This window comes from Mustelus asterias, chromosome 12 (genome assembly GCF_964213995.1).
Source record: "Mustelus asterias chromosome 12, sMusAst1.hap1.1, whole genome shotgun sequence".
In the NCBI taxonomy this organism is placed as follows: Eukaryota; Metazoa; Chordata; class Chondrichthyes; order Carcharhiniformes; family Triakidae; genus Mustelus; species Mustelus asterias.
In genome coordinates, this window is record NC_135812.1 from 36,587,478 (window position 1) to 36,875,835 (window position 288,358).

Sequence of the window (288,358 nt, forward strand, 5' to 3'; positions counted from 1 at the left end):
ACCACAATCCCACGGCAAAACCTATTGCCTGGTTATTATAGACCAGTTTACCAGGTGGGTAGAAGCGTTCCCTACTAAAAATTGTACTGCTACCACGGTGGCTAGAATATTGGCGGAGGAGGTAATCCCGAGATGGGGAATACCCATACAAATTGATTCAGATCAAGGGACACACTTCACCGGAAAGGTGGTAAAAACAGTGTGCCAACTGATGGGAATAAAACAAAAATTCCACATCCCTTATCACCTGCAGAGTTCTGGAATGGTGGAACGCATGAACAGAACCCTTAAGAATGCCCTGGCCAAGGCCATGCAAACGTCAGGAAAAACGTGGACAGCAGTAGTACCTACTATATTAATGAGGTTAAGAGCCACCACAAACCGGACAACCGGATTAACCCCTTATGAACTAATGACAGGAAGGGCGATGCAATTACCAGAAAGCATCATAACAGGTGGGGCCGATGTAGGTCCACTAAAAGACAAAATTAAACGGTATGTTTTGGAACTAAGCGCCCAACTAAAAGGGATGCGTAAATTAGTAAAGGATAATCAGGAAGAAAGAGCTTGAAATGCTCCCTGACGTCCCAACAGCAGGAAGTCGCGTCATGGTAAAAACATTACCTGAAAAACCAGGGTTTGTGATGCGCGATTAAATCACTCGGGAGGCTAGATTGTACCCGGGAAATAAAGGCCTTTATTACTGACAAGAATGGAGCACACTATATACAATACAATCCCAGACTAAAGGGTCTCCAGGCAGTGCAGTGATCTTTATACTTCCCCTGGTAGGCGGAGCCAACTGGAGTGTACCACAGAACAATATCAACAGGTAGAACAGCCCAACCCTAACACCAACAGTAATTACAGTAACATCTCTACAAACCCCATAGTGCTGACCATCCATGGCTCAGCACTCATAGTGGTAACCAACTATGGTTCACCACATTCACCCCTCCTTTAAAAACAAAGGCCGGTGGGGCAAAAAAAAACAGAACAACTGTTCATATAATCACAAGTTCAGTCGTATTGGAGGACCGCACCGTCTCTGCAACCTCCTCAACACTGGCGGTAACGCCAGTTCTGGTGACCGTGGTGACCTTCTCTCCAAGGCGGTGTCCAGTGACTCCTCCAGTTCCTCACGGACAGGTGGACCACGAGGTGGCGACAATCTGCTGGACTTGAGCACGCCTCGAGGTGGTGACAATCTCCTGGACTCAGGCAAGCTGTACACGGGAGTAAGAGGATTAAGTGGTGGTCCCGATACTGCCCGCGCCATGTCAGGAGGGGAGATAAGGGTCGGGGGGTCCCTAACTAGGGGTGTGGGAGCGACTGGGGTGTCCAAGTCCCCTGCTGGCGCCAGATCTCTAATAGAGACCGTGTCCTCTCGCCCGTCAGGATATGCCACATAGGCATATTGAGGGTTGGCGTGGAGGAGATGGACCTGTTCAACCAAAGGGTCGGACTTGCGGGTCCTAACATGCCGCCGCAGGAGGACAGGTCCTGAGTGCGTCAACCAAGACGGTAATGAGGCCCCAGAGGAAGACTTCCTAGGGAAGGAAAACATCCTCTCATGTGGAGTAGTGTTTGTTGCCGTACACAGGAGTGAGCGGATAGAATGGAGCGCATCAGAGAGTACCTCTTGCCAACGGGAGACTGGAAGACCTTTAGACCTCAACGCCAGTAAGACAGCCTTCCAGACTGTAGCATTTTCTCATTCAACCTGTCCGTTACCCCTAGGGTTGTAACTCGTAGTTCTACTTGAGGCAATCCCTTTTGAGAGCAGGTATTGCCTCAAGTCGTCACTCATGAATGACGAGCCCCTATCACTGTGGATATAGCTGGGGTAACCGAACAGGGTGAAAATATCCCGTAATGCTTTAATGACCGTGGCAGTGGTCGTATCAGAACAGGGAATGACAAAAGGGAATCGTGAGTACTCGTCAATCACATTGAGGAAGTACACGTTCCGATCTGTCGAAGGAAGGGGGCCCTTAAAGTCCACACTCAGTCTTTCAAAAGGGTGAGTGGCTTTAATGAGGTGTGCACTGTCAGGTCAGTAGAAGTGCGGTTTGCATTCAGCACATACCTGGCAGCTTTGGGTTATGGACCTGACATCCTCCACTGAGTAGGGTAGATTCCGGGCCTTTACGAAATGGAAGAGCCGAGTGACCCCCGGATGGCAGAGATCATTGTGGAGAGCCTGTAATCGATTCTCCTGCACACTTGCACATGTTCCACGCGACAGGGCGTCTGAGGGCTCATTGAGCTTCCCTGGACGGTACATGATATCATAGTTGTAGGTGGAGAGTTCGATTCTCCACCTCAAGATTTTATCATTTTTGATCTTACCCCGTAACGTGTTGTTGAACATGAACGCCACGGACCGCTGGTCCGTGAGCAGGGTGAATCATTTTCCCGCCAAGTAATGGCGCCAATGCCGAACAGCCTCCACAATGGCCTGGGCCTCCTTTTCCACCGCAGAGTGTCGAATTTCGGGGCCTTGGAGGGTGTGAGAGAAAAAGGCGACGGGCCTGCCCGCCTGGTTAAGTGTGGTGGCCAGGGCGAAATCCGATGCATCACTCTCCACCTGAAAGGGGATGGACTCATCAACAGCGTGCATCGTGGCTTTCGCGATGTCGGCTTTTATCCCTTCAAAGGCTAAGCGAGCCTCTGTTGCTAGGGGAAAGGAGTTAGACTTGATGAGCGGATGGGCTTTGTCCGCATAATTGGGAACCCACTGTGCATAGTATGAGAAGAAGCCTAAGCATCTTCTCAGTGCTTTGATGCTAGTGGGCAGGGGAAGTTCCAGGAGGGGACGCATACGGTCTGGATCAGGGCCAAGGACCCTGTTTTCCACCACGTATCCGAGAATTGCTAAACGGCGCTTGCGAAATACGCACTTCTCCCTGTTGTAGGTCAGATTCAGGCGAGGCGCAGTGCGTAAAAATCTAAGGAGGTTGGCATCGTGGTCCTGCTAGTCATGGCCGCAGATAGTGACGTTATCCAGGTACGGGAAGGTAGCCCGCAGCCCGTTTTGGTCCACCATTCGGTCCATTGCACGCTGGAAGACCGAGACCTCATTCGTGACGCCAAAGGGAACCCTTAAAAAGTGATAAAGACGACCATCCGCCTCAAAGGCCGTGTATTTTCAGTCCTCTGGGCGAATGGGGAGCTGGTGGTAAGCTGACTTCAAGTCAATGGTGGAGAACACCCGGTACTGCACAATCTGGTTGACCATGTCAGATATGCGCGGGAGAGGATACGCATCCAGCTGTGTGTATCTATTAATGGTCTGCCTATAGTCTATGACCATCCGGGGTTTGTGTCCAGTTTTAACCACCACTACTTGCGCTCTCCATGGACTAGAGCTAGGTTGGATGATCCCTTCCCTGAGGAGCTGCTGAACTTCAGATCGAGTAAAGATCCGATCCTCAGCGCTGTAACGCCTGCTCTTGGTTGCAATGGGCTTGCAGCCTGGCACTAGATTCTCGAATAAGGGTGGTGGGGTGATTCTGAGTGTCAAGAGGCTACACGTGGAGTGCGCTGGGCAATTTGGAGGCGGCTGTGCTCCCACTGAAAGTGGAGGGAGTGGCCCATCGTACTGCAGGGTTACACTCCTCAGGTGGACCATAAAGTCTAGTCCCAGGAGCATCGGAGCGCAAAGGTGCGGTAACACAAGGAGCCTGAAGTTCTCGTAAACTGTGCCCCGCACCGTCAGGTTGACCACGCAGCTCCCTAGCACGGTAACAGACCGGGACCTCGACGCCATCGAAATTGTCTGTCTGACAGTCCGTACTCGGAGACCGCACCATTTCACGGTGTCAGGGTGAATGAAGCTCTCCGTGCTCCCGCTGTCAAACAAACAATGAATTTGGCGTCCATTTACCTCTATGTCCATCATGGACTTGTCGAGTCTGTGAGGCTTGGCCTGGTCCAGGATGATTGACGCCACCGTTGGGTCTTGGGTGCCGCTGCAGGCAGCTGAGATGGTTGATGATGATGACACCTGCTGGTCGTCCGCGGTCGGTGCCGACCAAAATGGCTGCGCCCATGGATCACACGTGGTCGGTGGTGCTAAAAGTGGCGGCCCCTGCAGGTCGCACATGTCTTGCGTCTCCATCGTCAGGAATGGCGGCGCTCTGGAATCGCACGTGCTGGAAGACCTCGAAGACGCTGGAGACAAGGAGACAGGCTCAGGAGAATCGCACGCCGCACTGCTATGTTTGGAGGGTGGTTTGGTCCTGCAGACTTTGGCATAATGCCCTTTCTTTCCGCACGCGGAGCACAATACAGTTCTGGATGGACATTGTTGCCGAGGGTGTTTCGCCAATCCACAGAAGTAATACCGCGGGCCTCCTGGAGCCTCCGCCGTCGTCAGGTCTGAGGTTGGGAACACAATCGCGCAGTTTTTCGGAGCCACTGAATAAAGTAGTCGGTGGCTGTACTTGCCACGATGTTCCCACATGGTCGGTGGGGTACATTTCTAGGCTTCTGGAGGCCGTCTCCATAGCGTCAGCCAATTCTACAGTCTTAGCGAGGTCTAGATGATCTTGCTCTAGCAGCCGGAGGCGAATGTACGACGAGCCGATTCCCGCCACGAACGCATCGCGGATCAAGTCGCTCGTATACTGGGCCACCGACACTGACTTGCAGTTGCAGGCTCTGGCTAGCTGCTGGAGTTCACACAGGTACTGTTCTGTCGTTTCGCCGGACTGCCGCCGTCGAGTGGCTAGAAGGTGTTGAGCATGGATCTCGTTTGGCGGTTTGTTGTACCGCTTCTTAAGTAGTTCGATGGCCCCTTTGTAGTCTTGGACATCGCGGATTGCTAAGTATACGGTGTCGCTTACCCTCGCGTGGAGGACCCGCAGTCTATCGGCGTCGTTTTGAATGGCTGTTGAGGCATCGATGTAGTCTTGAAAACACTTTAACCAATGGTCGAAAGTGTTCGACGCTCCTGCCGCACGTGGATCTAGTGTAAGCCGATCGGGTTTCAACATTTGCTCCATGGTTTTCAAAATTTTGTCAGTAATAAAATTGATGCGTGATTAAATCACTCGGGAGGCTAGATTGTACCCGGGAAATAAAGGCTTTTATTACTGACAAGAATGGAGCACACTATATACAATACAATCCCAGACTAAAGGGTCTCCAGGCAGGCAGTGACCTTTATACTTCCCCTGGTAGGCGGAGCCAACTGGAGGGTACCACAGAACAATATCAACAGGTAGAACAGCCCAACCCTAACACCAACAGTAATTACAGTAACATCTCTACAAACCCCATAGTGCTGACCATCCATGGCTCAGCACTCATAGTGGTAACCAACTATGGTTCACCACAGTTTGCACCAAAATGGAATGGGCCATATGAGGTCATAATTAGTGGAGATACCCGTGCCTGTCTGGACATAAGGGGGAAAGGTGTATGGAAACATTGGACCCAGCTGAAATTATACAAAGAAACGAATGAGTGATATTAAAGTGACCAGAGTGCTTTCCCCAAAACAGGTGACGACTACAAGCAAGATTAACTGACGCGTTCGTGTTGGCAATATAGCCTTTGGAAAGTCGTTAACATAAAGTAATAAGATTGATACTTGCCTGTTGCAAACATGTCTAAGATCGCGTATATGATTGTATTACTCTAAGTTGTCGCGATTGTAAAATTGACAGGCCTAGAAGATAACTTATTCTACAAGGCTCATGTACATTTACACGGTAATCAAACCGTGTGTTACCCGCTAGCCCAATCTGTAGAAACCCTATTTGTGGCCACCCCTGGGTGGACCCCCCATGACTTATATACGGCAGATACCTCAGACGCACCGTGTAAAGGACAAATAGGCGAATATAAAAGGGGTATACAGGGAAGATGTGTGGAACTTATAAATCCCACAGATCCTGTGTGCAGGGGGCTCCAGGGAGTGGGAGGAAGAGTATGCTCAGACGATACAAGCTACCCACTTTGCTTCTTGGGGCAGGGATGGGGATGTGCATATGCCTTGGTCCCCAAGAATGTTTCCTGTGTACAGACACAGTGTGTCTGTCAGCACTGTCGGGTAAATAGAGGCCAGTTTACTTGTACCTGTAACGTGCAGAGATGCCTGAACGTAACCGCGGGGAGGCAGCTCATTTGTGGTCAGTGTAATGGGACTCATGTCAGCTCAGCTGACTGGACATACCCGTTTGATACCTACCAAGTGGTAGGATCAGGCAGGGAGTCAAGTGAACCAAGCAGTTGGCGGTATACACAAACCAATAACCAGGATATTAAATGCTACCGGGCCGAGAAGGGATTTGTGTTCCTCCTCAACAGCACCTTCACGACGGCAACATCAACCCTCCCGATTCTTTTTGCAGTGGGGACAATAGGACCACTCACTGTTCCATGCCCTCAAAAGGGGCATATCCGGAGAAAGATAGTGACACGGGCCATCAGCAAGGAATTCTGTGCCAATTGGGAAGCCCCGACCACACTGGGATCGTCACTCGGCTACGGGTTCCTTGGGACCCTGTCTCTGGGTTGGGGGGGGGGGGGGGCAGCAGGAGTAATTAGTGCCAAAAATACAAACCATATTATCTGTGGATTAACCATCCTGGGAAACAGCACATCAAAGGCACTGGAGGCCATCAACCAAGAATTGGCTGAATTAAGATGATACGCGCAGCAGACCCGCTATGCCGTAGACTATCAGTTAGCCCAACAGGGGGGAGTATGCACAATAATAGGAGACAAATGTATAATGCATGTTACAGATGAATCCTACAACATCACTCAAGCCATTAATAACATAAGAAAGCAGCTCGATGACTTTAGACAAGGCCCCAAGAAGGGGAATAGCTGGCTCGAATGGTTATTGGGGGGGATTCTGGGGATCCTATTTAATGCATGGACTGATCATTCTCGTTGCAATAATAATTGTCTGTTGCCTAATTGTCTGCTGCAAAGTAATGATGACTCGGATTGTGCCAGTGTGGTCATCGAAGAAGAACACCTGATGGGAACTCCCGAAGACACCAAGGACAACGACGATGAAGGAAAGAGCAAGAAGATGGACGTCTACCTGTGAACGCGCGGCCTGTTGGTTGCGAGTCCGGCATATCAATTGCCGGACCCACGATGCAGCTATTGTTGGTCCATCGGATTATTAAATCATAATCCTGACCAAAAGGGGGAGTTGTTGGAGTAAAATCAAAATTAAAGGATACAAGATGGTTACCTGGCACAAAATGGACTCTGGGAAAAGACATTAAGATGTGCTGACTTGGGCACAGACATTGCACAGCAAGTTAAAACCTGTTAGTGTTTAAATTGCTGCAGGAAACAGATCAGACCTTGAGGCACCTTAGCTTGAGATAAAGCAGAACCAAAACAATGAGTTTTTGTAATGAGATCAGTCTTTGATGGGGAAATAAATGCATAAATGTATCTACTCTATGTATAACGATGTGCTAACGGCTAATGTCCGTACTTATCCATGATTTGAAAATGTATAAAAGATGCTCAACTGCCATTTTAAAGTTGAGAAGGTGACTGCGCGCACTGTGGAGAGCCCAACGCTTCTCCCAAAGCTTTGTCCGATAAAACTGCGTGTTGAATCTTTAAATCTGACTCCGAGTGGTGATTTTCCCACAACACTCCTGACCTAATCAAGGCCCATGGTTCATCATCGTGACCATTGGCTTTAACTGCTGAGATGTAGTATCCTTTACCCTTGCAGAAACACCAAGTCAAATTTGGCTTTGGCAAGTACCCCAAAGTCAAACACAGCAGTATTAATAAAGGAGTCAGTGAAAATGAAAAAAGAGCTTCTGATAACCAAATGGTAGCCCCCAAGAAACGAAACGTAGCCCTAAAAAAAAACTATGATTTTGACCCGTGCCCTGCTTGAATGGCCACCCCTGATAGTACCCAGTAGAACAATACAAGTGGTATGGGGCCATGATGGCTTTCTCAATCCAATAGCAGTGAGACTGCTCGTGAACACTTTGGGTATGCAGGAGCACAAAGGACCAGAAGTTTTAAAGACAATGAGGCCTAAAGGCTTTATAATGGGTCCAAAGATTTCTTCCATTAATGTGTGTAGTCTTAGGTCTACTAACCTCCTGTGTTTTGACTTTGGGGTACCTTGCCAAAGCCAAACCTGGCTTGGTGTTTCTGCAGGGGTAAGGGATAATACTTACCCCTTAATCTCAGCAGTTAAAGGCAATGGTCATGATGGTGACCCATGGGCCTTGATTTGGTCAGGAGAAAACTCTTCCCTTACTGCCACTGCTGTGGGAAAGCAATTTCACCATAGCAGATGTACAAAAATGTTCCACACCAGTTAATCAATGTGTACATCCTCTCAAAACATCTGACTGTCCTTCTGCCGTTCACGTTGCTGCTGGCAATTTCCAGACTGGACATTCTGGCCAGTGACTTCAACTGCATTATCAATGTGGCTGAACCATTTGGCAGAACTGACACCAAACTGGATGCCATGTCTAGACTTCTGATAGAAATGATAAAAGACATCAATCTGCAAAATCTCTTTAGAAACCCTGCAGATGGAGAACCATGCAGATACACCTGGTTGAGGCCAGATGGGTTTGCCTGTTACAAGATAGACTTCCTGCTTGTATCCTGAGCATTCACAGATTGACCCATTGATCTCAGGTCGCTGTTTTTCTCTGACCAGTGCCTCCGACTGACTGACTGTCACTTGCAGGAAGACCAGAGGGTTGGCAGGAAAACATGAAAGTTAAATGTGTAATTTTTGATCTCAGAAAATGTTGAGGAACTCAAAAACAGATTACAAAGGTTGGAGAACAGTGAAACCCATCTTTGAGTCCCTGATGCTCTGGTGGGAAGCAATCAAGGCAAACAATTAATAGGTTTTTCATCCTCAAAGGTGCTCAGAAAGTGAGAGAGAGACAGAAAGACATGTCCAAACTCCAGAAAAGTATGCAGAATCTGCTTCAACTACAGTCAAAGGGGTCAATGTCAAAGAAAATCTCCAATAGTTGAAGCGACAGCATGTTTCACTCTTTACTGCAGAGACCTCCCAGATCATCTTCTGGTTCAGAGTCTGCTCATCTGTGGAGCAGGATGTGTCGTGCTCGCATTTTTTCTCCCAAAGGGTACTTAGCGTGAGCTCTGTGATCGGCAGTCTGAAGGAGGAAGAGGGCTCAGTAACATCATTGATGTGCTAAAGTTTAGCAATGCTTTTATGCTGGACTGAAGTGAAGCCCACAAACTGTACGCCTCCCAGACCTTACTCCCCTCTATGATAGAGGTCTCAGATTAATGTATTCGGGAGGGTCTCGACAAACTGTTAACTCTGAATGAGCTGACAAAGGCCGTCAGATCCTTCAACACCAGTAGAACTCCTGGAAGCAATGCTTTATTGGCTGAATCGTATTTGACTCCATGGGACTGGATCAGCCCAGACATGCTGCAAATGTAGTGGAGAATGTTTCTGGCTGGGACCATGTCAGAATCCATGAGGAAAGTCATTATCATCCTCACCTACATGCAGAAGAGGAGAGGGAGGAAATCAGAAATTGGCAACCCATTTCATTATAAAATGTGGGCTACAGAATAAGGCTATGTCATTGCCAATTGGGTCAAATCTGCTCTGGCATTGGTGATCCACCCGGATCAGCCAATCAGGTGGGAGGCATCTTGGTGTTGCTATACGTGGCACAGGTCTGGCCCAACTCTTGTGCCTTGGGGATTACCCGTGCCATCTCCCACTTTGTCTGGAGATCAAAAAATAGACCATGTCCACAGGAGTATGATGTACAAATCTCTAGACAAAGAGGAAAAATATGTATCCAATGTCACCCCCATCCTGATGGTCACCTTTGTGTGCAGCTGCATCATGTGTGTGTGGACCCTTAGTATATAAACACCCAGTTTCATGATGTGCAGAGGTTCTACCTGCGCTCAGTGTTGCAAAGAATGGGTCTGGCCACATTGCTGTGGAACACTCAATTCAGTTGGACCATACCATACCACCCATTCCTCATGGAGCAGTTTATGCAGAAAAACACCTTTGACCACAAGCCAACCAATCAGGCAATGGTTTGCATGCAACATTCTCAAGGCCCTGTCGGAAAAGATGGTGGATCCTGTCAGATAGTTCCATGAGTAAGACATTTGGCAAAATGCCTCATCACCAGAACTTTCAAACAAGCACCCAAGACATTCCTGCACACCCAAAGTCTCACCTACTTCCACATGTTGCTGTTCAGATGGCTGGGGTGGTGAAGGACTGTTGTCCACCTCCTTCTGGAATGTGCTAATGCAAAGCAAATTGGGAGGAAATGCAGTAGTTTTTGTCACAGTTTATTCAAAGTAACTCCATGCCACAGGACAATATGTTCTGTGTTCCCAGAAATGCACACCAATATAAACATCAGCTTAGTGAAAGAGGCTCTTTGGTCTACTCTAAACTTGTTGGTCTTTCAGTGCAAAATGTTGTCCATATCCGAATGTTGCAGACTGGTCCAATCCAAATCCTAGGATTGCATTCTCAGGAACACATTAAAGCTTGGGGCAGCTGTCACAAAGATTCAATGGGGAATGGCCATAGTCTAAGACCCTTCATAGTAGACCAAAAGGCTGGAAACTGTCTTTCCATAGATGGAGGGCTTTGACTGCATGGTGCAGGCACAGGTGGGATTCACGAATGTCAACATCAGTGGATGGTGCCCCTCCTTCTTATTGAGGAGCACATGGCCCCCCTGGAACCTGAGGGGAAGAGGAACAGCAGGTGAGCAGCCCAGGATGCACCAACCAGAGAACTCTGAGCACCCACCCCCCATACCTCTCTGTGAGCAACACACCTCCAGCCCCTGACACCAAGGAGGGATGATGTGGAGATGCCGGCGTTGGACTGGGATAAGCACAGTAAGAAGTCTCACAACACCAGGTTAAAGTCCAACAGGTTTATTTGGCAGCATTAGCTGCCTCACTCAGTTGTCACTCACCTGATGAAGGAGCTTGAGGCTCCGAAAGCTAGTGCTGCCAAATAAACCTGTTGGACTTTAACCTGGTGTTGTGAGACTTCTTACCAAGGAGGGAAGCAGCCCAACATCTTCCCTCTTGTACATGAATGAAATGGGAATGGAGGGATATGGTCCCCGGAAGGGTAGGGGTTTTTAGTTAAGTCGGGCAGCATGGTCGGTGCAGGCTTGGAGGACTGAAGGGCCTGTTCCTGTGCTGTAATTTTCTTTGTTCTTTGTTCTTTGTTGGAGGGAAAACTTCATTGTGGTGTTAATGTAAGCCTACTTGGGACTCTAATAAATAAATAAACTTTAAAAACTTTTAAATCAACCTTCAAGATGTGGAAACTGTGATTTTTGGACTGTTTGGTCAGTAAGAAGAGACACATTATTTTGTCTGCTTTTGTCTAAGTTCTTTTACAGTAGCAATTCGATGGTATTCATTATAATGGATCTGTTTTCATCAATAGAGTACCATACTGCTGTGACCTTTTGATAATGTACCCCAACAATTAACTGTCCATTCATTATATCTTAAATAGTAAATAGTTCAGGCAGAAGATCTTCTATCCATCTAGCCCACCTAGCCGCTAGTCTACCTAACCACAGTATGTCCTAGCCACAGTATGTCCTTGGTACATATGTAATAACTCATTCGCTGTTCGAAGTAGCTCAAATTGTTATTGCAGACTTGATATCATCACCCGAAGATAGAATGATCCCCCAAAAATGCAAGCAATTCTCCAGGTGCCAAATACAGTCTTAAAATGACCTCTCTGAATTTATAGATTATACTCTTTGCCTTGCATTCCAAAATATTCTGATTACTTTTAAACTGTTAGCAACCATTGCTCTCATGGCTTTAGTGATCTAACCATTAAAACTTGTCTCAGAGAAAAAAAAAGTAAAGTCTCACACACAAAGCTGTTGTTTCAATAAATGATTGCTATAATCAGGGAGATCAACTTTCTGAAGTATCTTACTCAAATTACGCCCGGATACTGTTATATTTGTATAATATGTTATTCGTGCCACTCAAGCAATTCAAGATACAATATCTTAATGAATCTCAACTTTTTATGTCAAAAAACATATTAAAGACTCTCGATAAAAGTAAAAAATCACAGTTGCTAATCAGTGATATCTCAGGTCAGATATCCTCAGCAAGACGCACAGAAATGGTTTTTCTTATCAATTCCTTGTCATCTGTTTTTGTTTAATTTTGTGATTATAGTATAAAGGGTCATTAGTTATTCAGTTACAGTCAGAACAATAATGAATAAGTTTCTCACACAGTAATTAACGATTGTTGACAGTTTTCCTGAGATTCCCAGACCAAAATGCCTAGAGTAAATGGTCATTCCTTTATATTTCTGTTCTAAAAGCTATTGGAAAAAAATATTACAGCCAAAAGCAACACTGCATTATTATTGTAATACTATTAGGAAATTCACCAACCAAAATAAACATGTAAATGCCAAGGTTTCATTATAGCTGTTGATTGACACTTTTTCAAGATTTCACACATGAACTTCACTCAAGTTCTTCAACTTATACAGTAAATATGTCGCTATAAGTCAGATTTTACTGTAAAAATAATGACAAGGTTGATGTCGCTCATTGTTACTCCTGTGCAGGTCAAATACCAACTTTAGTCAACTGCACATGTCTAATTAGATGCAAAAATCAAGAAGTTGCTGTTCAAGACCTCCTGCTGCCCAGAAGCTGCACTATTGTGGTATCTCACCATTTGACTCACTATTCAAAGCCAATGAACAGTGTATATATAGTTCCTGTATTTACCAAATATATAGACTAAACTCACCAAAAGGTTTAGGCCTTGTTCATTCCAGTCCAGATACCCCTTTAAAGATGTGGGAAGTGAGTGATCAAAGAGATGCAAATTTGCTTACCCTGCCTACATAGATCCCATCTGCCGCGCAGAAAGCTCTGCACCTTTTAGATGATATGTGATTTGCTATTCAAAAGCCCATAGAAAATCTATGGACAAGTGTAAATCTAAGCAAAATCTGACTCACCTCACTGGAAACAATGCATTGTAACAGGGAAAGAGCAGAGGGTTTATTTTTTAACAATTCACTCTTACTGGATCTGGGATTTTTTTTTGACTGGTAACCACATTTTGGATTTCATTAGTCTTCATTAGCTATTATCACATGATATGAGCATTGCTGGCCATACCAGCAGTTATTGTTCATTCATAATTACCTTCGAAAAGGTGGTGGTGAGCTGCCTTCTTGCACTGCTGCAGCCCATGTGATGTAGGTACACCCCCAGTGCCGTTAGGAAGGGAATTCCGGGATTTGGACCCAGCGGCAGCAAAGGAATGATATATTTCCAAATAAGGATGGTATTTGACTTGGAGGATAACTTGCATTATGGTGGTATTCCCATGCATCTGCTGCCCTTGTCCTTCTAGTGGTAGATGTCATGATTTTGCAAGGTGTTGTCTTGGAGCCTTGGTGAGTTGCTGCACTGATTCTTCTAGATGATACACACTGCTGCTACTGTGCATCATTGGTGCAGGAAGTGAATGTTTAAGGTGGATGGGGTGTTAGTCAAGTGGACTGTTTTGACCTGGATGGTCACGCTCCCTGAGTGATAAATGGAACTGCATTGATCCAAGTAAGTGGAGAATATTCCTTCGCAATACTGACTTGTGCCTTGTTGATGCCTTGCAGATAGGCTTTGAGGAGTCAGGAGGTGAGTTATTACTACGTAACTCCCAGCCTCTGACTTATATGGATAGTCCACTTCAGTCTCTGGTCAATGAAACCCGCAGGTTGTTAATTTGGTGGCTTCTTTGATAGTAATGCTATTGAATGTCAAGGGGTAATGGTTAGATTCTTTCTTGTTGAAGATGATCATTGCCTGGCACTTGTGTGGTGCCAATGTTATTTGTCAATTATCAGACCAAGCCTGAATATTGTCCAGGTCTGGTTGCATATGAATGTGGACTGCTTCGTTATCTGAGGAGTTGTGAATGGTGCTGAATATTGTGTAATCATCAACAAACATCCCAATCCCTGAACTTATAATGAAGGGAAGGTCATTGATAAAGCAGCTGACGATGATTGGGCCCAGAACATTGCCGTGAGCAACTCCTGCAGTAACGTCTTGGGACTGAAATGATTGACCTTCAACAGCCACAAATGTTAGTTGTGACTCCAACCAGTGACGAGCTTTCGCCCCGATTTCCACTGACTGCAGGTTTGCTTGGGATTCTTGATGTCACACTTAGTTAAATGCTGCCTTGATATCAAGGGCAGTCACTCTCACCTCACCTCACCTCTGGAGTTCAGCTCTTTTGTCCATATTTGAACCAAGGCTGTAATGAGGTCACAAACTGAGTGGCTCTGATGGAACCCAAACAGAACGTCAGTGAGCAGTTTATTGCTAAGCAAGTACTGCTTGATTACGCTATTGATGACTGTGTAGGGATCACTTAGCTAACTGCATGCTGCTTCCACTATTTGTATGCAGTCTTGTGTTGTAGCTTCACCAGGTTGAAACCTCATTTTTAGGTATGATTGATGCTGCTTCTCACATGCCCTCCTGCTCTCTTCATTGAACCAGGGTAGAGCTCCCATCTTGATTCTGTTGTGATTTGATGTTAATATACCTTAAAAAGAGTGTATCTTAAACTGCTGTCAATCGCTACCACTGAGACAGAATGTGATGTACCAGACCCATAACTTTGTATTCAGAATGCAACTGCAGATGTAGAAGTGAGACATATGTGTACAGTCTTTTAGTTCATACTGTTTCTTTATAGTCTTATTTTCTCCAAAAGATCCCACATTATTTTTATTTTAGCCAAGCCTTGTCACATGATTGTATGTTTATGTAGAACAGAACAATGGTAATGGTAGAATGAGGAAAACAGTGGCAATAATATAGAGGAGCAAATTTGCAGGAAAGTTTTAAGAAATTTAGAGTAGTGATAATGGGAGACTTTAATTATTCTAATATAGACTGTGATGATAATTATGTAATGGCCAAAAAGAGGGTGGAATTTCTGAAGTGTGTTCAAAAGAGCTTTTGGCCCACTGGGGGAGGTGGAATTGCTGGATCTGGTTCTAGGGAATGAGATGGGTCAGGTATAGCAAGTTTTAGTTGGGAAGCATTTAGGAAATCATCACATCATAAGGTTACAATAGTTATTGGTAAAGACAAAGAGCAATCTAGAGTAAAAATACTTAAATGGAAGAAAACTAATTTCAGCAGGTTGAGAATGGATCTGTCCCAAATAAATTGGAATCAAAAATTGGCAGAAAAAATAATTGAGCAACGGCTGGCTTTTCCAGTAGGGGAAAAGATAGGGCAACCAACACAAAAGCTCAGATGAACCTGAAACAATGGATGTATGACAGATGTCAGATAAACCAAACAAGTGAGAAGGGTGCATTTGTTTAAGACAAATTGGGACGAATTTTCCCATTCCGTCCACCATGGGAATCGTAGCGGGTGAGGAGCAGACCATGGAAAGGTCCGTTTACCTTGGATGGGATTTTCTGGTTTCAGGGCGAACGTGGCTGGAAAATCCTGCCTATTATGTTTAATGAAGTTGTTTTGTGAGAAGTTAACAGAGACAAAGGAAATGCAATTGGTGTAGTGAATATGGTCTGTCAAATGGGGTTTGAAAGTGCCATACAAAAGGCTTGTCAACAAGATCTTTTTTACAGAGATAGGTTTATTTCAGAATTCACATTTAACCATCTACTGTGGTGAGATTTGAACCTTGGTGCATCACGCTAGGTGTGTGCTTTACCAGTTTAGTGACCTATACCACTAGGCCATAGGAGGAACTGAAAACATTTTTTCGATACCATCTAACTTGTAACCATCAGTTAAATTTTGACTCGAGGCTCCAACAAGAATTGAACTGCCAAGCCATGGTTAATGCTCTAATCACAGAACTATGGAGCAAACTGGATACAAAGGCATTTTCACTGAACATAACATCAGCCAAGACTGCACAGGCATAGATAATTGCATTTGGCCAGTAAGGGGAAACAAAGCCAAAACCTTGGTATTATTAGCACCACACTCTAAGCATCTGAGGTAACCAGCCAACTTCAGCTGCAGTATCAGAAGTGGAAGCACGTTTACAAAGTTGATAATGACTAGAAATTGGGTATTGGTGAACGGTTTGTTTTTCAGATTGGAAGTACGTATACAGTGGTGCTTCCCAGGAGTTGGGACTAGGGCTACTGATTTTCATGATAAATATTAGTGACTTGAACTTGACTGTGCAAGGCATTATTTCAAAATTTGCAGATAACAAAATTTGCAAGTGCAGTGAACTGTCAAGAGGTCGGTGATAGATCTAAAAGGGCATAGAAAGGCTGGTGGAGTGGGCAGACAGGTGAGAGACGAAATTTAATACAGATAAAGTCCAAATTGATACTTTCTGGTGGAACGAACAAGGAGAGACAATACAAACCCAAGGCTAAAATTCTAAAGGGGCGAACGGGAGGGGAAAGGTGTGGTGCAGGGACAGAGATCAGTGCTGTGTGCACAAATCTTTGAAAGTGGCAGGACAAGTTGAAAAAGCAATTTAAAAAGAAGATGATTCTGGACTTTATAAATAGAGACAGGCTAGATTTTCCACCCCTTCTATGGTGTGCTTTGCGATGGCAGAGGCGACCCACCATTGCCTGGTGGCAGGATCTTCCACTCCTGCCATTGTCAATGGCACTTCCTGTTGTTTGCACCCTCTGCCGCGGTAAACCCACAGCAGGGGGTTGCAGTCAGCAGGACTGGAATATCCTGCTGGCAGGAATGGCCAGAAAATCCCACCCTAGAGTACAACAAGAAAGCACCAGATCATCTACAGCTGGAGTATTTGCCCCACAGTTTAGGAAGAATATGCAGACATTGGAGAGGATGCAGAGCTAGGGACTCCAGTTATGTGTATAGATTGGAGAAGCTGGTGTTGTCCATCCTAGAGCAGAGAAGGTTGAGAGGAAATTTGATAGAAATGTTTAAAATCATGAGGAATTTGGACAGATGGATCCCATTGATGAAAAGTTCAAGAACCAGAGGACAGATTTAAAGTGAATGGCAAAATAACCAAAGGCGACATGAGGAAAAACTTTTCTATGCATCGAAAATTTATGGTTGACTGAAAGGGTGGTGGAGCAGATTTAATCAAGATTTTCAAAAAGGATTCAAATAAGCTCATGAAGAGAAAACAAATTGCAAGGCTACAGGGAAATGATGGTAAGTAGGGCTTTCTGGATTGCTCTTGCAGAGAGCGAGTGTAGGTTCAATGGACCATAAGGCCTCCTCCATGCTATATCTTTCATTGATACTAGATGAAACATTAACTCTGTTTCTTTCTCCACATCTGCTGCTTGAACTTCTGAGTATTTCGAGCATTTTCTGTTTTTAATCTCAAGAAATGTGTTTGGCTTCCAGTTGCTGTCATCTTAATGTAAATACAAAATTATTCAAACATTTCCATCTAAAAATTAAATCTCATTGCAGTGCTTTGTTCAATAGAAGTCAGCATGCCTATAAGAGTCCCTGCAGTAAGACCCTGAAATGAAATGTCTCAACCCAGTTTTCAGTGGGTATGGGTTCAGAGCACAAACTGTCCAGAATCTAGTGCAGGCTGGTAGAAAACTAGCCTTGGCAAAAGCTGCAGTGCTGACTGTTGTGAACAATGGGAATGTCAGGCAGGTTGTGCTTTACTGAGACTGGGGTAAATACAGCAAAATGTTGAATGGACAATATGAAGCAAAGGAGAACAGAGCCCATTGTCTCCAACACAGGCAACACAGCACACAGCTGTATTTAATAATTAGATTTGCATTAAATCTGGTTGGACACAACCGAGAGGGCACAGATGATGAATTGTCGGCTTAATGTAATTCATCAAATCAGTCTAGATTAATGAATAGTCAGGGTTGAATTGCAGTTATGCTTGTAATCTCTGCTGGTCTGATTACTGGAATGTACATGAGTAGAAAAGTGCGCACCCACCATTTAATATAAAACAGCAGCACCATATCACAGTTGGACCCCAATTTATTAAAGAACATTGTACAATATCACAAAACATAACAATGCCCAATCTAATCTGTTTGGCTCTCTGTAGCAACAGACCATCACCTGAGTCAGATTGTTATCCATCTTGCAAATATATCAAATCATGCTAGTATCTGTCCCTCTGTCTGGATGTAACAATGTCCTCCTTGTGTATAACACAGTACACCACCAGGTCAGCATCCATCTCTCTGCGCAACATTATCCAAGGCAGATCAATACCTATCTGTCCTTGTAACACCAAGTCAGTTGTATTGATGTAAGAATACTAAGATGACAGGCAATTGACTTGAAAGGCTGCAACAAAACTTAGGAACACACCAAATAAAAACAATGAGAACAAATTGAGATAGACCTCACCACAGACAACAAAGCTTAAAGAGGGGAGTATTCCTCTGAAGAATTATTTTCAATGTGAATTGTATCTGCCCCCCTTAGTAAAAGAACAAAGAACAAAGAACAAAGAAAATTACAGCACAGGAACAGGCCTTTCGGCCCTCCAAGCCTGCACCGACCACGCTGCCTGAATTAACTAAAACCCCCTACCCTTCCAGGGACCATATCCCTCTATTCCCATCCTATTCATGTACTTGTCAAGATGCCCCTTAAAAGTCACTACCGTATCCGCTTCCACTACCTCCCCCGGCAACGAGTTCCAGGCACCCACTACTCTGTGTAAAAAATCTGCCTCATACATCTCCTTTAAACCTTGCCCCTCGTACCTTAAACCTATGCCCCCTAGTAATTGACTCCTCCACCCTGGGAAAAAGCTTCTGACTATCCACTCTGTCCATGCCTCTTATAATCTTGTAGACTTCTATCATAATAAGAATATTATCTTCTGCTGTCATTACTTGTGAAGGATGATTTTAATCCTGTTTGGCGGAGACTTAAAATCACCCCTGGTGCTCCGGTTTCCTCCCACAGTCCGAAAGATGTGTGGGTTAGGTGCATTGGCCATGCTAAATTCTCCCTCAGTGTACCTGAACAGGCGCTGGAGTGTGGCGACTAGGGGATTTTCACAGTAACTTCATTGCAGTGTTGATGTAAGCCTACTTGTGACACTAATACTTAAACTTAAAAACAATTAGTCCTCAGTTGGCCTGTGATCTCCCTGGTAGTGGATGCCCTACTAAACCCCCTCCCCTTAATTGAACTGAAGTGCTAGGCACTTGCAGTGGCATGTTCTTTTAAGGGACAGTTATCAGGGGTCACAGGACTCTTTGGGCCAATTGTGATGAGGGGCATGAATCGAGCCCGGGAGTGCGGGATTTTTGGCAGTTGGAGTCTGGGAGTCGTGGAGTTTGGAAGCATTTTTACCTGTCTTCTATATAATTATTTTTCCCAAATAAACCCCTGTTCATTTATCTGCCTTATTGGTTGTCAATTCCTCATAGCTAATATTTTGGGCAATGAGGTAAATCAGAGCTTTTTCTGTTGTCTGCTGCAAGTTGGTAAAGCAGTTCTTGAATCACAAGCCTCTTGAAGAACATTACTGCAACAACTTGAGTGCTAAAATGCCCTTAACTGGGAAGTTGGAACCAATTGATCTTGAAACAGCACAGTGGGTCCATTATGTGGAGTGTCTCCAATTTTGTTTAGGGCCAATGAAATTGAGGGGGGAAGAAGAGTAGAAGGTAATCCTTCTAACAACTGTCGTGGTTCCCCAGGACGACAATTCGTTCACATCAGTTTAAAACAGAGAGTCTGAGCAGCGATCTTTCAAGCAAAAGACTTTATTTCTCAGCATAAGAGATAAAGCCGGGGGCGTCCGGAACACTCCAAAGAGCTCTTGGGCTTACAATCTTTTATGTACATTTCAGCCTCCTATCTCAAGATCCTTATCTCCCTTTTACTGCCTGTCCTTGGTTGTAATCTTACCCTACAGCCCGCTCTTTCTTTGGCCATCATTATTTTTATTTGACACTTTATCTGTTTTCTTTGCAATCGGTCGTTCACTGTTATATCTCTTCGTTTCTTAAACCATGGTGGTTATAACTCTTGCTGTTATCTGAACTTTTCTGTTTGTACAATAATCGTGGTTTTGTAAGCTAAGGCGAATGTGTTTAGAAGAAAAGACATCCCCCCTGCTGATTTATAGTCTACTAATGTGTTTTTAGAAGAAAACATTCTCTCTGCTATTAAGTTGAACCACCGAGCAGTCTTTCTTGTTTTCTTAAGTGACTATTGTCTGCTTTTGCTAATCAGTGACTGCTATATTACTTCTTTAGTTCTTCTTGTTCCTCCACTTTAATCATATCGACTACACTTGATTATATTAGGTCACACGAAGTTACTTTAGGTTACATATTCATTTCACTATTCACCTAAATCTACTTTATCATTTCACTAAGACCTAAATCTACTTTATCATTTTACTAAAACCTGTGAATCTGAATTCCATACTAAACTCATACAATATCCAGTACAATTTCCCTTACAAGTGAATCTGAATTTCATACTAAACTCATACAATATCCAGTACAATTTCCCTTACAAGTCCCCCCTTTGAGGCTATTCCCTAGCCTCATCCCAATTACCAAGCTCAAATAATCCCCTCGCTCGATCCCATTTGTATTTTATTTTAATCACTCTTTGCAGGCGATGTGGAGGAGCCGAATATTTTGGTCAGGGATCAGTGTCCCTATTCTAACTTTATCATAATTTGTCTATCCCGGTTCTGATTTTTGGGTTGCTCCTCCAGATTGCCTGCCCCTGACAGTCATCAGCCAAAAACCTTCCCACTCTTGTCTAGGGAAGGGAAAAAGACTGATTCCTGTGTACAGACTAAGTTCTCCTGGTTTCGTGTGGACTTCAGCAAAGTGCTGTTGTTTCCACAAGGTGATCTTCCACTATTGTAGTTATTTTACAGAGTGACGAGTTTCAACTTCGACCAAGGTCATTGTGAATCCACTCAGCGGGGGCGGCTCAAGATTTTCCCATTCCTCTGTTTTTTCTCTCGAGCGTGAGCTGCTTAGCACCCGCGTCACCATCTGCCGCGCTGCCACTCTGGTAAGGAAGGATCTCAGGGCGGGTAAAAAACAACAAAATATCAATCCCAGAATGATTATTGTTGCGATTGCTACAGCTCCAGCTTTGGCAAACCACGCCCCTCATCTTCCTAATATTCTGTCCAGCCAACTCCATACCTCATGCCCAAACCCAGCATTTTCTTTCACTTCTTTCTTAAGATTTCTTAACTTATTCATGGCTTGTGTAAATGACCCCTCTGGATTAGTGTTATTAGGGATAAATGTGCAGCACTGATCCCCAAACATAACACACACCCCTCCTTTCTCTGCCAGGAGCCAATCTAACGCCTGTCGATTTTGCCACGCCATTTTGCTGGTCGCATCCAACTGCTCTCCTAAGGCCTCCAGGGCATCATTCGTATAATTAATAAACCTCTGCTGATTATAATAGATGTAATTGATCCACTCAGTATTCTTGCTGGGTGTGATCCAAACAAAGAGGGATTCAAACCCTGCAGCTATTTCGTTCCTAGCTTTGAACTCATTCGGGATGCCGCGGGGCTGTCCGATTGCGTCCAATTTTATCGTAGGGTCAGGGGTATATGCCCTCTTAATTCTTTGTGATTTAATTTCTCTTTCCCCCGGTAGTATCACAATGCTCTGGGCAAGCATAACTCGAGCACATAGTCCTTTCCAATTCTGTGGTAATTTTGCCAATAGCCCTTTCTCCGGGCCACAAAGCCACCAGAGATCGGCCAGTTGATTTTCTTGATAGTCTAACACAAAAGGAGGGGGTGCCCATCCCCCTCCTGAGAGGATCAGATAAAGAGCATCGGTTATATTCCAAATCCTTTCACACTCTCCTGTGTAATTTCCCACACTACTTCCTGTGCTACTTTCCCTCCAATGGCAATCTTGGATTTGTAAGTTGGGCTCTACACTCCTCCCCACGATTCTCCCCGTGTATTTCTATTTCTTCCTCGCTATCACCTCTATCCACTCTGTGTACTTCTTCAATTTCCCTTCTCTCCCTCACCCCTGGTACCGTTCTGGTACAATGGTTTAAGTGATACCACAGTGTACTGCCTTCTACTTGCAAAGCCGTGGGAGACACTTTGGTGACTTCAAACGGTCCTTCTCGTCTCGGTTCGTTCCAACGTCTCCGGAACTTTCTGATGTATACTCGATCTCCAGGCTTGATCTGATGTTCTGTTACCGGATTCTCCTCCTCCTTGGCTTTTTCCTGTTCAAATATAGTTCTATGTATAACAGTTAATTGTTGTATATATTCTTTTGTGCTTTGATCTAAACATTCTAGCGTAGGACCTCCTGATCCCCTGATCTTGGGTACCGGCATTACTCTTCCTGTCATCATTTCATGAGGGCTCAAATGTGTGATTCTGTTTTCCTGACTCCTGTATTGCATTAGAGCCAATGGCAGAGCATCTATCCAGTTTTTCCCTGTTTCACTGCAAATTTTGCTTATTTTAGCCTTAAGGGTCCCGTTTGCTCTCTCCACCATTCCTTGGGATTGAGGGTGATATACGCATCCAAACTTCTGCTTTACTCGGAGTGCCGAGAGTGTCTCTCTCAGTGCCCTTCCTATAAAAGCAGATCCATTGTCTGAACTTAATTGCGTGGGTATGCCAAATCTTGGGATAATTTCTTTTGACAGGAAGTTAATCACCGTTCCAGATCCTTGATCTTTGGATGGCGTTGCTTCTATCCATCTGCTGAATCTATCAATAATCACTAACATGTATCTTTTCCCTCTTACCACCTTTCCCATATCCACATAGTCCATGCATAGATGTTTAAATGGTCCTTCAGGAATGGGTATATGCCCTATTGGGGCAGTAATGCCCTTCCTGATGTTATTCTGAGCACACACCTCACACTGACTTAGTATGTAGTCAATCGAGTTTTGCAGGTATGGTGACCAGAATCCTTCCTTCTTGATCTTTCTAGCCACTTCTCCTCTCGCACAGTGGTCCACTCCATGCGCTTCGCTAATTAGTACGGTTAGTAATGATGTGGGTGCTATGACTAATCCCTCCCCATTTCTCCATATCCTGTCCTGTTGTCCCTGTAGTGCTCCTCTATCTTTCCACATTGCCTTTTCAGCTACGGAGGTTTCCTCCTGTAATTGTGCTACATCCTCTAATGTGATGTGAGGTTCGATATCCCCCGTACCTGGCCCTGGGTGCGGCCTTGCTATTTCTACTGGGGCTATCGTAGCCTCAATGCATCCTGACGCTTCTTTAGCTGCCTTGTCGGCTTTGGTGTTTCCCTGTGTGATGCTGTCTGCTCCCTATTTATGCGCCTGACACTTAATTATGGCTAATTCCCTTGGACCCATCATGGCCCTTATTAAAGCCCTGATTTGACCTTCGTGTTGTATTGGTCCTCCTCCGCTTTTCCTAAATCCCCTTTGCTTCCATATTGCCCCGAACAGATGGCAGACCCCGTGGGCATAGGCCGAATCAGTATAAATTTCCAATGCTTCCCCGTTTGCTAGCTCACATGCTCTGGTCAATGCTTTAAGTTCTGCCAGTTGGGCTGAACAGGGCTGTTCACATTTCTCTGCTTCTATGACTTCAAGTGTTTCCCCTTTCTGTTCAACTATGGCATAGCCTGCGTGGTTTCCTAAGTGATCCCTGTAACATGAGCCATCTACATACAGTATCCTTTTCCCTTCTGTCACTAGTCCCTCTGCTCTTAAATCTTTTCTCAGTTTCATAAATGTTTTTGCTTCTCTTAAGCATTCATGTTCTTCTCCTTCATGAGGTAATGGCATGTAATCAGCTGGATTTACTCTGTTACACTTTATTATCGTGATATCTGGAAATGTGGTTAGCATTCGATAATGATGGATCCTAGCAGGTGTCAGCACAAATTTTCCTTGCTCAATCAATTCAGCGACCTTATGGTATACATGTATGTTTATCGGATATCCCATTGTGACCGTAGCTGCCTTTTCGTACGCCCACCAAGCTGCTGCCAGACCTTGATAGCACGGAGGGTATCCCATTGCCACGTCGTCTAGCTTGGTACTGTAATATGCTACAGCCTGCCTTCGTCTACCCTTGCAATTTTCCTGCATTAACATTGCTGTAGCAAATCCGGCTTCTCTGTTACTCACAAATAAGTCAAAGGGCTTGTCATAGGTCGGTAAGGCCAATGCTGGTGCCTGTGCCATTTCTCTTTTCACGTTTTCAAATGCGTCTGAAGCATCTTTATCCCATTTTAGTTTGGCTTTTAATTCGTCACACCCTGCCTCCTTCATTATCTTTCGTAGTGCCTGCGTTTTTTCGGCATATCTTTCCACCCATTCTGAACTGAATCCTGTCATTCCCAAAAATGTCATCATTTGTCCCACCGTCCGTGGTTTCGGAACTTTTAGTACTGCTTCTATTTGCTGTGAAGCTATCTCCTTCTGTCCTGCTGATATTTCTCTTCCCAAGTATTCTACCTTTTTCTGGCACAGCTGCAGCTTTTTCCTGGAAACTTTATGGCCCCCTTCTGCTAGTCTTTCCAATAGTTTTAAACTATCCTTCCTGCACTGTTCTTGTGTTCCTGTGCATAATAATAAATCATCCACATATTGTATCAGTGTTCCTTCCAACTGTATTCCTTCTAAATCTGCTCTCAACACCTGATTGAATACATGTGGGGAATGTTTAAATCCTTGGGGCATCCTATTGTATGTGTATTGTTTCCCCTCGTACGTAAATGCAAAGAGATACTGACTTTCTTGAGCTAGTGGCACACTAAAAAATGCCGAACATAGGTCTATTACAGTAAACCATCTACTTTCAGGTGGTATATTTGTCATCAAGGTATAAGGGTTTGGAACCTCTGCTGGCATATCTTCCACTACCTCATTAATTGCCCTTAGATCATGCACCAATCTCCATTTTTCTCTGTCCGCCTTTTTCACTGGTAGTAGCGGTGTATTACACCTGCTCCGGGTTTCTTTTAATACCCCTGCTTCTATCAATCCCTTAATTGTCCCTCTAATTCCTTCAATTGCTTCTGTCTTGATTGGGTATTGCGGCCTATACGGTCCCTGACGTCCTATCTTTAATCTGACTTCAACTGGATTAGCGTTTTTGACCCTCCCTACATCCGTGTCCTGTCTGGACCACAACTCCTGCGGGAGGGAGTTCAAATCCTGCTCTAACCTCTCTCTCCACTCCAGTTCCTGTTTCTCGATTTGCACTCCTATTGTTAAGTGCTTCGGTTTCCCAAGCATTTTAACATCCAAAATTATTTTCGTCATTTGTCCATTGCTGGACGTCCAAATATCTACATTGTCTGTCTGGACAAATTCTAAATCTTGTGCTCTCAACACCATTGGTCCTAGGTCTTTTGATCTGTATCCCGGATTCACTTTCAATGTGACATGTGGCTCCGCCCCAGATACAGAGAACCATTTGTTAACCCATTCATTCCTAACAATTGTGAGGGCTACTCCCTCTAGTCCGATTAAAATACTTCCTGACTTTATTTCCTGTTCTCGTCCTGCCTCCCTTTCCCATTTCTCCTGTATCTCAGGTTCCTGCCCTTCATCAAATATCATTGTACTGTGTAATTCTGTTCTTGGCCATTTGGCTTGTGGAACCCAAGTGTTTATAAGCTTTCCCCAAACTTCCCATATCTGTTTTTTAACTTGTTCCTCTATATCTCCCAACCAATATACATTAACCCCTTCCTTTCCTGGTATTTCAAGTGGATACATTCCCATCAAATCAATTCCTTGTTCAGTGCATTCTAATTTCAGTCCTAAACCTAGGATTGCATCCCTTCCCAATAGATTTAAAGGAGTTTTATCACATACTAAAATAGGTACATGGGTTGTCTTATTTCCAATGGTAACAGGCACCGGCGTCGTCATTCGAGCTAATGTTACTTTCCCCGAGAACCCCACAGTTTTTACAAACTGGTTTGACAATGGTAAGTGATCCGCATATTTCGTTTGCATGCACGTACATGTGGCGCCGGTGTCTATCATCATGGGGACCTCGATCCCTCCTACTCTAACGTTAACTATAGGTTCCTGCTCTGCAGTTTCTGTTATCTGTACGTACTGTCCTACCATTTCGGGGTTCTCTGGGCCTCCCTATGGGGAATTCTGATGGTTTACCGGCCCTTGAAACATCGGGATGCTGTTTGGCGATCCTTGGATCAATTGTTGGCCTGTCTGCTGCTGGTTTTCTCCCTGTCTGGGGAAATTCCACGGGCAATTCCTTTTTATGTGCCCTGCCTCCCCGCACCCCCAACACACACCTGAAGGGCCAGGCAGTGGTCCCTGTCTCGGAGTCTGATGATTAACCTGTCCCTGTCCTCTCTGATTCTGATAGGGTGGCCTACCACCTCCCTGTCCTTTCCCATTTCTATTCCAGTCAGTCTGACTTTGCAGGGCGTATGGGTTTTGATAATTTAGGCCATAGGCTCCTGGGTTCATGGACAGTGGGAAGGCAGAAATGTTATAGGTTATGACGGGCTGGCCTCCATCTCCGCTCCCCCCTTTGATTAGTGCAGGTATTTCCTCTGGCTTTTGCTCCACCATCATTGGTGCTATTTTTCTGGGTGCGAGATCCTCTTTTGCCTTCAGTTTATCCTTGCTTTTGATCTCCTCCAACTGTGCCTGAAGGAGTTTACGTTGTACCTCCTTCAGCTGTTTGTCTGCATCCTTTTCATCTTTGCGATGTCTCTCTACTGCATGGGCAACATAATCCACAAACTCTCGGTAATTTTTTGAGTCCAAGCCCACCACTTCCTCCAGCCTTGTCTTAGCTGGGGCTGGCAAGCCCTCTAGGATTGCAGCCCGGAACATGGAGTTGGTCAGTGGGTCTATTAGAATGTCCCTCTCCGTGTCCCTTCTCCACCTTTTTAATTGATTCTCCACATACACAGCTGCATTCTCCTCCTCACCCAGTGGCTCTCCCTTTAGGGTTTTTACATCCATTCGATTGGGGTACATATCCCGCAGTGCCTGCCAGATGTCTTGGCAGTACTGGTCCATTAGTATCCCATCCACCGCTGGGTCATAAGCTGCGGTCGGGATGCCAGCACATCTCATTACTTCCGCCATTTGGTCCATTCCTAGCACCTTTGTCAGGAGAGCTTTGATGTCGCCCAGTGCCATCCTTTTTCCCACCATCCCTGCCTCCAACTGTCCAATCCACCTTCCAGCCCCATCCAAAATATTGGGTAATTCATTAATTAAAGTAGGCAAATCCTGACCTGACCAAGGGATATACTGCGGTCTGCCACCCTTCAGAATCACCGGGAATACCCTTTTCCCTCTCCTATCCACATCTGGAAACTTTACAGGTGGGTGCCTTTCCCGCCTTCGTCATCTGTTCTATGTCATATTCTCCCTCAAAATTCATTGTGCCTGATATAACTGGGTACAGTCCCGTGGAGCTCTGTTTCTCTAAGTATGGGGGTGGGGCTACGTTTGGATCTTCCAATTTTGCTTTTTCCTCAAGTTGTACTGGCATCTGCATTCTACCTCCCCTCCATACCCCTCTTCTCTCTTTCCCTTCTTGTTGGAATAGGGCTAATATCTCTAACTCCTTTTCTCGCTTTTCCCTTCTTTTGCTCGATTTATCCTTAATCTTATAGTTCTTTATCATTCCCTTCTGGTCCTCACACCTCTCTATGGACCATGTGCCTTCCTCCGGCCACTGTGTATTGCTCTTATTTGTTCTTTTGGCCCATTTTTTAGAGACGTGTTCTATATCTCCCCTAAGGGCTGGGAACTTATCCCCTAATATCTCCACTGGTGTCTTAACTTGGTGCGCCATTACTCGTCTTTTTGGATCACTGTCACAATTTTTGTCACTTCATCTGTCAGAGTTAGGTATCACAGTGATTATTACTTGCTGTATTGTTTTTCCGTGCTCAGTCCCCTGTTTACCTTTCCTTTGGATTTCTTTTGCCACTATCTGTAATTCTAACCGGGGTCCTGATATCCACTTCCCCGTAGTCCCCTGTCCCGGCACTATCTTCCTCTCCCGGGCCAGAGGGTAGTAGGTTTTCACTTGCTCGTCTATGTGTATAAGAATCCTGTATCGGTCAGATCCCTTTATTAATTTCTCTAGGGTTTGCAATTTTATTTCGTCTATCCAATTCCTATCGACTACTCTTTCCCATTTTACATACGGCCACTCATTCTTTATCTCCTCTAAGTTAATTATGTGTGTAATCTTTTTCCAATCCAGTGTTGCTTCCGTTTTTGTTATTATTCAAAGATTAGTTATTTTCAATCTTGTCAACAGGCAGTTTTGTCAGGGTAATTTTTCAAGTTGTTAGTTATTACCCTACCTATATTCCGACTCTCTCTCTTATTTCTGTCCTTCACGCTGTTGTCTCAGACCAGTTTGTTCAAACTGGTCTTTTACTTCCTCTATTCTAGCTGCTACTCCCCTTTCCTGTGGTTAAAATCCACTCCTGTGCTTTTGGCTACTGTATTAGGTCAGAGAGTGATCTCTCACTGATCTCTCTCCCTCTCGGTTGACGTCCCTTACCCGAGGTCCTGGGTAGGTTTGGACTGGCAGGTTTTCCCACACTTACTCTCTTCTGGGCAAGTCGTGACCTGAAAAACCCGCTCCAAACCGCTTGACTTAACCTAATTGCATTACTTTAGCTTTCGGCCTTTTTCCCGTCTCACTTTTTACCCATTCACAGACAATACAGTATTCGCAGCGCGCTTTTGCATGCAAAAATTCTGCTCTTCGGATCAGACTCAGTCTCTCAAAATTTTTACACAATTTGGTTTTACCTGTGCAGGATATCTTTTTGGGTTGGGGAGATCCAGGACCAGCAGAGAGCCGGGTGCACCGGGCCTCGAGAAAACCCCTTTCTGACAACAAGGATTTACATGCATGCAAGTCTGCTTACCTTGTTGACAGAAGGCCGGCTGGGGACTTCTCGGTTCCGGTTGGACCACCGTCTCCGCTACTCCTTCCAGATGCTTTTCTGGGCGATCTCTCACCAACCCTGCTCGCAGCGCCAATTTTGTCGTGGTTCCCCAGGACGACAATTCGTTCACATCAGTTTAAAACAGAGAGTCTGAGCAGCGATCTTTCAAGCAAAAGACTTTATTTCTCAGCATAAGAGATAAAGCCGGGGGCATCCGGAACACTCCAAAGAGCTCTTGGGCTTACAATCTTTTATGTACATTTCAGCCTCCTATCTCAAGATCCTTATCTCCCTTTTACTGCCTGTCCTTGGTTGTAATCTTACCCTACAGCCCGCTCTTTCTTTGGCCATCATTATTTTTATTTGACACTTTATCTGTTTTCTTTGCAATCGGTCGTTCACTGTTATATCTCTTCGTTTCTTAAACCATGGTGGTTATAACTCTTGCTGTTATCTGAACTTTTCTGTTTGTACAATAATCGTGGTTTTGTAAGCTAAGGCGAATGTGTTTAGAAGAAAAGACATCCCCCCTGCTGATTTATAGTCTACTAATGTGTTTTTAGAAGAAAACATTCTCTCTGCTATTAAGTTGAACCACCGAGCAGTCTTTCTTGTTTTCTTAAGTGACTATTGTCTGCTTTTGCTAATCAGTGACTGCTATATTACTTCTTTAGTTCTTCTTGTTCCTCCACTTTAATCATATCGACTACACTTGATTATATTAGGTCACACGAAGTTACTTTAGGTTACATATTCATTTCACTATTCACCTAAATCTACTTTATCATTTCACTAAGACCTAAATCTACTTTATCATTTTACTAAAACCTGTGAATCTGAATTCCATACTAAACTCATACAATATCCAGTACAATTTCCCTTACAAGTGAATCTGAATTTCATACTAAACTCATACAATATCCAGTACAATTTCCCTTACAAGTAACCTGCAGGTCTCAGGCTTATAATCTGATTCAAATTAGATTTCTCCAGAATCATTCAAACAGCTAGTCACACAGGTCAAAGTTAAAGTTTATTTATTCGTCATAAGTAAGGCTTACATTAACATTGCTGTGAAGTTACTGTGAAATTCCCCTAGTCGCCACACTCCGGCGCCTGTTCGGGTCAATGCACCTAACCAGCATGTCTTTCAGACTATGGGAGGAAATGGGAGCACCCGGAGGAAACCCATGCAGACACGGGGAGGACGTGCAAACTCTGCACAGACAGCGACGCAGGCTGGGAATCGAACCAGGTCTCTGGTGCTGTGAGGCAGCAGTGCTAACCACTGTGTCACCATGCCGACCGTATCACCCAAAACCATCAGCGATAATGCAGTGATATAAATTTAATTTAACAAGAGAAATCTAGGGGAGACAATAGCAACATTCATGGCATGGTTATGGCAGTTAGCTGAGCAATGTGAATTTGGATCGACACTCAACTATATGCTAAGAGATAGATTAGTTTGTGGTGTGAATAACTTCACCATACAAAAAAACTATCAGCAGAGACAGAAATTACCTAGACAAGAGCATTAGAAATTGCCCAGGCTATTGAAAGCATTGAAAAAGGTGCATTAGAATTGCAAAGTGTGCTGCTAGGTAAGGTTAATCAATGTTGGTTAGAAATCTCGGGGACTTGTGGCATGAGGGCTGAGGGTGCTAAAAGTCGTGAGCTAAAGAGCTGTGAGCAGGATAGGGCACAGGGATACAGAAAGTCAGGTCTGCAGACCAAAAACTTAGAAAAATGTTCCCGCTGTGGGGCTGAGCACCCCAGGAGAGATGTAAATTTAAATATGTAGTGCGTATTCTCACCACCTCACCAATGTGGCCAGCCAGGAAAACAATGTGCAATGCTAATCATTCGATTCGCACCTGGAACCAAATGGTTTGATACCTTCTCAGCCCCTTTTTAACGGTGTGAACCGCTTGGCACCCAAAATGGCCGCAAAGCCTATTAGCATGAATTTGACTGAATTTCAATATCATTAGCAAGTTCGGCACGCATGCTTCTCCTCCTTCTGGATGCTCCCAAATCTCAGGCAAGACATCATGCTAGCGCGAATCACTGTTGCTCTATAAAAGTGTGGTTCAGACGCAACAGTAGCGAAGGTGAATGAGGAGGTGAATATCACTGAGCACCAACCTCCGGGCACATGGAGGGGCTCTCAGGCGTTGCCTTGCTGCGCAATGAGATAGGAGGTTTGCATGGGTGCAGGGTTTTGGGGGAACTCATGTTGGTCCGGGGTCATCAGGCCTGGGGCTTGTGTTGTGTTCATTCCCCCTGGCATCTTGATGACCCTGAGGGGTTACATATGCGGTCAGGTTACCCTGCCACCTGTCTCCTGGACAGGCTCAGTGGTTTATTGCTGACATTCCACCCTGGGCCACTAACAGTTACATGAACCAGGCCTGGCAGCTGTTTCCCCAATCAAGGGAGCTTGTTAACATGGCTCCTTACACTGCTTGGACTCTGCAGTGCTCTCTACGATGGCCACCCATTGCATGAAAGCCATGCAGATACTTCTCCACCATCTGTTTGAACTTCAACCATTCCTGGGAGTCATTGCACTAGTTGTTCAGGTAGGTGCACGCATGTCCAAGCTTCAAGGGTGCCCAATGAGGACTTCCTCACAGCCTTTCATATGCCCCCTGTGCCCACCGTGGCAAGGATGTGGCAATGGTCAGCAACCCATTGAGGTGATGCATGCCACCAAGAATGGTGTTAGGTTGCCAGCTTCCAGACTCAGGGGGACATGGGCTGCTGGGAGGGAGTGAGGGGTCTGGGATGGATAACCTTATGGACTGTCTCTCTTTCTCTCTCTCTCCACTTACCCCCCCAACCACTACCTCCTCCCTCTGCCCCACTCCCCTCAGAGCAGCAACGAATTTCGCATTGGAACCAATAGACCTGAAAGTGAGTCTTATGGCTGCTGTGGTGTAGGAGGGAGATGTCTGCCATCTGCAAGGCCAGTCCAGGCTAGAGCACGCAGCAGGAGGACGGGGGCTGTTGGTGCAGGGGTGGTGCTGGGGGGGGGGGCGGGGCGGCGGGGACCTGAAGACGGCAAAGATGGAGATCTGGGGTGTACAGATGAGTATGCCCGGTGCTGTCAGGTGCTGTGCTGCCACAGACTGTGTCTCAGTAAGGACAGTAAGAGTTTTAACAACACCAGGTTAAAGTCCAACAGGTTTATTTGGTAGCAAATACCATAAGCTTTCGGAGCGCTGCTCCTTCGTCAGATGGAGTGGAAATGTGCCAGCATCTCCACATCATGACTCTCAGTAAGGAGACAGGTCCTCGTGGACCTGCCACCTTGTGGGGCAGGAAGACACCCACTCCCATTGGCAGTGAAGATCACAACGGCCCTCAACTTTTATGCCACTGGATCCTTCCCCTACCACACCTTGTCCACACCCCCTGCCATCGGTCCCATTGACATCACACCAGGGTGATGGGCCTGGGTTGGCCATGTTATTGAGTTCCTGATCCAGGCAGGAAGGTGGTCATAGAATCATAGAATCCGTACAGTGCAGAAGGAAGCATTTGGCCCATCGAGTCTGCACCAACCACAATCCCTAACCCCATAACCCCATGCATTTACCCTAGCTAGTCCCCCTGACATCAAGGAGAATTTAGCATGGCCAATCCACCTAACCCGCACATCCTTGGACTGATGATGATTCGCTATGTGCTATGTTGTGATACTTCCCAAGTGCAACACAATTCTGACTCCTAACTCTTCCCTCACTGTGTGCTGGTGCCCGGGACCATGTCTAAGTGAGGGCCGTGGGTACCACCATGCGGCCCAATGCCTTGGGGGTGGGGTGGACGTCGCTGGGTGGGCCGATCCTACGGTCTGGTGGGTGTGGAGGATGCCATCACAGGCTGTCAAGATGGGCCTACAGGGCCCCCACTGCCTTGGGGGCTGGTGGAGGCTGGAGTAGAGGAGCTCATGCCAGTGAGAACCCCGTCATTGGTGGGGGCGGGTGACCTTGCGGCCCTAACGGCATTTCAGATGAGTGCTTGAAGTATCACGGCTTTTCAGCACTCTGGTACAGATGCTGGGAACTGGGGGTCACAGAGTCGGTGGGCTGAACGACACTCTGCTGCCCCATGTATATGGTCTGGGAACAGTCATCCCTGTGGGAGACAGATCACAGACAGAGGAGTCACAGCTGTGGACGACAGTAATGTTTAATAGTGATTATTTACAGTGCTAACTACCCTAACCCTGACTACAGTGACTATCTTCATCCATGCCCACTTAGTGATGATACTTAATAATCTTAAGTGGCCTACCATTGCGTTGAAGTGAGCCCCACATGTTGCACATCAGAGGTGGAAGCAGTCAGCTATGTTTCGTCCCCCATTGCCTTTGATTCCCTTGGTGGGCGTCTTATGGGGGGCTGGGACCTGGAGGGCCCTGGCCGACTTTCAGGTGTCATGGATTTACTTGTGGCACCCTGTTCTGCCCGCTGCCTGAGAGATGCACCAGTGTCAGGAAGGGCTGGCGATGGCCGGGGTCTCCTACATGGAATGTCCTGGCATGGAATCTAGCAGCTCCTCCTCACTCCAATTGCCTTTGGGTCCCTGGAATACTCCATGGGACAGAAGGGCAGCTGGAGTGAGCTTTAGAAGCCTCTGCATCACCTGGCTCTGCAGTAGTGGAGGCTCAACTGCATCTGCCCCATGATGTGTGAGCCCTCGGTAATTGCCTTCTGTGTCTGGGCCAAGCTCTGGATCCCCTAAGCAAATGCTCTCTGAGACTAGGCTAAGCTCCAAAGCCCGCAGCCATGACCCTTTGTGTTTCAAGCATGCTCCCAGGACCCTCAGTCATGGTTCTCAGTGAGTCGGCCATGCCTTGGACCCTGCCACCCATGGCGACCATTCCCTGCCCCAAGCTTTCCATTGCAGTGCTGACTGGGATGCCACCTCCTGCACCTGAAGGCTGTGGGACTCCTCCAAACAGTCTTGCAGAGCTGTGACCGACAGCCAGGTTGGCCTGTTCCACGTATATGAGGAGCCACAAAACCTCAATTCATGACCTTTCTCAAGTAAGTTGCAATCTGCCCATATACTGCTGGAATGTTATTGACAGCCCCTCCTGCAATCCCTGGCTCTGCTTCTGCATCTCCAGAAGCTTCGGGAGAACTGATCCCAGCGGCCCGACAGCTGACTGGCAGCTAACTATTTCCTCGATTCTGGCAGACCTCAAGCTACTCGAGCCCTTGGACGTTTCAGCCTCCAACTGATGTACATCTACGACTGTGAAAGTGACCCAGAAGCTTTACTGCTAACATGCCCCACCGCGGTGACTGTTTCTGTGCTGGTGGATGCTGTGTATGATGCCTGTGTTGTTTGGAAGGTGCTTTCCTTGGAGTTGCTGAATGTTTCTTCGGAACTGCCTTCCAAGTTGTGGACAATGGTCTCAGCGAGGGTTGCATAGGACAATGACTCCTAATGGCCCAACCTCATCGGGGTCATTTCCTGCAACAGAAAATGCATGGTTCATTGCAAGAATATGGGCAGATCGCAACTTACTTGAGAAAGGTCATGAATGGAGGTTTTATGGCTCCTCATGTATGTGGCGCAGGCCAACCTGGCTGTCACAGCTCTGTCCTTGGCCTCTCCCGACTGGACCAACAAAAAAAGAACCATGACTCTGGTGCATAATTTAGAAAATGATTCCTAAGAAGAATCTGAAGTTTACAGATTAAACAATTTGAAAGTGAGCAAGTCAACTGCAGTTGTAATTGTGTTAATGGTGAACGATGGTCTACGAAGAGTGGAAATGGATACAGGAGCCTCTGCCACCATCATAGGAGAACAGACATATTGGTATTTGCGAGGTGAAATTGAAAAGCACAATGACCGGGCTGGCCACACACACACTGGAGAAGCCTTGAAGATGCTCAGTACCAGTAGCCTACCAACATTAATCAGCCTAGTTTCCTATCATCATATTCAAGGGCCATGGGCCAAGTCCCACGGGCTGAGATTGGCTCCATCGGATCCGATTAAATTGGTTAGAGATCTTCCCATTAACTAAGGCAATTTTCATGAAACATTAAGGAAATACCAAGGTGTATTTCAGAACAAAAAGGGTATAAAGACAAATCTTGAGTCAACACCTAAGTTCTACAGAGTCCAGGGCCCTATGCAAAAAGGCCAAGCTCAAATGGCTGGAGGACTTAGGAATAATTAAGCCTGTACAGTTTTCTGAATGGGCTGCCCATCATCTCTGTTGTTAAGCCAGGCTGGACTGTCAGGATATGTGGAGACAATAAGCTAACTATCAACCAAGTAGCAAAACTGGATTGGTACCCTATACTGAAAATCAAAGAGCTATATGCCCAGTTATCTGGAGGGTTAGCTTATACAAAACTCGACATGAGTCATTCTTATCAGCAGAAAGAGTTAGATGTGGCATCGTGGGAATTCATAACAGTCGACACCCACAAAATATACCCAGTGGCCGTTCAGAGTATCTTCGGCGTGCACCACATTCCAATGTACTATGGAAATCTTGATCTTAAGAACAGTAAATTTGAAGGAAGTGTTGGAAAGATTTTTTAAAAAGCAGGGGTAAGGCTCGAGAGAAAAATGTACGTTCCAAGCCCACAAAGCAACATTTCGGATTTGAGTCAACACTCAAGAACACTCAAGGATCCTTTGGAGTAGAATATTAAGGCGATCCAGGGAGCACCGGTCCCCAGAACCATATTAGAACTAAAATAATTTTTGGGGATGTTGAATTGTTATTGATGATTTATCCCCAACCTGTCCACTTTGCTGGCACCTTTTAACCTTTTACATGCACTTCTCAGGAAGTATCAAAAATGGTATTGAAGTGAATGTCCAAAGGAAGCATTTGAGTGGGTTAAAATGGTGTTGCAATGTTCATTTTGACCCTGCAAAAGATATAGTGCTGACCTGTGACACTTCGCTCTACAGAATAGGAGCAGTATTGTCCCACAGACTTGAGGAAGGCGTATAGAGACCTATCGTTTTTGCCTCAAAAACATGAACAGACACTGAGAGGGCCTAATCTCAGATTGAAAAAAAGGTTTGGCTGTTATTTATGGGGTGAAAAAATGTCATCGGTACATTTATGGATGTCACTTTATGATAATTATCAACCATAAGCTGCTTTTAGATTTGTTCGAAGAGAACAAAACCATTCACCCTGTTTTTTCAGTGAGGGCATCACTGTTGGTGGCATACAACTATACTTTACAACATCAGTTAAGCACCCACATTGCCAATGCAGATATTTTAAGCTGCCTTCCTTTGCCACAAAGTATTCCACGGCCATCAATGCCCAAGGAAATTGTAGTCACTCTTAATTTTCTGGACACGTTACCTGTTTCAGCTCGACAAATCAAGTTATGGACCCAAAGGGACCCCAGTCAAACTGGTTCACATCAGTTATGAGGATGGAGTACTGTTATGGGGAGCTGGTGTAGTCATTCCTGTTCCTGTTTGGACAATACTATTACAAGAATTGCATTGTGCACATCCTGGTATGACAAAAATAAAAATGTTAGCTGGGCGTTATATATGGTGACTCAGGATTGATAAAGACATCGAAGACCTTGTTAGGCACTGTGACCAGTGTCAAATACAGCAAATCTTACTGCCCTCAGCTCTTTGGCATCCAAGGGAATGACCAGGTTGGCCGTGGGTGCAATTCCATTTTGATTTTGCCGGCCCTTTCGTGGGCTGGATGTTTCGCCTCATTATTCACTCTAAATGAATGGACATTCATGAGATGAAGACCATGACCTCCTTAGCCACAATTGATAAACCATGACAGACATTCACCACACATGGTTGCCTGAAATGCTGGTCTCTGACAATGAGACTCACGAGCAAGGAATTTCAACCAATGGGATTCAGCATGTTAGGACAGCCGCCTACCATCCGGCCTCAAGTGGGTTAGCTGAAAAAGCCATCTTGACACTTGAATCTGCTATAGAAGACAATCCTCTGTGCCTTTACAACTTCGACTGGCCTGTTTTCTACTAATGTGCAGAACAACTCTTCATGCCTCCACTAGAGTTACCCCTGCTGAATTGCTCATGGGAAGATGTCTTCAGACAAGACTTGATTTAATATTTCCAAATTTGGCAGGGAAGGTGGAGGCAAAAACAGAATGCACAGAAGAGAGTGGATGGCACGGTGGCACAGTGATTAGCACTGCTGCCCACAATGCCAGGAACTGGGGTTCGATTCCCGACTTGGGTCACTGTCTGTGTGGTGTCTGCACGTTCTCCCTTGACTGCATGGGTTTCCTCTGGGTGCTCCTGTTTCCTCCCACAGTCCAAAACACGTGCTGGTTAGGTGTATTGGCCGTGCTAAATTATCCCTCAGTGTACCCAAACAGGCACCGAGTGTGGCAACTAGGGGATTTTCACAGTAACTTCATTGCGGCGTTAATATAAACCTACTTGTGACACTAAAAAATAAACTTTAAAGCTTTAGACATCATGACTCCACTAAGGTTGAGGGGGTATTTTAGGCTGGATGATTTTGTGCACTGGGTTTCGAATGATGTATGCATATTTAAATGCTACTTTAAAGACGCTAATTGGCTTTGTGCCTTTCTGCGCATGAAGTAGGTTGCACCATTGGAGAAGGGCCGGAAACATAGCAAACTATTTGGTGTCTAGTGCCAATCAGATTTTTAGCATCGCATGCTAGTTTCCCAGCTCGCCATGCTGTTTGCTGGGTACGGCGAGATGGTAAAATCACACACATGATCTTGGTTGTTGGAAAGTATCTTCTTGCTGCTGGTTCCTTTTCCACACTGTCTCCCCCTTTTTGAGAGTGGGAAAGTCATGAGCCCTGTGTAGTTGGCCTACTCTATCACTTTCTCCCCTATGTCTGGCATGATTGTGGTCTTCTACTATGGCATTTGGTGTCAAGGTGTGGGGAAAGAAAGGAAGTTGGGTTCTTCGTCTGCAGCCCAGCAAAAGGTCATTTGGGGCAATATCTTTCTGCAACAGAGTAAAGTGATAACTGAGTAGGGCTAGCAAACTTAGAAATCTTCATTTTTCTGAATAGAACTTTAATGATACATGCCCCTTTCTTAGCCTCTTCATTGGACAGCAAGCACTCTGGCAAACTTGTGATGTGGACAAATCCATATGATGTTACAAAAGATTGGAAACACTCATTGATGAATGGTGGATCATTGTCAGAGATGACAACGTCCAGAATTTCATGTGTGGAAAACACTTTCTTCAGAGAGGTTATAACGGCTGCAGAAGTGAGGCCATGGAGTTTTTCCACCACCATCTAATGGGAATCATAATTAACAAAGATGAGAAATACTTTCCCTTTGAATGTGAATGAATTCATACCAAGACATTCCCAAGGCCTAGATGGGAAAGAGGAGGGCAGAAGTGGCCCTTTCTGTACCTGTCAGTGAATGGCACAGTTACACAGTAGGAGACATGGCTGTGATCTCCTGGCCACGTTGCGTTCGGCACAGAATGTGTTATAGTGGAGTGGGGCTGGAGAATCGCCAGTGCGAAACTTGTCAGTATTTTCACACACACCGCTCTTGGGTGTGACCTGGCTGCTGTTCAGTAAGAGTGAATCATTGGTTTTCTCGCCCAGAAATGACAGTTAGTCGTTTTTTGGGAAGATTCCATCCCATGACTTTGATTGAACTTGGAATACCAACCTGGTCACCATGCGGACTATTGTGTCCTGGCCCAACACTTGGTAATAACAACAAAAACAGAAAATGCTGGAAAATCTCAGCAGGTCTGACAACATTTGTGGAGAGAGAATAGAGCCACCATTTCAAGTCTGGATGACCCTTCGTCAGAGCTGAAGACAAGGAAAATCAGACAAGATTTATACTGTGAGGGTAAGGGGAGGGAAGGGGATGTGGGGGGGTTCTGTAATGGATAGGAATGGCAAAGACAAAAAGACAAAGAGAATGTAAATGGTGATGATAAAGGTAGGAATGGTGCTAAGAGCGTCCATTAAGAGATTGGAATGTGTAAATGGCAGAACAAAGGTGCAGAGTGTAGGAATGTTGCAGTTGGTCCGAGTGAGGTGTGGGTTGGAGGGAAACAAGATGGAAAGTGAGATCTTAGAAGTGGAAAAATAGAAATAAGAATATCAAGTAATAAAAATAGATTAATAAGATAAAAAGAAGAAATGAAATAAAATAAATGGAGCTGGAGTAGAGAGTTCATTATCTGAAGTTGTTGAACTCGTTGTTTAGTCTGGAAGGCTGTAAAGTGCCTAATCGGAAGACGAGGTGCTGTTCTTCCAGTTTATGTTGGGCTTCACTGGAACATTGTAAAAGGCCAATGGCGAACATGCGGATAGGAGAGCAGGGTGGTCTGTTGAAATGGCAAGCAACAAGAAGGTCTGCGCCCTGCTTGTGGATGGATCGAAGATGTTCTGTAAAGCGGTCACCCAGATTGCATTTTGTCTCTCCGATGTAGGGTAGACTGCATTGAGAGCTGCAAATGCAATAGACCAGATTAAAGGAGATGCACGTGAAACACTGCTTTACCTAAAAAGAGTGTTTGGGCCCTGGGACGGTGAGCAAGGAGGAGGAGAAAGGGCAGCTGTTGCACCTTCTATGAATGCATGGGAAGGTAATAAAAGATGTGGCTATGGGTATCTGCATGGGTCCAGTTACACCTGTCTCAGGGAGTTGCCCATTGTAAATTACAACCCCAGATAGAGTATAATCAACCATTCATTTCAGAAACAAATCCAATAGGCTTGTTTTTGTTTGCTCAGTGGGATGGTGAATGGGATGTAGATATTGCCGGCCTAGTCAGAAGGCTGACAGCTCTGAAGCTTCATCTGCCCCACCGATACATGTAAGTGCTGTTAAGGCAGATCATGAATCGAGAGGGCACTTCCATTTTAAGGTGACAGCTGAGTCTAAATTCAAAATCCAGAGAGGCCGGGCAGGTCGATCCCTCTGAGTGGCACATTTGGATTGTGGAGGAAGCCTGCAGCCCCTTCTCTGCATCAGCAAGCCTCCAGTTCCACTGCCCCCTGGTAGTCATATAACCGGCCCCCCCATGCAGCAGAGGGACCACTCTGCCACCAAAAAATATCAACAGGAAAATTGCCTTCAATTGGGTCATTATTATTTAAATTGGCTGCATATCAGAGCTGATATATGATCTGCATGAGTCTGTGACAATGCATTTTCAGAAGATTGAGTTCCTCAGAGGAGTAGTGGCCGGCACCAACTTCTGCTGCTGCAATACCCTGCTGGAGATAAAAAAAATGAGTGAGTACTGTCAAAGAAAGAATGTTATAATTATCATTATGTAGATAACAGTATTTCACGCACTGTTGATATCAAGTGACTGAGTGTCACTGGTATTTTATTATTTCACCAGGCAGTTGGGAGCTCCCATCTTGTACTTGTGAGCTGGCAAATCTGTGGATGATGTGGAGATGCCGGCGTTGGACTGGGGTAAACACAGTAAGAGTTTTAACAACACCAGGTTAAAGTCCAACAGGTTTATTTGGTAGCAAATACCATTAGCTTTCGGAGCGCTGCTCCTTCGTCAGATGGAGCTATTACTAGTATTCTGTAACTTGATTTTGTGTCTCTGTGCCCTGTTTGAGAGCAGATTTCGACTCCATCTGACGAAGGAGCAGCGCTCCGAAAGCTAATGGTATTTGCTACCAAATAAACCTGTTGGACTTTAACCTGGTGTTGTCAAAACTCTTACTAAATCTGTGGATGTCAACCTCCGGTCCTCTCCCTGTCCTTTGTATTAATTTCTGTCTTACACTAAGGGAAAAAATAAGCGTATATAATAGTATGTGCTCACCCAATGAATGGAGTGCATTTGCTAAGGGTGACTATGAAGGAGAAAAAAATTGAATAGGAATACTCACTGCTCTGTATTAGATGTCAAACCTGGAAGTAAAATGCTAATGAACTTAGTTAAAAACCCACCGACAGACACTGAACTAATTTACAGGTTTCCCATGCAACGTTGGATCTTCACCCCCCCACTCCACACCCCCCCCCCCCCCCCCCCCCCCGCTGACCCATTCTGTTCCAAATAAATATCAGGGCCAGTGACCCCCCCCCCTGCTGACCCATTCTGTTCCAAATAAATATCAGGGTCAGTGAGATTGATTTCTGGTCTGTATCCTTTATGCAGTGGAACTGAATATTGGGTATGGAGTCTTAATACATTGGAGCTGAATGGAAACCAGGAAAAATTCAGAAAATCTATATTGCTGCTGATTTGAAAGTGTGTATTGAAGCACATGAGGTGAGGGATATGTACAGTAATTTCAATCCATTGGGGGCAGTTGGTTAGCAGCAGTTATTATAGACACCATTCTTTCTAATGAATTATTAAAACTTGCTTTATCTTAATTGAAATAAAAAGTTATGATAAGATCATGATTTCAAAGGTTTACATTATGGACAGCTTCTGAGGTGACGCCTTAACCTTGGAGATGGAAACAATGATTGGTGAAATTGAAGAATAATAATATATTTGAATTTTATTGAAATAAACAGAGTTTCTCCTAGTTATATAAAACACAATCTTGGAATTCAACAGTGTTCAATAGTCCTTTGCATTCTTTGTTGCTCAGGCAGCCCATGTGACTGCAATCATCTAGTATCAGTGTGCAAGATGTTCTTTTACATATTGGACATTTGGTTTCAATTGAACTCAATCCTTTCCAGCCACAGAATGGGTCTCCTTGGAAAGATTTGACTGTGCATGTACAGCATTAAAATGTAAATCATTCCAAAGATATACCAGATAACTTGAACTATGCAACAGTCTTTACAACTTCACTTTCACAAAACATTCCAGCAAAATTTCATGAAGATCCAACTAGGAGCAGTTTTGGATATTGAATTGTGAAGACTCGATTAAACAAGATCATGGAGCTTTAGTGTACGTGATGAAATCGTTCTAATATATTACTTAGGCCTAATCGAATATACCTGATGTAATGTGTCTATTCTAATATGTCTGATGTAATATACCTGAAGTAATGGATAGAATTTTAACAGTAAAGAGCATGAGGGTTTTAGATTTGGGAGCATTGTTAAAATCGATAAAAATGTAAGCACATCCAGAAGCCCATTTCTGGGCTTAGCTTGGCATATTTCAAGGCATATGCAGAGGCAGGAGCAGCAGAGAGATCAAGTCACAGAAGGCACTATCCTTGTACCTATGTTTATAGACAAAGATTCAGTTTCCAAAGGCTCACATTGTCACGTTATGTTGATCTATCAATTTTCAGCAAGTGTGCAACCTCAAGAAAAGTACAAGCAAATGTCAACCTTCTGGAAGAAGACCTGCTCCCTGCTGGACCAAGTGGTTACCTGTGACTGTGAAAGTAACCACAGCCCTCAATATTTTTTGCCTCTGATTCTTTCCAGGGCACTACCAAATACATAGTGGTACTCCAAATCCATTACAAGTATACGTATTAGGGTTAGAAATTATATCAGTTTCACTGTGCTGACACTAGTCAGAATGTGCAGGTATTCAGGTATGTCTCTGGCTGGCTTCACCCAGGTGCAACGTGTCATTGAATGCACACAGGTGGCTGATAAACCCAGCTTAACAAAATGTGTTTATAAACAGCGAGGGATCTTACCCTATCAATCTTCAGCAGATGCACAACCGCAAGAAAAGGTATGTATCAGATTCCCAGGGAACTGCCATGCAACTTGTATCCTGTGGTAGTCTATGCAGGCTGACTTAAGGGGTGGCTGCTAGGAAACAAAGGGTATCCTCTTCAAATTTGGCTATTGACACCTGTGAGGAACTCCATCATTGTATTTCAAGAGCGATACAATGATGGTCATGTAATATTGAATAAACCATCAGTATAGCCAAACTTCATTTTAGGTGCTTGGACAGATCAGGAGGCAGCTAAAATATTTGGAATTACTTAATGTGCTGTGCTCTGGACAACATTTCAGCAGCAGCGAGGCTTAGAACTGCAGGAGGAGCAAGGTGGTGACTGCACATCATCTACAGATGTATCCAATAAAGAGGACAATGAGGAGGCAGAGGATGGAGATGGAAGCCCCAACACAGCACTAGCTGCTCTATTGTTGTTCAGGATGTCAGGGATTCTCCTAAAACTGTAAGATTCAGTTAGCCACTACCATTGGACCAATATAATCATCACATTCAATGGTCACTCTGACTACTCCCAACCTCTGCACTCCCATCTCCACAGTTCCACAACCAATCATCTGTTGTATATCCCTGAATTGTTGCCTGTAAATTCATGTCTTTCCATTCATCAACAAGCAATTGAATAGGCAATGTGCCACCCAGAAACCAAGGATGGGCCACCGAGGGAAGTCATGACAAATTTTATGTGATTCTACTGACAATGGAAACCTGAGAATCTAGAATTTTCATTAACATCCATGTGCTTACCCTCGTTGAACTACAAGGCTTTACTCTTGCTTTCCTGCCATTCCTATTTGTTACAACTCCTATGGCTTCTAATAGATAAGGGCAGACTGCTCAGATCCTTGCTCTGACTGTTGAGATGTTTTTGGCTGATGTCCTCTGGAGAATGGAGTTTATGAGAGCCCTATTTTACCAATCTGTACAAGGGTTAATTTGGCCACTGAGATGGGAGGCAGCATGTTGTTTACTTGCTGAGAGAGTTGGGTGATGGGAGTGCAACAGGCAAGATCTTTGAATGGAATTGTCATTTTCATCTCCCCTCCACTATTATCACTCTTCTAGGCCAGCTGCATTTCAATCCTAAAAGGTCATAGACCCAGATGACCATATGCTGTGACAAGTAGTGATTTAACCTGAGGATCACCATACCTCACTTGAGGGGCAAGGTTGAGAAGGCAGTCCTTCATGAGTAACCTCAGCCAGTGTGGGAATTGAACCTATGCTGTTAGCATTGCTCTGTATCACTAACCAGCTGTCCAGTCAACTGAGCTAAATTGACTCCCAAGCTTATAGCAAGCCAGCAATTGAACCTGGAATCTTCTGATCCGTAGTCAGATGTGATACCCAATGGCCCTCAAAGGGGAGAGCAACCTTACCTTTATTTCAGTCCTATCTCAGTGCTGGACAGCAGCTATGGAGATCAATTGGATGCTTGGTTAAATCTAAGGTATGCATCATCCTATTTAAATTGCCAGACATGTTGCACGGTCTGTGCAGCCATCGCCAATAACTGTATGAATTCATTTGATTGCCATGATTCAAGTTCCATGGAGTTAGCCAATATCCATGGAAGAAGACATCTTCTTCTTGTAAATTCTCCAGCCCATTCATACTTAAATTGGACTCTTCCATTGTGTCCTCAATTGTGGCTAGTGCGTGTGGATGACATGCCAGTACTTTGCCCAGTTTCTCTTGCCCCTCAATAGGTTACAATAGCTGTATAAAACTTGGAGAGGCTGCACCTTCAATGTGGGCTCTCCCAAGCTGTACTTGCTACCAATTGTCTGCTTGCGCTCAACTTGTGAAGTGTGAGTCACCAGGTGAAATCCCAACTAACTGTCCAACAGTACCGATTGAACTATGGTTCAATTCTATGGTTCTATGTGGGACTGGGCAAAAAATAGTTCGGCACAGACAAGAAGGGCCAAAAGGCATGTTTCTGAGCTGTAATTTTCTATGGTTCTAACTGCAAGTATCTGCACCGGTGCATGGTAAGTATTTGTCATTGACTGTGATTGCTGCTATACTCATGAAGGCCCTTGGGGCAAAAGAATATGTGAATTAGTACTGGAAAAATGAGTGGATTGCAAAGTAATTTTATAAAGACAAGCCATGATTCACTTGCTACTGAAATCAAGTCAACAAGGGCGGCACGGTTGCACAGTGTTTAGCACTGCTGTCGCACAGTGCCAGGGATTTGGGTTCAATTCTGGCTCCGGGTCACTGTCTGTGTGCAGTTTGCACATTCTCCCCGTGTCTGTGTGGGTTTCCTCTGGGTACTCTGGTTCTTCCCATAGTCCAAACTTGTGCAGGTTAGGGGACTTGACAATGACAAATTGCCCCTTAGTGTCAGTGGGATTAGTAGGGTGAATATAAATGCAATCTGGTCAACTCGAAACTGACACAAACACAGCAAGCACACAAGCAGCCCACCACATGCATAGGGCAAAAGATGCGCTCTGTTCACCTGCTTCAAGCAAAGATGGAAAAGTTTCAATGAATGAGATTTTATGTTTTATTATTTAAGAGTTTATGTTAACTGTTAATTTCTGTGGTTGTATCTTTAGAGAAGCTGTGTTCTACAAACAAGTGTTTAAAGATCAATGTTTAATATTTTGGAGGGTCTGTCAAGTCTTTCACTGCCCTATCAGTTCACTCTGAAGACCATACAGCTGCAAATTAGGGTCTTGAAGTTCTCAATTGGAATCCTTCTACTTCTATTTTTGGAGGCTTTTAAAGTGAGACATGGAGAAGACAAATGTTTCCTATAGGCAGATATCAACTCAACAGAGTTTATAGCCCAAAAGATCTTAATTAGGAGTATTTTTAACAATTTGCCCTTTGAGAAACTCACCAGCTACAGGTTTTACACTCTGATTTAACTTTCCATTAGCTTTAGTGTAAAGTGAAGGTAGGAGTACAGGTTAATGGTGAGCCTAATTCTTAGAAGATCATGAAAGGAAGAGACAGAGTGTATGAATGCCATATTACACCAGGAAATTGTACAAGAATAGGGAAAATTAATAATAGGTCAAATTTAAAGACTTTAGCTGCAATCTTACCTTCATGCCCTGCTGTCCAAAGGGTGGGGTGAGCCGGTAAAATCACAAGAGAGCCAAGAAATTGGGTTTGCGCCCAATTTCTTGCTCTCACAATCTTACTGGCACTGGATAGCTGGCGCATTCAGCTTTGCACCTGAAAAGTGCATGAAGCTGACTATATTATTTAAGTGAATTCAAATTCTTATTGGAATGTAATTAGCGAGCCCAGGACGGAATCGTCAGGGCTCACTTCCCTCTGTGGCCTTGCCGGGGAAGGTTCTCTCTGGTGAGGATCACGTATGGTCTTCCATCAACGGGGACCAGACATGATTGCCTTGCCAGTAGAACCATTGAGGCCACCCAGGGAGATCAGGGCCAGGGAGGTGCCCCTTGGGCAGTGCCAGCCTGGCACACTGGCACTGCGAGCCTGGCACACTGGTAGTGCTTACTGGGCACTGGGCAGTGCCATGCTGGTGGGGACTGAGGGGGCGAGGTCAAATGAGGGGGCAGGGCCAGACTGCATTCTGCACAGTGATCAGTGGGAGGGAGGGGCCTGGTGGTTTCGGCTGCGATCAATCAAGGTGGAAGGGGTGATCGTTTCAGGCTGGGGGCTTGCGATTGGCTGTGGGATCCCATGGTAGCGGTCTTAAAGGAAATGGCTGCAGAGATAGTGGAGCCATTGGTTATAATATTCCAAAATTCCCTGGATTCTGGAAAGGTTCCTGTGGAAAAGGCTAATATAAAAGAAAGTAAGAAACTACAGACCAGTTAGTTTAATGTCTGTCATTTGGAAATTGTTGGAATCCATTATTAAGGAAGTAGTAATGGGACATTTGGAAAGTTAAAACACAATCCATCAGAGTCAGCATGGTTTTATGAAGCAATAATCATGTTTTACTAATTTGCTAGAGTTCTTCGAGGGTGTTTTGCCCCAGGGCCTTCACAAGTACAGCAAAGTGGATAGTGGGGCTCCTGTAGATGCAGTGTATCTGGACTGCCAGAAGATATTTGATAAAATGCTTAATTCACAAAGTAAGAATCCACTGGGTTGGGGGTAATATATTAGCTTGGATACAGGATTGGCTAACCAAAAGAAAGCAAAGATCAGGGATAAATGGGTCTTTTTCTGGTTGGCAGACTGTAACTAGTGGTGTGCCACAATATTCAGTTCTTAGGTCCTAACTATTTACAATTTATATTAATGACTTGAATGAAGGGATACAATGTAGTAAATGTTCTATAGCCAAATTTTCAGTTGGCATTAAAATAGGTGGGAAAGTGTTGCATATTTAAAAAGATTGCAGGTTGCTTTGAGAGCTGATCACATGATTTGATGGTGATGTCGTTAGAATGTTGCCACAGGTTGCTGTTTCACTTTCAGTTCATACTCTGTGCAGTGCAGAGAGTATCTCTTTTAATAAAACTTGTGTGTTAGTTTGAATCTACATGTGTAAATGACATTTTTCCTATTTGTTAAAACCTACAATCTCTAACATAATTATGACATTACAAAAGGAAAATTGATGGCAAGTCAATTTAAACAAAAAAAATTGTTTCATTGAGAACATCGAGAAAAGATCCTAAGTAGAAGGAAAATATTGTGGGTCCACACACTTCGAATATTAGAAGGTTAGGGAGAATCAATAACAGGATTAAAGATTGAAGAACCAATGTAGGAAGACAAGAAAGAAAAAAGCTTTGCGTGTGTTTTAAAAATGTTTTTTTTCCATTCAGAGAAGGGTGAGATTCGAGACAGTATCTAACATATTTGAAAAGAGGGATACCTTGCTGTACAGCTGGGGTCATTTGAAAAAAAATACACCAAGTCAACGATCTTTGGGGTAAAAAGGGGAGTATTTGGAAGAGCATAAAAACAAATATACTGAGCTGTCTGAAGTCTCTAGTGCCTGCAAGAGGATGGCGAGTCAATTAGGATCCATGGGGCCATTCAATGAAGAAAATGAATATTGGAGTTCCTATGAAGAGAGATTTCAGTATTTTGTACAAATGATAAAATTGAAAATGAGTTGCTCTTACCAGTTTTTCTCCATACAATAGGAGGTAAAACCTTCCCCAGAACATGGTTCATCCAGCAAAGCCAAGAATCAAAACTTATGATGATTTGACAAAGATCTTGAAGACCATCACTCTCCAAAGTCACTGATCATCGAGGAATGGTTCATGTTTCACTGAAGGGATCAAGCAGAAGGCAAAAGCATTGCTCAGTTTGTGGCAATTTTAAAAAGGCTGGCACAACATTGAGTTTGGCAAGTTGTTAGAAGGTACTCTTTGAGATTATCTAGTTTGTAGTCTCTTAAAATAGGCTATCCAAACAAGATTGCTTATTGAACATGCTTTGACGATGAAGACAGCAGTAGAAATTGCAGTGTCGATGGAACTGGCTGCTAAATGTCTTCACAATTTGGTGCAGGAATGAAGATCCACAAATTGGAAATTGTCCTTAAGAAGTCAAAACAACAATAAGCATGCCACAGATGTGCCAAATTGGGTCATTCAGCGACTGACTGCTTCCGCAAATATAGTCAATTCAAGAATTGTGGCAAAATGGGTCACATTGCAAAAGCTTATTGGACAGGACCAGCTTCCCCTGGGAAGAATATTCAGAAGAAGAACTTGGGTACCTTCAAGAAGAAGAACAAGTTGCATTCTACAAAAATAATTTACAACATGGAAGAAAAGAATTATGACAGTGAAGAAGAGAATGTCCAGAAAAATGATGAAGAGTTCCAGCTGAACCTCTTGTGCATACAGGGTGAATCACATGGATTTTGAGTGATTCTGAAGTTAAGTGACAAACTATTATGATGGACACTGGTGCTGCTGTATCCTTAATTCCTGAGACTGCATACTAACAAAAGCTGAAGTATTTTCATTTAAAACTAGCTAATGTAATTTTAAGGATGTATTTAGAGATTGTGGCATTAAAAGGTTACATCATGATCAATGTAGAGTTGAGTGGGCAAACAATGGAGTTACCTCTCCATGTGGGCCACGGTAATTTTCCAACTCTATCTGGGAGATCTTGGTTGGAGAAGATAACGCTTAACTGGAATGCTGTCAACAGATTGGTTGATGCCAATCAGACCTACAGCACCTCCTGGATAAATGCATGAGTGCATTAAGAGATACTTGGCTCAATGAAGGGAGTGCAAGTGAAACTCAAAATAAAGCATTATAGTCAATCAAAAAACTCAAAGCAAGAATGGGGTCATATGCAATTCATCCCAAATTCAAAGAAGAATTAGTACAACTTTTTAACACTGGTGTGTAGGAGCCATTTAAAATAGCACCTGTCATGAAACCAGATGGTTCTGTTCATATCTGTGGTGATTTTAAAACAACCATAAATCCAGTTTTGTGCGCTGATCGATATCCGCTTCCTTTAGTTGAAAATTATGTTTTCTGGGTTATCAAGTGAGCATAAATTCTGTAAGATTGATCTTTCACAAACATATTCACAAATGCCTATACCTGCTGAATTGCAACCATTGCTTATTATTGTTACCCGTAAATCATTTTCATCATAAAATATTCCCTTTCATAAAAACATCCACACATGCCCAAAAAACATCTGCACCAACCCCAATCCAAAGATCGTTGGATCAGATTTTAAGTGATCTCTCTTGTGTACAGTGTTACCTTGGTGATATTTTAATTACAGGGTCCAGTGAACAAGAGCATTTGAATAACTTAGAAGCAACATTGGAATGTCTTCAAGCACACAGTCTGCATATCAAGAAAGAAAAGTACAACATTTTCCAGCTGTCAGTTCAGTATTTGGGTCATGTTATTGAGAGTAAAGACCTACATAAAGCACCTAAAAGGATGGGTGCTATTTTAGAAGTACAAATGTGATGCAGTTGTTAAGACCCAGGCCAGAGAAACCAAGGTATTTTGTGAAGTTAGTCTAGTCTCTGAGTTTTACATTTGATTTTGGCATTGGTGAGCATAAGGTGTTTACTCTAGGTATGATTCAAGTGACTCGCAAGGAAGTTTTCATTAAACAAAGTTTATTTAAGAACAGTTAAAATATAACAAAAAGAAATAGCGTAACTTTTACCAATTATAAGACTTAATCATTACACAGACTGTGAGAAAGCATGCTTTGCAGAAATCTGAAGTACTGGTTCATTTTAATCAGAAGCTACCATTACTGCTTGCTTACCACACCTCACCTTATGAAATAGGGGCAACAGTTTCACACATTATCCCTTCAGGAGAAGAACGACCAATAGCTTTTGCTTCATGTACTCTGTCTAGTGCTGAATCTAACTATGTTCAGCTAGATAAAGAAGCAGTGAATATAGTTTTTAGCATAAGAAGGGTTGAGGTAAAAATGATACCACCAACTAGTTTTGCTAATATTCTTTACTTTTTGCTGTCACAGCTTCTCAAATTCAAAGATACACCAGAAATTCTCCCATGATAGGGAAAGTGACGTATATAGTATTGAAAGGAATGATAGCTGGAATGTATCATCCACATCCTGATTTGAAACCATTTATGTCAAGGAAGCTTGGGTTGACCGTCCAAGGTGGGTGTCCATTGTGTGGAATCCGAATGATTATTCCTCCTAGTCTCTGTGAAAGAGTTCTTGCAAAACTACACGAAGGACATCCTTGTCTGGTCCAGATGAAGGAATTAGTTATTTTTGGTGGCTGGGTTTGGATGCTCAGATTGAAGAAAAAGTGGGACAGTACCAATCCTGTGCACGAATAAGAAATACACCACCATTGTTTATTCCTGTTTGGCGCGAGAGTGGTAAGGGAATTGTGGCCAAACTCTGGCTTACAAGGGAAATTAGAGATAGTATCAGATTCAAGGAAGAAGTATACAAATTGGCAAGAAAAAGCAATAGGTGTGAGGATTGGGAGCAGTTTAAAATTCAGCAAAAGAGGACCAAGGGATTGATTAAGAAAGGAAAAATGGAGTATGAAAGTAAGCTAGCAGGGAATATAAAAACTGACTGTAAAAGTTTCTATAGATATGTAAAAAGAAAAAGATTGACAAAAACAAATGTAGGCCCCTTACAGTAAGAAACAGGAGAATTCATAACGGGGAATAAAGACATGGCTGAGGAATTAAATTTGTACTTTGCTTCAGCCTTCATAAAGGAAGACGTGAATAATGTGCCAGAAGTTCTGAGAGAAACATGTTTTAGTGAGGGGCTGAAGGAAATCAGCATTAGTAGAGAATTGGTTTTGGGGAAATTGATGGGAATGAAGATGAATAAATCTCCAGGTCCTGATAATCTTCATCCCAGTGTACTGAAGGAAGTGGCCCTGGAAATAGTCCAGGTGGTTATTTTCCAAAATTCTTTGTAGTCTGGAATAGTTCCTACAGATTGGAGGGTAGCTAATGTAAGTCTGCTATTCAAACAGGGAGATAAAAAGAAAACAGGGAACTAAAGACCAGTGAGCCTAACGTTGGTACTGGGAAGTTGCTAGAGTCTATTATCAAGGATTTCATAACTTGGCATTTGGAAGGCAGTGGTATAATCAGACAAAGTCAGCATGGATTTACAAAAGGGAAGTCATGCTTGACAAATCTATTGGCATTCTTTGAGGATATAACTAGTAGAGTTGACCGAGGAGAACCAGTGGATGTGGTTTATTTAGGCTTTCAAGACTTTCGACAAGATCTCACATGACAGATTACTACGTAAAGTTAAAGCACATGGGATTTCAGGTAATGTCTTGAGATGGATAGAAAGCTGGTTAGCAGATAGGAAGCAAAGAGTTGGCATAAATAGGTCTTTTTCTGATTGGCATTCAGTGATTTGCGAGCTTCCACAGGGATCTGTTGGACAACCAACTGTTCACATTATATATTAATGATTTGGAAGAGGGAACTGAATATATTATCTCCAAATTTGCAGATACAAAGTTGAGTGGGAGGGTGAGCTGTGACGAGGATGCAGAGATGCTTCAGGGTGATTTGGACAGGCTGAGTATGTGGGCATCTGCATGCCAGATGCAGTATAATATGGATAAATGTCAGGTTATCCACTTCAGTAGCAATAATAGGAAGACAGATTATTACTTGAATGGGTGTAAATTGAGAGAGGTGGATACTCAACGAGGACTCGTGCATCAGTTGCTGAAAGTAAGCACGCAGGTACAGCAGGCAGTAAAGAAGGCAAATGGAATGTTGGCCTTAATAGTGAGAGTTTTTGAGTTTAGGGATAGGGATGTTTTGCTGCAATTGTATAAGGCATTGGTGAGGCCACACCTGGAGTACTGTGTGCAGTTTTGGTGTCCTTATCTGAGGAAGGATTTCCTTGCTTTAGAGGGAGTACAGTGAAGGTTTACCAGGCTGATACCTGGAATGGCAGGTCTGTCATAAGAAGAGAGACTAAGTCAGTTAGGATTATATTCTCTGGAGTTTAGAAGAGTGAGAGGGGATCTGATAGAAACTTATAAAATTCTAACAGGGTTAGACAGGGTGGATTCAGAAAGAATGGCCGCGATTCTCCCATTGCGACCCACAGCTTTTCTGTCGGGTTGTGGTGGGAGACGCATGTCTGCAGCTTTGAACAGAGATTTGCCCATGCGCCAGGAATGCATGTGCATCTCCCAGAGCCGGCGAACAGTCGCTGGTCAGACCACGCTGGAAACAGGCAGGAAGTCAGGTAAGTCATTTAAATCTTTTCTGCATGTATTTTAAATATGTATATTTGTTCATTAACGGGATCTTTCAGGTCCTGATTGAATCTCCCATTCCGCCAGGAGTACTTCATTCCAGCGGGGTTCACACTAGCTCCCCACATTCAGGGAACTAGCGGGAGACCCCGGCGGAATGAAGGGGGGGACAATCGGGAACCCGCAGGGGGTCAGGCAGCGGGAGGTGGTGCCACCTGGTCATGGGCACCCTGGCAGTGCTAGCCCGTGCTCCCTGGCACTGCCCAAGGTGCAAAGTGCCCATGCCCAGGGGGCACCTTGACACTGTCCAGCAGGCATCGGGCAGTGTCAAGGGGGTAGGGTCTACTGTGGGCAGGGTCTAGATGCGATCGGTGGGGGTGGGGGTCCCGCTGCCACTCTGCGTTGGTATCGTCTGGGATGGAGGGAGGGTAATGATTGGGGCGGGCTTGCGGGGGGGGTGGTCAGCAATGAGGCCAGTGATGTGTGTGGGGGGTGTGGGGTTTGGGGGCCAGCGATGAGGCTAGCGATGTGTGGGGGGGTGGGGGGGTTGTGGGAGCCAGCAATGGGTGTAAGGGTTGGAGGACAGTGATCTGGATGCTGGGAGGTATTTTCAGCGATCTCCCAGCGCTTTGTGCATGCGCGGTTTTCGCTCATCCTGCCAATTTCAGGCTCTTTGGCGTGAATAGCCCCCCCTTCCCACCCGCAAGCATTTAATGATATGCACGACTGAGGCCTCTGCAGTGCACAGAGCACGGAGATTTGGGTGAAAAGCTGAACTGAGAAAACAGTCGGGATTGAGAACAGTTTTCCCATCAATTCAGCACTTTTGGGAGAATCGCCCCCATGTTTCTTGATGATTGTGTGAGGATGATGTAGAATTAGTTCCAAGAGAAGAAGTGTCTACTGAAGTTCCAAATCAAGCTTCTAGGGTCAAGGACAACCAAATTCCAGAATGTCATATACAACCAAAAAGGAAAACAAAATCCTCCTGATTGTGTTTATTATTGACTGTGTATAATGATTAATGATGGATAGTACTGTGTCTACAGTATTATTGCGTCTCTGTATTTTAGTAATTTGTCATCATGACCACAGAAGTAAAGGGGTCAGGATGTTATATATTTAAAAGGATTGACCAATGGAGCCTACAGTGTGAAAAGCAATGAAAAGAAGTAATTCTTTGAGAACGTTGTTCTCTGCTTGGAAAAAAGTCTGAATTACAAGCTAATCCAGAACCTTTGAAGTTTCAGAAATGACAAACCACTAAAATGAGCTGGCACTGCCCCTCACCACTCAGCCTTTTGGGAACTTTCTCCTAAGGTGGGTAGGGGAGTTGGGAAAATTGAAAGATGAAAATCCAATGTGCTAAGTGTGGAATGTTAGTGAAGAAAAGGGTGATTTTAACCACTTAACAAACATTGTGAAATTAACCACAGAGTTCAGAAAGCCTGAGCTGTCAATCAAACAATGTTTCTTCTGGGAAACAATGTTTTATTATTATATTAACTTTGCAGATTTGAGCCAAGCTTTATTATATATTCTTGGCTGAGAGCCCACACAGCTATTAGAATGCCAGGAAGATCCTGCAGGATCTTCCTCTTGGAAGATCCGCAATGGAACCAGCCTGGTTGGGAGTGCCAGACAGGGACCTCTGACAGGGACCAGCCAGCACTCTTAAAAGGAATTCCTAAAAATAGTACAGCCAGGGAGGGAGTCAGGAATCCCAGAATCATGACTCGACCGCCAGTGAAAATCCAAGTATTGGTTAATTTTAATCCAGGCCATTGTATCCATAAATGCTTAATTCTGAAATAAATCTGTCTAATGTGAATTATTCAGATTCAGCTACAACTGAATTTTATGTTGAACAGGTAGTTCATTGTTCACAGTCGTATTTTCTGGTCCTCTGACGTTAGATGTCCCATCACTAAGATCTACCGAACAATTAAAGAGTAAGCAGATCTTCAATCTCAGTAGCACCACAGGAAGTGGTGGCCAGTACTGTGGTTGCAGCAGGCCCCGGAGCAGAAGCTGTCAAGGAGACCTGAAAGGCAAGAAAGTAGGGTTGGGGCTTGACAGGCCAATTAACAGGCCCTGGTAAGGAGTGGTGGGGGGGGAGATGTATGACTCACTAAGCACCATTATGATGATGCCCTGGTGCAAAGTAGTTTGACTCCTACCTGAGCTCTGCATGCACGCTGGCACCTGGGCCCCCATCTGGGTGGTGGGTAAGGGAGCACTAAACACCCATGCAGGGCCTCAAGGTGAGTGGGGTGGAGGGGGGGGGGGCAGGGAATGCTCCTGGGTTCTGGGGATGCCATGGCAGATGTTGTAGGTTGCTGCCAATGACTGCCACCCGCTGCAGCCAGTGAATGATTTGAGTGCCTTAATTTTCACAGTAGCAGTGCATTGAAGGGCTTCAACCACCAACATCTATGTGTAGGGTCCCTCTGGCGACAGTTGGGGAAAGTTCATTCCTGTTGGAGGCTAATCAGAGACAAATTAGTCACAAGTGTGGGGTGAAATAACATTCATTGGTGCCAATAAAAGTGCCTTCAAATAAGTGCTAATATAAAAAAAGTGAAAGTAAGACTTTAAAGTGCCTAAATATTCTATCTACCCAGTGTTGCCCTTCACCCGTGCCATCTTAGTGCTGCTACAACTTCTTAATCTTATGTGGCCTACCACTATTTCTCAGTGTCTCCCCGGGATATACATCGGAGGTGGGCGTGGCCACCTGCCTACCACACCCCGTGGTCTGTGATGCTCTTGGCGCTTGTCCTCTGGAGGGCCTGGACCTTAAGGGCCCTGGCCAGCTTCCAGGTATCATGGACATATCCATGCCTTCCTGTTCATCTCCCTGCCCCTGAGATGCCCCGGTGTCAGGAAGGGGGGAGTCAGAAGTTGTAGTCACTGCTGCAGTCTCCTGGGTGGAAGGCCCCAGCACAGGCTCGAGCCCTTCCTCTACCCTTGGGGTTCCTGTGGGTCCCTGGGTCACTCAATGGGATGTCGGTGCTTCTGCTGTGAGCTTCAGAAGCTCCAGGGTCATTTGGCCCTGCCAGTCCTGTGTTCTTGCCATGGTATGCAAGCCCTCAACGATGGCCCTTTGAGTCTGCGGCCACCTTTCAATGGCAGCAGCAAGTGCCCTTTGAGACTGGGCCACATTCTGCAGCCCCTCCGCCATGGCACTCTGTGAGTGGGCCACGTTCTCAAGGGCTGCTGCCATAGCTCACTGTGTCTCGGCGCTGTCCTGTTGGATCTCATGCAAGCTTTCGAGCCTCTCAGCCATGGACCACAGAATCTCAAGAAGCCTGTTGAGGCACTCACCTGTGACCTGCTGTATCTCAGCCATGGCCCTCTGGGACTCTGATGTGGCTTGTTGTGACTCATGGTGAGGATTCCCTGCCCCAGGCATTCCACTGCGGATACCCTTGCACTGTTGGCCTGGGAACCACACAAGACAGGCAATAGCTGGTCCGCCTGAAAGCTTTTGGACTCCTCCCAACAGCCTGGCAGTCGGTCCAGTGTTGCTGTCAGCCTCTCCTGCATTCCCTGGCTCTGTTGCTGCATCTCCAGCAGCTGAGGGAGAAGTGATCGCATGTAGCCTGGAGCTAGCTGAGTCCTCGCCTTTGGCAGGCCCCCATGTGCCAGAGGCCTTGGATGTTCCCTGCTCCACAAATATACATCAGCAAATGTGCCCTGCATGCCAGAGAGTAACACAGATGTCTCGCCACTAACTTGACCCACCGATGTGATCATCTCTGCGATGGTGAATTGTGAGGTGGAAGCTGAAGCAAAACTGGTGCTGGCCTTGGAGATCCCATCTTTGGCTTCCTCTGAGGAGTCTTCCGAGCTGTCAGGGGGAGGATGGGTGGGAGTGGCAGTGGGGGCCGTGATGGCTGATGGCCCCAGTGCATCTGGGTCCCTTCCTGCAACACAGGACACAAGGTTAAGTGCAAAGGAGGAAGAGGAACTGGGATGTATGCAACTTACTTGAGATATGTCCAACTTCTGTGGTCCAGCCCAACCATGCTGTTGTTAAAGGTACGGATCCCCTCCTTTTCTGCACGCTACAGTGCCTGGTACCAAATGTGGGTGAGGACCCTGATCTCAGGCACACCACCCCCTGTCTTTGCCCTCTCCCAGTGGTTATGGGCACTCTTCTTCTGTGGGGACAGAAGGAGCCATGTAAAATATGATGGCAGAAGTCCTGCTGGGTATTGGGGGTGGCCCTCAGAGGGCAAGGGTTGTGATACTCTTGGGGGTCAGGGGTTGGAAGCATGCAGGGTGCTGGGGGGGTGAGGGAATCTGGGGGACCTTTAGGGAGAAGATGCTAGATGAGGTTAAACACTCTCCCTTGCTGAACGGATTAGGTCATTCAGTTTTTTGCGGCACTGCCTTCTGGTCCTCTCGGCCTTGGCACTCACACATGCTGACACTGCCTCTCAGGCTGCTTTTCCATCCCTTCCCCTGGGACAGCCTCTTGCTGGTGGAAAGAGTGTGTCTTGATTTGCCTCCACTGCCTCCAGCAACCTGGCAAGATCTCCATCGGACAATCTGAGGGCTGTCTTCCTCAAAGCCATTTCCTCCTGCACTACCTGCCTGTCTGTCCATCCTTGGGGTTTTTATGGAGCTCTCCCTTGTTAGGGCAGATCAGTTTGGGTGAGTCATGCACCCATTAGAGCATTGCAGCAAGTTTAATGCAGTTTGCCTTGTTACCATTGAAGGGGAAGCCAAGTCAGCACTTGCAGCTGTGCTGATGGGGGTGGGTGGGAGAAATGTGCCTCTGCGATAATTGGGGGTTGGGGGGAGAGAGAGGGTCATGTCACTCGGCAATCGGGGCCGTGGGGGGTGATGAGGGGGCCATGTACGATGGGGGGTGGTTAAGGGGGTTGGTAATGTTGGAGGGATCCCCGATGTCCATGGGGGTGGGAGGGGGGAGGCTGTATCTGGCTCGATTGTTGGGGGTGGGGGTTCTTTCAGGAGAGCTGCTGTTTTTGAGCTTTTTCTGAGCTTGTGCAGTTTGTGGCTCCGATCTGAACTACAGGCTGCCTGGCAAATTAAGCCCCACCCACTGCCACTAGTGGCTAGAAACAGTTTAGCCCATATTTTCAATGTTGAAGTGCATAATATTGGGAGTGAAAACTCGCCCAAAAAAACAGATCAGGAACTCTCCCGTTTTCACGCTAGCTAGACACTTCAAAAAAATCTCGTATATTTCACCCAGTGGGTGCAATTCTCCCATTTACACTCTTAAGTGCTCCCGCCATCAGGAAAACTGGAGTATTTCCTGCTGGTGTTAGCAGCACCTGTTAGGTGGTTTTCACCTGCCTTGAGTGTGTACAAATATGCATAGAACAAAACACACTTACCAGCCCAGCTTCACATGGTTCGGGGTTCTCAACGTTCAGAGACAGGACCCCCCTTCCCACCACAGACATGGCAATTCCCCACTGACAAGGGGAGCACCTCAACCCATCAGCACATAGGGGCATTCTCCCCCATCACTAAAAGATCAGGTCATTCCCCCCCCAACAACACTATGCAGGCATGCAAGTGACCTGATACCCCCTCCACCCCACAACAGAGATATTCCGAGATGTGGTGCCCTCTGGCCCCCTTCAGGCCACACCCTTTGGCAATGCCAACCTTGCATTGCCCCTTGGCATCCTGGCACTGACACCCTGACCTGGTGCTTTAGACTCCAAGGGTATGGAGGTAAGTGCTTTGCTCATATGCCCCTTTGCTGCTGTCAAGCAGTCAGAAAAAAGGAAGTGAAACGTCCTGGCTGGCTGGTGTGTAATTGATCCAGTTTAAATTTGAGTATTATTGTCACAAGTAGGCTTACATTAACACTGCAATGAAGTTACTGTGAAAATCCCCTAGTCGCCACATTCCGGCGCCCATCTGGGTACACTGAGGGAGAATTTAACGTGGCCAAAGCACCTAACCAGCACATCACTTGGACTGTGGAAGGAAACCGGAGCACCCAGAGGAAACCCACGTAGACACGGGGAGAACGTGCAGAGTCCACACAGACAGTGACCCAAACCGGGAATCGAAACCCGGTCCCTGGCGCTGTGAGGCAGCAGTGCTAACCACTGTGCCACCGTGCTACTCATTCTATCAATCAGAACAAGAATGTTTATAAACATAACATGATTACCCACTAAATCCACACTAAAAATGGCTGTAAATAGTGAATAAGCTTTTAACAGTGTAATAAGTGATAATTATCTTTGAAAAACCTCTGGCCCTGAAAAATTAATTTACAAGTATAGAGTCACATTCCTCGCAGAAGAATACTAATACGAGAGATTTTAAAAAGTTAAAGTAAGTTTTAAAAGTTTTTCTGTCTCTTTCATCTCTTTAATCCTATCTGTATTTCCCAATCTTTATTTTGCTTCCTAATAAATGTTATTTATATTTCCTACTTTTAACGTCCTGTGTTAAACTTTACATGGTTCTGTGAGGATTCTTCAATCGGAGCAGATCAATCAGCCAATTCTTCAATGTGATTGTTCTGCTCAGACATCCGGTGGCAGGCACTCCATTGAAACAAGAATTGGGATGAGTAGAAATCTCCAAAGAGCAGCCCTTAAAAGGTCTACGGGCAACTGAACACAAATTGAACGGTGACAGCTGTTCTCTCTCAACCAAGTGGGAAATTTGGAAATATACTACTTTGGATAACATTGTTATGATTTTGTCCCTATCTTATATGGTGGCACACTAACTGTGTATTATATACCCCACTCTATATTCCTGTCCATTAATGTTGATGGAATATCAGGCAGGTGCATAATGGGTCTCGTTTTGCACACCCAGCTGGCAGAATGTTAAATTCTCCCTTTCCCTCTCTTTGGTGTTCTGTGTTTTATATTGTGCTATTATTGCTTCATCTCTGCAACGTTACATCATTTTGTGGGAATGTCTCTCTCTCTCTGTTGAACTGATCTCTTTCTGTTACTCTGGGTAGCATTGTGATGTTGCCTCACACTATTACACTGGTTGCATTGTTCTGTACTGTTTGTCTCTTAATTATATTGGGTTACGTTATAATTATGTTTCTGTGTATTAGATAATCTTACAAAACAGATCTGTAAGAAATTTCCAAATCCTTGTAAGGGCAGGCTGCATTTGAATGATACTTGTTAGACTATGGCTCAGAAATCATGATTGCCAAGTATTACATTCTTCTTAATATAAGGATTATCTTACATTAATATCATTACTGGGGTTGATAAAGGTGTACAATGTCTCATGATACACCTTAATGTTAGTAAGAGTATACAAATACTTTCAGAAAGCTCCAGTTCGATAGACTCAACTCTGAAAGTTACATATTTGTGGGATTGTCTAATGTCTTAGTGTTTTTAATTCCATGACTTCAGGCAGTGTTGAAGTTTATTGTCTCTAACAGTATAAACTTTATTACTTTAGTTTGCTTCATGCTTCACAAATTCTAAACTCAGCCAAGCAAACCTTGTACCTGTTCTGCAAATCCTCCTTTTTAGAATTATTAAGACATTTTACATTTGATTGTTTTTCTCCTAAACATTTTTGAGAGTGTTACTCTTGCTTTAGATTTGTTTGCAACATTATACAGAAATACTCCAGAAGAATGGCATTTCTGATTTGCTCTGATTTCATCTGTGACGTCTTTCAGAATTTCCAATATCTGTAGTCCAATTTATAATGCTTTCTAACATGTATTTTCTGACATGTAGTTTGAAAATGTTTTTATTCAGGAGGTAATTTAAGAATATTCTGATGACTTAAACACTAACTTGTTTCAAGGAAGATATTTGTTGTAAGCTGGCCCTCTTCTCCCCTATTATCCGAGCCTAACAAAATAACAGTTGAATTGTCCGGAGGTCTTTGTTACAGTATGTTAACTGGGAGGTGACAGCATCATTTTTAAAAAAGAAATATCCGCAATTAGGTTATGTGTTTGGGTTGTGTTCTTGTACTTCTTTTATTCATTTGTGGGACATGGGTGTCGCTGACTGGCCAGCATTTATTGCCCATCCCCAGTTGCCCTTGAGAAGGTGGTGGTGAGCTGTCTTCTTGAATCGCTGCAGTCCACGTGCTATGGGTTGACCCACAATGCCATTAGGGAGAGGATTCCAGGATTTTGACCCAGCAACTGCGAAAGAATGGCAATATATTTCCAAGTCAGGATGGTGAGTGGCTTGGAGGGGAACTTGCAGGTGGTGGTGTTCCCATTTATCTGCTGCCCTTGTCCTTCTAGAAGGTAGTGGTCATGGGTTTGAAGGTGCTGTCAAAGGATTTCTGGTGAATTGCTGCAGTGCATCTTGTAGATAGTACATACTGTTGCTACTGAGCGTCGGTGGGGGAGGGATTGAATGTTTGTAGATGTGGTGCCAATAAATGCGGACTGCTTTGCCCTGGATGGTGTCAAGCTCCTTGATTGTTGTTAGAGCTGCATTCATCCATGCAAGTGGGGAGTATTCCATTACACTCCTGACTTGTGCCTTGTAGATGGTGGATAGGCTTTGGGGAGTCAGGAGGTGAGTTACTTACCGCAGTATTCCTAGCCTCTGGCCTGCTCTTGTAGCCGCTGTGTTTATGTGGTGAGTCCAGTTTCTGGTCAATGGTAACCCCAAGGGTGTTGACAGTGGGGGATTCAGTGATGGTAACACCATTGAATGTCATGGGGCAGTTTTAGAGTGTCTCTTATAGGTGATGGTCATTGTCTGGCATTTGTGTGGCATGATTGTTACTTGCCACTGGTCAGCCCAAGCCTAGATATTGTCCAGTTCTTATTGCATTTGAACATGGACTGCTTCAGAGTCTGAGGAGTCGCGAATGGTTCTGAACGTTGTGCAATCATCGGCAAACATCCCACTTCTGACCTTATGACGGAGGGAAGGTCATTGATGAAGCAGCTGAAGATTGTTGGGCCTAGGACACTACCCTGAGGGACTCCTGCAGAGATGTTCTGGAGCTGAGATGACTCACCCTCCGCAACCACAACCATCTTCCTATGTACCAGGTCTGACTCCAACCTGTGGAGTGTCTGCCCCCTGATATCCATTGATTTAAGTTTTGCTAAGGCTCTTTGATGCCACACTCAATCAAATGCGGCCTTGATGTCAAAGGCTGTCACTCTCACCTCACCTCTGGAACTCAGCTCTTTCTTTGATGTTTGAACCAAGGCTGCAATGAGGTCAGGAGCTGAGTGACCCTGGCGAAACCCAAACTGGGCGTCACTGAGCAGGTTATTGCTGAGCAGGTGTTACTGATAGCACTGTCACTGAACCCTTCCACCACTTTACTGATAATCGAGAGTAGATTGATTGGGCTGTAACTGGCTGGGTTGGATTTGTCCTGCTTTTTGTGTACAGGACATACCTGGGCAATTTTCCACATTGTTGGGTAGATACCAATGTTGTAACTACTGGAGGAGCTTGGTGAGGGGAGCAGCAAGTACTGGAGCACAAGCTTTCAGTACTACTGCCGGAATGTTATCAGAGCCCATTGCCTTTGCAGTATCTAGTGCTTCCAACATTTCTTGATATCACATGGAGTGAATCGAATTGGTTGGAGATTGGCACCTGACATGCTGGGGACCACTGGAGGAGGCCGAGATGGATCATCCACTTGGTACTTTTGGGTGAAGATTGCTGCTAATACTTCAGTGTTACCTTTTACATTAGGCTGGTCTCCTCCTTCATTGAGGATGGGGATATTTGTGGAGCCACCTCCTCCGGTGAGTTGTTTAATTGTCCACCACTATTTACGGCTGGATGTGGAAGGACTGCGACTTAGATCTGATATGTTGGTTGTGGGATCACTTAGCTCTGTCTATCACTTGCTGTTTTTGCCATTTGGCATACAAGTAGTCCTGTTAGATAGCTTCACCAGGTTGACACCTTATTTTTAGGTATGCCTGGTGCTGCTCCTGGAATGCCCTCCTGAACTCCCCATTGAACCAGGGTAAATTCCCTGGCTTGATGGTAATGGTTCAGTGGGGGATATGCCGGGACATGAGGTTACAGATTGTGCTGGAGTACAGTTCCGCGACTGTTGATGGCCCACAGCGCCTCATAGATGCCCAGTCTTGAGTTGCTAGATCGGTTCGAAGTCTATCCCATTTAGCACGGTGATAGTGCCACACCACACAATGGAGGTTATTCTCAATGTGAAGGCGGGACTTTGTTTCCACAAGCACTGTGCCGTGGTCACTCTTACCGATACTGTCATGGACAGATGCATCTGCAGCCGGCAGATTGGTAAGGATGAGGTCAGGTATGTTTTTTCCTCTTGTTGGTTCCTTCACCACCTGCTGCAGACCCAGTCTAGCAGTTATATTGATCTTACAGCACAATGCCTTTTAACTTATGCCATTGAGAAGTAATTGTCTGTGGAACATAGAGAAATGAACAGCTATTTCTGCAAGCATCCTCAAGCTATAGATTATTTGAGAAAGAGTGATTCATTCTTATTGTCTAAATATTGAAACAAGCATCAAAACTCAGAGATTAACAACAGCAACAGCAATACACACAGTAGACCCTGGGGCAGGAGTGGGGTGGGGGGAAAGGGTCATGAGTTGTATTTAAGCCTGCTGCAAGGAGCAGCAACTGTCAGTCTGTGTGGGTAGTTAAAGAAGAAAAAAATGCTGATGCTGAAGAACACTCTAATTTCCACATTTAACTGGTGTGCATTACAATGTGCATTGAGAAGCCCGGTGAGACAGATGGGTCTGAGATTTAAAAATGCAGAAAGCCAGTTGACTGCAACTTTAGCCTGGATTCTGGATTTCACTGCTAATACATAGGTTACCTGGCCTGTCTGAAACTTGCCAGGTTCAACAATGTGAGAGCATTGTTGAAGATTGCAAGGGCTGAGTATTTGACAGGCTGGAAAGCCTTTAATCACAAATCTTTGCATAAGTGAAATGTTTTTGTTCACAAGACTTGTTTTGAGAGTACATTTTCACTGCTTTGGAGATGATTTTGAAGTCTTTGAGAGGTATTTTTGCTACCTTGGCAATTTTCTGTTGGCATATGGAATTCCCAAGTGTCAGCTTTTTCTGAAGCTTGTACAGCTCTACCTTGAACCTCCGATGAAAAACAGGAGTAGCACCAACATCACTACCAGCAACAGGAACGACACCAGCTGGAGCTGCAGCTGCCCTCTCCTTAGCCATCCGCCACTCAACAGGACAGAATGCTAATTCACAGGAGGGCAATAACCCCAACTAAGGTTATACGGGCAGAGAATCAACTTTCTGGACATAACTGAATAGCATTGCTCAGACTTCCATATCTACTATGCTTTTCAATATCTACTACTTTTCAATATCTACGATACACATAAATTTATCATAATATTTCAAAACTTCAGAAAAAACCTCATTAAAGCACTAAGTTGGACTGGAGTAATAGGTAAGTAGACAAAAGGACAAGATTGAAATCAATGGAGAATCATGTGCAGTGTAAAACAAGTTACTGATTTACTATGGGCCCATTATGCACTCCTGTACTGGCAATTTCACCCCACAAAGCCTGCTCACAGTAAAGTCCCATTCGTAACAAAATCAACAGAATTCCAGCCATTATCTCTCTGTATGTCTGCAAAATAATTATGGATGACAGAGATCATCTAGCCCAGTTTATCTTATCCATCTCGAATGACATACAAACATGCATATCAGAAGCAGGAATAAGCCATTTGGCCCATTGAGCCTGTTCTGCCATTTCATAACATTGCCTACATTATACTAGTGACTAGAAATCAAAAGTATTTAATTAACTGTAAAGCGATTTGAGAAATAGTGAAAGGCGTAGTACAAATGTGGGCTTTGTCTTTCTTTCATTACACCTGCATGCAATAGGCAGAGTGACTGTAGCAATGGTGAAATTGGAGGGGCTGTGTTAATTCTGTAAGGATAATTAATCATAGAGCAATCAACTGATGTGAGGAAAGTAGCTAGAAAGAATCACTACATTTAAAAAACAATTCAACTCTGTAGTTAACACAACCTTACCAGTCTGACTTCTCTGGCACCAACCCACAATGTACCATAAATGGCGTCAGCCCCACTTACACTCATGACAGCATCCCTGGGATTTGTCAGTCAGACGCCTATCAGTAGCTCAAGAAAAATATAGATTGAATTGTTGATCTGAATTTTTCAAAGAATGATACATGGTATCGTGATAACCTTTGAGTGACAAAGAGATTTAATACCCAGATTTTGCAAGAATTACAAAACGGGCGTTAACGAGTCAACATCCTGTTTTGCATCGTTCCCAGTTTTTAGTTTCTTACACTTATTTTGATGAGGCTTAAGATTCTCAAGCCTCTGGTACATCAACGCAGCATGTCATCAGAATTGCAACTACGTATTTTAGAATATATGGAAAATTTACTCTGCTATTTGACAAATGTAAAATATTTAATTTTGTGGCACTAAAGCTTATAAGTGAGCACCCCAAACCCCATCACCTCCCATCCCCCACACCTCTCATCATCTCACCCAACCCACCACCATCCTACTAATCTTGCCCCATCAACCCTATCCACCTCCAAGAGTCCCTATCACTAACCCTCCACCCCTTTACCCTTCCACAATCCCCATCAATCCACCACTCCTAATCCTCCAAGCTCCCAGCCATCAACCTCCCTCACCTCTCCACCACCCACATTCCCCTCCACCCCATTCAGTTGGCTCTAAAATGATTCCCAGTATTTGAATTACCATTTTACAATCAGGTATTCAACCAAAAGCACTCTCATGACAGCAGCTGTGAGTAGAAAGTGATACTGCTGATCTTCAGGCAGCTTTGGATTTCTGGTGGGTTTTTCAAATAAAATCGGAGCCGCAAAGTTACTTGAAGGTCAGGAGAAGAAGCACAGCACCTCTCGGTGACAATAACCTGAAAGATCAGCATAAAAAAAATTGAAATCTCAGGTTGGCGGTTTCAATAAAAAAAAGATATTTCAGGTCTGCAACTCAGCCTAGATGACATCGAGCCCAGGCACTCTATAGCTCCTGGGCCACAATGTTTGGCATCACTGCACACCCGTCTTCCAATCCCTGGAAGTCACTACAACCCTAAATTTCTTTGCATCTCTAAAGCCGCTCATTCACCAGTTTAGAGAAAACACAACTCACTTATTTACAGGTTGAACTATGCAGAGGTTTGCAACCTTGTGACTGCAATCAGCTAGTTCCCGAGATGACTGAGTACAGATGCCTGCGCTTACCATGGTGATTCCTCCTCCCTGCTTCCCGATAGGTTCCCTGGGTCAAGTGATCTTATGTTGCAGATTGATCCTTAAATGGACAATCACCATACAATCCAGCTCCTTCCAGGGATGTGCTGGTGACATATGTCTGATGACCTGGGATCAATGAAGAGATTGAAAGAATGGTTATCCAGAGCTCAAGTTGTCAAACCCAGCAGTTATTTTTGCCACCAGCAAATATGCATCCATGGGAGTGGCCGGGCTGTCCATGGTCACATTTGCACTGAGACTTCGCTGGACTATATGTTCCTCATCCTGACAGGATGCAGCAGATTTTTGCCATTCACGGCATCCCTGAGGTCTTAGTGTCCCATAATGGCACAGCATTTATAGCTCAGGAGTTCTGCCAATTGGTTAAGTCAAATGGGATACGTTACATTTGGTCAGCCCCTTATCACCCAGCCTCGAATGGCTTGGCAGAGGGAGCTGTACAAATATATAAAGCTCTGGTGAAAAAGCAAGCTCAAAGTTCACAGCCTTTTCACTTGGCAAATTTCTTGTTATATAATACAACACCAAATGCTACCACCGGGGCTACACCAGCTGAATTATTAATGGGGTGATGCCTACAAACCTGCTTGGATTTGGTGTTTCCAGATTTGTTGGGAACGTGGAGGCTAGGAAAGCCTCCCAGAAAGAACGTCACAACTAGAAGAAAAGGGACAGAGCATTTGAGGTAGACGACCTAGACATGGTGAGAAAGTTTGGCGGTTGACCAGCTGGGGTGTTGGGAAGGTTGTGGAGAGAACAGGGTCAGTTTCAAATGCATTGGAAGTACAAGGTCACCGTGTGAAAAAACATGTGAATCATTTGAGGAAGAGAGCTGGGCCTGATTCAGGGGACCAACAGGTGTGTCCTGCTGCAGATTCCTGTGTGCCAGCTACGGAACCAGGAATACCTAAGGCCTTTGTGGAGACTATGCAGCATCCAGCTCCTGCAGCTGAGGAGTAGGAAGTCACTTGGGAAGACATAGACCCTGAACTGATGAGTTTGCCTTTTGCTCTTGCTGGACTGGATTCATTGTTTGCTTAACAATCCTGTATTGAGTTGTGGCATTCCGGAAATTTCTGGACCGATTGACTTTGTAAATAGACTTTCCTTTGATGCCCCTAATGTGATATGTGCCTATTTATAATGATGTTTCTTTTTTGTTTTCATTCATTGGTGGACTCAAGGATTAGGGGGAAGGAGGCAATGTGGCCCCTTTAAGGGACGATTCTTTGCGGGCCATGGGATCAGGCCTGATCCTATGGAGCAGCCGTGCAAGAAGTTGGACTAATTGGTAGCGAAGGCACGTGTTCTGGAATGGGGAGGACTTTCAGTTGGAGCCAGGGAGGAGGAGAGAGTAACCCTGTTCATATGTTTTGTCAGACCCTTATATTGTATATAGTTACATTCGTTTAATAAACCCTTTATTGCTGGAGCCATATCAAGTCGTCTCCAGTTACTGCAATTATCTCGCACGTCTGTGCAAGTTGTCTAGGAAGTTGCCATGATGCTTTCGTTCTGAGGCAGTCAAGTCTTCCATAGGCCTTTACACCTCAAGCAGAGTTAGCAGATGGCTCCTTGGAAACAATGTGTTAACAGGTGTTAATGAGACCTGCGGGTATACCTACCACTAGTACAACAGCGTCTACTTATTTCACATAGCGTCTTTAATATAATAAAACATCCCACTTCATAAGACCACAATAACACAAAATATGACATTGAGCCACATAAGTAGATATTAGGTCAGATGACCAAAATCTTGGTCAAAGAGGTAGGTTTTAACAAAGTCTTAAAGGAGGAAAGTGAGATGGAGAAGCAAAGATCATATGGCAGGAATTCCAGAATTTAGGGTCTCCCAATGCTAGAGTGATTAAAATTGGGGAGCTTAAGAGGCCAGAATTAGATAGCTCTAACCTCCAACGTTGGGGTGAACCGCTGCAGATTCCTGCTGCAGTGTCTGGAAGATCTAGATGCTAGGCTTCTGGAGCTGAACTCCTGCTTGTTTGTTATAGGGGCTGGATGAAAGAAACAGGAAGGGATGAGACCATCGAGGGATTTGAAAGTAAAGGTGAGGGGGACAATTTTCCCAAACAGAAACTAAGTGCCCAACAGGCGGGAGGCAGATGGCCCTTCCCATTTTTTGGGTGTATTTAGTTGGATTTCCGGTATTCTGTGCTTTACAGAGTCCGCTGGGGAATTCATACTAGTAAGGGTGGCGGGGGTGGGGGGGGGGGGGGGGGGGGGAGAGGGGGCTAATCCTGCCTGAGAGGCAAGCATCAGCATGCTGAGGAGGCCATTGTGCGTGCACTGATCTGTCAGTATAGGGATCAGCGCATGTGCACTGGTCCCCCCCTCGCCAGTCTCCTGATGTCGTCCTGACCACCCCCTGCCTCCCACCTCCACGGCCAGCTCCAATCCCCCATTCCTCCTTCCCCCACCAATCCCAAATGCAGAGTGCGTAGTGATCCCCCTATCACCACCGATCCCACCCATTGGCACCATCCGGTGCCCAGTGGACAGTGCCAGGGTGCCACGCTGGCAGTACCAGGGTGCTTGGTGGGCATGCCAAGCTGGCACTGCCTAAGGGGCACCCCCCTCTGCTCCCAACCTCCCGGGGGGACTCAATGTCCCCACCAGCGAGGTCATCATGTCTGGTCCTTGTTGATGGGGACCAGCTTTAATCACCGCTGGTGGGAACCTCTCCCAGTAGGAGGGGAGGGGGAAACATTAGTGAGCCCGGACAATACCATACCAGGTTCACTAATGACATTGAAATTAAGATTTAAATATGGTAATCAGCCTGACACTAATTTCTGATGCAAGGCTGATTATGTTTAAAAAAATGGCCTGGACAATCCCAATTGGCTGGACACTAATCACGAATCCCGCTACAGACCCCTGCTGACATTTCTCAGCCCACTGCACTACTTGATCGGTGCAACTGTCCAGGACGATTGAGCCTGAAAAGATTAAAATCAAGATGATACTTGACAGGGAGCCAATGTCGTTTAGAGAGCATGTGGGTGAAAGGTGAATGAGGCTTGGTGCGAGTAAGACACATGCAGCAGAGGTTTGGATGTCCTCAAGTTTATGGAGGTAGATTGTGGGAGACAAACCAGGAATGCATTGGAATAGTCAGGTTTACAAGTAATAAAAGCATGAATTAATGTTTAACAACAGGTGAGGTGAGATAGACGCGAAGTTGGATGATGTTACAGAGATAGAAATAGGTGGTCTTACTGATGGTGCAAATGTGTGCTTGGAAACTCATCTCAGGGTCAAATAAGACACCAAAATTGAAAACAGATTGTTTTAAACTCAGACTGTTGACAGGGAGAGGGATGGAGTTGTTAGCTGGAGAACAGAGTTTGGCATATGGACTAAAAACAAAGGCTTCAGTTTTTCCAGTATTTAATTGAAGGAAATTTCTGCTCATCTATTTTAAAAACTACATCAAAGCATTCAGCCGCATTGTGGTGAGAAAAACATTTACTTTATCCTCAGCTCATATTTTATTTGCTTTCAGCCAATGTGAAACATATATTTGTAATTAAACCGATCCATTTTGTTTGGGTGAAATTCTTCCATTGCCCCAAATGTGTCTTCAGTGCATATTTTTCAATTTCATACTGTGCTGACTCATTGCATACTTGACCATGATATGCACACAGAAAATTCTTTCAAGTTGCTCAAGCTACCTCAAAATCAACTTCCGGCGTTCTAAAAAATGTGTCACAATGTTCTTCAGTCCTTAATTTCTCAAATGAAATATAGAAGAAAATGTTATCTCAGGCTTGTGTATTGTGTATTGCACTGAGAAAAACCTGCCATGTGGATTCACAGCAGGCAGCAATTATTGAACTAACTTTATTTCCACCATAATAACATGGAGGGCAGCAGAGAGAACAATATAACAAAATGCTCATATCTTGCAATACCTTTATCTGTGACATGATGCATGCTACATCACATATCTCTGGCAAACATCCAAACACAGTAAGAAGTCTAACAACACCAGGTTAAAGTCCAACAGGTTTATTTGGTAACAAAATAAACCTATTGGACTTTAACCTGGTGTTGTTAGACTACTTAATGTGTTTACCCCAGTCCAACACCAGCATCTCCACATCAAAACATCCAAAGAGACATCCAATAAATCTGTGACAGACACTTTTTACAAAACCTGAAACTTAGATACATTTAATATATCCTGTGCCTGAAACAATATATCCTCCACGTACAATAAATACTTGGCATATCCCACAATTATGATAGCAAAATGATTTACCATATTTACTTCAGATGTATATCATCTGCAATAACGACATGGATATGTCCCACAGTGTAAATGTTATAAGTTACCTCCTTTGCCATAGATTTGTTACATCCTGCTTCCCAATAGCTCTTGACTTTAGATGGCTCACACAGTAACAATTAAACAATTCATGTTTATCCCTGGCAGTCACTTCAACAAAAGGGAAATTTGTATTTGTGTTGGAGTACAGCTGAATCCTCTAGATCTCTGGGAAGTGATTGTTTCTCAGGACAAACTGAAAGAGGAGATGGGTTCCTGTAGTGATCATGGAGCAATCTCCTTGAGGCAATAAAATAAGTTCTGAGTGTTACTGAAGATGGCTGGAGTTCAATTTAAATATGAGCTAGTTTTCTACACATAACTTTAGAATTTAGCCAAGATTATTCATCAATTGATCTTTATTTTAGTGAGACAAATTTGTTTTACCCACAGCTTGCTTTGAACTTCCCTTTCCAAATGGATTTTGCTTTTATCATAGAGGTGGCCACTGGATTGAAGAAACTCTTGGGGATTTTCTATTTTTTCAATCCTTCAAATGGCCTCAGTACCAGAATCACTTTTTCTTTGACTTATACATAAATATACATAAATATGAGGTCAGATCAAAACAAGACACAATTGTTGCATTGATCAATCAAAAAGTCCCAAAGAACATATTGCACCCTCCCCTCACCCCTCCATTCTCCATCCCACAGAAAAATACATATTTTTCAGCAGTTAAAAGAGCAACTTACAGAAACAACATTGCTTGGCTCATCTCATCTGGTGAACCAAAAGGAATGTCAAATTGTCCATAGCAACCCCAGATTTGAGAAGTAAAAATCAATAAGAGCTCTGATTTCTGATCATTGTCCTGTAATTCCTGTTGGAAAGTACAAGATTGTGAACATTAGGTGACAATAACACTGTGGTAATTTCCATGTTGAAAAGTTGAACATCCTGCTCACACTGAATGAGGAGTAAAGGTGTTTTACTGCGATTTCATACAGCCTTGGTGAGACCACACTTGGAATGTTGTGTGCAGTTTTAGTTTCCTACATAAGGAAAGATATACTTGCCATGGGAGTACAACAAAGGTTCACCAGATTAATTCCTGGGATGGAAGCATTGTCCTATGAGGAAAGATTAAATAAACTTGGCTTTTATGCATGGGAGTTTAGAAGAATGAGTGGTGATCTCATTCAAACATACAAAATTCTTACATGGCTTGACAGAGTGGAGAAAAGAAGGATGTTTCTATAGCTGTGAGGTCTAGAACCAGGGGACGCAATCTCAGAGTAAGGTGCAGGCCATTGAGGGCTTCACTCGAAGGGAGGGGAATCTTTGGAATTCTCTGGCCCAGAAGGCTGTGGAGACTCAGTTGCTCAGTAGGTTCAAGGCCGAGATTGATAGATCTCTAGATATTAAAAACATCAAGGCATATGAGGATTGCGGGAAAATGGTGTTGAAGTAGAAAATCAGCCATGATCTCACTGAATGGCAGAGCAGGCTCAAAATGCTGAAAGGCTAACTCCTGCTCCTAATTCTTATTTTTATATGTTTATGTTCCCAACCTTATTTTGCTTTTCAACTGTTCTTAATATCCTAATTTATTTTTGTGTAAATATTTATTGTTGGCTGCAATTCAAGATGAATGCTGATTTCTGTTAGCCTGGTTCTGTTTCTAAAAGGTAAAGGAAATGATTTGGATTCAACAGGCTGACATCAAATGATATCCATTTGAGTTTGGGTTTATTTCAAACAAAAAATAGTTTGTTATACTAATGATTACAGGATACAGCCTCACTGGTTTCTGTCATAGGGTCATAGACTTGAAATGTTAATCTAACCTTTTTTTTTCCCCCACATATGCTGCCAGATTTACCAAGCGTTTCCTGTACTTTCTGTTTGTATTTCAATTTCTACTGTCTGCAATATTTTATTTTTGTTTTATTGTTTGATTTACTGCTACTTCCCTTTCAGGAATATCTGTGTTGAGGAATTATATTATTTTCTTTGATATGATTTTTGTTTTGTCTTTTTTATTCAATGACATTGTTATCCATTTCCCTTTTTATGTTGGATAATGCATTTGCTAAAATTTGCTTCCGCACCACAACTCTTTTCTCTGGAACTGTCTTCAATTCCAGTTCATTCTGCAGTGGTTTTAGCCTTAATTCCATCTCTCTTGTTTCGACCTTCTTCTCAGCCAGCCTGCAACAAAAACTATTTTCTTCCCTGTAAGTGATATGGATCACAAGATTCAACATGTCTAGGATACTTTCCTGATCATTCTTTCCCTTTCCTTTTTTCTGACACAACCTTCCTGTCCAATCTCACCTTTGTCCTATTTTCACTATCTTCTCCAACCTTCCTTTTTTGACTCCAATCAATCTGTGTTCAGCAAAAGCTGCAACTTCACCCTCATATTTCTTAGAACAATACATTTTGGAAGAAAAATGTATCTTAGTCATGATAATGTGTAAGGATTAATTATGTGTATTGTGTAACATTAATTAATGATATCCTGGTAAAGGAACCTCTAGGCAAGAGTGATCAAAATATGATGGAATTTCACATCCAGATTGAGGGTGAGAAGTATATTTTTGAAATATAATTTTGAAACTACTGCCCGAAACTTAAATAAAGGCAATTTCAAAGATATGAAGACAAAGTTGTCTGCAGTGGACTTGGAAAATAGGTTAAAAGGTAAGGTGGTAGATAAGCAGTGATAGATATTTAATGAAGTATTTCAAAACTCTCAACAAATATGCATTCCATTGAGAAAGACTTGAAAAATCCACAGCTAACTAAAGTTAAAAGTTTATTTATTACTGTCACAAGTAGGCTTGCATTAACACTGCAATGAAGTTACTGTAAAAATTCCCTAGTTGTCACACTCTGGCGCCTCTTCGGGTACAGAGGGCGAATTTAGCGTGGCCAATGCACCTAACAAGCACGTCATTTGGACTGTGGGAGGAAACTGGAGCACCCAAGGGAATCCACGTAGATATGGGGAGAACGTGCAGACTCCACACATACAGTGACCCAAGCCTGAATCGAACCCATGTCCCTGGCGTTGCGAGGCAGCAGGGCTAATCACTGTGCCACCTTGCCACCGACACTAATGAAGTTAAGGATGGTGTCAAATTGCAGGAAAATACATAGAATACTGCAAAGTTTAGTGGCAGGTTAGAAGATTGAGCACATAATAGAAACCAGGAAAGGTTGATTTTTAAAAAGTAGCAAAGAGGGATAGATTAGAATATGAGACCAAGCTGGCAAGAAATATAAAAAACAAACAGTAGCAGCTCCTACAAGTGTATGAAAAGGAATAGTAAACATAAGAACTAAGAGCAGAAGTTGACCATTCAACCTGTTGAGCCAGCTTTGCAATTTAATACAATCATTACTGACCTGTGACATCAATTCCAGAGTACCTAGGAGACTAAAAATCTGATTTTCTCAATCTTAAATATATTCAATGAGTGAACATCTACAACCCCTTGGGGAAGAGAATTCCAAAGATTCACAACTCTTTTTGTCAAGAAATTTCTCCTCATCTCAGTCCTAAATGATTGTCTTCCTGACCTAAGATGGTGCCTGTCAATGAGGCTTCTGAACACAAAGGCTTTTGTTGCTAAAGCAACAAATAATGAGATATACAAATAGCGTCTGACAGAATAACTATGCTACTTCACACTACTCCTCCCTGGCTTCAACTGGTGATTCTCCCTGACCTGGGATACACACCTCACACTTGCAATAAAGTCCAACATGCATTTATCTTCATAATTGATTGCCGTCCCAGCATGCTAACATCTGTGTTCCTTGTACAAGTATACCCAAGTCTCTTTGAACATCAACATTTATAAATTTCAATTTTTTGACAAATGTTTTCTTTTCTATTCTAATGACCAAAGTGAATAACCTCACACTTTCTCATATTGTATTCCATTTGATTTACACCAACACTCTGGTGGGGTGGGGCCTGACAGAGCTGGCAAGGCCGACTGCATAGAGATTGGGACACCATCTTTAAAGAGCACCCCAATCTGCATTTAAAATCAGTTCGCCCAACCCAGAAGGATAGGTAGGACCACCCCCACAAGCTTCGCCCCCATCCACCCACCCCCGACCATGGGGACACCCTCTCCCCTCTCTCCCCACCTGTGTTGTCGCTCCCCCCCCCCTGACACAACCGACCATACATAAAGGGGACCCCCCCAAATGGAGGAGCATTACCCTTCCTGGCAGCGCCCTCTGGCGCTGCCCCAACACCGCCAGGAGGCACTTCCAGGGTGCCAGGGGCAAGCCCAGCCCTGGTCCTCAACTTGCAAAGCCTTGAGAACCTCCACACCCCCTGGTGTGATCATTGTGACTGGTTTTCACTTTTGTAAACATGTTGTGATTCCTGCCAGTGTGATGTCATGGCACCGGGGGCGGGGAGGATCCAACATGGGCAGGAGTTACTGTGTACAGCCATTTAATTACATGTAAAAGTATGTAAATTCATGGAAATCAGATTCACGCTCTTTATAAGCATGATCCTGATCATTTAACTGGTGGAGGATGGGGTAAATCTTAAGCTGTGATCTTGCTGGTGCAAATCCTGTTATTGCTCGCTCACGAGATTTATACTCTAGTATTTGTGTTCACAATTACAATTAGAAGTAGAATTAAAATTCTAATGATAACCATGAAGCCATTGTTGATCATTGTAACAACCCATCTGGTTCATTAATGTCCTTCAGGGAAGGAAATCTGCCAGCCTTACCTGATCTGGCCTACATGTGACTCCAGATCCAATGCAATGTGGTTAACTCTTAAATGAACTCTGAAAAGGCTCAGCAAGCCACTCAGTTGTATCAGCCCTCTGGAAAGTCAATAAAAAGGAATTAAACAGAACAACTGGCATTAACCTAAGCACTGGAAATAATAACAGAAAACTTAGCCCTGTTAAACCTACAAATCCTCCTTACTAATATCTGGGGGCTTGTGCCAGAATTGGGAAGATGGTTCCCAGACTAGTAAAGCAACAGCCTGACATAGTTATACTCATGATATCATACCATATAGATAAAACCCCATCATTATCCCTGGGTATGAGGTGGCAGCGGCACAATGATATACGGTCCGGAGGGAATTACCCTGGGGGTCCTCAACATTGACTCTGGACCATGTGAAATCTCATGGAATCAGGCCAAAAATGGTTGAACCACTTATCCCCTTCCCCCTGCCCTCTGCTAATGAATCAATACTTCTCCATGTTGAAATTGGAAGAAACACTGAGGATGGCAAGGATGCAGAATGTACTCTGGAGAGTCCGCACAGTTCTTGTGGAAACAAACTTTCATCTTCACATTGAGGATATACTCTCTTTTGTTGTATGGCTACACCGTGCAAACTGGGATAGATTTTGAATAGATCTAGCAACTCAAGACTAGGCAACCAGGAGATGCTGTGAGTCATCAGCAGTAGCAAAATTGTACTTAACCACAATCTGTAACTCATGGACCGGCATGTCCATGCTCAACCTTTACCAGAGGAACAACTATGATTCAATTAAGGGTGCAATCGAGCATGCCAGGAGTAGCACCAGGCATGCCTAAAAATAAGGTGTCTACCTGGTAAAGCTACTACAGGACTACTTGCATGCCAAACAACATAATCACCAAACGATGGAGCTAAGCAATTTGACAAGCAACAGCTCAGATCGAAGCTCTGCAGTTCTACCACCTTCAGTCATGAATTAAATAACTCACTAAAAAATGAGGCTTCACAAATATCCCCATCCTCAATGATGGGGGAGCTCAGTAGTTCATGCAGAAGATAAGACTGAAGAATTTGCAACAATATACAGCCAGAGGCACCAAGGGCCTAATCCATTTCATTCTTCTTCGGAGGTCCTCAGCACCACAGATGCCACTTTTCTGCCAATTCGGTTCACTCTACCTGATATAAACAAAGGGGTGATATGATTTGATTTATTATTGTCACATGTATTAGTATACAGTGAAAAGTATTGTTTCTTGGGCGCTATACAGGCAAAGCATACCGTACATAGGGAAGAAAAGGGGAGAGTGCAGAATGTAGTGTTACAGTCATAGCTAGGGTGTGGAGAAAGGTCAACTTAATGCGAGGTAGGTCCATTCAAAGGTCTGATGGCAGCAGGGAAGAAGCTGTTTTTGAGTTGGTTGGTATGTGATCTCAGACTTTTGTGTCCTTTTCTCTGATGGAAGAAGGTGGAAGAGAGTATGTCAGGGGTGCGTGGATCCTTAATTATGCTGGCTGCTTTTCTGAGGCAGCGGGAAGTGTAGACAGTGTCAATGGATGGGAGGCTGCTTTGAGTGATGGACTGGGCTTCATCATGACCCTTTTTAGTCTATTGTGGTCTTGGACAAAGCAGGAGCCATACCAAACTGTGATACAACCAGCGTCACCAACAGTGCTATCAAGTGGCATTTGCTTATGACCTGCTCACAGATATTAAGCTTAGGTTCCAATAGGGTCACTCTGCTCCTGCGGGGGGTGGACGGGGTGGGGAGGGTTGGGGGGAGGAGGGGGCATGTCCAGGGCCAGGGGTTCATTTAATTTCTGTTAGGGGGAGGCCATTTCCGTGGAGGGGGGTGTTGGGGAAACAGGAGATCTTTCGGTATATGGGGAAATCGGGCGCATATGCACTGGTGCCTTGAGCAGTCTTCTGCTGGCCTCCTTGGCAAAATTAGGCCCTGCCCATCCCCCTACTGGCATCAATCTCTTGATGGCCTCTGTATTGCACAGAATGCCGTAAATTATCAAAACTCGTTGAAAAAACGGGCGCGAAGACCAACAGTTTTCTCACCCGTTATACACTTAGAATTTTTTTTCGGACAATTCCACCTTATATCTTTTCTTTCTGTTAAAACCCACAAACCCTAAAATACTTAGGACATTACAGAAAGAAAATTGACAGTGAGTTGGGATTGTGTTTCATCGAGAACACCAAGAAAAGAACCTAAGGTAGAAAAAACAATTGTGGGTCCTCACACTTCGAATATTAGAAAGCTGGGGGAAAATCAACAACAGGATTGAAGATTAAAGTGCCAGTGAAGAACGTCTCAAGTAAGAAAAGGCTCTCTGTGTGGTTTCAAAAGAGGGTTTTTTTCCAACCTGAGAAGGCTGAGACTCCAGCCAGTATCTGGCATATATGAGAACTGTAGATGCTCTGCTGTATTCTGCTCTGCTGGGATCGTTTTTTTTTAATACATCAAGTCAACAGTCTCCAGGGTAAAAAGTGGAGTACTGGAAGATAGTAAATAAGAAAAATGGACTGAGCAGGTTTGAGTTGCTAGTGCCTGCAAGAGAAATGGCAGACCAATTAGGTTCCATGGGCCCTTTCAATGAAGAAAATGAATCATGGAGTTCCTATGTAGACTGTTTTCAGGACTTTGTACGAATGAATATAATTGCAAATGAGTTGCTCATACCAGTTTTTTCCCAGTACAGTAGGATTAAGACCTTCAATTTGCTCCGGAACTCGGTTCATCCAGAAAAGCCAGGAATCAAACTTTAAATAAGTTGACAAAGATCCTTGAAGGACATTAGTCTCCAGAGCCATTGATCATCACAGAATGGTTCAGGTTCCACTGAACTAATCAACTGGAAGGCGAAAGCATTGTTCAGTTTGTGGCAACCATAAAAACACTGGCACAACATTGTGAGGTTGGCGAGTCATTTGAAGATTCCCTTTGAGATTGACTAGTTTGTGGTCTCCAAAATGAAGCTATCCAAAGAAGATTGCTTACTGAACATACTTTGACTTTAAAGACAGCAGTAGAAACACAGTGTCAATAGAACTAGCTGCTAAAGTGGCTTCAGAATTTGGTGCAGGAATGAACATCTAATAGTTAGGAACTGCCCTTAAGAAGTCAAAAAAACAACAAGCATGTCACAGGTGTGCCAAAATGGGCCACTGAACGATTGAATGCTGGAGCAAGAATAGTTAATGCAAGAAATGTGGCAAAATGGGTCACATTCCAAAAGCTTGTTGGGCAAGACCAGCTTCCCTTGAGAAGAATATTCAGAAGAAGAAAAATCTGGGTGCCTTCAAGAAAAAGTTGCATTCTACAAAAACAATTTACGACATGGAAGAATTGCGACTGTGAAGAAGAGAATGTTCAGAGATATGATGAAGAGTTCCGATTGAACTTTTTATAATCACATTGATTGTGGGTGATTCCAAAGTTAAGTGAACAACGTATTTGGATGAAGATTGATACTGCTACTGCTGTATCTTTAGTTCCTGAGACAACATACCAACAAAAACTGAAACATCTTCCTTTAAAACCAGCTGATGTGGCTTTAAGGACACACATGAAAGAGATCATGCTATTAAAAGTTTATATCATGGTCAACGTGGAGTTGAGTGGACAAACAGTGGAGATGTTCTCCTTGTGGACCATGGTAATTTTTCAGACTTTGGAATAACATAGTTGGAGAAGATCAAGCTTAATTGGAGTGCTGTCAACAGATCAGTCAATGCCATAACAGACGTACAACACTGTCTGGGTAAATATAAAAGTGTTTATGAAGAAACACTTGACCCAATAAAGGGAATTTAATTGAAACTTAAGATAAAGCCTAATAGTCAACCAAAAAGTCTCAAAGCATAGGCAATTCATCCCAAGGTCAAAGAAGAAATAGTACAACTTGTTGACACTGGTGTGTTAGAGCCGGTTGAAATGAGTGATTGGACTACTGCCATTGTACCTGTCATGAAACCAAATGGTTCAATTCATATTTGTGATGATTTTAAAACAATCACAAATCCAGTTTTGTGTGCTGATCGATATCCGCTTCCCTTAATTGAAGATTTGTTTGCTGAGTTATCAGGTGAGTGGAAATTCAGTAAGATTTATCTTTCACAAGCATATTTACAGATGAATGTAGCCACTGAATCTCAGCCATTGCTTACCATCCTTACTCATTTTGTTATTAAAGATTGCCTTTTGGAGTAACATCCATGCCAATCCCATTTCAAAGATTAATGGATCAGATTTTAAGTGGTTTCTCTGGTACACAATGTTACCTGGATGATATTCTGATTACAGGGTCCAGTCAACAAGAACATTTGAATCATTTAGAAGGACATTGGAATATCTTCAAGCATATGGTCTGCATATCAAGAAAGAAAAGTGTGGCTTTTTCCAGTCCAATACTTGGGTCATATTACTGTTAGTAAAGGTCTAAATAAAGCACTTAAAAAGACGGATGCTATTTTAAAAGCACCAAATTTGTTCTGAACTTAGCTACAAAATTGAAGCCATTGCATTATTTACTATATGTGAAACAGTCATGCGACTGGACAATAGGCTGTAAGAAAACATATGAGGATGTCAAAGATGCTTTGCAGTAGTCTGAATTATTGGTTCATTGTAATCCAAAGCTACCATTACAGCTTGCATGCGATGCATCACTTTATGGAGTAGGGGAAGTAGTTTCACACATTATGCCTTCGGAAGAAGAACAACCAATAGCTTTTGCTGTGCATACTCTGACTAATGCTGAATCTAATTATGTTCAGCTAGAAAAAGAAGCACTAAATGTAATTTTTGGTGTACAAAAGTTTCATCTTTATTTATATGGTCATCATTTCACATTATTGACTGATCATTGACCCTTAGCTACTATTATTGGGCCAAAAAAAGGCATACCACTGTTAGCTGCTAGTCAATTGCAAAGATGGTCACTGATCTTATCTGCACATTCATATGACAGAAAATATCATAGAAACAGAGAAGATAGGATGAGACCATTTGGCCCTTCGAGCCTGCTCCGCCATTCATCACGATCATGGCTGATCGTCCAACTCAATAGCCTAATTTTGCTTTCTCCTCATAACCTTTGATCCCATCTGCCCCAAGTGCAATATCTAGCCACCTCTTGAATATGTTCAATGTTTTGGCATCAACTACTTCCTGTGGTAATGAATTCCACAGGCTCACCACTCTTTGGGTGAAGAAATGTCTCCTCATCTCGTCAGAGTGCCATGCTGATGCTGATGCATTATCATGCGTACCGACTGAGTAGATCCTACCAATTAGTTTTGCTAATATTCTTTATTTTATTTTGGTAGATCATTTGGCTGTGACAGCTTCTCAAATTCAGAGACACACCAGAAATAATCCCATGTTGGGGAAAGTGATGGATATGGTATTGAAAGGAACGATAGCTGGAATGCATCTCTGGTTTGAAACCAGGGCTGAGATTCTCCCCAAAAATTCTAATCTCCAATTCGCGTGAAAACAGGAGTAACTCCTGCTTTTTTTTTAGTGTGATTTTCAGACACTCTGAGCATTGTAGAGTGTCCCAGCGGGATTCCCTCTGAAAATCAGGGGTGGGTTCTATTCCCGCTGAGAGGCCGGCAGCATAGCACTGAGTGAGCCACTGCTTATGCGCCAATCTGTCAGCGCCAAGATTGGCACATGCACATTGCCAGCCTGCTGATCGCTGGCCTCCGGGACCACTGTAAGCAAGCCCCGATATTCCCCCCACCCCCCGGCCACCCCCGACTTCCCCCACCCCCGGCAGTCCTGAACTCCTCCCCCCCAGTAGCCCTGACACCTCCCCCCCAGCCCGGATGGCCAGCCCTGCTCACTATCCTCCCTCCCTCTGCCACCGATTCCGAATGCAGAGTGGCAGCAGGTCGCACCACTCCCACCGATCACCACCCAACAGACCCCGCCCCTTCTGGCCGCACCTCCTTGGCACAGTCCGGTGCCCAGTGCGTAGTGCCAAGGTGCCCCTGACATTGCTAGTTTGCCCCTTGGGCACCACCAAACTGCTCAGGGAGCACCGCTCCCTTCCCCAAGACTTCCTGGGGATGCCTCAATTGCCTCTGGTGTCTCCAGTGGAGTCAGATGTTCCACCTTTGTGGGGAGCATAGTTAACCACTCCAGGGCGGTGGGGGGTGGGGGGGTGGAGGGCGAATGCTGGTGGGCCCAGAGACCTCAGGTTTGGGCCTGCTAATGAAATGGAAATTTCAGTTTACATATTGAAATCAGCTCCGCACCGATTTCCAGGGCAGACGTCCAAATTCGTCTGCTGGGAGACTTGTGGAGGCCCATTAATATGTAACAGTTGGTTGTACAGGAACCAAGCTCCTACTTGGTCACACATTTGAAGTTCCTAAGATTCAACAAAAGCAAAATATGCCACCTACCCCTATAAAAAGATATTTTATAGTCATTTATTAAAAAAATCATAAAAGACAAGTTCTTCCTCACAACCCTGCTGTAGATAGTATCCTGGGCTTTATTCGTGGGACATGGAGTACATGAATCACTGGTTGGCCTCAGTTGAAGGTTCTGTTGCTGCATTTTTGGAAGGATGATGGGGGCATTGGAAAAGATGCAAAGGAGATTTGTAAGAATGGTCCCAGGGATGAAGAATTTCAATTGTAATGATGGATTGGAGAGGTTGGGAATATTTTCCTTAGAGAAAGGAAGGCTGAGAGGAGATTTGATAGCACTATTCAAAATCATGAGGGATCTAAACAGAATACATAGGAAAAACTATTCCCACTCATGAAAGAATGACAAATAAGTAATTAGTAAAAAGAGCAAAAATGATAGGAGGAAAACATTTTCTTGCAGCGTGTGGTTAGGATTTGGAATGCACTCCCTGAGATTGTGATGGAGACAGGTTCAACTGAAGCATTCAGAAGTGTGATGATACTGTGCCTTTAAGAAATGCATTTGAGTCATGTATTTTGTGCAGGATTATTTTTTAATGGTTCTAACTGATGCTGCTGGATCTATAACCGGCATCCTCTATTGTTACTGCAGCAGCATAATTGCTCCAAATTGCTAGAATGTTTGTTTTAAGCTGAACAAATGCTGTTTTGCTGATTTTAGTGATTTCCCCTGAGGTTTTGCAGAGTAGGACTTGATTGAGTTGATTGACAGTAACATCAGGTGATTGAGTGGAGCTAGGCTTGCACAGAGAACTCAAGCTTAAATGCTGCTTGGAGTTGTTAGAGAGCAGTGCCTTTCTTTTCCCCTCTCTGAAGTCTAGAGACTGTGATCTGCCAGAGACTAGATTTATTTCTCTGACTGATGCGCGACAATCAAGCACGAGGTACAAGGCTTCAGCGATTGAAGGCTTTTATTGACAAACAATGGAACTATTTAAACACGAGTACACCATTCCAGACTGGAGGGGTCCCGCCTGAGCAGAGGGTCTTATACCTCTCCCAGGAGGCGGGGCCCGACCGGGATGTGCCATAACAGCATCCACCACAGGTATATTAATCCCACAGTGTAAACACCCTAGCCCAACAACAACATTATAACAACCCCACAGTGTCAACACCCTAACCCAACAGCAACATTGGAATAACCCCATAGTGGTAACCAACGATGGTTGACCACATTCACCCCTCCTTTGAAAACAAAGGCCGGCGGGGTGCGAAAACAGACTACATATATACAAAAAATCTACAAGTCCAGACGGTCTGGAGGACCGCACCGTCGCTGTGACCTCCTCAACACCGGTTGTGACACCGGAGCAGGTGCTTGCGGTGGCGTTCTCTCCAAAACAACGTCCGGCTGTCCCCTCGAGGACTCACGGGCCGGTTGACCCTGGTGAAGCGGTGGTGCAGGGGATCCCGGTACCTTCTGTGGTGGCGCCGATCTCCGAGTCTCAGGCAAGCTGTACATGGGAGTATAACTGTTATGCACTGGTCCCGGTGCTGACCGCGCCACGTCCGGGGAAGAAATAAGCGATAGGGGATTCGTGACAGAGGGTATGGGAGCGACAGGAGTTGCTACGTCCCCTGCGGGCGCCAGGTCTCGGATCGAGACTGTGTCCTCTCGCCCGTCAGGATATGCCACATAGGCATACTGAGGGTTGGCGTGGAGGAGGTGGACCGGTTCGACCAAGGGGTCGGACTTGCGGGCCCTTACATGTCGCCGCAGAAGGACGGGTCCTGGGTACGTCAACCAGGCTGGTAAAGATATCCCCGAGGACGACTTCCGAGGGAATGAGAACATCCTCTCGTGGGGAGTAGCATTGGTTGCCGTACACAGGAGGGAGCGAATGGAGTGAAGCGCATTTGGAAGGACCTCCTGCCAATGGGAGACTGGAAGGCCTTTGGGCTTCAGCGCCAGTAGGACAGCCTTCCAGACTGTAGCATTCTCTCTCTCCACCTGTCCATTGCCCCTGGGTTGTAACTCGTGGTTCTACTAGAGGCAATCCCGTATGAGAGCAGGAATTGCCTCAAGTCGTTACTCATGAACGACGAGCCCCTGTCGCTATGTATATAGCAGGGGTACCCGAACAGGGTAAAAAGATCACGGAATGCCTTGATCACCGTGGCAGTCGACGTGTCCGCACAGGGGACAACAAATGGGAACCGGGAGTACTCATCTATGATGTTAAGAAAGTACACGTTCCGGTCTGTTGAGGGAAGGGGGCCCTTAAAATCCACACTCAGCCTCTCGAAGGGGCGAGTGGCCTTGACCAATTGTGCCCGGTCAGGTCGGTAAAAGTGCGGTTTGCATTCCGCGCAAATCCGACAGCTTCTTGTTACTGACCTGACATCCTCCACCGAGTAGGGCAGGTTGCGGGCTTTGATGAAGTGGTAGAGCCGAGTGACCCCTGGATGGCACAGATCATTATGGAGGGCGTTCAAGCGGTCCTCCTGCATGGTAGCGCATGTTCCGCGCGAGAGGGCATCCGAGGGCTCATTGAGTTTCCCTGGACGATACATAATATCGTAATTATAGGTGGAGAGCTCAATTCTCCACCGCAAGATCTTGTCATTCTTGATCTTGCCCCTCTGCGTATTATTGAACATAAACGCCACGGATCGCTGATCCGTGATCAGGGTGAACCGCTTCCCCACCAGGTAATGGCGCCAGTGTCTGACGGCCTCCACAATGGCCTGGGCCTCCTTCTCCACCGCTGAATGCCGAATTTCGGGACCTTGAAGGGTGCGGGAAAAAAACGCGATGGGCCTGCCTGCCTGGTTCAGTGTGGCGGCCAGGGCGAAATCAGATGCATCACTTTCCACCTGAAAAGGGATGGATTCATCCACCGCGTGCATCGTGGCTTTCGCAATGTCGCTTTTCAAAGCCTTGAAGGCCAATTGGGCCTCTGGCGTGAGCGGAAAAGTTGTGGACTTGATGAGCGGACGGGCTTTGTCCGCGTAGTTGGGGACCCACTGCGCATAATAAGAGAAGAAGCCGAGGCATCTCCTCAGTGCTTTTGCGCTAGCGGGCAAGGGAAGTTCAGTAAGGGGGCGCATACGGTCTGGATCAGGGCCAATGACCCCGTTTTCCACCACGTATCCCAGGATAGCTAACCTGCGCGTACGGAATACACACTTCTCCCTGTTATAGGTCAGATTCAGGCGAGACGCAGTGCGCAAAAAGTTCTGGAGGTTTGTGTCATGGTCCTGCTGGTCATGGCCGCAGATGGTGACATTATCCAGGTACGGGAAGGTAGCCCGCAACCCGTTCTGGTCCACCATTCGGTCCATAGCACGCTGGAAGACCGAGACCCCATTGGTGACACCAAATGGAACCCTAAGAAACTGATACAGACGACCATCCGCCTCAAAAGCCGTGTATTGTCGGTCCTCTGGGCGGATGGGGAGTTGGTGGTAGGCGGACTTAAGGTCTATGGTGGAGAACACCCGGTACTGCGCAATCTGATTGACCATATCAGATATGCGCGGGAGAGGATACGCATCCAGCTGCATATAACGATTAATGGTCTGACTGTAGTCGATGACCATCCGGGGTTTGTTCCCGCTTTTAACCACCACGACCTGTGCTCTCCACGGACTAACGCTGGACTGTATGATCCCTTCTTTGAGGAGCCGCTGAACCTCAGATCTGATGAAGATCCGGTCTTCAGCACTGTAACGCCTACTTTTAGTAGCGATGGGCTTGCAGCCTGGTACCAGATTCTTAAATAAAGAGGGTGTGGTGATCTTTAGTGTGGAAAGATTGCATGCGGGGCGCTTTGGACGATTTGGAGGCTGCGGCTGATTCCCTACTGCCAGCGAAGGGAGTGGCCCACCGTACTGTAGGATCACACTCTTCATGTGGACCATAAAGTTTAGTCCGAGGAGAATTGGCGCGCAAAGATGCGGCAACACAAGGAGCCTGTATCGCTCGTAAATTGTGCCCTGCACCTCCAGAGTTACCACACAACGTCCTTGGATCAGTACAGACCGGGACCGTGATGCCATAGAAATAGTCTGTTTGGCAGGTAGAACCCGGAGTCCACACCTCTTTGCAGTGTCAGGGTGAATAAAACTCTCGGTGCTCCCACTGTCAAACAGACAATACACAGTACGACCATTTACCTTGATGTTCATCATTGAACAGTCAAGCCTGTGATGCTTAGCCTGGTCCAGGGTGATCGACGCCACCGTTGGCCCTTGGACGTCACTGCAGGCAACCGAGGTTGATGCTGAGGACCCCTGCTGGTCGCTCCTGGTCGTCGTCGACCAAGATGGCCGCCCCCATGAATCGCACATGGGTGAGGGCGCCAAGCGTAGCGACTCCTGGTGGTCATCCTCCTCCTCCGCCAGCCACAATGGCGTCGTCCTGGGCTCGCACGTGGTCGGACCTCGTGGGTACTGCGACGCCGATGGAGATTGTCTCCGTTCTGGAGGGTCACAGGCTGCACTGCCGTTCTTGAGCTTCGATCTGCAGACTTTCGCGTAGTGCCCCTTTTTACCGCACTGACTGCAGATCACCGTTTTAGCTGGACACTGTTGCCGTGGATGCTTGGCTCCTCCGCAAAAATAGCACCGCGGGCCGCCTGGGGCTGCCGCCGTCGTCGGGTCGATATGGGAGCGCGAGCCCGTGGGGCGAGGAGGGATTTGTGACTGCTCCTGCCACGTTGTCTCCACGTGGTCTTCTGGATACAGGTCCAAGCTTTTCGACGCCGCCTCCAGCATCTCAGCCATCTCCATCGCTTGGGTCAGGTTGAGATTCCCTTTCTCCAACAGCTTGAGCCGGATGTACGAAGGCCCTACCCCTGCCACAAACGCATCTCGGGCGAGGTCGTACATGTACTGCTCAGCCGACACAGCTTTGCAGTCGCAGCCCCTGGCAAGCTGCAAGAGCTCATTGGCGTAGTCCTCCATGGTTTCGCCCGACTGCCGACGTCGTGTAGCGAGGAGGCAACGAGCGTGGATCTCGTTGGGTGGTCTCGTGTATCGCTTTTTCAAGAGCTCGAGGGCCCTCGGGTAAGTGGTGGCCGCACGAATCGCGAGGTAGACAGTGTCGCTTACCCTCGCATGGAGGACCTGGAGTCTGTCGTTATCCGTAGTAACTGCTGCAGAGGCTGCCAGGTAGTCCTCGAAACACTTCAGCCAGTGGTCGAAGGTGTTAGAGGCGCCGACCGCACGTGGGTCCAGCGTCAGACGCTCTGGTTTCAGCATTTGCTCCATACTCTCTTTACTGTCGAGAGTTTCGTGTTTGTCAATAAAATTGATGCGCGACAATCAAGCACGAGGTACAAGGCTTCAGCGATTGAAGGCTTTTATTGACAAACAATGGAACTATTTAAACACGAGTACACCATTCCAGACTGGAGGGGTCCCGCCTGAGCAGAGGGTCTTATACCTCTCCCAGGAGGCGGGGCCCGACCGGGATGTGCCATAACAGCATCCACCACAGGTATATTAATCCCACAGTGTATACACCCTAGCCCAACAACAACATTATAACAATCCCACAGTGTCAACACCCTAACCCAACAGTGGTAACCAACGATGGTTCACCACACTGACGTTCTGCTGTTTGAGGATATATCCATCTCTGGAAATTGCTATATGAGAGACAGAAGACAGTCTTTCTGTATCTGTCCAGAGGGGTTAAAAGGCTGGAAATCTAGCCCCTATATAAGCATTTCTGTTTTTGGTGCTAATTGGTTCTGAAGAAGGGATTTATATCAATGGGATGCTGCTTACAATTGGAACTATGGAGATGGCGAGCTATTAAGAATTATAACTTGTCATGTTTAAGTATTTAAATTGGTAAAACCGATGCTAATTCTTTTTGTTATATTTTAGCTGTGTTCTTAAATAAAGATTGTTTTGGTAAAAGCTTCCTCGTGGATCAATTGAATCATACCTGGAGGTAAACACCTTATGGTCCCCCAATGCAAAATCAAAAGCAAAAGGCTAGGCTAATTTTATAATATAATTTAGAATTTCTGATCTAGTCCCTAACAAAAGGGAATTAGACTGTTATCTGAAAAGGAAGAATGTGCATGGTTATGGAGAGGAGCACTAAGTTGCTCACTCGGAGAGCTGGTCCAGATGCAATAGGCCAATTGGTGTCCTTCTGTGCCAGAACAATTCTATGATAAAGGTGCGTCCAATTAAAACATTTTTTATTCAAACAATATATAATCCTGCTGTTGGCCCAAAGATGCTTCTTGAGTCTTGATATGTATGGTATTTGCAAATTGTTAGCCGAATACTAGACAGCCCTCTCTTGAGAGTAAGCACATTGGAACAATTACATTTTTCTTATATTGTTTAGTTTTTTTTGAAAGAACATTCCAGAGGAGCTGGAAATAAATGCAGTAGGTTACCATCACAACAATTGGACTGTTTATTCGAACATAACAATACTGTACTTGCTGAATCAAATATCATCTTACAGTGAAAAACTATAAAGGAATGAATTATCTACTTGTCACCTGGTCAAAAACTGATACTCTACATTGGACATCTGTTACAGATGCCACTCGATTTTCATTTGAATTGACTTTTAATGGAGGTGAAAGTCAGGCAGTTTGTATAACGAGTCACTTGTCATTTGCTGAGAGCTAGTTTATCATTCACATTTGCAAATTATACCCTTATACTCCACCAGGCAATGATCTCTAAGAAGGTCAGCAGTGCCCCTATATGTGTTTACTCTGGGAAGTTAAAGTTGATTCAACAGCTATGAAAACTTACTTGAAGCATTGGTCACCACATCAATGAGAAACAACAGCACCAGTCGGATGAGGACATGGTTGGGTATATCTGCCTTCTGCCCATATCTTGCCTTTTGGCACTAACACTGAGAAGACAAAATTGCCGCTAATCCTTCTAGGCCGTTGAGCTGTCCTCACAAAGTGGTGTTTCGTGAAGAAGGGTTACAAGTGCTTTAGCAACACATTTCCAATTAAGATTTTAACACATCTCCCTGACCGCACAATGATGTGGAGATGCCGGCGTTGGACTGGGGTAAACACAGTAAGAAGTTTAACAACACCAGGTTAAAGTCCAACAGGTTTATTTGGTAGCAAAAGCCACACAAGCTTTCGGAGCTCCAAGCCCCTTCTTCAGGTGAGTGGGAATTCTGTTCACAAACAGAGCATATAAAGACACAAACTCAATTTACATGAATGATGGTTGGAATGCGAATACTTACAACTAATCAAGTCTTTAAGAAACAAAACAACGTGAGTGGAGAGAGCATCAAGACAGGCTAAAAAGATGTGTATTGTCTCCAGACAAGACAGCCAGTGAAACTCTGCAGGTCCAGGCAACTGTGGGGGTTACAAATAGTGTGACATGAACCCAATATCCCGGTTGAGGCCGTCCTCGTGTGTGCGGAACTTGGCTACAAGTTTCTGCTCAGCGACTCTGCGCCGTCATGTGTCGCGAAGGCCGCCTTGGAGAACGCTTACCCGAATATCAGAGGCCGAATGCCCGTGACCGCTGAAGTGCTCCCCAACAGGAAGAGAACAGTCCTGCCTGGTGATTGTCGAGCGGTGTTCATTCATCCGTTGTCGCAGCGTCTGCATAGTTTCCCCAATGTACCATGCCTCGGGACATCCTTTCTTGCAGCGTATCAGGTAGACAATGTTGGCCGAGTTGCAAGAGTATGTACCGTGTACCTGGTGGATGGTGTTCTCACGTGAGATGATGGCATCTGTGTCGATGATCCGGCACGTCTTGCAGAGGTTGCTGTGGCAGGGTTGTGTGGTGTCATGGTCACTGTTCTCCTGAAGGCTGGGTAGTTTGCTGTGGACAATGGTCACCAGCCAAGACTGTTCTCTTCCTGTTGGGGAGCACTTCAGCGGTCACGGGCATTCGGCCTCTGATATTCGGGTAAGCGTTCTCCAAGGCGGCCTTCGCGACACATGATGGCGCAGAGTCGCTGAGCAGAAACTGATAGCCAAGTTCCGCACACACGAGGACGGCCTCAACCGGGATATTGGGTTCATGTCACACTATTTGTAACCCCCACAGTTGCCTGGACCTGCAGAGTTTCACTGGCTGTCTTGTCTGGAGACAATACACATCTTTTTAGCCTGTCTTGATGCTCTCTCCACTCACGTTGTTTTGTTTCTTAAAGACTTGATTAGTTGTAAGTATTCGCATTCCAACCATTATTCATGTAAATTGAGTTTGTGTCTTTATATGCTCTGTTTGTGAACAGAATTCACACAATGGTGCAGGACCTATCTTCAGTGATTTGACATCACATGAATGTGAATCTCACAGAGAGGCAGCACGGTGGACAGTGGTTAGCACTGCTGCCTCACAGAGCCAGGGACACGAGTTCAATTCCAACCTTGGGTGACTGTCTGTGTGGAACTTGCACATTCTCCCCCTGTCTGCGTGGGTTTCCTCTGGGTGCTCTGATTTCTTCACACAATTCAAAGATGTGCGGGTTAGGTGGATTGGCCATGCTAAATTGCCCTTCAGTGTAAGGGGTCTAACTACGGTAAATGCATGGGGTTATGGGGATAGGGCCTGGGTGGGATTATGGCCAGTGCAGACTCGATGGGCCAAATGGCCTCCTTCTGTGCTGTAGGATTCTATGACACTATCACTGATTATGATGGCTAAACTAAAAAAAAAGATACATGACACCTTCAGTTGAGCATGCCATTTATATGAACAACAAATGTATTTTTAAAAATGCAATATTTTTAAGGTGGTTTCACACCTGTGATCCAAAAGTGATTTCAAAATTTCGTAACATTGCTAACCCTACAACTATGCCAGGTGCAGCCGCCCGACATCTGTTGCTTATGTGGATGCAGCCTGCTGACTGCTACATCCTGATGTCAGTGATGAGCTTGGTGGATTTCTGGTGGCCTGAGGCCTGGAGGACCCATCCTGATAAGCGTCTCATGCGCATGGGTGGCAGCAGATGCACCCTCCCTGGCCTGTACAGCTGGGGTGGATGGGAACATGGGCCGAGGGAATTCTGAGTGGTTGAATACCTTTGGATTATCCTGAGTGGAGTCCCCCCGGATGTCCAGCTGATGCTCAAGGGTCCCAACGGCCCTCCTTGATCCCTTAAGAAGATCGGACACCTGGAGGGAGGTCAAGCTGCATCATCCCCCTCTCACCTGGACATTGATGGTGCCCACATGGGTGTGTGGCCATGGAGTCCAGGGCCAAGCTCAATTCCAGCAAAACCTGCTGGACCAATGTCTCCACAGTCGTCACCAACGTTTCCATGGTGACCTTGAGATGCTCGCATTTTGGGGCCACAACATCAGACATAATGTGAACAGACTCTTCCATAATTTACTCTTGATTGCTGAGTGACTGCCAAATCTCTGCCTGATGCTTGTTGTTGCAGCTCCAACATAGAGTTGGCAGCTGCTCAAAAAAGCTCATCATCTGACTCGGACTAGTGGGTGCTGATCTCTAGCACCCCTCCAAGTGTCGGAGACCTGGGCTGTCCCTGCCTCTGACTGCTGCAGTGATATGTCAGTGAGGTGTTCTCCAGTAGATGAGCCTGAACCTAATCTGGAACTATGCCCCTCTGAGGTGTGCGTCACTGTGTGAGATGGTGTGAGTGAGCACAGTGACAATTCTTCCTCAGTTTCCTCATCTGACATGGTGTGGGGGCTGGGACTTATGTTGGCAAGTCTTGTGGGCCTCGATCTGCTGGTGCCTGTAAGAAAGAGAAGAATGTGTTACTTCATGAGCATGTGAATTACAAGATTGCATGTCACTCACTGTGCTTGTCAGGATGTGTTGAACTGATGGATGTGTGATCTGTAGTACACTCCTGAGACAATCCAATCTCCCCTTCCCCACAGGAGTGATCCCTACCCTCCCCAGCAGCATCCTCCTCAAATTCCAGGAGGAAGATTATATTGGCTGTCCCTCCACTGGTTTGCGATCTTGCCCATCTGTTGTGGGCAAGCTTGCCCTTGACAAAAGAACAAAAGACAAAAGAAAGAAATATGATTAGAAGGGATGGAGCGCAAATTGTGAAACATGCTTGTGTGTGTGGTGAGCCTTTCCCAGAAAAGTCTGAGGATGGAGTGTGAGCAGTATTATATATGAGATAGCAGTGATGTGAAAGTTTCAGTGAGGTAATCAGTGGTGAAATGTATTTCCACTAATAGTTTTGTGAGATCCCTGAAGAGAGTAGCTCTTTGAGTGCATGATGCCATGAGGAGAGCTTGATATTGGAGGAGTTGAAAGGTGACTTACTGTCATGGAGTGGATGAGATCATTCACTCTCTTCCTACACTGGTTGGTGTTTTGTGCAGTGAATAGGTGCACTGACATCCTTTGCATATCCTTTAACCTGTGCTTAACCCTCTCTCCACTCACAGTGTCTGTACCTTTAAGTCTTGATTAGCTGTTAAGACTCGCATTCCAACCATTATCTTGTAAATTGAGTTTGTGTCTATTATTGCCCTGTTTGTGAACATGACTCCTCACTCACCTGAAGAAGGAGTGACACTCCGAAAGCTTGTGCTACCAAATAAATCTGTTGGACTTTAACCTGGTGTTGTGAGACTTCTTACTGTGCTTACCCCAGTCCAACGCCGGCATCTCCACATCTTTTGCACTGGCATCCCAGGCCAGAGAAGTGGGGTTGGTCTATTTTCTGGAACCATTCATGGGACAAAGCACATGCTTATGTGCAAGCACTCCTCGTAACAAGGCCTGGAAGGTGTTGTTGCTGAAGCAGGATGCAGCCTTCTTCTGGCTTGCAGCCTTGTTTTTCTGGTTTGCAGATGTTTTTAATGATGTTTTGGAGACAGGTGGACTGGAGAGAAAGATGTGTGGGCTCGAATAGTATTTAAATATGACACCCAGACCTTTGACTGCAACAGGTAATGGCATGGCGGATTAATCAGCTTCTGTGTGATTTGGAGAGATACTTGGCTGTGCATTATTAATGAGCTTCCAAGTGCAGAATTGGACACAATTCCCCACCATTTTGAGCAGCGGATATGTACTGTGGATCCCACCCACCTCTATATTTAGTTTTAAAAGCTGAAAATTCTGCCTTATGTTTCATGCTATGATTTATTTTGTCGAGGTAGGGTTGGTGGATTAGGCTACGTATAATAGAAGGATTTGATTGATTTGATTTGATTGATTTGATTTATTATTGTCACATGTATTAACATATAGTGAAAAGTATTGTTTCTTGTGCGCTATACAGACAAAACATACCGTTCATAGAGAAGGAAACGAGAGAGTGCAGAATGTAGTGTTACAGTCATAGCTAGGGTGTAGAGAAAGATCAACTTAATGCGAAGTAAGTCCATTCAAAAATCTGACAGAAGCTGTTCTTGAGTCGGTTGGTACGTGACTTCAGACTTTCAGGGAGACAGGCAGACTTTCAGATTTCAGGAAGCTGCAATTCAATGGAATCAACGATTGATCACTTCTTCTCGAACTGCTTGCTCTACAAGGTGTTACTGGTCTTGGTTTCCCTTTATCCATTTCCTTCTTCATAACTATATCCGAACTTTTGTCCAGCTCTTTTTTCCAGATATAGACACTATTGACAATGAAAATTCTGATGAAAATGCACCATACTCAATTATCCTGCTAATGCCAACACAGAAATCAGCATGGCTTAGTGTTGCCACTCAGTATGGCCGACTCATCCCTATGATAACTATCATCGCATTCCCTCTCTTTATCAGTTCCAAAGACATTCACACTGAATTTTGTATATGCTTTGGTTGGTGGTGCAGCTGCACATTCCACCCCTAATTTAGTACAGTACTAACCTGCATTGCATGATCTAGATATTTCTAAGAGTAGTAATATTCACGCAACGTTACCTAAATTGGATAAAAATGAATGTAACCATTTGAATTTGAATGTACTGTTTCACTTTCAATGCTTATGCCAGTCTTTGACAAGTGAGTCATGTGATGCATGAAGGTACGTTTTAAGTTATGTAGTGCAATTACCAATACTTTCCAGTGACACAGTAAAAAGGAATTCATGTATGATTCCACTTACAGTCAACCATTCAAATGTAGAAATTTGTCCCTACTGTTACAGGGTATAATCACAACATTCTGAACAGAACTCCCACTTACCTGACGAAGGAGCAGCGCTCCGAAAGCTGGTGGCTTTTGCTACCAAATAAACCTGTTGGACTTTAACCTGGTGTTGTGAGGCTTCTTACTGTGTTTACCACAGTCCAACGCCAGCATCTCCACATCAGGATCAGGGCCAGGGGTGGGGCTGGAGGTTGACACAAATGGTTGGAATCGGAAATCAAGTGTGGGGATCAGTGGGGCCAGGTAATGGGGGAAAGTTGGGAGTTGGGGGGGAAAGTTGGGAGTTGGGAGAGAAAGTTGGAGATCAGGCAGGGAGGAGGCAGAATGTTGGGATAGTAGGCTATTAGGTGGAAGAGTGTGGATCAATGATCAGAGGAGGTGGGTCGGATTTAAATCCAGGGAGAAAGGCTTGGAGATTAAGAGGATGGATTGGAGACCAATCGTTCGGATTAGAGGATTTGGGGACAGTTGGGTTATAGGGGATTGTTGCAGTGAGCTTTCTCTTGCACATCCGGGTTCTACATTCAGCTAAGTGAACATCAATAACTTATCTTGTAGTTTTCCAAGCAGTTCCAAGGTATGGTTTCACTGATTGCAGCTGGTGCCAGTATGAGCTGTCCAGCACAAACTAATATGAAGTGGGGAGACTCAAAGAGAAGTTAGGCTCTTAATTTGAAAATGCAGCAGGTCTAATGCTTGTGTCAGACATAGGTCTTGGATGTTTTTTCCTTTTTTAGCACACAATAACAGAACACTATAGTACTTATTTAAAAACAGTTCACCGCACCATTATAGCATAATATTAAATATTGTGCTATCATATTAATAACAGATCTAATACTGAGAAATAAACAATCATAATGCTGTCATTGGGTTAAATATTATTACTTTGAGCAATACATTTCCTCATTCACTGTAATTGCACTGTAATAATATTATATAGGACAATACCAATCATAATTTTACCACTAATTTAGGAGTCAAAAAAAGTGAAAGGTTCCAGCACTGACAAATGAATCAGTTTTCTATCTTGCAGGCATGTGATGCAACAATCTATCCTTAAGTAGCACTCTTGGAAAACATGCCTCATGCACAATAAAGATTTTAAAAATTCAGTTCCAATAGTATTTCTTCCCTGAATCACAAAACAGGTCTGTAGGTGTACCTGTATGGTATTTCTATTTCTACAGAAACAATAATGAATCCGTCAGTGAGTAGCTGGTTCTGGACGTTTCTGGTACATTGGGTTTATTGCTGCAGAATCTTGTCTAGGTGTAATACATACCAGGTTAGGAGAAATAAATCATTGCCTGATTAACTTGAAAAAGCAGGCACATGTCCAACATTTCATGCTTTGAGTCAGCGTAGGGCAATCGTGCCAGAGAAAAGCTGTCCCAATGCCAAGCGACTGGAGAATTGAGGAATGCATGTTTTAGAAAAATTGTCTTGCAGCTGCAGTGTGTGTCTCCCTGATCTGACTGTGTAAACAATGCACAGAGGTTAATTCTTCAAATTAGGAGGAATTAGCTGTGTTCTGTTTCTTGCACAGATGGTTACATTATCAGACATTGTTCTGTTTCCTCATTTACAATCCAGACTATCTCAGATTTAATTTTAAAAAATCCATTGGATGCTGTCCTCTCCTTCTTTATTCTTTCATGGCAAGTGAGCAGCCCTGGCAAAAAACAGCATTTGTTGTCCATCCCTAATTGCCCTTGAGAAGGTGGTAGTGAGCCACTCTCTTGAACCATTGCAGTCTGTTTAGTATAGGTGCATCCACTGTGTTAGGAAGAGGCTTTCAGGTTATTGACTCAGTGACAGTGAAGGAATGGTGAAATAGTTCCAATGATGAATGGCATGGAGGGGAACTTGCAGGCAGTGGTGTTCCTATGTATCTCCTGCCCTTGTCTTTTAACGTGGTAAAGGATTGGAAGGTGTTTTTGAAAGCGGCTTGGTGGGTTACAGCAGTGCACCTTCTACTGCTGCTTCTGTGCGCTGTGGATGGGATGCTGATCAAGCAGACTGTTTTGTTTTGGATGGTGTTGAGTCACTGTTGAGGGCTAGGCACGCTCCTTCCCATGCTGTCACCTGTACTGCCACCTTTGTTGGGTCTGTTCTGCTGTTGGCACATGACAAGGATAGTGATGGATGAATCCGGAACATTGAGGTATGAATAGTGACTATGACTATATTAGGCTATTGCTTGCCTCTCAATTTTGGCATGTCCCCAGATGTTAGTAAGGAGGTCTTGTAGGGTCAACCGGGAGGTAGGATATGCTATTGTCATTTCCAGTGCTGAGGTTGATACTGATTTGTCTAGTTTTTTTTCAGCTTGATACCATTAGCGACTTGTCAGACCATTTTAGAGGGCAACCAATCACATTGCTGTGGGTCTGGAGTTACATGCAGGCTAGACTTGACTGGGTAAGAATGGTAGCTTTCTTTTTCTAGACTCTGGTAGTTTCATATTGAGACTAGTTTATTTCAGATTTATTAATTAGTATTAAATTCCACAAGCTTCCCATGGTGGGATTTGAACTCATGTTCTCAGAGCATTACTTTGTGCCCCCAGATTGCTGATCCAGTAACATTACCACTATGCTGTCCCCCACTATAACTGATGGATCCATTCTGAATATACCCATACCTACTACAATTAAACATGCCCAATACCATCAAATCCTAACCTAACACATCAACATTTTATATCTGCAACAGATATTCTTAAAATACATATTCCTCATATAGCCTTGATAAGGCTGTTACCAGAAACGCCCAGAAATCAGCTGCTCTGTGATGGATCCTGTATTATTTTCATGAAAATTGAAATGTCATACAGGTGCACTTGGTGTCCTGTTTTGTGACTAAGGAAAAGAAACATTATTGGAATTGTGTTGGTCAAGTTATACTGTGTATGGGGCATGTTTTTTAAGAGTGCTGTTTAAGGATAAGTTGTTGTGTCTCATGCCTACAAGGCAGAAAACTGATATGGTCATGCCCATTACAATGATTGCATGATTATATCCAGTGATAGACAGTGCAACCATACCAATGCAGTATATCCTACACAGTCTTCTTAACACACTTATTTAATCATTGAAACACCATCATCTTCTATAGCTTGTTACTATCATTGTGGTTTGATCTTTGTAAGCCTGTTCACATATTAGGCATTAATTTCAACCACAGTGGTAGTGTTGTGGTTCTTATTGTCAAACTGTGCCTTGGTTACTCCCCCTCCTTCTTTGAGCACCTCACCATGTTCCAATCATTTCACTTCTCCTAAAAAGTTCTCATTGTTTTCTGGTAGTGCTCCACTTTGAGTTTCTCTCAATGGTATCCTCCCGCCTTTCTTCCTCAAGATTCTGCACCTCATGGTTTCTCATCCTTTCTGATTTCAATCTCTAACTCAGCTTCACTTGTCTCCTTCCTCTGAATTCACTACTTTCTAGGCCTCTCAGAACTGCTACCACCCACATTTAGATGCTAATTCCAATAGGGGGTCCTATTTTCTTGGCACACTTTAAAGTAATATTCTAGGTTTATTTTGTCAGTGACATTTAATATTTAACATACTCTCTCCACCTACTTAATCACCTTCTCCCTGGATAAGAGAAAAAACTTATCCAAATTCTCATCACATCTCACTCCTTAACACCTCCAATTAGTTCTGATCTTCTCTCCACTTTCTCCCAGTAGTTACTTCCATTTGCTTTTGCAAAGAGTTGTGGACAAATTTCAGTCATACTAAATTAAACTAAATGATCCGAGCAACATTTGATGTTATTAAAGAAGTGCTCTACAAAAACTTGAAGGATTCAACACCATAAAAATACCTGGGACACATGTGTATCTTTGAATTTCATCAGAGTGAACAGAGATAATTAGTGATTAACTAAAGATTGATGCTTTTAAGAGCACTTTAAATTATGGAGAGATAAGGAGTTTGGAGGATGGCAAAAAGAGCTCCAATATTCAAAAAGGTGTATGGCACATATCTGGTATTGACAGGTCAATTAGCCTAATATTCATAGTTGGAATAATGGGTGAGAGCATTTAATGGAACACCTTAAACTTCACAGGTATTAGATGGAACAGTATGTAATGTATAAGAAGTATTCAATCACGCCTTACAAATTTATTGGAATTCTTTAAGGGGCTAAATAGATTACTGAATAATGTGAATCCAGTAATTAATTTCCTTAGATTTTCAAAAAGACAATTAAGAAAGTTACTCATGTAATGCTTGTAAGGAAGATAAAGGTTTAAAAATTGGTTGATAATTGATCAACTGAGAACCGGTTTAGCAAAAATGGAATGGAAAATGCTCAGCTTGGGAAAAATTAATGATCAGAATTTTACAGGATTCTGCTCTGGGCCCTCACTATTTACAGACAGAATTTATCTCTCACTTCCCCAGCATATTTGTAGTTGAGCGGGGCATATGATCAGGAGAACTCACCGCCATACTGCTTCCCTCCAATTAGATCTAGGGTAGGAAGACATGCAGCCAGCCTTCCTTTCTGGAGTTTATTAGAAATCCTTAAATTGCCACTTAAAGGCCCCATCCTGCAACTATTGGTATTCAATCAGCAATAGATAGAGACGATGGGGGAACACAACTCACCATCCAGGGAGGCCACCTAGAAACACCTGTTAAGTTTGCCAGTGCTCGACTGGGAAGGGGTGGGGGTCGGGTTGGGTTAGTCCCTTGTTCATAGGCACTCTGTGCCAGATCAAGGGACCCACTATGAGGAAGCGGTGTGGGGTGGGTGTGCACAGGAAGCCACCCATCTGCCCTTGATTCTGACCCCCCTCACTGGCAGTCACTCTCCATGACCCCTATCCCTCCCACACTCACCTCTATCTAGTAATCCATCACTAATCCCTCCCGCAGGCCCCACTGCATGTTATTAAACTACCTCCCCCAGTGATGTCGCCTGGACTGCTGAGCTGCCAGCCTCATTTTTGCTGGGTCCGGCCGGGACTTCAGACCTCCTGGGGCTTAATCAGATGGGAGGTGTGATACTGCTAGCTACGTGTTTGATTGGAATAAAATAGCATTGACCCTCCAGCAGAAAAGCAACAAGGGATTAACACAACTTCACCAATCAGTGGGCAAGACTCTTGTCATCCCCATTAAATCCAAGCCAATATTTTCAAAAGACATGCAACTGGGCATCTGTAGTTTAATTAGTGAATAGAAACAAGATCTTTAGAAATCTTGGATCAATTATTTAGAGTGTGCAAGATATAACAGAAGGATTTAATGTTGATAAATGTAGGGTAATGTATGTTAGAATGGATAAGAGTAAATATGTCTGTTGGCAATGGCTTGTGGCCAAACGGGCCATAAGTAAGTAATTTTGTGGAAAAGTAGATAAGCAGGAACAAAACAATGGGGTAAATATATTGTCTATGAGTCAGTTTAAAGTATATCAAGTTAGTGAAAAGAATCAAAGGTCTGGTTACTCCGTGTTCCAGCAGGAGATTAATCAATTAAAATCTCAGTTACCAATGCAGATAGGGATGTTGTCTATATTTGGGACAGTTGAGTCTGAGGGAGATGGTGTTTATGGATTGGGTTGTGGATTGTATCTGGAAAAGAATGCCCATTTTGCCTGTGGCATTGACTGGAGACCCCCACCTCCTTTTCTGGAGGTCCCTAATTCATCAGTAAGTTTAGAATTTGCCCCTGGTCTGGTGAATCCTGTGACTTTTAGTTGCAAGGAGGGCACAGAATTACCAGGAGATATTGATTGAGAAGGATGCCCATGAACCCCATTAAAAGAGACCATGTGATGTAAGGAGCTTACACCCTCACTAACATCACAAAGAACCCCAAGTGGTCCTTTGTTTTTTTTAAAAGGAGGGAGTATGCAGTGTGTGTTACAGAATTTTGAGAGAAAGGAACTATGTTTTCTCAACTTACTAGGGAAATATTATAAATTAATTGGCAAGATGAAAAATTGATTAGAGAAAATCTAAGGTTGAGCTAATAATTTGAGTAGTTTTTGTATTTCAGTGTGTTTGTGTGGTCTGGGTGCTTGTCGAATGTCGGTGGTTGTTATTGCATTAGATTGAGAGCAGGAATTGTTAAAACCTGTTTGTTCTCGTGGAGTAATAAATGCAATGCTTTACACTTTGGTTTAACTTCAAAGGGGCTGAGGAAGTGTTAAAACTGTTAAAATTTAAGTATAAGATTTCCTGAATTTACTTCTGTTTTTGAGTTTAATTGCAGTTTGGAAGAAAGAAGAATGAAGGCGACTGTCTTAATCAATTTTCTGTATTTTCTTTAAATGTTTTATTTTCATCCCCGTTTAAAAGTTTAAGTTTGAATGAAAGAGGAAGTACTGTGGAAAGAATGTTGGAAGCTTCCATGTGTGTCTGTGTGTGCTTAATAAAGTGATTGTGTGGGTGTTTTGTTGTTGTTTGCTTTAATGTTTTGATGTTCTTCCCCTAATTGTGATTTTACAACAGTGGGTTTGATACAGAGTTTAAATAACAATTGGAAATTGGATTGGATTAAATTGAAATAAATTTTGGGAATTCTTTGACCTTTTAAGTATAATCAATGGCGATGATTGTGCTTAAGAGGTATAGAATATAAATACATAAATAATATATATATATATATATATGTGGGACGTTACTTTGAACACAATTTTTGGCAAGTAAATTGAAATTTCAAAATCAAAGTACATAAATTGAAGTTTGAAATAACCAATTTGAATTTTGAATAATCCTGGGTTCAAATTTTGTTAAGAAAGGATTTAAATTGAATTGCGTGGAGGAAGCGGAAGGTCTGCAGAGAGATTTGAATAGACTGAGTGAGTGGGCGAGGATCTGGCAGATGGAGTATAACGTTGGCAAATGCGAGGTTATTCACTTTGGAAGAAATAATAGCAAATTGGATTATTATTTAAATGGAAAAAAATTACAACATGCTACTGTGCAAAGGGACCTGGGGGTCCTTGTGCATGAGTCGCAAAAACTCAGTCTGCAAGTACAACAGGTGATCAAGAAGGCAAATGGGATGTTGGCCTATATCGCAAGGGGGATAGAATATAAAAGCAGAGATGTCTTGCTGCATCTGTACAAGGCATTGGTGAGGCCGCAGCTGGAATACTGTGTGCAGTTTTGGTCCCCTTACTTGCGAAAGGATATATTGGCCTTGGAGGGAGTGCAGAGAAGGTTCACCAGGTTGATACCAGAGATGAGGGGCGTAGATTATGAGGAGAGATTGGGCAGATTACGTTTGTACTCGTTGGAGTTTAGAAGGCTGAGGGGTGATCTTATAGAGGCATATAAGATAATGAAGGGACTGGATAGGGTAGAAGTGGAGAGATTCTTTCCACTTAGAAAGAAAACCAGAACTAGAGGGCACAGCCTCAAAATAAAGGGGGGTCAGTTTAGGACAGAGTTGAGGAGGAACTTCTTCTCTCAGAGGGTGGTGAATCTCTGGAATTCTCTGCCCACTGAAGTGGTGGAGGCTACCTCGTTGAATATGTTTAAGTCACGGATAGATGGATTTCTGATCGGTAGGGGAATTATGGGTTATGGGGAGCAGGCGGGTAAGTGGAACTGATTCACTTCAGATCGGCCATGATCTTATTGAATGGCAGGACAGGCTCGAGGGGCTAGATGGCCTACTCCTGCTCCTATTTCTTATGTTCTTATGTAAACCTTGGAGGGAACCATGTGCTCTTTCCTTTGTCTTGAAGAAATCGTGACATTGGAATGTGTTTTATTTCTTGTGGTTTTTTTTAACTGGCAGAGATTTCACCATCTTCTGTTCCTAATTTGGCAATTAAAATATTACATACATTGGAGGTTGTAAATTTTAATTTTTGTTTTGTTTTTTTAATTTGACAGAGATTTTGAGACCAAATTAATTCATTTGACTCCAAGCCAAATGTATTTTTTATGTTTTGTTTTAAATAGATGGCTCGTGAATAACAAGTCTAGCAGCTTCAAGACTCCAAGATTGTTTATCACAACCTAGTGATAATTGAGACTTGAAGAGTTTGGCTCATTCAGATTTTCTCACTGTTACCTTTCAAATTAAAGTAATTGGTTACGCTTAAACATTACAATTTCTGACATTTAATTGATAGAATAAATTGAGTGCACAAAATAACCAACTTATAAATGGGAAGTTGCCTAAATTCTAAAGAGGTAAATAAGTTTAATTTTGACAAATAAAGAGTAATGGAAAGAGAGTCTGTATGGGTTTTGTGTTTCAAAGAGGGATGCATTGAAACATATTCTCAGTTTATGATGTAACCATTTGAATGTGAGATAATTTTACAAAGTAATATCTGTTTGTTTTGTGACTTTCCTATACTGAGTAAATGTTATCTGTGGTAATCCTCATGTTCACATGTAAAGTTTGTTCGGTTCAATGTATGTAAATGCTAATAAGTTGGGAGTTAATTTTTCAGAAAAGTTAAGGGCTCTGGAGAGTGTCAATGACTTTACAACAGATGACAGGATTTTTCCTCGTACTTAGTTATTTGGGGTTACAGGAGTTAAAGTGCTTAAAAGAGGAACAAATAAACCATTTGTGCAAATCATGTTATTCATAAATAAAATTGGTAAAGTAGACAGAATGATGGAGGAGTTTCCTCTATAATTTGTTAAACTGGTAGAAAATCATTTGAATTACTTCTAACTTGTACTTTGGTTACATTGTGTTAATTGGGTCATAAAAGAACATAGCATGTGTATGCTAGAAGGAGATAGATTTTGAGCTGTGACTGTGGAAGTTTAAATCTAAAATGGTAACTGTGACAAAAAGTGTTTATTATGCAAATTTGGATCATTTTTAAATAACAAATACTTTGGAGAGTTAAACCTACCTCTTCAGCACTTTTGGTGCATGACCCTCCAAAATCCAAATTTAAATGTTATTTCCCTTTTGCATCTGTATCAATGATTTATTATTGTTCTGTGCATAACTCAGAACCTAAAATGGGGTTTGAATAGCTGATTGTTTATATTTGTGGGTAACTAGCTTATTGTTATAATGGGGCTTAGAATATGTAGTTGTTTGTATTTGTAGAATGTTGTTGTCTGTAGCTTCTGGAATGTCAATATGTTGTAGGAATATATTATCACTGTGCATGCCAATGCCTGGACCTTGCTTGACTGTTGAGTGACTGGGGAATTCCTGACAGATACTGGTCCTGAGTTTGTGATCCATCACGCTTCACGTTCAGGATCAAAGGGGGGACTGTGGCCAAACGGGCCATCTAAAATGGCGATTTGTAAAGCACTCTGGGACAATTGGGCAAGAACTAAAATGACAGGCTGCAGTTTAAAGACAGAGACAAACAGGCTGCAACCCTGACGAGCGAATAAACAGGATATGGGTCATCTCCAGGATGAAAGGGACTTTATGGTCACACTGGGTTGTTTACCAGACATAAGGGCACCGTGACCCCTTATTTGGGAGGGAGGGTATGTGACCTATGTGCCTCCAGCACCTACAGACATGGCCGTTGGGTACACACCCAGAGATCGGTGTGGCAGCACCTGATTGGACTCTTATCGATCAGGGTGATCAAGTCCTGATCGATTGATTGGCAATGGCCAAAAGGGGCGTGAAACCCAACGGGGTACAAAGGGTGCTCCACAACCAGGAATCTCTCTCTCTCTTTCTTTCGCTCTCTCTCTTTCTTTCGCTCTCTCTCTCTGACCCCACGAACGAGCTACAACAACGGTGAACATCGCCAGTGACGACCAGCACGAGGAGAGCCACCACACCCGAGAAGGAAGGAAGGAAGACCAGAGCCAGAGTGCCAGACCAGACCAAAGGACCAGACTACGCAGAGGACGACCGAGACCAACGCACAGATAAAGGCCAATATCTGCTTGGGTACTTGCCAGTCACGCAAAGTTAAGTCAAGGTCTTGTATTGGACTTGAATTCTAGTATTTTCCTGTAAGATAACTTACTGTTGGTTGGGTGGGTGCTTATTGAGTGTGTGGGTTTAAATAAATATTGGTTGTACTAATAAGACGTTTACTTGTGGTTATTTGTCCACCGTAGAAGGGTTAAAACAGACTGTGCGGCAGATAAGAGTTGACAGGCTGAATAGAAGGATTTGGAAATCATTACTGATCACATTTTGAAAGCATCTGGGTAGAAGTCATCATTAATGTGGTAAAATTTGTACAGAACTATTTCCTGAGAGCACTGGACTATATGTCAGACCAAGTTAAGCTAAAATCATACAATTATGAGGCCAATACTAGAATATGGTGTGTAGTTGTGGTCAGCCTATTTCAAAATGAATAGAAATACATTAAGGGACGGCACAGTGGTTAGCGCTGCTGCCTCACAGCGTCAAGGACCTAGGTTCAATTCCAACCTCGGATGACTGTCTGTGTGGAGTTTGCACATTCTCCCTGTGTGGGTTTCCTCTGGGTGCTCCAGTTTCCTCCCATAGTCCAAAGACGTGTGGGTTAGGTGGATTGGCCATGTTAAATTGCCCCTTAGTATCAGCGGGATTAGAACGGTAAATATGTGGGGTTACGGGGATAGAGCCTAGGTGGGATTGTTGTCAGTGCAGGCTTGATGGGCCGAATGGCCTCCTTCTACAGTGTAGGGATTCTATAAGAAGGATTTAAACAAGATTTAACCACCCCATCTTCTCACCCCACATCCCACCCACTGAATTGTCTATCTCAAGCCTATTCCTGCATATCATTTCTCAGACCAGCATACCATGCACAATTTTCTCTGTCTCCCATGTTGCAAATATTTCATTTATAATTCATATATTTTCAAATATAATTTTTAATTTTAGGAATCACAATGTTAAATGTGAGATAATGGAAGCATCTGGGCTAAGAAACTGGTGTGCAAGTGAATGTAATTCAAATGTGGAGTTAATTACAGCTAAAATCTAACCTATGTTTGTCTTCAAGGTCAGAGTTAGAAGTGTAAACACTGAACAATGGTTGACCCATGTTTTGAGCCAGGAAATTCGGAGAAAGAAGGTCAGAAAATCCATTAGAGATAGGAAATACTCATATGGGTTGCAGAATCAAAGAATTGTGCTGAAGGTAAAAATATTTAGTTTGGTATTTTTGTTTGAACATCCCAAAGTGTGCCACGTTGCCATAGAAATGGGCTGTGGGCGTTTGCAACGTTTTTTGTTGAATTTAACCATGTGCATTTGCTGATAAAATTAAGTAGTTCAGTTTGGGAACAGATAGACACAGTTGCCGACTTGATTTAGTGCAGACTTCAGGTTATTGAATTGAGGGAGCCAACAGGAGATGATTGTTAGTAAGGCCAATACTTTAAGCATAACAAATACTAACTTTATTGTTCACTGCATGGTATGTGGGTGGGGCTCAAGCTCAATTCAGATTTAGTGAGGGGAATATCAGTTTGAAGGTTTGATTAGTTTGTAGCTAGAGGAAGAAATCCACAATGATTTTTTTAGAGCCTTGTGGCATTAAGCAGTTAGTCAACTTGGAACCGACAGAGAGAAAGCATTTGCCAGGGGCTGGGAATTAGCTGGGGACCTGGAGCTATACACAAACTGTGGGAGCATAGATGAATATTAAAACCAAGGGTGCTCATGACATTTAAATTGTTAAGCAAGAAGGCAGTGAAGATCACAATTGAACTGCATGGTCTACAGTTGTAAGGTCTTTGAAGGAAAATTGGAGGATCACTTAGCTAAAAGCTGATGGAAGGATCCCCATGAATTACATACCATGGTGAATAGCTAGAACACTGAGGAGAAATCTAAGTGACTATTGGAGAGCTGTGACATGCCTTTGGGTTGGTCCGAGGAAAAATGAATGAACCTTCAAGATTCTTATTTAAAAAAGAAATGGGGTTAAGTAAAAGTTGAACTGCCATTTGTTTGGTCATGCAGGACTTGAATATTGCTGAAAAGAGAGACATGCTGCTGAAGCTTCTCATCTTACACTCCTCAGGGTAAATGCAAGAATACTAAATTTCAAGTGATCACAGTACTTTATACTGCAGGAGAAAAGGGTACTGATTGGTTGGCAAGTCAACTCTGATAGGCTGAGGCATTGCCATGGAGAAAGCAACGGGGAATTTTTGGTTCGCCAAGCTCCCAAATAATTCAAAGAAGACGCAAGGTTTGCGCATATTCCATGTCAAAGCCTCGGCAACCTGAATTGACTTTGCAACCAACCGGCATCCTTTCATCCTATAGTATAAATTGTTGCGACCGTTTGAAATATAGCATACTTGAAAAATTTGCCTTGATGAGTGCAAGGTGAAAAGCTTTGGCAACATGTCTTTCTTTTGAACCATATTCAGGTAGAACTGAGCTTATATTTTTTAAACTATAGTGTTAAACTAGTAGTTTTTGTTTTGTTAATTTTAAAAAAATCTATACATTGAAGTTTGTTTTGTTTTAGAAATGTGAAACCTTGTGGAATAGTTCTGTCAGTTCATTACTGGGTGTTCAGATTTTTCTTTAAACATTAACAGTCTCTAACAAGATCACAAGTAAAATTCCAATGAGTCAAATCCCAGGGGATCCTCCCACAAATTTGTGTTAAGGGGAGCTTTATGTAGCTATGGTGGCTCTTTACCCACATCTCTATGTGATCCGATATGTCTACAAATGTGGTCTATGTCAAAAACAAAAGATTAAGTAAAGCAGTAAATGTGTGAATTTTTTTTTTGATTTGTTTACATCTTACAATAGTCTGACCTTGTAAAAGGCCAGGGCTTTGCATTGAATGATATTGGGAGTCAGCTCCAGAAAACTCTAATTATTTTCTGCTTGGTGAACTGTCTTCAGACATGCATGATACAATCCATCATGTCATCAATACAATCAAACATATTTTCAGTGTTTTTGTGCAGCAGAATGAAATCCCAGAGTATATATATGGCCATTGTGGCATTGACTGGGGAAAGAAGGGAGTGAGGGCATTCATCGGACATTTCAGGATCATTGGTGTCTTTGGGCTCCTCAGCTGAAGAATGTCCTGCATCTTCAATGGCATAATTTGTCAGGTATGTTGTCGTCTGTACTGGAATTTCCATGCTGGCCTCCTGCAGGTATGTAAAAGGTACTTCGTCATTGGGCTGGATAACCTCACTCTATACCTCTTTGTTTTCAATGTCTTGTGCAGCTGTAACCTGCTTGGTCCCAGTATTGTTGAAGCAGTTCACAATTGTGGTTGGCGCAGTCATATGACAAGCTTAGACAAGTTTTGTTAATCTGGAGTTACTAGTGTAGAATTTTGGCTTAGCACGGGCATCATTCTATGAGATTTGCTCTTCTGCTAGTGGGATTGGTTGATAACTTTAACATAACCAGAATTTTGTATCATCCAAGTTTGACCCATTGCAATTTCACTGTACATTCTTACATTGCCATCCATCCAACCAACACCAACAGTCACCCACTTCCTTATGCAATATCATGTCTCTACCAAATAGTCAACCTCAACAAATGACCTTCATCGATCAGTGAAAAGATGCCATTGTATGTCTTGTCTTTCCCTTCTTGCAGGAGAAGAGAGCACAGAACACCGGACAGAGGCAGATAACTGCTCTCCAGCCTTGCAACTCACATTCAGAGAGTACGAAATGCCGGAAAACGACAGTCTCAGCATTCTTGACAGGAGTTGGAGAGATGGAGACTGAAACAAGCTCCTTTATTTTTCTTGCCATCTGCCTGTAAGCAGTGGTGTTTTAATTTTTTGAAATAGACTGCAACATGTATCCCCAAATCCTGTGTTTGTGAAGACAATTTCAAAATAATACACAGCAAACTCTCTTTAGGGTTAAATCAAAAGTATTGTTTATTCATACGTTCAAAGTGTGTTCATTGCAACTACATACACACATGGAAGCACACAAGGAAATGGAAAGAAGAGTTTTACAACTAGGAATAGCTTAAAACAAAAAAAACCCCAAAGGTATGGATATTAATTCACCTGAATGTCAGTGTCCAGAATACCAGAGTCTAGTAGGGTTCCTTTGTGTTCATAAGATCATAAGACCAGAAGATGTAGGAGCAGAAGTGGCTATTTGGCTCATCGAGCCTACTCCACCATTCGATAAGACCATGACTGATCTGATATGATAATCCTCAACTCCACTTTCCCACCTTATCACCATAATCCTTGATTTCCTTACTAATTAAAAATCTGAATCTCTCAGCCTTGCACATACTCAATGACCCAACCTCTACAGCCCACTGCAGTAAAGAATTCCACAGATTCACCACTGTCTGATAGAAGAAATTCCTCCTAATCTCTGGATTAAATGAGTGAGCTCTTACTCTGAGATTATGCCCTCTGGTCCCAGACTCTCCCACAAGCGGAAACAAACTTTTAGCAACTGCCCTGTCAAGCCCCCTGAGAATCCTAGAATTTCACACTCCACCCAAAGCAGGTCCTGAGGTGGGGAGGGATGGGAGGGCGGGTGGGCGGGGGGGGTCCATAAAATTGAACGGATGGATGGGATTACCCTCAGAAACCAGCCCATCCAAACCCAGACACAATTTCATGCTTGGGTGGGCAGGGCCTCCGGCTGGAAACCCACTGAATCACCTGTTAAGGCCCTTAAGTGGCTCTTGTCTATCTTTAAACCCATTAGCTTGCCCAATGCTACCTCTTTCATGATAATGATAGTTCCTAGGTCCTCACATGCCATAGCCTTCCTGTCATCAATTTTTTGGCATGTTATTTGTGTCTTCCACAGTGAAGACCGACACAAAATACCTGCTCAATGCCCTCATCTCCAATTATTACATCCACTTTATCATCCTCTAAACGACCAATGATTACTTTAGCCACTCTTTTTGTAGAAACGTTTGCTATCTGTTTTTATATTCTGAGCTAGTTTACTCTCAAAATCCATCTTACTTTCCTTTATAACTTTTTTCATGGCTTTCTGTTGACATTTAAAGATTTCCCAATCCTCTGGTTTTCCACTAATCTTTGCCACTTTGCATGTTTTCTTTCAATTTGATACCCTCCTTTATTTCCTTAGATATCCATTGCTAATTATTTATTTTTCTACAGTCCTTCCTTATCACTGGTACTCCACTAGCCACTGCCTGCTATTTAGAAAAAGACCCATTTATTCCTACTCTTTGTTTTCTGTCTGCCAATCAGTTTTCTATCCATTTCAACACACTACACTAAATCCCATGTGCTATAATTTACATGCTAACCGTTTATGTGGGACCTTGTCAAAAACCTTCCAAAAGTCCAATTAAACCATATACATTGGCAACCCTTCATCAATTCTGCTGGTTACATCCTCGAAGAATTTCAGTAGATTTGTCAAGCATGCTTTCCCTTTTGTTAATCCATGCTGACTCTATCTGGTTCTACCAATGTTTGCCAAATGCTCTGCTATAAAATCCTAGGTAATGGACTCTAGAATTTTCCCACTACCAATGTCAGGCTGATTGGTCTATAATTGCCTTTTTTCTTTCTGCCATACAATCTGTAGGAACTATTCCAGAGTCTATAGAATCTTGGAAGATAAACACCAATACAGCCATTATTTCTAGGGAAACTTCCTGAAGAACTCTGGAATGTAGATTGTCAGGCACTGGGTATTTATCGGTCTTCAATCCCATCAACTTCCCCAACACCATGAGTGGAATTTTATGAGAATGATTCTAAGTGAGAGTTCTTAATCAGTTTTTGGGGCTAGTTTTCGCTCCCAATCTTAAGGACTTAGACATTGAAAATATGGGCTACACTGTTTCTAGCTGCTGCAGGCAATGAACGGGGCTTAATTTGCCAGACAGCCTGCAGAGGAAGCTAATGCATGTGCACAGACCTCTGATTCTGCACATGCGCAATTCCAGCAGCAATGTCTGACAGAGAGAGAGAGAGAGCTGTCAGGCCCCTGCTGCTGCATACAGCCTGAACAAACTCCTCCACCCCGCAATCGCCAATTGTGAGCCCCACACCGCCCAGAAATGCAGCCCCCTCTGGCTTACCCGCCTCCCAGACCGATCATGCCCCATTCCCCCAGATCCGATCAGCTGCAGTGCGGAAGCAGGCCTCGTCCTCAGCCCCCCAATCCGATCACAGGCAGAGGGCGCAGCGGCCACCCCCTCCCTCTCCGATCAGACCACCCTTTTAGGCCCCGCCTCTATAAACCCCACCCACTGGGCAGTGCCAAGATGCCCGGTGAGCATTGCCAAGGCGCTAGGCTGGCATACTAAGGTGCCAGGGTGACACTGCCAGGCTGGCACTGTCCAAGGGTCACTCCCCCCTTGCCCTCGGCCTCCCGGGGGCCTCAATGGCCTTTGGTTCTACCGGCAAGGCCAACACAACTGTTCCCCATTCGTGGGCAATTTTCCTCTCCCGGCAAGGCCATAAAGGCAAGCCTGGATGATTGAGCGCTGGGCTCGCTAATAACATGGGAATGAAGATTAGAATACATTACCATAATTTATTCAGTCTCTCACCCATTTTTGGCGAGAGGCTGACTGAACCAGAAATACAGCTCTCGTAAAATCGGGTGTGATCCTGATTTTTCGGCTCTCACGCGATTTTATCGGCTCGCTGTGCCCATCGATGGACATGGCGAACTGGTAAAATTCTGCCCTATTTCTCTACTAATACTGATTTTCTTCAGTTCCTATCCCCTCACTAAATGCTTTGTTCCCCAACATTTCTGGTATGTTATTTCTGTCCTCCTTTGTGAAGACAGACCAAAGTATGGATTTAGTTGGTCAGCTATTTCTTTGTTCCCCATCATAAGCTCCCCCTTTACTGACTGTAAGGGTCACAACATTTGTCTTCACCAATCTTTTTCTCTTCACATACCCATTGAAACTTGTACAGTCAGTTTTATGTTCCCCACAAGCCTACTCTCATACTTTATTTTCCCCTCCTTCATCAATCCATTGGTCCTCCTTTGCTGAATTCTAAACTTCTCCCAATCCTCAGATCTGTTGTTTTTTCTGAACAATTTTTAAGCCTCTTCCTTGGATCTGATACTATCTCGAATTTCCCTTGCAAGCCACGGTTTGGCCACCTTTCCCATTTTACTTTTGTACCAGACAGGAATGAACAATTGTTGCAGTTCACTCATGCAGTCTTTGAACATTTCCCATTACCTATCCACCATCATCCCTTTACCTAACACTTCCCAATCCATCACAGCCATCTCGCGCCTCATACCATTGTAGTTTCCTTTATTAAGATTCAGGACTCTAGTCTCAGGAACAACTATGTCATTCTCCACCTTGATGAAGAATTCTTTCATATTATGGTCACTCATCCCCAAGGGGTCTCGCATAATTAGATAACCAATTATTCATTTATCTTTACACAATACCCAGTCTAGGATGGTCATCCTGTATATACTCCAGGAATTTCTCCTCTATGGTATTGGGACTAAATTGATTTGCTCAATCTGTATGCAGATTAAAATCACCCATGATTATAAATGTTTCTTTATCGCATGTATCTCTTATCTCCTGTTAATGCCATTCTCAACATCACTATCACAGTTTGGGGGTATATAGACAACTTTCACGAACGGATTATACCCCTTAGTGTTTCTCAGTTCACCCCATACAGATTCCATATTGTCTGAGCTAATATCTTTCCTCATTATTGCATTAATTTCTTCTTTAACCAGAAATGCATTTTCCTTTTGTGCCTGTCCTTCCTAAATACTGAATATCCCTGGATGTTCAGTTCCCATACCTGGTCATCTTGCAGCCATGTTTCCATAATCCCGACTATAATCATACCCGTTTACATCTATTTGAGTGATTAATTCATCCATTCATCCACTTCTTTGCAAATGCTCCGCATGTTAAGACACAAATCCTTATGGCTTGTCTCTTTAACATTACTTGTCCCGTTCCCACTATTTTTCACTGTGGCCCCGTTTGATTTTGGCCCTTGATTTTTCTACTTGTCACTTTTCTGATTCCCCTTTCTGTATTTTGTTCTAGTCTTTGATTCCCCCTCCTCTGACTCCTTGCATAGGTTCTCATCCTCCTGCCATTTAGTTAAAACCCTCTCCAACAATTCTAGCAAATACTACCACTAGGACATCAGTCCCAGTTCTGCCCATGTGTCACCTGTCCAGGTTGGACTGGTCCCATTTTCCCCACAGCAGGTTCCAAATTTTGCAGGAATCAGAAGCCCATCCCATCACAATATCTTTTCAGCCACATATTTATCCAATATATCTTGCTATTTCTACTCACTAGTACATGGCTAATCTCATCCTGAGATTACTACTTTTCAACTTACTTCCCAACTCCCTACATTCTGCTTTTAGGACCTTATCCTTTTAAAATTTATGTCGTTTGTACCAATGTATATTATGAGCATTGGCTGTTCACCCTCCCACTCTGAGACATTCCTGGTCCAAGCAGCAGGGAGACCACATACCATCCTAGAATCTTGTTTGCGGCCACAGAAACACGTATCTATTCCCCTTACAATCGAATCCCCTATAACTGTTGCATTCCCACACCCCTCCCCTGTGTAACAGAGCCAACCATGGTGCAATGAATTTGGCTGTTGCTTCTTTCCCTTTAAAGGCCATTCCCCTCAAGAGTATCCAAAGTGGTCTATCTATTTTGCAGGAGAATAGCCACAGGATATTCCTGCACTGCCTGTCTAGTACGCTTGCTCTGCCTGGCGGTCACCCATTCCCTCCTTGCGTGTGGAGTCTGAGTCTGCGGTGTGACCATCTCTCTATACATGTTACCCATGATACTCTCCTGCTCGTGAATGCTCCATTGTGTTCCCAGTCATTGTAATAGCTCTGACACCTGGGATTGGATACACTTAGAATCTTAGAAACCCTACAGCACAGAAAGAGGCCATTCGGCCCATCGAGTCTGCAACGACCACAATCCCACCCAGGCCCTACTCCCATATCCCTAGATATTTACCCACTAAGCCCTCTAACCTACACATCCCAGGACACTAAGGGCAATTTTTTAGCATGGCCAATCAACCTAACCCGCACATCTTTGGACTGTGGGAGGAAACCGGAGCACCCGGAGGAAACCCACGCAGACACGAGGAGAATGTGCAAACTCCACACAGACAGTGACCCAAGCCGGGAATCGAACCCAGGTCCCTGGAGCTGTGAAGCAGCAGTGCTAACCACTGTGCTACCGTGCTGCTTATCACCCGTGCCTGCACTCAAGCTGGCTTGAGGCACAGGAAAGGTTCCCACCTTCCTACATGGACCAAGAGGAGCACACCATGACTTTTAGATCTTCTGCCATGCCTTACCCATTTAAATTAGACCTTTGGAAAATGCTTAATGTCAAATAATATTAATTACTCTAGAGCCCTTCTTTCCTGGTCTTTGTTACTACCGAATATAGCCCTTAAAGACGATAAACCACAAAACACTTTATAAGCGATAAAAGCAGCAAATATTTACCTGACCTTATCCATTCTTTATCAATCAGTTTCCCCCTTGCCGCCTCTCCTGCTTCAGCAGGGCAAGAAAGCACCTCTTTCCCCTCTGCACCGAATTCCCACTGTGCTCCAAATTCCCAATACCCACATTCACTGTGGTTGATTCACACTCAGGATGTGCTCTCTCCCACTGCTCATGTGCAAAGCTCACTCAATCATCTACTGGGTGCTAGGAGTTTTACTATATATCCCCTTTTACAGAAAGCTAGTTCTGAAAGGTACCATCACCGTAACAAAAAATTTGGTTTCTTCCCCAAAGGCAAATGGGCCATCACAGTGGGAAGACAAAAATTGATGCCAAGCAATGGAGGGTCTGTGAAAGGAATACTTGGTTGTTTGCATGATTGCTTTGTGTTAATAGCAGTGTTGGAAGAGCAGCAGGAGGCAGATGCAAAAGTGTTTTCGCAAGAGGTTGTGATGTAAGGACACTGTTCAAACCTAAATGAACTTGGCAATAATCAGGGCATCCCAGGCATCAACGTGCATTGCAGGTGATGCATTGCCCACACCAACTTTCACCTCCTCATCTTCTTCCTTCATTGTGCCATCCTCCAAAGTGGCTCCATGCTTTGGTTCTACTGCAGATTCAAACTATGCTGTGCGGTAATGTTGTGCAGACTGCAGTATGTCACAACCATTCTGAAGACTGGTTCAGGTATTCTGAAGGCTACCTCCAGATTTGTAGAGGCACCTAAAGGCTTTATCAGCACACTGATGGCTTATTTGATGACATATCTGGTGGTTTATGGCATTTATTGTATCATTTCTGAGCCTCATTCCCGGGCCTCTGAAAGAGGGTAAGTTTCCACAACAAGTCTGAACACTTGTGTCTTAGAAGGCTCAGGGTGTTACCAGGCGCCCAAAAGCCAGGGACACCATACGCACACAAAACCCAGGGACACCATACACACCCAAAACCCAGGGACTCTATACACACCCAAAACCCAGGGACACCATACACGCCCAAAACCCAGGGACACCATACACGCCCAAAACCCAGGGACACCATACACACCCAAAACCCTGGGACACCATACGCACCCAAAACACAGGGACGCCATACGCACCCAAAACACAGGGACACCATGCACACCCAAGGCATACTCTAGTCCATGATGGATACAAGAACCACTTCTGAACGAGACAATGAATCCAAGGAGAATATCTTGTCCAACAAATCTAATATCATATAATTGAAATCTAGCCTGAAGGATCTTTGACCACATTTATTCCTGATAATTTCAGCAAATCTATTAGAGTTGCTCAACATAAATATATGAAAACCTTTAACATTCCATTCTCCTTCAAAGTAACACTCATGTTTAACCTATGCATTTGAAACTAAAGTCTCTGGGCGGGGTTCTCGGATCTCATTTGTTCCTGCCCCGCTACCAGCGAGAATGGAGAATTTGGTGTTCAGCTAAAACTCCATTCATTGCAGTAGCACTGGAGAATCCATGCCGCGGACGTGGTCGGAGGTTTACTGTATCTGTGTCTCATGTTATTTCAGCCCGGTATGCCCAAGTATGTTTTAGTCAGAGCTATTAAATGGATGTCGTTCCTGTAACATTGGACACACTGGTCAAAACAATCTCCTCAGAGGCTATATATCTAATTAATGAAATGCTGGGAATAGTTCAGAAGATCTTCATTTCAAAAGTATTCAACAAAAAACTTGAGAAATCCACCTGCAATGATTACTTGTGGAAATCTATTTCTGAAGGAGTTGAGAAAAATCAGTGTGGTTTCCATGCTTTTTCAAAAATGCACTTTTTGGTTGTGATATTATTGTACTCTTGTTTGATTCTTGATCATTATTAACAGTGAGATTTCAAAAATGCTTGGAACATGAATAAAGAAATAAGCAAGGTTTAGTAAATGAAAGGTTTGAAAAGGATTCCAGAATCCACAGTAACATGTAAGTCATTGGTTGTCTCTCTGATGCTTTCCAGAAGGTTGCCTCGGGTTTCAAGTACATGTGTACAAGTAATCCTTGGGGTGATGTCTGTATTTTTTAACTGTTTCTGGACATGTCAAATGCAGCATGGTGATGCGAATGTGTTTGACTAGCAATAGTTTCAAGATTCAAGACTGTGCACATTGGCTCAAATTTAAAGAATGCACTAATCACAGCTCAGACAGGGCATGATAATTGTTTGATTAATAAATGTGAAATTCCCAGCTGTCAATGTACAGTCCACATTGCCAACAAAGAATGACTAAGGGCCAGGAATGCAGTCAAGTGGGCCTTTAGAATATTCAAGAATGTTGTTGCAAACACAAATTTAACATTGATGTGCTGGAGATTCAGACAAAATAGTTGTCCATTTATGGAAAATGTTTAGTTTCAGGAATAAAGCATAACTCCATGTAATAACTAAAACTCATTGTTTTTCCATTCCAAGATTATGTGATGCCCTGCTAATCAGGAACTGGCAAAAAAAAGCCATTTGAAATGATTTTAAGTATCAGGAATGTTAAGGGTTCATTTAGGTGTGGAGTAAAACATGTGTGTGCAAGGGAAGGATAAAACTACAAGAAGCAAAATAGTTAATGGGAACCAAAGCAGCAGGTCAGCATGTGAGGAGAAGATAATGGTTTATAGGATGAACAGGCAGGGCCAGTTTAATGACTGCGGAGAAGAAAGGAAATGTAAAAATCAAAATGTAAGAGGTGACTATTGGAGTGAATGTTGGGGATGAGGCTGAGTGTTATCAGGGACTAATAAAGGATGTCAAAATGTGTGAAAAGCGTAGTGCACAAGAAAATCCTGCAAGGGAAAGACAAATCAGTGAGACGTATTTAAAAACCCTGTCTGCACTTTCTGCACTGTAGGATTCTATGTACATAAATGCACATAAATGCACATAGTATTCAGAATAAGGTCGATGAGTTGACGGAACAAATAGAGGCAAATGGGTATGATTTCATGGGAATCATTGAAACATGGTTACAGGAAGACCATGACTGTGAGTTGAATGTCTAAGGGTACTCAGTATTCCGAAAGGATAGATAGGATGGAACAGGAGGTGGAGTTGCTTTATTGGTAAAAGATGACATAAAGGCTGAATTAAGAAATGACATTGATACTAAGGGCCAAAAATGTTGAATTGATCTGAGTGGAAATGAAAATCAAAGGAAAAACTCCTTGCTAGGACTAATTTACAGGTCCCTGAGCAATACTTCCAAAGTGGGGAACTTCCAAAGTCGAGGAAGTGACGAAGATGATTGATGAGGGTAGGGCAGTGGATGTTGCCTCCATGAACCTCAGTAAGGCCTTTTACAAGGTCCCTCATGGCAGACTGATGCAGAAGGTGAAGTCGCATGGGATCAGAGGTGAGCTGGCAAGGTGGATACAAAATTGGCTCGGTCAAAGAAGACAGAGGGTAGCAGTGGAAGGGTGCGTTTCTGAATGGAGGGTTGTGACAAGTGGTGTTCCTCAGGGATCAGTGCTGGGACCTTTGCTGTTTGTAATATATATATAAATGATTTGGAAGAAAATGTAATTGGATTGATTAGTAAGCTTGCGGACGACACAAAGATTGGTGGATTTGCGGATAGCGATGAGGACCATCAGATGATACAGCAGGATATAGATCAGTTGGAGACTTGGGCGGAGAGATGGCAGATGGAGTTTAGTCTGGACAAACGTGAGGTAATGCATTTTGGAAGGTCTAATACAGATAGGAAATATACAGTAAATGACAGAACCCTTAAGAGTATTGATAGGCAAAGGGATCTGGGTGTACAGGTACACAGGTCACTGAAAGTGGCAATGCAGGCGGAGAAGGTAGTCAAGAAGGCATATGGCATGCTTGCCTTCATCGGCCGGGGTATTGAGTTTAAGAATTGGCAAGTCATGTTGCAGCTTTATAGAACCTTAGTTAGGCCGCACTTGGAATATAGTGTTCAATTCTGGTCGCCACACTACCAGAAGGATGTGGAGGCTTTGGAGAGGTACAGAAAAGATTTACCAGGATGTTGCCTGGTATGGAGGGCATTAGCTATGAGGCGAGGTTGGAGAAATTTGGTTTGTTCTCACTGGAGCGATGGAGGTTGAGGGGAAACCTGATAGAAGTCGACAAGATTATGAGAGGTATGGACAGAGTAGTCAGAAGCTTTTTCCCAGGGTGGAAGAGTCAATTACTAGGGGGCATAGATTTAAGGTGTGAGGGGCAAGGTTTAAAAGAGGTGTACGAGGCAGATTTTTTTTACACAGAGAGTGGTGGGTGCCTGGAACTCGTTGCCGGGGGAGGTAGTGGAAGCGAATATGGTAGTGACTTTTAAGGGGCGTTTTGACAAGTACATGAATGAGATGGGAATAGAGGGATATGGTCCCTGGAAGGGTAGGGGTTTTTAGTTAAGTCGGACAGCATGGTCGGTGCAGACTTGGAGGGCCGAAGGGCCTGTTCCTGTGCTGTAATTTTCTTTGTTCTTTGGGGCACAGTATAAACCAAGAAAAAATGATGGTTGTGAGAAGGGCACAATGGTAATCATGGGTGATTTAACATGCGTATTGATTGGATTAATCAAATTGGCAAGAGTAGCCTTGAGGGAGGTTTCATAGAATGTATGAGGGATTGTTTCTTAGAGCAATATGCTATGAAGCCAACCAGGGAGCAGGTTATTTTAGATTTAGTATTATATAACGAAGGAGGGTTGATAAATAGTCTTGACATTAAGGATTCTCTTGGAAAGAGTGATCACAACATACTAGAATTTCAGATTCAGATTAAGCAAGAGGAGACAGAGTGCCACATTAGAGTTTTAGCATTAGGCAGAGGTAATTATACAGGCCTGAGGAAAGAGTTGATACAAGTAGATTAGGCACAAATAATTGAGAGTAGGATAGTTGAGGAACAATGGCAGATGTTTGGGAAGAGATTAAATACCTCTCAATTAAAGTATATTTCTGAGAGGAAGAGGAATTGTAAAAGGAAGAAAAGTGTTGCATGGCTAAACAAGGAAGTCAAAGGGGACATAAAGGCAAAAACTAGGGCATACCATTCTGCAAAAGTTAATGGCAAGCTGGAGGATTGGGAGAAATGTGCAGGCCTGCAGGTGAGAGTGAAACAATGCAATCCCAATACCCCCCAACCCCATCCCCCCTCCACCCTTCCTAGCTTACTCCTAGCAAATGTCCAATCTTTGGAAAACAAGAAAGATGAACTTAAAGCCAGACTCACTTTTCAAAGGGAACTAAGAGCCTGCTGTGTACTCTGTTTCATGGAGACTGCTTCATCGGATTGCGCCCTATAATGAGAAGACATCTCAATCCACTAAATGGACCGTACAGCGGCCTCAAGCAAGGCTAGAGGAAGTGGAGTCCGCCTTCTACTCAACACCTCGTGATGCCTAGACGTAGCAACACTGGTGAGTTTCTGCTCCCCTGACTTAGCATACCTGGCACTAAAATGCTGCCCCACTACCTTCCGTGAGAGTTCATCTCTGTTATCCTGACTACTTTTCGCAGAAGGTGGTGAAGTTGTGGAACTCACTGCCGTAAAGCGCAGTGGAGTCTGAATCATTAAATGGTTTAAAGGAGATAGACATATTTCTGATAACAATGGGTTAAAGGGACATGGGAAGCAGGTAGGGAGGTGGGTTTGAGACCGGGAAAAGATCAGCCATGACCTGATTGAATGGTGGAGCAAGCTCGATGGGCTGAATGACCTACTTCTGCTCCTAATTCCTATGTTCCTCCCTTCTTAGCCCTTGGTCAGAAGGCTAAATCAGCTCACTAAAGGTAAGATGCTCAGGCCACATAACTGGTGTTGTAAAATCCCAGCAGTGCACATTTCTGTCATCTCAACTTGCAGAGGTGACTGACTAGGCATTGTTTTGCCTCAACCTTCAGGACAGAGGTTGTAGCTATGTCTCAGACTTGGCATGGATGGCAGCTGCATTTGTTCACAGAACTGGAGCAATTGATATTCTCACTTGCATCTTGGATATGGCACAGCTTGAACAGTTCAGCCTATTGGTAGTCTGATAACCCCAGTACATTAAGGTCTTTGTTTTTGTTTTTATTTGTTGCTTCATTGGAAAAATTACGCAGAAATGGGAGCAATAATAACAACGCAAGTCCTAGATTGTAAAAGGGTACAGGAATATACATGGTGGGTCTATTGCCACATTAACAAGCTGGTGTAATTGCACTTGCCTTATCATAAGTTATATCATACACCTCAAAACTGTTGTAAGTTGGTACTGTTAATGTGACTTGTGCCTCGTGATACTGATTATGGGTAACTGGCATCCTGTCTGAAATGATTATCTTTCCTTTTATTCATTCTGAAGGTATGGACATAGTTGGCAAAGCTGGCATTTACTGTCCATTCCTATTCTTCTTGAACAGCATATAGTGATTTGATACAATTGATTGGTTTTCTAGACCACTTAAAAGTCAATTAAGAGTCAACTGTGTTAGTTTGAGACCAGAATCACATGCGGGCCAGACGACATACTCCCTCGAGAATATTGGTGGACCAGATAGATTTTTAGGACAGCCCGCAATGGGCTGAATTTAGTGAAGCCCACTGAAACAGGCTTGATGATGGAGCAGAAGAGGGAGGTGCAAGGAAGAGAGGGGGGGGAAGCGAGAAAATCAGTTGGGGGTACCCACATCCAATTCTTGGCATTGGGAAAACTGTCTCCCATATAGGACAGGAAATGCCCAATGCAGAAATCCCGTCCACTGGTGGGAGGATGCCAATAGGCTCAGAAATTAGCCAATTAAAACCAATCATCCATGAGTCCAGGGACTCTCATGAACCTGCCTTAGCTTTTGATCAGCAAACCCTGTTGGATTTGTCTGCTGTCATTTCACTTGGCAGTCCAAATCAAACCTGCTCTGTTCGATTCAAAGAGATTACACAGAAATGTACCCTCGGGCACAAGGTCGCAGACATAGCTTGTCCAACCAGCTCAAGTGTAAGGGTATCGATAAAGAGACCTCATCAGTCTCATCAACATTTGCCCCATTTCATTAATATTCTCTGAAAAAGTGCCCAAATTTTGGAAAAATCAATTGGTTCACAACATCATGTCCAGCTCAAGAGTAAACGTGTAACTCATGTTTAAAAATGAATCACTGTGTAAAATTGTGAAAGTCATCGAAGAAGAGACTCCATCAGTTCGACACCTGCAGGAATCTATTTTTGAGAAGGAATTATGGCATGTATATATCATTATGAAAACACCTGGTCATTTTAAGGATTGATCAGTCAAGATCACAGGCATTTAAATGTCCCTTCTCATGTGTTTATATTGATCAACAAATTCTACCATTGTTTCTTCTTCCTCATTCTTCTTCTTTTGGTTTCTTACATTTTACTTGGGGTCACCATAATACTGGTTGATCACCCTTCTTCATCTCCTGTCAGTCATCCATTCATCTTCCAATTTTGCTGTGTTTAAGTCTCCTGCCAACACATCTTTACATCTAGTCTTAGGTCTTCTTCTTGTCCTTCCCTCGGCAGTCCCTTTTCCACTATACTGTCTGGGTTTGCAAAGTCTTACTAACTGTCCTGGCTTGAGACAATGCACACCTCTTTAACTGTAATTATGCCTCTCTCCAAGCACACTGTTTGTACCTGTAAAGACTTGATTACATGTAAAGACTCGTATTCCAACCATTCTTCACATTCTAATCTGTAATTATCTTGCAACTGTGTCTTTGCCTATATACGCCATGCTTGTGAACTAACCGCCACTCACCTGATGAAGGAGCAGTGCTCCGAAATCTCATGATTCCAAATAAACCTGTTGGACTTTAATCTGGTGTTGTGAGACTTCTTACTGTACTCACCCCAGTCCAACACCGGCATCTCCACATCATCAGTCCCTTCTTCAACACACACACCACCAATTTTCTACTTTCTCTTCATTACAGATGACTGTACCATTTCAATCACTTCCTGGCTACTTTCTTCAATGCTCCCGGTCTTCACTGACCCTTTGATGTGCTGGTTTCTGAATTTGTCCTTCCTCATTACTCCACTTGTCCATTGCAGCATCAGCATCTGATCAGTATTACTCTTTGTTCCTCTCTGAACTTGCCTAAGTTTCTGCATTATATAGCAAGGCAGATCTCACAACCTATCTTGCAGCTTCCTTTTAGCGATAATTCTCTCTCACGTAACACTCCACTATACTTGCCCCAATTTCTCCAACCAGAGCTAGTCCATTGTTTAATTTCCATTGCCATACTTTCATCTTCTGCCACCACTGATCCCTGTTCTTGAAACTACTCACTTTTTCCACATCTTTGCCTATTAATTTTTATACCTCCACTCTGATCCTCTTTCTTAGGTTCAAACAGGAAGTCCATAAATTGGTTAATTGGTCTACTGATCTTCATACCCCTACCTTCCAGTGCTTTCCTTCAATTTTTCAGATCATGGTCATGTTCTCATCATCACAATCCCATAGTTCAATTTAATCTGCAAATATCATTAACCATAGCACTGTTTGGCTCAATTGTGCAGTTAGAATAAGCATGACAATCAGGAAAAGGAAGGGGGTTAGTGCTGATCCTTGATGCACTCCAACTTTGGCTTCAAAACTCTCACTTCTTGTTTTGCACTCCTTGTCGAGTAATAGTGGTACATATTTCTCAGGGATACTATGAATTCCAGTACATCTCTAGATTTCCTCCATAAGCACTCAGTCATAAATCTTATGTAGATTGATGAATACAATCTTCATGTTGCATTGGCCTTGCCAAATTTCTTCCATCACTTGTCTCAAGACAAAAATTGTAACAATTATGCTTCTTCCAGGCATGATTCCAAACTGTTCTTCATGGATTTCCACTATTTTACTCAGTTTCTGGTCCACAACTCTGCCCTATACATTGAAGGTATGTGATAGGAATTTATTCCCGAGTACTTTTTGCAATCTTGAATGTCACCCTTTCTTTGGAATATTGGTATCAAAGTGCTTTGCCTTCATGCCTTGGAGTTTTCTCTCATCATAATACAATTGACTGTGTTGTTGAGGATCTGGACCCCATACTCACCCAGGCAGGTCAATATACCTGCTGATACCTCATTCAGTCGCACTGCTTTGCTGTTTTTCATTCGTTTCTATGTTGTATGTGTTAATAATGATTTAAAGGCACCCATGACTCATTAAATATTGTGTAAACACATTATAAGTTCATTGATTAAGAACAGGCATATGTGATCAGATATACAAGGCTAGAAAGCTTGAGATTTTTAAAGTTTTTTCTTATTAGTCAGGTTTACATTAACACTTCAATGAAAATACTGTGAAATTCCCCTAGTCGCCATAGTCTGCTGCCTGTTCGGGTCAATGCACCTAACCAGCATGTCTTTCAGAATGTGGGAGGAAACCAGAGCACCTGGAGGAAACCCACGCAGACACGGGGAGAACATGCAAACTCCACACAGACAGTGACCCAAGCTGGGAATCAAACTCGGGTCCCTGGCGCTGTGAAGCAGCAGTGCGAACCACTGTGCTACCGTGCTGCCCATACACAGCCAGGGGTCTGTGTATCTATGTTCAGCTCCAGGATGAAGTGAAACTAAAACTGGATTGCATGACATACTTCCTTAATAATGATGCCATGCTCCCATCCCTTTAAGGAATGGCAATCCTTGAATAGCAGCTACCCTGTTCTATCTTTGTTCTTTGGATTTTTTTAGATCATCAGCCAGTTAAAATATTGGCCCCACATCTCTTTAATTTCATCCTCTTCCACTAAGGTTACTGCACCTACATTCTTGTTTTTACTTTTATTAACTTATCTCCACCAGTTGCTATTCTGAAGGTATATTTCATTCCACTTTGGTATCTTTACTTTCATAAGTTTCTTCCATAGCTAGGTATCTCTCTTTAACAATCATTTTCTTTGCATTCCTGAGTGTCTTTTGTACTACTCTTTATCTTCTTTGAGCCCTGACTGTTTCCATTCCCACTTCTTAACAGTTCCTTTCCTTTTACTGCTCTTTCTGAGTTTTCAGTCAACCACCAAGTTTCTTTTTTAGCCTTTCTCTCCCCTGATGATTTTGCAGACATTTCTTCATCAGTTTTACTAATTATTATCCCTGGGGAGTTTTGCCCAGGAGCGTAGGCAGAACACAAGTGTTGAAGTAGCTGCTAAGCTAGTGAAAAAAACTACTCTTTGTTAAAAGTCCTTGCTTTCAGTGATTCGGGAACTCAACATTTACATGGTGTAAGAAGTTGGCAGTATGGCATAAGGACTTCGCTGCATCAACCCACTCATCTTTGATAAAATATTACAGATTGTTGGGAGGTGTTTGAGAAGGAATGGCATATTCACAATGGTGCTCCATTGTCTGACAAGTTGAAAAAGGTACAGGCTAATACTCATATTAAACCTAGATGGCCCCGAGTCCATCAAAAAATTTGAGTCATTTGTTTTCCAGATGGAGCAGGAGTAAGAGGACCCTGAAATAATTCCTAAAAGTGTTCAAAAATATCTATCTCCCAGTAAAAAACATAATTCTAGACAGACACAAGTTCAATTCCACAAGCCAGAGTGAATGAATCAATAAAGAGCCACCCTGAAAATATTGGCAAAAAAAATGTGTTTGGAACTCCCACGGGGATCACATAGTTTGTTGAATTTATAGTGATTTAGTCGGCAAACAGCTGCCGCATGAGAAAGATTTAACATTGCAAGCAGCCATTAGTACTGTATGTTAAATGAACAATCAGAAAAAATAATTTAGGTGGGAAAAAGTATTCGCAGTACAGGGGAGGTCCTGCTCCAACTCTGCAGTGGCCAGCACCCTCTGAACAGATGTTTGTGTTGCATTTGGTAAAAGATGCAGCAAATGCAGAATTGGAATCACTTTGCTAAATACCGCAGATTAAACCATGGCAGCCCACCCCTGTAACATGGCAGTGGGTTTGTCCTCCATTGGTAGGATCAGTAAGGTGAACAAATTGGAGCTCAGCCAATGTAGCAAAGCTATAGAGCCTCCAACAACACTCTATTGCAAGAGTGTTGACACTGGCACAGAAAAAGATGAGGTCTTTATCACCCTCAACATAATTTGCAGTATTGCAAGATTAAAGGTAAAGATTAACACTCCAGCAAAGTGCAATTTATTATCCAGCTGTGTATCATCCAGCCGAATGTTATGGGAACTAGACCTTCATTCAGCATCAGGCCCCAGCTCCCAGGTAGACCTCATAGCTTATGGCAGACAAAGCATCCACACCGAAGATGTAGTTACCCTTCACTTCACACAGGGCAATTTCAAGTTTTGCCTGCCACCCGTGCCACCCCCACCCTCCCCCCCCCGCCCCCACACCACAACAACACATACACATACCTCTCTCTTTAATTCACAGTACATTATTTTCCAGAAATTCTCCAATGTGAGGACAACAATGAAAGTCCTAAATATCACAAACCTTTCAGATCACAACTGCACTCAGCGTCACCTCCATACTGGTGCAATAGACTCTCTTAATCCTGCTTGGAAGTTTCTAATGTTTAAAAAATGTAAATATTAGCACCACCAGGTGTTTATTTATAAGTGTCAATGGGCTAATTTTCCACTTATGCAGCTCATTAGAAACATAGAAACTAGAAGCAGGAGTAGGCCTTTCGGCCCTTTGAGCCTGCTCATTCATTTTGACCATGGCTGATCATCGAAATTCAATATCCTGATCCCCCCGCTTCTCCCCATATCCCTGGATCCCTTTAGTCCCAAGAGCTTTATCTAATTTCATCTTGAAATCAGACACCATTTTGGTCTCAACTATATTCTATGGTTGTGAATTCCACAAATTCACCATCCTCCGGGTGAAGGTATTTCTCCTCACCTTAATTCTAAAAGGTTTACCCTTTATCCCCAAACTATGATTCCTAGTTCTGGACTTCCCCCACCATTGGGAACATTCTTTCTGAATGCCCTGTCTAATCCTATTAGAATTTTGTAAGTTTCCATAAGATCCCCTCTCACTCTTCTGAATTCCTGTGAATATAATCCTAATCGACTTAGTCTCTCCTCAATGACAGCCCTGTCATCCAGGCATCAGCCTGGTAAACCTTTGCTGTACTCCCTCTATAGCAAGGACATCCTTCCTAATACAAGGACACCAAAACTGCACACAATACTCCAGGTGCGACCTCACCAACACTCTATACAATTGCAGCAAAACGTCCCTATCCCTATACTCAAATCCTCTTGCTATGAAGGCCAATATACCATTTGCCTTCTTTGCTGCCTGCTGTACCTGCGTGCTTACTTTCAGCGACTGATGCACGAGGACTCCAAGGTCTCGTTGAGTATCCACCTCTCTCAATTTACACCCTTTCAAATAATAATGTCTTTCTATTATTGCTACCAAAGTGAATAACCTCACGTTTATTCACATTATACTGTATCTGCCATGCATAAGCCCACACACTCCGCCTGTCCAAATCACACTGAAGCATCTCTGCATCCTCACAGCTCACTCTTCCACCCAACTTTGTAACATCTCCAAATTTAGAGATAATACATTCAGTTCCCTCTTCCAAATCATTAATATATAATGTGAACAGTTTGGGGTCCTAGCACAGATTCCTGCGGTACCCCACAAGTCCCATTTATGCCAACTCTTTGCCTCCTATCTGCTAACTAGGTCTTTATCCATCTTAAGACATTACCTGCATGTGCTTTAACTTTACATTGTAATCTGTTATGTGAGATCTTGTTGAAAGCCTTCTGAAAATTTAAATAAACTACATCCACTAGTTCTCCACAGTCAACTCTATTAGTTACATCCTCAAAGAATTCCAATAGATTTATCAAGCATGATTTCCCTTTTGTAAATGCATGCTGATTTTGTCTGATTATACTACTGCCTTCCAAATGCTGAGTTATGAAATCCTTGCTAATGGACTCGAGCAACTTCCCCAGTACCAATGCTAGGCTCACTGGTCTAAAGTTCCCTGTTTTCTCTCTACCTCCTTTTTTGAATACCGGGCTTACATTTGCTACCCTCCAATCTGTAGGAACCAGTCCAGAGTCCAAAGAATTTTGGAAAATAATCACCAATGGATCTACTATTTCTAGGCCCACTTCCTTAAGTACTCTGGGATGAAGATTATCAGGACCTGGAGATTTATCCATCTTCAATCCCATCAATTTCCCCAAAACCATTTCTCTATTAATGCTGATTTGCTTCAGTAAAACTGGTTTCTCTCAGAACGTCTGGTACATTGCTTCAGCCTTCACAAAGGAAGACATGAATAAAGTACAAATTTAATTCCTTGGCCGTTTCTTTATTCCCTGTTGTGAATTCTCCCGTTTCTGACCGTAAGGGGTCTACATTCATTTTTGTCAATCTTTTTCTCTTTACGTACCTATAGAAACTTTTATAGTCATTTTTTATGTTCCCTGCTAGATTACTTTCATACTCTATTTTTCTTTTCTTAATCACTTGGTCCTTCTTTGCTGAATTTGAAATTGCTTCCAATCCTCAGGCCTAATGCTTTTTCTTGCCAAGTTGTATGCTTCTTGAATCTGGTACTATCTCTAGTTTCCCTTGTAAGCCACGATTTGGCCACAATTTCCTTACCACTCTTGCATCACACAGGAATAAACAACTTCTGGAGTTCATCTATTTGTCCTTTAAATGCCTGCCATTACCTGTTCACCGTCTTTCCTTTCAGTAATGTTTCCCAGTCCATCATGGCTAATTCATGCCTCATACCATCCTAGTTACCTTTATTGGGATTCAGGACCCTGGTCTCAGAATCAACTACATCACTATCTACCTTGACAAAGAATTCTATCATATAATGGTCACTCAACCCCATGGGTTCTCTCACAACTAGATTGCCAACTCATCCTTTCTCATTGCACAACACCCAGTCCAACATGGCCTGATCCCTTGTTGGTTCCTCAACGTATTGCTCCAGAAAACCATGTTGTATGCACTCCAGAAATTCCTCCTCTACTGCACTGCGTCTAGTTTGATACGGTATAAAACCTTAAGGTGAGTACTTTTAACATTTCTTTTCCCTTTCCTCCTAACTTTTACTCGGTCCTCATCTGGCTCTAGCCCTTGATTTCTCTGCCAATCACTTCCTTTATTCTCCTTACTGTGTTTTCCTCTTGTTCTTAATTCCCCCTGCTCCAAATCATTGCAAAGGTTCCCATCCCCTTGCTATATTAGTTTAAACCCTCCCCAACCACTCTAGCAAGTACAGCCCCACCCCTGCTACCCACCCAAGGACATCAATCCTGATCCTACCCAGGTGTAACCCATCGAGTTTCTACAGGTTCCACCTCCCCCAGAATCGGTCCTGATGCCCTTGGAATCTGAAACCTTACCCCTCACACCATCTTTTCAGTCACGTATTCATCCTATGTATCCTGCTGTTTCTACTCTGACTAGAATGTGGCACAGGTAGTAATCCTGAGATCACCACCTTTAAGGTCCTACTTTTCAGCTTGCTTCCTAGCTCCCTTTGCTTTTAGGAACTCATCCCTTTTTTCAGCTATGTTGTTTGTATCAACGTGTACTATGACCACTGCCCTCCTCCTTCAGATTGTCTGTTGTGCCCTGGTTGGTTCTGTTGCAGCAGAACCAACCAGGGTGCAACGGATTTGGCTGTTGCCGTTTTCCTCTGAAAGGTCATTCCCCTCAACAGTATCCAAAATGGTTTATCTGTTTTGCAGGAGAATAGCCACAAGAGACTCCTGCATGCCTGCCTAACTCTCTTTCTCTGCCTGGTGGTCACCCATTCCCTTCCTGCCTGTGGATTCTGAGCCTGCAGTGTGACCACCTCTCTATACGTGCTATCCATGATACTCTTCACCTCACGGGATGCTCCACAGTGTCCCCAGACACCGCTCCAGCTCTGAAACGCAGGCTTCCAGGAGCTGCAGCTGGAGACACTTGCTGCACATATGCTGGCCCAGGCACTGTTCCTGGCCTCCTGCATGGAGCACGTTGAGCAGACAACCACTAAGAGCTCTCCTGTCATGTCTCACTCTTTTAAATTAAACCTTTGAAAGATGTTTTGTTTCAGATTAAATCCATTTTTTCCTGTTCCTCATTACTACTAGATATAACCTTTACAAGCTATAAACCACAGAAATTACCTTTGAGACTTCAAGTGATAAAATGATTAAACAGTTATCTGACTTTTGTACTTATCAATCAGCTCTTTCCCTTGTGTCCTCTACTACTGCAGCAGATCAAGATCACATCTTGCTTGTCCTCCTCACAGTGCCCTTTTTTTTGATAGAGGAGGAGAGAGGAAAGGAAACACTAATGTATTGTCTTGGGCTCCTTGTCACCAGTTCTTCCTCTGCCCACTATACAGTTGTGGTGACTACGCCAATTTCACCCAGAATGCTCCTCAGTGAAGCCTCTCAGCCACCTCTGCTGGATCATTAACATCACCACAACAAAAACTTATTGATTTGCTGTGTTTATTTCCTGTTGCTACTCCTGTACAGAATTTGGACATATTGTAATTATGGCACACAAGAAGAAAATGCTAACAATTACTGGCAAAATACTTCATAATTCCCATATAGGATGATTGTCCCAAGAACAGTAATTATATCAGTTTTGAGTATATCCAATTAACTAAGTTAAAACTAAGTAGAACATTTTCCACAATCCTTGTTGTACCAACAGGTGCACTCCTGCAGCTGAATATAACTAGTCCATAATTTTTATGAACCAGCTTAGAATAATTACATTCAGACATTCTGCTGCATAGCTTACGTGTTATAGCTTAGTTGAACATGAGCCTCCTCCACTTGGAGCTGAGGTACAGCAATCTATTCATCAGACACAAGAACACAAGAAATAGGAACAGAAGTAGGCCACCAGGCCCTTCAGGCCTGCCCTGCCATTCAATATCATAGCTGATCTATGCCAGCCACAATTCCGTTTCTGTGCCATTTCCCCATAGCCCTCCATTCCACATCTATCAAATATTTATGCACCTCCACTTTAAATACTTCTAATAATCCAACCTCCACTACCGTTTGGGGCAGAGAATTCCAGAGATTTACCTCCTGTGAGAAGACACACACCTCAGTTTTAAATGGCCGGCCCTTTATCTTGTAGTTATGTCCTGTTGTTTGAGACTAGTGAAAACATCTCACCATTACCCTGTTAAGCTCCTCAGGATCTTATATGTTTGAATAAGGTCACCCCTCACTCTTCTAAACTCCAAGTATTATTGACCCAGTTTATTTGGTCTCTCTTGATAGGACAACCCACTCATCCCAGGAATTAGTCTGCTGAATCTCCTTTGCACTACCTCCAATGTTACTATATCCTTTTTAAGGTAAGAGGACCAAAACTCTATGCAGTATTCCAGGTGAGGGCTGACCAACACCCTGTACAATTGCAACAAAACCTCCCTATTTTTAAAAGCAAATTACTGCAGATGCTAGAATCTGAAACCAAAAGAGAAAATGCTGGAATATCTCAGCAGGTCTGTTAGCATCTGTAAGGAGAGAAAAGAGCTGATGTTTCAAGTTCAGATGACCCTTTGTCAAAGCCTATTTTTAAATTCCAATCTCTTTGCAATAAAGGCCAAAAACTGTTTTCTTTCTTAACTACTTGTTGGACTTGCTTGCTGGCTTTGTGATTCATGCACTAGAACACCTAGGTCCATCTGTACTTCACTCACGTGTAGTCTCTCTCTATTTAGATAATAATCTACCTTTTAATTCCTTCTACCATAACCTCACATGACCTCACATTTTCCCACATTAAACTCCATTTGCCAGGTTTTTGCCCATTTACCCAATCTATCCATATCCCATTGCAGATTCCCATAGCCTCATCACAACCTGCCCTTCCACCTAGATGGTTAACCATAAGGCCATAGGCCTGGAAAATATACCAGCAGACTTTTTAAGATCGGAAGAGAATCAGTAGTAGTAGACAGGATGCATGGAATATGTATGGTTCTGTGGGAGACCGACAAATGGCTGAAGGGCTGGATTGACTCTACCTTATCTCTCTTCTGGAGAACGTTTACCTGATACAGTGCACAAATTATAGAGAGTTGCTTTGATCTCCCATGCGAGTCTTCTCAGGATCATCTAGAAAAAGATAGACTGAGATTGTTGATGAGCAATCTGGAATCAGAGATCAAATCACTAGTCATAGAATCATAATGTGCAAAGTCCAAGAATCTCAGCAGCCAATATAAGCACAATTCATTGTTTCTGAGATGGCAATTGATTGGTCTCATACAAGAAACTCTGGTTCACAATATTAGACATGGTATACACACCATATTAAACTGACTTGTCAGTCAAGCTTTAACTTGAACAATGAGCTAGAGTCAGAGTCACCAACACCCTCCAGAATGGCTCAGAGTCAAAATGGTGTTAAGCAGGAGTGTGTTCTCTGATCATATTTATTTAACATCCTAGCAAAGTGGTTATGAAAGAGACACTGATGGATTCAAAGGTGGGATACTGATTACCAAGTGGCAAGTTCCAAATCTTTGATATGCTGATGACATTATTCTGCTCACTAATTCAGTGAAGAACCCAGAGGAGTTGATGGGTCACCTTGATCAATTTAACTGGAAATACAGTCACATGATCAATGTTGACAAGACAACTGTGATAGGGATAGGGATGGGGAAAGACTTGCAAGATTCTGATTAATGGAGCTCAGGTTGAACAGGTTGATGATACCTTCTACTATTTTAGGTCACTCATCACATAAAATGCAAAGTCTAGCAAAGACATTTGGGCTGGACTTAGCAAAGATGATGGTGTTGTGACCTAATTTAAGCAAGTATGAAGTAGCCACAACATCTCAATTACAACAAAAATTTGTCTTCTGGAGCCCATGTGTGGCTTATGACAATGTATGGCTGTGAAAGCTTATGTGTTATAAATTAGTTGAACATGAACCTCCTCCACGATCAAACAGAATGACAAGATTCAAATAAATGCATTTGAAATGAAAGGACTCAGACAGATATTGGTCGTGATTCACCTGTTTTCACTCTAAGTGCTCCCACTAGCAGGAAAACAGGAGTCGTTCCTGCTGGCACTGGCCTCCCAGATGAAATTCATCCACCTTCAGCATGTAAAAATATGCATAAAGTGAGACACGCTGGCTAGTCCTTCACCAAGATTGGGCTGCCCTTTTTGCAGTGTGCCCCAATCTCTACATTCAGAGAGAAGCCCTTCACCCCACACAGAAATGGTGACTTCCACATCCTCACCCTCACTGTGGACAAGGGGAGCATCACCAACCCTTCAAGAAACATGGGCATCCTCCCCACACCACTAAAATAACAGGTCACCCTCCCCATGCCATGACAGACATGAGAGTGATGCGACCAGCTCTCCCCCTCTCCCGCCATCTCCCCCCGACCCCCCCACTGCCATCATAACAAGCTTCCCTCAGCCAAATATTCCCTCCCCTCAAAACCTCCCCAGACCTCCTGTGGTCACAGCTGCAGGCAAATTCAAAAGCAGCTAACTGCTTTCAGTTCCTATTTTGTGTCAGCATTGCAGTTAACAATGGGGGATGTCCTTGAGATGCAGTCAAGTATGGAGGGAAAGATCAAAGAACAAACCCTTCTGCATGCTGTCTAAAAGCCTTTAGGCTGTCAATCAAAAGAGTTAAAATGACTGGAATGAAATTGAATGGAAATAAAGATTTCCAAAGCAGCTGAAGGGATTTCAAAGATTTTGAGCTTTCTCAAAAGGGGCTGACTGAGCAGCTGTGGAGAAGAGAGTCCCCACCTTCAGTGAAAGTGACTTCTGTCAGTCAGAGGGCTTGAAAGGGGTCTTCTCATATCTGTAGCTTCTTAGAGGAAGTAAGAGGAATCCATTCTGCAGAATGGAGTACTGCTCTGATTTGGAAGCCTGCCAAGTATCCAGGGGCCATGGAGATTAAAATGATTAGGCCAGCTCAAGGTTTTCACAGCTTACAGACATGAATGAAGATTTTGATCAGTGAGATGCCCGAAATCACCATTCCAGGAGTGATCTTCAGGTTTCCCAGGGCTGGAAGGGGCAGTCTAGCTTCTTTCCACCCATCCCGGGGGCGAGGGTTGATGTTAACCCTTTTCCTCCAGTCTGAGCCCACCCCAGGGCCCTTGGGGGTCCCTCCCTCTGCAGCCTGGCAGTAGTAGAGGGGCACATGGGCACTGCACTTACCTCCTTAATCCCCTTGGGGTCCAACATGCCAGGACCATGCTGGTCATGACCAGCACCAAAGCCCACCCAATGCAGTTCCCACTGGAGAGGTGGGAAAATGGTAGAGGGCATTGAATCAGGCTTCAAGTCTGCTAATGGCATTTAATGTCATTGGCATAATCATCAGGTTCCCACCTGCTCAGGTCAGGAAATGACTGTGGCGGCCCGGGTGAATTGGAAATTCTTTGATGCCCAATGGCAAACCCATTTTAGCCCTGACATCCTATTCAGCAGGCCATCGGGATTCCCACTTGTGTTGAATGGGGCAAGTAAATCCCAAGTCAACCAAGTGGACAAATTAATGGGTGTTTGAGAAAGCTGATGTTAAGAGGAACTCGTCTGAGACAGTGATATCAAGGAATCTCAAATATTTTGGACAATTTCGAAGGAGGAATGGAGGCATAGACTATTTTCTAAATGGTGAAATGCTTAGGAAATCAGAAGAACAAAGGGACTTGGAAGTCCTTGTTCAAGATTCTCTTAAGGTTAACGTGTAGGTTCAGTTGGCAGTTAGGAAGGCAAATGCAATGTTAGCATTCATCTCGAGAAGGCTAGAATACAAAGGCAAGAATGTACTTCTGAGGCTGTATAAGGCTCTGGTCAGACCCATTTGGAGTATTGTGAGCAGTTTTGGGCCCCGTATCTAAGGAAGGTTGTGCTGGCCTTGGAAAGAGTCCAGAGGAGGTTCACAAGAATAATTCCTGGAATGAAGAGCTTGTCGCATGAGGAACAGTTGAGGACTCTGGGTCTGCACTCGTTGGAGTTTAGAAGGATGAGGGGTGATCTTATTGAAACTTACAGGATACTGCGAGGCCTGGATAGAGTGGACGTGGAGAGGATGTTTCCACTAGTAGGAAAAAGTGGAACAGAGAGTACAACCTCAGGCTAAAGGGGCGATCCTTTAAAACAGAGATGAGGAGGAATTTCTTCAGCCAAAGAGTGGTGAATCTGTGGAACTCTTTTCCACAGAAGGCTGTGGAGGCCAGGTCATTGAGCATCTTTAAGACAGAGATAGATAGGTTCTTGATTAATAAGGGGATCAGGGATTATGGGGAAAAGGCAGGAGAATGGGGATGAGAAAAATATCAGCCTTGATTGAATGGCGGAGCAGACTCGATGGGCCGATTGGCCTAATTCTGCTCCTATGTCTTATGGCCTTATGTGATGTGAACAGGTGGAAAAAGTTTGGAAAAATACATAAAGCAAGGCAAAATACTTGGAAAATGTACACATGAAAGACCCAAGATGGAATGGGTGGAAATTATCAGAATGTGGATTAGGCTCTCCATGGGACAGGCAGTGAAGCAAGCAGAGAATAGAAACCAGTGGAGAAAGATCGTTCATAATGCAGCCAACCCTCAGAACGAGTTCAGATGAATGACAGACAAGATAGACAGACAGTTACTAGGAAATTTACGTAAATGGAAATTGCATTCTGTCCAACTATTTTTATGGGTTAGTTGCCATAAATCATGTTCCTTACATATGCACATAGTAGAAAAATGAGTACCTAGAATTAATGAGTAAAATATTTATGCATCAGAATACAAAAATGCAAAAAACAGAACCACTTTGTAGCATTCAGTTCATTTTTTGTAAATACTGGCTCAGAAATTGCTGGAAGAATAATGATGACTTCATGGCACCCACCATAAACAGTGCATAAAAAACAGTGGTGTGCCAACAGAGATCGGCCATGAATTGTGAATTACCAAAAATTGCTGAACAACTGACACCACTTCACCATTAGCCTCATAAATACAAGAGATTGCAATGCACCTCTCCATGAGTTTCAAGATTTGCTAGATTTAGGCCATAAATTCAAACAAATCCTGTTAGAACATAGAAAGCCACAGCACAAACAGGCCCTTCGGCCCACAAGTTGCGCCGATCACATCCCCACCTCTAGGCCTATCTATAGCCCTCAATCCCATTAAATCCCATGTACTCATCCAGAAGTCTCTTAAAAGACCCCAACGAGTTTGCCTCCACCACCACCGACGTCAGCCGATTCCACTCACCCACCACCCTCTGAGTGAAAAACTTACCCCTGACATCTCCTCTGTACCTACCCCCCAGCACCTTAAACCTGTGTCCTCTCGTAGCAACCATTTCAGCCCTTGGAAATAGCCTCTGAGAGTCTACCCTATCCAGACCTCTCAACATCTTGTAAACCTCTATCAGGTCACCTCTCATCCTTCGTCTCTCCAGGGAGAAGAGACCAAGCTCCCTCAACCTATCCTCATAAGGCATGCCCCCCAATCCAGGCAACATCCTTGTAAATCTCCTCTGCACCCTTTCAATGGCTTCAACATCTTTCCTGTAATGAGGTGACCAGAACTGCGCGCAGTACTCCAAGTGGGGTCTAACCAGGGTCCTATAAAGCTGCAGCATTATCTCCCGACTCCTAAACTCAATCCCTCGATTAATGAAGGCCAGTACGCCGTACGCCTTCTTGACCGCATCCTCCACCTGCGAGGCCGATTTAAGAGTCCTATGGACCCGGACCCCAAGGTCCTTCTGATCCTCTACACTGCTAAGAATGGTACCCTTCATATTATACTGCTGCTTCATCCCATTGGATCTGCCAAAATGGATCACCACACACTTATCCGGGTTGAAGTCCATCTGCCACTTCTCCGCCCAGTCTTGCATTCTATCTATGTCTCGCTGCAACTTCTGACATCCCTCCAAACTATCCACAACACCACCTACCTTGGTGTCGTCAGCAAACTTACCAACCCATCCCTCCACTTCCTCATCCAGGTCATTTATGAAAATGACAAACAGCAAGGGTCCCAGAACAGATCCCTGGGGCACTCCACTGGTCACTGACCTCCATGCAGAGAAAGACCCCTCCACAGCCACTCTCTGCCTTCTGCAGGCAAGCCAGTTCTGGATCCACAAGGCAACAGCCCCTTGGATCCCATGCCCTCTCACTTTCTCAAGAAGTCTTGCATGGGGGACCTTATCGAACGCCTTGCTGAAGTCCATATAGACCACATCCACCGCTCTTCCTTCGTCAATGTGTTTGGTCACATTTTCAAAGAACTCAACCAGGCTCGTAAGGCACGACCTGCCCTTGACAAAGCCGTGCTGACTACTTTTGATCATACTAAACTTCTCTAGATGATCATAAATCCTGTCTCTCAGGATCCTCTCCATCAACTTACCAACCACTGAGGTTAGACTCACCGGTCGGTAATTTCCCGGGCTGTCCCTGTTCCCTTTCTTGAATATAGGGACCACATCTGCAATCCTCCAATCCTCCGGAACCTCTCCCGTCTCCATCGACGATGCAAAGATCATCGCCAAAGGCTCCGCAATCTCCTCCCTCGCCTCCCACAGTAACCTGGGGTACATCCCATCCGGTCCCGGCGACTTACCAACCTTGATGCTATTCAATAGTTCCAACACATCCTCTTTCTTTATGTCCACATGCTCGATCCTTTCTGTCCACCGCAAACCAGCAGTACAACCACCCAGATCCCTTTCCACTGTGAATACCGAGGTAAAGTATTCATTCAGCAGCTCCGCCATTTCTAACGGTTCCGCACAAACTTTTCTCCCTTCACCTTTTAAGGGTCCTATGCCTTCACATCTCATCCTTTTACTCTTGACATATTTGTAGAAAGCCTTGGGATTCTCCTTAATCTTACCCGCCAAGGCCTTCTCATGACCCCTTCTCGCTCTCCTAATTTCCTTCTTAAGCTCCTTCCTACATCCCGTATACTCCTCTAAATCCTTAACACCTCCTAGCTCTCTGAACCTTCTGTACGCCTCTCTTTTCTTATTCACCAGGTTCATCACAACCTTCGTGCACCACGGTTCCCGTACCCTACCAACACCCCGTCTCATCGGAACGTTGTCATGCAGAGCTCCAGACAAACATTCCTTGAAAATCCTCCACTTTCCTTCGGTACTTTTCCCCAAGAATGCCTCCTTCCAATTTACCCGTCTAATTTCCTCCCTGATGACACTGTATTTCCCTTTACTCCAGAGAAACACTTTCCTAGCCTGCCTGATCCTATCTCTTTCCAATGCTATCGTGAAGGAGATAGAATTATGATCGCTATCCCCAAGATGCTCACCCACCGAGAGATCCTCCACCTGTCCAGGTTCATTAGCCAGCACCAGATCAAGTACAGCCTCTCCTCTAGTAGGCTTATCCACATACTGTGTCAGGAAACTCTCCTGGACACACCTAACAAACTCCTCTCCATCCAAACCCCTAGCCCTAGGGATATTCCAATCTATGTTTGGGAAATTAAAATCTCCCATCATGACAACTCTGTTATTCCTACATCTCTCCAGGATCTGTTTCCCCATCTGCTCCTCAACATCTCTGTTACTATTGGGCGGCCTATAGAAAACACCCAGCAACGTTACCGACCCCTTCTTGTTCCTAACCTCCACCCACAGAGACTCCGTAGTCAATCCCTCCACGGCGTCCACCTTCTCTACAGCCGTGACACTATCCCTGATCAACAGTGCCACTCCCCCCCCTCTCTTGCCTCCCTCCCTGTCCTTCCTGAAACATCTAAAACCCGGCACCTGAAGCACCCAGTCCTGTCCCTGAGACATCCAAGTCTCCGTAATGGCCACCACATCACAATTCGAAGCAGCAATCCACGCTCTAAGCTCATCCACTTTATTCACTACACTCCTGGCATTAAAATAGACACATCTCAGACCTTCAGCCTGAGCACTTCCCTTCTCCATCACTCGTCTAACCTCCTTCTTACCCTGTTTACATTCCTTATCTATTTGCGAGCTAACCTCCTCGCTCTCAGTCCCCTCATTTCGATTCCCTCCCCCCAACCTTTCTAGTTTAAAGTCTCTCCAGTAGCCTTAGCCAACCTTCCCGCCAGGATATTGGTCCCCCTGGGATTCAAGTGCCACCCGTCTTTTTTAAACAGGTCACACCTGCCCCTAAAGAGGTCCCAATGATCCAAGTACCCAAATCCTTGTCCCTTGCTCCAGTCCCTCAGCCACGCATTCATTCTCCACCGATTCCTGTTCTCACTCTCCCGCGGCACAGGCAGCAATCCCGAGATTACTACCTTTGCATTCCTCTTTCTCAGCTGTCTACCTAACTCCCTATATTCTCTTTTCATGACCCCTTCCCTCTTCCTACCTATGTCAGCAGTACCTATATGCATCACGACCTTCGGCTCCTCTCCCTCCCCCTTCAGGATTTCTGGGACTCGACCAGAGACATCCCGGACCCCTGCACCAGGGAGACAAACCACCATCCGAGAGTCCCGTCTGTGTCCGCAAAAACGCCTATCTGACCCCCTCACCGTAGAGTCCCCAATTAGCACTACCCTCCTTTCCTTACCCTTTTGCACTACTGGGCCAGGCTCAGCTCCAGAGACACTGCCACCGCTGCTTCCCCCAGGTGGGCTGTCCACCCCAGTAGTACTCAGACAGGAGTACTTATTATTAAGGGGCACATCCACCGGGGTGCTCACCATCAACTGAGCTTTCTCCTTCCTCACTGTTACCCAGTTACCCTCCTCCCGTGGTCCCGGTGTGACCACCTGCTGATAGCTCCTGTCAATGACCTCCTCACTATCCCTAACCCGGCGAAGGTCCTCGAGCTGCAATTCCAGTTCCCTAACATGGTCCCTTAGGAACCGCAGCTCAACACACCCAGCACAGATATGGTCGTCCGGGAGGCTAGGAGCCTCCAGGACCTCCCACATCCTACATTGGGAACAACATACTGGCCTCACACTCATAATTGCCCCTTTAAACACACAGGGAAAAAAAAAGTGAATGAAAATTTTAAACTTACCTTTCCTCCTCCTGTTTTCTCCAAAGCCCTGCTCTCACTGGGTCTTTTTTTTTAGGTTAGAGGAGGAGGGAGGGTGGGATACTCTACAAGTGTAGAGTATCGGGATTCCTCTCTGTTCCAATTTATTGGGGAGAAAAAAAAAAATCTCTCTCTCCCAGAGCTCCCTGCGCGACCACTTCCGGGTTTAGATATTTTTAAAGAAAAAACCCGCGAAAAAGTAAGTTAAAAATAACAGCGCTTACCCGCAGCACTCCTCTCGCGAATCTCTCCCTCTCTGCTGCACTTCCAAGACGCAATGAGGCCGATTCACTGAGGTGAGTAACTTTAAAAAAAAATCTCTCTCTCCCAGACCTCCCTGCGCGACCACTTCCGGGTTTAGATATTTTTAAAGAAAAAACCCGCGAAAAAGTAAGTTAAAAATAACAGCGCTTACCCGCAGCACTCCTCTCGCGAATCTCTCCCTCTCTGCTGCACTTCCAAGACGCAATGAGGCCGATTCACTGAGGTGAGTAACTTTAAAAAAAAATCTCTCTCTCCCAGACCTCCCTGCGCGACCACTTCCGGGTTTAGATATTTTTAAAGAAAAAACCCGCGAAAAAGTAAGTTAAAAATAACAGCGCTTACCCGCAGCACTCCTCTCGCGAATCTCTCCCTCTCTGCTGCACTTCCAAGACGCAATGAGGCCGATTCACTGAGGTGAGTAACTTTAAAAAAAAATCTCTCTCTCCCAGACCTCCCTGCGCGACCACTTCTGGGTTTAGATATTTTTAAAGAAAAAACCCGCGAAAAAGTAAGTTAAAAATAACAGCGCTTACCCGCAGCACTCCTCTCGCGAATCTCTCCCTCTCTGCTGCACTTCCAAGACGCTGTAGGCACTTAGGGTTGGTTTTCATATCATATGGATGCTGGTAAGGAGGTTAACACTGCACCCTAGACATCGGCCACCGTGTCCTGCTGATTTGAAGCCAGCACTGCATGGAGATCCATGCTTTAGCTGATATTCTCTTTTAACTTTAAACAACTTAACTTGACATTAACCAAAATGAAGGAACCCACACCAGCACCATTTAAGGGAATTATCAACTAGTTACAAGTTCGTCACCGATTTATTTCATCTGCTTGATGCTACAATTTTACACATTTTTGGTGTTTTCCATTCTTGTTTCAAGTTTCAAATGTTGAGGTAGAGTGTACCAGATGGTGAAATACTTTTTTTGCTCCGTTCAAAGTTCCTGAACACGAGCTGGACTTTTTTGTAATTGGATATGCTGGGAGAATGAGCTGAGTATATTCATAGCAGGGTAAGCTACTAGAAGAGGGAGGGACAGGGAGACAAAGGGGAGAAGGGAACACAGCAGGAGATCATATCTGCTGAGAGAGCAATTCTCCACGGTACAGCTCCAACATATCTGGCGGGATTTTATGGCCTAGCTCGAACCAGACTGGAAATTTCCACCCAAGGTCAACGGAGATTTTTGTTGGATCCTTGCCCATGCCGATTCCATGGCGGGTGAGGTGGTAGAGTTCCAGCCATCCTCCCTGCTCTTATAATCTATGCCACGACTGATAAAAGCAAGTGTCCTGTATGCCTTCTTAACTACCCTATTAACCTGTCCTGCCGCCTTCAGATATCTGTGGACAAGCACCCCAAGATTCCTCTGAGCTTCCTAGTGTCATGCCAGTTATCGAGTATTTCCTTGCCACCTTTTGGATAAACTGAGGCTGATCTGCCTTCTTTGGATGGACACAAATACCTCTTTGAAGAGCAGGTCTCTATCAGTATCCTGGCTAACGTATATTTCTAATAGTACCAATATTTTGTCATTTTATTCTGTCCATTTTGTGGGGTTTTGATGTACCACGTTTCCTTTCATTACAACAGTGACTGCATTTCAAAAGTATTTATTGGCTATAAAGACTTCAGGACATCCAGAGTTTAGGAAAGACACAATATAAATGCAAGTTCTTTCTTCATTTTTAGCAGCACTGACTTTTAAGGCTTAAATGTGAACAATATTGTTTTGAATAAAGTAACAAATGATGAACAACCCTATGGAACACAGTGAAGGAACAGGAGGCAATATTGTTAAAAACTGAATTGGGAATCAACAGACTAGTTTTCCAGAAACTGACACGCTCCAGGAGATGATAATTTATAATATTTAAACTTCATACAAGGAAGATTTCCAGATGTAAATAGTAAAACAGTTTCAATTATAAGACAACAATGTGTGAACTTTACCCTTGATATCCTGACTTTATTGATTGGTTAGAATGTTGAGGTACAAATGCAGCAGCTCTTCTATTCCTAATATGGACTGGGGATTTGACTTAAGCATGTGTGGTGCTGATCTTGTAAAAAAAATGCCTTGTATGTTTAAGGATATAACATTTACCCCCTATATATTAGTCTCATTGTGCACATGCAAAATGGGAAGTTTCAAGGCCACTTATCCCAAGTTACCTTTCGGGATTACAATTGCTTTTTTTTTTAGGTGTGATGAATGTATATCTTAATTTTGCAAATGATTCCCATTAAAAAGTTAATTTGCGGTCAGGCTGTTACAGTTGGCTTTTTTCCAGCACAGGTTGATACTAGTATTTTCCATCAGGTTTAAAAACAATTTCAGACCTCAAGAGCAGTTTTCCTCAGACACATCTGATGTGAAACTCTTTGGATCAACTTAGCATGTTTTACATGGGCATTTGCCAGAATGTCTATTCCTGGTGCAGACTGCTGGAATTCATTATCCTCCACTGTCACGGGTTTTATTTGCTTCTCAGAAATACCAAGACTGCTGCACCACTTTAAATTATGCAGCATGAAGCACATCAGAAATATTGCATAGACTTTGCATTGGGCACATTACATGATACAGTCTCATTAACTCAGACAACTGAAGAATTGTTAGAGCAATGACATGTGGCTCTCATGCCCCTCTGATGTAGTGTTCTTTATAATTACCTACAGCAGTATTATGAGAAAGACTTTAAATTCATACCTATGATCAGTCAGAAAGACTCATGGATCGAGTCACATCTTTCAAAAACACAAGAAAATGCAGAGTTCCCAGAGAAGTAGGACATAATTTGTGGATAAAATTTTAAGTATTGCACACACCTAACATTATTTGTTACACACTTCTGCTTTCCATGCACAAAGACTTTATAGCCATGTGTCCATGTCATTTCAGAGGCAGCTCATAATTCCACAAATGACATAAAACTAATAATGGTACTGTTGGACGGTCATCTGCTGCTCTTCTGGACCAGCTTGGGCCAGTTGAGCACATTTGCACATCTGGGCCAGGACTTTTAGGATGGCAGGGTTTCCTGTCTCGCTGTTTGAAGTGTTGGAGGTGAACACATTCCTGCTGATAAAAGCAAATTACTGCGGATGCTGAAATCTGATACCAAAAGAGAAAATGCTGGAAAATCTCAGCAGGTCTGGCAGCATACGTAAGGAGAGAAAAGAGCTGACTTTTCAAGTCCAGATGATCCAGCTTTGACAAAGGGTCATCTAGACTCGAAACATCAACTCTTTTCTCTCCTTACAGAAGCTGCCAGACCTGCTGAGATTTTCCAGCCTTTTCTCTTTTGGTTTCATATTCCTGCTGATATTGTCTGGCCTGCAGAAATTTCATGTTCCAAGGATCGTTATTTGGCTGCCGGCAGGGCTTTTGCCCCACTGTAAAACCCCTCACTCGGAAGGAAGTCCTGCCATAGAGAGCTGACAGCCAATCAGGTTGGCTGGTAACTTTCTCATCAGAAAGATAAGTGGACAGAACTGGGACTGCATGCAGACCACAGAGCCTAAGTCCCGGAATTCCAGGAAGAGGTAAATCTTGGGGGCCTCACTAATGTCCTTTGGGGAAAGAAATCTACTGGACTGACCTGGTCTGGCCTACACGTGACCCCAGACCCACAGCAAAATGGTTGACTCTTACTGCCCTCTGAAACTGCCCAAAGCGCTAAGTCTCAAAGGAACGAAACTGGATGAACCACCCGACATTGATCCAGGCACTGGAAATGACAAGAACAAAATTAACCTTGTTGTTTCTGCAAAGCCCTCCTTATTAACATCTGGGGGCTTGTGCCAAAATTGGGAGAACTGTATCACAGGCTGGTCAAGCATCAGCCTGACATAGTCATACTCACATAATCATAATTTAGAGACAATGGGCGGGGTTTTATGACATCACTCGGGTGAGATTGCAAAATCCCGCCAGAGGCCAACAGAGATTTCCGTTCTGCGAACCTCACCTGCCCCGATTCTGAGGTGGTAAAATTGCAGCCAATGTCCCAGATATCACCATCATCATTCCTGGGTATATCCTGTCCTACCGACAGTACTGACCCACCAGGAATGATAGCACAGTAGTATACAGATGGGAGGGAGCTGCCCTGGGAGTTCTCCACATTGACTCTGGGCCCCATGAAGTCTCATGGCATCTGGTCAAATATGCGCAAGGAAACTGCCTGCTAATTACCATGAACCACACCCCTCCTCAGCTGCTGAATCCGTACTCCTCCATCGAACACCACTTGGAGGAAGCACTGATGTGGCAAGGGCGTAGACTTCAATGTCCATCACCAAGGGTTGATCAGTAGCAATACTATTGGGCAAGTCCTAAAGGACATAACTGCTAGACTGGGTTTGCAGCGGGTGGTAAAGCACTTCACTTTGGTGATAGGCGCTTCTAAATTTAAAGGGTCAGACGGGACAGACACAAAAGGCAGGCTCATTAATCCAGGATCCAGTGGCTCTTCGGCAGCTTTCGGTTCCTCAGTCATCACAACCACCAGTTGCTTCGATCCCATATTCTTAACCGAAATACCAGAAACCAGCCCTGATATCCTCAGACTATCTGCAGGAGTTATCTGTGGATCCCTTGTAATCATTAAGTTCTCCTCCTTAGATGGTCCACATGTTTTGTAAGCCTACAGTCTTGTATCTGCATGACATAGGCGACCGATCCTGTTCTCTCCAAAATTTTACCAGTTGCTCATAGGCCTGGTGCAAAATTTCTAACCATGACTGCATACTCCACTTTAAACACTCTGGTTTTTCTTCCAAATTGTGATTTTCCTTTTGAGAGGCTTGCCTACCTCCAACCTCTCTGCCAAATTTCGGAATATCATGTCCAATTGTGTTCTTAAACAGTTCCATCAGTAATTCAGCTGGTTTGACCCCTGTGGACACATTTGAGGTGGTGTTATATGATAATAGAAAACTGACTGTGTGTGAAGTAAGGAGCCTGTTCACCTGTTTGTTCATTGATGACTTAAATGTCTGTACTGCACGCTCCTCCAGCCCATTTGAGGCTGGGTGATAACGTGCCGACCTCACATGGCACATGCCTTGAACTTGATAAATTTTTGGAATTCTTCTGCTGTGAACGATGTATCATTGTCCGACACCACCACTTCCAGAATACCATGAATAGCAAATATCTTCCTTCGCTTGTCAATGGTGGCCATGGCTGTTGTGGACTTCATTAACTGCCCGTCTAATCACTTGGAGTGTGCGTCTACTGCTATAAGAAACATATGACCCATAAATGGCCCAGCAAAATTCATGGGCGAGATTCTCTATCCTCCCCTCCCAGACATGTGTTTCCTGTGGCGGGAGGTGGTGTGTTGTTTGCTAGCGGCAGGATTCCCTGGTCCCATTGATGTCACCTCATGCTGACGAGAAACCCATGGGCACGGGTGTGCTGCCGGCAGGACCAGAGGATCCTGCTGGCGTGAACAGCATGGAATTCCGGCCTATATGTAGCATCACCCATGTTTGGCCAGGTCACTCCCATGGATGCAAATTCATCTACTGTGCTTTGCAACTAGGGCATTGACTAACCATCTTTTCTATTTCCTTGTCAATGGCATGCCGCCACATATAACTCCTGGCTAGGGCCTTCATTCTACTTCATTCAACTCAAACGGGGAATTAGAAGAGCAAAAAGGGGTCACGAAATGTTCTTGGCAGACAGGATTAAGGAGAATCCCAAGGCATTTTATTCATACGTTAGGAACAAAAGGGTTGTCAGGGAAAAAATCGGACCTCTCAGGGACAAAAGTGGGGAATTATGCTTGGAGCCCAAAGAAGTAGGGGAGATCCTAAATGAATACTTTGCGTCGGTATTCACAAAGGAGAGGGATGTGTTGACTGGGAGTGTCTCGGAGGGGAGTGTTGAACCGTTGGAGAAAATCTCCATTACAAAGGAGGAAGTGTTAGGTTTGTTAGAGAATTTAAAGTCTGACAAATCCCCAGGGCCTGATGGAATCTATCCAAGGCTGCTCAGGGAGACGAGAGATGAAATCGCTGGGCCTCTGACGCAAATCTTTGTCTCGTCATTGGACGCAGGTGAGGTCCCAGAGGATTGGAGGATAGCTAATGTGGTCCCGTTATTTAAGAAGGGTAGGAAGGATAACCCGGGTAATTATAGGCCGGTGAGCTTGACGTCCGTGGTGGGGAAGTTGTTGGAGAAGATTCTTAGAGATAGGATGTATGCGCATTTAGAAAGGAATAAACTCATTAACGATAGTCAGCATGGTTTTGTGAGAGGGAGGTCATGCCTCACTAACCTGGTGGAGTTTTTTGAAGATGTGACCAAAATGGTTGACGAGGGAAGGGCCGTGGATGTCGTCTATATGGACTTTAGTAAAGCGTTTGACAAAGTCCCTCATGGTAGGCTGGTGAAAAAGATTGGATCTCATGGGATAAAGGGGGAGGTGGCTAGATGGGTGGAGAACTGGCTTGGTCACAGAAGACAGAGGGTGGTAGTGGAAGGGTCTTTTTCCGGCTGGAGGCCTGTGACTAGTGGTGTTTAACAACACCAGGTTAAAGTCCAACAGGTTTATTTGGTAGCAAAAGCCACACAAGCTTTCGAGGCTCTAAGCCCCTTCTTCAGGTGAGTGGGAATTCTGTTCACAAACAGAACTTATAAAGACACAGACTCAATTTACATGAATAATGGTTGGAATGCGAATACTTACAACTAATCCAGTCTTCTCAATGTAAATTGAGTCTGTGTCTTTATAAGTTCTGTTTGTGAACAGAATTCCCACTCACCTGAAGAAGGGGCTTAGAGCCTCGAAAGCTTGTGTGGCTTTTGCTACCAAATAAACCTGTTGGACTTTAACCTGGTGTTGTTAAACTTCTTACTGTGTTTACCCCAGTCCAACGCCGGCATCTCCACATCATGACTAGTGGTGTTCCGCAGGGCTCTGTATTGGGACCTCTGCTGTTTGTGATTTATATAAATGATCTGGAAGAAGGTGTAACTGGGGTGATCAGTAAGTTTGCGGATGACACAAAATTGGCAGGACTTGCAGATAGTGAGGAGCATTGTCAGAAGCTACAGAAGGATATAGATAGGCTGGAAATTTGGGCAAAGAAATGGCAGATGGAGTTCAATCCTGATAAATGCGAAGTGATGCATTTTGGTAGAAATAATGTCGGGAGGATCTATATGATAAATAGCAGAACCATAAAGGGTGTAGATACGCAGAGGGACCTGGGTGTGCAAGTCCACAGATCCTTGAAAGTGACGTCACAGGTGGAGAAGGCGGTGAAGAAGGCATATGGCATGCTTGCCTTTATAGGACGGGGCATAGAGTATAAAAGTTGGGGTCTGATGTTGCAGATGTATAGAACGTTGGTTCGGCCGCATCTGGAATACTGCGTCCAGTTCTGGTCGCCACACTACCAGAAGGACGTGGAGGCTTTGGAGAGAGTACAGAGGAGGTTTACCAGGATGTTGCCTGGTATGGAGGGGCTTAGTTATGAGGAGAGATTGGGTAAACTGGGGTTGTTCTCCCTGGAAAGACGGAGGATGAGGGGAGACTTAATAGAGGTGTATAAAATTATGAAAGGCATAGATAGGGTGAACGGTGGGAAGCTTTTCCCCAGGTCGGTGGTGACGTTCACGAGGGGTCATAGGTTCAAGGTGAAGGGGGGGAGGTTTAACACAGATATCAGAAGGACATATTTTACACAGAGGGTGGTGGGGGCCTGGAATGCGCTGCCAGGCAAGGTGGTGGAGGCGGACACACTGGGAACGTTTAAGACTTATCTAGACAGCCATATGAATAGAGTGGGAATGGAGGGATACAAAAGAATGGTCTAGTTTGGACCAGGGAGCGGCACGGGCTTGGAGGGCCGAAGGGCCTGTTCCTGTGCTGTATTGTTCTTTGTTCTTTGTACTTTTGATCTGGATGAGAGTCATGCAGTTCTTGACTGGAATCATCTCCCCTGGGGTGGGAATATAACTCACCCCCCCACAGTAAACCCTGTCTTCAGATTATTTCCGAGCTTCTATTTTGGTAGGGTTTAAACAACTCTGACTTCGCATACTGCCATCCCTGCATGAACATCTTTTTTTTACTATTGAAAATAGGATCTCTTCCTGTCCGCAACTTTATGTGCTTTGCCGAGACTGGCAAGGTCTCTACTGTGATAACCCCCGTGACTTTCATGGGGAAATCACTGATTAACCTCTCTATAGGACTTGTTGAATATGAGGTCCCTGGGGATTGATAATTAGAGTTTGTAAACCAAGCCCTGTATAAAGCAGGCCCCTGAGTGGGTCCATTATTCCATTGTCTCAGTTGGGACCTGTTGTGTTCACCAAAGGCTTGTGGTTTTTGCTTTACTTTATTTTGTGCAAAAAGCACAGTTCCTTTACAGCTGGCTCCTGGAGTTATTAAATCTATCAAATGCAGTGCCAATATTATCTCAAGGAAACAGTGGTGATGCTACAGTTTGTGGCAAAGGCAATTGGCTAATTGCGTCTGCATGAGATATCTGTGTCCAGGGCGATGCTGAAACGTATAACTAACTGTACACTGCTAACAGACACTCTAACCACCACCCCTTGACATTCAATGGTGTTACCATCACTGAATACCCCACTGTCAACATCTTTGGGGTTATCATTGACCAGAAACTCAACTGGACTCACCACATTAACACACTGGCTACAAGAACAGGTCAGAGTCTAGGAATACTATGGCCAGTAACTCACCTCCTGACTCCCGAAAGCCTATCCACCATCTACAAGGCACAAGTCAGGAGTGTGATGGAATATTCCCCACTTTCCTGGATGGGTGCAGCTCCAACAAAACACAAGAAGTTTGACACTATCCAGGACAGAGCAGTCCACTTGATTGGCACCACATCAACAAACATCCACTCCCTCCACCACTGACGCTCAGTAGCAGCAGTGTGTACTATCTACAAGACGCATGTCGCAATTCATCAAAGATCCCTGTCAAAGACAGCACCTTCCAAATCCATGAACATTTCCATCTAGAAGGACAAGGGCAGCAGATACATGGGAACACCACCACCTGCAAACTTCCCTCCAAGCCACTCACCATCCTGACTTGGAAATATATTGCCATTCTTTCGCAGTCGCTGGGTCAAAATGCTGGAATTCCCTCCCTAACAGCATCGTGGGTCAACCCACAGCACATGGACTGCAGCGATTCAAGAAGGTGGCTCAGCACCACCTTCTCAAGGGCAACTAGGGATGGGCAATAAATGCTGGCCAGCCAGCAATGCCCATGTTCTTAAAATGAATATAAAAAAACAAAAAAGCCCATCTCTGTACCCTTGCGGAGGCAATTTGCGGCACTGGGCTTATCTTCTCTGAATAGACCTAACAATGGGTTGTGGTCTGAGACTATTGTAAAATGTTGGCCATAAATATCCTGATGTAACGTTTTGACCTCATAGATGACAGCAAAACTTTCCTTATCTATTTGGGAGCATTTTTTCTGTGTTAGACAACATTTTAGAAGCAAAAGCAATGGGCTATTCTGCTCCATCAGGCATCTGGTGGGACAAAACAGCTCCTATTCCATATAGTAAAACATCGTAGATTACTATCAAGGGTTTGTTTGGGTTGAAATGCATCAACAAGGCAGATGACTGTAGAGCCTGTTTAACTTTTGCAAAAGCTTCCTTTTGTTTTTCTCCCCATTTCGATCTTTGGCATTTTTTTAAACAGTTAGTGAACTGGAGCTAAAATGGTGGTAACATTTTCTAAAAATCTGCCATAGCTGTTTACCATCCCCAGAAATAATTTCAGTTTGGATACGTTGTTTAGCTGTGGAACCTCCTTGATGGCTTTTACCTTTTCTTACAAACGATGTAGTCCTTTTAAATTGACTCGGAATCCTAAATAGGCAACTTCTTCTGATTGAAATGTACATTTCTCCCGTTTCAGCCTAATCCTTGCTTCCTTAAACCATCTTAATACTTTTAAATTCGATCTGTGTTCTTCAGGTGAGATACCAGTGATTGGCCCATCATCCAGGTAAACCATTACATTGGGGATGCCTTGCAAGAAACTTTCCATCGTACGGTGGAAAATGACACAGACTGATGAGACTTCAAAAGACAACCTTGTATACTGGTACAAACCCTTGTGTGTGTTGATTGTCACCAGTGTTTGTCTCCAACTCCAACTGCTGATAGGCACGATAGATCCAATTTAACATATTTTAAGCCTCCTGCTAGTTTTGCATAGAGATCTTCAATTCTTGGAATGAGGTATCTGCCTATTTGTACTCATCTATTGACAGTTAATTTATCACCCTCACAAATTCTTATTGTCTGATCCGTTTTCAAACTGGGGACAATGAGTGCAGCCCATTCAGATAATTGTACGGCCTATATGATATCTAAATCTTCCAGCCTCCTGAGCTCGATTTCCACCTTCTAATTAAAAGGCAGAAGGCACTGGGTGACCCTTCACAAATCAGGACTGTAAAGAAATAACCTAGCTTCCAATTTCATGTTCATATCATCATTTTGACCACCAATGATCATTTTGATAATATCATTCACCTTTACCCCTCTGAATTCATCTACTGCTGTAATCCTCATCCATACCTTTGTTATCTCTGGACTTGGCTATTCTAAAGCACACCTGTCTGGTCTCCCACATTCTACCCTTCATCAGCTTGAGGCCATCCAAAACTCACCTGCCTGTATGCCTGTATCGTAATTTGCAGCAAGTCCCATGGTCATTGATCTATCACCTATGTGCTCGCTGGCTTACGTTGGCTTCAGGTCAAGCAGTGTTTTGATCTTAAAATTCTCATCCTGGTTTCTAAATCTCTCCATGGCCTATGAATATCTCTATGTTGCTCCCTATCTTTGTAACATCCTCCAACTCCACAAGCCGCCAAGATAACTGTGCTCCTTAAGTTCTGACCTCTTGTGGATTACTGATTATAATTTTTCCACCATGTGTTGCCATGCCTTCTGCTGCCGAGGCCCCAAGCTCTGGAGTTCCCTCTGTATGACTTTCCAACTCTCTACCTTGCTTTGCTCCTTCTAGTCCTAGCTCTTTGACCAAGCTTTTGACCACTTCACCTAATATCTCCTCATGTAGCTCAATGTGTTAATTTATTTAATAATGCTCCTGTGAAGTGGGACTTTTCATTACATTCAAGGTCCTATATAGAAATAAGTTGCTGCTGCTGTGTAATGATAAGAACATAAGAACATAAGAAATAGGAGCAGGAGTAGGCCATCTAGCCCCTCGAGCCTGCCCCGCCATTCAATAAGATCATGGCTGATCTGACGTGGATCAGTACCACTTACCCGCCTGATCCCCATAACCCTTAATTCCCTTACCGATCAGGAATCCATCCATCCGCGCTTTAAACATATTCAGCGAGGTAGCCTCCACCACCTCAGTGGGCAGAGAATTCCAGAGATTCACCACCCTCTGGGAGAAGAAGTTCCTCCTCAACTCTGTCTTAAACCGACCCCCCTTTATTTTGAGGCTGTGTCCTCTAGTTTTAACTTCCTTACTAAGTGGAAAGAATCTCTCCGCCTCCACCCTATCCAGCCCCCGCATTATCTTATAAGTCTCCATAAGATCCCCCCTCATCCTTCTAAACTCCAACGAGTACAAAGCCAATCTCCTCAGCCTCTCCTCATAATCCAAACCCCTCATCTCCGGTATCAACCTGGTGAACCTTCTCTGCACTCCCTCCAATGCCAATATATCCTTCCTCATATAAGGGGACCAATACTGCACACAGTATTCCAGCTGCGGCCTCACCAATGCCCTGTACAGGTGCATCAAGACATCCCTGCTTTTATATTCTATCCCCCTCGCAATATAGGCCAACATCCCATTTGCCTTCTTGATCACCTGTTGTACCTGCAGACTTGGCTTTTGCGTCTCATGCACAAGGACCCCCAGGTCCCTTTGCACGGTAGCATGTTTTAATTTGTTTCCATTGAGATAGTAATCCCATTTGTTATTATTTCCTCCAAAGTGTATAACCTCGCATTTATCAACGTTATACTCCATTTGCCATATCCTCGCCCACTCACTCAGCCTGTCCAAATCTCTCTGCAGATCTTCTCCGTCCTCCACACGATTCACTTTTCCACTTATCTTTGTGTCGTCTGCAAACTTCGTTACCCTACACTCCGTCCCCTCCTCCAGATCATCTATATAAATGGTAAACAGTTGCGGCCCGAGTACCGATCCCTGCGGCACGCCACTAGTTACCTTCCTCCAACCGGAAAAACACCCATTTATTCCGACTCTTTGCTTCCTGTTGGATAGCCAGTCCCCAATCCACTTTAACACACTACCCCCAACTCCGTGTGCCCTAATCTTCTTCAGCAGCCTTTTATGGGGCACCTTATCAAACGCCTTTTGGAAATCCAAAAACACCGCATCCACCGGTTCTCCTCCATCAACCGCCCTCGTCACATCTTCATAAAAATCCAACATGTTCGTCAAGCACGACTTTCCCCTCATGAATCCATGCTGCGTCTGATTGATCGAACCATTTCTATCCAGATGCCCTGCTATCTCCTCTTTAATAATGGATTCCAGCATTTTCCCTACTACAGACGTTAAGCTGACCGGCCTATAGTTACCCGCCTTTTGTCTCCTTCCTTTTTTAAACAGCGGTGTAACATTAGCCGTTTTCCAATCAACCGGCACTACCCCAGAATGCAACGAGTTTTGATAAATAATCACTAACGCATCCACTATTACCTCTGACATTTCTTTCAATACCCTGGGATGCATTCCATCCGGACCCGGGGACTTGTCCACCTTCAGTCCCATTAGTCTACCCAGCACTGCCTCTCTGGTAACATTAATTGTATTAAGTATTTCTCCTGCTGTCAACCCTCTATCGTTAATATTTGGCAAACTATTTGTGTCCTCCACCGTGAAGACCGACACAAAAAACTTATTTAAAGACTCAGCCATATCCTCATTTCCCACTATTAACTCCCCCCTCTCGTCCTCCAAGGGTCCAACATTCATTCTAGCCACTCTATTCCTTTTTATATATTTATAAAAACTTTTACTATCATTTTTTATATTAATTGCTAGCCTAGCTTCATAGTCTATCCTTCCTTTCTTTATCACTTTCTTAGTCTCTCTTTGTTGTTTCTTAAATTTTTCCCAATCACTTGTTTCTCCACTATTTTTGGCCACTCTGTACGCAGCTGTTTTTATTTTAATACTCTCCTTTATTTCCTTCGTTATCCACGGCTGGTTCTCCCTTTTCTTACAATCCTTGTTTTTTGCTGGAATATATTTTTGCTGAGAACTGAAAAGGATCTCCTTAAAAATCCTCCACTGTTCCTCAGCTATCCTACCTGCCAGCCTGCTCTCCCAGTCTACCTTAGCCAATTCATCCCTCATCCTATCATATTTCCCTCTGTTCAAACAGAGAACACTGGTTTGAGACCAAACTTTCTCCTCTTCCATATGATAGATTCTTAAAGAATAACAATTATTGGGGAAAGAATTGACTGAGGATGGCATTCACCCCGAGATTTCAGCTGCCACAATGCAATGTTGATTAATCCATCCTCACAATCTTACACTTTCACTTCCCTTTTATGAAACCTTTTGGTTCTGTTATATTCTACATTATATTAGTTTGTTTGCCAAATCTGTATTCCTCATAATACTTGTTTTTGCTCTTTTTTTCCTGGCTTTGTCCCAAATGGAATTCTGCTCTTTGACCAGAGAATCTGATCAAGAATGGCACACAGCATTCCATTGCTCTCACTCACCAGACACTCCATTTTTGGCCACAAAGATTTTTGTAAGATACATGTGGCTTTACCCCAAACAACTTCCAATTGAACCATATATAGGGTTTTATATTGAATCTCTCAAAGTGCTCTCATGCAGTCCAGCAGCATAGCAATTATCATGAAAATCCACAACATTCAATTTAGCTTTAATTCCCCAATTCCTTGCTGATAGAGTGAAAGAATTGGTGGTCAGATGTAGGAACATCAGTGGCTTGGCTGTTCTGAAGTGTCAGCACTGTTGGCCTGAGTAACATGGGGACAAGAGTTCTTGGACTGAATTATGTTGAAAGGAAAAGTTATTGGTCTGGGTGATGTGGAGTGGGGGACACTGCTGACCTCATTGACATGGAGGAGCGAGCTCTCTGGTCTGATTAACGGGGAAAGGAGATTCTACTAACATTACTTAAATGGTGTAGGAACACCATTGACCTTATTGGTATGGAGCAGAAAATGTAATAGTTTCAGAGACATAAGCGCAAATATTATTGATCTTGCCAACAGAGATTTACCGAAAACTACTGATCTCAGGAAATGGAATAAGGACATTGCTGATCTCAACAATAAAGCAAGGAACCTGGTTTGGCTCAGGAGCATAGAACAGGAATATTGCTAACATCATTTAATGAAACAGGAGCACTGTCAGCCTCATTGACATGGAAAGAATTGGTGGTCAGATCATTATGAAGTGCTTTGAAAGGTTAGTCATGGCACGAATCAATTTCAGCCTCCTGGACTACCTGGATCCACTACAGTTTGCCTACCGCCACAACAGATCCACCGCAGACGCCATTTCCCTGGCCCTGCACCCAACCCTGGAACAGCTAGATAACAAGGATACCCAAGTCAGATTCCTATTTATCGACTACAGCTCAGCCTTCAACACTATTATTCCCATGAAACTCATCTCCAAACTCCATGGCCTGGGCCTTGGCACCTCCCTCTGTGACTAGATCCTGAACTTCCTAATTCACAGACCATAATCAGTAAGGATAGGCAACAACACCTCCTCCACGATCACCCTCAACACCAGTGCCTGACAAGGCTGTGTTCTCAGCCCCCTACTATACTCCTTATACACCTATGACTGTGTGGCCAGATTCCCCTCCAATTCGATTTTCAAGTTTGCTGACGACACTATCATACAGGGTCGGATCTCAAACAATGACAAGACAGAGTACAGGAATGAGATAGAGAATCTGGTAAACTGGTGCAGCGATAATAATCGCTCCCTCATTGTCAACAAAACAAAGGAGATTGTCATCGACTTCAGGAAGCGTAAAGGAGAACATGCCCCTGTCTACATCAATGGGGACAAAGTAGAAAGGATTGAGAGCTTCAAGTTTTTAGGTGTCCAGATCGCCAACAACCTGCCCTGGTACCCCCATGCCGACACTATAGTTAAGAAAGCCTCTACGTTCTCAGAAGACTAAGGAAATTTGGCATGTCACCTACAACTCGCACCAACTTAGAAAGCATTCTTTCTGGTTGTATCACAGTCTTGGGCAGAGCAGGAGCCATACCAAGCTACAAGGAACTACAAAAGGTCGTGAATGTAGCCCAATCCATCACACAAACCAGCTTCCCATCCATTGACTCTGTCGACACTTCCCACTGCCTCGGCAAAGCAACCAGCATAATTAAGGACCCCACGCACCCTGGTTATTCTCTCTTCTATCTTCTTCCTTCGGGAAAAAGATACCAACCGACTCAAGAACTGCTTCTTCCCTGCTGCTGTCAGACTTTTGAATGGACTTATCTTGCACTAAGTTGATCTTTCTCTATACCCTAGCTATGACTGTAACACTACATTCTGCACTCCCTCTCATTTCCTTCTCTATGAACGGTATGTTTTGTCTGTATAGCGCGCAAGAAACAATACTTTTCACAGTATGTTAATATATGCGACAATAATAAATCAAATCAAATCAAATGGAACAAAAAAGAAGGTAGACTCAATGACATGGTGTGGGAATATTGTCGGCCTCACTGGTATGAAATAGGAACTCTACTCATCAGAAATATAAAGTAGAAATGTTGCCAATCTCAAGTACTTGCATAACATATGTCAATGGCTTCAGTGACATGCTATAGGAAAACTGCTGGTAACATTGACATGAAATCATAACATTCCTGCTTTCAGTGAGAGGGAGAGGAAATATTGCAATTCTCAGTGACTTAGAAGTGGAAATGTTGCTGGCCTTCGTGATATGGTGTGATAATGCTGCTGGTCACATATACTGCCCTGTTAAGTCAGTTCTGCAGAAAATATACTACTGGACTGGCAAATAGATTTCCCATTTGAAATGTCACTTTTTCTATATTTTAAAGAGTAGGTGAGGAGGTCGAGAATGTGGGATAGACTTGACTGAAGGCTGTTTGAGTGAAACATCACAGAAAGTGTCCATTCCCTTGTACAAATAGCTACCCACACGCGAGAGTTTATATATCAAGGAGATCTGCACAAATGTGGCTTTCAAGTCCGACAACATGTATTGACCTGAAATGTTCATCTCTCTGCAAATCCTCCCTGATCTGCTGAGTCTTTTACTTCAAGTGAGAGGAACACTAGGAGCAACTAAAAATGAGATGTCAACTTGGTGTAGCTACAATACAGGACTACATTTGTGCTAAACAGCAAAAGAAGCATGCTGTAGACAAAGCCAAGTGATCCCACAAGTAATAGATCAGGCCTAATTTTGTAGTCCTGTCACATCCAAATGAGGATGAGGGTGTGAAATTAAACAACTAACAAGAGGAGGGCACTCCCTGAACATCGCAAACTTCAATGATGGTGGATCCCAGTACATGAGTGCACAAAATAATGCTAAACCAACTTCAGCCAAAGGTTACTTGTGAATGATTCACATTGATCAGCTCCTAAGGTACCCAATATCATTGAAGTTCACTCTGCATGATGTCAAGAAATGTCTATGAACTCCAATAACTGCTGTAAGGTGTTGGATACCATAGGCAGAATGTGATGGTGGGTGGGAAAAGTGGTTTTTAGCCTGCAGGTGACAATGGCAGTGGATTTGTCAAGCATGATTTCCCTTTCATAATCCTTGTGACTCTGTCTGATTCTATCACTGTTTAACAAGTGCTCTGCTATAAAATCTTTCCCCACTACCGACATCAAGCTGACTGGTCTACAATTCTGTTTTCTCTCTGTCTCCTTTTTAAATAGTGAGGTTACATTAGAACATAGAACATAGAACATTACAGCGCAGTACAGGCCTTTTGGCCCTCGATGTTGCGCCGACCAGTGGAACCAATCTAAAGCCCCTCTAATCTACACTATTCCAATATCATCCATATGTTTATCCAATAACCATTTGAATGCTCTTAATGTTGACGAGTCCACTACTGCTGCAGGCAGGGCATTCCATGCCCTTACTACTCTCTGAGTAAAGAACCTACCTCTAACATCTGTCCTATATCTCTCACCCCTCAATTTAAAGCTATGTCCTCTCGTGCTAGCCATCATCATCCGAGGAAAAAAGCTCTCACTATCCACCCTATCTAATCCTCTGATCATCTTGTATGCCTCTATTAAGTCACCTCTTAACCTTCTTCTCTGTAATGAAAACAACCTCAAGCCCCTCCGCCTTTCCTCATACGATTTTCCCACCATACCAGGCAACATCCTGGTAAATCTCCTCTGCACCCTTTCCAACACTTCCACATCTTTCCTATAATACGGCGACCAGAACTGTACGCAATACTCCAAATGCGGCCGCACCAGAGTTTTGTACAGTTGCAGCATGACCTCCTGGCTCCGAAACTCAATCCCTCTACCAATAAAAGCTAACGCACCGTACGCCTTCTTAACAACCCTATCAACCTGGGTGCCAACTTTCAGGGATCTATGCACATGGACACCCAGATCCCTCTGTTCATCCACACTACCAAGTATCTTACCATTAGCCCAGTACTCTGTATTCCTGTTACTCCTTCCAAAGTGAATCACCTCACACTTTTCCGCATTAAACTCCATTTGCCACCTCTCAGCCCGGCTCTGCAGCTTATCTATGTCCCTCTGTACCCTGCCACTTCCCTCACACTGTCTACAACTCCACCAACTTTAGTGTCATCTGCAAATTTACTAATCCATCCTTCCACGCCCTCATCCAGGTCATTAATAAAAATGACAAACAGCAGTGGCCCCAAAACTGATCCTTGCGGTACACCACTAGTAACTGAACTCCAGGATGAATATTTCCCATCAACCACCACCCTCTGTTTTCTTACAGCTAGCCAATTCCTGATCCAAACCACTAAATCACCCTCAATCCCATGTGTCCGTATTTTCTGCAAAAGCTTACCATGGGGAACCTTATCTAACGCTTTGCTGAAATCCATATACACATCAACCGCTTTACTCTCATCCAGCTCTTTGGTCGCCTTCTCAAAGAACTCAATAAGGTTTCTGAGGCACGACCTACCCTTCACAAAACCGTGCTGACTATCCCTAATCAAATTATTCCTTTCTAGGTGATTGTAAATCCTATCTCTTATAAACCTTTCCAATACTTTGCCCACAACAGACGTAAGGCTCACCGGTCTATAATTATCAGGGTTGTCCCAACTCCCCTTCTTGAACAAGGGGACAACATTTGCTATCCTCCAGTCTTCTGGCACTGTTCCTGTAGACAATGACGTCACAAAGATCAAAGCCAAAGGCTCTGCAATCTCCTCTCTAGCCTCCCAGAGAATCCTAGGATAAATCCCATCCGGCCCAGGGGACTTATCTATTTTTACCCTTTCCAGAATTGCTAACACCTCCTCCTTATGAACATCAATCCCATCCAGTCCAACAGCCTGCATCTCAGTACTCCCCTCGATAACACTGTCCCTCTCCAGTGTAAATACCGACGACAAATATTCATTTAGTGCCTCTCCTATCTCTTCAGACTCCACGCACAACTTCCCACTCCTGTCCTTGACTGGCCCTAATCTTACCCTAGTCATTCTTTTACTCCTGACATACATATAGAAAGCTTTAGGGTTTTCCTTGATCCTACCTGCCAAAGACCTCTCATGTCCCCTCCTGGCTCTTCTTAACTCTTTCTTTCGGTCCTTCCTGGCTAACTTGTAACTCTCAAGTGCCCTAACTGAGCCTCCACGTCTCATCTTAACATAAGTCTCCTTCTTCCTCTTCACAAGAGATTCAACCTCCTTAGTAAACCACGGTTCCCTCACTTGTCTGCTTCCTCCCTGCCTGACAGGTACATATTTATCAAGGACGCGTAGTAGCTGTTCCTTGAACAAGTTCCACATTACAATTGTGCTCATCCCCTGCAGTTTCCTTCCCCAACCTATGCATCCTAAATCTCACCTAATCGCATCATAATTTCCTTTCCCCCAGCTATAACTCTTGCCCTTTGGTATATACCTATCCTTTTCCATTGCTAAGGTAAACGTAATTGAATTGTGGTCACTGTCACCAAAGTGCTCACTTACCTCCAAATCTAACACCTGGCCTGGTTCATTACCCAGTAACAAATCCAATGTGGCCTCGCCTCTTGTTGGTCTATCTACATACTGCGTCAGGAAGCCTTCCTGCACACACTGGACAAAAACCGACCCCTCTAAAGTACTCGAACTATAGCTTTTCCAGTCAATATTTGTAAAGTTAAAGTCCCCCAGTACAACTACCCTGTTACTTTCGCTCCTATCCAGCATCATCTTTGCAATCTTTTCCTCTACATCTCTGGAACTTTTCGGAGGTCTATAAAAAACTCCCAACAGGGTGACCTCTCCTTTCCTGTTTCTAACCTCAGCCCAAACTACCTCAGTAGACGAGTCCTCATCAAATGTCCTTTCTGCCACCGTAATACTGTCCTTGACTAACAATGCCACACCTCCCCCTCTTTTACCACTTTCCCTGCACTTACTGAAACATCTAAACCCCGGAACCTGCAACAATCATTCCTGTCCCTGCTCTATCCATGTCTCCGAGGTGGCCACAACATCGAAATCCCAGGTACCAACCCATGCTGCAAGATCACCCACCTTATTCCGGATGCTCCTGGCGTTGAAGTATACACACTTCAAACCGCCTTCCTGCTTGCCAGTACACTCCTGCGACTCTGAAACCTCATCCATGACCTCACCACTCTCAACCTCCTGTACACCGGAGCTACAATTCAGGTACCCACCCCCCTGCTGAATTAGTTTAAACCCTCTCGAAGAGCATTAGCAAATTTCCCCCCCCAAGATATTGGTACCCCTCTGGTTCAAGTGCAGACCATCCTGTTTGTAGAGGTCCCACCTACCCCAGAAAGAGCCCCAATTGTCCAGGTATCTGAATCCCTCCCTCCTGCACCATCCCTGTAACCACGTGTTCAACTGCTCTCTCTCCCTATTCCTCTCCTCACTATTACGTGGCACGGGTAACAAACCAGAGATAACAACTTTGTTTGTTCTAGCCCTAAGCGTCCACCCTAACTCCCTGAATTTCTGCCTTACATCTCCATCCCTTTTCCTACCTATGTCTTGAGTGCCTATGTGAACCACAACTTGGGGCTGGTCCCCCTCCCCCTTAAGGATTTCGAAAACACGACATCGTGGACTCTGGCTCCTGGGAGGCAACACACCAACCGCGAGTCTCTCTCATTCCCGCAGAATCTCCTATCCGTCCCTTTAACTATGGAGTCCCCAATAACTAATCCTCTACTCCTCTCCCCCCTTCCCTTCTGAGCCACAAGGACAGACTCTGAGCCAGTGACCTGTACACCATGGCTTGCCCCTGCTAAGTCGTCCCCCCAACAGCATCCAAAAGTGTACTATCCCCAATTTCTACTACATGTTTTGTTTCTCCCCCCACTTGGATGGCTCCCTGTACCTTGGTGCTGTGGTCAGTTTGCTCATCCTCCCTTTCCCTACCCTTCTGAGCTGCTGGGCCGGACTCTGTGCCGGAGGCACAGCCACTGTTGTTTCCCCCAGGTAGGCTGTTCCCCCCAACAGGTACCCATCAATCTGTAGGAACTGTTCCATGGTTTATAGAATCTTGGAAGATGTCCACCAACGCATCTATAATTTTTAAGGCCACTTCCTTGATCCCAGAGTCAATATACAAGGTTGAATCATCTTCCCCCGAAGGTTGAGAACATCATTCTGAGGATATAGTCGGGACAGTTGGTTCCTCTTAGTGTCTCGGCCAAGGTGCAACTGAGGGACCAGTGTGCACATCTGCCCTTGTATATAATTAAGGGTTATTATTCTGCGTTGTTCAGATGATTTTGGCTGAAACAATTGAAATTGAACTGGGAAGTGGTGAATAGATTAACGGAGTCTCGTTCAAGTCTGAATGATATTTTGGAGAAATACAGGATGGTGTTTAATGGAACCCTTGGTGAGATGAAAGGACTGGAAGTGAGCCTATGGCTGAAGCTGGATACATGCCCAAAGGGCATGAAGGCGCATCCAGTGATGTTTGTGATTAGACCCAAGGTTAAGGCCAAACTTGAGAGATTATTAGGTTTGCAGGTATTGGAACCAGTGACCACAAGTGAGTGGGCCACAGCCAACATTCCTGCCATGAAGTTATTAGGTTATGAGGGGATTTTAAAGTCACAGTGAACCCTGACTTGTGCGGATCAGTCTCCATTGTCCCTTATTGGCAGTCAGAAATTTACCAAATAGATTTCTCCCAAACTTATCTGCAGATGGGGGTGACTGAAGACTCACAGCTACCATTAACCATCATCACCCAAAATGGGTTATTCCATTACAAATGACTGCCTTTGGGAATACGTCAGCCCTGGCCATTTTTCCAAAAGCAATGGACCAGACTTGAGTGATTTCCGGGGATCCAATGCTAATTATATGACATCCTGGTAACGTGTTGTGGACGGAGAAAGAATGGCTACAACAATAATTTAACAACAATACTGGCAATAGTGGATTTAAAATGGCTATTCTGGCTGAGAGTGAAGCATACTGGGATTTTTGGTCAATTTACAGATTAAAACCAGATGTAGGTCATAAAGAGGCTCTGGTCTGGGAGCCAAGATCTGAAGCTTCTTGTGTTGGCCAGATCAGGGAAGTTGTTTACATTAACGGAATCAGCGTGATTTTGATTTAAAAGGCTACTATGTATGGCACATGTCAAATGGACTAAGCATCATGGCATCCTTCAACAGTAATTTCATTGGATGTTTGAGCCATGTGATCAGCTTCTGGTTACACAGTTGGCTGGATGACAAAGAATATTCTGGAAGCGAGTGGAGAATTGTGGATAAAGAGACACGGCAGGCCTTTATTTGACAGCAATAACTCGAAGAGACCAACCATCGCAAGAAGAAGATTGTAGCCTTCAGAGAAGAAGATAGATTCTAAATCGAGGATATTTCTTGGCCAAGGTTTTCCTAAACTCAGTAGTATCTATTTTCATAGTTAATAGTTAAAGTTGATGTTTAGATAAAGTTGATGTACAGTTAAAGTTAAAGTGCAGTTTAAGAGTTAAAGTTCAGTTGAAAGTTAATGTTCAGTTGGAATTAAAGTTCAGTAAAGAGCTAATGAGTTGCAACTGTTTATGTTTGAGTTGGTACTAGAAGTGTTAAATAAAGAAATAATTGAATTCCTTGTTTGTCTCATTAAATTGGAATGCTTGGAAGGTGTTTAAATTAAAGCTGTCCAACAGAGTCCCACAGATGAGGAACATTTGTGAAACTTAGAAGAGACGTTGAAGAGATGCAGGAACGTGGGCTGCAGTTGAGGTCTTTCCTGGGACTCAAACTATTATGGCAAATTTGTCCTGACTTGGTGAAAGTATTGAAATCACTGCATCAGTTGTTGATGAAGGGACAGGCATGGCAATGGGCGCCGGAGAGTGAAAAGGCTTACCAGGCAGTGAAGAAGCTTTGAAGATGTCCGGGTCCTAGTCCATTTTAACCCCAAATCACTTCTGTAGCTTGCCTCTAACGCTTCGCCATAGGGCATATGAGTGATGCTATCCTATGTAATGGCAAATAGAGAAGATAGGCTCATTGCATTCACATCTAGATTGCTCTTTAAAGTGGAAGTGAGTTACATATAAATAGAGAAGTTGGCACTGGGCAACATCTTCAGGGTTACCAAGTTTCTCCACTATCTGTATGGCAGGAAGTTTGTTTTACTGACGGACCACAGACCGCTGACCAAGATTTTGGGGCCTCACTCGAGGATTCCATCTATGACTGTAGCTCATTTGCAGAGGTGGGCATTGATATTATTGGGCCACTTGTACGAAATCTGCTATCGGCCATCGGGCCAACATGCAAATGTGGATGCATTAGCCAGGCTGCAATTGCCTTGTCACAAAGAGGTCCCAAGCGAGGTTATCCAGATAATGTACTTTTCGCAAGATGATAAGGTACCAATTACAATTGCTAAGGTGAAAGAAACAACAGGAAAGGATCCCATACTGAGTCAAGTAGTCAACCTGGTCTGCAAAGGGAGGACAAGCCAGCAGAAGAATCTGGAACTGAGGCCACATCTAAGCCAGCAGTGGGAATTGTTGGTGCAGGACAGTTGTTTGTTGTGGGGCAAGTGGGTTGTCATTCCTTTTTCCTTGAGGAGAAAAGTGTTGGAGCAACTGCAGCAAGGGCAGACAGGGGTGGTGCATGAATGAAAGAGGTGGCCTGCAGTTATGTATGGTGGCCATATGTCAATTCCAACATTGAGGAGGAAGTGGGCTCATACATATTGTATTCCAAAACTCGGAAGGTACCCCCTGTGTCACCATTGCACCCATGGGAATGACCAAAGAGGCCGAGGGAGTGTGTCCACATAGATTTTCTGGGACCAGTGGAAGGCCAGTTGACTGGTGGTCATCAATGCACACTCAAAGTTGCAGAAGTGATATGTATGAAATCAACAATGCTTGACAAACTTGGATATCAAGACCATGTTGTAAGTGACAATGGACCACAGTTTGTGTCATGGGACTTTGAGGTGTACATGGAACTGCATGGAATTTGCCATGTGATATCTGCACCCGATCACCTAGAGATTAGAGGGTTAGTGGAGCATTTTGTCCAGTCTGTTAAACACTCCTCGGGGAGGGGTCATTGACGCAAAGTTTAAACCACTTCTTGAGTGTACAGGAACACCCTCCACGCAACACCTAAATGTTCCTTGGAGGCACTGATGTTTGGAAGACAGTTGCATACAATGTTTGGTCTCCTGAGGCCTGATGAGACAAGATGAGTGGTGGAGAGGAACCAGGACATGCAGATAGGCCGTTCAGTTGAATATGCCATGTTAAGGGCATTTCAGAAGGCCAAGTTGGTACTTGTCAGAAACTACGCTTCAGGGGAGAAGCGGGGTCCAGCCGCAATTGTAGCCAAGACAGGGCCAATGTCCTATATGGTCAAAACTCAGGACGAGTTAGTTTGGCATCGGCATGTGGACCAACTGCTGGTGGCCCCACATCAAGGGGTGGGGATCCCATAAACAATTTCAGAGGCATTCCAGATGGAGCCAGTGGAGGTACCAGGAGAAGGAGGCATGGAATCAATAACTCCTCCTTCTACAGAAGAAACTGGGAAGCTGGCATTTACCAACGATGTGCGAGAAGAAGGGTCACCGATGGTAGCTGCATCAAGACCACAATCACCGGAAAGGAACCTAAGGCCAGTTCCATTTCCCAGGAAACAACCCCTACGTGACCGTTGTCCCCCTGACAGACTGAGCATCTCAATGTCAGATGGATGTATGGATGGGAAACTAAAGAATGGACTGTATCATATTGTAAATATACTGTGGGTTCTTCACAAAATATTTTGAAATTATGTAAAAAAGATCTGTTATTGTATATAAATAGTTTTAAAGTGTTGTTATGGGGGATTTCTGTTTAGCGAGGAGGAGTGTTATGCATGTTGGGGCACAGCCCCTTTAAGGGAACGGGTTCCTGGGTGGGGGTGATCTGCCTGGAGACCACCCCGAGAAGGCAGATGTTGTTTGGACTATGGAGTGAGTAAGACTGTAAACGGTGTTCCCTGATGCCTGTCTGTGGAGTGAGTTCTTGAGGATACTCCTCAATAGTAAAGAATTTAACACCACCACCATCCCAAGGGCAAATAGGGAATGGACAATAAATGTTATCCTTGTCATCAATGCTCATAGACTGTGAATGAATAACAATATGTTTCTCTTTTTATTTTATAATGTTAATTCAGCTGTGTAAGCGATGCCTCCTGCCTCTGAATCTTAAATACCAAGAACAATTCATTGATACATATAGGCTTAGTTAGCTTTATTTGATACACTTGTGGAAAGATTATTAAAGATATTTCTATAATCAGCTTTCTCTCTACATTACCTATATGATCTACTGCATAGGAACTACCAGAAATCTTGAATGGAATAAATGGCGAAAAGGCTGTGCATTTCCTATCTGAGACCTTTTACAGTCTCCAAGGTACATTGCAATAAATCAATTCTGTAGGAGGCAGAGTAGTTTGGAGAAAATACCATTATTTTAGGTGCACAGAATTAAGGTATAAAGTCTACATGCCAATTATTTCCTTATGATTATAAGTTGGATCAATTCTTTCACTGAGGTGCTGAACTCCACATTTAGAAAATGGGAGGTATTGATGTTAGTTACAAAACAGATTTTTGATTTATTTTGAATTTATGCATCAATCTAACACTCATTTTTTTAAAAATTAAAACTATTTGAATTATTGCTGACTCACAAAAACTTGGAGAATAGACCAATAATTGGCAAATGAAGTTCAACATAGATAAATGTAAGGTGCTACATTTTGTTTAGAAGAATAGAGTGGTCACTTATTGCTTGGAAGGTGCAGGTCTAGGTTGGATAGAGGAATAAAAGAGATCTCAGAAATACAAATACATCAGTTACTAAAAGTTACACCACAAGTTATCAAGGCCGTAAAAAAAAATCCCCTAGCCTTTATTGCTGGAGAGCTGGAGTTGAAAAGTAGAGAAATTATGCTAAATCTGCATCAAACATGGTTAGCACTGCTGCCTCGCCACAACAGGGACCCAGGTTCAATTCCCAGCTTGGGTTACTGTCTGTTCGGAGCCTGCACATTCTCCTAGTGTCTGTGTGGGATTCCTCCGGATGCTCCGGTTTCCTTCCACAATCCTCGTGCTGATTAGGTGCATTGGCTATGCTAAATTCTCCCTCAGTGTGCCCGTACAGTGCCGGAATGTGGCGACTAAGGGATTTTCACAGTAACTTCATTGCAGTGTTAATGTAAGCCAATTTGTGACACTAATAAATAAACTTAAAACCTTGATTACACAAAATCACTGGAAAGGATGCAGGGGTTCACAAGACTAATACAGAAATTTGTGGTTATAAATCAGGAAACGGTTGACAGGCAACATTTTATCTCTCTTGAAAAAAATAAGGCTGAGGAGTAACCAGTGAGAAAGCTTCAATATTATGAAAGATTTTAACAGAGTGGAGACAGAGAGAATATTTCCTGTTATTGTGAAGAGCATAACTAAAGGCCATAAATATAAGATAGTCAGCAAAAAACCCAATAAGGAATTTAGAAGAAGCCTATTCAATCAAATTTGGGGGGAATTTTACCATTTTGAGTCTAAGTGCCAAATCCAGGCATCAAACAGATCCGCGCCTGGAATCCTCTTTCCAGCGCGCCCATACGCGTTTTGCCGGCTCCAGCCTGATCCGCGCTGTGGGCATGGGTTAGCGCTGGTGGACCAATCGGAGCTCTGAACTGCGCATGCGCAGTTCGAAAAAAATCTGACAGAGCACGCCCAGGAGCGAAAGAAAAAGCAGAAAGCGGAGAGAGCGGCTCTCTGACGTTCATCCTCTGGTCGGGGGTGGGGCGCGGGGGAAAGAGAGGAGGAGAGGGGGTGTGACGTCTCATCCCCTGGGGAGGGGGGGGCAGGGGGGGTGTTGGGAGGGGAGGGGGTGTGACCAATCATCCCCTCGGTGGGGGGGGAGAGGGGGTGTGATGTATCATCCTCTGGTCGGGGGGGTTCCGTTGCCTGTCTGCGGCCGATCCCTCCTGGCACCATCACTGGTACACTACCAGCCACAGACATCTCTCCCGCTCTCTCGCACCTGCAGGGAAGAGTAATCTGTGGCTGGTAGTGTACCAGTGATGGTGCCAGAAGGGATTGGCCACAGACAGGCAGCAGAATCCCCCGACCAGAGAACATAAGAACATAAGAAATAGGAGCAGGAGTAGGCCATCTAGCCCTTCGAGCCTGCCCCGCCATTCAATAAGATCATGGCTGATCTGACGTGGATCAGTACCACTTACCCGCCTGATCCCCATAACCCTTAATTCCCTTACCGCTCAGGAATCCATCCATCCGCGCTTTAAACATATTCAGCGAGGTAGCCTCCACCACCTCAGTGGGCAGAGAATTCCAGAGATTCACCACCCTCTGGGAGAAGAAGTTCCTCCTCAACTCTGTCTTAAACCGACCCCCCTTTATTTTGAGGCTGTGTCCTCTAGTTTTAACTTCCTTACTAAGTGGAAAGAATCTCTCCGCCTCCACTCTATCCAGCCCCCGCATTATCTTATAAGTCTCCATAAGATCCCCCCTCATCCTTCTAAACTCCAACGAGTACAAAGCCAATCTCCTCAGCCTCTCCTCATAATCCAAACCCCTCATCTCCGGTATCAACCTGGTGAACCTTCTCTGCACTCCCTCCAATGCCAATATATCCTTCCTCATATAAGGGGACCAATACTGCACACAGTATTCCAGCTGCGGCCTCACCAATGCCCTGTACAGGTGCATCAAGACATCCCTGCTTTTATATTCTATCCCCCTCGCAATATAGGCCAACATCCCATTTGCCTTCTTGATCACCTGTTGTACCTGCAGACTGGGCTTTTGCGTCTCATGCACAAGGACCCCCAGGTCCCTTTGCACGGTAGCATGTTTTAATTTGTTTCCATTGAGATAGTAATCCCATTTGTTATTATTTCCTCCAAAGTGTATAACCTCGCATTTCTCAACGTTATACTCCATTTGCCATATGCTCGCCCACTCACTCAGCCTGTCCAAATCTCTCTGCAGATCTTCTCCGTCCTCCACACGATTCACTTTTCCACTTATCTTTGTGTCGTCTGCAAACTTCGTTACCCTACACTCCGTCCCCTCCTCCAGATCATCTATATAAATGGTAAACAGTTGCGGCCCGAGCACCGATCCCTGCGGCACGCCACTAGTTACCTTCCTCCAACCGGAAAAACACCCATTTATTCCGACTCTTTGCTTCCTGTCGGATAGCCAGTCCCCAATCCACTTTAACACACTACCCCCAACTCCGTGTGCCCTAATCTTCTTCAGCAGCCTTTTATGGGGCACCTTATCAAACGCCTTTTGGAAATCCAAAAACACCGCATCCACCGGTTCTCCTCCATCAACCGCCCTCGTCACATCTTCATAAAAATCCAACATGTTCGTCAAGCACGACTTTCCCCTCATGAATCCATGCTGCGTCTGATTGATCGAACCATTTCTATCCAGATGCCCTGCTATCTCCTCTTTAATAATGGATTCCAGCATTTTCCCTACTACAGACGTTAAGCTGACCGGCCTATAGTTACCCGCCTTTTGTCTCCTTCCTTTTTTAAACAGCGGCGTAACATTAGCCGTTTTCCAATCAACCGGCACTACCCCAGAATGCAACGAGTTTTGATAAATAATCACTAACGCATCCACTATTACCTCTGACATTTCTTTCAATACCCTGGGATGCATTCCATCCGGACCCGGGGACTTGTCCACCTTCAGTCCCATTAGTCTACCCAGCACTGCCTCTCTGGTAACATTAATCGTATTAAGTATTTCTCCTGCTGCCAACCCTCTATCGTTAATATTTGGCAAACTATTTGTGTCCTCCACTGTGAAGACCGACACAAAAAACGTATTTAAAGACTCAGCCATATCCTCATTTCCCACTATTAACTCCCCCCTCTCGTCCTCCAAGGGTCCAACATTCATTCTAGCCACTCTATTCCTTTTTATATATTTATAAAAACTTTTACTATCATTTTTTATATTAATTGCTAGCCTAGCTTCATAGTCTATCCTTCCTTTCTTTATCGCTTTCTTAGTCTCTCTTTGTTGTTTCTTAAATTTTTCCCAATCACTTGTTTCTCCACTATTTTTGGCCACTCTGTACGCAGCTGTTTTTATTTTAATACTCTCCTTTATTTCCTTCGTTATCCACGGCTGGTTCTCCCTTTTCTTACAATCCTTGTTTTTTGCTGGAATATATTTTTGCTGAGAACTGAAAAGGATCTCCTTAAAAATCCTCCACTGTTCCTCAGCTATCCTACCTGCCAGCCTGCTCTCCCAGTCTACCTTAGCCAATTCATCCCTCATCCTATCATATTTCCCTCTGTTCAAACAGAGGACACTGGTTTGAGACCAAACTTTCTCCTCTTCCATCTGAATCAGAAATTCGACCATATTGTGGTCACTAGACCCAAGAGGGTCCTGCACAATAAGATCCTTAATTCTACCTACCTCGTTACACAATACCAGATCCAAAATAGCTCGTTCCCTCGTCGGTTCCGTAACATGCTGTTCAAGGAAACTATCCCGACAGCATTCTAAGAACTCTTCCTCCATTCCACCCTTACCGACTTGAGTCTGCCAGTCAATGTGCATGTTGAAGTCCCCCATGATTATTGCCGTTCCGTTTTTACACGCATCCCTTATCTGCTTGTTTACAGCCCTCCCTACCTTATTATTTGGGGGCCTATATACCACACCTACTAGTGTCTTTCTCCCTCTACTATTCCTCATCTCTACCCATAATGATTCCACGTTTTGTTCCTCAGAGCCTATGTCATCCCTCAGTACTACCCTGATATTATCTCTTATTAATAGCGCGACCCCACCACCTTTTCCTTCCTGTCTATTCTTCCTAAACGCCTGATACCCCTGGTTAGGAGAGCGATAGTGGTGGGGGATGCGTCAGTTAGAGGGACAGACAGGCGATTCTGTGGGGGCGAACGGGACTCCAGGATGGTAGTCTGCCTACCTGGTGCTGGGGTCACGGATGTCTCCGAGCGGATAGGAGGCATTTTAAAAGGGGAAGATAAAGAAACGGATGTCATTATACACATTGGTGGAAATGACGTAGATAGGAAGAGTAGGGGGGTCCTAAGGGAGCAATTCAGGGAGTTGGGAAATAGGTTAAAAAGTAGGGTCACTAGGGTGGCCATCTCTGGGCTGCTCCCAATGCCTCGTGCCACTGAGGATAAGAATAGGGAGTTGGTTCAAATGAATGCCTGGCTAAAGGACTGGTCCAGGAGGGAGGGCTTTATTTTCATAGACCAATGGGAGGTTTTCAGGAGAGGATGGCACCTGTACAAGAGGGAGGGGTCACAACTAAGTTGGAAGGGCACAAATATCCTGGCTGGGAGCTTTGCTAATGCAGTTCGGGGGGGTTTAAACTAGTATGGCAGGGGGGTGGGGATCAAACTATTAGGTCTATAAGTGTGGTGGCTGGGGACGAGCTTGGGGCTGGGACAAGGCTGGCAAAGAAGAAGAGCACTCTGGGGGAGGACGACCTCACTGAGCCTGGGGGTCTGGAGTGCTTATACTTCAATGCAAGGAGCGTAGCAGGTAAAACAGATGAACTTGGGGCCTTAATGCGCACGAGGAATTTGGATGTGGTTGCGGTGACGGAGACTTGGTTGAAAGAGGGACAGGACTGGCAGCTGAATATTCCAGGGTACAAGTGTTTTAGGCGAGACAGAGGAGGGGCCAAAAGAGGTGGGGGAGTAGCGGTATTGGTTGGAGAGCATATTACAGCGGTGCAGAGGGAGGACAATTCGGAGGAGTCGTGTAGCGAGTCACTCTGGGTGGAGCTTAGAAACAGGAAAGGCGCAGTCACTATGTTGGGGGTGTACTACAGGCCCCCCAACAGCCCAAGGGAAGTGGAAGAATGGATATGTCAGGAGATACTGGATAGGTGCAGGAAATATAGGGTTGTTGTAGTGGGAGACTTCAATTTCCCTGGTATAGACTGGAAATCGCTGAGGGCAGGGACTCTGGATGGTGAGGCATTTGTAAAATGTGTACAGGAGGGTTCGTTGGAACAATATGTGGACAGCCCAACTAGAGAGGGGGCTATACTGGACCTGGTGCTGGGGAATGAGCCCGGTCAGGTCTTCAAAGTTTTGGTCGGGGAACATGTGGCAAATAGTGACCACAATTCTGTTAGCTTTAGGATAGTGATGGAAAAGGATGAGTGGTGTCCCAAGGGTAAGGTGTTGGATTGGGGGAAGGCTAACTTTATTGGGATCAGGCAGAAATTGGCAGCTCTTGATTGGGAGAGGCTGTTTGAGGGTAAATCCACATCTGGTATGTGGCAGTCTTTTAAGGAACGGTTGTTAGGGCTACAGGACAAGCATGTGCCTGTAAAAAAGAAGGATAGGAAGGGTAGGATTAGAGAACCGTGGATAACCAGGGAAATTGAGGGACTGGTCAAAAGGAAAAGAGAGGCGTATGTTAGGTCCAAGCAGCTAAAAACGGAGGGAGCTCTGGAGGAGTATAATGAAAGTAGGAAAATACTCAAACGGGGAATTAGAAGAGCAAAAAGGGGTCACGAAATGTTCTTGGCAGACAGGATTAAGGAGAATCCCAAGGCATTTTATTCATACGTTAGGAACAAAAGGGTTGTAAGGGAAAAAATCGGACCTCTCAGGGACAAAAGTGGGGACTTATGCTTGGAGCCCAAAGAGGTAGGGGAGATCCTAAATGAATACTTTGCGTCGGTATTCACTAAGGAGAGGGATGTGTTGACTGGGAGTGTCTCGGAGGGGAGTGTTGAACCGTTGGAGAAAATCTCCATTACAAAGGAGGAAGTGTTAGGTTTGTTAGAGAATATAAAGACTGACAAATCCCCAGGGCCTGATGGAATCTATCCAAGGCTGCTCAGGGAGACGAGAGGTGAAATAGTTGGGCCTCTGACGCAAATCTTTGTCTCGTCACTGGACACAGGTGAGGTCCCAGAGGATTGGAGGATAGCCAATGTGGTCCCGTTATTTAAGAAGGGTAGGAAGGATAACCCGGGTAATTATAGGCCGGTGAGCTTGACGTCCGTGGTGGGGAAGTTGTTGGAGAAGATTCTTAAAGATAGGATGTATGCGCATATAGAAAGGAATAAACTCATTAACGATAGTCAACATGGTTTTGTGAGAGGGAGGTCATGCCTCACGAACCTGGTGGTGTTTTTTGAAGAAGTGACCAAAATGGTTGACGAAGGAAGGGCCGTGGATGTTGTCTATATGGACTTTAGTAAAGCATTTGACAAAGTCCCTCATGGTAGGCTAGTGAAAAAGGTTGGATCCCATGGGATAAAGGGGGAGGTGGCTAGATGGGTGGAGAACTGGCTTGGTCATAGAAGACAGAGGGTGGTAGTGGAAGGGTCTTTTTCCGGCTGGAGGCCTGTGACTAGTGGTGTACCGCAGGGCTCTGTATTGGGACCTCTGCTGTTTGTGATTTATATAAATGATCTGGAAGAAGGAGTAACTGGGGTGATCAGTAAGTTTGCGGACGACACAAAACTGGCAGGACTTGCAGATAGTGAGGAACATTGTCAGAGGCTACAGAAGGATATAGATAGGCTGGAAATTTGGGCAAGGAAATGGCAGATGGAGTTCAATCCTGATAAATGCGAAGTGATGCATTTTGGTGGGAATAATGTAGGGAGGAGCTACACGATAAATGGAAGAACCATAAAGGGTGTAGAGACGCAGAGGGACCTGGGTGTGCAAGTCCACAGATCTTTGAAGGTGACGTCACAGGTGGAGAAGGTGGTGAAGAAGGCATATGGCATGCTTGCCTTTATAGGACGGGGCATAGAGTATAAAAGTTGGGGTCTGATGTTGCAGATGTATAGAACGTTGGTTCGGCCGCATTTGGAATACTGCGTCCAGTTCTGGTCGCCACACTACCAGAAGGACGTGGAGGCTTTGGAGAGAGTACAGAGGAGGTTTACCAGGATGTTGCCTGGTATGGAGGGGCTTGGTTATGAGGAGAGATTGGGGAAATTGGGGTTGTTCTCCTTGGAAAGACGGAGGATGAGGGGAGACTTAATAGAGGTGTATAAAATTATGAAAGGCATAGATAGGGTGAACGGTGGGAAGCTTTTCCCCGGGTCGGTGGTGACGTTCACGAGGGGTCATAGGTTCAAGGTGAAGGGGGGGAGGTTTAACACAGATATCAGAAGGACATATTTCACACAGAGGGTCGTGGGGGCCTGGAATGTGTTGCCGGGCAAGGTGGTGGAGGCGGACACACTGGGAACGTTTAAGACTTATCTAGACAGCTATATGAACGGAGTGGGAATGGAGGGATACAAAAGAGTGGTCTAGTTTGGACCAGGGAGCGGCGCGGGCTAATTGTTCCTGGTTTCTCGTTTCAAGGCTTCATTCTACGATCATCTTGCTGGTGCCAGTACAGAGTGAGACTGCGGATAGTTGGGAACCTGTCTCGGGGGCAGGGAATTCATATGGTGTTCGTGGAAGTGGAAATGACTAGGGTTGGGAAGCATTTTCCGATCGGGGCCATTGTGATCTCCTGGACTCGTTTCGATCGCCTCAGGGGGTCGGAGAGGAATTTCCCAGATTTTTTTTTCCCCATATTGGCCCTGGGGTTTTTCACTCTGGGTTTTCGCCTCTCCCTGGAGATCACATGGTCTGGAATGGGGGGGTGGGGGTAAGTTAATAGGTTGTAATGAACAAAGCATCGTAGCTGTGAGGGACAGCTCGGTGGATAGGATATTGGTATGTAGATAGGCTGGAAAATTGGGCGGGGATCCTGGATTCAGGATTCAATCCTGGACCGGGGAGCGGCGCGGGCTTGGAGGGCCGAAGGGCCTGTTCCTGTGCTGTATTGTTCTTTGTTCTTTGGATATTCATCTCCCAGTCCTAGTCACCTTTCAGCCACGTTTCTGTAATGGCCACTAGATCGTACCCACTTGTGCTGATTTGCACCATCAACTCATTCACCTTGTTCCGAATGCTTCGTGCATTCAGGCAAAGTGTCCTTATTCCAGCTTTTATCTGAACCCGCTTTGATGAGTCGCGAACACCGTCTCCCTCTACTCCCTTATCTAAATTACCGCCTTCATTCACTTGCACCCTCTCCCCTACCATTAATTTTGTAATTCCCCTTACCCCTGCATCCTCCCCCCCATCAATTAGTTCCTTGATCCTAGTCAACTCTTCTAGCTCCCCTCCCCCCAACCTATCTAGTTTAAATTCTCCCCAGTAGCCTTAGCCAACCTACCGGCCAGGATATTGGTCCCCGTGTGATTCAAGTTCCACCCGTTTTTTGTATACAGATCACCCCTGCCCCTAAAGAGGTCCCAATGGTCCAGGAACCTGAATCCCTGCCCCCTGCACCAGTCCCTCAGCCACACATTCATCCTCCACCTCACTCCATTCCTGCCCTCACCTTCCCGTGGCACAGGCAGTAATCCTGAGATTACTACCTTTGCTTTCCTCTTTCTCAGCTGTCTCCCTAATTCCCTGTACTCCCTTTTCATGACCCCTTCTCCCTTCCTACCCACATCAGCGGTACCAATATGTACCGCTACCTCAGGCTCCTCTCCCTCCCACCTCAGGATTTCCGGGACGCGACTAGCGACATCCTGGATCCCGGCCCCAGGGAGGCAGACCACCATGCGAGAGGATGATACATCACACCCCCTCTCCTCCCTCCCCCCCCAGGGGATGATACATCACACCCCTCTCCTCCCCCCCCCCCAGGGGATGATACGTCACACCCCCTCTCCTCCCCCCCAGGGATGATACGTCACACCCCCTCTCCTCCCCCCCAGGGATGATACATCACACGCCATCTCCTCCCCCCTCAGGGGATGAGACGTCACACCCCCTCCCCTCCCACCCCCCCAGAGGATGTGACGTCACACCCCCTCCCCTCCCACCCCCCCAGGGGGTGATCGGTCACACCTCCACCCTTCCCACCCCCCGCCCCCCTCCCCCAGGGGATGAGACGTCACACCCCCTCTCCTCCTCCCACCCCGACCAGAGGATGACCTGGGTCAGAGAGCCGTTGCAGTCTCTGACCCCGCTCTTCGGTGGCTGCAGCAGCGACTTCAGACTTTTATTTTGCAGGTCGGTAACAGCACGGACGTGGAACGGGCCAGAAGACGCCAAAGTGGGATTTGGCGGTAGAGTTGGGCGCGCGGTTCATTAAGTCGATTTAAATGCATGCAAATGCATTCATATTTGAATGTGTTCATATTTGAAGCGCCCTTATCTTTTAAAAACCGAAGTTGCTGGTGGGTTCTGTGAGAGCCTGCCTCACTAGCATAACGTTGTGGGACCCACCCCCTTCCATTTTTTCACAAAGTGATTAAAAATATGACTGGAACAGCTGAAAGCCAGCAAGACAGCCAGAATGCTGCTTTCTGCTTTTTCCGACCAAGCCAATACTTTGAAAAAAATTTTGGCCAGGGTTCCCAATGTATAATTGGAGTAAATTCATGCACATCCAGTACTGAATGTCAGTTAAGCAAGTCTGATGATTTAGCAACAGTGGAAGAATCAAAAGAGTTGGTAGTGAGGTAAAGCTGGGTGCCATCAGCATACATATGAAGGCTAACTTCTCAAAAATGTACCCCTGGTCTAAATGGTTTAATCAATGGGTATGACTTGCAGAAACATGCAATTTATTTCTATGCCTAAAATAATGTAGCCAAATTCATAATTTAAAGTCAAAAACTAAATCAGGAATTATCGCAATATAACAATTAGCATTCAGTGGAATTACAGCTGTGTAAGAAAATGGCAAACAATCTAATCTTAGTCAATAGTTTTGGTAAGGAGTGGAAAATGCCAATGAGTGCTTGGTTTGTGAAAAAGAAAATTCTAGGAATTGTGCACAATCAGCTTGGCTAAAGGAATTGCTTAAACCAGCCTGGAAAAAGCATAGGTGATGCAATATCTGAAGTGTAAGTGATAAAGTTGGGAATTGAACAGGGGAGAAGAGGAGGGGGGAAGTTCGTTGGATTAAAGTTCAGCAGCTTATTCTCAGAATGTTTTGTCATCCTTGAGTGCAGTATATCAAAGAAATGAAAGAAATATTTTAAACATGATTATCATTGGTGATTTATTTTGGGCAGTGGACATTTAAAAGATACATCTAGTCATTGAATTCATAAATGAAGTTGAACAAAACTTGTAAATTTTAGTTCCTGTGGATTATGTACTAATAAATTAATATTATTCAAGTAGGTGTTATTCAAAATTATTTTGACAGATAAAGAGTGAATGGAATTTATGGCGAACACACTGACAATATCTGTAAAGTTTTGGACTTCTGCAAACGAATGTGGGGAAATCTGCCTGGCTCCTTGCTCCTGATCATTAATAGTATACCTGTAGTGTGTGCAGATGTTGGCTGATAACAGAATCAGGCTCAGCTGTGATGCCATCCCTGGTGAAATAGTTTATTAATAATCACACATGAACACTGACCATTAAGGTTCTGGAACAATGACAACATCTGTGGATAGAACTCCAACTAGAATCAGTGTATTTGGGGCAAGTCTCCAAGCCTTTTGCCCTAATGGGTTGTTTTGTGCATAGAATTGATGTTTGCATCCCACATGTAAAATGCAATTATCTCGATCGTATGCTGAATTTGAACTGTGAGTTATCTACCAGCATGGTAAGAGGTTTAAGAACAGTCCTTTGATAACCTCCACGTCAATAAAATTCCAACAGGACAAAACAGTAGCTAAGAATCATCAACAATAAGTTTAATTTCAGTAGTTGCTCAAAAAAAGGTTGGAGTTGGTCATACATTATACACCAGTTTAGTGCCCTCTCTGAACTTGCATTTTAACTCCAAATGCAGAAACAGAACTGATTGGCCTAGGTTCAAGGATTAGATTCCCAAGGATTGACGTACTGACCTGGTCCAAACTTCAGAGTTCGCACTTGTTGACTTAGAGCAAGCATGAAAGGGGAGAAGAATGGCATTGTGCAATGCAGAAACTGCTAGATTACGTGACTAATTATATAATGGAAGCAGAGATAGAAAGGGGGGGGGAAGCTGAAAACCAAAGCAAGATAGATCCTCTTTAATTACACTTCAATTGTATCCTTGGTGTTATGAATGCAAGAAGAAAATACAGAAACTCAGACGAATTAAACACTCCATTTAAAGACAACAATCTTTTGTTTTCAAAGGAACAGAAGCCCAGTCTATGAGGACATGATTGAATATCATGCATCCTTTTTGCTATTCTGTGAGGAATCCTGAGACACAGATTGGAGGAATTGTATCAAAGAATGTGACCTGGTGTGGCTCCTAAAAACTTGGAATATTAGACACTTTCTATGGAAATATTCAAAATTTAATGAAAAATACAGTCTACTCTTAATTGATGAGAAGGAAGACTCTGCTACTGGTAGAAGTGAGGGAAAGGAAGAGTCTAAAGTAATGGATCCAATAAGAGGTTTGAGTCAGAGTTGGAGTCAGAGGAATATGTACTCACCACGGCCAAAGTATCCTATTCTGAGCTATTGCTGAGGAAATGGCTAACAACGAAGCTAGATAGCCCAAAGTAAATTTTCTCTGCTCATTATTTCTAGACAAATATGCCTTCAACAGGAAGCAAGCACCAATCATCAAGTTTGCAAAACGAATGAGTTCTGCATTGCATTGACTATATACTGTTCATGTTTTAATCACAACTTAAATAATTCCTTTGATATTTTTATGGCAATTTTAAGTGTTCCAGTAGCGTTCTGCTGGTTTTGTAAATTAAATTTTCCTCATTCAAACTATTAAATAATTTGCAATTCTTTGAACAAAAATCTATTTTGAATTAACTGGAGTAAACTAGTGATGTTGATAAGTTGCGTGTTTCTATGCTATAGTTAATACAAAAAGGAATTTTATCATACATATATCGACACACTTGGCCAATGAAAACTATGGCTAAAGCAATAAAGTCAACAAATATCAAATATAGGAAAACTGCATATGGAAATTGTCCTTCAATCTAAATTATAAAGATTATTCCACAATAGAGTAATCCTGCGAGGAATAATGCTGATAAAAGAGTACTTCTTAAACTGCAGGCTGCTGAATTGCAATTTTTCAAGATTTGTTTTCTGAAGATGCTTCACTGTGCTGGAAGTATTGGATGGTAAAATCACTCCTTATATGAAGAAATGTTTATACATAAAACTAAGTGGGCATTTTTCATAACCAAAGATACGCATCTACTAAGAAGGACTGGAGGCAGCTGGGCTACTGTAGTCTACAAAATTAACAAAACACTGTGATGCAAGGAAGTGCAGTACAGGGTACATTATGAGAATTAAAGCAGAATACAAGTGAAAGAAGCAGACTTATTGACATTTGACTGATCAAAGAAGTCTGTGATAGACTCAAAAAATATGAAACATTTAAATATGCAAGGACCTGTAATACACACCACAACGGTGTAAATTAGTGCAAGTGCTTAAAATAGCAATCTGTGAGACAGAATTTGAAAATACAAGTTACCTGAATCAAAGGGTAATTCTTCATTCTGTTGGGTGGCACAGTTGGACTACCTTCTATTCATACAGATGGATTTTAAAAAATCTCTTTATGGGTCTGGGTTTCAAAATGAGTTATTAAGCCCAGTTTTCTTTTGCCTGACCAGTTCGTGTATCATTAATATGCTTTCTGCAGTCTCTGGGGTTCTACCAACCTTGGAAACTTTATGAACTTGCTTTACAATAGTACATCCAAACCTTCAGGTGTTGATGGTTGGGTTTTTGTGCCCAAACTGAAGGTTCACATTTAACAAGCTGATTATTGAGGATTTTCAATGACACATGGAGTACTTTGGGTTCTGCCACGTCTTACTTGTAAATCGTAAAAAATATAATTGAACGGGGTCAAGTGACTCACTTCTCGGAGTTAAATTGTTGAATCCAGTTATTACTGAACTGATCAGGAATCTTGTTTTTCCAAGTGATGGAAAGTTTGAACTCTCCAGGGGAAGGTTTAGTTTTGGCATGCTTGATGATACAACAGAGAATAACAGATGGATTTTTTCATCGAAACCAATTGAAAATCCACCTGGATATTGACTCCATTCCATAACCTGGGAGATTTCACCCATTAAATGTATTTCTACTTAACCAGTAATGCTACAAAATTCATTACACTTTTAAACAATTTGGAAAACATAATCCATTTATGTTCTCTGAAATACCATAATTTGATCACTTGGTTTCTTTTTCTCATTTCAATTTCAGTGCCTTTTTCTCCTCAAAGTTAATGCATAGTCCCTCAATAGATACAGGACAATAGCTACCGTGCTTCTTCAACTTTTTGTAAGTTTCCAGAATTTCAATTACATGTTCACCTGTTTCTCTGCACATGTTCGTTGAAAACTCCAACATATGATGTATAGAAAATATTACTGATGAGTCTGTGTATATTGATTCACATAGCAATCTATAACACTTCTACAATATATAAATTATATTGGATCATAATTCTTCGGTACAGACACAGTAGAAAGTCAATTTTGATCCATAGGGAAGTTCGGCGAAGAAAGCTTGCAATTCTCTGTGGAGCAAAACCCATTATTTACAGGACATAATGCAACAATTTAATTTATTTATATCAGGAGCACCTTTACTGCAAGGAGGACAAGCATTAGAATGGTACGGGAGTACTGTCACCTCTACATTCCTTTCCCAAGTCACAGTACTTCCTTACTTCCACATATATCATTTTTTCATACTGACTAGACCAACATCCTGTAATTTTCTACCTAATGACATTGGAGGAGCATTAATAAAAGGATGACAGTGGTTCAGGGAGAAGATCACCACAGCCTTCTTTGGGCACCCAAGGATCAGCAACAAATGAGGCTGACTAGTGTTGTCCACATCCTGACAATAGATTTAAAAATGCAATTGAGTGATATGCTACTTGCTCTCGAAAATGTACAAGCTCAGCCAGGTTCACTGAAACAGGAGCAGAATGTAAAACCACAGACAAGTTTTCCCTATGCCTTTTAAACATTTATTGGCCTCAGTTAGTCAGTATAATTGTAGTTTTCCTTTTTCAACTAAGTAATTTTCATCTGTATTGATTCTTGTGCTTTGTAATTTTTAATCTTTTAAAGCTCCAGTCACTATTTTATTTTTATCAGACCCTTGTTGCCGACTACCAGTTACAAGTGTTTCACTGTTCTGTCCAACATTCCCCATTATTAGGAAGGGAATTTCATTACAATTCCTGGAGGACAAGGACAACTTTCTGAGAATTCACTAGTTGAATGTCTTCATGTGAATGACATGGGTGATACAGTTGGTTAAAGTGGAATGGGAAAATACGTTAAAAGGTAAGATGGTAGATAAGCAATGGCAGACATTTAAAGGGATATTTCATAATTCTCTCAACCAAGATATATTCCATGGAGAAAGAAAGGTTCTGTCAGCAAAATGCATTGTCCATGGCTTAATTAGAAGCTAAGGATAAAATTGAAAGAAAAGTGTATAATGCTGCAAAGATTAGCAGTAGGCCAGAAGATTGGGAAAATTTGGGAAAGTAACAAAGGATGACTAAAAAAATAATGGGGGGAGAAATTAGAATATGATAGTAAATTAGTTAGAAATATAAAAATAGGCAGGAAGAAAAAATATATAAATAAGAGAGTAGCTAGAGTAAATGTTGGTCCCTCAGAGATTTGAAACTGAGGATTAAAAAAGGGAAACAAGGAAATGGTAGAGACTTAATTAATTTGTATCGGTCTTCTTGGTAGAAGACACAAAAAGCATTTAAGAATAGTAGAAAATCAAGGGGAGAAAAAGGAGTGAGGAACTTAAAACATGTACTATCACCAGGAAAAATGTATAATGAAAATTAATAGGACTAAAGTCCCTCACACCTGGTGGCTTGCATATCAAAGTCTGAAAAGAAGTAGCTGCAGCAACAGCAGAGGCATTGGTTGTAATCTACCAAAATTCCCTTAATCCCAGAAGATTGGAAAAACACCATCATAACACCTCTAATCAAGAAGAGGGAGACAGAAATCAGGAAACTAAAGGCCACTTAGCCTAACATTCGAAATTTTAAAATTCTGGAATCCATCATTAGGGTAGTAGTATAGCGGACATTCAGAAAACCATAACACAATCAAAGTTAACATGGTTCGATGAAAGGGCAATTATGTTTGATAAACGTGTCAAGAATTTTTGAAGGATGTATCAAGCATGATGGATGAATTGGAATTAGTAATCAGTATGTAGGGTATTTGGATTTCCAAAAGACACCTGATAAAATGCCACATAAAAGGTTAGTCACGTTGGTATAATGATTAGAAAGGCACCAATTACTCATAAATATGTTTTGGGTCCATTTATTTAAACTGGCACATGAGAATAGATATACTCAGACAGAAAGCTTTGGGACCTCAGCACATTCAAAAGTGAAACTATGGGGGTGATCTTACCAGCTCATCATGCTGGTCAATGGGCAGGGCGAGCAGGCAAGATGGCATAAGAGGCACAAAATCAGGTTCATGCCCGACTTCCCACCTCTCGCGATCTTATAGACCTTGGATTTCCGACATGATCAGCCTCGTGCCTGGGAAGGGTGCAAGATTGATTTTAATAGTTAAGTTTGAATTGAAATAGAATTAGTGAGTCCGGGATGCAACCATCTGGGCTCACATGGCTTAACAGCCTTGCCAGCGAGAATCACGTATGGTCCCAATCAATGGGGATTTGATGTGGTGGCCTTGCCAGTGGGACCAGAGGCCATTGAAGCTCGTCAGCGTGGTCAAAGATGGGGGGGGGGGGGGGGGGGGGAGGGGGAGGCAGTGCCCCTTGGGCAGTGTCAATTTGGACACTGGCAGTGCCAGCCTAGCATCCTGGCACTGTCAGCCCTGCACTGCCCACCGGGAATCCTGGCACTCTTCACCATGCACTGGGCCAAACTTCAACTATACTGGTTCATCTTCAAAACATGTTGCTACCAAAACCAAAACATTGGGGTATTACCATCTCAAAGGCAAAACAATGGTTATCAGACAATCCAATTAAAGAAACTGGGACAGCATTCGAGCTGAAGGCTCCAGACAACAGCCACTATGCAACCAAGCAAGAAGTGGACTTTATAATTGTAATAAAACAAGAGCGACTTGATAAGGCTCAAGAACAAGAGACTTCATTGCCAACGAACAAATAACTATATCTACAAACTGGGTCAGACAGAATAACCATGCAACTGTACTCCTGTTTGACTCCAACTGCAGATCCTCCCTTGGCCTGGGATACACACCATTATACTTGGATTTGCTTGGCTTCCCACCTCCATACTCCAAGGGTCTGGCCCGACCACATGGCCTTTAGGGAATGCTCTCTTAAAGGGGCCTTGCTACCACACTCCTCCTCCTTCTCCTCTTTCTCCTCCACCCCCCTCCCACCCCCACCCCTGAAGTCACCCAAGGCTAAAATAAAAAGAAAACCACATTAACATAAGCAACAATTTTCAAAAACATTATCATGAAAACCTACAAGGCAACTTGTCACACATTTAGTCGTTCCGGTGACTTCCGAACTCAGGTAGAATGTCTCAATTCTGAATAGGTTCATCTAGAAATTAAAAATCAGGTCAAGTGGAGGCAAAAGGCAAACTCAACAATCTAGGGTCAAAATCATCCTCGGTAGCTGCTGTATTCTCAGTTACAGAAACCACTGGTTGCTCCAGTTCCATATATACAGCCAGGATCACTTTAACCAAGCCCAGCAGATCTAAATTTACTACTGCAGGCTCCTGTTGATCCCTTGTTTCAGGCAGTACTCTACTCTCTTAGGTGGTCTACATGTCTCTTGATATGACAACCTTGCATCTCTACGAAATAGGAGACCGGCCCTATCCTTCCACAATTTTACCAGTCACCCATGCCGGTCCTGCTGCAAAATTTTTGACTATGACTAAATCCCCAACTAGGAAAACTCTGTTATTCTTCCTTGAGCCATGATTTTCTTTCTGAGAGACTGGTCTAGCCACCAACCTCCCTGCCAAATCTAGGAATATCATATCCAAACGTCCCTTTAAAGGGCATCCCAATAGCATCTCGGCTGGTATGACCCCTGTGGTCATACTTGGTGTGGTGTTATAAGACAACAAAAAGCTGACAAAACATATGAGTAGAGGCCTATTGACTTGGTTTTTTATTGATCCCTTGAACATTTGCATAGCACATTCCGCTAACCCATTTTAGGCTGGGTGGTAAGGTGCTGACACAACATGACGAATGCCATTTGATTTTATGAATTTCTGCAACTCCTCCACTGTGAAGCACGTGCCATTATTTGATATCAAGACCTCCAGGATCCCATGAATGGCAAACATTTTTCTCAATTTATCAATGGTGGCAGCAACCGTCGTGGACTTCATCAACTGGACATTCAGCCACTTCAAGTGTGCGTCCACTAATATTTGAAACATATGGTCCTGCAAAGTCAGTATGTATTCTAGCCTGGGGTTTGCCTGGCCACTCCCAAGGATGCATATTAGCCAGAGGTGCCGAATTTGTTTAGCTTGACAACTGGGGCATTGACTATTTCACCATGAAGACCCGGCCACCAAACATAACTTCTGGCTATCATTCTGCTTTGATCTGCTTGTGGGTCATGCAGCTCTTGCAACAAGAGTAGTGTTCGTTGGGATGAGACTATAAACCAAGCCCCCAACAACAGCACTCTGTCTTCATAGGTTATCTCGATCCTCCTTTGTTGGTAGGGGTTAAGCAGCTCTGACTTCTCATATCGCCACCCTTGCGTGACAATTTTCTTCACCTTTGATGATACTGGGTTTCTTTAGAAAGACAGAAAGTAGGAGCAGGACGAGGCCATTTGACACTTCGAGCCTGCTCCACCATTCATTATGATCATGGCTGATTATCCAACTTAATAGCCTGATCCCGCCTTCCCCCATATCCTTTGATCCCCTTCACCCCAAGTGCTATATTGAACAGCTTCTTGAAAGCTTACAATGTTTTGGCTTCAACTACTTTCTGTGCTAGCAAATTCCACAGGCTGACGACTCTCTGGGAGAAGAAATTTCTCCTCATCTCTGTCCTAAACAGTCTACTCCTGGTTCTGGACAACCCCACCATCGGGCACATCCTTCTTGCATCTACCGTGTATAGTCCTGTTAGAATTTTGTAGGTTTCTATAAGATATCTCCTCATTCTGATAAAGCTTCTCTGAACTCCCTCTAGAGCGAGATAAGACCACCAAAACTGCACACAATATTCCAGGTGTGGTCTCACCAAGGCCCTGTGTAATTGTAGAAAGACAACCCTGCTCTTGTACTCGAATCCTCTCGCTATTAAGGCCCACGTATCATTTGCCTTTTTTACTGCTTGCTGTACCTGCATGCTTACCTTCTGTAACTGGTGTATGAGGAAACCCAAAAATCTCATTGCTGATTCCCCTCTCCTAATTTATGGCCAGTTAGTAATCTGCCTTCCCATTTTTGCTATCAAAGTGGATAACCTCACATTTATCTAAATTAAACTGCATCTGTCATTCTTTTGCACAGATGCAGTGCCAGCACTATTTCTCGTGGAAACGGTGGTGATGCCACCATCTGTCGCAGGGTCCTGCTGAGTGCATCCGCATGCTGCCGGGCAGCATGGTAGCACAGTGGTTAGCACTGCTGCTTCACAGCTCCAGGGTCCTGGGTTCGATTCCCGGCTCAGGTCACTGTCTGTGTGGAGTTTGCACATTCTCCTCGTGTCTGCGTGGGTTTTCTCCAGGTGCTCCGGTTTCCTCCCACAGTCCAAAGATGTGCGGGTTAGGTTGATTGGCCTGGTTAAAAATTGCCCCTTCGAGTCCTGAGATGTGTAGGTTAGAGGGATTAGCAGGTAAATATGTGGGTGTAGGGTCTGGGTGAGATTGTGGTCGGTGCAGACTCGATGGGCCGAATGGCCTCCTTCTGCACTGTGGGGTTTCTATGATTCTATGATTTGATATTTGTGCCCCTGGGTGATGCTGAAATGTATAATCATACACTGCCAATAAGAGAGATTCTGCACTCTTGCCGAAGCTATTGGTGGCACTAGTTTATCTTCCCTGGACATGTCCAGCAATGGCTTGTGATCCAAAACCATTGTAAAATGCCAACCATAAATGTAATGATGAAACTTTTTGACCCCGGGGAACACTTCAGCAGTCAAGGGCATTCAGTCTCCAATCTTCGGGTAAGGTTTCTTCAAGGCGGCCTTCAAGATACACGACAATGAAGAATCGCCGAGCAGAAACTGATAGACAAGTTCTGTACACGTGGGGACGGCCTTAACCGAGATCGTGGGTTCATGTCACACTACCTGTAACCATTTGGCCTGGGCTTGCAAACTCTTACTAACTGTCCTGGCTTGAGACAATTCACATATCTTTAACCTGTACTTAACCCTCTCGCCACTCGCATCTTCTGTACCTGTAAAGACTTGATTACCTGTTAAGGCTCACATTTCAACCATTATCTTGTAATTGAGTCTGTGTCTATACATGCCCTGTTTCTGAACCCAACTCTCCACTCACTTGATGATAATCAACGCTCCAAAAGCTTGTGCTACCAAATAAATCTGTTGGACTTTAACCTGTGTTGTGAGACTTCTTACTGTGCCCACCGCAGTCCAACGCTGGCATCTCCACATCATGGAAACATGCATAGGCTGGGATTCTCCCAAAAAGGTTCCGAGTGTCAAATTTGTGGGAAATCTGGAGTAAATCATGCAGTTTTTTTTTCAGTGGGAGTTCACATGACAATCTCCTCCACACTGTGCAATGCAGAGGCCACCAGCGTGATTATCATTAAATTTCAGGGGGCGGGGCCTACTCACACTGGAAAGGCTGAAATTAGCGGGCCTCTGCGCATGCGTAGTGGCCCCTACCTGTCAGCCTGTACTTTGCTGGCCAGTCTGGGATCCCCACAGTGCTCCCCCACAACCCTCCCATGGCCCCAGATCGCAGTCCCCCCATTCGTGGGCCAGTCCCGAACCACCCCCATCCCGTCCAAGACTGCCCGATCTCCGACGCCCCACAGATGCTGCCGAACATCTGCGCCTGGGTGATGCAAGCGCGGTGCGAACACTCGTGGGAATCCCGCGAATCAGCCGAACGCATGATTCTCCCGGCCTGCTATGCTAAATAATTAACGCAGTGTGATGGGAGAATCACTCCCATAATTTCTACATCAATACACTTCTTGGGAGTGTTCTCCCCCACAACCGAAAACAAGCTTCAGCCCTCCATGCTGTATCTCTTTTATTAGACTCATCAGTATCTGCATTCGGACTGCCCTTCAAAATAACCAATCTGGCACAAGATGTTTACCTTGTTTGGCATGCGTTGCAACTCACTCATATCCTGTTCTGCATATTCAGTCACCTGGGCTAGCTCCACAGATCTTTCGAGACAAATTTTGGTGTCAGCCAGTAACATATACCAAACAATCTCTTAACATGTCTCCTAAAGCTGGGTTGAATTTGCAATGCTCCGCCGATCCTTCTGATCTGGCCATGAAGCTCACGACTGTCTCCCCAGCTTCCTGGACTGTTGAGCGAAATTTGTACCTCGGCATAATGATTGAGGTTCAAGAGTTGAAATTATTTTTAACCAGCTCCACTAGATGGTCAAAAGACTTAGGGCTGGATTCTCTGATCTTGCCAACAGCTGGGATTCTCTGGTCCAGATGCAATGAACAGAAATTCAGCTGAGCACCAAATCCTCCATTCTTGTTGCTAGTGGTGGTGGAGAGTGAATGGCCATTGAATCATGCAATGTTAAACTTCTGATTAAGCTGCAAGTCTATGGACCATAAATTGTGAGCAACATAACCTGCTTTTCTTCAGTTGTTATCTCATGTGCTATAAAGGAGTAATACAGCCTTTCAATATACTGATTCCAGTTTTCTACTTTGGGGTGGAATTGTTTTAATTCCATGAGCAAAGGCATTTTAACATGCACCAATATCTTGCTTCTTATTTTTGATGCTCCAGTCTCTTCCCCCTATAGTTGTGCACCGCGATCTCCAAGAACTTGGAAAGTTTTTCCTTGTCACCATTGTAATAAATTGAGGGTGACTTGATGAGGCTTAAGAACAAAAGGTTTTATTGCTAATGAGCAAATAACTATATCTACTAACAATGACTGCACACTACCTCTTCCTGGCTCCAATGTGAATCCTCCCCCAACCTGGATACACATCCTAGCACTCTATTGGCTCAGCTTCCTGCCTCGACACTCCATACAGTTCGACCCGACCATGGCCCTTCAGGAACACCTCCCTAAAGGGACCACACTCCACACTCACATATCAACTTGGGAAACAGAAACATTATACATGAACGGGATCTATTATTTCAGTCCTTGAAACAACATGATGAATGGTTTGACTGGACTAAGGCTAAAAGAGATTGAAATGTGCTAAGAACTGGCCTTTCAAGCATGATGTCTCCAGAAAATGCTTTGTTATCTTTGATAAAGTTTTGCCATAAAAAAGGGCAAGACAGCTGAGTCTTGCACTGCAGTCATGAAGGACGGTCAGGAACGGTTACCCTGATTCACGGCTACAGCTCCAACCAGAAGGACAAACTGTGTAGGGAGTTTTAAGCATCAGCCAGATCGGAGGGCTATTGGGGCAGATGTACAAAAATAGTTTTAAAGTAGCAATTAAATCCTGAGGGGGGGGGGGGGGAGAGTTGAGGTTAGGCAGAAACAGGGGTTTTTCCTGTGGTTTGTAGTGGAAGCTTTTTATTAATATGTTGTCATTTTGTGTGTTGTGTGGCATTATTACATTAGTTTAAAGCACTTGTAATAGGAATTAAGTGTGTTTTTTTAAATAAAAACTTTTGTGGTTCAGTCTAAAAGCCTGTTTCTGTATAAGTTTGACCATTCATAAAGTCAAGAACTGATAGTAAGAGTAAATGGGAACATGCACCTCTTACCTATCTGTTGATCACACCAGGACTTTAAGGTTAAGGACAAAATATGGAAAGGGCCAAGAGCAAGAAACCCTCAACGGAGGATAGAATATCTGGGTATGTAAGAAATAAATTGAAGTTTTCTGCATCATGGGTGCCAGGTTAGAGAGTAAAAGGGAGTGCCAGGCTCAATTGGAGCAGAGTGCCAGGAATCTAGAGAGGGCTAGCAAGGCTGAGGGGCAGTTGAAAGGTGTTAAGGCAACTTATAGAGTAGCTCAGAGTCAGGCACATATAGAGGCTGACCATATACCCTGTAGGGAAAGATCCAGAAGCTGACCCTTGCATTACCAAGACCAGGGATATGACCAACCTCTTGGTACCAGGCTAAGGTAGTATAGGCTGGAACAAAGAGGATAGAGAGTCTGAGGACAGGACTCAGTATAACAGGAGTTGGCTGCTTCCCATAGCACCTGGTCCACCAAGCCCATTGTGTCTTCTGCAACAGCAGAAGTTTGACTCACCTCCAGCAGACAGTGGTCCAGCAACGTTGCAAAGTAACCATGTGGTCCCATATACAACCCTCCAGTTACAGGAGACACTAGCCAATGTACCAAAACTAAAGCCTAGAAGGGATGCCTCTGTCCACTTTGTTAATATAGAATGGATAGGAGGAATTAACAATTGTGATGAGAATGAGATGAAAAAGCTGATCTTGTTCTCTCTGGCTGGGAAGTTATACCAGAGTTTATCAACAGCTACTGAGATGTTGGAGTGAAAATAGAAACAGTTGGAAGGACAATATTTTAATTGCATTGGGGCATGGTCAGTGCAGCCTGTTCTTTCAGGTCAATAAGACCCAGCAGCTAGTGCATGAGGCAGTGGATGCAGTTACAGACAGATTATGTCCTGTGTATCTGAAGGCTGCGGGAGGCAACCTCGGTCAGTTACAACTAACAAGGGCTGCTAGAAATCATTGGCCGAGGACCCTGGTACCCCACTGCCTGGCATGGATTAAAACAATAACAGAGTCATAGTTCAACCCTGAGGACCTGATAAATGTAGAGGCAGGAGTATTGAGAAACTGGCCTTAGCTTTTAAAACTGACCAGGGTGAAGAATGCTGGTGGGGGAGGAGAGGGTGACGGGGAGCTCAAATGGAAGGGTAAAGTGATGAAGGGAAGCAAAGGGGGCAGAAAGAAATGGAAGAAAAAATAGGGTCACACAGATAAATCATGTTTTAATTGCGGAAGAATGGGACACTGGCTAAATGATTTCAGACTTCCAAAAGGGGGTTAAACAGGAAATGGAATTCCATGGGGTTAAAGATGAGGGAGCAGAGTTGGAGAAGATGAGAGAAAATGGAGATTCCTCAGGTGTGGAGCCTGAGAAAATGGAAGTAAAGAGAGAGAAGGCAAATGACCCAATAAAAATTTTGGTCACTATTACAGCAGATCATAGGCATGGGACAGGGAAAATTAGACTTTACTGTGAGCAGAGAAGCCCATCGCCCCAGTTCCTTCTCACTGACTAAGCCAAGCACAGCCTGAGCATCTGTCCCCAGTCAAATATAATGAGTTGGGCAGGTCCTGTGTAGAAATGAAGCTGCAAGATGTTTGTGGGGAATATTTAATGGATACCAGTGCATCCAGCATGGTAGTCCACGTGCCTAATCCAACCACCCCCCCAGGTAAAGTGGTTAATTCAATGGATTTCGCAGGGAAAAAATAGGCTGGGACCATATCAAACCCTTTGCTGTTAGAGTTAGAACCCCTTGCCATGAAGTAGAAACACATCCTGACACAATGGAAACAGGCTGACACAGGGGTTCTTGGGGCTGACTTCATGGAAATGGGAGGGAGGTGTGTGACCTTCGTGCCCCCAGCAGCTACAGAAATGGCCGTTGGGAACACACCCAGAGATTGGTGTGGCAGCACCCGATTGGACAGGTGATCAAGTCCTGATTGATTGATTGTCATTTCATTGGAGGTGCAGTGCAGTTGTTAAAACTGGCAAAATTAGGCAATGCAACCTGTATCATCTAGGACAAGGAAAGTAAAAAAAAGCTAGGGATCAAGGGACCATTATCAGTCGAAGGAACATGAGTCCTTCCCCCATGATTTGGGATGACAGTAAGGACGCTAGCAATGGTTCAGTGAGGAGTAGCAGCTGGACACACCGACCCAGGGGGTCCTGGATGCCTCCTCATACACCAACCCTGTTGTGATCTGTGGCCAAACAGGCCACCTAAAATGTGATTTATAGAGCACTCTGGGACAATTAGGCAAGAACTAAAACAGCAGGCTGCAGCCTAAAAGACAGAGATAAAGAGACTGCAGCTCAGACGACTGAATACACAGGATATGGGTCATCTCCAGGACAAAGGGGACTTTCTGGTTAAACTGGATTGTTTACCAGACATAGGGACGCCTTAACCCCTTACTTGGGAGGGAGGTGTGTGACCTTCGTGCCCCCAGCACCTACAGAAATGGCCGTTGGGAACACACCCAGAGATTGGTGTGGCAGCACCCGATTGGACAGGTGATCAAGTCCTGATCAATTGATTGGCAATGGCCAAAAGGGGCGTGAAACCAACAAGGTATAAAAGATGCTGCGCAACAAAAGAATCTCTCTCTCTGACCCCCACGAACGAGCAACAATAACGGTGACCATCGGCAGCAATGACCAGCACGAGGAGAGCCACCACACCCAAGAAGGAAGGAAGACCAGAGCCAGAGTGTCAGACTAGACCAAAGGACCAGACTACGCAGAGGACTATAGAGACCAGCACACAGATAAAGGTCAATATCTGCCTGGGTACTTGCCAGTCACGCAAAAGTGTCAAGATCTAGTATTGGACTTGAACTTTAGTATTTCTGTAAGATAACTTATTGTTGGTTGGGTGGGTGATTATTGGTCGTGTGTTTAAATAAATATTGTTGTACTAACAAGAAGTCTACTCACAATTCTTCGTCCACCATATAAGGGTTAAAACACTGTGCGGCAGGCACAACAGATCTATGTGTATATATATATTATATGTTGGGGTTTGGAGAACAGAATGCCCTTTTAAGTGTCTGGGTCAGGTGACCCCTGGCAATTAGTTCCTCCCAGTATGGGACGCTGAGGGGCATTCTTAGACCTGACTGTGAATCAGTGCACACCACAAATAAAGAGCTCCCACCGTTCAAATTACCAAGCCTACCTCATGATTCTTTATGCACCCTTAGTCCATAGGGACATATATAACTGACGATGAGGCTCCTTCATGGCCTATGCATCATGCTGGCGTTCTGTTCAGGCAAAAGGGGAGATTAAGCATTGCCCCAGACTTCAAAGAATAACGCTGGAAAGGAACCGCAGCAAGGCAACCCCGCGAAGAACAAGAAAGTGTTCCAACCACCACATGGGGAGGTAGGACTTGCCTGGGAGTCAGCTGAAAACATTGTGGAAAGCGGGCACTGAGGGGATTCACCTGCAGGCAGCTATCGGCAATGGCGGAAGAAGATTTTAGGCCTAGACTCACGTGGAAGCTGGTGCCAAGGGGACTCAGGCTGCAGTCGACGGCAGGGGAGGAATGCTAACCACGGTTATTGAAGGAGCGGCAGTTGCAGGAATCAGACACTGATGGGACTCAGGAAGTGGACACCGAGAAAACTCGGGCCTTGGCGCTGCTGGTGGCTGTGGGCGGAAGCTTTGAGTCTGCACTAACTTGGCGGGAAAATTCCCGCCACAAAAAATAAAATGGCAGCCAGATTCGATGAAGAGACAAAGAGCTGGATACCTTATACGGAGCACTTCAGTGCTTATCTGGCAGCCAACATGGGTGATAACCTGGTAGTGTCGGTTTTCTTAAGTACCATAGGGAGTAAGATCTTCACTGTTTTGCAAAGTTGGATACAACCTGAAAAACTGGCTCAGAAGACTTACCAAGGATTGTGCAATTAAAAGCACATTTTACTCCCAAGCCATTGATTGATTGCAGAGTGTTTTTGATTCTATAAACAAGTTAGTGGCAGCGTGGAGGATTGGGAGAATTTCAAAGGCCAACAAAAGGTAACTAATTTCAATATCAAAAACGCTAAAATATGCTATGAAAGGAAGCTAGCTGAAAACATAAACATTGACACCAAAAGTTTCACTATTCTCATCCTCTTCGTCTACTTATAGAAAGTAAATGTTGGCCCTTTAGAGGATGGAAATGGTGGGGTAATAATGGAAAAATTGCAGATGGCAGAGGCACTAAACCAATATTTGATCTGTCTTCACACTAGAAGATAATTCTATCCCAAAAACTGCAGGTAATACAGTGGAACTTGTAAAATTACTATAACCAGCCAGAAGGTACTCAGTAAACTGAAGGATTTAAAAGTAAATAGGTCCGCGGGATCTGATGGCCTACACCCTAGGGTGTTAACGGACGTGACAGTAAAGATAGTGGATGCATGACTTATCATATTCCAAAATTCCCTGGATTCCGGAAAGGTACCAGTGGACTGGAAGCATGCTAATCTGATGCCCTTATTCAAGAAAGGAAAGAGGCAAAAAGTGGGAAACTATAGACCAGTCAGCTTGACCTTTATGGTGGGAAAGTTGCAGAAGTCAATCATTGAGGAGGTGACTGAGCATCTAGAAAAGCAAAGCTCAATTCACCAGTGTTGGCAGTTTTGTGAAGGGCAAGTCTTATTTGACAAATCTGCTAGAGTTCTTTGAGGATGTAACCAGCAAAGTAGATAATGGGGATTCTGTGGAAGTGATCTATCTGGACTTCCAGAAGGCATTTGATAAGGTGCCACACAAGAGATTGATCCAGAAGGTTAGATCCCAAGTGAGTTGGGGGTAGAGTAGTGGCTTGGATTGAGTATTACTGATAGAAAGCAGAGGGTTGGGACAAATGGGTCCTTCTCCGGTTGGCGATCTGTAACTAGTGGGGTCCCGCAGGGTTCAGTTCTTGGACCACAACAATTTACAATCTATAATCAATGACCTACTAGCAGGGACAGAGTATAACATAGCTAAATTTGCTGACGATACAAAAATAGGAGGGAAAGCAGGCTGTGATGAGGAGAAAAAATGTTTATAAATGGATATCGACAGGCTAAGGGAATGGGCCAAAATCTGGCAGATGGAGTTTAATGTGGATAAATGCGAGGTTATCCATTTTGGCTGGAAAAATAACAGGGCAAATTACTATTTAAATGGGAAACAGATTCAAAAGGCGTCTGTGCAGAGGGGTCTGGGTGTCCTTGTGCATGAGTCTCAGAAAGTGGGTAAGCAGGCAGCAGAATGTTGTAAGGAAGGCAAATGGAATCTTAGCTTATATTGCAAGAATATGAAAGTAGAGAAGTGTTGTTACAATTCTATAAGGCATTGGTTAGACCACATTTGGAGTATTGTGATCAGTTTTGGTCACCTTCTTTGAGGAAGGATGTGGTGGCGCTGGTGGCGGTTCAGAAAAGGTCCACTAAATTGATTCCAGGTTTGAAGGGGCTGTCGTATGAGGAGCGGTTGAAAAGCTTGGGCTTGTACTTGCTGGAGTACAGAAGAATGAGGGGGGATTTGCTTGAGGTATATAAAATACTCAACAGGATTGATAAAGTAAATATTAACCAAATGTTTGCCTTCAAGAACTGTCGAGGACAAGAGGTCATAGTTGTAGAGTAAGAGGAGAGGAGTTTCAAGATAGAGATAAGGAGAAGCTACTTCTCACAGAGGGTTGTGAATCTATGGAACTCACTGCCCCAGAGTGCAGTGGATGCAGAATCACTGGATTCAAGAAAGAGATAGATAAATATTTAATCAAAAGTGGGGGATAAAAGTCTATGGGGAAAAGGCAGGGAAGTGGAGTTAGGATGAGATGGAGATCAGCCATGATCATATAGAATGGCGCAGTAGGCTCAGAGGGCTGAATTACCTACTCTCACTCCTAATTCCTATGTTCTTATTAGACCAACAAGAAGGGGAGTCCATTTATCAATTCATGGCAATTCTGAAGAGACTGGCAGAGCACTGCGAGTTCGGAAACATACTCCAGGATTCCTTATGGGACCGGCTGATTTGTGGCCTCCAGCATGAAGTCATTCAGAGGAAGTCATTGGCTGAAAAGAATTTACAGTTGAAGTCTGCGTTAGAGATTGCAACTTCCATGGAATTAGCCGCCAGAGAAGCAGCACAGTTGAGTGTCGGCACCCACGTGTACAAGGTAGTGGAAGCTCTGGAGGTTTCGACGCTGCAAGCAGAATGCCGCTGATGTGGCAGGACAGGCTACAGGGAGTTGGTTTGCTGGACACGAGAGGCCCAATGTTGAAAGTGAAAGCGAGTTGGTCACATTGCCTGGAATTTCCAGTTGCAACTAAGTCCAGAGAGACGAAAAGAAAAGGTCCATGTCACCAGCCATAGAGAGGTTTGGGAGTCAACCGGGTCTGCAGGAGTTCAGGCTGAACTGTCCCATATTATGCCAAATGGGGAGGAAAGAAACGTGGCATTCACTTCAAGATCATTGACAAACACTGAGGAAAAGCTCTGATGAAGGGTCATCCTGGCTTGAAACATTGGCTCTATTCTCTCTCCAGATCTATCAGACCTGCTGAGTTGGGCCTCACTTCCTATATGGCAGGTATTTCGTACTTCTGATAGACTTAGGCCTTTGACATCCATCTTAGGACAGTACACTAGAATACCATCCATGGCGGCAGCTCAATTGAAAAGGTGAGCATTTGTACTGTCAGCCTACTCGTACGAAATCCAGCACTGCCAGTCTGCAAAAAATGGCAATGTGGATGTCCTGTCAGGTCTGTCTTTGCCTGGGGGTAAAGATGTTCCCGGCTGGAATCTGAAGATAATGTACTTCACACAGTAAAATCCCGGTAACCACTAACCAGATGTGGAATGCCACTCAAAATGACCCGATTGTGAGCCAAGTAGTGGACCTAGTCCTGAGAAGAAGTTTGAGTTGTCCAGCCGCATAAATCCCGAAGATGGGAACTGCCCATAGTGGATGGATGTTTAATATGGGGAATGAGAGTCATCATTTAGAAGAAAAGTGCTGGAACAGGTGCACCAAGGACATCAAGGGAGTGATGCAAATGAAAGAAATAGCAAGAAGCTATTTTTGGTGGCTCAATGTTGATGCACCAATTGAAGAAAAAGCAAGATCATGTGATTCCTGCACTTTGGTATGGAAGGCGCTGCCCCCTGTTGCCTCTTCTTTCATGGGAATGACCCCAAACACCATTGCAGCCAATCCACATTGACTTTGCTGGGCCAGTAAAAGAGCAGAAGCTTTTAATGGTAGTGGATGCTCACTTCAAGTAGCTGGGACATCATGACTAAGAGGTCCATGTCGGCAGAGTCAACAATAGACAAAGTTGGTAAAACATTTTCCCGGTTTGGCAATCCAGAACAAGTGGTCAGTGACAATAGACCCCAGTTTGTGGCCCATGATTTTGCTGAGTACACCGAATCAGACATGTGATCACCTGGCGATGAATGGTCTGGCAGAATGATTTGTTCAGACCTTGAAGTCTCTAAAGTCACAAAGGGAAGGGTTGCTAAGGCGCCACATAAATAAATTCCTGACTATGTACAACACACCACATGCAACATTCCTGTGCTCGTCGACTTCACTGATGTTAAACCGAAAATTGAGAACCAAGTTTGACCTGCTGTGGCCAGAGGAGACTCTGGAGGGTGGCAAAGTGGCACAAGGGTTAGCACTGCTGCCTCATAGCGCCAGCGACCCGGGTTCGATTCCCAGCTTGGGTCACTGTCTGTGTGGAGTCTGCACATTCTCCCTGTGTTTCCCTCAGGTGCTCCAGTTTTCTCCCACAGTCCAAAAGACGTGCTGGTTTGATGCATTGGCCATGTTAAAATTCTCCCTCAGTGTATCCGAACAGGTGCCGGATTGTGGCACAAAGCTCTCATGGACACTCCCTGGGTGGCGTGCACAGACCTGCATGATCATCTGGTGGTCACAGATGATCTGGATGCTCAGCATGGAACTCTTTGCAGTTAATGAATGGTTGCCCCATACCTCGCGAGGACTGCAGGGTGATGTGTGTCTTGTTCACTGCCCGCTAGACATGGGGCAGCCCTGCAATGGCTGTGAAGTCTGCAGCCTAGGCCTCCCGCTGAGCCTACCCAACATCAAATTTGATGTATGGGTCTGCCCGGGTGTACAAGGCATCCGTGACATGGCAAACACATCTGTGTACTGAGGCCTATGAAATCCCACAGAGGTCGCCACTGGGATGACCCTGTTGCATAGAAGTTAAGGGCCGTGCCACCTTAACTGCTACTGGGAGTGGGTGGCTGCCCCTCCCCTCAGATACCCAGTGTGCGAACACCTCACACAGGTGCCGGACCGTGTCCTTGGATAGGCCCCTTGAAATGAATGCTTGGTCCAGTGGCGCCTTAGTCTCCGCATTCTCCTCCTTCTGGCCACCCTTACTGCTCTCCCACCTCCTGGCCTTCAGGGGCAGCCCCCTCCCCTCCTTCCAGACAGTTTGCTACTGGCTGATCCTGCAGTGGCCTCCCCACGCCCTCCACCTCCTGAGCTGCTGCCGCCTCCTCCTCAGCCGTCACCATGATGGCCTGCTCTAAATCAATCAGTCCGAGATCCATTCTGTACAGTGAGGGTTAGCGAGAGAAAGATTGATAGATTCATGTCAATGCTTGCACCCCTCCCCGCAACCCCCCCCACCCCACACTGTGTCCAGTACTCCACTTGTGGATGCTGGCAACACAACACAATCCGTGGTGCCACGTGTCACTTGATTAGGTTACCTGCCATTGGAATTGTGAACGCGGCAGGCATGGTGAGTATGCAGGTTGGTGTGCGGGCATGGCCATTGCACCTCCCTTAGTCATTGCCATGAGTGCAACTACAGCATTCCTTTCCAGGCAAGTGTCGCATGTCAGGGACAGACTCCTAATTAGCACAAGATGGGTTCCCATTCACTGCAGAATACATGCAGTATGAGTGTCTATGTTAACCTGAGCACCCCTGCTTGGAGCACCAGTTTCTTGAACTGATGAGCCCCTCAAGCAGCATATGGTGCACTCCGCCTCCCCCGAAACCCCAGCACTCAGTGCAGTCCCTCACCATACCCTACAGCTAGAACAAAGGAACACCACAGTGGCTGCAGAGAGCAACCTGGCCAGACTCTGTTAAGGGCCTCACCCGAGAGTAACAGCATTGCGGCTGCAGAGAGCAGACTTACCATCAGTCCATTAAAGGCCCTATGCCACCCCACAGGGCCAGGGCACAGCACCTGAAGATCTCGAGGAAGTTCCACACAGTGAGCAGCAAATCTCCAGGCCCTGTCTCCACCTTCCCCAGCACTCGGTGGGCTGCAGCTCCATAAAACTTACCTCCTTACTCCTGTTCAACACAGCTACGCCAACTCCCGACTTATATAGCAGTTGTAAACCGCACCAGAGTGACATCACGCCAGAGGGGTGGGAGATCCTAATGAGGGTGGAGATTGTTGTTATTGACCCACTAATCAGATGCTAAAATATGTAAACGCATGCGTGGTTCTGTTGGCACCAAAAAACTTGGGTTGGGAGATGCTATCAGGGCGGGAACGCATGCACAAATCCCACAAATCAGCTGACGCGAGAATCTGCTGGCCCATTGCACTAAAAAAATTAGCGCAGTGGGATAGGAGAATCGCCCCCTATATGTTTCGGTTTCGGGGCAGATTGCCCCTTTAAGTGTATGGGTCAGGTGACTCCTGGGCAATTAGCTCCTCCCAGTGTAGGACCCAATGGGGCAGTTTTAGACCTGACTGTGAATCAACGCATACCTCTCAAAGAGTTCCCACTGTTCAAGTTACCAAGCTACTTTGTGATTCTTTATGCACCCTTAGTCCATAGGGGCATAAATAACACCTGTGATGCAAGAGACTCCATTTTGTATTACAGAAAATTGTTAGGGGAAGGTATAAGAGACTATGGTGATATGCCCACAGTATAGTTAAATTACTGTAAATAGTAAAGGAAACTCGGGACGCAATTTTCCAGCCACGCTCGCCCTAAAGCCAGAAAATTCCACCCAAGGTCAGCAGCCGCCCCCCCCCCCCCCCCCCGGCAAGGTCAGCAGCCACCCCCCCCGCCCCCCCCCCCCCCCCCCGGGTATTAATGTGAGTGGATTCAGTGTCTGTCTGTTTTAATAGTGTCCTGTTGAGTGCCTGTGCTTCAGTATCTATCAGAGAGTGGATGTTGGAAGTGTTAAATCAAGTTGTGTTGTACGCTTCTGCTGAGAGAGTGTGTGGGCCTTTTGTATCTTGCATTTATCTGTGTGTCTGCAAGCCATTGTCTGTGACACTTAGAAACTATGGCCTGTTGTATGTGGTTTTCATATGGTTGGTTATTTAGTGTTTTCAATGCTGAGAGAAAATGTGTGTGATAAAGATTCTATGTGGATAAATGTTTTAAAATTTCTCCTAAAGCTAAGTGCTAATGGGAACTGGACCCATTGTAACGTGGGGAGGGGTGCACCAACTACCAGTTCAGTGAAACCACTGCCCAAGATTAAATATTACAGCCAGCAAATTATGGGTGAAAGAGTGTACCTAGAGAGTCAGACAAACATCTCAGTGAAACAGTGGTGGGGGTAGCTACAAAAGACTGACAGGAGTAAGGCTGATGTATTCGGGGACGAGAAGAGATTGGTAAATGATTAATTTGGACAGATTACTGGGACAAAGTGGGGTACTAAATTGTGTTGAGACAAATGGTGGGAGGAGCAAGGACAGAAGAATGCTAAAAATGGGCGAGCAACAACAGCTGGTACAAGTATACCAGCAACGACCAGTGTGTGGGTTCAAATCAGAAAGTGCACAACCTATCAATTGCACTATGGACGTGATGGCCGGGACTATGTTCCACCCCAGGTGGTATATGAGGGCACTGGGACAACCCATCAATTGCACTATGGAAGTGATTGCCTGGGATTATGTTCCACCCCAGGTGGAGTATGAGAGCACATTGCATTACTACCAGTGCGTGCCAGTATAGGCTAAACAATGATACGTGATATCCTGTTCGGGACCTGACTTTGTTTTAAACCCCCGTTGGAAATCAAGATTTCCCAAGAAAGGATAATCTCGACCTGGTATCATGCCTCAGTGAAATTTCCAGTAAACAATGCCCCCACAACCCCCAAAACCTTCAGGATTATATAGCTCACTTTGGATATGGTATTCCGCTACTGCATGAGCACCTCAAGCAATTAGTGAAATTGGAGGTGAAAATGTCCCGTAGAAACTATTACACTCTGAGATAGAGATACAGGGAATGAAATCAGAACAATAACATCCTCCACCTTGGTGGGATCTTTGTCTCAATATTAGAAAACCCTCATGGATCAGACTTGTTTCGCCTCCGTTAGTCATTGTACAGTTACTTATGATAGTGTATATATTAGTTTTGTCTTGCAAGCTGAAATGAAAAACCAAATGGCAAATCCTTGGAAAATGGTTAAGAAAGGGTTTCTAGAAGACGCTAAGGTACAAGTAGTGATCTGGCTGTAGCTTGAAATTCCCAGAACAGGGGAGATTTGTCAAGGGAAGTAATATCTCTAGTGTTTGAGATATTAAGGGCAGGTCGTGCGTTACGAGCCTGGTTGAGTTCTTTGAAAATGTGACCAAACACATTGACGAAGGAAGAGCGGTGGATGTGGTCTATATGGACTTCAGCAAGGCGTTCGATAAGGTTCCCCATGCAAGACTTCTTGAGAAAGTGAGAGGGCATGGGATCCAAGGGGCTGTTGCCTTGTGGATCCAGAACTGGCTTGCCTGCAGAAGGCAGAGAGTGGCTGTGGAGGGGTCTTTCTCTGCATGGAGGTCAGTGACCAGTGGAGTGCCCCAGGGATCTGTTCTGGGACCCTTGCTGTTTGTCATTTTCATAAATGACCTGGATGAGGAAGTGGAGGGATGGGTTGGTAAGTTTGCTGACGACACCAAGGTAGGTGGTGTTGTGGATAGTTTGGAGGGATGTCAGAAGTTGCAGCGAGACATAGATAGAATGCAAGACTGGGCGGAGAAGTGGCAGATGGACTTCAACCCGGATAAGTGTGTGGTGATCCATTTTGGCAGATCCAATGGGATGAAGCAGCAGTATAATATGAAGGGTACCATTCTTAGCAGTGTAGAGGATCAGAAGGACCTTGGGGTCCGGGTCCATAGGACTCTTAAATCGGCCTCGCAGGTGGAGGATGCGGTCAAGAAGGCGTACGGCGTACTGGCCTTCATTAATCGAGGGATTGAGTTTAGGAGTCGGGAGATAATGCTGCAGCTTTATAGGACCCTGGTTAGACCCCACTTGGAGTACTGCGCGCAGTTCTGGTCACCTCATTACAGGAAAGATGTTGAAGCCATTGAAAGGGTGCAGAGGAGATTTACAAGGATGTTGCCTGGATTGGGGGGCATGCCTTATGAGGATAGGTTGAGGGAGCTTGGTCTCTTCTCCCTGGAGAGACGAAGGATGAGAGGTGACCTGATAGAGGTTTACAAGATGTTGAGAGGTCTGGATAGGGTAGACTCTCAGAGGCTATTTCCAAGGGCTGAAATGGTTGCTACGAGAGGACACAGGTTTAAGGTGCTGGGGGGTAGGTACAGAGGAGATGTCAGGGGTAAGTTTTTCACTCAGAGGGTGGTGGGTGAGTGGAATTGGCTGACGTCGGTGGTGGTGGAGGCAAACTCGTTGGGGTCTTTTAAGAGACTTCTGGATGAGTACATGGGATTTAATGGGATTGAGGGCTATAGATAGGCCTAGAGGTGGGGATGTGATCGGCGCAACTTGTGGGCCGAAGGGCCTGTTTGTGCTGTGGCTTTCTATGTTCTATGTTCTATTAATGGGAAGACATACAAGATTGAAATTTCCTCCAACTGGACTTTTTAGATCTAAAATCCACAGTTCATGTGCTGTGGATTTACCCACAATGCCAAACTTCAACTATACTATAAGGGGTTCAATACATGTCGCAACTGAAACCAAGACATTGGAAAATTACCATCTCCAAGACAAAACAGCGCCCATCAGAAAATCCAGTTAAGAAACTGGTACAGCAGTAGAGCTGAAGGCCCCAGACAACGACTTTACAACCAAGCATCAACAGCTAAGGAGAAGTGGACTTTATTACATCAACTTGTGAAACAGAGACATTACACCTGAATGGGATCTATTGTTTCAGTCATAGAATCAACATCATGATGAATGGTTTGTCTGGACGAAGGCAGGAACCAGGCTAAAAGATATTAAAAGGTGCTAAGCACTGGCCAGTTAAGCATGATGTCTCCAGAATATGCTTTGATATTTTTGGCAAAGTTTTGCAATAAAGAGAGCAAGACAGCTGAGTCTTACACTGCAGTCACAAAGGGTCAGAAAGGTCACCTTGATTCATGGTCTACAGCTCCATCCAACAGGAGCAACTTGCAGGGAGTTGTAAGTATCCAAGGGATATTAGTGCTGAGGTTTAAAGGATACAGAGAAGTACAAAAACCATGAAGTAGAAATATTTTGATGATTCCACATAAGCTTCTAAAGACTCTTAGATGAAGAAATATATTTTTAAAATGCTGGCAAATGTGAACTTTCATGCCAGATTTAATGGAGATTTCGGAGTAGAGTTTTATTTGTAGCTGAGAAAACTTTAACGTGAAATCTAGCTGCAAAATCCCCACAGTTTGATACAAAATAACTACTTTCTTGTTTCTGCAGCAAATGGTAATCATGATATTTCTCTGGAAAATGTTGCAGGATGATAAATGCTGAAATGACATACTATCTTAGGGCCTCTTATGTTCTTCTCAGAATTGAGATTTTGCCATCGTCAACAGCGTCGGATTGTTGGAACAGTTAAACCCATGATATGCGAGATATTCCCCTTAACTTGTATAGTTAAAGAGGATGCCTTGTATATTTGAGACAATGGAACTGGATTGAAAATCATAAAACAACACAATTTCTTTTGGATAAAAGCAAATTACTGAGGATGCTAGAATCTGACACCAAAAGAGAAAATGCTGGAAAATCTCAGCAGGTCCATGTTTCTTTTGGAATTTGGATAATACATTGCACAAAAATTGATTATTCATTATTTGCATAAAACAATTGGATAGATCATGAATGCAGGGAAATAAGAATCAAATGAATTAGAAATTGAACAGCTGATTCACTATCATCTCTTTTATGCTATGCACAAAGTTTGCCTTAATGATTGCAAACACACTAATGCCCTCACGGATTGGGTTGCTGTAGATTTTAATTTTTTATATTTAGGGCAGGATTTCTCCACAAATCAGCAAAGGCCGATAGTTGGAAAAGCAGTGTTGAGCCAATAGCGTCCCAGCTTACACCGGCTACACTTCATAGAACACTGGTAAGTGATGGCTGCCAGGAAATCTGCCACCAAGTTTTGAATGTCTCCCTGGAGAGATTTCTGGATGCAGCAGTGGCCCGCCATAATGTCCCCTACTCATGCACAGGAAGAAAACCAGCAAGGTCACCAACACAGTATGGGAGGGGGCAGCAGTGTGTACTATCTACAAGATTCACCACAGCAATTCACCAAAGATCCTTAGACAGCATCTTCCAAACCCATGACCACTTCCATCTAGGACAAGGGCAGCAGATACATGGGAACACCACCACCTGCAAGTTCCCCTCCAAGCCACTCATCATCCTGACTTGGAAATATATAGCTGTTCCTTCGCAGTTGCTGGGTCAACATCCTGGAATTCCCTCCCTAATGGCATTGTGGGTAAATCCACAGCACATGAACTGCAGCAATTCAAGAAGGTAGCTCACCACCACCTTCTCAAGGGCGAATAGGGATGGGCAATAAATGCTGGCCAGCCAGCGATGCCCATGTCCCATGAATGAATAAAAAAAGAGGAATTCACAACCCCTGACATTGAAAACCCATAACAGCACTCACCCACACCCTTCACCAGTGCAGAAACACATACCATCATGGGACCTACTTTTAGAGCAGCATGGGGGTGACAATCTGCTAAGCACATGACACTTTCAGATCCAGAATGGGCAGAGGCAGGACGCCCCAGAGTGCTGGCATTCGGAGGATTCCTGGAGGCCAGTAATCTGTTGAGTCTCAGTCAGATGATGAGCATCTGAACTTGGTCATGCCTCAGTTGCTGGAGTTCCAAAGGTAAATCTGAGAAAATCAAGAAGGCATGTCTGGTACACTCCTTGAATTGAAAGACTGCATGAAGGAGTTGGTCTGTCTTACATCTGAGGTGATTATGCCGACACTGCAAACAAACAAGATCATTGCAGCTAGGATGGTGACTGCTATGGAGACCTTTGTACAAGACTTTTGTCCTGCACTGCTGTAAAACATGCATTCCATTGTGCTGGCATATTTTTAGATCCATGAGTACCAACACCAGAGGATGTCAGGCCTTCTCAAGCTCACTCCAGCTGCCCCTCTATCCAAGGAGAAAGTAAGAGCATCTGGGCACCAATAAGGGGGAGGATCAGCTGTTGTACACCCCAGAGCCATCCAGTCAGTGACTCCAAGAGTTTTCTGCCCATCTGAATCCCCTCTTCCTGTGACCACATCAACTGCAGTTCCACAGGCCAAGGAGGGTGGCACTGCCACACATCAAAACCGCAAACACAGGCCCACCAAGATTATCACAGACAACAGAGTGTGGCAGACAGCAGGCTGCTTCCACCTCCACTATGGACATCAGGAATACACCAAGAAGTAGCTGCAGGGTTAGAAAGGTTTAGAAACTCTAGTTGCACGGCATGGGCACAGGTTTTAAGCACGTGCATAATATTCACCTGTAAATAAACTCTCACTAATTGCACCTTTTCTCTGTCTCCTTGTTCTGATGAGCCGCATTCCTGTAGTCCCAACCTGAAAACTGGCTTCCTGCACCAAAAATAGGCAGAGTTCTCAATCCAGGTGTTGGTGGTTTGAAAATCATTAGTTTTAGTGTGACTATCATTTTGTAATTTGAATTAATATGGTTTTAAGCATTTCTGCTTAAATTGTTGGAAGCCATTTTAATTAACAATTATACAAGTATTATTGGTTGAGGTTGAGGGATGACCTGATAGAAGTCTACAAGGTTATGAGAGGCATGGACAGAGTGGATAGTCAGAAGCTTTTTCCCAGGGTGGAAGAGTCAATTACTAGGGGGCACAGGGTTAAAGTGCGAGGGGCACCTTAAAGGTTTAAAGGAGATGTACGAGGCAGATTTTTTACGCAGAGGATTGTGGGTGCCTGGAACTCGTTGCCAGAGGAGACAGTGGAAGTGAATACGGTAGTGACTTTTAAGGGGCGTCTTGACAAATACATGAACAGGATGGGAATAGAGGGACATGGTCCCCTGAAGGGTAGGGTTTTTAGTTCAGATGGGCAGCATGGTCGGTGCAGGCTTGGAGAGCTGAAGGGTCTGTCCCTGTGCTGTTTTGTTCTTTGTTCTATTGGAAACCAGCCAGATTGATTAAGTAGACAGACTTAATTGTGAGACAATTAAAGACTAAATAATTAATTAATAGACATGTTAGAAAGGCTGGAAATGCACTTTGGAACACAATCTTTATAACATTTATAATTATAAACATAATATTACCACTTGATTATTAATGCAGACTCTTAAAGTGCTGTGAGAATAAGATTATTGTGTGCTTCTCATGCCAGAGAATAAAAGAGATAATATGAATATTAACCTTTACTAGGAGCACTGAATAGGCCCTTGCTAAGGGACTTCAACTCCAAATGATAGACAACTATGTTGACCAATTATTCGTCAAGACCCAGCCGACCTCAAGATAAGAAACCTTGGGAGGGATTTTATGGCCTCAATCATCCTGAAACCATATAATCCCACCCGAGGTCAACAGACCTTTCCAAAGTTCCCCCCCTTGCCCACTCTGATTCCTGTGATGGAATTCTGTAAAATTCTGGCCATAGTTTGAGAAGAAGTATAATCTTAAAGCTGAGACACTGGCTGGCATTTTGCCATCCCACCTGCCACGGGATTCAGAGTGGGCGAGGGGTGGACCATGGAAAGGTCCATTGATCTCGGGCAGCATTTTACAGTTTCAGGACAAATGAGGCCATAAAATCCCGCCCAATGTGCATAAATAGCCAAAAACCAATGGGCTAATTCTTATTTCATTATTGACAAGAAATAGACCATTTGACTATTTTTCCAACAATTGGCTAAGCTGGGCTTTTAATTTGTAAGGTTTAAGAAAGGGGTCTCTGGTGTGTATTGTGGAATTGAATCTAGAAACACAGAGGGTTAAAACCAATTGGGCTTTCTTCACAAGATGTGTTCACTACAGGCTGGTTCTTTACTCTGGCATTTTCCTCGCTAGCAATTTGTGACATCACTTTTGGTGATGACATGCATACTGCAGCTATTAAGACTCGATATAACCATTTCCTCCCCCTAAAAATTGAACTGTCCCCAACAATTTTAAACAAGTGTTTAACATGAACAATAACCAAATAACAATAATCAATAAGTCAGGCGGTTTGGAGGTCGACACTTTTGGAATGGCTGACTACAAATCTCTGACATTTTCTTCTTTGCGCTGGTTGTAATCCCTGGCATTTTCATCTTTGTATGAATGTCATTAGTAGCTGTTTTAGTTATATATTTAGGGTTGTTGTGCAGTCACTTTGAGTCTAGTCACATATAATTTGTGATGTGGTTGGCTGCTTCATGGGATTTGTCTCAGTCTAGATCGATCCTTTATAGAGTTAACAGCTATTGAATGAACTTGCATTGTTGTTTGCATCCAACCCCACATGCTACAACTCCATATTTTTCATCCTGATACTGCAGTACATAACAGGCTAAAAAGGACACGAGCTACGAGGAATGGATTAATTCTTTTCAAGCAAGAAAAGAAAATCAAAGCTGCACTTACCAACTGAAAATTTCAAAACTTTTCGATGTTGGGACAGAATCAACAGCAGGTCCACTGGATTGCACCTGGCATCAGACCAGTAAGGTTGTTGGGCAGAGAAAAAGGAAGAAAGGTCTTACCTAAAATTAAAACCGGCACCCCAAGGAGTGCAGGCTGCTGTGAGATTAAGGCACGGAGGCAGAATGAGACAGAGGAATTTCTTGCATCGCATTAAATCCAAGACAGGCTGCTACAATTGACATATTACAATTTATATTACAATATAAACTACACCATTTATATTAAGGGAAGCTCCTGAAGGGAAGTTGCTGATCCCGGTATCAGTGTAAAATGGTGGGACAGTTGGCACTATTAGCTCATTCGAGGAAGAATTTGAGAATCGGAAGTCCTTATCGGAAAGATTTCACTACAACAACTTAGCGAACAAGAGTTCCAATGATATTGTAATCCCTGCTTTCCTTAGCATGACTGGTAGAAAAATGTTTAATCTACTGTGAAGACTGGTGAAAACCAGTAGCAAAACATGTTAAGGATTAAGTAAGATACTGGAGGACCATTATTCATCCAAACCATTAAATATTGCAGAACGATTTAGGGTCCAAGGCAGAAATCAACTAAAAGGAGAGAATATAGCACAATTTGTTGCAACCCTAAAATGTGGGACATTGTAAATTTGGTGACTCTCTGGATGATACGATTAGAGACTGATTGGTTTGTGGGCTTTGAAATGAAGCTATGCAGCAGAGATTGCTAACTGAATTGAAGTCTTAAAACAGCCTTAGAAATAAACATTTCAATGGAATTTGCTACTAAGGAAGTTTCTCAGCTCAGAGCAGGCGCAAAGATTCATAAAATGGCCACGGCCCAGAGAATAACAGGCATGTCATTGCTGTGCAAAAACAGGCCATTCACAGGCTGATTGCTGGAGCAAAGATAGCTAATGCAAAATTCTGACAAAATTGGCCATGTAGCATGAGTTTGCTGGAAGAAGTCAGTTTTTCCAGAAAACAATGTGCAAAGATAGAAGCAGGACACACCTACATGCATACAATGAACATCATGCTGCCACACAAAATGTGAAAGAATAGACCACTGGTATGGTAAAACAACATTCCCACTGGCTGCACTATTCTGGAGGAAGTCTGTAGCATTCAGCAGAGTGAGTATCAAATTTTGCGGTTGTGCTGCACTACCTGATCATCATGAATGGCCAGCTCTTGCCAGTCGTTACATGACCAGCAGCTGAGAAATAGGAGGAGGTGGAGCAGGACCACAAGGAGGAGGGAAAAAGGGGGAAGGCAACATAGACAACCCCTTTCTGGCTTGGTTGTTCATGAACAGCTCATGTGACTGTGTTACGAGTAAACATAAACACGGTTCTCAATTCACCAATAGCCAATTCACCTTCCGCTCCCTCTTTTCCTGATTGTCACATTGTCCACTCGGTCACATTGATCATCCAACTCAACGGCCTTGAAATAGCACCCACGAAGGGTGTTAACTGCCTCAATCAGGGAGCTCATTTTCTAACAGCTCCACCTCATGGACCTCATTAAAGTCATTACATCCCTCCCCCTCTAGGTCTGAGGAACCTCGGCTGGTCGTTCGCCTTTTGAGCCTCTTGTGGTGTTTCAAAGCCGGGTCTGGTTGCTCCATCTTTGCGTCAAATGTAGGTAAGGTGTAGCAGACTGAAGCTCGCCTCTTTCATCTTCAGCATCAAGACCTGTGTTCACTCTCTTCATTGGACGGCAAGGGAGTTGATGAAGCCATATCTGTCATGTCCATTTCGGGCTTCAAGGTTCCAATGACCGGAGATGGAGAACGGGAGCCAGTGGGTCACGAAGCTTCTTCCGAGGCTCCTGATGTGATGGATATAGGTTGGTCCAGCACGGCTTGGGGCTCAATGGCTTTTAAATGGTCTAGGTATTTTCATAGGATGGATCTCTCACTAGTAGGAAACCGGTTCTTGAGTCAATTGTGCCCTGTAACCACGTGGGGCCATTCCCATAATTCTTTAATAACATCCTATCACCCGCCTTTAGGTGTCTCTCCTGGTTAGTGTTGAGGTCGGCTACACCCTGTGCTTCCGGATGCCTGTCCACCCTCCTCCCGAATTTCAGGAAGATCAGGCTCAACCTGGTGTGGAGTCGTCTGCCCATGAACACCTTGGCTGGGGCTATTCCGGTCATCCTGTAAATGAAGAGGAATCTGAACAGTTTGGTGACAAAGGTGGCTATGGGCTGTTTCTTTAAATCTGCTTATAACGTTTAGACCGCTCTTTTCACCAGGCTGTTAGATGATGGGTGATATGGAACCGCCCTGATGTGTTGAATTCCATTCAACTTCAAAAAATAAGCTAATTCCTGTCCATTGTCGGAAACCAGGATCTCTGGGATCCCACATTTCATGAAAGAGACGCAAAGTTTGTCCACTGTAATTCTTGTGTTTGAAGAATTCACCTTGTGTACATCCATCCATTTTGGTGGGCATCTACTATTACAAGGAGTATTGAACCCATGAACAGACCGGCATAGTCAACATGTAGCTGAGTTCAAGGCCTTCCTGGCCATTCCCAAGGATGCAGAGGAGTTGGTGGTGATGGATTCTGCCCTTGTTGGCATTGCCAACACTGACCCATGAGTGTCCGTATTCATTCCTGACCATCAGACATAGCTCAGTTCGAGCAATTTCATTTTCGTCACTCCTGGGTGGCCATGGTGAAGTTTGGCCAGAATGGGACGGTGACCCTGGTTCGGGTGACAACTCTGGAGCCCCAGAGCAGTATGCCATCTTCCACGGTCAGCTGCTCTCTCCGACTCCAGTATGAGTGGAGTGCGGGCTGTAAAAACCTTTTTGTTTCCCTGTCAGTACTGGCTGTTCTAATTTTGTGAGGACTGAGTCTTTTTGCATCTGCAGCCAAATATTATTTGCTGCCACTGGGAAGAGTTTCCAAAAAGTTCATTGCCATCACTGTCTTGGGGGTATCTTGGGGGTGTCTGCTAACAGTAACCGACTCAAGGCATCTGCATTAGCTACTCGTCCTCCTGGATGGTGTTCCAAATGATAATTGTAGGTGGCCAGTAATAAAGCCCACTGCTGGATTCAGACTGATGCTATGGATGGCACTGCCTTGTCCTTTAGCAGTGTTAGTAGAGGCATAGAGTCATAGAGCAATACAACACGGAAATAGGCCCTTTGCCCCAACTGGTCCATGCTGACCATGATGGCCTCCCAGCTAATCCCAATTGCCCACGTTTGGCCCAAAGCCCTCTAATCCTCTCTCATCCATGTACTTATCGAAATGTTTTTTAAATGGTGCTGCTGAACCTGTCTCAACACTTTCTCTGGCAGCTCATTCCATATACGCCCCACCCTCTGTGTGAAGACGTTGCCCCTCAGGTCCCTTTTAAATCTTTCCCCTCTCACCTTAAACCTATACCCTCTAGTTTTCAATTCTCCTACCATGTACCATGCCTCGGGACTTCCTTTCCTGCAGCGTATCAGGTAGACAACATTGGCCGAGTTGCAAGAGTATGCCCGCAGCAAACTACCCAGCCTTCAGGAGAACAGTGACCACGACACCACATAACCCTGCCACAGCAACCTCTGCAAGACCGCTGCAGGAAAGGATATCCCGAGGCATGATACATTGGGGAGACCATGCAGACGCTACGACAACGGATGAATGAACACCGCTCAACAATCACCAGACAGGAGTGTTCTCTTCCTGTTGGGGAACACTTCAGCAGTCACGGGCATTCAGCCTCTGATCTTCGGGTAAGCGTTCTCCAAGGCGGCCTTCACGACACACGACAACGCAAATTCGCTGAGCAGAAACTGATAGCCAAGTTCCGCACGCAAGAGGATGGCCTTAACCGGGATCTTGAGTTCATGCTATACTATCTGTAACCCCCATGACTTGTCTGGGCTTGCAAAATCTCACTAACTGTCCTGGCTGGAGACAATACACATCTCTTTTTAACCTGTGCTTAACCCTCTCCCCATTCACATTGTCTGTACCTTTAAGACTTGATTACCTGTAAAGACTCGCATTCCAACTATTATCTTATAAATTAAGTCTGTGTCTATATATGCTCTGTGAACACAACTCCCACTCACCTGATGAAGGGGCAGTGCTCTGAAAGCTTGTGGCTTGTGCTACCAAATAAACCTGTTGGACGTGAATACACTTCTCAAAATTGGGAAGGCTAGGACTGTTGTTGCAAAGTAAGGCTCTCAGTACAGTGTAATTAGGATGGTTGATGTGCTTCTGAATTACCAACTATTGAAGAGTTTTATAGATGGCAAGAGAAATGGACCTTGATCTGCCTGTCATCCTGTCTTGGAGCCTCCACAGGGCAGGAGGTGAAGTAGGCTCTGGCAAGGAACCCTGTTACTTATCTGATACAAGCATTCAGAACAGCTTTACAATGTTGCAAATGTCACCAGCTGCAGCCTGACTCCCAAGGCAAAAAGTTGATAACTGCAGTAACTTTCAGAGTCACAGCCTAGGATAAATGTGACATGATGCTGGACTGCAGCTGGTGCTGCAGAGATGGCATGGCTCTTTACATAAGATTACACAGGATATACAACACACAAATGGATCATCCGGCCCAACAAGTCCATACTGGTATTTATGATCTACTTGAGCCTCCACCCACCTTTTTGCATCTAAATCTACCAATGTAAATGTCATTTCCTTTTGTTTAGCTTCCCCTTAAATACATTCATACTATTCATTTTGATCACTCCTTGTGGTAGGGAGTACTTACCACTCTTTGGGGGAAGAAGTTTCTTCTGAATTCCCTACTATCTTATACTGATGACCTACAGATATACTTTTCCCCACAAGAGGAAACACTCTCTCTGTATCCACTCTGTCAAACCTTGCATAATTTTAAAGACCTTTATTAGGTTTTCCATCAGGCTTCCTTTATCAAGAGAGAAAAAACGTAACTGGCAATCTTTTCCTGATATGTGTACCCACACATTTCTGGTATCATTTTTGTAATTTTTTTTGCATCTCTGGTGTTCTTTGGAAGTATTAAATGTTCATCTCACAGGCATTAGGACCCTGTAAATTAAATCATGGCCCTAACCACCTGCTCCTTGCCAATTGTATGCTTGACGTTATTTTCAGTCACATCTCCTTTTCGGCATCCAATGCACTTACCTGAAATTGGGAAATGTGCAAAAATGGGTCCTGCACCTGTTGAAGGACTTAAATGCCATTTTCTCAACAAACCTTCGAGAGCTAGTTGTTGGTTCTATAATGATCTCATTAATCATGGATCAAAACTTGTGACAGCACCATTTTTTGTGTTATCTAAAATAATCTTCAGCTATTTTCAAGTAAAACATTGGTTTATTCAGTTTGACTGCAAATGCACTGCTTTTCTGTTTTGGCTGTCTTTTATTACATTTAACTTTCCAAAAGTTATATGTCTGAGTCCAGACTTGGATTCTGACCAGGGGCATCTGGCAAAAGCCAGATTCCCATCTTCTGCGTCTTGTGTCTTTTCTGTGCAGCTGCAGGTTTATGGACTCTAGTCTGCTGTTCTACCTCTAACCACATGATATCTCAGTCATTGCTTTAGGAACTATTTGGAAATTACTCAGCTTTGCAAGAGCTCTGCAACTCAGAGTCACACTTTTTGTGTGCTGTGTTAATTTAGCGCTGTTTCTCAATGGCTATGCTCTATTTTATTGCCTGCATTAAAAAAAAGGAATTAAAACTGATATGCATGGTTAATCCTTCTAACAGTTCAGTATTAGCAGTAAATTATTTGTGAAAACATTACACATTTTCCAGATGGGCAGTACAAACCCCAGATTGTTTCCAATTATATTGTCTGCTCCACACTTTGGGGTACGTGCAGCTCCAGTCCAGTGAAGTTGAAGTATGCAGGTAGTTGGTGTTTTCTCAGTTCTGCTATAACCATAACATTGAGCAGAGGTTCCATTGAGAAATTTTTAAAATGTTTTTTGTTTCTCTTAAAGATGCAAATTGGGAAGAACAAGCAAATGACCTACCGGATAGAGAACTTCTCCAGACTATAATATGTGATGAATAGATCTCTGCAGGTATGTGATGATCTTCTGTAGTTACCTGTTATCATAAAAATCATAGAAATCATAGAAACCCTACAGTGCAGAAGGAGGCCATTCGGCCCATCGAGTCTGCACCGACCACAATGTATGAACTTATGTATGAACTTGATGCAGAACCCTCATTAATTGAGCTTGAAAAGGCCATTGATTCCCCAGCACCTGGTAAGCATGAAATACCAGTTGAGCTAGTCAAGTATGGACCGCCCCACCTACTGCCATAACTACATCACCTCCTCATCCTCCTCAGAGAGGAGACTCTATCCCATGGGATATGTGTGACACAAATATCATCATGTAATGCAAGAAGAAAAGACGCAAAGCCTACTGGAGAATCTCACTCCTCACCACAAAGAAAGCATTTGTCAGGTCATTCTAACAAGGCCCGATTGAATAGCCAACATAATATACCCAGAAGCACAATGTGGCTTCAGAGCAGGCAGACATGATCTTCCCCCTACATCAGCTTCAAGGGAAGTACAGAGAAAAGCAAAAAAAAACTCTCACAAAATAATTTGACATAGTGAGGACGGCCTCTACCAAATACAAGAGAAAATCAGTTGTCCTCCCAAGCTTTGCAGTCTTATTCAGTTCTTCCATGATAACATGCACAGCACCATTCGGTTCAACAACTCCACCCTTGACAGTTTTGAGATCAAGAATGGGGCAAAACAGGGCCACATTTTGTCCCTACTATGTTTTGTATCTTTTTCTCTTTCCTCTGACCTATGATTTCCTACTGGCATGAAAGGAGTGTACCTCCACACATGATCAGATGCGTAACTCCTCAATTCAACAAGGCTGAAAGACAAGGCAAAAGTACTGTCTGATCAAAGAACTTCAGTGTGTTGATGATGCTACACTAATTTCCTAACAGAAGACCAGCTTCAAAGGCTCATGGATCACGGGTCCCATGCCTGTGTCATGCTCTCCCTCCTCATCGGTGCCAAGAACACTGTAATTGTTGTTATGTAAATCAATTCATCTCTGAGTGGTATGTCACATGATTACATGGTGACATCATCAGAGGCATTTGGGAGATTTTTCCCTCTCTTCCATTCTGAACTGTAAGCAAGAGACCAGCAGGGCATCCAAAGCTCCGATTCAAGGATAATGTTAAAAGAGACATGAAATACCTTAATATCAATTAAACCAAGTGGGGAACTCTAGCTGACAATCAATGCAAATTATGACCCCAGATGTGGGCCATCATGACTACATGTGATTTCTGAAGTTCCAAAACACACCAGTGGCAAGGGAGAACTTCATGTGACAGGCTTTGGCTTTCCAGAATTGGACTTATTCAGCCATCAGAAGAAGTGCCGCAGATCATCTCATCTGACCTCATCAAAGTTCTGTGACTGCAGTCCCATCATTGTTTGCAGATAGAAATATGCCAAATCTGAAGCCATTCTCACCGGTTTATAGTTCCACAAGCACTCTCTGGTACTCCACCTCACTGGCCAGTTGTTACATGTGAACCTAAACAGTAAGCATCAAGGTGTTATTGGACTGTGATGACCATCACCTGTAAATATAATTATTTTCTCACCCAACATTCACATATTGCTGAGCAGAAGTCATTGAATGGTGACCTGAGCTGATATTCCAATGTAATGCCTTCATGTTGTCGCAAATGAGGTCAGGTAATTTAGCATAAACTTGAAATTCAACCCATTTCTTTTGATCTGTATAAGCATCACTCCAGTCAGCAACTTATCCATCGGGACATGAAGGAAGCATTGAAATTGTCTCTAAATAGGTAAGAATTATGGTTTGAATAGTTTTTCCATTTTGCTTTGCTATATTGGCAGCTATTTAGATTACTCCAAATTCTTGGTGGTGATGACTATAGAACTATAGCTTTCCTTTACTTCTTACATTTGTGTAATTCAATATGTTCCATTTATTGATGAACTAGTCTCTCAAATCTCCAATCATATTCAAACATAACACTAAATAGGAGCTCTTGTGGCTCATTAGGCCGCTAAGCTAGAAATTCTGGGTTCAAGTCCTACTCCAAGACTTGCTGGTCATGGAAAGGCATTCAGGATGCAGTTGAAGAAGTTGATAAACAGCTGCCAATACTTTCAACATTTTCAGACTATTCACCAAAGGGAAAGAAAGTGCCTATGAAGATAATGAACAATGTTAAGTCCCTTGAGAATGAAGAAAATTGAATCATAGAATGATACAGCACAGAAGGAGGCTATTCTGCCACCCATCATATCTGCATCAGCATTTTGAAAGAGTTGTCCTGGACCCTGTAAATTTTTCCATTTCAAGTAATTATCTAATTCCCTTTTGGATTATTTCTGAACCTACTTCCTCCACCCTCTGATTTCAAGCATTTCACTGCAGATGATAACAACTCTCTGTACATTTTCATCCTTACCTTGCCTTTTTTTTGCCAAATACCATAACCTGTTTCCTCTTGTTACCAAGTCTTCTGAAAATGAAAACACTTTATTTTTCTTTACTCTATCAAATCCTTAATGATTTGAACACCTTTATTAACCCTCTCTTTTAACTATCTCTGCTTTAAGGGAAACAACACAGATTCTACAGCCCACATAACTGAAGTCCCTCATCCTTAGTTACATTCTAAAAATTATTTACTGCAACCTTTTTAAGGCTGTGGTGTTCATCCTAAAGTGCAGTACCTAGAATTTAACACTGATTAGGGCCGGGGCCCTAATCAGCAATTCATAATGGTTTAATTTAACTTCCTTGCTTGTGTACTCCAATTCTCCACTTATAAAGCCAATTTTTAAGTATGCTATTTTAAACAGCCTTCATTTCAAAGATAAAAGCAAATTACTGCGGATGCTGGAATCTGAATCCAAAAGAGAAAATGCTGGAAAATCTCAGCAGGTCTGGCAGCATCTGTAAGGAGAGAAAAGAGCTGACGTTTCGAGTCCAGATGACCCTTTGTCAAAGCTAAAAGCCATAGAAAGTGGGAGATATTTATACTGTAGGTTGAGGGAATGAAAGATGAGTCATAGCCACAAAAACATGGGTTACTTGCTGGGATTTTCCAGCATTTTCTCTTTTGGCTTCATTTCAAAGATTTGTATACATCCACCTCCAGGTCTCTCCGTTTCTGCATTTCCTTTAAGATTGCACCAGTTCCCACTTAGCGCTTTGCTGTGTTAAGTTGCATTTCTTATGTGTCTGCACATTTCACTAGTCTATGTCCTCCTGAAATCTGTATACCCAGGTCAAAGTCATTAATATCTATCAAAACAATACTGACCCCCCTAGAAGTCACCACAGTATACTTCCCTCCTGTCCAGAAAACAACTGTTCATCATTACTTTTTGTTTTCTATGATAGTCCTCATCAATTTTCATTCTTGCTGGTGGCCTGCACTGTGGCCTTAGCCTTTCACATTGTCCTCAGTAAAAAAAAAATTCTATTGAATGCTTTTTTATGAAGACATTTTCCCTCGAACAACCCCAGGAGTTATAATTCATTGACGAAAGCTCATCAAATAAAGGAATTTAAATGTGTCACTGAAGAACATAATTTATAATTAAGCCCTCTATTCTATTTGCCAAATTTTAGAGGTGCACTGTGAAGACTGAAAATTTCCACTTGCTGCCAGACGTCCAACTAGATTCTATTGAAAATCTTACTTGAGCAAATGTTGGAATACTTAGAACCTCTTGGAATCCCTTGCTGCCACTGATCAGTGAACCAGAACTGCAAGATTTGCCCTTGATATTAAAGTTGAAAGAAGGTACTCAGTTAACTGCCATCTATCAGAGAGAACAAAGGTTATTTTTAAAAATTTGTTTCACAAGTCAGGAGCCTCATCTGTGGATCATGCATATTGAGAAATCAAAGGAAAACCACTGTTAGCATGAACTCTGAAAACATCCCCTCTGTCTGAAGATAGAAAGCACTTCAGAAATAAAGGCAACATTTTAAAAACTAAATAAATGATTTTGAAGTCAAATTGAGACGCTCCAGACACAAACATTGTTCTTTTGGCTTTCAATACAGTTATAAATCTACAATGATAACCTTACTGATTTTTTGCAATATAAAAATACTGCGCTAATTTCCAAAAAAGTAATGATCAGATAAACTTTGCTACAAAAACAACTGGAGAATTGGAAACTACTTGAGTAACTTAAAACTAGAGTTATGAACTGAGGCATTCAGCTGCCCTTTCCCAACATTAATCAGCTCCAATCAAAAGTCTAAACAGGGCCTCAAGCAAATGTTCCCACATTTAGTCTGTGCTGCAGGAATGCCTGAAGGATGGAATCTAATGTATTTACATTAATGTAATGGCAGTGATACTGTACAAAACTAACATCTGTTTCCCATGTGTCAGCATCTCACAGATAACAAAGAGCATGACAAAATGCTGCAAAGTGCCCTCACTCACTCAGACACACAAAAATGCATTGCCCAAATGGTACATTGTGCAACATTGTTCTGTGCCTTACTATGTTGTTCATTGTACAGTATTGCATTGTATCTTATGGAATTATACATACTGTATTGTACAATATGAAATATTACTTGACACATGTTAAGTTCTCCCCATGTCTGCGCGGGTTTCCTCCGGATGCCCTGGTTTCCTCCCACAGTCCAAAGATGTGCAGGTTAGGTGGATTAGCCAGAGGGCCATCAGCAGAGGCCATCAATAGGGTCATTAGTGCAGGGTTACGGGGATGGGAGAGGGTGGGCCTGGGTAAAATGTTCTTTGGGAGAGTCGGTGCAGACTTGATGGGTGAATGGCCACCTTCTGCACTACAGGGATTCTATGGAAATATTTCCTTTAAATATAAATGTAAGTTAGTCACTGATAAATCCAATAAGGAATTCTGGAGAAACTTCTTTATCTGGAAAACAGTTAGAATATGGAATTTGCTTCCAAATAGGACTAAACTTTTAGCTCCAGATGGGGGCAGGCATGGAGGTGAACAAGAATTTTGTGCCTCCAGCTAACATGCCAGTTTCCCAGCTCTATCACACCTATTTTATTTCATTAAGACAGAGAGGATACACAAAAATATTTCCCAATATATCAAGGCTAATTTTTTAAGATAGCTAGTCAACCCACTTTTGCAGAACAAGTTAATGCCAAGACCATAATTCCACCATTATTTACAACATACTGCACAATAATCTGAGTAAGCGCTATCCCATTTTCCATCCGCCTCTTCCTTACTCACTCAGCAATCTCACTTTCCAAGCCTTGCAGTCTCCTACCCCCACACCAAAGTCTATCTCATTTTTTTGGAGTCTCTCACCTCCAAAGAGTCTGTCTCTCTTTCTCTCTCCCTTATCCCTTGGAGTCTCTCTCTCTCTCTCATACACTCCATGGAGTCGGTCTTGCTCTCTCTCTCTCTCTCACACACTCTTCTTGGAGTCTTTTTCTGTCGACTTGTTCGAAGTGGTGCAGCACAGAGGGAGAGATTCTCAGCAGGAGTACTGAGGGTGAGTAAAGTGCTGTGAGTGAGTAAAGTGCTGTGATTTATTTATTTATTTAATCCGTTTTTTTTTTCGCGGGCTTTTTTCAAAGGTTTAAACTCTGAGGAAGTGGGAGTAGGCTGCAGGGGATTCTAGGAGATTGTGTTTTTTAGTAAAGAAGTCACTCTATACAGCGGGCAGCGTCGGGAGCGGGCAGTGGAGTGAGTGGAAAGCTGAGTGAAAGCTGTCAGGGCTTTGGCTCACAGGGCTTAGGCGGCAAGGGCGAGGCAGGGTAGATTATTTTTATCCAAACCTATATAGGATAAGGGTAACTATGAATGATAGGCCAGTTCAGTGCTTCTGGTGTGGGATGTGGGAGTTCCTGGAAACACCTAGCCTCCCGGAGGACCACATTTGCGCCAGGTGCGTGGAACTACAGCTCCTGAGGGACCGCGTCACGGAACTGGAGCTGCAGATTGCTGACCTTGGTCTAGTCAGGGAGAATGAGAGAATAATTGACATGAGTTATAGGGAACTAGTTATACCGGGGCATCGGGAGGAAGACACGTGGGTCACAGTTAGGAGGAGTAAAGGTCAGAAGGTTAACGTACCAGAGAGTACTCCAGTGGCTGTCTCTCATAATAGGAAGGGCTCGGCAACAGGTGTGAGAGGGGAGGGGAGTGAGCAATTAGTGGAGGGGTCACCTGTGGTTGTCCCACTCCAAAACAAGTATATTGTTTTGGATAGTGTGGAGGAGGATGACTCTCCAGGGGTAAGCCACAGTGACCAGGTCACTGGCACACAGTCAGGCTCTGTGGCCCGGAAAGGAAAGAGAGGGGTTAGGAGAGCAATAGTGGTGGGGGATGCGTCGGTTAGAGGCACGGACAGGCGATTCTGTGGGTGCGAACGGGACTCCAGGATGGTAGTCTGCCTACCTGGTGCTGGGGTAATGGATGCAAGCAGATAGGAGGCATCTTAAAAGGGGAAGATAAAGAAACGGATGTCATTGTACACATTGGTGCAAATGACGTAGATAGGAAGAGCAGGGGGATCCTACGAGAGCAATTCAGGGAGTTGGGAAATAGACTAAAAAGTAGGGCCTCCAGGGTGGCCATCTCTGGGCTGCTCCCAATGCCTCGTGCCAGTGAGGCTAAGAATAGGGAGTTAGTACAATTGAATGCTTGGCTAAAGGACTGGTCCAGGAGGGAGGGCTTCATTTTCCTAGATCAATGGGAAGTTTTCAGGAGAGGATGGCACCTGTACAAGAAGGACGGGTCACAACTAAGTTGGAAAGGCACGAATATCCCGGCTGGGAGTTTTGCTAGTGCAGTTCGGGGGGGTTTAAACTAGTATGGCAGGGGGGTGGGGATCAAAATATTAGGTTTACAAGTGTAGAGGCTGGGGACGAGCTTGGGGCTGGGACAAGGCTGGCAAAGAAGAAGAGCACTCTGCGGGAGGATGACCTCACTGGGCCTGGAGGTCTGGAGTGCTTATACTTCAATGCAAGGAGCGTAGCAGGTAAGACAGATGAACTTAGGGCCTTAATGCTCACGAGGAATTTGGATGTGGTTGCGGTGACAGAGACTTGGTTGAAAGAGGGACAGGACTGGCAGCTGAATATTCCGGGGTACAAGTGTTTTAGGCGCGACAGAGGAGGGGCCAAAAGAGGTGGGGGAGTAGCAGTATTAGTTGGAGAGCATATTACAGCGGTGCAGAGGGAGGACAATTCAGAGGAGTCGTGTAACGAGTCACTCTGGGTGGAGCTTAGAAACAGGAAGGGCGCAGTCACTATGTTGGGGGTATACTACAGGCCTCCCAACAGCCCAAGGGAAGTGGAAGAACGGATATGTCAGGAGATACTGGATAGGTGCAGGAAAAATAGGGTTGTTGTAGTGGGAGACTTCAATTTCCCTGGTATAGACTGGAAATCGCTGAGAGCTGGGACTCTGAATGGGGAGGAATTTGTAAAATGTGTACAGGAGGGTTCTTTGGAACAATATGTAGATAGTCCGACTAGAGAGGGGGCTATACTGGACCTAGTACTGGGGAATGAGCCCAGTCAGGTCTTCAAAGTTTTGGTAGGGGAACATGTGGCAAATAGTGACCACAATTCTGTTAGCTTTAGGATAGTGATGGAAAAGGATGAGTGGTGTCCCAAGGGTAAGGTGTTGGATTGGGGGAAGGCTAACTTTAGTGGGATTAGGCAGAAATTGGCAGCTGTTGATTGGGAGAGGCTGTTTGAGGGTAAATTCACATCTGGCATGTGGGAGTCTTTTAAGGAACAGTTGTTAGGGCTACAGGACAGGCATGTGCCTGTAAAAAAGGATAGGAAGGGTAGGATTCGAGAACCCTGGATAACCAGGGAAATTGAGGGACTGGTCAAAAAGAAAAGAGAGGCGTATGTTAGGTCCAGGCAGCTAAAAACGGAGGGAGCTCTGGAGGAGTACAAAGAAAGTAGGAAAGAACTCAAACGGGGAATTAGAAGGGCAAAAAGGGGTCACGAAATGTCCTTGGCAGACAGGATTAAGGAGAATCCCAAGGCATTTTATTCATACGTTAGGAACAAAAGGGTAGTCAGGGAAAAAATCGGACCTCTCGGGGACAAAAGTGGGGAATTATGCTTGGAGCTCAAAGAAGTAGGGGAGATCCTAAATGAATACTTTGCGTCAGTATTCACAAAGGAGAGGGATGTGTTGACTGGACTGTCTCGGAGGGGAGTGTTGAACCGTTGGAGAAAATCTTCATTACAAGGGAGGAAGTGTTAGGTTTGTTAGAGAATATAAAGACTGACAAATCCCCAGGGCCTGATGGAATCTATCCAAGGCTGCTCAGGGAGACGAGAGATGAAATCGCTGGGCCTCTGACGCAAATCTTTGTCTCGTCACTGGACGCAGGTGAGGTCCCAGAGGATTGGAGGATAGCTAATGTGGTCCCGTTATTTAAGAAGGGTAGGAAGGATAACCCAGGTAATTATAGGCCGGTGAGCTTGACGTCCGTGGTGGGGAAGTTGTTGGAGAAGATTCTTAGAGATAGGATGTATGCGCATTTAGAAAGGAATAAACTCATTAACGATAGTCAACATGGTTTTGTGAGAGGGAGGTCATGCCTCACTAACCTGGTGGAGTTTTTTGAAGAAGTGACTAGAATGGTTGACGAGGGAAGGGCCGTGGATGTCGTCTATATGGACTTTAGTAAAGCGTTTGACAAAGTCCCTCATGGTCGGCTGATGAAAAAGGTTGGATCTCATGGGATAAAGGGGGAGGTGGCTAGATGGGTGGAGAACTGGCTTGGTCACAGAAGACAGAGGGTGGTAGTGGAAGGGTCTTTTTCTGACTGGAGGTCTGTGACTAGTGGTGTTCCGCAGGGCTCTGTATTGGGACCTCTGCTGTTTGTGATTTATATAAACGATCTGGAAGAAGGTGTAACTGGGGTGATCAGTAAGTTTGCGGATGACACAAAATTGGCAGGACTTGCAGATAGTGAGGAGCATTGTCAGAAGCTACAGAAGAATATAGATAGGCTGGAAATTTGGGCAAAGAAATGGCAGATGGAGTTCAATCCTGATAAATGCGAAGTGATGCATTTTGGTAGAAATAATGTAGGGAGGAGCTATACGATAAATGGCAGAACCATAAAGGGTGTAGATACGCAGAGGGACCTGGGTGTGCAAGTCCACAGATCCTTGAAGGTGACGTCACAGGTGGAGAAGGTGGTGAAGAAGGCATATGGCATGCTTGCCTTTATAGGATGGGGCATAGAGTATAAAAGTTGGGGTCTGATGTTGCAGATGTATAGAACGTTGGTTCGGCCGCATTTGGAATACTGCATCCAGTTCTGGTCGCCACACCACCAGAAGGACGTGGAGGCTTTGGAGAGAGTACAGAGGAGGTTTACCAGGATGTTGCCTGGTATGGAGGGGCTTAGTTATGAGGAGAGATTGGGTAAACTGGGGTTGTACTCCCTGGAAAGACGGAGGATGAGGGGAGACTTAATAGAGGTGTATAACATTATGAAAGGCATAGATAGGGTGAACGGTGGGAAGCTTTTCCCCAGGTCGGTGGTGACGTTCACGAGGGGTCATAGGTTCAAGGTGAAGGGGGGGGGAGGTTTAACACAGATATCAGAAGGACATATTTTACACAGAGGGTGGTGGGAGCCTGGAATGCGCTGCCAGGCAAGGTGGTGGAGGCGGACACACTGGGAACGTTGAAGACTTATCTAGATAGCCATATGAACGGAGTGGGAATGGAGGGATACAAAAGAATGGTCTAGTTTGGACCAGGGAGCGGCACAGGCTTGGAGGGCCGAAGGGCCTGTTCCTGTGCTGTATTGTTCTTTGTTCTTCTTTGTCTCTAACATGGCCCATGGAGTCTCACTTGCTCTTTCTCTCTCACACTCTCTCGCATACCCTTCTTGGAGTACGTCTTTTTCTCTTATCCCTTGGAGTTTCTTTACCTCTCACTCCCTTGGAATCTCTCTCATGCTTTCATCCTGTGGAATCTGTATCTCTCTCACTCCATCGCATTCCAACTCATGCACTTGGACCCCGTCTGCCTATCTTCTAAAGACCAGGATGCCACCACCGCTGGGTCACCTGATGCTATTGGTTGTGGTTCTGGGCAACCAGGACCAAGAAATTGTGGCTGGCTTTGGAGCTAGCCCACTTAATGCAGGCAGTCGGAGGCTAGGGATCTGCAGTTGAGGTGAGGGGTTCTGGGCGCATCTGACTGCCAATCCAACCCTGTAACAATGGTTCTGGGTACATTGTGTGTCTTTGAGGTGAAGATAGCTAAGTTTTGGTTACTGGCTCCATGGCCGAGTTCCCTCTGGACAGGATCTGAGCTACTGTTTTTCAGCCTGCCTGCATTATGTGCCACCAATAACAGTGGCCACAATCTTCCTTTTAAAAAACAAAGTGCTGCTGCCAGCAAGTAACCCGTGGTGTTTTATGCTGGCACTGGCAGTGCTTCCCAGGCACTATTCAACTCATGTTAATGACTTGTCTTTCCCTCCACATGAATCATGCTGTTCCCAACTTCCCAGATGAGTGATTCTTTGACAAGTGGGTGCACCATATAAATGCTCCCCGCAGCATAGCCTGTCACTGCAGGCAAAAAGATGGTGGCAAGGAAGTCAGCCCCGAGGTTCCTGGACTCAGACCTGGACTGCATGCTGGATGCTGTGGAGATGAGGTGGATCACACTGTTGTGGGAAAAATGCCACTTTGTGAGTCAGGATTGAAGGTTTCAACAATACAGTTTTATTTAACGAAGCTTCGTGGAGAAAAGGCACTAACAAGCAGCAAAACCTTCTCTCAATGAGACAATAGGAGCAGCCCATCTTTATACCCTTTACACAATGGATGGACCGGACATCTAGCCATTATCACATCGTTGTAATCAAGTAGGTGATCGATCGTCAAACACATCGTTATAGACAAATACAGACAGATACAGACATAAGCATGTTAACATCGCATTGTTCTATGAATGGATACATTTCCTACGTCAGTGACTATCAATGACTTTAGTTTCGGTCTATTCATACGGTAGTTTACAGTAATTGGTTTTCCTGTATTTTGTATTCCCGATCCCACCTGTAGCTAATCTCTTTACTAGACCCTTTTATCCCTATTTCCACTGGCTTCCTGCAGTATCTAATTCCTGCATATTTTAATTTACAAGTCGTTGTCTGAGTGTCTTTAATCCTAAGTAATTGTCTGGGCTAAGAGTCAGTGTCTGTTTGTGGTCTTAACTCTTTATGTGCCAGGCAGTCATTTTTAAAGTGTACTCTTCTGTACATTTTTCCCACTTCAACACTCTTTCCTCTTGTGGGCTGAAGATCTACACTGAGTATCTTGAATCCAGCTTGGAAGACTGGGGAAGGTTGTAAGCACCAGCAGCCTGACAAGAAGGACCGGCCTAGTGTCACAAGAAGATGAATGACCTCCTTATAAATGCAAGAGTGAGCACCCACTGTCTGTCCCCTGGCATCCCTCCTGGCCCTTTTGCCTGGCATCACTCTATTAACCTCCTTACATGCTATCTTAGAGCCACCCACTACCCCAACAACTAACATCCATTTCAGAGGGTCACCCCATAGCAATCCCCTCACAACCCCTCTATAGCTAGATGTGGTGTCCACACATGCCACCTGATCTTAACAACTCTCTCCCATACCTCCATGTGAGTGCCTCACAAATGTCCTCTGAATCGCTCCACAGAATAAGATTGCCCATAACAAGAGAGAGTGGGAGAAGATGGATGGGGTAATGCCCGAAATTAGAGTCCTTACCCTCTTTGAGGATTGGATGATGGACCTCATGGGGGAGCCCCATGAGCGAACATGACAGACAGACAGCAAAGCCAGCATGCCACAAAGTGAGCCTACTGCTCCTTTATCCAGATGATTTATCTCAAATGAGTTTCTCCTCTCCCACTCCCTTTTCCTAGGCAACGCTGATCAGGATCTCCATCAGATGAGACCAGCCCAACTGGGCTCACTACCCCCCAAACAGCCCCTCAGGGCACACTGGAGCACTGCACCGGGAAGGACATTGATTTATCGCCACTGCTTTCATCAGCACCATTTTCTATCATAGAGACAATCACCTCAATGGGGACATGTTAGTGGACAGGTTTCTGGGTCACTCTCTGGTGTGAACCACACAGCTGCTGAAGAAGGCAGGAAAGTCCAGTAGTCGGACAGCTGCTGGATCGCAGGAGGCAGTGTCCCCATTCCAGGAAAAGGTCACTTCATCACTTGCTGAAATGCAAATACAGAACCAGGCTTTACAGGAAGCGGGTATCAGTGGCTTTCCAGCAAAAGGCCAAGTAGAGAACACTGGAAGCCTACTTTCACAGGAGACGTTACCAGCATTGCATGGCCAACACTGCATGAGTGGTGTCCACAGCGGAAAGCCTGGGGCAAGTTCTCCGATCTAAGTCTGATGACGTCAAAGGGTTGCCCATTCTGCAATGTCCATGGCTGAGACGCAAGACCGCAGGGCCCAAACACATCAGATCATTTTCCAAGCGCCGGTAAATATTGCTGAGGTGCTCCAGGGCTTGGCCTAGTCACACAAGACCATGAATGGGAGCATCGGGAGCATGTCCAGTCGCAGAGGGAGATGTCCCGGTCACAGAGGACCATGCTTGAGGTCTTCACCACCATGATTCAGACATTGCAGGCCTCCAGGACTGGTAGTGTTTTTTCCAGCTACCCCACCATGCCACGGAGTAGCCCAAGGGCCAGCAAGCATCCAAGAGAGGAGGAAGCACTGGAGCCCATCTACCAAGGAGACCTCAGCAGTCTGCAGCTCTTCTGAATCCCTCCTCCTGACATCAGCACATCTCCTGGGCAGCAGGCAGAACAGGGTCACTCAGCCACACTTGTTACACCTGAAAGTCAGCCAGGGCCCTCCAGGTTCAGGCCCTCAGGACCACCAAAGGCAGCATAGGCTAGAGAGTGCGGAATGCAGCAGGCTGCCTCCAGCTCTGATGTGCTTTCTGGGGACATACCTAGAAGGAGAGGGTGGCCATGGAAAGTTAAGAAGTTAGAGGACCTTGGCATGGGTGAAGACACACAAATGTAGATAGAGAGAAAATAGCACTGATTGTAAAAATTCACCATTAAACACATTTGTTCATTCAGACCGACATGTCTCTCATGCTTAATGTTTGTCCACAGGGGTGGGAGAGCGTTTATCTTCCCTTCTAACCTTTGAAATTCCACAACCTCACCCACAAGTCTCAGCCCATGAGACCACCAGTCTCAATCATCCTTGTATGGCAGCTTTACGTTCATGAGCACAGACTTCGTGACATTTCCCCTCCCCCACCCTCCCTTATGATGACCCACAGGAAAATGCCCCCATCCTACAGCCAAGAGGTCAATGAGCTAACATCAGAAAGGCATTACCCTGTGACCATATTGCACATCAATAACCTTGCTTGATTGATGTGGGTGAGCCTCTCTAACTCTGCTGATTGGAGTGTATGCCTCTATTTTGGATGAATACACATCACTATCTACATTGTGAAAGTGTCATTATCCCTCTTGGGTATGTACTTCAATCCTTGCTTTCTATGTCTTTATTTTTGCTATGTATATGTTATTATCCCTGCATGTGCGCATGTGACTTTTACTGTTAAGTGTGTTCATATATACATGTGTCTTTTTCTGCAAGGTGTGAATTTCGACTTCTGACAAATGCCTATCACTGATGCTGCTGAATGATAGTCTGTGTCTATTACTGTTATGTATGTCACTGAAAATTTTCTGTGGGCTTCTAACGATTAGCTATCCTAACTTTACTGAAAATCGGTGGAAACCCAAGATTGATTCATATGTGTTTTCCCCATAGTTATAGCAGCCTATCAGAAGCACTGAGGAAATTCTCATTGTGCTTCTCTACTCCTGCTGAGCTTGCTTCTATCCTTGTTGGGTATATCACTAGCCCTGTCAGGTCCATTAACATATATGTGTGTGCCACTATCTGAAGGCATGCAGCCCGGGGAAAAGGAAGCCAAATGTGATCTGTCAGCTTGCGAGTTGAAATGAATTGAAGAACTCACACTAGAAGATGGCAAAACTGCAATCTCATTTAACAGAGAATGATCACCCAAATTGTTCACAACAAGGCAACTGTTCAAGAACAAACAAAGTTGAATATTTGAGTATTCTCAAAATGCTGTATTCAAAGTTTATTGTAATTCAGTAGAATGACCAGTAAATGAGTCTATTTGTATTGCAAACAGCAAGTCAGACAAGGCAGCAAGCAGGGGTTTGTCTACTACTGTTATTTTTTTTATTCACTCGGGGTATGGGTGCCACTGGCTAGGCCAGCATTCATTGCCCATCTCTATTGCTCTTGAGAAGGTGGTGGCGAGCTGCCTTCTTGAAATGTTGCAGTCCCTGTGTTGTGGGTATGCCCATTGTGCTGTTAGGGAGGGTGTTCAGGATTTTGACCCAGTGACAGTGAAGGAACGGCAATACTTTTAGAAGGATTGTGAGTGGCTTGGAGGGGAACTTCCAGGTGCTGCTGTTCCCATGTATCTGCTGCCCTTGTCCTTCTAGATTATAGTGGTTGTGAGTTTGGAAGGTGCTGTACCCCAGTATTCAACAAGAAATTGGTCAAAATTAACTCAAAATTGCAGGGGACCTAATAACTTATTCAACATAATACTGGTTTAGTTTAAGAAGGAATAAGTAGAAATGACAGGCCCAATTCTCCCATCGCGACCCGCAACTTTTCTGGTGGGTCCAGTCGGGAGAATCGCGTATTGGCCATTTCGCAGGATTTGCATATGCACCGGATACGCTTGCGCATCTCTCAGAGCAGGAGAACAGTCGCAGTCGAGACCTCACTGGAAACTGGCGGGAAGAAAGGTAAGTCATTTGAATCTTTTTTCAATGTGTTTTAAATATATTTTGCATGTTATTATTGGGCCCAACATGGAACTTGCCGGGCCCAATAGCGTCGCCCACCCCGCCAGGAGTACTTCATTCCGACGGGGTTTAAAGTAGCTCTCCACATTCGGGAAACTAGCGGGAGACCCTTCCGGAATGAAGGGAAGCAATCGGGGCCCACCAGTAGGTTGGGCAGCGGGAGTGGTGCCCCCTGGGCAAGGGCACCTTGGCAGTGCCATCCTGTGCCCCTGGCACTGCCCAATGGGCAAAATGCCCTTGCCCAGGGGCACCTTGACACTGCCCATCGGGCATTGGGCAGTGCCAAGGGGTGGGGCCTATTGTGGGCAGGGCCTAGGGGCAATTGGTGGGGGTGGGGGGGGTCCCACTGTCACTCTGCATTGGGAGCGGTCTAGGCTGGAGGGAGGGCAGCAATTGGGGCGGGCCAGGGGTGAGCGGTGGTCTGACCCCAGGGGAGGGGGGCGGTCAGTGATCTGACCCTGGGGGGTGGGGGGTTCTGCTGGGTGAGGGGGGTGCGGGGATCACTACTGCTGGGGGTGCTGGACATCGGGGCACTCCAGGGCGTGGGGGCATCAGGACTGGCCCGGAAATTGGCTTGGGGGCCACGATCGAGCTGGCCAGCAAATGGGGAGACTGACAGATCAGAGCCACTGTGCGTGCGCAGAGTTCCAGAGCTGTCAGACTCTGGAGTGAATAGGCCCTGCATCCCCCGGGTTTTTAATGATATTCACGATTGTGATCTCTGCATTGCACAGAGTGGGGAGATTTGAGTGTGAAGCCGCACTGAAAAAACAGTTGTGATCTAGACCAGTTTTCCCACCAATTCAGCACTTTTGGGAGAATCGTCCCTGACATTTCTGCAAGAGCTTGATCTTACCTCTCAGAACCTTTCAATCTTGTGAATGACTGAATGGGCAAATGTCAGCCTCTAGGTCTTTAAATCCAAAAGAATGTTCCTACTGATGAACAAACAACTCTATATCATCCTTAAGCCATCCCAGAAGAGGCTGGAAATTCTATTCTCATATAATATTGAATGTTGGAAGGGCAAACAACAATGCTCAACATATATGCCTTGAAAGTGGACTTGTTATTCCACACAGAAATAGTAATGTCCTTTCCCATGTGGAAGACATGGAGAATTGCTGCAAACCTGAATGGTTGACCCATTTCTCTTTGGTTGGAATGTCTGTAGAAACTGAACACACAGAGCAAGCAGCTAGAACGTGGAAGTAATGCTATCAACATAATAAATATACACATGACAAAACAAATAGCCAACAGAAAAAGGATTTGGCTTTTATTCAAACCAATATTACATTTCTGCTCAAACTATGCTGCTCAAGATTTCTTTCCTTCTTTTTGGGTGATAAATGGCACTTGTAGTTGTACACACAGTTGTAGAAAACATACAACTGTGTGTACAACTAGTACAACATACTGGCATGAGATGTTACTCCATTAATGGACCATCAGTGCAACTTTATGCAGGTGAATGCCAAATTCACTCACAATTCACATGACGGTTTTGTTTTGAGTGTCTTATTATTTAATAGGTAGGTAGGCCTAGAAGATAGGGATATGTTCGGCACAACTTGTGGGGCCGAAGGGCCTGTTTGTGCTGTAGTTTTTCTATGTTTCTATGTACTGATAATCAGAATTAAGGATTGTTTTTCAGTGACCAGAATTACCCACTGACACATGATTTGTTAAAAAGTGGGTAATGCACTGAAATTGAAATAAAATCAGTGTTCAGAGTCTGCCAAGGCTGCGGTACACTCACTTCTTGGGGCACACCTGTGTGTGCCACAGCACAGCAGTTGGGAACCACTGCTCGAGGACACAAGTAACATTCCAGAAATAGCTGTTAATCCAGAAATGAAAGAAAAGGAGTATCTCAGGAAAACAACAATCATCAGGGAAGTAGTATTGAACAAATCATTGGCCCTGCAGGCTGACAAATCCTCAGGTCCAATTGGGTTTCACGCTAAGATGGCTAATAAGCGGCTAATAAGATAGTTGATGCATTGCTTTCAATTTTCCAAAATTCCCTAGATTCAGGAGAGGCTCCATTAGATTGGAAGATAGTAAATAAATATAACTCCTTGTGATAACCCCACGAGGTCCATGGGGAATCACTGATTGATCTTGCCATGAGGCACGTTGCATATGCGTTCCCCTGGTAACAGGCAGTGGCCTCCCCAGGTGGAACCCATTACCAGAGCCTTTTATAAGGCAGATCCAGGACTGAGCCTGCTGAATGGTCGCCAATCATTTTGACTTGACAATTAAACTAAATCAAATTAAATGAGGGATAAATTAAAAGGGAAGCCCCAAAAAGAAGGGAACAGCCCAAAACAAAAGACAAAGTGGAAAGGAGACTTAAAACATCAAACTAAAATGTGATTAAAGGGGTCAATAATACACCCCAGCCCCTGCCGTGCCCAATGGGCGCGGAAGGCCTCAACAGTGCCCTCGGACACCGCATGCTCCCTCTCCAGGAACACCCGGCCACGAATATAGCCGTGGTGCAGGGGCAGACAGGGGTTGGACGAACCCCTTGCTCACTTGCTGCCTGGACCTGTTACTTGGCAAGCTTGGCCAGGCCCAGGGGCAGGTTAACAAGGAGGGCCTCTGCTTTCCCTGCCCCCCCTCTGCACCGGGTGCCCAGGAATCAGGAGCGTGGGACTGAAGTGCAAATAGAACATCAAAAAAAGGTTTTTCAGGTAACAAAAAAGGGAGTGCAACCTGGAACAGTGAACATAGACATGGTCCACGGAATCCAGAAGATTGCACAAAGGGCAGATTTCTTGAGAGCCCATGAACCAGTACAATTTACAGTTGCATGGAACTGCTGCATGCACTAGCCTCCACCCCAGATCCCCAATGTATTGGGGGAGGATCTCTCGTGGGGGACATCCACTGGGGACCTTTGCCGCTGGACAGCAACAAGGCACGCCAAGGCATGTTCGGGTGATGGGTGAGGATACAGCAGTGAAAGTTGTGCAGCAGCAGCCCATAGAGGAAACCCTTCCATGCAGTGGCAAAGGGAACGGAGGGCACTTCCGCAAGGCGGCTCAAACTGTGGGCACCCGACTGAGGAAGGGGGTTCTGGGCTTAGGGCCAGTGTGAAATTCCATCCGAGCAGAGGTACGCTCAGACGTGATCCCACTGCACAGTTGCACCTCCTTGAGACCACGTGTGATGTTGATCCGACCACGACTGTTCTAAGATATGGTAGTCCCAAGCAGGGACTAGTGATTGGAGCTGCGCCTGATTAGCTTTGTTAGACTCTGGATTTGCTGCACCTGCTGGAAATCTGCTGCTGCTGCTGCTGCTACTGGAGAGGAAAGCCTGCTGCTTGGAGAGTTCTTGGGCTTGGAGGCTCAATGGCCTCATAGCTTGCAAGGGAGAGAGGAGAGGGAAGCTGGACTGAGTGAGCTTGTTGCTCCTTTCATTTTAAGGTTGGTGCTTCCTGCTGGAAAAGTGACCAACTGAAGGGGTAGGAGGTGAAGGACAGCATTGGACTTAGAGCTAGGCCCCTCCCGGGTTGAAAATACTAAGTCCTCCCACCCACCAGACCAATTTGAAACATGTTACTGGGCCCGCTTTCCCCCTCCTCTGCACCTGGCTGGGCCATCTGCCTCCAACCCCCCCATTACTTGTCCTCCCATCAGTTCTTCCCTCTTTCCCCCCACCAGCCATCACAATACCTTTAACAACAAGTCAAACATCACTTGAGATGGGTGTGGCATCACCTTTTGGTGACAATGTCATCTTCGCCGGTGGCGGGGGAGTGGTTGCTCCCTGGGACTCTGCCGCACCCACAGCCCCATCACTGTTTAAATAAATAACAAAAAACTTAGGGGTGAAATGCTACACCCACCCCGAGATGACAATCAAGGCGTGCGTCAAGGCAATGGCTGTGGTTGGCGGCCCTTCGGCCAATGTAGCCTCCTACAGCAAAGTCGTCTTCTTTTTGAAGACCGAGCAGGGGGTCCACCTCGCCCTAGAAAAAGGGGGTCACGGTGGGTGGGATATTCCTGGCGGACCCACTTGAGGCCACCGCCGAAAGGGTCATTCTTTCGAACATCCCGCCCTTCATATCCATTGAGCTCCTCCTTCCCCACCTCCATCAATTGGGGAGGTTCGGTCCGGGGTCCGGGTCCAGCTCAGCCTAAGGGAGGCCTTCCTCCAGCATATCTACTACTTCTGGCACCAAGTTTTCATCTGTCTGACCCAGGAGGAGTGCCTGGAGGGAGGCTCCGGCATCTCCCATAAGGGTGTCACTGACCGCATCTTCTCGTCCGCCTTCCAGCCAGGAGATTCCGGACGTCCCGAGATCTTTCCATTCCCCCCCTTCCTCACACCAGGGCATCTCAGGGCCAGCTCAATGAACAGATTGGCACAGAAACATCAGTGTCATCCCCAAGTCAGCCAGGGCCCTCCAGGTCTTGTTATCCAGGGGATGGCTGCCAAAGGCACCATAGGCAATGGGGCGTGGATCACAGCTGGAACCTCCACCTCCGATGTGCATCCTGAGAGTGCACCTCAAAGAAGCAGTAGGCCACACAAGATTAGAAAGTTGTAGGTTCACTTAAAGGGTACGGGTGAAGGTCAAAAGTAGCCAGGGTTAAGTTTTGTTCAATGTTAAGAGCACAATAAACTGTCATTTGCCCCTCACAGCAGTGACTAATATGTCTCTGATTCTCCCCCACAGAGCTGTGTTCCCCAATCCCTTCCATCGAGGCGCTGACTGCTGTGCTGCGCAAAACTCGGCCAAATGTTACAGACTGCCTGCCCTATTTTCCCCACCATCCACCCGACCGTTAGTCAAACAGGATCCCCTGTCATGCACCCCCCATTGCCCCACATAATTGTGTTCCCAACCTTTACTGCTATATGGGTCAAGGTGTCACTGTACATTCGGAGAAAAGGTAGTAGGCAGAAGAGTGGCATCAGGGGCAGGATCCCAGTGTGCCTTACAGCAAATCGTCATCATCCTCCAGCCTTCACCAAAGACTCGCTACCAGTATCAGCCCAGGCCCTTTAACCGATTGTGATGTTTCTCGGGGATGGGGTGATGGTATGAGAGAGGGTGGGGAAGAGGGAATGTCGTGTGGGTTGAGGGGAGATTTTGGAGTTGTTAGCGGGGTGGCAGCTGCAGTGGCTCCTGGGGTGTGGTGGAAGTGCGTTTGGAGCAGCCCCCACACTGCACAGCACCAGCTATGTGAAGTGGGCTGCTATCAAGGCCTCCCTTGCTGCCCTGCCCTGTCAGGCACCTGCCATCACTGCATGCCCTCCATCCTCTGGCTCCTCATATGGCAGGACGTTCACTTCACTTCGCCCTGTCGCTGCTTCTTCTCCTCCTCTTTCTTGCTGCTGCACGATGTTGTGCAGGACGCAGCACAGATTTATGATGTGACATGTATGCACGGGGTCATACTGCAGGGCACCCCCAGAGCGGTCCAGGCAGCAGAACTATATTTTCAGCAGGCCTATGCACCACTACTACAGACCGGGTGGCAGCATGGGCCTCATTTTAATGGGTCTCCCCTTTGGGCTCGGGCCTCCTCACAGGTGTCATCACCCATGAACTCAATGGGTAACTCTTGGCCCTCACGAGAGATCCCAGCAGCTTGGGCTGGTCTTCAAAGAGCTCAGGGATGTCCAAATGCCTCAGCACAAAGGTGTCATGGACACTCCCTGGTGGCATGCACAGATCTGCATGATGTTCATGCGATGGTCATATACAATCTGCACGTTCAGGGTGTGGATACTCTTGTGGTTGAATGGTTGCCTCTCACCTTGCAGAGACCGCAGGGCGATGTGTGTCCCATCCACTGCCCCATAAACATGGGTGAATTCCTGCAATGGCCTGCAGCCTAGGCCTCCTGTGAGCCTGCCCAACATCAAAATTGATGTATTGGCCTCTCCAGGTGCACAAGGCATCGGTGACCTGGCGAACACATCTGGCAGGGGGAGTATGCAGGTTGGTATGCGGGTGTGGATATTTCTGCCCCCTTGAGCTATTGCCATGAATGCAAAGACAGCATTCCCTTCCAACCATGTGTTGCAGGTCAAGGACACGAGGCAGGGAACGACTCCTAATTATCACAAGATGGGTTCCCTTTCACTGAAGAGTACATACAGTATGAGTATCTATGTTAACCTGAGCACCCCTGCTTCGAGCACCAGCTGTTTGAACTGATTAGCCCTCCAGCAGCAGATGGTGCACATCCCCCCTCCTCCCCTCCCTAAAACCCCAGCACTCATTCCCTCACCACACCCCACAGCCAGGACAAAGGAACAGCACAGTGGCTTCAAAGAGCAGCCTGGCCAGCACTCTGTTAAGGGCCCCACTCCACCCCACAGGACCAGGGCACAGAACCTGAACATCTGCAGGAAGTCCCACACAGCGAGCAGCAAAACCCCTAGCCTTGCCTCCAACCTCCCCAGCATCCAGGGGCTGCAGCTCCATCAAATTTACCTCTTTACTCATGTCAACACTGCCACGCCAACTCCCAACTTTTATATACCGAGTGTAATTCGTGCCAGAGTGACATTACGCCAGAGAGGTAGGAGATGTTAACAAGGGCAGAGATTGTTGTTTCAGACCCACTAATCAGATGCTAAAGTATGTGAAAGCATGTAAATTATGGTTATGTTGATTTTAGTGTGGCCGCTAAAAACTTGGGTTGGGAGACGCAAATGGAGTGCAAACAGTGGCACGAACCCTGCAAATCAACCGACGCGGGAATTTCCCAGCTCACTGCACTAGAAAATTAGCACAACGGGATGGGAGAACCACCCTCGCATCTGCCAATGTCATTTAGTTTAAGAAGCATATTTTAATCCCCTTTGGACCAATTCTACTTTTTGTTCCAGCTGTTGTTATTCTTTGAAAATTAAAGCATCTCTGATTTATTATTGTCACATGCATTAGTATACAGTGAAAAGTATTGTTTCTTGCGTGCTATATAGACAAAGCATACCATACATAGGGAAGGAAGGGAGAGAGGGCAGAATGTGTGTTACAATCATATCTAGGGTGTAGAGAAAGATCAACTTAATGCGAGATAGGTCCATTCAAAAGTCTGATGACAGCAGGGAAGAAACTATTGTTGAGTTGGTCAGTATACGATCTCAGACCTTTGTATCTTTTTCCCGATGAAAGAAGGTGGAAGAGAGTATGTCCGGGGTGCGTGGGGTCCCTGATTATGCTGGTTGCTTTTCCGAGGCAGCGGGAAGTGTAGACAGTGTCAATGGATGGGAGGCTGGTTTGAGTGATGGACTGGACTTCATTCATGACCCTTTGTAGTTTCTTGCGGTCTTGGACAGAGCAAGAGCCATACCAAGCTGTGATACAACCCAAAAGAATGCTTTCTATGGTGCATCTGTAGAAGTTGGTGAGAGTTGTAGCGGACATACCAAATTTCCTTAGTCTCCTGAGAAAGTAGAGTATTGTATATAAGTATAAGTATTGTATGCTTAGTTATTTACTTCATCTCACTATTTCTGACTAGTCGCCGACCTAATACTGATATGCACTGATCAGTCAATGTAGTGTTCCCTGCTTTTAGAAAGAAGTGATTGTGAATGAATGACATTACAATAAAAGGGTAAATGCAAATCATGGGCACATTGTGACAGATATGCTATGTGGAAGGACGCAGATTTTGGGGTTTCACAGGGGTCTCCATCTTGTTATGAAAACTGTCTTTTATGTAGTGGTTCTCATAAAATCTTATTAAGAAACCTTGCTGAGACAAACTGTAAGTCAGCAGTATTTTAATTAATTAGTGTTAAAATACAAAGGTGAGATTGACACCTTTGGTGGGATTTTTTGAAGAAGTGACTAGAATGGTTGACGAGGGAAGGGCCGTGGATGTCGTCTATATGGACTTTTGTAAAGCGTTTGACAAAGTCCCTCATGGTAGGCTGATGAAAAAGGTTGGATCTCATGGGATAAAGGGGGAGGTGGCTAGATGGGTGGAGAACTGGCTTGGTCACAGAATAGATGTGGCTTATGCTACCAAATAAACCTGTTGGACTTTAACCTGTTGTTGTTAAACTTCTTACTGTGTTTACCCCAGTCCAACGCCGGCATCTCCACATCTTGGTCACAGAAGACAGACGGTGGTAGTGGAAGGGTCTTTTTCCGGCTGGAGGCCTGTGACTAGTGGTGTTCCGCAGGGCTCTGTATTGGGACCTCTGCTGTTTGTGATTCATATAAACGATCTGGAAGAAGATGTAACTGGGGTGATCAGTAAGTTTGCGGACGACACAAAATTGGCAGGACTTGCAGATAGTGAGGAGCATTGTCAGAGGCTACAGAAGGATATAGATAGGCTGGAAATTTGGGCAAAGAAATGGCAGATGGAGTTCAATCCTGATAAATGCGAAGTGATGCATTTTGGTAGAAATAATGTAGGGAGGAGCTATACGATAAATGGCAGAACCATAAAGGGTGTAGATACGCAGAGGGACCTGGGTGTGCAAGTCCACAGATCCTTGAAGGTGACGTCACAGGTGGAGAAGGTGGTGAAGAAGGCATATGGCATGCTTGCCTTTATAGGATGGGGCATAGAGTATAAAAGTTGGGGTCTGATGTTGCAGATGTATAGAACGTTGGTTCGGCCGCATTTGGAATACTGCGTCCAGTTCTGGTCGCCACACTACCAGAAGGATGTGGAGGCTTTGGAGAGAGTACAGAGGAGGTTTACCAGGATGTTGCCTGGTATGGAGGGGCTTAGTTATGAGGAGAGATTGGGTAAACTGGGGTTGTTCTCCCTGGAAAGACGGAGGATGAGGGGAGACTTAATAGAGGTGTATAAAATTATGAAAGGCATAGATAGGGTGAACGGTGGGAAGCTTTTCCCCAGGTCGGTGGTGACGTTCACGAGGGGTCATAGGTTCAAGGTGAAGGGGGGGGGAGGTTTAACACAGATATCAGAAGGACATATTTTACACAGAGGGTGGTGGGGGCCTGGAATGCGCTGCCAGGCAAGGTGGTGGAGGCGGACACACTGGGAACGTTTAAGACTTATCTAGATAGCCATATGAACGGAGTGGGAATGGAGGGATACAAAAGAATGGTCTAGTTTGGACCAGGGAGCGGCACAGGCTTGGAGGGCCGAAGGGCCTGTTCCTGTGCTATATTGTTCTTTGTTCTTTGACACCCTAGTTAAACCGGTAGCCATAACCTTCTAAATGTATAGAATCACATTGTGGCTGATAATGTTATCCAGATGTCCTCATTTAAATACATTCTGAGCGCTTAATGAGTTTTGTGTGCAGTAAGTGTGCAGGTTTTGAGTGTCAGCACCACTTACAAGCTTCCATGGAAAGACAGCACAATAGCCATATGGTGGGTTTCAGACCATGATTCCCATAACATGGGGAGCCAGTACTTCCCAGACTTCCTTGCAGTAGACCTTGGCTCTCACATTCTCTTCCTAAAATCAATTTATCTCCCAAGAGTTCAAGGAGGCTGAGTGTCACACCTGTGCACTGTCATTTCAAATCTCCAGCAAAGTCCTTGCTGAAGTCACAAGGCTTACATGCTGTACATAACAGACATACCCTCACTGCCCAGGAATGAGGGATCTAATGTGAAAACACAGAATTTCCCCATATTTCTGCCACTGTGAGTCAGAGCCATTAATGTTGGACAGGAACAGAGAGCTACCATTTGAATGCCAAAAGAAATAAGGTACTGGGAAAAGAGTGCAAGAATAAACAGGTGCCAAACCAAATGTTTGCCAGTTTGCTCTCAAGAACAGGTGATCTTGATGGAAAACAGCACTCTACTCATAATCTGGTCCCAGCAGAAACTTTGGAACTGCAGAGGAAACAAGTTTAAGCTACATCTGTCAAACTTTGGCAATCTTTACAACACCTGTATTAAGTTTATTTGAATACATTTAAACAATTGTCCCAAGCTTCAACTTCAGATCACACATTAATGGTAGATTCCCAGACAGTGAGTATTACATTTCTTTTGCACAAAGTCTGTGGTCTGACACTTCTGTTCAATGACTAGTGATTTGAGGTCAAAGAACATACTATGTGTGGCCCGCATCTTGTTTCCTATATATTGGCCCAGATCTTCTGGTCTCTGGATTGTCAGTGACCAGATGTAGCCCTCAAGATGTGCTTTGGGACACATCAGAGGTACCAACGCACTGACTCTGTGGAAATTGCCCAGGAAGTTTGAACATTTGATGTCCCAGCCTACTCCCTGGAACCTTTCAAAAAAAGTCTCCGATTCGGAGTTAGAGTTGAACAGTTCCAACTTATTTATCTGGATGGTTACCCAGGACATATTAGACTGAAAAATATCAGTCAAACTCCTGGGTAACAAAACAACTGAATACCTGACTCCCCTCTGGACTATCTCCCTCAACTCTTCTCTTGACTCCTTGAGCATCTCCTTTCCCATCAGCCCCAATCCGACCTGATTAGCCCTAACTACCCAACTAACTTCTGACTCCCCACCTGACCCAAATTTTTGGTAAAGGACAATGCATTGTGGAATTCAAATGTGCAAAAATTAATATTAAAAATCAGTTATTTTCTAAGTGAGCCAATACACACCCCACACCCCCTAACAAATTATAGAACATATAACAATTCTACAGTTGTTCTACTTAAACCAAATAAATCTGTTGGACTTTAACCTGGTGTTATGAGACTTCTTACTGTGCCCACCCCAGTCCAACGCCGGCATCTCCACTTCATATTTAAATCTCCACTCTGGCTCTCAACTCCCGCTCAGTTATGACTCTAGCCAGTGGAGAATCTTTCCATCGATTCCCATTGACTTCACTTTTGCTAAGTCTCCTTGATGCCATGCTCCATCAATTAAGTTTATTTGAATGCATTTAAACAATTGTCCGAGTCTTCAGCTTCAGGCTGCCATGAAGACAATGGCAGTCACTCTTACCTCACTTCTGAAATTCAATTCTTTTGTCCATTCCAAACTAAGCATTCTGAGTGGGTTATTGGAATTCTCCCAAAACAATCCTAAATTCCCAATGGGCGGGAAAATGGGAGATTTTCCCATATGGCTTTTGGCATACTTAATTGAATGAATTTCTTTCACTTACTGTTACACAGAGTGCCTCAGGGAAATTCATGCCGATAAGTGGGGAAGCGGGGCCTCATCCCGCTGGAGAGGCCAGAATCTGTGGTGAGCAGGCCACTTCACATGCACTGATCTGTCAGGAGAGATCGGTGCATGTGCACTTGCCCCCTCTGTTGCTAACCTCCTGATCTCCGGCCTCCCAACTCCCCCCAACTCAGATTGCTGGCCTCCTTGACCCCCCCCCCCCCCCCCCATCTCCCACAATTGCCAGCCCCCCATGGCCAGCCCCAACTCCACCTGTGTCCCCATGTGCTGCCCTGATACTCCCCCCATGCGCAGGCCTGATCTCTACCCCCCTTTCCCGCCAGCATGTGCAGCCCTGATCACCCTCCTCCCTCCCTCTCCCACCAATCCCATTGCAGAGTGTGCAGCAGGTCATTCTCCCCACAACCCCCCCCCCCCCCACTACTGATCGGTCCCACCTCTGGTAGGCCCTGCCCTCTGTACCTGCCCCCTTGGCACTGCCCAGTGGGTATTGCCAGGGTAAGCACAGTAAGAAGTCTCACAACACCAGGTTAAAGTCCAACAGCTTTATTTGGTAGCACAAGCCACAAGCTTTCAGGGCGCTGCTCCTTCATCAGGTGAGTGGGAGTTCTGTTCACAAACAGGGCATATAAAGACACAAACTCAATTTACAAAATAATGGTTGGAATGCGAGTCTTTACAGGTAATCAAGTCTTAAAGGTACAGACAATGTGAGTGGAGAGAGGGATAAGCACAGGTTAACCCTCCTGAAGTCCCAATGTGCCTCCCGAAGATACACAAGGCCAAGACACCCGGCCGTCCCATCGTATCGGGCAATGGACCCTGTGCGAGAACCTCTCCAGCTACGTCGAGGGCATTCTGAAACCCATTGTACAAAGAACCCCCAGACACTACGGACTTCCTACAGAAACTCAGCACACATGGAGCAGTTGAATCAGAAGCACTCCTCGTCACAATGGATGTCTCGGCACTCTACCCCAGCATCCCCCACGACGATGGCATTGCTGCAACTGCCTTACTACTCAACGCCAACAACTGCCAATCTCCAGATGCAATTTTACAACTTATCCGCTTCATTCCGGACCACAATGCCTTCACCTTCAACAACCAGTTCTTCATCCAGATACACGGAACAGCCATGGGGACCAAATTTGCACCCCAATATGCCAACATCTTCATGCAATGGTTCGAACAAGACCTCTTCACTGCACAGGACCTTCAACCGATGCTATACACTAGATACATCAATGACATTTTCTATCTTTTGGACTCGTGGTGAACAATCACTGAAACAACTATATGATGACATCAACAAGTTCCATCCCACCATCAGACTCACCATGAACTACTCTCCGGAATCGGTTGCATTCTTGGACACACGCATCTCCATCAAGGGCGGTCACCTCAGCACTTCATTGAACCGCAAGCCCACGGATAACCTCACGATGCTCCACTTCTCCAGCTTCCACCCTAAACACGTTAAAGAAGCCACCCCTACGGGCAAGTCCTCCGTATACACAGGATCTGCTCATATGAGGAGGATCGCAACAGACGCCTCCAGACGCTGAAAGATGCCCTCATAAGAACAGGATATGGCGCTCGACTCATCAATCGACAGTTCCGATGCACCACAGCAAAAAACCGCACTGAACTTCTCAGAAGACAAACACGGGACATGGCGGACAGAGTACCCTACATCGTCCAGTACTTCCCCGGAGTGGAGGAGCTACGTCATCTTCTCCGGAACATTCAACATGTCACCGATGAAGAAGAACATCTTGCCAAGGCCATCCCCACTTCTTGCCTTCAAACAACTGCACAACCTCAAACAGACCATTGTCCGCAGCAAACTACCCAGCCTTCAGAAGAACAGTGGCCATGACACCACACAACTCTGCCACAGCAACCTCTGCAAGGTGTGCCGGATCATCGACACGGGTGCCATCATCTCACGTGAGAACACTATCCACCAGGTACACGGTACATACTCTTGCAACTCGGCCAACGTTGCCTACCTGATACGCTGCAGGAAAGGATGTCCCAAGGCATGCTACATTGGGGAGACCATGCAGACGCTACGACAACAGATGAATGAACATCGCTCAACAATCACCAGGCAGGAGTGTTCTCTTCCTGTTGGGGAACACTTCAGCAGTCATGGGCATTCAGCCTCTGATCTTCGGGTAAACGTTCTCCAAGGCGGCCTTCACGACACACGACAATGCAGAATCGCTGAGCAGAAACCAATAGCCAAGTTCTGCACACATGAGGACAGCCTCAACAGGGATCTTGGGTTCATGTCACACTATCTGTAACCCCCACGACTTGTCTGGGCTTGCAAAATCTCACTAACTGTCCTGGCTGGAGACAATACACATCTCTTTAACCTCCACTCACATTGTCTGTACCTTTAAGACTTGATTACCTGTAAAGACTCGCATTCCAACCATTATTTTGTAAATTGAGTTTGTGTCTTTATATGCCCTGTTTGTGAACAGAACTCCCACTCATCTGATGAAGGAGCAGCGCTCTGAAAGCTTGTGGCTTGTACTACCAAATAAAGTTGTTGGACTTTAACCTGGTGTTGAGAGACTTCTTACTGTGCTAACCCCAATCCAATGCCGGCATCTCCACATCATTATTGCCAGGGTGCCAGGCTGGCACTGCCCAATTGGCAAGCCCTACCCCCGATCTCCCAGGGGGCCTCAATGGCCTTTGTCCCCACCAGCGGGATGATCATTGTTAGATTGTAACGGGTGACAATTTTGTATCGGATGTAATGTGACCAATGGTAACAAGCTGTAAGAGTCAGCTGACTCAGTAAACCATGAAACCAATTACAGAATGATGTGATGTTCACATCACTATAAATAAGAAACTCTTGGCAATTGTGGGGAACTTAGATTGGCCCAGGGCAAGACCCCAGGTTTGGAGTAATGAAGTTTCTTTATTAAACGCTTTCTTTGAGTTATGAGTTGGAGTATGTTTTGTTATATTTTTATTGTCTGCATTTGAAGAGTTCCTTCTGAAGAAACAATCATGTCTGGTTCCTGTTGATAGAGACCAGCTTTAATCCTCGCTGGTGGGAACCTCTCCAGGCATGGGGGAGACATTAGTGAGCCCGGAGAATATCGTCCGGGCTGGCTCATTATCTGGAAATTCGCATTTCCATATTGTAATCAGCCTTGCGCTGATTTCTGGTGTGAGGCTGATTACGCCGAAAAAAGGTCCTGGGGGACTTACGATCGGCTGGATCCTGGTTGCGAATCCCGCTACAGGCCCTCTGCTGATGTCTCCCGGCCCACTGTGCTACTTGAGCAGCACAGCGGGCTGGGAGAATTGCCACCATAATCTTTATTGTGCTGTTAATGACACTTTTCTCCATTTTGCTGATGATTGGATGTAGACTACTTCGGCAGTAATTGGCTGATTTGTCCTGCTTTGGACAGTACTTACCTGGACTTACCTCTTGGTCCAGACTCCTCTACTGTGGAGCTGGCTGTAATCCTAGCAGTGACCACTACTCCCATCATCCCAAGGAAGGGATGACTTGCTTTAAAGGAATGAACACTGTTTCTAGTGTCAAATTGACGTGGGACACCTGCCAGAATCAAAGACAGCTCACCACCGACTTCTTAGCCAAGGGGGGAAGGGGGTTATGCGGGACCTGGGGTGCCAGGGCCATGCCATCCTGTAATGTCCAACCCTATGTTTCTAAAGTAATATTTGAAACCTCTGGATTACTAACACAGTAATATAACAACGATTCTACTGTTCACTGTCCCCTCACTATTACCTTAGAGTCCCCAAGGATCTATACTTGGCTCCCTGATAATTTTCATCTGCATGCTGCACATTGGTGAAATCGCCTGAAGACAATCAGTGTCCACATATATGCTGACAACATCCAGCTCTACCTTACTATTAAAGAGGTCACTCTATGGATGAAACATAGTACAGTGTATTTAGCTACACGCATATTGATATAATGACTTATAGAAATATGGAGAGGATGTTAAGAAATTGCAAGATGTCGAGAAAACAAATAAAGATGTCACTAACTGATGAACATTCCTGTTTCTATCAACTTTCTGTCACCATTTTGCCATTAACCACAGTTGCATGTAATTGTCTCCGTGATTTTTGAGTACCTTCTAGTTGTGTGGACTGAGATTTCTCAATGCTGATACTCCTCCCTAGTTTCCATGGCATTGATGATGTGCCAGAATTTCCCTTCAAAAGGCAACATTGACACTTTGCACCATTTAATAGCATGCATTCCATAATGTTGAGAGGTGATGGCACATTGTTCCTTTAAATGAAGTCTTCATGTATTTTAGCCATAGTAGACCTTATGGAGTCTTGAAGAATAGTGGAAGCATCTCTACCTCTGGGCCAGAAGCCCCGGGTACAAGTCCTATATCAAGACTTGATGACCATGGAAGGTGTGTTCAGAACTTGGCCAAACAGGCTGAGTATCAACCTATAATTCATTCCAATATGTCTAATGACAGGCAGTAAGAGCAAAAGAGTTTCTTAGTCAGTCATACTACAGAAAGCAATCAGAACCCACTGTAGTACTTTATGAAGCATAATCATGGACCAATCCAATGGAAGTCCATAGTCACCAATGCCCCTTTAGGGCATGGGAGCTGAATGAGGAGGAGTCCTTATGGAAAACAGTTGAGTGGGTTTGAGCATAGTTGATTCTTGATGCTCACTCCTTCCATAACAACGTACGCTATGTACTTTCAATATATTTTGGCACATTCAAAGACCTAAGCACATGAAACCCCAAGCCCATCTGCCCCTGTACAGTCTTTAAAACAGTCATTGAGTCAAAATGCACTCCCTCACATTTTTCTGTTATAAATTCCATCTGCAGCTTGTCTATGCATTCTGCTCATCTGTCTATATCCTGTTGTGGCTGATAGGTCTCATTCCCACTGTCTGCTCCACCTCCAAGTTCAGTATCATTGACAAATTATGAAATTTTACTTCATTTCAAGATCAAACTTATAAAATATATTTACATATATATTTATAATATATATAGCCACAGCACTGAACCTTGAGGAACACTCCAACCTATAATCTGAAAAAAAAAACAACCATTTTCCAAGACTCATTGTCTTCTGCCCGTAAGCTTTTATTTTATACAGTTGGAAGCTGACCCTATCCCATGATCCTCAATTTTGGTCACCACTTTTTTATGTAATATGTTATCAAAAGCTTTCTTAAAAATCAATAAAGACAAAATCCATTGCTTTCCCTTCATCAACCTTCTCTGTTACTTCATCAAAAAAATCAATGAGATTAGTTAAGCGTGATGCCCTCACCTTTTGCAAATCCACGTTGCCTCTCCATAATTAATTCACAACTCTCAAGTGCCTATTGATTTTTTTTCTCCGATTACTGCTCCTAAAACTTTACCCAGCATTGATGTCAAGTTACTAGGAATGTCCTTACAACTTTTCTTATAAAAGGGTGTCTCATTGGCCATTCTCCAATTCTCTGGCATCTTCCCCATTTCTAAGGAAAATTGGAAGATTTGGAAAGCCCTTTCATTATTTTTATTCCGATTTCCTTTAGCAACCTCAGATTCAAGCCATCTGGACCAAGCAACTAATCCATATAAGCAAAGCCAACATCTCCAATACATCCAGTCTATCAATTTTCACCTCATCCATTACCTCTACAATTTCTGCTTCTTCTAGTATTTTGTCAGCATTCCCTTCCTCAGTAAATAGTGATACAAAATTCTCATTAAGTATTCTTGTCTTTCCCTGCCTCTCTAAGGGTATACCACCTTCATTGTCTCTAATAGGCCCCACCCCACCTCTTACTACCCACCTGCTAGCCCAACTCTTCCAATCGCTGGATCATTGGAGACCAGATGTATGGCAGTTAATGCATGTTAGGATCCTGTAGGAGTCCTGATGCATGGACATTTGTAGGAATTGCTCAAGAAGTGCAAGCTTCTGATGGGAAATTCATTGTTGGCTGGGACCCTACACGAATGTCTCTGAGCCAACCTTGAGCTCGAGTTGGAGACTTGGGACAGTTACGAGTGACTTACTTTGATTCTTACCCAGGAAATGGAAGATATTTTAAAACCAGGTCGAACAGTTGGGTAATGTCAGCTCCAATCACGCTCCTTCAGCTACTGGGCTACCCACTCGAACACCTGGCTAAACCCCCGACTCAACATCCCCTTCAATCCAACCCGACTAAACCCCATACCTGACTACCCTTTGACTGACACAAGTGTCCTCCCTGACAACCCAACTACCCTCGACCAGAATGAACTCCATCATGATCCACTACCCCCACTCACCAAAGTACATCCCAACCAGACATGGCTACCACATGATCATCCAACTATCCCCAATCCGATCCAACTGCAACCACCCAGTCTCACCTCAACCACCGACTTCCCGGATACTCCCCACAACATGACCTGACTACTTTCCTAACAACCCAACTACTCCACACACAAGCCAACCACATCCCAAGCACCCAAATACAACCCTGTATCAGACCCAGTAACTCTGACCCCATACGACTAACCCCTTGACCACCAAACTACCTCCTTTGACGACCCACAACCCACTATCCTAAACAAAACTTGATTACACCCTGGACTAACCCGACAACAGCGCCAACCACCCAACTAGCCCTCCAACCAGACTCTACTATGCTCGATCTAACACAACTAGCCTGCTACTACCTGACTACCTCCCTATTTGGCTATCCACTCAGTCACTCACCCACTCACGTCAATCCATCCACGCCATTACCCACTTACTCACTCATTGACCTTGCCCACCTACCCATTTACTCACACATTCACTCATTAATCCAAACCCAAAGATTGGACTTCTAAATACTTACCAGAATACAACAGTTCGTGCCATAAAAAGAGGACATGTCCTCTCTTCCCTGACTCTACTGTAATCTGCTGGGCTTACTTGGGAGACAATGCACTGTCTTGTTTCTCCTTCAGTCAGGATTGGAAGATGCTGGAAGAAATGGACATTAGCATCTGGTGAAGAAATTCTGTGTAGCAAGTGACAATGTGTACAGTATTTTCACCAATCAGAAGATTCAGGCCACTGTTTGTATGCCAGTGAAGATTTTTAAGTTCTCTTTTATGATAACTACCATTCAATTCTCATTTTTCCTCTTTGGCAATCTTAGTTTTCTCTTCAGTTCCCCTTTCAACTTAATGTATTTGGCCTGGTTCTTGCTTGAAGAATTCACCTCTCTTTCTCTCGTGCATCTTCACACCCATACTGCCTTTTTTTACCCTTTGAGGAATAGTGAGGAAGTGGTGGAAGGATTTCCGAGCTGATTATCAGCCCATTGAGCCACGTTGAATGCTCCTGAAGAATTCACCTGAACGGTATCACACATACACTTTTTTGCTTTATTGATGTTCTATATCTCCCTCATCATCCGAAGAACCCTGCACTAGGTCCAACTATCTTTTGTTGCTTCACCAATGACTTTGCTTCCATCATAAAGTAATGTGTGAGGATGTTCGCTGGTGATTGCACAATGTAACCAAGGGGCTGATAGGTTATCAGGGTGTGGTGGACCTCAGTTGTGCCTTTGTCCTATATGGACCACCGTTGTGTGTGTTTGTCATACCTGGACACATCCCCTTCCAGTTTGGTTCCTCCCCTCAGCACCTAGTATAAAGGTGGCTGTCTCCTCCCCCTTGTTCAGTCCAGGTCGGTTAATTGTTGGGATCTGCTCCTGATTCTGTTGTGAATAAAAGCCTACACTTATATTGGCATATCGGTAGTCTTTCGCCTTATTGATAGCGCATCACAGGGATAATTGGGATGCAGATTTGAGGTTACTATCAGATCAGTTATGCTCTTATTAAGTGGCAGAGCAGACTCAAGGATTATTTGTATGTCTGTATGTTCCACCTGCCTGTGAACAGTTGTCCCTTGATCAGTCTGTGACCAGTCAATCCCTCCTTCAGCCTGTGAATGGTCATCCCTCCAGCAACCTGTAAACATTCATCCTTCCGTCAGCTACTGAACTGTGGGCAAAAAAAAAAATCCTTTTCCATGATTTCAGGGCAATGAATGGCAATGCTTTCCATCATGTTTTGTAGCAAAATGACCTGGACTGAGAGAGCAACTGTTGTGCAGTTATTTTTCTAAAATAAGTCTCGGCAAACTGAGATTTTAAAAAATGCTATCAAGGAAAACAACCACTAGTGTTTTAGTTATGAAGACCAGGCCTTGAATTAAGGTAAGGTGTTCCAGCAAAATATAAATATTTTTTCCTGAAAATTTGGCTATAATGTAAGATTACTGGAAAAAGTCAAAAAAAGGTGGACAACTTTCTAGGAGGATGCAAATCATGATTTAAATACAGACCGCACAATATAATTGGGTTTGCAATTTCAAAGAAGCTTCCTTGGTCAGTATGGCTTCTCAACATTGTAAACTAACATCCCCTGAAAAAGAATGTAAATGATGGAACACATCATGACCTGTACTGCAGCTGAAGGCACAAGATCCCACTAATTGTTGGAAGGTGATCTCTGTGATGAAAAGGTACAAATAATAAGTATATATATTGTGTGTTTTTAAATGTTTCAGGAGAATGTTTTAAAGTTCAGCTTTTTTCTACAGGTAGTATGGTAGGAATACAGGTCAGATGCTGGGAGCAGGATAATTACTCATTTCAACCTTGCAAGTGGTTATGTTAAGTAGAGTTAATGGATTTGTATTTACTCAAGTTCCCCTGGGATTTCAGAGTAGAATGATTGACATGGTCATGTGATGTTGTGGTTTATGTGCAGTCTGGATCTGTAGGAAAAAGAAAAAAGGTTTTTGCAGAAATGAGTTGGAGTTTGGCTTTTCTGATTCAAGTTAAAAGAGTCTTTCAGACTTCTGAAAGTTGTATATCTGAAAAAAGTGTTCATTCATTATAGCAAGCATATTTGTAATTGCTACCCATATTTAAAAGGATTTTTAAGTATGAAGCGTTGCAGGAATAGGGCCTGGGTGGGATTGTGGTCGGTGCAGACTCAATGGGCTGAATGGCCTCTTTCTGCACTATAGGGACTCTATGATACTAAGTCTATAAGAAGAATTTTGCTTATTTGGAACCAAAATAGTGATAAGATAGACATTAGAGTTGTTTCTTTTCATGTTTAAAGATTGGTCAACTGTTAAGAGTTAAACGGTTTCATTTTGTTAGACTCATACTTACTGTGTTATGAATACAGTTTGTTTTAATAAATGATCACTAATTGGTCGGTAGAATTGTTCCTGGAGCGAAGCATTTTTTCCTCACATTTATGCCAGATTAGAGAAATTGTTGGGGTCTAATCTGGCTTCATAATATATTTTGGTGTTTTGGTCTGGGACCCTAACCTCTCAAAGAGCATGCTTGACTGATCATTGGGGAGAACAATCTATAACCAGAAGGGCCAGACACTTCTGTTGGTTGTATGGCCACAGTTAGTGGCATATTTGAACTAGATATTGGTGAGGTGTTTACCTGCTAAAGTAAAAGTAACATATTTGAGAATTCTAATGTTAGATATTAGATAAGAGCTGATTTGCTTGGAGGCTGTGTTTTTAATTACCTTCTTTTCTCAACCCTGTTAAATCTGTAATCAATTTAAAGTTCCTGCAATCATTTGCAAACTGTGCCCCTGTTCAATCTGTAATAGTGGTACAAATAAACTAACCCATTAAACGTAACAAGTCAATTTGTTCTCTTGCAATTTGTGAGTCAAGATCTCGAAGGAGTATGTTTTATAAAGGATAGAAACTCACAGAGCAGTCACCACTTCACCAGCAAATGGCAAGCCATCCCTTCATCAGGTTGTGAACAGTCATCCCTCCACCAGCGTCTGAACAGTCAATCCATCTCCATCCTTAGAAGAAAACCCGAGGAGAAATGTGCTTGCCATTTGAAAGCCTGGGTGCTCCATGGTTCAGTGACAACTCCCTTCACATTCTCCCCAGGTTATTCAAGTGAGATGGAAGGTCCATTTCCCTATGGACAGAAGGAGGAGGTCTCCATGCCAAAACAAGTTAGCCCGGGTAGAGGAAGAAGAAATCAACAGCCATGGGCACCATTGCTCCCAGTCATAGAAACATAGAAGAAACATAGAAAAACTACAGCACAAACAGGCCCTTCGGCCTACCCTACGAACACATCCCTACCTATAACCCTCCATCCTATTAAGCTCCATGTACTCATCCAGGAGTCTCTTAAAAGACCCTGTTGAGTTCGCCTCCACCACCACTGACGGCAGCCGATTCCATTCACCCACCACCCTCTATGTGAAAAACTTACGCCTAACATCTCCCCTGTACCTACCCCCCAGCACCTTAAACCTGTGTCCTCTCGTAGCAGACATTTCCACCGTGGGAAAAAGCCTCTGAGAGTCCACCCGATCTATGCCTCTCAACATCATGGGGGCTACTGTTGCAGCCTGTTAGACTGCAAAGTCAGGAGATGGAGCAGAAGCAATATAAAAGGACAAGCTGTTCACAGACAGAGGAGAATGAAGGTTAGCAGTAGGAGGACTTTATGCACCTAAAGTCTCTTGGAACCAGACCTGTAGCCTCAGAGCTGGATGAGGACAGTGCTACTGCAGCCCTAAATTTTTCCTCAGTGACTTCTTCCAGATTAGAACAAGAGACATAACAAACATCAAACACTTTGCTGCCCATTGCTGCATTAAAGAGGTCACAAAATTTCTGTACGTCAGCAGAGGGGACTTCATTGCCTTCTCTTGAAACAGAAAGAAGCAGGAGGAGATTTTCAATGCTTTCTCATGGTGCAGGGTGCCATCAACTATACACGCATGGTTTTGTTGGTGCTCCATTTCAATGCTGAGATGTACTACAACTGCATGGGGCTCCACTCATTTAATGGGACACAGTTTTTGTGCAAACACACTGTGGTATTTGTACTTTTAAGGGCAATGTAGCAGAGTAAGGGCACTTCGCTTGGGTGACCAATCGGGACTCAGAATGGGGAATCACCCCAGGAGGAAGAGTTCTCTTAGGCAGAGGCAATCCAGAACTAGCAGCAGACATGCTGCTGTTCTTGTAGACCCTTGTAAATAAATCCTTTATTGTTCATTAACAAAGTATCTGAAAGTGCATTATTAGACAAACCATGGACAGTATGTTGGAAAAGCCTGTTAACCTAGGAGCAGTCAGGATCCATTCATCCTGCACTTGTCCACTGTGATATTAATTTTCAAGCCACCACGCTAAACCACAAGGTTGCTGCACAATGACAAGTATTATCTATAACCTCAACTGGCAGATAATGTGCTTCCATAACCCCACATGTGGTCAACACATGCAACTTGTGCCATGTTGTGGTGGGGAACTTCATTGAGCAAACTATCAGAAATCTGAAGCAATGGTTTCACTGCCTGGACTACTTTGGCAGATCCCTTTGATACTTGTCTGAGCAGGTAACTCAGTTCATTGTCATCTGTTATATCCTCCATAACTTGGTCAGCATGAGGACGCAGTCCTTGTCACCATGAAATCGGCAAGCAGCTCAAGAGGAAGAATAGGAGGAAGGGAAAGAGGAGGAAGAGGATGGAAGAAGGCAACCAGCACATCCATCTTCCAACTAGGTTCTCCATGAACACATCAGATTCCAGTTCTCATGAATGAAACCGTAGATACCCATTGTTCAATACTTTCTGAATTTACAATTCCTCAGTGACAGACCGTCATTGTCCTAAAATAAAAGATACCACAAATCAACCATTCCATTTCAACTTTATCCAATAACAGATCAATCACCCACACAATATTCAACTAACCACCCTCTTTCATTCCTGGAATGCTTGTTTTGTGTATCCCCATTACTTCTACACAATTCTATCTCATGGATGAAGCATTGCTGGTAGAAGGTTAACTTTCAATGGGGAAAACTGCATGGCCTTGTAGGATGCACTTGAGCAATGTTGGACTTTGAAGGCCTGTCTTCAGATTGCACCAACCCAACTTTAGCAGCAGTAGTTTGATTGGGTAGTTGACAGGTAACAGCAAAAGCATTAGTGTTGTGATAGTGGTGGGAGGATTTCATGACCTTAGTCTGAGATTCAAATTTTGTGTGGCTTCTGCTTATGCTGCAATATAAGCTGTGATATCGGTCATCATCTGCATTGTGGTTGTGCCTATAAATGTTCTCATGAAGTTAACCACCACTTGCCCAGTGGAAAGGATAGGCTCTAAGTTCTGCTCAAAGTCTTGTGCCAATTTGGAGCTAAGCTCTTCCATGCTCCTTGACAGTGACTACTAGCTGTCCAGCAGTCTTGACAATGCACCAAGCATTTCTGTATACATGCCCATCAGTCCTTTACTGAAGGTTGACCCATCATAGTCCTCATCTGCATCCCCTGCAGTTAAACTCATGTGAGGTGAGACACCACGATGCTACTTCTAAAGTATGTGAAGTGTCATTTTATGAGCTGGTGGCTGTGCGAGAGATCAAATAATGGTATGTGTTCCACAAAAGCCTGTTCTCTCTCTAGGCCTTACTTGCTGTCCAGAAAACACTAATACACAAATGGCGTAAGGGAGGAGTGAGGATGGGAAAAACAAGAGGTGCATGGTTAGTTACATCATTTGCAGTTTGTATATCACAGATTGTGAATGAGGGTGAAGTGGGAGTTGAGAACATGAATATTAAAGCAGGAACATACCATTATCCTTGATGTCTTCAGCCATGCAGCTGACCACTGCTTCAGTGACATTCACTTCATTTTTCTAAAGCACCACCTCCTCTGTAGGGAAAACACATGCAGCCATTTCTACCTTTTTGCTGGTTTGTTAGGGACCAGATTAGAAAGTCCAAGGTATATTATGAAGTCAGACTAGACCCCAACTATTTTGATTTTGGCATTAGTGTGAGGATAAGATGTTTCACTCCAGGTGTGATTCTATTGACCTACTAGTAAGCTTTCATTGAAACAAACTTTATTTAACAATACATTTTAACTGTCACAAAAAGAATTAGCATAACTGTTAACAAATTGAAATACTTAAACATGAAAACATAAAATTCATAACTGCTAGATTATCTCTATTAGTTCCAATTTAACAATATTCCTCATAGGCGTAAACACCTCTTCAAAATTGTTAGCAAACATGCTTATGTGCTGGTACACAGGCTGCTAGTCTTCAAACCTCCAGAATATCTCTGGAGAGAGATATCTATTTTCTAGCAGGTCCCAAATTGCAGTCTCTAGAGAGAGAGAAAAGAACTCCTGCTCCTTGCAGACCCAAGCAGAAAATGCCTGCACGTCTCTGTGAGCACAGCTCCTCCCATCAGCACATGACTCCGCCTCGGTCAATGAACCTAATCAAACCCTACTCTGAAACTCATGGGACAACTGCATTAGCTCAGATTAAAACCAACACCCCGATATCTATGATCAAGTATTCTTCTACATTCTCAGCATTAAATTGCATGTTCCACCTGTCTGCCACTTGTCCTCCTAAAGTCATTTGTAATTTGCCAAAAAATTTGCTTTTGCGTTGCCAGCAAATTTTGTGATCATATTTCTTAAATTAATATCCAGATGATTTATGAATACGAAGAATAAAAATGGACCCATATTGATATCTGTGGCACACAACTTCCAAAGTTCTATTCTGACCAGCATACATTAATCGAACCCTGTGCTCTGATTATTAAGCACCTTCTATTCACACTGGTACCCTTTCAGTTGTACCATTTGCTTGAGTCTTTGTAGCAGGCCTCCCATACAGTACCTTAACAAATGCCCTTTGAAAATCCACACATATCACAACTAACTCTACCATGATGCATTCAGTAAGTCAATTCTTCAAAAACCTGTCAAACAACTTGATTTTAACAAATCCATTGTAAGTGTCCTTGATTAATCTGTGTGTTTCTAAATATTCACTAATTTTTATCACAAATTCTGTGTAATTAACTGTTCTAACACAACACTTCCAAACTTAAATCATGGAAGAACTCATAAAACATGACTGACTGGCAGCTCAGCTTATAAACACCATCATGCTTTTAGTTCCTGCAGTTTTGTAATTAGGGTGAATTATACGTGGATATCGGGAAATGCTTTTGAATTAAATCATTGTGGGATACTGTGGATTTCATTGGTTTGTAATCTACTTCAGGTGCAGCATTCATAGCAGCTGCATTGAATTTATTTTACATGGCACTGAGCCATCTCAGAGAAGAAATGAGGTTCTAATTTGGTCCACTTAACAAAGTGGAATTGGGAAGAAAATGAAACACAAGTTTCACCGTGAGTTTAGCATTGGACATTATTACACAGGAAATGAATCTGTCAACAGATTATTTCTCTGTGGAACATCCCAGTTGAGACCAATTCCATTTTCCACCAATATCCTAACATATGCATTTTCCATGATCGCTGGGCAATTTGTCCCTTCCCTTGTCATACAAGGCTAAAGTAAACAATAATGCCCTACGATTGCTCTGGCTGAGACCAACTATTGGAAGACACAGTGGACAGTGGGAGTCATATCTACTGTGTTCTGTTTTGTTTGTCTCAGTACCACAGTTGGTGGTGGATTTATATCCTATACCAGTAGGGAGTATTTTGATCCTGAAGCTGAGATAGAGGTGTTGAGGTAAATCTGGCAATCTTTAATTATAAACAATTGGAACAGTGTTCTGGACATTACATAATCTGTAAATTTCGAGCAATATTTGACTTTGCACTGGTGAAGGACAAATACAAATAAAGAAATCACTAGACAACCTTCTCATATGAGTTCAGTTTGTAGCACTTTGTTTCTGAGTCAGAAGGTCTTGTACACATGGACCTGGAATTTTGTGGACTCAGGCAAACTCCATGCCTCATCCAACGTGGTGCTTAGAGGTTCCACTCCCATTTATGGCAGATCCTGGGCTGGATTTTTTCACCCCGCTGTGTGGATCGAGAAGCATAGCAGTGTGGGAAATATGAGCGGGAGGTGAAAAATGCGAAATGCACCCAGCGTCGGGCCTTCCGTGATCCTCCCAGGCCATTTTTCTGACGCGACGTGTATTGCGACGTCAATGTAAATGATTTTAACTTCATTAATATATCATTAGCGAGTTTGGCATGGCCCTTTCCCCACTCCCGTGTCTTTCCCCCATTTTTGGCATGATGTCATTCACAGATGGTCTATTAAACTCTGGGCCAAGTGCAGCAGTAGCAAAAGGGAGTGAGGAGGTAAGTCAAATTGAGCAGCAGCCACCAGAGTGAGATGGGGGGCTTACCCAGGTGCTGGCTGAGGTGGAGGGCTTGCATGGGTGCTAGTTTGGGGGGACCCGTGATGGTCTAGGGTTCTGCAGGTCAGTGGTTGCAACTGGCTGCAGGCTCATGGTGCATGCATTCCTCTGGCTGCGCAGGGAACCCCCCCAGAGGTGCCACATGAGGCCCACCACCAACCCCATGAATATCGATCTGTTTGCTCGACTGGACAGGCACTGTGGCTGATTGCAGACCTTGCATCCCAGGCCCCACTAACAGTAATAGGCAGCAAGTCTGGCAGCTGCTCCCCAATCACATACCTGGAAGGCAATGCAGTGGTTGCATCTCTGTCATAAAAATCCATCTGGTTCACCAGCGAAGGAAAGCTGCCGTCCTTACCTGGTCTGCCCTACATGTGGCTCCATACCCACAGCAATGTGGTTGACTCTTAAATGCCCTCTGAAATGGCCGAGCATGCCACTCAGTTATATATAAAGGAAACAAATGGTATGAAAGCAGACAAACAACACAGCATCGACTGAGGCACCATAAAATCATAATGGCAAACCCAACCCTGTAGACCTGCATAGACCTCGTTACTAACATCAGGACTTGTACCAAAATTGGAAGAGCTGTCTCAGACTAGTCAAGCAACAGCCTAATGTGGCCATACTCACTGAACCAGACCTTTTCAAAATTTAATGGGCAAGGCATTTAAATAACATGGCAAGTTGATAGTTCCTCAAACCTCATTCAACCTTTGAACCACCCATCTGATCTTAAAAATCTAAGTTGCACACCGTGGCTGTAGCAAAAATGGGGTTCTCTCGTCCATTTCTTCAGCCAGCTGAGTTTTGTGAATTTATGACACTCTTTGTAATAGAAAGGCCATCAAAAGACTCACACTTGTAGGGCTGGGCGGAACCCAAACTCACCAGGGAGGCCGGATGTGGACTTGGTGCACCAGTGTATAGGTGACCTGATCTCTCAGCATACTGGGAGATCTACTGTTTCCCCTGCCCCATCCATGGACATGGCCTTCACCCGATGGAAGGCCTCCTATGCCTCCCGCCCCGATCATCCCATCTTGCAGAGTTCACCCCTGCAGAGTAGCTCTTGCCTCACCCCTCCTTGTTGAAACCAAACAGCATCTACATTTACCTCCCTGAAATTGACTTAACTGGTTCGTGGCTCACCGAAACTGCCTGTAGCTGAACTCCCTTAACAGCGTTAACAACAGTGTTCCACATAAGCTCTAACGAAGGGCACACAGACAGTCACACCTGGAAGAGTGCACCATGCATCAGTGATACGTTGATGCAGAGCTGGGCAGTCTGCTGGATGCTGTAGACGAGGCAGGCAATAATGTACCCCCTGGATGGGCGACGACCCAGGAGATGGACTACCAATGTGACCTAGGGGGCTGTGGCACAGCCGTCAGTGCCTGGGTTATGACATGGAGGACCAGCGATCAATGCCGCAAGAAGATGAACAACTTGCTTCAGGCAGGAAAGGTGAGTGTCCATCCCCTCCTGACATCGGTCCCATTTATCGCACCTGCAATGTCAAGCTATCCCCTGACACCTCACAGCCTTCCACCATCCGATTCCCCAGTACCTTCCTCTAACCCCTCTGGCACCACCAGTCGTAACCACAGACTGCTGAGGCACAGCCCCAATAAACTCCACCTGATCACCCCACTACACACCGTGCCCTTCCATCCATCAAGCTCTCAATCCCCCCCCTTATGTCCCCGCAGGATTAGGGGGCCCGTAACTGCCGGGAACATGCCATGACTGGAGGTGGAGTCCTTGACCTGCATCTCCTCATTGTCTTTGAGGAGCGTGCTATGGAGCTGGTGGGGGACAGCAAGGAAACAATGGTCAATGACAGACAGGTTGGCGTTCACCATGGAAGTGAGCATCTGCAAAACGCTAGTTCAAATGATTTATTCCAAGTAAGTGGCATGCTGCCCAGACACTTGTCCCTCTCTTGCACTGAACTTTGTGTTATTTGTTACAGGAAATTACCCTGATGCCCCAGCCCTTCAGCATACGCCGGTTGACATCAATGACAACACCTCAGAGCGAGGCCTGAGGAATGGCTGGTAAGTGGGAGGCTTTCAAAAGTGTGTTAACCAGGGTTTGAGGTAAGCACATTCCTTTTAGAGTGAAGGGCAAGGGTAGAAGAAGTAGGTAACCCTGGATGACTCGGGACATTGAAGCCCTGGTCAAATATAAGAAGAAGGCATATGACATGCATAGGCAGCTGGAATCAAGTGGATCCCTTGAAGAGAATAGAGGTTGTTGGAGTAGAGTTAAGAGAGAAATCAGGAGGGCAAAAATGGGACATGAGATTGCTTTGGCAGATAAGACAAAGGAGAATCCAAAGAACTTCTACACGGGCGGCACGGTAGCACAGTGGTTAGCACTGCTGCTTCACAGCTCCAGGGACCTGGGTTCGATTCCCGGCTTGGGTCACTGTCTGTGTGAAGTTTGCACATTCTCCTTGTGTCTGCGTGGGTTTCCTCCGGGTGCTCCGGTTTCCTCCCACAGTCCAAAGATGTGCGGGTTAGGTTGATTGGCCATGCTAAAAATTGCCCCTTAGAGTCCTGAGATGCGTAGGTTAAAGGGATTAGCGGGTAAAATATGTAGGGATATGGGGGCCTGGGTGGGATTGTGGTCGGTGCAGACTCGATGGGCCGAATGGCCTCCTTCTGCACTGTAGGGTTTCTATGATTCTATGAAAAGGGCAAAAGAATAACTCGGGAGAGAATAGGGCCTCTTAAGGATCAACAAGGTCATCTATATGCGGATCCACAAGAGATGGGTGAGATCCTAAATGAACATTTCTCATCGGTACTTACTGTTGAGAAAGGCAAGGATATTAGGGAACTTGGGGAAATAAATAGTGATGCTTTGAGGAGTGTACATATTACAGAGAAGGAGTGCTGGAAGTCTTAAAGTGCATCAAGATAGATAAATCTTGATGATTACCTAAAGATTAAGTCATCATTAAACTTTTTAATTCCAGATGTTTGTTTTTTATTGAGTTTAATTTCCTCAATCTGCTGGGAATTGAATACAAGTCCCTAGACCATTACCCTGGGTCTCTGAATTACTAGTCCAGTGACAATAACACTGTGCCCTGACTTGCCCTGAATTATATTCATGCTTTGGTCTGATGCATTGAGGCTCTAAGGAGCATCTGAAGGAAGAACAAGAAATGCAAAAATGATATTTAAATATCTATGAAATGCTGTGTCCAATATTTATACAGTTGTGGTTTCCACCTTTCAAGGTTAAGTATTCTTCACCACAGGTCCACTAAAAGAGTTTTAGGACTCTGGTATAATCCCTGTCTGAACAGTATAAGCTAAGAGCATTGATATATCAGTTCCAAAGAAGAGTCATATTGGATTCAAAATTTTAACTGGGCAGAATTTCCCCCCAAAAATGGCAAAGTATCAGGCTCTGACTGAAAAATGGCATGTTCCCAAGAAACACAGCCAGGTTTTCTCTCCAGCTCTTCTGATACATTGTCAAAAAAAAAACCGAGGGCCATGTTTTGCACCGTCATTCTTGTGGGGCGGGGCATGATAAGAGCCAGCAAGGCTGGCTGGACAGGAATCGGTGCACCCTTTTTAAAGGGCGCCATGATTGCAAGGTCAAAGTAAATGCTCCACACCCAGTTCCCACCCCCACCCCATGGAATCAGGACCCCAGGTAGACAAGGGGATCACCCCTGACCCTTGAACACTGAGGGCCAATCTCCCACTCAATGGTCGGATCACACCTCCCCCACACCACGCAGGCATCATGCCCCCCCCAACCCACCCTCCTCCCACTCCCCAAACCTACACCCCACCTCCACTCACAGCAGTCATTGCCTTAAAAGATTCTTTCCAGAACTTATATATGCCCCTAATGAAACATCAGAAGCAGGATTTTACAGCCTTGCTTACCCAAAACAGTAAAATCCTGTCTGAGGTCAACAGACCTTTCCATCATCTGTCCCTCTCCCACTCCAATTCCCGTGGCGGGCAGGATGGTAAAATTCCGTCTGAGAAGTTGGAAAAAATGTTGAATGCTACTTCAGCAAAAACTGTTAGAGCTATCAGCAATGACAAAACTATACACTGATATGCAGAGTGAAAAGAAAAGAGTTGAACATGAATAAACAGTTGGAAAAACAGCTAATTTTCCTTCAGGATCAGATTCAGAAAAGGTCCATTACCCTGAGGCAACATGATAGAATAAAGATTACACTGAGCAGCAAATTGGCAGAATAGCAGACAAGATTGCATAAACTTCAAAGAGAACTATCATTAAGTCTAAACTGACAACTAATAGCAGATCTATCACTATTAACCTCCATATCATATCATGTGGAGGACTATTAGAAGATACCAACATATTCTGTTTTGATTTAAATTTCAAATATTTTGATTTTGTATGTGAAGAAATTTGTTCGTGCAGAGTAACAGATGTCTGGAATATTCTGCTGGGCAGGATACTAAACATAGGGGAATACTAAGCTGCGAGAGGTGATATTCAGTGTCTGAATGTCTTTTCAGTATCCTTGACTTCTGCATTATTTTAAGTAAAGATTTCTATTGAAAACATGATGTGAGCAAAATTCAAATTGGGGAATTTTGTGTTATGTTATATTATGTGCCTGCATGCAATTCTGGAGCAAAGGTATTTGGCAGAGTAAGGATTAACATGGAACTGGAGAATAACACCACCCAGAATATGGTGAATCGAGTCACATGGTAATAGACTCAGAGAAAATACTCTGGAAGCAGCCTACATGGAGTCAGCACCATGTAAGTCAGTAACTAGGATCTGTAAATAGTTAAATAACAAATGGTCCATGTTTAAACATACAGTTTCAAGATCTTACAATGAAACATCAAACATGGTGGAATACAACATGGTGCTCAACAGTGACACCATAATATAACAGGGAACACAAATTAGACATCAATGGATTATTATTATATAGCCCATTATACACAGCTCTTGAGTTTCCTTTTCATTGAAATCAATGAAAAGACTATCGCGATGTGGGAATATTAAATGTGCCCAATCTGCTCCAGGCCAATCTGCACCCCGGTTGAATTTCAACTGCAACATGTCTTATTTTTGTGCAAATATAGAAAAAGCACCAACAATAAAGTTGACTTCAGCTGAATGACAGAGCTTTGAAGAAGGGTCATATTGACTCAAAACATTAACTCCGTTTCTGCCTCCTATCCATTGACTCTATCTACACTTCCCCACTGCCTCAGAAAAGCAGTCAGCATAATTAAGAACCCCACACACCCATACATACTCTCTTCCACCTTCTTCTGTCAGGAAAAAGATGAAAAAGTCTGAGGTCACGTACCAACCGACTCAAGAACAGCTTCTTCTCTGCTGCCAGACTTTTGAATGAGCCTGCCTTATATTAACTTGACCTTTCTCTACCTCCTAGTTATGACTATAACACTATATTCTGCATCCTCTCCTTTCCTTCTCTATGAACCGTATGTTTTATCTGTATAGTGCAAGAAACAATACTTTTCACTGTATACCAATACATGTGACAATAATAATTTAAATCAAATCAAAGATGCCTCCAGAGCTACTGTGCTTTTCCAGCATTTTCTAATTTTACAACAATTTTTAAAATGGCTAACAACATGTGTGGAGTTTGCACATTCTCCTCGTGTCTGCGTGGGTTTCCTCCGGGTGCTCCGGTTTCCTCCCACAGTCCAAAGATGTGCGGGTTAGGTTGATTGGCCGTGCTAAAATTGCCCCTTAGTGTCTTGAGATGGGTAGGTTAGAGGGATTAGCGGGTAAATATGTAGGGATATGGGGGTAGGGCCTGGGTGGGATTGTGGTCGGTGTAGACTCGATGGGCCGAATGGCTTCTTTCTACACTGTAGGGTTTCTATGATTTCTTTCTATGTCATGTGACTTTGGTAATATTGGTTGCAGGCATGACCTGAAATTCAAGAAAATTCCAAATTAAAATATGAACAATTCCAGCCACCTGTGAAACTTACAAGTCCTTTCATTAAGGATGAACTGGAAACGACCAGGACTATGATATCAACCAATCAGTCTTCTTGCCTTGTCATGGACAGTAGAGATATCAAATCTCAATGGTGTTCAACAAATTTGAAATGAATCTCATCAATCTTTCATTGTATTGTGATGGTTTCTCATCTCAAAACACTCAAAATGTGAAAGGCCACAATTGTTGTCAAGCCAATTGATCCTAATAATTTGGGAAACAGCAGGAGAGGAATGGGAAGCCTTATTTTTTTCCCTCAAATTGTTAAAGAATGAGAAGAAAGGGGGGGGGGGCGGGGGTCGGGGTCTGCCTTATGCCATTTGTGGGGCAACTCCGAGGTGGAACCCCTGCTTCCTTCCTACCTACTCCCACCTTTAAAGCTAAGCCCTCAACAATGACCCTCTCCCTAACTTACCTACACCCTCCTGCCCCAAGAACCCGGATTTACCTGCTCTGGGATCCAAGCTTTGGGGTTCTTTCTTCTCCAACAGTCCCAGCAGCGGTCACTGACAGTTTTCTGGTGCTGTTGGGACTTCCACCCTCATTAGTCTTCCCCGCAGCATTTTATGGTTGCAGGGTGGGTTGAAGTGCAGCATGTTGGTTCCAAGCCGATGTAGTTTCCAGAGGTGTGTGCCATCTGCACCAGTGCCTCTCCCTAGTATTGCTCAGTGTATAAAAACATGACAGGACTGATGCGCTACTCAAACACAAGGCCTGAAGCTCGCTAAATGAAAGGCTTTTATTTACTGTAATGAAGCAGCCAGTAATTATATACACTATCCCAGACTGAAGGGGTCCCGGCCAGAGCAGGGACTTTTATACCTCTCCCAGGAGGCGGAGCCCGACTGGGATGTGCCACAAGACTACAGTACAAAGGTGTAACAACCCCACCCTAACCCCAACAGCAACAATAACACAACCCAACAGGAACATATGTACATCCTTGTAGTACTGGCCAGCCCCTGGCTCAGTACTATCCAGTGGGAACCAACGATGGTTCACCACAAGGACTTAACAAATTTTGAAGGCAATGAAAGAAACGGCCAACCCTGAAAGAAAGTTTGAACACAAAGTGCAACCTATGTGCCAAAAGGAATCAAAGAACAAAGAACAGTACAGCACAGGAAACAGGCCCTTCGGCCCTCCAAGCCTGTGCCGCTCCTTGGTCCAACTAGACCAATCGTTTGTATCCCTCCATTCCCAGGCTGCTCATGTGACTATCCAGGTAAGTCTTAAACGATGTCAGCGTGCCTGCCTCCACCACCCTCTGTGTAAAAAACATCCCTCTGATATCTGAGTTATACTTCGCCCCTCTCACCTTGAGCCCATGACCCCTCGTGATCGTCACCTCCGACCTGGGAAAAAGCTTCCCACTGTTCACCCTATCCATCCCCTTCATAATCTTGTACACCTCTATCAGATCTCCCCTCATTCTCCGTCTTTCCAGGGAGAACAACCCCAGTTTACCCAATCTCTCCTCATAGCTAAGACCCTCCATACCAGGCAACATCCTGGTAAACCTTCTCTGCACTCTCTAACGCCTCCACGTCCTTCTGGTAGTGCGGCGACCAGAACTGGATGCAGTACTCCAAATGTGGCCTAACCAGCATTCTATACAGCTGCATCATCAGACTCCAGCTTTTATACTCTATACCCCGTCCTATAAAGGCAAGCATACCATATGCCTTCTTCACCACCTTCTCCACCTGTGTTGCCACCTTCAAGGATTTGTGGACTTGCACACCTAGGTCCCTCTGTGTTTCTATACTCCTGATGACTCTGCCATTTATTGTATAACTCCTCCCTACATTATTTCTTCCAAAATGCATCACTTCGCATTTATCCGGATTAAACTCCATCTGCCACCTCTCCGCCCAATTTTCCAGCCTATCTATATCCTGCTGTATTGCCCGACAATGCTCTTCGCTATCCGCAAGTCCAGCCATCTTCGTGTCATCCGCAAACTTGCTGATTACACCAGTTACACCTTCTTCCAAATCATTTATATGTATCACAAATAGCAGAGGCCCCAGTACAGAGCCCTGCGGAACACCACTGGTCACAGACCTCCAGCCGGAAAAAGACCCTTCGACCACTACCCTCTGTCTCCTATGGCCAAGCCAGTTCTCCACCCATCTAGCCACTTCTCCTTGTATCCCATGAGCCTTAACCTTCTTAACCAACCTGCCATGTGGGACTTTGTCAAATGCCTTACTGAAATCCATATAGACGACATCCACGGCCCTTCCTTCATCAACCGTTTTTGTCACTTCCTCAAAAAACTCCACCAAATTTGTAAGGCACGACCTCCCTCTTACAATCACAGTTAGGTCTGTTGAAGTGTCTGTGAATTTGCGTGGTTTTTGAGACAATCCAAAGAAAGCCTTTCAGTCTCAGAGATCAGAGACATTACTCAAAGTTACAAAATTACTCATTTTTTTGTATCCTATTATAGCATGGGAGGAGGCTATAGTACTGAAGCCGGAATAAACATCGAGCAGGCGATCTTACCATTGCGCCCCACTGGCCAATGGACAGGGTGAGCTGGTAAGATCGAGAGAGAGCTGAGAAATCAGGTTTGCATCTGATTTCTTCCCTCTCGCAATCTTTCCGGCACCAAATATCCGGCGCGATCAGCCTCACACCCATTTCCGGTGCGAGGCTGAGTAAATTATTTAAATTAAATTTAAAATGTAACTTCAGTGGTAATTAGTGACCTCAGGACTGAATCATCCGGGATCGCTTGCCTCTATGGCCGCAGCTGGTGCCTACCAAAGAGGACCAGACATGACGGCCTCGTCGGTAGAACCAGAGGCCCTTGAAGGCAAGGGGGGTACCCCTTGGGCAGTGCCAGCTTGGCACTCTGACACTGCTCACCTTGCACCAGGAAGTGTCCACCATGCACCAACAAGGGGGCAGGGTCTGAGGGGATGGGGCCTGGGCAGGGCCAAACCAGGATGGGCCGATCAGGTGTGGTGGGGCCTGCTGATACTTTGCATTTCAGATTGGCGGAGGGAAGGGGAGGATCGGTCCAGGCCAGGGGTGGGGGGGTTCGCGGGAGTCAATCTTTTCAGGCGCGGGGTTCAATCTTTCCGGACAGGGGAGGCCTCGTGATCGACCACCTGTGTTTGTTGGGGGGCGTGACTGCTTTAGGCCAGAGAAGCCTGGTGAAAGCAGCAGAGGCCATGACAGGTCTCTCTACTGATCAGAGCAAAGGCACCTGCACATGCACAACTGCTGCTATCAGTCAGCTTTTGGGTGATTTAAGCCCCACTTTTGCTCCCTAGTGGCAAGAAGCAGATTTTGAGTTTTTTTCTGCTCTAAGTGCATAAGATATCATATTTGGACTCACCAAAAAACAGATTAGAAACTCCCATTTTCAGGCTCATTCTGGACTTAGAATTTTTTTCATAAGATCACCCCATGAATATGTCCATAAGCATGTAAGGAGTTAAGCTAGTTTTAAAAAATTAAAAGAGGAAATTACTATACTGTTGCTTGTCTTAACCTGTAGAATTCTGTTAGTGCTGACTATTCTTGCATCATTCAAACTTGGGATTTTCATTTACAATCAATGTGAATTGAACAGAATCTCAAAACTCTCACTTTCTTGCACTGTGCGAGGTTAGGGAAGTGGTTGTGTGCTCTACATTACTGTGCAGATATAATCAGCACCATCCACACTCTCTATTTAATCCCTATTCACATTCATGACATTTTCTTACATTTTAATGTTTTAACATTGAAACTAAACAACTAGAGTTGGACTTATATCTGGTTCTGTTTCATTTATCATCTTATAACTATTTTAAATGATAATTACACAATTTCTGTTTTCAATTTCCAACGTGAAAATGTTGTTACTGATTTCTAAACACACCATAACAACTCAATTAAAATATTAAATGTACTTGGCACAAATTTATCAGAAAATAATTAGAACATTTTTTGAAACAAAACCAAAAAATTTACAGCCAGTACTTTGAAGCAGAATTTAATGCAGCGTTTCTGTGAAAAGAAATTCCAAACAATCTCTTTAGGGTGTTTTTTTATCAAATTGTTTAAGTCCCACAGTTGTTGGGAGTGCCCTCATCAGTCTACCCTTGTATTAGGATGGAGGATATTATTTAGGTTGGACTTCCTTAATTGTGCTCAAAAGATTGAGGTGAAACTTTTTCCATCCTGTTGTAATCTGCTTATCAGGGGTGGATGTTACTTACCATAAAGGACAGGCTCTAATTTCCAGATTCCCATCACACAGAAGGAACCAGCCTCTGCAAGTCAAGAAAATCCTGATGGTGCTGAACTGTACCTGATGGTACTCCAGTAATCAAAGCAGCAGGAGGCTATCTAAAGCAACAGAAAAGAACTGAAAAGAATTCAGCTCTAATTTCTGCAGGCATCAGGAAAGAGGATGCCATTACAGAACATTCCTCCTTCAACTTGGGATCTTGGAATTTACGACCAAACTTCTCCAGCTGGTCTCTGGAAGATGCACTATAGGGATGGATAGGAGGGAAATAGACCAGGAACCGAAAACCCGTCTCATGGCTGGTATTTGCATGTAGCAAGTGAGGAAGGGGAAGCTGGTTGTGGTTCTGGCAGGAGATAAATTAAGATTGGGATATGGATGTAGCAGTAGACCTTGGCAGATTTTCCCATTGTTTCTATTACCATCCAAACCAATGTTGGGCATTCTATGAAAGGAGAGTTCCAGCCTTTATGTCTGTTAGTAGTAATGACTTCCTAAAGACAGATCCTCTGCTCATTTCTCCATGCCTCATGGGCTTGAGCTTTCTTCTTCAGTTGTTTGTATGAAACTCCCATTTTCAATTCCAATGAACAATATGTCTAGGGAAGAGAGTACATGGGTGGTTTGCCTTCCTCATATATGCAACGGTATAGTTGCAATGTCACTGGACTAGTAATCCAGGGTAATGCTCTGAGGATCAAGGTTCAAATGGCAATTGTTGAAATTTGAATTCAATAAAACAAATCTGTAATCAAAAATCTAATGATGACCCTGAAACCATTGCTGGTTGTCATAAAAACCCATCTGGTTCACTAACGTCCTTAAGGGAAGAAAATTTGCATTCCTTAGCTGGTCTGGCCTACATGTGACTCCAGATCCAATGTGATTGTCGCTTAAATGCCCTGTGAAATGGCCAAGCTCGCCACTCAGTTAAAGGCAATTAGGGATGGGCAATAAACGCTGACCCAATCAATGATGCCCACATTCCATGAATGAAAAGAAATATATCCTCCTCCCAAAAGATTCATAGTCTATCAGCCATTATCTCTCTAGGTTCCAGTTCTTATATCATAGAACATTACAGCGCAGTACAGGCCCTTCGGCCCTCGATGTTGCGCCGACCAGTGGAACCAATCTAAAACCCCTCTAATCTACACTATTCCAATATCATCCATATGTTTATCCAATAACCATTTGAATGCTCTTCATGTTGACGAGTCCACTACTGCTGCAGGCAGGGCATTCCACGCCCTTACTACTCTCTGAGTAAAGAACCTACCTCTAACATCTGTCCTATATCTCTCACTCCTCAATTTAAAGCTATGTCCCCTCGTGCTAGCCAACACCATCCAAGGAAAAAGGGTCTCACTATCCACCCTATCTAATCCTCTGATCATCTTGTATGCCTCTATTAAGTCACCTCTTAACCTTCTTCTCTCTAACGAAAACAACCTCAAGCCCCTCAGCCTTTCCTCATACGATTTTCCCACCATACCAGGCAACATCCTGGTAAATCTCCTCTGCACCCTTTCCAACACGTCCACATATCATCACTACAAGAAATTTGCTTGATCTGCTGTTGGCCATAGTGCAGTAACCTAAATATGGGACGCTTGCATGGGCCTGGGAAAACTCAGAAAACTGCAAAGATGACCACCTTGTAGGTTTCGTAAGACCCTGCTACCATAATATCTGGTACCTATTTGGAATTGATGATCAAAATAACAGCACCCAATAAAAATTCACCTGTTCCTAAACAATGTTTTGGGTTGAATAATTTTTATAATTGAATAAAGTCATATATTATTAGACAATAATTTGTTCACGTAATTTATTTCAGAAGGACGATATACAGAAACCAAATAACTTACAAGCCTATCAACTAAACGTAAATTGGGGAAGTTCCCAGAATTTGTCATTAAGTATAGAGTGTCAGCACTTGAACATATATCAGTTAATCAAAGCGAGCCAGCTTAGCTTCGTTAACAGCAAGTCATGTCTGGCTAATCTAGTTGAGTTTCTTGAGGAAATCATTAAAAGGTAAATAAGTGAGTAGCTACAAATGTTACCATGTCGGCTTCTAAAAAATATTCAATAAGGTTTCACAAAAGAATCATAGAATCCTACAGTGCAGAAAGAGGCCATTCAGCCCATCGAGTCTGCACCAACCACAATCCCACCCAGGCCCTATCCCCATATCCACCCACTAATCCCTCTAACCTATGCATCCCGGGACACTAAGGGGCAATTTAGAATGGCCAATCAACCTAGCCCTCACATCTTTGGACTGTGGGAGGAAACCGGAGCACCCGGAGGAAACCCACACAGACACAGGGAGAATGTGCAAACTCCACACAGACAGTGACCCCGAGCCGAGATTCGAACCCAGATCCCTGGAGCTGTGAAGCAGCAGTGCTAACCACTGTGCTACCGTGCCGCCAGTATTACTTACTTCGTTGAGCAGGCAAGCAGATACCTTCAGGAAAACACTTGCATTTTTCTTTAAATATGCAGATAACACTATTGGTACCTGACTGCAATATTGATCAGTGGCATGGGTGGGGGAAAAGTGACGCCCTCTTCATCAAGCAAATCCTGCCAGAAACCGGATTGTGAGTCAGAAGTGGAGTGCAGTTAAATTAGAACCCCCCCCACCCCCACCCCGCGGATTGCCCTCATTTGACAGCCAGGGCCTATTCTGACAGATCCCTGAGGTTCTGCTACATCCAGCTCCTGTCTGTCTGTCAGGTGGTGCATCTGGCTGAGTTCTGGTCCACATTCCAGGAAAGTTTGCTCAGTTGAGACATAGCTATTTAAATCAGTCAGGTCTCCTCATTCCTGGATTCACTTTCTGCCGTAGGAACTGCATGCACTAATTAGCTCCCTATTTTAACATTGGGGTTTGATTGCATGGATAAAGATTGCATACCCAGGGGGGTTTGACAAGTGTTGTTGGATGAGGTGAAATTATTTCCTGTTGTGACCCTGAGCAATTTAATTGAGGTGGATGTTACCATAAAGGACGGGCTCTAGTTTCTAGATTCCCAGTACATAGAAGATGCCAGCCTCTGCATGTCAAGAAAATCTTGATGGTTCACCCACAGGTATATGTTATGGGAATTCAAATTTTCATCATCAATGTTCATGACTTGGATGAAGGAATGTGGAGTTTCATATTCAGGTTTTCAGATGACGTTAAGTTAAAAAGGATAGTAAGTAGTGCAGATGAAAGCAAGGATTACATAGATTAGTTTAATCCGGATAAATGCGAAGTGATGCATTTTGGAAGAAATAATGTAGGGAGGAGTTATACAATAAATGGCAGAGTCATCAGGAGTATAGAAACACAGAGGGACCTAGGTGTGCAAGTCCACAAATCCTTGAAGGTGGCAACACAGGTGGAGAAGGTGGTGAAGAAGGCATATGGTATGCTTGCCTTTATAGGACGGGGTATAGAGTATAAAAGCTGGAGTCTGATGATGCAGCTGTATAGAACGCTGGCTAGGCCACATTTGGAGTACTGCGTCCAGTTCTGGTCGCCGCACTACCAGAAGGACGTGGAGGCGTTAGAGAGAGTGCAGAGAAGGTTTACCAGGATGTTGCCTGGTATGGAGGGTCTTAGCTATGAGGAGAGATTGGGTAGACTGGGGTTGTTCTCCTTGGAAAGACGGAGAATGAGGGGAGATCTAATAGAGGTGTACAAGATTATGAAGGGTATAGATTGGGTGAACAGTGGGAAGCTTTTTCCCAGGTCGGAGGTGACGATCACGAGGGGTCACGGGCTCAAGCTGAGAGGGGCGAAGTATAACTCGGATATCAGAGGGACGTTTTTTACACAGAGGGTGGTGGGGGCCTGGAATGCGCTGCCAAGTAGGGTGGTGGAGGCAGGCACGCTGACATCGTTTAAGACTTACCTGGATAGTCACATGAGCAGCCTGGGAATGGAGGGATACAAACAATTGGTCTAGTTGGACCAAGGAGCGGCACAGGCTTGGAGGGCCGAAGGGCCTGTTTCCTGTGCTGTACTGTTCTTTAAACTTTTATAAAGACACAGCTCATTTAAAAAAAAAATTAAAGGCTAATGACTAATGGGGCCTTTATCTTCAGGGGAACTGGATTAAAAAAGAGTGGAGGTTTTGCTTAAAAATTGTGCAGAGCCTTGGTCAGATTCCGTCTGATCTCTACTATGCTCATTTTTGGACACGACACCTTAGGAAGAATATTGATGTTGGGGGGGATGTCCAGCAAATTTTCCAAAGTGACCCTATTTTAATATTTGAAAATTAACATGATCCCAGACACCAGCAAATAAAAGCAACGCTAAATCAACATGTAGCAGTATATAATCATTAATGTTCATAAAGTGAAAATCTGTTTTAATACTTAGTAAAAATATTATATACACTCAAGTAGGTTTCAGCCAAGCTCTCCATATTCCATGATGACAGAAGACTCAGTGAAGTCCCTCTACCTGGTCTCCACACACTGTAATCAGCCCATCTCCCTATCCCGCTACACATTTAAAGAAATCAGACCCCACCTCCCCCCCACCACCCACACGGTAATCAACCCTTCTCCTCTTCCCATTCATCAATACACAATAATCAGCCCCTTTTCCACAGCACCATCCCACAGAATAATTGAACCCCTCCATACACACAGTAACCTACCTAATCAGCCTGTCTTTCAACAAGCCCCCTTCCTAATCCCTCACCACCACTGCACCACCCCCTCCCTCTCCTATGTTAGTCTTGTTGCTGGTTCGTGGGAAGCCAGAATCACCAGCCAGGGATAAGAAGCCTGTACAACAGAAGCAGAAACGCAATAAAATGTAAACTGCGACTCACCTTCCAGGTTCAGCCACATGACCTCTCAGCTTTTTCCTGTAGTCACTGACTGAGTTACACTTGACTACCTATGCCTCTGTCAAGTCAATGCATAGGTATCTGGGTCTGCACAGCACTTGCTGCTAGATGCGTTTCCGAAAGTTAAAGGGCTCCAGGGTTGTCAGGCCAGAGTCTCCTCTCCCCAATTGTCATTGCTGCCTTGGAGGAGGGGGGAGCTTGCAACCCTATATGTAGTTTCTGTGACCCCTTTGGAAGTTATGACCCCACAGTTGGGAAACTATCGGGGTATGTACTATTTCCTCTAGTAAAGAAATGAAGCACAATAATCTTAATCATTTGGGAATGGAATAAGACATCACAAAATAGAACATAAATCTGATACCCTCTCCTTAAAAAAATGTTATGTTTGTTAGGACATTTGGAGCTGTCAAAATTGAGATAGATAAGATAGATTTTCATTCAGTCAGGGTATCAAGAGATATGGAATAAATGCACATAAGTGGGGTTGAGGTGCAGATTAGCCATGATCTAACTGAATGGCGAAGCAGATGATAGGATTGAGTGACCTAATCCTCAGCTGTAAATCTTTCCATGGGTATATCCTACCCTATCTCTGCAATCTTTTCTAATTGTATAAACTCCTCCTCCAAACAGCCCATTCCTTTGACACTGTCCTCCTTGCATCCTATCATTGGTGACAGAGGCTTCAGTTTGAATCCTACTTTGTGGGCAAAAAATTGGATTACACCTATCATTGGTTGCATGATTGAGATCCACAATTAGCCCACTCTCATTGAGACAGGCAGCATGGAAGATTTACGCTGCTTCCTCATCTGATTTATTGCAGCACTCAGTTGAGCACAACCGACATTGCTTAATATTCAACAGAGGCCTAGCAACCTGCATTTCTTAAAGGCAGCCTCTCACTCTTAAAGGGGAGCTGCACTGATTAAAAGGAAGCTGTTAACTGACTGCTATACAAATGATTGTAAGTAGAAACAAACCACATTGAGCAACAACTGAGAGAGGGTTCCCAGGCAGCAACTACTGAGAGAGGACTCCGAGGCAGCAATAACCAAGAGGGACTCAGGTGCTTGCATGCAGTTCTGGAGACCTTACTCAAACAGGTTGAAAGGAGGAGAGAGGCCGTGATTCTGCGGAGTTGGGTGGGGGTGTTGAGAAGTTGGGTCGAGTAATTGTAGATTGGTGTTTATAAAATTGTAAAATGCAAGGGAGCAAGCATTGCATGGTCCCTTTAAAAGGTGGTGCTTTTACTGTGCTTAGAGAGTTAAAATCAATGCAAGTACTATGGAACCTCAGACTGAAACATTTGTATCAAAAGGCCAAGCAGCAGTTTTACCAAGACAACAGGCTTTTGAATTTAGCCAATTAATTTGAATCAGGCACTTAGATACCAAGAATCTATTAAATTTAAATCTGATGGTTTTGACAGCCTAGGACCGATCCTATTGTGAAAAATACTGATATGTCATCACAGGTATACAAGAAGGGGAAAGTGGGACAAAAAGAGAGAGCAACTGCCATCTGCCAGAGATAACAGCTCACAGCTCTCAGAGAGAGAGATTTGCTGGCTCTCAGATTCATCTAGAGAAAGCACCATCGAGATAGCAAAGGTACCAAAGAAGAAAGAAGTTCCAGACAGAAGAATCAACAGAGAAGGCCCAGAATATTCTGGAAGACACAAAACCTAGTTGTAATTTAGAGAGTGACTAAATTCTATGTTTGCTAATGAGTGGGAATTATGTTTATTGGAACAGCATACCATTCAAATCTTGTTTTATTCGGGAAAAGTTAATAGAAGGGATTTATTCGGTTTCTTAAGAGTTTAGTTAATTTGTTCAGTGTTAGTTAGATAAATACATTGTTATGTGTTAATTTTAGAGTGACTGTCAGGGATTTATTTTGTGTTTAACCACTAGAAGTTTCTGAAGCGCAGGTTCACACACATTTTTACATATTATAAGGCTCGGTATTCCTCTTTGGGTGTTTCGGTGTTCGTTCTCGGGGTGGAGGGGGATTGGGGTGGGGATCAACCTCCACTTTATTACAGGGGGGCCTCAGGGAATGAGAGCATAAAGAAAGGTCAATTCCCAGTGGCTGGCCTGGAGGCCCTGGCAAAAGTGCCACAAGAAATTCAATTACCTGATGTGTAAAGATCAAAGCCAGTGAGTGAATCTTCAAATTACATCTTTGACCCACCAGACCACCAAATTCCCATTCCCCTCAATGTACCACATCCCTATCATTCACCCATCAGTAGTCCCCACCAATCGGGATCAAGCCTAGCTTTCAGATGTTCTATATTACCCTCAGACATCTAAAAATGTTACCAGCCCCACACCCACCACTAACAGCCTTCACATACTTCAAGTTTTTGTAGATGCTTCACTCCATCACATTGCAACTGAAGGTCTTTCCTCTCTCTTTCAGGATATGGTGCCTATAACCATTCGGAGCAGAGCAGGACATGCCTGTATCACTGAAGTGCGCTGGAGGAAACAGTTCTTAGCATCATGGGGCTGGTTGTGACCGACTGTGTTGCATCTGGCACTGCCAAGAACATTTAGAATGATGGTATGTTCCTGACCTTCACTTCTTCTTTCTCTCTAGGTGAGCTTGTGGCAACAGTGCACCCTCATAATAGTGAGGTGGTAGGAGGTCTTGCGGTACAGTGGGTAGAATCTCCATCTCTGAGCCATAAGTTCCAGGTTTGTGTTGAGGACAGAGAAGTTGCTTTCATAATGTGGCCAAACAAGTTGATTACCAATACGCCTTTTGTCAGGCAGTAATAGCAGGAGAGATTCTTGGTCAGGCAGAACCATATGTTAGCTGCAGCCTCCCACATTAAAAGATTCCACACACAAGCTCTTGCCACAGGCTCCAAGGCAAGCATCCTCCTCACTTCAAGGGTCTTCTAGAAAGAGAAAATAATGAGGTTGTGAAGGACATGGAAGACCCCATAGATTTGGAGATATGCCCTAGTCAGCACAGTAGGGCTTCCATACGTAGTGGCCCATGCAGTGGAATTCTTGCTTGTGAGCGCAAATTTTCTGCTCTAAGGCATTCCTGATGGCAGCTTGGCTCTCATTGTAGTCACATCATCCTTGTGGTCAGATTGCAGAGGGGAGTCAAGAACAATGTGTACAAAGTTTTTCCCTGTCTCCAAGCATCTAACTACCAGTTCTTTGTGGTGGCCCAAAGAAGACAGGAATGATAAATTTACTTAGCTTGAAGGTTTTGTGGCTGCTGCCAGGATAGCAGGAATTCAGGATAGCAGAAATTGGATAACTGGTCCTTTAATCATGCTGGAATGCCGTCCCTCATTATTATCACTAAACCTTTGTCGTACACGTTTGCAGAACATGTATAAGATCTATATGAGAGGTTTTTAACATTACAACCTGTCCCCTGTCAAAGCTTCCAAGGTATGCATCACACTTAGGTTGTAGCGTTCTTACCAGCATGTGGCATTGAGCAGGCTATACTGGAATTAGCCAGAAGTACTGGATCTACCATTCTGAGCACATCCAGCCTCTATGACATCGACTCCAGTATAGAACTCAAAATTACAGACTTTGTATTCCTCTCTTTAAATCTCTGACTTTCTCAATTCCATTTGTTCAGTTAAAACATTTTCAAATTCCACACCATTTACTAAAGCTTTGAGTATCACTTCTAATCATCCCTTTGTGCTTCAGTGCTTAGTTTCTCACAGCTTTGTGAAGTTGCTTGGGATTTTTATTGTTTTAAATGCTTGATATCATTGCAAGTTGTCGGCTGTGGTAGCAGAAATGTAGAATGTATTGTCATTGGTGTCATGTAGAAGTTGACCCATGTTTGTAGACGATGATGCTGGCAAAAGGTAGTGCGTGGGGATGTCAACAAATTTTCCATCTGGTTTTGATGTGTTTTGGGATGAAATCTGAGTTTTGATCAAGTTTCTGCCACTCCAATCATCCACACCATGTTAAACTGGGCACAAAAAGGTTTCCACACCCTAAAAAGATCTGACAATTTAGAGCATTATGAGGGGAATGTGATCCTAAATTGGAGAAAGCTTTGCCAGGTTACCTTAGAAAGGATCTGTACTGCTGCCAATTTGAGCTTTCAGCACACAATACTGATCAGATCTCTGTTAAACAGATTTGATTTTTTGGACCTTTGCTTGACAACCCTGGAGTGCTGCTTTAGAACAGTGACCTTTAATTTTTGAGGTCTACATTAAGTTATGGGATAAAAACATGTTGCAAGATTCCAACTAAAAAGTTTAGATTATGCAACAATGTTATCCATACCACAGATTTACCCGTAAATAGACACTACATAAATTAGCAATAAACTTACAATCTAACTAAAATTGTAGATAATGGTGGCTAATGTCGAAATTGAAATAACTTGTACCACTTGCATTCTGAATTCTACAGCACAGGAACATTTGGCTCATTGCATCATTGCTAATTCCCTTTGAAAGACCTTTCAACTAGGCTCCATCGCTCTGTCCTATACATGTCAACTGTTCACTTTTCATATGGATTTTGTATGGTTCTTGGGGCTTGTGTGCACTCCATTCACACTTATGATCTATTGAGTGAACTCCTTGCTCCACCCTGCTTTCTCCTCTAATGTGCTTTCAAAATTATGAGGGGTATGGATAAGGTGAACAGGTGAAAGCTTTTTGCCAGGGCAGAAATGACAATCACAAGGGGGCACAAGTTCAAGATAAGGGAGGAAAAGGTTCAGTGGAGATGTGCGAGGGAAGTTTTCTTTTACACAGAGGGTGGTGAGGGCCTGGAATGCACTGCCAAATGAGGTGGTTGGGGCAGACATGTTAGCAACATTTAAAACTTATCTGGATAGACACATGAACAGGCACAGAATAGAGGGATACAGACGGTTGGTCTAGATAGGACAATGTGATCGGCACAGGCTTGGTGGGCCAAAGGGCCTGTTCCTGTGCTCTACTGTTCTTTGTTCTTGTCTAAATTACCATTTTTGTATATTGGAGCTTGGCCCTCATGTACAGAGAGTTTTTGCATTTAGTATACAGAGTGAGAAATTCAGGCCATTAGTGAAAGAAGCATGCGAAGAAGAGGAGAGCATGTTCAGCACATTAGCCATTGGAGTGACCAAAGGAAAATAGATACATCTTACATAGAAACATAGAAGATAGGAGCAGAAGGAGGCCATGTGGCCCTTCGAGCCTGCTCCGCCATTCATTATGATCATGGCTGATCATCCAACTCAATAGCCTAAACCTGCTTTTTCCCCATAACCTTTGATCCCATTCGCCCCAAGTGCTATATCCAGCCGCCTCTTAAATGCATTCAATGTTTTGGCATCAACTACTTCCTGTGGTAATGAATTCTACAGGCTCACAACTCGCTGGGTGAAGAAATGTCTCCTCACCTCCGTCCTAAATGGTCTACCCTGAATCCTCAGACTATGACCCCTGGTTCTGGACTCCCCCCACCATTGGGAACATCCTCCCTGCATCTATCCTGTCCAGATCTGTTAGAATTTTATAAGTCTCTGAGATTCCCCCCTCATTCATCTGAACTCCAGTGAAAACAATCCTAGCCTGGTCAATCTCTCCTCATACATCAGTCCCGCCATCCCTGGAATCAGCCTGGAAACTTTCACTGCACTCCCTCGAGAAAAAGAACATCCTTCCTCAGAAAAGGAGTCCAAAACTGCACACATTACACTCGGTATGGCCTCACCAAGACCCTGTACAGTTGCAACAACACATCCCTACTCCTGTACTCGAAACCTCTCGCAATGAATGTCAATGTGCCATTTGCCGTCTTTACCATCTGCTGCACTTGTACGCTTACCTTAAGTGACTGGTGCACAAGGACACCCAGGTCCCGCTGCACACTCCCCTTTCCCAATTTACAACCATTCAGGCAGTAATCTGCCTTCTTGTTCTTGCTTCCAAAGTGAATAATCTCACACTTATCCAAATTATACTGCATCTGCCATTGATTAGTCCATTCACCCAACCTGTCCACATCATTCTGAAGGATCTCTGCATCCTCGTCACAGTTCACCCTCCCACCCAACTTGGTATCACCTACAAACTTTGAGATGTTACATTTTGTTCCCTCATCCAAATCATTAATATATATTGTGAATAGCTGGGGTCCCAGCATCAATCCCTGTGACACCCCACTAGTTACTGCCTGTCAATTTGAAAAGCACCCATTAATTCCTACTCTGTTTCCTTTCTGCCAACCAGTTTTCTATCCATCTCAATACAATCCCATGCGTTTTAATCTTGCACAATAATCTCTTGTGTGGGACTTTGTCAAACACTTTCTGAAAGTTCAAATGTACCACATCTACTGGTTCTCCCTTGTCAACTCTGCTAGTTACATCTTCAAAGAATTCCAACAGATTTATCAAGCATGATTTCCTCTTCATACATCCATGCTAACTCTGTCTGATCCTGCTGCTGCTTTCCAAGTGCTCTGCTATAAAGTCTTTGATAATGGATTCGAGAATTTTCCCCATTACTGATGTTAAGCTTACTGGTCTATAATTCCCTGTTTTCTCTCTACATCCCTTTTTGCATATTGAAGTGACATTTGCTACCCTCCAATCTGCAGGGAGTGTTCGAGTCTATAGACTCCTGGAAGGTGACCAGCAATGCATCCATTATTTCTAGAGCCACTTCCTTAAGCACTCTGGGATGTAGATGATCAGGCCCTGGGGATTTATCCACCTTCAATCCCATCAACTTTCCCAGTACCATTTCTCTACTAATATTGATCTCCCTCAGTTCTTCTCTCTCATTCTTGCATTCTCCAACATTTCTGGATCTGATTTGTGGCCTCTTTTGTGAAGACAGAACCAAAGTATGTATTCAGTTGCTGGGCCATTTCTTCGTCCCCTATTATACTTTCCCCCATTTCTGTCTGTAGGGGACCTACAGTTGTCTTCACCAGCCTCTTTCTCTTCACGTATCTATAGAAACTCTTAGTGTCAGTCTTTATGTTCCCTTCTTAATCAATCCCTTGGTCCTTCTTTGTTGAATTCTAAACTGCTCCCAATCCTCAGACTTATTTTTCTTGGCCAATTTGTATGCTTCTTCCTTAGCTTGGATACTCTCTCTAATTTCCTTTGTAAGCCATGGATTGGTCCTCTTATCCATTTTGCTTTTATGCCAGACAGGAATAAACAGTTGCTGCAGTTCCCCCATGATACCCTTGAATGTTTGCCATTGTCTATCCACTGCCATCCCTTTAAGTAACTCTCCCCAGTCTATCAAGGCCAACTCATGCCTCATAGTTTCCTTTATTAAGATTCAGTACCCTAGTCTCCGAATCAACTACTTCACTCTCCATCTTGATAAAAAATTCTATCATGCTATGGTTGCTTATCCCCAAGGGGTCTGGTACAGCTAGATTGGCAATGATTCCCTCTCATTACACAGTATCCAGTCTAAGATGGCCTGCTCTCTAGTTAGTTCCTCCACATATTGGTCAAGAAAACTATCCAGGCATTGTGGCTAATTTGATTTGCCCAATCTCTGTGCAGATTAAAATCACCCTTGATCACCGACATTCCCTTATCATATGCATCACTAACTTTATGTTTAATGCCATTCCCAACATCACCACTGCAGTTTGGGGGTCTATAAGTGACACCCACTAATGTTTCTTGCCCCTTGGTATTTCTCAACTCGACCCATACAGACCCACGTTGTCAGAGCTAATATTCTTTCTCACTATTGTGTTAATTTCCTCTTTAACCAGCAGTGCCACTCCACCACTTTTTCCTTTATGCCTGTGCTTCCTAAATATTGAATACCCTGGGACATTCAATTCTCACCCCTGGTCACCCTGCAGCCATGTCTCCCAATTATATCGTACCCGTTTATATCTATCTGCGCAATTAATTCATCCACTTTATTGCAAGTGTTCTGCGCATTAAGGTACAGAGCCTTTAAGCTTGTCTTTTTAAAGTTGTTTGCCTTGCTCCCAGTATTTTTCTCTTATAGCCCTGTTTGAACTTTGTCCTTGATTTCTCTGCCTATCACTTTTTTAATTCCCTTTTCTACCTTTTGTTTTAGTCCTTGCTCCCTCCTTCTCGGAGTCCTTACATAGGTTCCCATCCTCCTGGCATATTAGTTTAAACCCTCCCTAACCGCTCCAGCAAACACTCCCCCGAGGACATCAGTCCCAGTCCTGCCCAGGTGTAACCCATCCAATTTGTACAGGTCCCACCTCCCCCAAGAATCTGAAACCCTCTCCCTGACACCACCTCTTCAGCCACGTATTTATCCAATATACCCTCTCATTTCTACTCTGACTAGCACGTGGCACCAATAGTAATCCTGAGATCACTACCTTTGAGGTCCGATTTCTTAACTTTTTTCCTAGCTCCCTGTATTCTGCTTTTAGGACCTCATCCCTTTTTTTAACCTATGTCGCTTGTACCAACGTGTACTACGATCACTGGCTGTTCGTCCTCCCCCTTCAAAATGTCCTGCAAACACTCCGAGACATCCTTGATCCTAGCACCAGGGAGGCAACATACCATCCTGGAGTCTTTTTTGCAGCCACAGAAACGCCTGTCTATTCCCCCTTACAATTGAATCCCTATAACTATTGCACTGGCACACTTTTTACCTCTTGCCTCTGCAGCAGAACAAACCAGAATGCAACGAGTTTGGCTGCTGCAGTTTTCCCCAGAGAGGTCATTCCCCTCAACGGTATCCAAAGCCGTATATCTGATATGCAGGGGAATGGCCAAAGATTCCTGCACTACCTGCCTATCTCTCTTTCTCTGTCTGGTGGTATCCATTTCCTTCCTGCCTGCGGAATCTGAGCCTGCAGTGTGACCACCTCTCTATATGTGTTATCCATGATTCTCTTTGACTCGTAGATGCTCCACAGTGTCTCCAGCCGCCGCTCCAGCTCTGAAACTGCACACATGCTGACCCAGGGGACTGGAACTGTCCCCAGCCTGACACATGGAGCAAGAGGACCAAACCACAGCATGGAGCTCTCCTGTCATGTCTTACCCCTTTAAATTAAACTTTTGAAAGATGTTTTGTTTCAGATTATACCCAATTCTCTAGGGCCCTTCTTTCCTGCTCATTACTACCGAATATAACCTTTACAAACTATAAACCACAGAAATTACACGGAGACACTATTGTAGTGTACAAGAACAACAACAATGTCAAGAGTAAAAAGAAAAGAGAAAATTACTGACCAGTCACCAACCAATCACTTATCTACTGGCTGTGATGGCATGGTTCGATTTCCTTCTAGCTCTTACTTGCCCTCGAGTCTCCCTTGCAGTCCGCCTCTCCCGAAGATGAGCACCTTTTCCCCCTCGGCACCGAATTCTCACTCATCTCCAAATTCCCGAAGTCCTCACTCTGGCTGAAACTCGCTCAGGCTACAAGATGTCAAATAGCATTTCATGCTGAGGTAAATGCCTGATGTGATGTCCCCTCCCTTGCCACTGACGTAGCGCGTTTTGCAAATGTTCAACGTTGGGAACATCATTTCCTTTGATTAGCATTTAGTTATCAGGCCTCTGCACCTGAGCCATTGTCCCTTTAAGATAGTCCATTCATGTCGGTGTGAGGGCAGATTGGTGTGAAACCTGACCGGTCTGAAGGCATGCACCTGGTGAACAAATCCCCAGTGGAGTTCAGGTGAGTGCATTGTTCGGTGGGTGAGGGTCATGTCCGGGCACTACCCTTTGCGAGAATGTAGAAGCACATAATGTTCTGAGGGAGCACATGAAGCAGTGGGACTTCGGATAAAGAGCCTAAAAAGCATGTACGTTCAGAGAGAGAGAGAGAGATCTAGATCATAAAGCAGTGGGAGCTTGGGGAGACAGACTCAAAGCAATGGGAGTTTAGAGAAAGTCCATAATGCAGTATTAATTCAGGCCTTGGGTGACTGAGTAGAGTTTGCACATCCTCCTCGTGTCTGTGTGGGTTTCCTCTGGGTGCTCCGGTTTCTTCCCACAGTCCAAAGATGTGCAGATTAGGTGGACTGGCCATGGTAAAAATTGACCCATGGGGTTATGGAGATAGAGTGGAGGAGAGGGCCTGGGTAAGGTACTCTGTCGGAGAGTCAGTGCAGACTCGATGGGCCAAATAGCCTCCTTCTGCACTGAAATCTTTAAAGATTCAATGATTCTATGAAAGCAAGCCCATTAAACAGCGGGAGCTCAGAGACAGAGAGAGGCCATAAAGCAATGGAAGTTCAGAGAGCGAGAGACCCCACACCTGGAATAGTGAATCTTTGTGGTCCCTTATCTAGAAATGGTTCACTAGGTTGATTCTGGATAAGAAGGAATTTTCTTAAGAGGAGACGTTGAGTAGGTTGGGTCTGTACTCATTGAAGTTCAGAAGAATGAGAGGCAACTTTATTGAGACATATATGGTTCTCAGGGGTCTCGTCGGGATAGATGAGACCCCTGGGCGGCACAGTAGTTCGCACTGCTGCTTCACAGCTCCAGGGACCTGGGTTCGATTCCCAGCTTGGGTCACTGTCTGTGTGGAGTTTGCACATTCTCCTCGTGTCTGCGTGGGTTTCCTCCGGGTGCTCCAGTTTCCTCCCACAGTCCAAAGATGTGCGGGTTAGGTTAATTGGCCATGCTAAAATTGTCCCTTAGTGTCCTGAGATGTGTAGGTTAGAAGATTAGCAGGTAAGTATGTAGGGATAAGGGGGTAGGGCCTGGGTTGTGGTCGGTGCAGACTCGATGGGCCAAATGGCCTCTTTCTGCATTGTAGGGTTTCTATGATTCTTCTATGAAGATGCTGAGAGTTTTTTCCCCTGTGGGAGAATCTGAACTAGAGGGCATGATCTCATAGTAAGGCATCACCCATTAAAGACAGATAAGGAAGAATTTCTTCTCTCAGAGGAAAGTGAATCTGTAGAATCATTACCAAAGAGGGCTGTAGAAGTTGGATCATAAAGTATATTCAAGGCTGAGATAGACAGATTTTTAACCAGGAAGCGAAACAAAAGTTATGGGAATAAAGCAGGAAAGTGGAGTTGAGGAATATCGTATCAGATCAGTCATGATCTCATTGAATGAGCAGAGTGGACTCAGTGGGCCAAATGGCCTACATCTACTCCCATGTCTTGTTTATTTATTAGTCACAAGTAAGGCTTACATTAACACTGCAAATAAGTTACTATGAAATTCCCCTCATCGCCACAGTCCAGCGCCTGTTCGGGTCAATGCACCTAATCAGCATGTCTTTCAGAATGTGGGAGGAAACCGTAGCACCTGGAGGAAACCCACGCAGACACTGGGAGATCGTGCAAACTCCACACAGACAGTGACCCAAGCCAGGAATCGAACTTGGGTCCCAAGTGCTGTGAAGCAGCAGTGCTAACCACTGTGCCATTATGGCGGGAACTTGGTGATGCCACTGTCCTTTCACCTCATGACCTATGTTTAATCCTAGCCCTGTCTTATGAGAGAGATATTTTCCTGACATGAAGCAGATGACATGGTACAATATTTGGACTGCCTTAAATCCAGTTTTCCTTAGGCTCTGGGCCCATCAGGCATACAAATACAGCCCCAGATTACTAACCTTCATCAGACATGAATGGCTGTGTATAGAATGGAAAGGTCACATTGTGCCAATAGATATAGTTAGCTTCATTTGCGATAGCATGGCCCCCAACTCTACATATCTAAAATATGTAAGAAGTCTCACAACACCAGGTTAAAGTCCAACAGGTTTATTTGGAATCACGAGCTTTCGGAGTGCTGCTCCTTCCTCAGGTGAGTGGAGAGGTGGGTTCACAAACATGGCTTATATAGACATAGACACAAGTGCAAGATAATGGTTGGATTGCGAGTCTTTGCAGGTAATCAAGTCTTTACAGGTACAAACAATGTGAGTGGAGAGAGGGATAATCACAGGTTAAAGAGGTGTGAATTGTCTCAAGCCATGATAGTTAGTAGGATTTTGCAAGCCCAGGCCAAATGGTGGGGTTACATGTAGTGTGACATGAACCCAAGATCCCGGTTGAAACAATCCTCATGTGTGCGGAACTAGAAACCAAGATAGAGTGCATGGCCGCGATTCTCCCAAAAGCGCTGAATTGGTGGGAAAACTGTTCTAGATCCTGACTTTTCTCAGTTCAGTTTTCACCCGAATCTCCGCACTCTGTGCACTACAGAGGTCCCAGTCGTGAATCTCATTAGGGGGACATTTGTGCTGGAGTCTGACAGTTCTGGAACTCTGCGCATGTGCAGTGGCCCCGATCTGTCAATAGAAAGTATTCTTTCTGGTTGTATCACAGCTTGATATGGCTACTGCTCTGCCCAAGACCGCAAGGAACTACAAAAGGTTATGAATGTAGCCCAATCCATCACGCAAACCAGCCTCCCATCTACTGACTCTACACTTCCCGCTGCCTCGGCAAAGTAGCCAGCATAATTAAGGACCCCATGCACCCCAGACATTCTCTCTTCCACCTTCTTCCATTGGGAAGATACAAAAGTCTGATGTCACATACCAACTGACTCAAGAACAGCTTCTTCCCTGCTGCCATCAGATTTTTGAATGGGCCTACCTTGCATTAAGTGGATCTTTCTCTACACCCTAATTATGACTGTAACACTACATTCTGCGCTCTCTTGTTCCTTTTCTATGAACAGTATGCTCTGTCTGCATAGTGCGCAAGAAACAATACTTTCCACATGCTAATACATGTGACAATAAATCAAATCAAAAGGCTGAAGACCTACACGGGGTATTTCTGTGAATTATAGGTACAACCTCTGTCCCAGTCTCCTCTGATAGGCAGCTGGTTCAGTTATCAATGATTGTAGTGGAGGGCTCGGAGCCAAGCCTCATGTGGCTTACTTGGTTGCGAGAGATCCATCTAGATTGGCTCAACATCTTTCAGCTAGGGAAAGGCTGCCTTAGTGGTGTCCTCCTTAAATACCCTGAGCTTTTCCAGAAAGGTCTAAGGACTATCAAAGGAGCTAAGGTGACCTTACATGTAGACCAGGAAGTGATTCTGTGTTTTTGCAAGGCCCGCCCAGTACCATTACAGCAAAAAGCAAATACCTTACAGCAAAAAGTTGAAGCAGAAATCCGTAGACTGGAACATGAAGGGATCATCAAGCCAGTCCAATGGGCGGAATGGGCAGCATTAATTGTACCAATTGTGAAGCCTTTGTGGGGATTTTAAACAAATGGTAAATCATCTCTCACAGCTGGATAAAATACCTAATCCCTTGGATTGAGGATTTATACGCAAAGTTGGCAGGAGGACTCATTTTCAAAACTTGATACCAGTCATGCTTATTTACAATTGCAGCTAGATGAGGATTCCCAGTGATATTCAACAATTCATACACACAAAGACATTTACCAATACACCAGACTGCCATTGGTGTGTTCTCAGCCTGCTTAATCTTCCAGTGAACGATGGAGAACATTTTACAAGGTTAACTTCGGGTTGTTATCTATCCGGATGACCTCCTCATAACAGAAAAAGCAAATAAGAAACACAGAGAACCTTGAGGAAGTTCTAAGTCAATTTTCCAAGGCAGGTATACGCTTAAGAAGGGAAAAATGTGTATTGCAGGTCCCCCAAGTAACCTATCTGGGCTACAGAGTAGACAAGTATGGTCTACATCCCTTGGAGGACAAGTTGTGGGCGATCAAAGGCTCCCAGTTCCATCCAGGAGCTAAGATGATTTCTGGGGTTAGTAACATATTGGGGAAATTTATACCCAACCTTGCCTTAACTCTGGCTCCATTACACCAACTACTAAAAAAGGATCAATCTTGGAAGTGGTCTTACAGTCAAACCTTGGCTTTCAATAAAGTAAACCAACAGCTTTCCTTATCAAAAGTTCTGATCCCAGGAAACAACTATTACTGACCTGCCATCCCCATATGGCATCAGAGTGGTATTGGCACATAGGTGGCCAAACAGAGAGGAATGCCCAATTGCATACGTTTCCAGGACCTTGGCTATTGCGGAATGCAAATATACCTACATCGAAAGAGAAGGATTGGCAGTAAAAAAAATTCCACCTTTTATAGGTGGAAATTCATCATTTTCTTTATTTATTAGAATCATAAGTAGGCTTACATTAACACCGCAATGAAGTTACTGTCAAAATCCTCTAGTCACCACACTCTGGTGCCTGTTCGGATACACTGAGGGAGAATTTAGCATGGCCAGTGCACCTAAACAGCACGTTTTTCAGACTGTGGGAGGAAACCAGAACACCCAGAGGAAACCCACGCAGACACGGGGAGAACGTGCAGACTTCGCACAGACAGTGACCCAAGGCAGGACTCGAACCTGGGTCCCTGGCGTTGTGAAGCAGCAGTGCTAACCACTGCGCTGCCCTGCTGGGACTGCTAAGGGAGAACAAAGCGGTGCCACCCATAGCATCGACTTGAATCTGGCAGTGGGCATTATTACTGGCCACATACAATTTCCATTTGGAACACCATCCAAGAGGCCGAGTCACTAACGCAGATGCCTTGTGTCAGCTATCATTAGCAGACACGCCACCGGTGGTACCCCCAATGGAAGAGAATGCAATGACACTGAATTTTTTTGGAGATTCTCCTAGTGGTAGCAAACTATATTCGACTGTGGACTCAAAAAGACTCAGTCCTCACTAAATTGAAACAGCTAGTGCTGATGAGGGAAACCAAAGGTGACAGCCTGATTTCCACCTATATTGGAATCGGAGAGAGCAGCTGACCATAGATGGCATACTCAAGAATTGTCATCCCGAGCCAGGACCACCTGGCTGAACTTCACCATAGCCACCCAGGAGTGACCAAAATGAAGATGCTCGCAAGGAGTTACGTCTGGTGGTAGGCATGGATACAGACATATTTGCGCTTGTATGTTAGTGTCATCAATGCAAACAAGGGCAGAAGTTACCATCATCAGCTCCTCTATATCCTTGGGAATAACCAGATAGACCGTGAACTTGGATACGTCAATTATGACGCTCCTTTCATGGGCTCAATGTACCTCATAAATGTCGATGCCCACTCCAAATTGATGGAAATACACAGGGTGCACTTGTCAAATATGAGAATGACAGTAGAGGAACTTTGCAGCTCTTTCGCAAGAAACAGGATCCCAGAGGTGCTGATTTCCAATCATGGACTGTCCTTTACCAGCCAGGAATTCACTTTATTTATGAATGGAATTCGACACATTAGGATGATACCATGTTATCCATTGTCTTAACGCCTTATGGAAACAGAGGTTCCAGGCCTTGAAAGCAAGCTTAAAGACACAGCCTACAGCCTCTCTGGACACCAAACTTTCCAGATTACGGTTGGATTACAGAACAGTCCCTGTGTGGCTACCCAAATAGTGCCAGCTGAGTTGCCCATAAGAACTAGGAACAGGAGTAGGCCATTTGGCCCCTCGAGCCTGCTCCGCCATTCAATAAGGTCATGGCTGATCTTTTCGTGGACTCAGTTCCACTAACTTGCCCGCTCACAATAACCCTTAATTCCTTTACCGTTCAAAAATTTATCTATCCTTGCCTTAAAAACATTCTGTGAGGTAGCCTCAACTACTTCACTGGGCTGGGAATTCCACAGATTTGTAACCCTTTGGGAGAAGAAGTTCATTCTCAACTCAGTCCTAAATCTGCTCCCCTTTAGTTTGAGGCCATGCCCCCTAGTTCTGGTTTCACCCACTAGTGGAAACAACCTCCCTGCTTCTATCTTATCTATTCCCTTCACAATTTTATATGTTTCTATAAGATCACCCCTCATTCTTCTAAATTCCAATGAGTTTAATGCCAGCCTACTCAGTCTGTCCTCATAAGCTAACCCTCAACTGCGGATCAACCTAGTGAATCTCCTCTGCACTCCCTCCAGAGCCGGCATATCCTTTCTCATTTAAGGAGACAAAAATTGTACACAGGTGTGGCCCTCACCAGCACCTTATATAGCTGCAACATAACCTCCCTGTTTTTAAACTCCATCCCTCTAGCGATGGAGGACAAAATTCCATTTGCCTTTTTAATTACCTCCTGCACCTGCAAAACAACCTGTTGTGATTCATGCACAAGAACACCCAGGTCCCTCTGCACAGCAGTATGCTGCAATTTTTTACTATTTAAATAGTAGTCCATTTTGCTGTTATTCCTACCAAAATGGATGACCTCACATTTACCAACATTGTACTACATCTGCCAGATCCTTGCCACTTACTTAAACTATCTATATCCCTTTGCAGACATTCAGTGTCCTCTTTACACTTTGCTCTACCATTCATCTTAGTGTCATCTGCGAACTTTGATACAGTACACTTGGTCCCCAACTCCAAATCATCTATGTAAATCATAAACAATTGCAGTCCCAACACTGATCCCTGAGGCACACCACTAGTCACTGATCGCCAACCAGAAAAGCACCCATTTATCCCCATTCTTTGCTTTCTGTTAGTTAACCAATCCTCTATCCATGCTAATACATTACCCGTAACACCGCGCACCTTTATCTTATGCAGCAGCCTTTTGTGCCATACCTTGTCAAATGCCTTCTGGAAATCCAGATACACCACATCCACTGGTTCCCTGTTGTACACCACGCTCATAATGTCCTGAAAGAATTCCACGAAATTAGTTAAACATGACCTGCCATGGGCAGACGATTCCGCACCCGGTTGAGCCTGATCTACTCAAGGGGAAGGGTGGAAAGACATCAAGAAGCCTAGTGCCAAGCCCATAACAACATCATCTGTGAGAGGCACTTAAAGGTGGGTGATAAAGTATATTAAAGAATCGTGGGAATGGCCCTCATGATTACAAGGTATGGTTGACTTGAGGACAGGACCAATTTCATATAAAGTCCATGTAGGGATGCCATCCTGAGAAAAGACCTGGACTATTTGAGAACCTTAAATTCTCAGGCAGTTCAGAAACAAATGCTGCCCAGCACATTGGGAGCTGCGTAAAATCTTCTTGGACTGCCGACTCCTGCTCTCCATTTCCAGTCATTGGAACCTCTGAGTCCAAAATGGTTACGACAGAATTAGCAGCGTCTACTCCTTTGCCACCTGAAGAAGGGACTGAATCCATTCCTCGGCACTCGAAACAAAAGGGATGAGCACTGGTTCACTACACCCTGCCTACCTTGGTCACAGAGCTTGAGGAACCAGACAGGGTGCTTAAGCTCCTCAAAGGCTCACAAGGTGAACGAAACGCTGAAGTTCCTGGAATGGGAGGGATGTAATGACTTTAATGAGGCTCACAATGTGGACCTCTTAGAATATGTGTTTCCTGATTAAGACACTAATGCATGTCCAATCAGGGAGCTCTGCCTGCGTATATAATGTGGAGTGTCAGAGTTACTGGAACTCCGAGTTTATATTCTGTACAAGGAGGTACCATGTAAATAAATCTAAGTTTGGTGAAGGGACACTGACCTAGGTGTTATTTCATTAACCTTAATTTCTGTGCCCGCCCCCCCACCGAATGATGTTACGCCCCACCTATCCAGTGACATAACGTCCTGCCCACAATGATGTCATACCCCACCTCAATGAAGTCACTTCCCTCCCTCAATGTCTTCACTTCCCCCAGACTCCGCCCACCATAAAATGCAAAGGCACAAGCCACAAAAATACACAAATTTATCACTGCTTTAAAGCTTTAGTGCTTTTTAATACACCTATAATTGTTGAATTGAAACCCAAGCCTACCTGTTCTCAGAATGAGGGTAAAGATGGTCAATATTGCGATCTGTGTGACTTGAAGCAGTTAACATGGAACTAGCTGATGAGCAACAAGTTGGTAAAATCAGCCGATGACATGACTGTAGCACAGGCCAGTGCAGGAGCAAATATTCCAATGAAGTGGATTCCAGTGAGTTCAAGTCCAATATCAGTGGTGTGGTTTTGTTTCTGTCAGAATTCCATTCTTTGTCCCAGAAGAGACTTTCTAGAGGCCAATCTTGAGAAGGATGGGATATGGCAGTTTGAACTATCTGCATATGCCAACAGCCATTCCACCAGACCAGCAAATGGAACAGACAAACAGAATTTAAGCAAGGGAATATGAAAGACAGATATATCTAAGATTTTCTTCCTTCGTTTGTTGGCAGGATAATTTAGGTAGTTTTTTTTCTGCACAAAACCGTGAATTACATCATTGTAGGTAAACATAGAAACGTAGAAACATAGAAGATAGGAGCAGGAAGAGGCCATTCGGCCCTTCAAGCCTGCTCCACCCGCCCGCCATTCATCACAATCATGGCTGATCATCCAACTCAGTCTAATCCTGCTTTCTCCTCACAACCTTTGATCCTGTTCGCCCCAAGTGCTATATCTAATTGCCTCTTGAATACATTCAATGTTTTGGCATCAACTACTTCCTATTGTAATAATTCCAGAGGTTCACCACTCTTTGGGTGAAGAAATGTCTCCTCATCTCCGTCCTAAATGGTCTACCCTGTATTCTCAGACTGGGACCCCTGGTTCTGGACTCCCCTACCATTGGGAACATCCTTCCTGCATCTACCTTGTCTAGTCCTGTTAGAATTTTATAAGTCTCTATGGGAATCCCCCTCATTCATCTGAACTCCAGCAAAAAAAAAATCCTAACCTAGTCAGTCAATCTCTCCTCATACATCAGTCTCGCCATCCCCGGAATCAGCCTGGTAAACCTTAGCAGCAGTCACCCAACCCGTCCAGATCATGCTGAAGGATCGCTACATCCTCATCACAGTTCATCTTCCCACCCAACTTGGTATCATCTGCAAATTTTGAGATCTTACATTTTCTTCCCTTACAGAACTTGTCAAATATTCCTGACTCATCGTACTTCACAAGAAATATGTCACTCTTTTCAAAACAGAGGAGTAACATTCACCAGGAACATTTGTGACAGGTATTCTCAGAAATATTTTCAGAATGGTTTCCACATATGGGCGGCACGTTAGCACAGTGGTTAGCACTGCTGCTTCCCAGCGCCAGGGACCTGGTTCGATTCCCGGTTTGGGTCACTGTCTGTGTGGAGTTTGCATGTTCTCCCAGTGTCTGCATGGGTTTCCTCCAGGTGCTCCGGTTTCCTCCCACATTCTGAAAGACGTGCTGGTTAGGTGCATTGACCCAAAGAGGCGCCGGATTATGGCGACTAGGGGAATTCCACAGTAACTTCATTGCAGTGTTAATGTAAGCCTTACTTGTGACTAATAAATAAACTTTACTTTACATTTTGAAAGGTTGCCTGCAACCATCACATACAAGTCTGTACAAATCAGCTGGTGGCAAATAGTCCACTGCACTTGTGGTGTATTGACACTTGCGATCATGGTTTGTCTAAGCTAGGGTAGAGTAAAGGATCAGGATAGCCAATAAGGTTAAACCAAGGCTTTACCTGATGTAATTTTTCAAAGCCATCTCAGCCTTTTGGCTAAGGTGAAGATCAAGATCAAGCCCAGGAAGGGGTACAATGCCTCATCCTGTCAGCTTGGACCTTGTTTGATTAAGCCCAAGATGGGATGCCATGTTGTGTTTTGTCAGCTTGGATCTGGCTTGTCCCTCATTTGGGGACCATGATTGGACTTAATTTGAATTTGCTTTTTTGTTTAAATTAGAATCTTGAAGTACAGAGCTCATCATTATCAATGAAATTAATTAATTGTTTCACTTCATCTGCACTAAGATTTGTGTCTATGTTCTCCTGGTAGAATTTATTTACTTATAGTGCAGTGGCTTTTAGCACTCTCATCCAAACTTTTGTCGAAAAGAACACAAAATAAACCAACAGTTTTCTTCAGAGTATCACTTCTATTCTGAAATTGCAACATTATTGTGTCACCAATAACATTGACAGTTTCAATGATGATCTTCTCATTTTCTTTTAAGGTGACTCCAATGTCTCTAGTTTCATCGATATAATAACTTCCTGCATCTGTACGCTTCTCATCAGAGGGACCAATATTTTTTTATTAATGCTAGTGCCTCTGCTTCTACCGAGCTATAGTCATTTCAAATTTCCATGACAAAACTTTTAACAGGCTAAAAATTGTGCAGCATTCAATAAAGTTGTATCAGCATTTTAGTGATCTGTCGAGAACATTAATTCTTAGAAGTGGTTCCACAAGACAATAACAGTAATATCATAGTTTTCAAACTTCTCTGCTCAGAGTTTTGCTTTCAGCTGTCACGTTTTTTTTTCTGAATTTGATGTCTGATAAGGTTTCCTTTATATCAACAAAGTTTAGTTTCAAAACCAAAATAGCAACTGTAAGAGCAGACCACCTGGTGTCAAATGATTTTTGCCATCAAATATTTTCCCTGTCGCTGCTCCAAGCGTGATTGCAACATATTCCACTATTGTGTGGAAATTGAAAAAAGGCATTCAAGTTTTGAACAAAATCAAAAAAATGTAAGGCCTTCTCACAGGATTCAGCTGCGGTGTAGCAGATTAAATTGTTGGAGTGACTGGAACATGGAATGAATAATGCACAGGGACATGCATTGTTTAGTCTTGCTTGTCGACCTGAATATTTTCCTGCCATAATTGCAGCATAATTATCAAACTGAGCACAAAGGAAGATGGTTGTTGGAGGTCAGTCATCTCAGCTCCAGGACATCACTGCAGGAGTTTGTCAGAGTAATGTCTTAGGTCCAACTATCTTCAGCTGCTTCATCAATGGACTTCCCTCCATCATAAGGTCAGAATTGGGGATGTTCACTGATGATTGCACAATATTCAGCATCATTTACAACTAATCAGGTACATTTTCATTTGTGCTAGGCATGACTCCAATTACTGGAGAGTTTTCCCCCTGATTCTCATTGAGTCGAATTTTGCTCAGGCTGCTTGATGCCATATTCAGTCAAATGTTGCCTTGATATCAAGGGCAGTCATTCTCACTTCACTTCTGAAGTTCAACTTTTTAGTCCATTTTTGAACAAATGCTGTAATCAGTTACCAAATGCAATGAGCCCTGGAAAATATCCAGACGTGTGCTGACAAGTCACAGGTAATATTCATGCCACACAAGTGCCAGGCAATGACCATCTTGAGCAATAGAGAATCTAACCATTGTCCCTTGACATACAATGGCATTACATCACTGAATTCCCCACAATCAACATCTTTGGGCTTACCATTGGCCAGAAACTTAACTAAACTAACTATCTATATAGAAGAACAGGTCAGAGGTTAAGGAGGCAAATTCTGGCCTCGCCATGCCTGGAGCAGATTGCACGAATTAGGTGCAATATTCTTTAATGCTGCTTATTTACAGTGTCAATAACCCTACCCCTAACTACAGTGTCTGCCCTCATCTGTGCCCTCTTACTGCCCCTACATTTTAATCTTGTGTGGTCTGGTACTATATCTAGGTGACACTCCCAGGATGCACATCGGAGGTGAAGTTGGCCTCCTGTGTTCGCGTCGCATGACCTTTAATGCCCTTGGCAAGCATCCTCTGGAGGGCTTGGATCTGGGAGGCCCTGGCCAACCTTTGAGTGTCACAGATGCAGCTGTGCCAGCCTATTCAGCCTGGTGCCCGTGAGATGCACCGGTGTCAGGAAGGGGGGGGGGGGGCGCATTTGGATGGGCCAGAGACTGCTGAAGTCTCCTGGGTGGTAGGCCCTGGGATGGCCTCCTGCACTGTCTCCTTCCTCAAGGCACCCATGGGACAGAGGGCCAGCAGTAGTGAGCTCCAGAAGCCTCTACATCACCTGGCGCTGCTAGTTCTAGAGGTCCAACATTGTCTGCACCATGGTGTGTGAGCCCTCAACAATAGTCCTCTGAGTCTGGACCAAGCTCTGGAACCCCTCTGCAATTGCTTGCTGTGTCCGGAGAATGCTACTGAGGCCATCAGCGATTTAGCCATGCCTTGGACCCTGCCATCTATGGCTACCAATTCCTGCCCCAGGTTTTCTACTGTGGTTGCCACCCTTGCAATGTTGGCATGGATGCCATGCAATGCCATCTCCTGCGCTTGAAAGCTGTGGGATTCCTCCAAGCGATCTTGCAGTTACCAAAATGTTGCTGACATCCCTTTCTGTCGTTCTCAGCTCTGCCTTTGCATCTCCGCCTGCCTTATCTCTTGGACATTTTCACCTCCACCTGATGTGCATCAGCAGCTGTGTGGTGCTCACAAGATAGTGACCT